The sequence below is a fragment of the Asterias rubens genome, chromosome 2 (genome assembly GCF_902459465.1).
Source record: "Asterias rubens chromosome 2, eAstRub1.3, whole genome shotgun sequence".
Taxonomy (NCBI): Eukaryota; Metazoa; Echinodermata; class Asteroidea; order Forcipulatida; family Asteriidae; genus Asterias; species Asterias rubens.
Genome location: NC_047063.1, coordinates 14144929 through 14395862, shown reverse-complemented (window position 1 = coordinate 14395862; position 250934 = coordinate 14144929). Strand labels below are relative to the sequence as shown.

General features: G+C 38.4%; 6 protein-coding genes and 1 long non-coding RNA gene across 14 annotated transcripts; 6 read left to right on the top strand and 1 right to left on the bottom strand.

Annotated features, from left to right (window-relative positions):
* The first annotated feature begins 9226 nt into the window (after positions 1-9226).
* On the top strand, positions 9227-32363 carry LOC117304304 (dual specificity protein phosphatase 6-like). The gene is made up of 3 exons (XM_033788686.1): positions 9227-10049; positions 15931-16308; positions 29250-32363. Exons 1-3 carry the CDS (start codon positions 9665-9667, stop codon positions 29663-29665), a joined length of 1179 nt encoding a protein of 392 aa, XP_033644577.1. The 5' UTR covers positions 9227-9664; the 3' UTR covers positions 29666-32363.
* A 7794-nt stretch (positions 32364-40157) lies between these two features.
* Positions 40158-45002, top strand: LOC117307081. The gene is made up of 4 exons (XR_004521021.1): positions 40158-40239; positions 42515-42575; positions 44005-44069; positions 44669-45002. It is a non-coding gene; the product is annotated as an uncharacterized LOC117307081 (long non-coding RNA).
* Positions 45003-47660: 2658 nt separating this feature from the next.
* On the top strand, positions 47661-132341 carry LOC117303974 (neurofascin-like). Of its 6 annotated transcripts, none has more exons than XM_033788447.1 (26): positions 47661-47787; positions 60123-60199; positions 87062-87157; positions 96136-96189; positions 98817-98922; positions 99873-100042; positions 101270-101563; positions 102851-102956; positions 103852-104039; positions 104525-104662; positions 105084-105233; positions 105656-105786; positions 106394-106559; positions 107139-107444; positions 107848-108224; positions 109266-109491; positions 110493-110611; positions 111484-111667; positions 113094-113213; positions 115052-115228; positions 118130-118255; positions 120057-120074; positions 124528-124698; positions 125141-125269; positions 127124-127211; positions 127820-132341. In XM_033788447.1, exons 3-26 carry the CDS (start codon positions 87091-87093, stop codon positions 128034-128036), a joined length of 3828 nt encoding a protein of 1275 aa, XP_033644338.1. In that variant the 5' UTR covers positions 47661-47787; positions 60123-60199; positions 87062-87090; the 3' UTR covers positions 128037-132341. The 6 variants fall into 6 exon arrangements, with proteins under 6 accessions (XP_033644338.1, XP_033644370.1, XP_033644377.1 ...); XM_033788479.1 differs by lacking the exon at positions 96136-96189 and adding an exon at positions 88363-88380; XM_033788463.1 differs by lacking the exon at positions 47661-47787 and adding an exon at positions 58916-59034.
* A 1784-nt stretch (positions 132342-134125) lies between these two features.
* LOC117307049 (contactin-2-like) lies at positions 134126-217198 on the top strand. 3 transcript variants are annotated; one of them, XM_033791687.1, is made up of 21 exons: positions 134126-134331; positions 162538-162599; positions 191145-191270; positions 192739-193047; positions 193374-193469; positions 194850-195056; positions 195486-195591; positions 196320-196504; positions 197423-197695; positions 198370-198645; positions 200135-200301; positions 200840-201122; positions 202479-202619; positions 202870-202940; positions 203243-203474; positions 204030-204145; positions 205050-205239; positions 207652-207690; positions 210527-210642; positions 211989-212166; positions 213055-217198. In XM_033791687.1, the coding sequence occupies exons 3-21, from the start codon at positions 191207-191209 to the stop codon at positions 213153-213155; spliced, it is 3150 nt and encodes a 1049-aa protein (XP_033647578.1). In that variant the 5' UTR covers positions 134126-134331; positions 162538-162599; positions 191145-191206; the 3' UTR covers positions 213156-217198. The 3 variants fall into 3 exon arrangements, with proteins under 3 accessions (XP_033647578.1, XP_033647580.1, XP_033647579.1); XM_033791689.1 differs by lacking the exon at positions 207652-207690; XM_033791688.1 differs by lacking the exons at positions 134126-134331; positions 162538-162599 and adding an exon at positions 182734-183020.
* A 6105-nt stretch (positions 217199-223303) lies between these two features.
* On the top strand, positions 223304-224545 carry LOC117303461 (gastrin/cholecystokinin type B receptor-like). The gene has a single exon (XM_033787679.1). The coding sequence runs from the start codon at positions 223304-223306 to the stop codon at positions 224543-224545; it is 1242 nt and encodes a 413-aa protein (XP_033643570.1).
* A 12226-nt stretch (positions 224546-236771) lies between these two features.
* Positions 236772-241554, top strand: LOC117303458 (monocarboxylate transporter 12-like). Its single transcript, XM_033787665.1, has 4 exons — positions 236772-236929; positions 237882-237970; positions 239267-240094; positions 241445-241554. Exons 1-4 carry the CDS (start codon positions 236772-236774, stop codon positions 241552-241554), a joined length of 1185 nt encoding a protein of 394 aa, XP_033643556.1.
* A 1578-nt stretch (positions 241555-243132) lies between these two features.
* LOC117307373 lies at positions 243133-249301 on the bottom strand. The gene is made up of 6 exons (XM_033792114.1): positions 249157-249301; positions 248491-248547; positions 246961-247109; positions 244689-244760; positions 244290-244334; positions 243133-243968 (listed from the first exon to the last, which is right to left on the bottom strand). The coding sequence occupies exons 1-5, from the start codon at positions 249221-249223 to the stop codon at positions 244305-244307; spliced, it is 375 nt and encodes a 124-aa protein (XP_033648005.1). The 5' UTR covers positions 249224-249301; the 3' UTR covers positions 243133-243968; positions 244290-244304.
* Positions 249302-250934: the final 1633 nt, after the last annotated feature.

Here is a 250934-nt window from a genome sequence, read left to right as displayed (position 1 = left end):
TTTATGCACATGTTGAGATACACCTACATGTAGTGAGAAGGCTGGTCTTTGACAATTACCAATAGTGTCCAGTGTCTTTAAGGATTAGTACAGATAATGGGGTATCAAACTTTCTCGGAATTTGTGTAACTGCATCCCTTGCAATAAAATTCAAATATAAAAACTGTGCTCTTATCACAGACTGTTAAAAGCTATGGTTGATATTTACACCCTGTTAATTTGATGCAAAACTTTCTTAATTTGTTATTCTAAGACAACCACATTACCGATAACCATTAGTGCTGTATACTCAAGTGTTTTCAAAGTCTTGCAGGAAATTTAACCTTGCACATTCTCAGAACTTGGAAAGCACTCAACTGTTGTATTCATACGGCATTGCGTGTCAAAACTAGATTTCGAACCTTTATCCCTATGCAAGATTTACATCATATAGTTTTATACTGTCACTTTTTTAAGGAAAAACAGATTTCTTACAAATGCCATCCACCATAGTTTTGTGTACAAATATTAATGCAAAATTGTAAATAGAGAATTTGACTTGTTTGATAATAATTGTTTGAATCTAGATACCTCCATTTATACTTGTTTTGGGGTTTTTTGCTGTACATTTTGTATAATACTTAATATTATTAAACCAGTAGAAGACTACAACGGAACGTTTATCCAGCTTTGGGTAATCCCACAGTAGCTTGCATTACGAGTACAGGGCTCCAAAATATGGCTTTGTTGGGATGTCATCGCCGAGCAGTTTAGTGTACCGGATTCTACTTGACTGCGATACTTTAGTCTGAAGTTTTTTTGAGCTAAGTTATCAGGGGGTTGGTTCAAGTCCTGTGCTTGACAATAGACCAATTCATTAAGCTCCGCCCCATTGCGTATTGACCAATCAAAACCAATGGGAGACTTTCTGGGACGATAGAGGGCAGCAGACTTACCGGGTAAATCCATTGTTCTCAGAATTATGCGCATGTTCAGAACTACGTAAACAATGGAAATTTACCCGGTATGTCTGCTGCCGCCTAGCGTTGGAAAGTCTCCTATTGCACATTCCAAAAGTCTGACACTATAAAGTCCGACATGCATGCCGCGTATGCTTGGCGCGCGCGGCAGAGTTGTGCAGAATGGCATTGGAGAGGCTCACGTGTTCTTGCTCACGCATGCGCCGTGGGCAGAGCCTAATGGATCGGTGCACTGTGTCTCAGAGCAAGACAATGAACTAATTGCTACTCTTCACCTAGGGGTAAACTAGTACTGGGTACCTATGAGGGCAGAGATGATTGTAGTGATTGAATGAGCTTGTGTGCTTTATACTTTGCAGCAAGGGCTGTATACTCTCCAGAGAGCTGAGATGGTTTAAGGAACGAAATAAATGGCTCAGTGAACAGGGGTAATAATGTTGAACGACACGTCACAGTGATGGTTTCAAGCACTATAAGAAAACTTTCTTTCTTTTTTCAGAATAATTTTTGTTGTGGTTTGTCATTGATGGTGCACAAATCAAGTCACAAACAAGTCACACAAAAATCAGATTGAATGATCCTTTGGTTTGTTAAAACATTTCTTTGTTTCATTAAGATTTTTTTTTGTCATTTAGATTTTGAAATTAGCCAAATCTTGTTTTTTTAACCTCATATGCTGTGTGTGTGAGTGTATTAGGGGAGTTTGTGTACCCTGGAAATGTTAGCACATTATTCAGATCAGGTTTTTTGTTTTGGAGTCAGTTTTATAAGGTTTGAAGTACTTGATGCTCCACACCCAAACAATGCACTTCCTGACAAAGCTCATTTTTGTTCATCAGATCGATGAGAATAAGATCTTTCAAATAACACCTTATGAAGGCTATGCCAAAATGTAAACTTACAGAATGTCTCAACTTACAGAATGTTGACAACATTTACCATTGATATCACGGATTATTATTTGTTGTGACTATTTCCAAGAATGAGGGGGGGGGGGGGTGTTGATTAGATTCAATCTGAAGGTTACTCATTAAAAGTTCCTACCGGTGCAAATGATCCTGTTCAATGTTGCCATCAGAAGAAAAAGTGTCAAAACAAGAAAAATGCATTGGAATTGCTTGTTTTTATCACATAAATAAACTGTAGCAACTACGTGTTTTGACATGCACAACAAACTGGCAAGAAAAGGTAGTAGTCTGTGGGTTTCACTCAAATTATTAAAAACTAGAAGATTGGATGAAATGTACGGATATATTATCCCGAGAAAAAAGTGTGTGAGTTTCTGACCGCTTTTGCTGTCAGTAATTTTGCTCAGGCTATGGAACATAGAAAAGAGCAACACTTAAGTCGAACATGGAGGAGTTGAATGACATGTATTTGTTGAGGATGGGTTGCATGTGTTTGGGGAGTTGGGGAGAGGGGTGGGGGGGGGTTGCCTTGCGGTTTCCAAGCACATTCTCACACTCTGAAACACATTTCATAACTTGAGCACTGCTGGAGAATGTTCCACTTTGCTGTAGTAGGGTATTGTGTCTCATAAGATAACCTGTGACGACCTCCTGGTATACATTTTTTTCTTGTTTTTACTCAAAATTATTCTTATTTAACTTCATGGCGTTGAAGACGTCAACAGTGTTCTTGTCAGCATCTGCAGGAATAACAAAAACGTTTTTTTTGTAAATATGATTAAAATAATAAATACGAACGGCACTCCCCGGAGAAAAATCTTTGAGAAAACACTCGCGTAACACAACACCGACTATTTTGCCATCCAGACGCAAAATCGCGATAAACTTTGATTCAACGAGGGCTCAGCCTCGGCAACAAACAGGATGTGATGTCACTCACCCCGTCGCTGCTTCTGACTCCCAAGCCCCTCTTGTTCTCCCGCATATTTTGACCCATTCTGCGTTATTTTCCAACTCCGGAGACAAAAGACATACCGGGGTAAGATTATAGCCTGTGCAGGGATATCGATAAAAATCATTCAATCCAGATATTGCCACATAGGAGAGCTGAAATCTGATCAGAGATACAAAAAGGGTAGTGGGACGCTGTGAAAGGTTCTCAACAGCAACTGATGTCATTGATACTGATGTTTATTGGCAGGTTAGTTTCAGCAATATGGGTCACATACAATCCCTTTAAAGCAATCGCACAACATCGGTAAATAGTATTGTCCAAAGGCCCACACCTCGTGTATCACAACTTATATATAAAATAACAAACTTGTGAAAATTTAGGCACAATCGGTCATCGGAGTCGGGAGAAAATAACAGGAAAACCCACCCTTGTTTCTGCACGTTTCGCCGTGTCATGACATGTGTTTAAAATAAATCCATTATTCTCGATATCGAGAATTGATAATTGTTTTAATGTTTGCTCAAAAAGTAAAGCATTGGAATAATATTTAAAGGGAAGTCTTTCACCTATCTTCTGTAAATCCTGCAAGTTATTTGTAAATCTGTGAGCTTTTAATTTTTGTTCTGTTCACAATGTGTCCAATGGCTTTTAAAGTAGAAATGGCTTCCTAAATAGAATTTTGAATATATAACTTTTTCACAGCCCTTAAATACTAAAGAAAAAAAACCTCTTAACCTGCCAATCAAACTAACAATTTGTTCCTTCCAGTCATGACTTGATCTATCTAAATCCGAGATCAACAATTTAAGTGCAAGTTGAGTTTTTATCTTGAACTTACATTTACAAGATACTCACAGTCCCTTAAGTATTGAGTAAGATATCATCTTCAACTAAACACCATTTTGGCCGCTTGGCTCTACTTTAAGTTTTCAAATCTCTAGAGATTCTGTCCTTAAACCGTTTCTTCTTTAATTATTGTGCTCCGTAGGTCAAAATTGTTTTGCTTTATTTTGTTTCTACAATAATAGCTGTGAAAATTGGAGATGAAGGGTAACGTTAAGATATTTGTGCCATTTGTAAAAGCAGAGGCCAATGTTAGTGCCATTTGCAGAATTGTTTTAAAATTGGTGCAAAAGTTCGACTGTAATGTCATGGTAAATTTACAGTCAATACTATTGTGAAATTCAAAGAAAATTTTAATCACAGTGTCAGAGCTTCCAACTCTCCCTGATTCTGCAGAAAGTTCCAATCTTGCAAAGTTCTATTGAACAAATTTGACATTCTCCCTGATTGTGGAAACTTTTTCCTTATAATGTTGAATGTTATTCTAAATATCTTCCTGATACTTATGTTGGCAGCTCTGCAGTGACAGTTGTTGTCGAGTTATGTTGAATATTTGATTTGCTGGATTTTACACTTGGCATCCCCTGTGGTAATGACCTGGGCCCAATTTCATGGCTCTGCTTACTGCATAATTATGCACTTGCATCATGTTCAGTACATGTCACTGTAAGCACAGAATATCACGGTAAGCAGAGCCATAAAGTTGGACCCTAGCCTCAGCCAAACTGTTGCACAAGCAAAGTCTCCTTTTCACTAGATGTTTGTCTCTTGATCAATATCTCCCTAAATAGGACTAAAGTCTGTTTTACACCAAAAATCAAACAAATTAAAACAGTTTTTCTTTTCCTTTCCTCTACCAAATAATGCACTCAGCTCCTTGAACTTGTGTTGCCTACCCGCATGAAAAGTGAAGTGTTTACACTGAAGAATCAAAAATGTTGGTTTTGTGTACATCAAGGCAGTTTGTCACAGTAACTACATTCTGTCACCATTAAAAATGAAACTAAAATGTCATATGCATTTAGGTCTATTATTGTATTACACACAAGAGTGAAATGATGGGTATATTTTGTAAAACATTTTGAACATAAACATTCCATTAAATTTACTGTGAGATAGTGAAGGATTTTGTTATTTTTGTTCATACTCGCTGTATTCATGTTGCAGTAACCAAGTCTACAAACAATATTCCCCCAAAAGTGGTGTTGAAATGTACAGTTTCAGAGAAAAAGTTTTCTAGTAAGAGTGGTAATCTAACTTAAAAAATAAATTTGACTTGATTTGATATTTCATGTAAATAAAATGTACAGATTGTAAATATTTTTACAATGGACCGGATCTTGGTTATCTGTCTTTGAATTAATTATTTGGGTGCTGTTTGCATTCTCTTAATGTTATTGTTTGTTAAATCAGTCATTTCCTGTACGTATTCATTATAATAATAATAACCATATTTATATAGCACCTTTTGCCAAAGGATACAAAGCGCCAGGTATTATTACTGCAAGGAGTGGGACAAAGTTTGAGATAAAAGACCTAATGCTTAGCACCATGTAATGGCTTACAAGGTGCTGTGGTGGCGCAATATGCTGACAATCCAGCCAGGAACACCGGGGCAAACCCCTTCTCTTTACGATAAGTGCACTGGGTTCTTTTACATCCATGTCCCATCCGAAGGACGAAGCAATGGTTAAGTGTCTTGCTTAAAGACACAAGTGTCACGGCTGGGGATTCGAACCCACAGTCTGCTGATCAGAAACACAAGAGTTTGAATTCGGTGCTCTTAACCGCTCTACCTCCAAGCTATACTCCACCCTTTCAATGTCGGTTTACCATAGTTGTGAATGTCAGACTGCAGTGATGTTATTCATCTGTTGAATACATCTAAAACCATACAGCACACAAAGATGGTGTAGTGCTCTGTACCTGTTCTACACAAAACACGGGTGCAGCAGCCCATGTGCATGTCCCAATGCGCATGATCCCCCAATCAAAGTATTCTGGGTGAAATCTGATCCCAGGCTACACAGGTAACCATCATGGTTCGCTGATTTTGAAGCCATGCAGGACACAACTACCAAAGCATGGCATAGTTACAGTTGGCATCCATCTTGGTATATGGTAAACCAGGTTTCCAAAGTTGCAATGCATTATATTTTTAAGATGGTGCTTGTGCGTATAATTGGCTACTACTGTGTGGATGGTTGGAGGGTTCTAAATCTCTCAATAAGGGTATACGGATAAATGAATAATTAACTCTGAAAAGTTTGGTTAGTATAAATCATTACAAGACACTCTGAGGAATGTTTTCAATCTGAAATGCTGTCAAGTTCGTAAAATTTGTGTTAAAAAGTCTGTTTTTATTTCAATTGACTGGCTGTGCATTTTAATTGGGTATGATTGAGTATTTATAACATTATGAACAAAACTTAAGCAAAATCATGTTCCGTTTTTCTATACAAAGAAACATTATTTTGCAGGCACAGTTTTTCTTGCCAAACATATGCCCAAACAAACATATCAATATATATATAAGTGACCAACCATTTTAACCCTGATTTATTGGGCTGACAGTCTGCATGCAAAACAACGTAATATTTTCCAACTGATTCCTCCTGTATGCACATTTTTAAAGGCAAACAAACAAACAAACCAACAAAAACATTATTTCCAATCTTCACAGTAATAGTTTGGTACCTAGGCTACCTAGTAATACGGCCACCATCCATTTATTGGCATGATCCGTGCCACTTTTATATTAAAAACTATTTTAAATCAATACGCTCATTTACAGTTTCCAAAATGATGAAAGAATTTCCAGGCGAGGGTCTCTTTAAGTTTACGGCCATCTCTTTGCCAATCCCATGAGTTGTGTCTTCCTTGGTAGATAAAGTAAGTTTTCTGGAATGTAAACAGAGCAGTTTGAATTCTGTTGTGTGAGGCAGTTTAAGAAGTGCGGCCCTTCCACAGGTTGAAACAACCCGACTCGAAAAATGACATTTTGTAAAAAGGCAACTACAAAGATAAGCTGTTTTGCCATAAAAACGGGATAAAGATGTGAAAAGAGGCTGCGATAGGACATGTTATATTCACATTCGTACATATAAAAAAAAATGCCTTTTGAATTGAAAAAAACCCACCTCAATTTAACACAGAATTATGTTTTTTTATATTTGAAAACAAACCGAGTCTGGGCTGTTTCGCTGTGGAAATGGAGGTTGGAGAAATCGAGGATAAATGCTAATAATAAGGTCATTAATTTGAATAAGGTCAGCATCTCTTTCATGGACATTAGTGTAATTAGTGTAATGAGGAATGTGTAAAGGGATGAACATTTTCTATTTATACCTCAAAGCTTGAAAGAGCACAAGTTATTCAAAAAGTATATTTGGAAAACAATTACTTAAAATAAATCACAATAGCCTTGTATAACAGATTCTGCTAGGGTCCAAACATCAGGTCAGTAGATATTAATGTTTATGCATGTATGCCATAGATCCTTTGGTTGGTAAGCAGTTTGCAACAGCTATTTTTTTTTTTTTTTATCCTTAAATGGTCGCTAAAAAGGGAATTCCTAAAAATGACCAAAATATGTTTGTTTATTTATTTATTTATTTATTTCTTATTTACCCTGGGGATACCTCTCGGTGAAACACTGTTTTTCAGAGGTGCCCAGCAACTACAAACACATCAAAATAGTAAAATAGTATTATTATAAAAATTCATTTATAATAACATTAAAAATAGAAAATCAGCCACATTTAAATAAAGACTACAGATGTACGACAACAGCACAAAATCTTTAAAACAACCAAAATATACAATAGAGACAAAGTTTAAAAATCTGGTCAAGCCAGGAAAAACACCACATGACCAAATTAATGTTTTTGTATTGTACTTTAAAACTTGCTACAGTTAGTTGTATGGCAAGGGAGTTTTTAGTGTTGTTGTCATGGGAAACAAAACAAAAACTGCATGATCCCGTGACGATAGTAAGAAATAAAAAGCTATACATTTATATTAAGTCTTTCATATTAATATAACGGTCACAATCATGTTAGCTTACCGCACGAAACACATGTGTTGAACTATAATATTAATAAGTCCTGAGGCAACTTTTATTTGCATCCTGGGCGTGTCAAATGAGTTTGACCTTGGCGCGCTACTTGGAACTTTTCATTTTGAGCGAGGGGTGTTTTGATTATGCACTGTGGATGATTTGTCGTGTACATGTACTCTATAGCATGACAAGTAATTACAAATGCAGGACAAGTAATCACAAAATAATAATGAGTCAATTTGAAAAAGTTTCCCAATCTTCTTTTGTGGAGAATGTGTTTTTTATCTTATAAACATTACTGACTATTTTGATTTTTTTTTCTTCAAATTAATGTCCAAACTATGTTTTTTTTTTTAAATGTTCTGTGTGAATTCACAAAAAAATATTGATTCCTAGAGACGATGAATCATGTCTATTACCATGGACTCTACAAATTATTTGCATTCTGCTTACTAAGAGCCACTTCCAAGGAGAAGAAAAAAATTGCCAATTCTGTTGAAAGAAAATATAAATATCTATACAATGTATATCAAGAAGAGGAGAAGTTTTGCACTTTAGTGATACATGGGTCAATATGAATTGTGCTGATACAGAGTATTTGGCTGAAAACCAACCGACAACTACGTCTGGAACACCAAGCTTCCAAAACAACAAGGATTACACTAGAAAAAACCCTTATGTTACAAGCAACTTCAAATCGCGACCAGCTGAAATTTATATTTGTTTTTCCAAACTGCCTGTTCCAAGTTTATCTTTACACAATGTATATTTCATGGCCTGACAACTTGATCCTAGCAGAGTCTGTCTGGACATATATAGCTTCATGGTCTGGAAGGCCAAATGACATTACAACAAACAGAAACAAGTAGTGAGAAAGAGGGGGGGGGGGCAAAAAGCGTACAAACAAATCAATGTGTAAATTTTCTCAGTTTGAAAATATTTCTGTCATCAGAAATGATCTGGTTTATGGATCTGATTATGTTCACTTTTATTTTCCTATCCAAGAAATAAAGAGATTGTTAGTTTTTTATCACACCAGTAGCTTTTTCAAGGATGATTTGTGGCATGGTTAATGACATTTTTCTTTGCAAAAGTTTTAGAGGTGTAGTTTCGTTTATGCACACAGAATAGTTAACGCAACAATTAAAAAAGTGTTCATTAAAAAAAAATGCACAGGTTTGATTGAACAGAGCAAGGCGAACAAGTTCACAAAACAACTTGTCACACACGTTGAGTGAGCGCACATGAAACCCCCTTGTGTAAAAAGTGGAAGATTCCACATAATCGTATTCACACACTTGCCCAATGAATGATAAAGGTAGTCTTAGCAACAAATTATTATTCAAATTACTGCCCATATATCAGCATCTGTGATTGGTTAATGTTGAAGAGGTTCTCCGCTACTTCCGATCCTTATCGAATAACCTGTCAATCAATTCTGAGGTTTTTACAAGCCGTAATATTTCCACACAAAGTGCCGTTCATTTTGAGTTGTGCACAAGTTTTGAGAAGCTTTTGGAAAAGGGGATTGAATGTTCCAACAACATTGACGGGTAATGGAAGTGTGTGTGAGCACTCCCCAACCAGGATTTGCCTATCGTTCATATTAGTTATATAGACAGGGTTTAACAGTGACCACTTCGAGGGCTATCTTGTGAACTTATCTATCTGTATCGTGTATATGAAGAGTCGAGGCATATCAGTCAAGACTGCAGCAAAGATTTGTTGAGTTGTTCGTCTGTGCTATGCGAGCAAGCAGTACACTTCGACCGAGGTCACAGCGCGTAACGGTAGTCTACTGAAAGCTACACACACACACGCCGACATTTATTGACGTTGGGTTGCATGCACAGCGTGTAATATATATAACAGCCAAGGATTTCTCGAGATTTGGGCACAACTGTGCCATCCCAAATCGCCAGTAGTTATTCTGTTAAGTATGCCGGAGCAGACTGACGTCTTCTTTCGGGACATAATGGCACTGGCTACGAGTCCTGAAAGCCTGAGAAAGCAACTCTGTGACGGGGAAGTGTTGGTTCTTGACTACCGTCCGAATTCGACTTACACCCGGTCGCACATCGAAGGTGCGCTCAACCTCTCAGTGCCCGGAATCTTGCTTCGTCGTTTGAAGCGAGGAAAGGTCGCCTTTAGGTGTTTCATTCACGGTGATGAAGGAAAGGAACGGTTCGCCAGGAAATCTCACTTGGTGCCTGTGGTTCTTTATGATGAAAATTCGTCTGATGTGAACGCAAACTCGGACTCTCCATTCGTCTTACTACTCAAAAAACTGCAGGACGAAGGTTGTCATGCCACTTATTTACAAGGTATGTGACAAACTTACTATGGAAACATTTCATTATCTTGTGTTTTGTCCTTGGTTTATTTTAACCATAAAGCAACACACCTTGTTTTGGCTGAATTTTTACTTGAATGTAGTATTTGCACAGTAATGCCTAAGTAATGCCATAGTTTTATTACTTCAACTTCAAGAAAATAACACACAAGGAATGTTGGAGTTGTGTACTTCACCATTCTGTAAATAAGCCCACACATAATGTGCCCTGCATGCTGTGTGTGTGACAAGATTGAATTACAGTAGCTGGAAAAGTCAATATATTGATATAAAGTGTATAGTTTGTAAAGAAATGTATTACTTACATTGTATCTCTTCACTTCCTGTCTAGGTTGTAAACAACACCAAATGAGGGGAGTCCAATTGCTTTTGGGTACACTTTTATGTTGTTCTCAGGTGTTATTTGTTTACTTTTTTATTCACTATTACTAAGACCAAATTTAAGTTGTTTATTTAAAGGAAATTTACATGCTACATTTGTGATTATACATATTATTTGGTATATCCTTGCACAGTGTGTAAAGCTCTGTATACTTGGAAGTACTTTTCTGAGTCCAGTAAACCAAATACTTGCATTTAGTAAAACCATGGAGGAAGGGTCGAACCAAATAACATTCTTTATCCCTGATTCAAGTCTTCATACGAGTGTTACAATTACAAGTGATAACTTTAAAACTTTGTTTTTTAAAAAAACCAACATTCCAATGTGTAAAACTTTCACTGTTTTAGTTTAAATACCTTTAACATAGCTTTAATTTATTAGTTTAGGGTTCCCGCTTTTACTGAGCGTAATCTGAATATTGGTTAACTGATCAAAACATTGAGTTTTTGGTTTGTTTTCACCATGGTTATCCCACCATTTCATAGACACCTTTAATTTGGTACAGTTCCTGCCACATCTCTTCACCTTGGGATTGGTGTGCTTTCAAATATCGCTCTCCACACTGTTTTAATTTATTTATTCATTTATATATTTATTGTTTGTTTAAAATTGTAACAATCAAAGCTGTGTTTTAAACTTTCCTGTTGGTCCACATCTATACATCTTTCAATAATAATAAAACATTAAAGATGGACTGTTTCTGTAGAACTTTCAAAAAAATTCCCATTTGAGATTATAATTTGATAAATATAGGGTACATAGTAAGTATGGGGACATTAATAATAACGAAGTCTTATATAGCGCACGTATCTACCAAACAAGGCATTCAAGGCGCTCATTGACGATATAAACACCTTGATGGTGTAATGATGGTGTAAACAAGGTAATAATGGTGTACCCATCCTAAAATAGCAGAATCTCGGTTGCAGACAAAATGAAAATGTAATTGTTGGTCCTCCATTTCCAAGGATCATTGTTTCCTAATGTTTTTTATAACCTCAATGACTGGATTGGAAGGGAATGTGAACAACACTTGGTGGGAATCAAGAGGCCCTGCTTGTCATTTGTAGAATCAGCTGACATCCATTTCCTGCCCTGACTGTAATGCGACACTGGCTCATAAATTCCATTCTAAGTAGGGAAGAGCCCAGACCACAAGCTTACCCCCTATGGGCAAAGATCCTTAAAGGGTACAACATGATATGTAGTAAAATATTTTCTTCATTTCTTGAGAGAAAAACATTTTGTTGAAATATGTAAATAGTTCACCAAATATCATATCTTGCATTAGTTGCTGTAACTAAGGTTTTAAAAAATGGTCATGATATGTGTCACTGTCATTTTCCTACTTCATGGGTTTTGCCGCCTAAAATATGTCTGGGTCAAAATAATCTTTGGGATGCTTACAATCATAATTGCAAGTGCCTCCCCATCCATTTGCTTTAAAGGGGCTGTGTAATCATGGTCATAGCAGGCCTGTTGCTGTACATGGAATTTTGAAATTTCACCCAATTACTGCATGTGCGCGCCCCTGTGCGTTTTCAATAGATTGATTCATAGGGAAGGGCGCATGTGCGAACTGTGTGAACATTCATAAATTAACTTGTACATCCACAAGCCTTCTGTTATCATGATGACACAGCCCCTTTAAGACCATTTACTTAATTTCACGCTTCTACAGAACTACCCCTTTAAATATGAAAAAAAGGTTTGTGACAGTTGTTGCCCGAAGACAAAAAACTGACAGTTCTGGGTGTTGACTTTCTAGTGTTGGACAGCTGCACTGCGTATTTGCAGCATGATGCATGTCTTGTGGTCCCCTGGTGTAAAATGTGACCAATAAAAACATTGACACAGATGAGGAGCATAAATCAATCGTGCCGATCAGTTTGATCTAATAACACAGGGGAAAGTCGTAGTGTTCTTCAAGAATGTTACTTTATTTAATGAGATTTCCATAAAGTGGGAGACATGTCAGTTATTTAATAGCTTTGCTAACTGGCTTCCTCTAAGCTTGAACTGTGGAGGAAAAACCAATGACGTTACACAGCAATGTTTTGTAACAGCCCCCCGTTTCATGCCTTTTTTTAATGTTAGGCACTACGGTATATTTTCTTAAAATTATATATTTGATATTTAAATGTAAATTTTAACTGCGTTGGGGCTATTCATAAAAGGCTTTTGAACACAAAGCAAATTCAGGGTCAACCATTCTTCAAAAATAAAAAGTGGTATTTAAAAAAAAAGAAACCGTACAAAAAATGTATAGGTCTTACTATTTATCTATAAACAGAACACCTTCCTTATTCATCTTTGCATCTTTTTCATCATTTTACTGTAAAGTAATAATTAAATATAAGGACAATTTACACGTTGCAGAATACCTTACTCATGATATTAAAATTGTGGCTTTTATTTAGTCTCTGCAGGGGATGTTTGCAGTTCAGGATTACCTCCAGCTAGACATTATTCAGAAATAAGAAGAGTTTGATTTTGGGATCAGACCCAGTGTTTATCTGAGAAGATAATCCTAGTCAAACAGTTCTTGTTTGCTGAACCGACAGAATGGTGTGTGGGTTGAAATCAAACAGAGACTTTAGTGAACTAATTTAATGTCATTGTTTTTTTTAACTTGAGGGCTGCGGACAATTCCAGCTACACTGTACAGGGGGGAACCCCTTCTTTTGAATTAGAGTCTCCATGTTTGATTAAGTAACAATAGTTTTATCGTCTGTCTGTCCATGCATTGGCATTTTGAATCGCACAACACCCACACACACAGGATGTCTGACTGAATGATTTACATGAACAAAAAGAAAAGTCAGAGCAAACAATAAGTTGTAATTGAGAAGAATATTTTTATGGACGCCTTTATATATTTTATTGGATTGTTTTTACCCTTTGGGTGTTATGTCGGAGATGGTTGGAGTGATGTTTTTAGTGACAGATAATGTGAATTTTGTTTTCTTTTTTTTTCAAAAAATTGTATGAGATCTCATTTTGTTGTCAGTTTTGTTCAAAATGTAGCCTGTAAAAAACAGTATTATGTGAGCATGTATGTTGCATAACACTGGTTGAGGAATAATTATTTTTAATTACTCAATAAATTTAACATCGCATTTTTTTAATAGACAATGACATTTTAAAAAGTACAAGTTTTGTGTCAGGTCAATTGCCTTAACCAATGAGCAGACACCACTTATGCAAATAAGACTTGGAAGCTCTTCTACCCTGAACATTCTGAACAAAAACTTAAAATAAACGTCACTGAGGACTCCATGTAGATGATGTAGACTCCAACCTTCTCCACCGTGACACTTCCTACTTGCATGAATTGTACAACAGGGTGGGGAATGACTAATTTGGGAATGATGCCGCCAAGCGTCCAATAATTATCCATATTGGACTGCCTTATTAAATGCTTGACAATAAATACATGGCAAAATAATGGATGACACATGACCTAAGTTCCGCCAATGAAATGATAAGGATCAGTGTGTAGCGTTGGTATTTGAAACAATAATGTGCTAATTCCAATTAAGCTTCTTTTTTTCTGTGAACGAACGTGCACTAAAAAAAAATTCCGTCGCAGGATTTGATAACCAAATGAATATATCAAGACAAATCACATCCATCAATTGCTACTGAGTAAAGATTTGTCATGTGCATGGCCCTGTTTGTGCAGTTTGTAATTGGGATCAAGATATCTTTATTGATTGCTTACGTTGATATTTAACCTTCAATCATTGATAGAGATATGCAGCAAGCCTGGACATGTAGTTGGATAAGCGATTTTATTAAAGGGAGTGCGAGTATATAGACCATTGCACTGTAGAAGCCTAAATCATTTGCATTCTAAACCTATAATCTCATCTTCAGTAGTATTTTATCAACTTTATAATTTGTGTTCCACATAAAAGAACAAATTTCAGTCGCATGATACTGAGCAGTTAAAACTGGACCATTGCTTACCTCCTTTTCTCAAACAGGAAAGCACTAGAAATTGATTTTTCAGTATGATTTAGTTACTACAAAATCAGTAGAGTTAAATTACTAATGTGGCAAGTTTAGATGTCATGCCATGTAATAGTTGTACTTAAGGTGGTGTCTTTTTACAATAAATTATTTATTTATCAGCGTGCCTGTATTATAAGTATTGTGTTCCAAATGTTTGATAGAGTGTTACACATTCTGCCTTCTGGTCTGCATGTCCCTACCACATGATCATGCTCTGTATGCGCAGTGTGTGTATTTATCCTAAGAATGTTTTTTCCCCAATTCTGATTTAAAATAAGCACAATTATTTTGAGTTTCTGTTAAGAAGTAAAGAAAAACAAATAAATGAGCTACACTGTACTTCAGGAAACAATTTGATTTTATTTTTAAATCAGAATAATTTTGTGATTGACAGATTTAACTGGGTAAGTTAGCTGGGCTTTAAACATTTAGCGTAATTTTCACTGGTTGGTTTTGGCAAAGAGCTATAAAAAAGGTTCAGGGCCCAGCCCAAGATTCTTGTGAATTTCATTGAGGGACACATCACCAAATTTAAATAAGAAAATTTTTTGCAAAGGTTTTTTTGCGCAGTAAGTTTCCTTTAAAGCAGAGACATGTTGTTGCTGGAGTAGCGGAACTCTCTTATCTATGTGCAAATACAATCTTTGTCCTGAAGGGATTGCATGGTTTAGTTCCATGCCAATATCAGATTTTTTTCGTTAGCTGCCCGCATGACGCTGTATAGTTCAGAATTTTATTGAAGTCATGTTTTCAATTTTGTTAAGAAATGAATGAGTATAACGTGGGAAGGAAATTTTCATCTCTTATCATTTGATAAATACTAAGTCTTTCAACATGTCATCCTGTGCTGTTAGTAAAACAGAGTATAACTAAATGAAGCAGGATATGATTAGGGCTATATGAAATTCTTTACCTTAGGGTTCAATTTATTCACTCGGTTGAATTCCGTCCTTATAATACCCCAGTCAACAACAGCTGAATTGAAATTACATGAATGATGACAGCGAATGTTTTTGTAACACTTACCAAGTGTGGGGGTTCTATTATTAAATGGATGCAATTTTTATTATCCAAAAATAACTTCTGTGCATTAATTATACCACATGGTTATTTTAAATTCAGATTGTTGATGCTGTTGATTTGTATTTGAATGTATGCAAGTTATAAATAAAGGTCAAAAGAGTGCTAAAAATGTTAACTTCAAGATGATGTACTGTATATATTTTCATAGATGTTTACATTTGTTTACAGGGATTGAATCGGATTGAAAAACAAGGCAGTTGGACTTCCCCTGCAATGATCTAAGATTTTGTAATGTTTTTTTATTATGCAATTGCAAAGCATTTGGCTATAATAAGTTTTACCAATCCAAATGATGCAAAAAATGAATCATTTTGGATGAAGGTGTGAGTTAAAAGAGCAAAAATTTATTCCAACTCCGCTTCTATTCCAGGTGGTTTCAACCGTTTCAAGGAGCTGTACTCTCCCCTCTGTCCCGAGCAGGACGATAACAGCGACTCGGACAACTCCATCCCAGATCTGGGCTTTGACAAGCTGAAGATTGACACCTGCATCGACCTCGTGGGTTCAGAGACCCCTCTGGATAACCGGTACCCCGTTGAGATACTACCCTACCTCTTCCTGGGCTCCAAGCAGGATTCAGAGAATCTGGAGCTCTTGTCCAAGTTGGGCATTCACAGAATCCTCAATGTCACCCCAAACATCCCAAACTGTTTTGAGAGCAATGGTATGAAATACATGCAGATCCCTATACCTGATCACTGGAGTCAGAATCTCGCCAAGTTCTTTCCCGAGGCAATAGAATTTATAGGTAAGATTTCAGTTTTGTTTTGGTCAATAATAGGGCAAGCATACTGTTGCTCAAATGTTTAACCTCATACTACATGTACTTCTTCGGAGGGTTTGCTTTTTTTTAGTGGCTGGCCAGGAGACCATTAAGCTTTTTATTTTACAAGTCTGTCGGCTTGTACACCAGTCCATACCTTTTTTTAAGGACCAAATAGCATGCCTTGTGGAACCCTATGGTTACAGAAAAAATAGCATTGTTGCAACAGCAACAGAAATTGAGAAGAAGAAAAAATACACAACTTCAACTCTTTCCAAAAGTGATTTTAAAAGTATGACCTGTCTGACCTAATCATCTGAGTTGCACTTGTGAACCCTCTTTATTTCTTCCTGGCTCCACATATGGATAAAATATCATCTGTTATAGTGGGGGTACAAATGACAAGGATAAACACAATAAACCATCTTACATGTAGGCCCTATGTGTAGCAAGTTTTTCTCAAACTTTTTTTTTAAGGGTACATTTTATAAGCTTAGTATTTGCTCAGTATGAGAGGTATCATGCTTCTCTCAAAAATGTGCATCTAACTATCTCGTGGATTTCACAAAGGTAATCCTAACTTAGGACTAGTCCTAGGCAATGCTGAGAGATAGGACCAGTCCTAAGTTAGGACCAGTAACTCATCCTAACTTAGGACCAGTCCTACCTCTTAGCTTACCTAGGACTAGTCCTAACTTAGGACTACCTTTGTGAAATCCACCCCAGTTAATACTTTCTCATAAAAAAAAGAGTTATTTTGCTCAGTTAATCCTGTGATGTTCTGTTAACCCTATATATGTCTATCTGTTTTTCATATCAAGTTGTTTTCCATGCTTTCCTTGATGATAATGTTGTGCTCTATAAATAAAAAGTGAAATCATTTTCTGTTAGACCACTCGGTAGTTATCAGGTCTTGTGTTAGGCCTACACACTAGATCAGAAGGTATTATTTCTGGTGACAGGAACATTCTTTTTCTAACCATATAGCTTTACTTGCCAAATTCAGTATGCCCTGATTTGCTGAAGAATCCATCCATTTGATAATTTGTTGATGCTTTGTGCAACCTACATGCGGATACCTTGTCCATGAGAAGCCAGAGTTGTGAACCTGGGGCGTGCATGCCTTTCCAATAAAATTTGTAAAAATGCATTTTGCATCTTGTCAGGCATTCCGCAGTCAAAGTGGAACTCCAAGGTTTTCATTTAGACTGTGTGGATATGCCATCAATATGTTAAGTGCTGAAACAGCAACTCCCATCAAATCTGTTGTGATTACAATGCCTTCTGCTGGCTTATAACCTCACTCACAGTTACACAGTCAAAACAAAATTGTTTTGAGGTTTATTTTAAAGGCACTGGACAGTCTTGGTAATTACCTAAAATAATTGTTTGCATAAAAGTTCACTTGGTAACAAGCAATGGAGAGCAACCTCGGCGACCAATTGAATTCAAATTTTCACAGGTTTGTCATTTGTGCATATGTTGAGATACACCAAGTGAGAAGACTGGTCTTTGACAATTACCAAATGTGTCCAGTGTCTTTAAAGGAAGGATACAAACGTGGCTTTTGCTAAGTTCACCCTGAGTGTGTGTCTGAATTATGTTGATAAACCTACATGTATGTACAGTACACATGTAGTGTACTGCTCTTTTGAAAGCCATGATAGAGGGCACAGAATTGAGCTCTTAAAGGAGCAAGGCCAAGTTAGCTTGAGATAAATTAAAGTCCTCTGTTAGCGAGTGACAATGTCTACAGGACCTTGTTTGAAAGGGGGAAATGATGGCCTCTGCGTCACAGGCATTGTTTTTAGTAACCTCAGTGACTGTGGTTGGTGCAGTATTTTTCTTGAGGCATCAAACCAAGTTTAAACCCTCCTACTGTCTGACCATTCAACATTGTCTTTGGTTTTGAATACTATACAAATTACGCCAGCCGATTCAGTTTTGTGTTCAGATGTGCCCAAGCCACCATAAATAATCAGTGTTGTTGAATTGTTTTAAATGATTGTTCAACTCGCTAGAAAATATTTCTAAAGAAAGAGTAGAAGGGTATTAATGCAAATGCATTGGTTTGTTTTCCATTAGTCTTGTGTGTAAATTTCGTTCCCCAAAGTTCTCTCCACTGTGATTACACTGGCATAATATTTGGCACCCCTCAAAAAGCCCAACTCATTGCACCATAAAGTTTGGCCTTTCTTCCAGTAGAGAGTGCAAGCAAAACAATTTGGCGTGCACAAGGCGTGTGTTCAGTTGTATTGGCCATTCTTTACTCTGTTGCTGCGAGTTTGTTCCGTGTCTTCCCATGCGTTTTATAATAACATGACCTGCAGCCAGGGGTCAGTGGCAGGATTTTCTGCATAAACCCCAAGTTCGCAGTTCTTTTTTTCTTCTTGTGTGCTTCTCTTTAGAATGCTCAGCTTAACTTTGCCCTAGATCATGCAAGTACAATGGCTCTATTCATTCTGCATTTTTTTTTTCCTTTTTTTTTTTCGTGGGCTTGTCAAAATCCGTAGTTAGGTATTTTGGTATTCATCGCTAGTGTTTGTATTACTACCACAAATTTTGGGTATTGTATTGTATAGGAGAAAAAGGTGGTGTGTTTAGAAATGGTTTTTGCTTTTTGCAAAAAAAAGTAAATTTCAACAACTTTGGTTGTCCATTTGCTTTAGCTTTTTTGTAGAGAAGCCCACGGGGCTAGTTAAGTGTGCGTTTTACTTTCCCCAAGACGTTTGAGTTGCCCAGACTTTCTGATGTTAGTAGGGATCACTACTAGATTTAACGGTGGTTAATAGTGCTTTCTCTATGGTCAAATAAAGTAACAATGATTCACACACTCAAAAACAAATTCACATCTGTGAAGGAAGAAATATTATGAGTATTCTAAACAAGTAGGTCGCACTTTTTTTTATTTGCCCACAGGGCAAGTTGAGAAATAGTTTTTACTAGCCAATGACAGTTTTTACTGGACAATGTTTGCTGGACTGCAAAGTGCGAATAGACTTAACATGGGTGTGTTCCGAATGTGCATGCCCTGAGTTTAGCACGTTTTACTGAAGTCGTCCTTTGATAGAAGGTGTTCTGGTTATATACATTTATTTATTTTATGCCTAGGCCTACATGGTGCATAAGAATGGAAAAGGTAGGAATCATACATCATTCAATGGCTTTTAATACCTCTATACAGTCCCAGTAGCCCTGTCTCGCATGAGTGGCACTGCATTCACTAATATTGTGACAAGGCTCATAGCCGTTTGAAATTTTTGTTTGACTGCGCCCACGCTTTTTTTTCTCTCTTGTTGTCCGGCTTCCTCTTCGACGGATTGTTCCATGTGTCTGGCCTTCTGATCACTCGTCCGTTGCGCTATTTTTACTGAGTAGAAAGGAAACCAGTTTGGCAGGAGTTCATGTACAAAGCTGTAGTGTTTTCGATGGATTGTTCCATGTGTCTGGCCTTCTGATCACTAGTCCGTTGCGCTATTTTTACTGAGTAGAAAGGAAACCAGTTTGGCAGGAGTTCATGTACAAAGCTGTAGTGTTTTACTACATTTTGTTTTCTCTTGTACTGTGCACTGGTTCTTTCTTACAGTGTATGTGCTAAATGGTCATAGGAATAGTTATCCCCAAAGCAAGTTTAAAATTTTCTGACACGAGAGATAAATCTGTGAATTTTTTTTTAATTGTTTTTGATCATGATGTTAGTGTGGCATTTTCTATTGGGACGTGACTTGTTTGTTTTGTTGATTCCTTCGTCTAAATGGATTGCTAATTTGTAACAATTAAGCTAATAAATGAGTCCCTTGTGGGCTTTCAAACAGCCAATCTAGATGAATTCTCTCTACCTGGTACATTTTAATTAGCCAGACACCCACAGTCGTTTGTCATGTAATCAAAAGAAATGTCAACTCAGCCCAGTAGTCGACTATCTCAAGAAGAGGCGCAGGCAAAAAACTTTTGTTCAATTCAGCAATCATAATTTATATTTATTAGAATCTCTTTCCGGAGAATGACTGTGTGAGTTTTGAACAATTTTGCCCACCATCATGTATTAATCAACGAACAATATGTATCACTGCCATATTACTTGGAAAGAAAGTATTCTTGCTGGCTTGTATACACACATATATCAATAGGACAAAAGAGTCCTTTATTTTGCTGTCTTTCTCTCTCTAGGATGTAAATCATAAAAGAAACGTCCCAAATCTGTTACAGTCATATCCTGTCATTGTCACTGTCAGGTGAATCAAACATTTACGCTGTAGAAGGCTTTGTGTTGTGTTGTCATTCAGCCTTCTAGAAAAACTCTGCCGGGATCAAAATGTCAGGCCATTAATTATTTTTTTGTGGAAAGGCTTTTCATAGCTTCCTTTTATCAAACTAACTGGCTTTTATAGACTTATAACGTTTGTTAGTTTCATTTTGGGGGGTGGGAGCGGGGTGGAGTTTACGATATACATGAATCAATTATGTCTATCTTGAAATGTTAATCGGTCAAAATGAGGAGTCTTTTAATAGTTTCTGTATGAAAGTTCATTGAGTACCAATCATTGGACAAAAATAGTCAAGTTCGAGGGAATATTTTGAAGGGGCAAAGAGGCTGTTGCCTCAATGTAATTCCAGGCATGCTGGTTACCATCAAAGTTATGAGACTTATAAAATGTGTAATTTGTGTGGTTATTATTACATTAGGTACTGTATGTAGACTCCAGACATTTTGAAGAGTTCAGACTACAATGACAAGAAACACAATAAAGTGCACCACTTTCATCGTCTTGTAGCAAGTTCTCAAACTTCAAGTCTTTCTCAATATTATTCAAAAATGGCATAGAAAGTGCCATATTATCATATTGACTGGCAATATTCGGCCTTGGGAAATAGGTCCCTCTTCTGGTCACTCAAAGTCCCTCGGGGGAATAGACACACACTAGTTACCGAATTATGCCAGTCAATATGTGTTTTATAACACACCTCGATCTTAAATGTGAAATAAGAAAAGAAACTTGGAAAAGAAAGGAAATTTTTTAGTTGCTGTTCATGGGTCATGGAGAAGGCGCTGTATCATTCCTGCAATCACTAGACTGGTAGTTGACCCCACGTGACCGTGTTTCAGCCAACCAGAATACAGAACAAGCAAGAGGTGTGTTATAATGCTTTTTATTAGTGCTGGGCGAATAGTGAAATTTTGTTATTCGGATACCGCTGCCCAACTATCCGAAATTAACCGGATATTCGAATAGTTTTTTGCCGCTAAAGGGCCCTATTAAAAAAAATTAAAAAAATTTTTAAAAACATTTTCTTTTTTGCCGCTAGAGGGCGCTGTTCGTTTGTGAATGAGATCTTATGGGCGGATTGATATTAGTTTTAGACAGTGTCACTCGGTTCATTCATAAAAATGACCAGATCTAATTTAAAGATGACGATTTGCTTTTGCTTTTGATCGTAATTGACTCTACGTGAAGGAAAACTTTTGTAATCTTTGAACAAAATACGTTGGAAATGTCATTGTTTTAACTCTTCACGGAGGTGAGCATAGTTAAATACTTAATTTATGCTGTTTTATGCTGTCTTAATAGAAGTTTCATAAGGATTCAGACAAAACATTCATATCAGACATCCGCGGATATTCGGATAATAAAGAATATCCGGTTACTTGGTTGTAATTACAGAACTATCCGGTTTATAAATAGCTATTCGCGCCCTATGCGGATATCCGGTTAAGAAAAAAAAGGCATTCGCGGTTACGGATAGAAAACCTATCGCCATTAACCGGATATTCGAAAAATTAGCCCAGGCCTACTTTTTTCATACATGAATAAATTATACATCACTGTACATGAGTGTAGGAAGTTCCCCTATGTACAACATAGCGCAACGCTTTGCTATCCACACACATGGATTGCTAATCGTGGTGGGACACCAGAGTAGACTGTAAGGACGTTCCCCACTGTTATGTGACATATATTTAGAAGCTATGCCAATGAGCACCATCACACACACACTACGCTTACGTCAGAGCACGATCCATCAGCAAATTAAGCAGGGTCTTGGGCAGTGCAGGACAGGAAATTAAATAAATCCAAACAGCGGAGGCCGAGTGTGAAGAGGGAAAAAATCTCTTGACATTGAAACCAAGTAACATTGGAATGTGTGGTTAAGTGAGACTCTAGGACAATTCTTTTATTATGTAGCATTATCAACTTTGTTGCCACTGGGTCGATGAAATGAAACCCGTCACTGTGTAAATTGTCAGTTAAAAGATATAACGCTGAGAAAAGTTTAATGCGTGATTTCCTGTATTCAAAGTACACTATTGGATTGTTTTAGTTTGATTGGTTTTTTTTTTTTCTTTTTTTTTTTCTTGGAATAATCAATTAATTTCCATCCTCTAGTTTGAAGTAAACGCACTGTGAGCAACATCTGCAAAGTTGAACAAATTATGTGGTCAAGTTTGAGGGAAAATAGCAGCAATTGTTTCTCAGGACGAGTTCTTAAACACATCAAAATACACATGGTGTTACCGCAACCAAACTATCACCATGCAATGCCTCAATCAAACCTACATTCATGTTGAAATTGTCAACAATTTTGTGCTGGCTTATTTATGGTTGGTAAATAGAATAAACATTGCCTTTTTCTTGACTGAACTCTTCTGATAAGAAATTTCTTATCAGTGGGCTTTTAGATTACAACTAACCCCCAAGAGTGTTTAGAGGAAATAATTACATTATCGTTAAGTTTTATTTTTTTATCTAATCTTTTGAACGATCACATTGCAAGAAGTTGTACTTTTCTACATGCGTGTGTCCGTTTAATCAATAAATTCCTAGATTTTGAATATGGTCAATGTATTGACCGAACAAGCTTAATCATCAACTACACACATGACCAAGGACGAGGAAAACCACAGTGTTTCCGTTGTAACCATGGCTTGTTATTGCAAAATGAAACCAAGATTTTACCACAATGGGGCTTTTTTGTGGATGTTTTGACAAATTTTGGAATAATTTTTGGGCTGTTTGTCTGAACTTGTGAACAATACCGGTATATCACAGAAAGTAAAATGTGTGTTATTTGGGCTGGTTTTAGTTCACAATATCAACAATGCCATGTACTCATTTCAGCATAAAGGTTTTCATTAATTTTTGAGTCTTTCAGCCACGCCCTCCCCTTGATTGTGTCGACGGTGTTCCGTCATACAATAAAAACAATGTTTGCTAACAAATTGTATCTGTAGGTTTCTCAAATCAAATGTCAAATTGTTGACCTTATCCAAGCTAGCCATAAATAATTCGATGGGGAAGTTTGGTAACTCAATACACACACCTCCAACGGATTTGAACTTTGACTTCTCACAAGTTGTGAATGGCAACATTGGGGCTTGGTTTTCATGATTGTATGATTCATAGATGAAGGATTTCATGATTGTCTCCCACAATTTCATAGAGCTGCTAAGCACAAACATTTGCTAAGCATGAAATTTCTTCCTTGATAAAAACAGGATAACCAGCCTAATTTCCACATGATTTTCAGGATAAGCAAACAACAGCTCTGAATACCAGTAACAAGCAGTATGCAACAAATGGAAATTTAGTCGAAAATCCTGTTTTTATGAAGGAAGAAATTTCATGCTAAGCAAATTTTGGTGCTTAGCAGCTCTATGAAATTGGGCCCTGTCTGTCCACCATTACTGGAATGCAAGACATTTGCTGACATGTTGCATACAAGCTTTATCAGGTTGAACTCTAACTTAGATGCCTGTTATGCATTAATATATGAAGGCTGAGAGCTCGACGGTATGGGAAAAGTCACAGTGCTTGCCCACTAATGGCGGCACTCGGTTTGTCACAAGATATGATCCACTCCACATGCAGAAATGTTTGTGCTGTATATGCGTTGGCGGTTAGATAACATGTCAAAGCAATGTTGTTAACATGGATTTTGTGATTTGTATTTTGAAAGCAACTTAAGCAAATGTGTTGGTCATGTTACTCCTTAAATGTATTTAGGCTGTGTCTTTAGGGGACAGTTTTGTTGAATGAATGTCATGTACACTGTACATCACTTTGAGACATGTAACACAACAAATCAATTGCTCACACCTAAATCGTCATGTACATTTTATACATGTAGCCATCTTGAATTGTAATCAAGATGTAAAATCGTTCATGATGAAACCGTGGATGGCAACTGAGCTTTCTTTGATGAAGAACGGACATGAATATTCAGAACAGAATAATTAAAACAATACTTCTTGCTTTAATGTTCTGTTTTTTTGAGTTATATGAGTTAATCATTTTCACTCATCAGCGTATATAAAAATCGAAACAAGATGTGTGTGTGGAATATTTGTGGTTTATGTTTTTTCCAAGCGTAATCAACCGAACACTGCATTGCTAGGAGACTTTGACCTCTCTAAACTTAGTCGCCATCTTCTTTTTTCGGTTTCTTGTGTGCCACTGCCAGCAGAGCGCGTGGGTGTGATTGAAAAGCGTGGACATTATGCACTCGGCAAACACATCCAAAAAGTACACAGACGTGATCTATTGAATGAAGTGAGTGGGCCGAAAGCGTCCCTGTGCAAAGACTGCTTCAGGCCTGAATTGGATTGGGAACAGGCTTCCGTTTTGGCTCGGTTATTACATTAAACCATGTAAATATGAATATATCATGTGTTCAAGTTTGAACATGTACAATGTGTCCGCGTTGTGTGTCTAGAAGATGCATTGGGAAAAAATATAACCACAAAATGATGTTTTCAAGTTTGAACATGTTTTGAGTGTTCATGAACAGCATGTGAAAGTAAAAATGTTTTTTAAGTAAATGATTGATGCTTAATTGTCTGAAAGTCTTATGTGTAGTCATGCCAACATTATTACATTTAATTCCTAAATTTGTTAGAGTGCAGGCTCTAAGATTCTTTGGGCTTGATATTTAGTAAAAAGGGGGAGGCGCACCGAGATTACTTAAAATCAATTTAAGATGAGGTCAGGTTTTTTCACAATCCCCTTTTTAAAATTTAGATTATGATAACTTGATAATCTAATATTGTGTTACACCAAGACAAACAAGGACAGCCATCATCAAGCATAGCCTGGGCAATTCACTTCTCGTCATCTTCTTGTTGAATGAAATGTATGAATGTCTGGTAGTGATAGGTAGAGTGAAGGCTATTAGGGCTAATGGTAATGCTGTGTTACTAGCGCCCAGTAACCCCCCCCCCCCCCCTCCTTTATAGCATGACTTTATATGGAGGGGATATTCAATCTATGACTCTATTGTCCACTCGGAGTCTGATGGACATAAACCTATATAGGGCTATAACAAATAAAAAGGTTTCCTGCCTATGGATAATTGAGTTTGAAGCTGTGAGCTGTCTTTCTTTGGGATTATTGTGAAGGAGCGAGGACAGACAGTTATGTAACCACCATTCTCAACTAGGGGGTGATGCTGTTAACAATGGTGTATTGTGTGGCTGTTTACTGGTCAAGATGATGACTTGTTTGTTGCTGTAATGCAATCAGGAAGTGGCCTTGATTGACTTTTTTTTTATTCAAGTTGCCATGACATAATGCATTTTGTTGAATGAGGGGTTGTTCTGTAATGTTTATTTGGAGTGATGACTTTTTTTTTTCATTTTAGGATTCAGTATTGGTTTTTCCTTTCTTCTTGACTTCTTACTTAATTCTGCAAGCTCAATTAGCCAGCCACAAATTTGACAACATGGAGTGATACTGTTAAAAAGGGGAAAAAACAACCTTGCGTTGTGGTTTTTGTTCTACTTCATTGCTCAAATGGTTATGTCATGAAGTGGAATGTTACCACATGGAACAGCAAGAGTAACTCATGTCATTATCCTATCAGCAGGGATGAGATATTTCAGACTCAAACTGAATTCAGACTTGATTTTTAAGTCAACCTGGTGAAGATAATGTATAGAAATCCAGTTTTTTATAACCTATTGTTTCATTAAACCTCTTTGAAATTCGACAGGAATGGCCAGCTACAAATGTCCATTACTACTATTGTATCATTGCAATAGACAAATTCCTATATTATATTTATAGCCTACACACAGAAATTTGCCTGCCAAGAAATCTTCCGTAAATGCATGGTGTTTCTTTGTGAACAGGACCATCTAAACAGAGGCTCCGAAATGTTTTCACTCACATTATTGGGAGCAATATTCACACATTGAGGCCTGACTATCACATATACTCACCCATTTTGACACATCCCCCCCCCCCCCTCATTCTTCTTGGACAATTCCTACTATACAGGACAACACAGAGCCCTTGCTTGATTTCATTGTTCAACTGAAAGAAATACCAAGTGCACCTGCATGCTGGCAGAGGAGAACTGGCAGTAAAAAACTTTCAATTCATTGTTTACAAATACAAATATAAATTGACACAGTAAATAAAATACAACATGAATTAATGCGTAAAGAACAGAGATATGCTTAGGAAAGAAGTATGGCATTTGTCACTATTCAAAGGGTTTTGTGAAGACAGTTCAATTAACTTCTCTTTGTTGAAATTATCAAAGAAGATACAATTCAGAAGCCAGTACATCGCTCCCGTTTGTTACATTATGATGATATGGAATGTTGGATGAATAAAACTCAAGTGCACTCAAGATTGCATTCAAATGTGGCTGTTGTTATTGAAGGTGACCTAAAAGCATGGTGTAGCATGGTGTACACATGTTCCTTTTACTCCATTATGGTCAAAAACACCATAAATCATATTCTTCAATATTGTCGCTACAGGCAACAATGTGAAAATGATGTGATTATTGATGCACACTGAACATAGTTAAGATGGTGACATGACAGAGGAATTGCAATGTGTGGGCCTCTTTGAAAAGCTTTCACATTTTACAAAGATTGTTCTTATCAATGAATTTTCGTCTAGAATCTTAAAACTATATTTAGTTGAACGCCGGTAATAAATTATGACTAAAATCAAATCAACTTAGTTTCTCTTTGTCCGGGGAGAGAACGCAGCTTGTTTCATGTTGATGTGGTTAGGTTTAGCACGGCTGGGTTAAGATGCGCATACATTTACCTTGAACTATATGATCGCTAAGTTCCATGACGCTAAGCACTGCGTAATGCGATGTGCTGTAATTCAATTCAAGTGTAGGGCTGTAATTCGGTTTGAGAAGTTCCCAAAGACGTGCGGACACACGTCACTGGATGTATCTGATGTTTGAAAAAGAAGCGCGTTTCTTAAATCCACAGGGACTTAACTCAATAGGACAGGGATTAACTAAAACCAATCAAAATTTAAAAACTGGGATTTGGTTGTCAGTGGCAACCGATCAGAAATGGAATTAATGAGATCTTTTGGTAAGAATAATATGCATTGATTTTACTACAATTTACTACAATTACTCGTATCGTTTTGATGAATCGTTTGATTTGGTGCGTCCGGAAAGGGGGTTTGTAGCTTTCTTTTTTGATGAAGGAAAAAAGAGGGGCTATTTGATGAGTTATGGTTCATGAAATTTTTTTTATAAATTTTACAAATGTAATTTATTCAATCCATCTTGGTTCAAGGTTTGTTGGATCTCATATTGTAGGTAAATATTTATGCTGTGTGAATTGTTGAAGTCTTCTCATGCAGTTGCTGAGCTGGAGACCAAAGAATTAAATGCTGCTTATCATCACAGTATTATTAATCACACTTTTATAAAGTATGATATGTTTACTGAAATGAGTTACAGCTTTTGTAGACCTATACCACAACAACAACAACAACAAAGTATTGAGAACTTATCAACATAAATTGGATTCACCAAATGACTTTAATATTATAGTGTTTGTTCACCCCATACCGAGTATTGGTCATAGTCTACATTCATGACATAAAACAATGGTGATTGTTGGGGTACACTTAGGGGTAAACAAAAACTAGGATATGATGACTAGAAGTTAGTATTCACCAAAAAGTATTCACCAAAAAGGTTATGGGGGGGGCAGGGGAAAAAAAGAAGGTTATTGCATGTACTTTGGATGGTCGCACAGTGATAGTTGTAGTGTACAGTGAGTGTACATACTCCAAACTGTTATCATTGCCACCACGATTTGCCCATGGTGGATTTTGACCCTAAATCCACACAGCAACCTCCCAAGTTGTTTAGGCATGAATACCCAATCAGGGGATTTATAAACCAGTGTTCTGATTCTCAAGGTGAATACCAAACAACACAAGAGCCTGTTTCATTTATTTGGCTGGAGTGAAGGATCTTTTACTTATTGTTCACATGGAGGAACGTGATGCTGTTGTTAAGCAATGGCCTTATTACTGCACCTTTCTCCTTGGGACTCTTTTGTAGGAGTCTCTGTTTTGACTTGAGGTCTGAGCTCAAATTGACTTTTTTTTTTAGGGGGTTACTGGGTGGAAAAAATACATTGATAACTTGCTTTTAAAGAAATTATGCTAAAAGACAGACCTCGGAAGAGGAGGTAAAGCAATGCTGACAAGAAATAATTTAAAACTAACCACATTGAGTGGGTAGAGAAAAGTTCACAACAGAAGAGAAGGGGGCACACACCAGCATTTTAAACGGTCATACAGCAGAGTGCTCAATATAATTGGATTATTATATTCAGATTGCTTTTAGAAATTATGAATGAAAGCTTTGCCTATTGGCATTTTTCTTAATTGGGGTAAGGAAATATAGATGATGAAGCTAAGGTTTTGGTTGTTTGTTGGTTAGTTGATGTGTTAATTTATTTGTTTGTTGGTTGGTTGGTTGGTTGGTTTTTCTGTTTATTATTTATTTGTGTGCTTTTAGTTCTGTTACATTTTTGAAAGAGAAATTATGCTGTTTAGGGTGGACAAACTTGTACTTGTCACTTGTAAATCTGAATCTTTCTATTTGTTTGATACATCTATTATCTTTTGACTATCGCCCTTCTGCAGATGATGCCCGTAAGTTCCACCATGGTATCCTTGTCCACTGTCTCGCAGGAGTCAGTCGCTCCGTCACAGTCACCGTGGCCTACCTCATGCAGAAGCTCTGCCTAACCCTCAACGACGCCTACGACTTTGTCAAAGAGCGCAAGAACAACATCTCGCCCAACTTCAACTTCATGGGCCAGCTACTGGAGTTTGAACAACAGCTGAGTGACAGCCCCTGTAGGGGCGGAGACTGTAGCTGTGCCAAAGAGGGGCGGCGCCTGTGCATGAGACCAGACCCTGTCCTCCAATCTCTTATCCCGATCCCATCCTCTAGTCTGTCCTCCTCATCCTCGTCCACGTCATCGGCATCCTCCTGGGAGCAGACACCGGAAACATCTTCTAGGAAAAGGGAATTCAATTTCACGGTCGACAGCTGAGGATGGGCGTGAAGAAAGATTCCACAGGACTCGGTGTGAATTAACTTTAACCAATCCGACGGTGTGCAGTTTGTATTGTATTGTGGAATTGCACGCCGCGTAGAATGACTCGAGAAGCGGTTTACCGATATGGTTTGAACCCGGACGATGATTGTAAATATCCCTGGTGCTTGAGAGTAGACTTTACAGGAAGACATCGCAGTTCAATGTATTTTTTATTTCACAACACGGGAAGTTTAAAATGAGGAAGTAAGCTCTTACAAAAATACAGAAAAAAGTCACGTCGAAAGGAAGCTAGCGCTTTTGGTTTCCATTCTGTTTGTTATAATTACATCCTAAAGAAACAGTATAAAGTTACCACATGACTGGTGATTGTTATTATTTGGACAAACTGCCCATGTGGTATGTATTGCGTAGCGGGACACCAACTGGTCCATTGGCAATCAATATTTTTATACCTAAGCAAAAGTGCAGAGTTAAATGGTCAAAGGTCCATTTCTAACTGAAGTAAGAAGATTCAAGTGCTGCCCATATAGCCAAGTCGCAGCGGTGTGTGCAGATATGCAATGTGTAGTGACACGCATTGTTTCCTTATGATGTGTGGGTTTTCACCAACTGTTTCTTGCGCCATCGGAACTATTTGATTTTTCATCAGATAGCAAAGATCCAATTTCCTGAAGAGCGGCCACCTAGGTGTATACGTGTCCTGTGATGGTTTAATCACACCATTTATTGGAAATGCGCTTTGCATGTGGACATTCATAGTGGAATGGCGACGCATTTGAGTGTGCACAAGGGGAGAAAATGTTGGTACACACTAAAACACCACCTCATGATTTCTGTTACCAACATAATAACTAAATGTAGAGACCGGTGCAGAAACTTAAGAAATGTATGAACTTGAGAAAGATGCTGGTTTATTTTCCTTCTAAGTTTGGTTTTCAAAAACTTGAAGCCATTGTACAGGTTAAAGCCATCATGCAGTATACAATACTACAAAGACAATGTGTGTTTTTCTACACCAATGTAAATAATTGTAAATATTGTTATGTACAAAAAAACACAAAACATGACTTTTAAAGGTGCAGATTTGTACAGAATGTATGTTTGATATATTTTAACCAATATTATTATGGGTTTGTTTTCTGACTAGGCGTCTAGCTGATTGGTATAAATGGTAGTTTAATTTTGTTACAAAATAATGCACTGCTGACTACTTAACATTGTCATGTATGTTTAGTCTGGTGTCTTTATGTTTTGTCTGGATGCTGGTGTTCACTACAGGGGTATAGTGCTCTCCCATGTATACAGTATAGTCTTATCTGTTACATGCTCAATAAAATCCATCATAATGTAGGATTTTAACTTCTTGGCCCATGTAGCCCTTCACATGAAATATGCTATTCCACTCTCGAATGAGCATGGACACAATTGGTTGGCGAATGCCATACTCGAGACAGACGCAGAAATGCGTAGATGTGTCACGCCACCCTACAAAAAGGTGCGATATTTCCTGATTTCGCCAACCAGTATTGTCAGTATTGCATGCGCAAGGCAAAATTAAAAATTTTCATAGAGATGGTTGCTTAAGGGCCACAATCTATGAAATTTGCGGATGTTATCAAATGAATTTTTTTGCAGAAGCAAGCCCAAATTCCCTCGTGGACAAAAAAACTTTAAGGCTCTTGTCTTCTTTTTTGTTCATCTTTACGTCACCAGAAAGGTTTCATAACGAGACAAAAACGATTGGATATGTTTCTTTTTAAATCCTTTCTTTGGTGTTTACAAAGAGCATTACCCTGATTGATATTAGCATGTCTCCTCCCTAAATATAAACAATCCTTGTTTATTCCCCTAGAGAAATTCCACTGTCAGGCAGGGCTGGCAAACTCAAGGCCATGGAAGCTATTTTTCCTCCTTTCATTTTTTTTTTGTGACTCATTTCCAGATAGGCTTTCTGTGAACATAGTTAATGATGTGTGCTATGGCATGGAAAACTACTAGTACACTGCAACCCATGTCTTGCTCATTATGCTTGAATGGTTTGAGAACTGCATGGTGTCAATTGCAACCTTGCCTTCAGACCACCATGACGTAGATGTAAAACGGATATGTCACAGTGCTAACATAGTGACCACAACCGGGTTTTATCTATGGGTTTCAATTTCTTGTGTTCATAGTTTAGGACACATTTATTAGATTGTCCAGTGTGCTCGGGGAATATTGTAACCTGGAGATAGCAAACAGAGAAGATAACTTTCATTACTTGTGCGTACCTAACTTTCACTTTTCACTGTTTCCCTGAAGTTAGAAAACCTTTTTTGTGGGAAAATGTCATAATCTGCCCTGATGATGCATTACTAGACCTTAACCATGCAGTGGAATGAAACAAAAATGTCCTCATCCAATAGTTACATGTGCATAAGGAACTTGGCAAATCTATGGGATTTAGTTTCCAATTCATTTGTTTGTGTTTGTTCAAATGTATCTTGATAATTAATGTAAATGGCATTCAGCATTATTGTTCAGGTAGAGTTCCAATCAACATAATCTGTTTCTGACTTTATTTTATTTTTTATTTTTTTACACAACTCAATATATTTGTAAAAAATATATTACTCTTAGAAAATGTTGGTTTCCTCAAAGGCTGAATGTGTCTTGTATTTTTTTTTTTTTTTTTGAAAAAAATGACTGGAAATAGAATAGAAGTACTTGATTTATAACAAAATACAACCCTCTCAAGGAATGACCCAAATGTGTGTGTTTTTTTAAATTATATAATACAAATTATAAACATAAATAAACAATGATTACTCAGACTTTGTCTTAAGAATGGATGTATGTTTGTACCTTATTACACAAAACAGAATTGTGACAATACCCAGTGAGGATATTTCCTGCTGCAAGGTTTATACTATACTCTACTTTCAGGTTCTGATAATAACATGGATTGCTTTTGATTCAAACAATTTCTTGATGAAAGTATTTCTAAGGAAAGCAAATAAGTCATCTCTTTTTAAATGCAGAACTATGTGTTATACAGGAGTTTGATCAAAATTCTTTGCAAGATTGGAAGGTGAATAACTTGGGTGCAGAGAAAAGTTGGATTGGCGCAGCTCAAAAACGCAAAATCAAGATGGTGACTTATTGGAAACTATCTATACCAAGTTTGGATTTAAGTCATAATAATTGCCAATTACCCAAACTACAACCAACATCTTCCCAACATCTTGTAAAGGAAAGGAAATTCAGAAGACAGTTTCTAATTGTATCCCCTCTTGTGATCAGACGAGATATATGTATATATAGATAGATGTACCTCTGGCTTATCTTGCCACTACCCTATGATGCCCTTTGCACTGTACTAATGGGAGACTTTCTGGGACGATAGAGGGCAGCAGACTTACCGGGTAAATCCATTGTTCTCAGAATTATGCGCATGTTCAGAACTACGTAAACAATGGAAACTTACCCGGTATGTCTGCTGCCACCTAGCGTTGGAAAGTCTCCTATTGGTACTCTCTGCATTCATTATAATAATTGGATAGGTTGGCCTTTTACCCATTTGTGGACAATAACATCCACACGGGATCTCAGAAGCAGAACACGATTACTTTATGTGCCATTGCTCTCTATATCTCTCTACTTATAATTACACCTGAGTTACACTAAGTGAAATATTCATCAACAATTTGGTATATCCATTTAAAATTTACATGTAAGATGTATAACTCAATCATAAATTAACCACAGGGGAAACTGACTGGGTACATTTTAAAACTCGGTCACAGACGCGATGATATCCCAAAATTATTCTACGATAACTTAATGGGAAACTTAAAACTAAAATCTTATTATTCTCTAAAAACATTTTCTCTAAAAACATGTGTGATATTAAATTCAGGTCAATGCAATAAATGCATGTGGTATCAAACATGATTTATATTCACATTTCATGCTGCTGGAAATACCTGCACCTGCTTTTAACACCGCCAGGCAAGCCAGTGTGTTATAAAGGGTAATGGTTTGAACGGCAACATTCTTAATACAACACATGTAGCCTTGTGTGTGGTTATAAACATGGCTGCTTGCGTTAATTGTCCATTTTGTAAGACTTCAATAACAACAGCTTGTTTTAATCATAAGAGATTTGTTTGCTTGTGATTGGGGTGCTTTTTTCCTTTACGGAAGTGGTACTTTAAAGATAGGTCATTCCTGTAGATATTGTTGTTATAAATCCACACAAATCCTAGGATTTCCTGTCCTGAAACATCAACAAACCTCACACACTGATGAATAATTACATGTCTGGTTCCTCGGTTAATTCAGCATGGGACGGGGATGTACGACACTATTATGATTGAAAGTGAGGCCATGTTTGAATTCAAATCTTAGTCTGGCCCCTGACTATGATAAACAATAGCAGTGAAATCATGCTGGGGTGAAAAGGGGATTGATCTAGAGTTCTAGACTGTTAATCAGGGAGATGAAGATCGTTTATGGCCGGCTCTAAATTTGTGCTTATCCGGTGTCTCTATTAGAATTCATAATAAGTTTTCTGCATTGGGACAAACGGATGTACTTAAGTCATTACATCCGGCCAGCTATTATTAAAATGAATAACTTTTAAATAAGGATTTGTTTTGTATGTTTTGTACCACTGTTTATCAACATTCATGAGGACTAGTTTGAGCGAGAGTTTAATTTACAAAGAGACAGGCTGTGAAAAAACCTAAACGAACAACACCGCTGAGAATTGCTACAGATAATCGCTATGCACTCACTACATCAAGGTTTTATTAATAGTATGAATCTGAAATTGTTGGTCACAATTGAAAGTAATGACATGTTGTTTGCACCATTTTTTTTTACTTGCTAAAAAAACAAGTTTTTGTATGATGAATGATTTTTATTATTGTGATGCTGTATGTCCCTCTGCTTGCACCAGTTATGAGAAATTTCCCTTTTCTCTAACTTATCACAGAATTTATTTTAAGAAGGTTTAATTTGCTCCTGTTTATTTCATCCTTTAAAAGAAAAAAAGGAACATTATTTTTGTAGGTGATTGTTGGACATCCATTTCAACATGGTGTATATTTGCAGCAAATTATTTTCTTGAATGGGTTCAATAATTTGATCCGCTTTTGTTTTTGAAAAAAAACTTTCAGTCTGCAAGATGGAATCAAGAAAAATAGGGTGGTTTTTTAATGTTTGGAAATACGTTTTGCTTAATTTTAAAGTATTTAGTATCCTTCCATAATGAGGCTTTCTAAACTAAGGTTTAGTTTCATTTAAAAAAAAAAAAAAAAGGGTTGAAACAAAACGCTTATATCTTAATGTTTGTCTTTTGAGTACTTAATTTTGTTGGTTTCCAGACATGGTATTCAGAAAACAAAGTCTGTTTGATATGTAAATAATAAATGAACCATAGTCTTAGAAGAAGAAAAAAAAGAGAACAAGACTGTAATAGTTGGAAAAAAGGACAGCATTGCATGTGGTCCAGAAAAGGTATATATTTTTGTATCTGGTTTAAAACCCCCATTTGATGTGCTTGAATTATTTGTCACATGACTTATCACCTGACATTACAGTAACGTATTTTAAGTAAACTGAGGGTGCTTTGCTTTTTTATAATGACATGACAACGCAGTAACTGGCAGGGTTGATAATTTTTTGATTTTTTTTTTCAATGGCAAGTTACACATAATTTTTTGTTTCATGTGCTTCAAGTGTTAAATAAAAGTATGTTTTCTTTTTACAACCGATGCGATTTGTACTTAATGATGCCTAAAAGCAGCACTCGTCAGCAATACGTGTAAGTTGGTTTTGATCAACTGTGAACATTTTTAGAAAAATTGATAATTGCAGTTTCATCACAACATTTCAAGACTGCTTTGTAAAATAATATTTTTTACTTTAAGAATAGTCAACAACAACCACGACGGTCAGCATCGATATTGTGTACTAAGACTGTACACGGTAAGAATAATGGGATGAAGCTCGTGAGATTGTGTCAATTTATACGTTTTTTGCAGCTGAAAAAAATGAGGACGATTACTGAAACAAAAATCTGTGGGATTTACTTTTAATAGGAATGGGTGTGTTATTTTTTAATTCTCACTTTTGATTGTGAATAAAATATCTTCATTCTCAAATAAAGTGGGGGTTTTATTTTTCCAGAAGTTGGTCCATAGGATACGACTTTTAAAATGTCAAAATTGTCAAGGAAAAAAATTCAGAGAATGCATATTACTTGTAAGATATGAGCTGTACAACATTTAGTTGAGGTGTGAGTTAAGTCCAAGAGAACAAAATACATTGAAGGAACCCAAAATTAGCATAGCCTGATAAATGGTGCTATAAAGAAGGAACCAAACAAAATGCCATAGACATTGTTTCTTGCTATAAATATTAAAATCCTGTCAGGATGGTTTCAGTGAAAACAAAACACAAAGATGAAAGGTCATCAAACTTCTGAAAACATCTACTGGTATTTGCAATTTTCATCATTTTATAGATTTTGTTATCAAGCTCAACATTCAAAGACTTAGTGCCAGCTTTTTGGGCACCAATAATGATAATTTGCTTCAGTATTCGCGCCTCAATTTTTTTACATCTTTTTTTGATACCTAATAAATAGTGTACAGTTTTCACTTGACGTTTGTGATTATAGCGATGTTGGCAGACAATTCGCCTAGTGTGATTACGCCGTGTACAGTAAGGGGGATTTATTTTGGATTAGTGGAGATTAACCCACTAAAAGTATACATAACTATAGTTTTAATAGTAATTAATCAAAAGAAACAGAGATATCTTTTTGCCTGGTGAAATATATTTTTTATTAACCAGATGACTGTATTTAAAATGAACATTTAAAAAAATATAATAATGTAGTGTTGTAATATGTATTTATTAACTGAGTATATAATCAAGTAAGTGTAAGACAAATGACTTGATTTTTTTTTTGTGTTAAACTTTGATTCAGGAAATGCTTATTATTAAAATGGTGATCTTTTGCCAATGTAATAATTATTCATAACGAATACAATAAAACACGGTTCATCGATTAAAAAAATAGACGACTTTGATCTTGATTTATTCGTTTGTGATGGGTTTTTTTGTGCATCATAACAGGATATGACGGATGTGCATTTATTTACTTCCATATACACATTTGTAAGGATGCTACTAGTAAATAGACATGTACTTAGGTTTATTAAAAGGGTGTATTATTTTGTTGATAGTTTCACGAGCTGCATCACCAAATAACCATCTCAAAATTCACTCAAAAAAGTGTATCGTGAATTCGTGAGGAAAACAAAAATGGAACTATAGATTTCAACGATAGCTTTTGGAGAGAAAAAATTTACACATAAAAACAAAGCTTTGGAATTAGATTTGGAACAATAGCTGTTGGAGAAAAGGGGAATTGAAAATGGTCATAGAAAAAGAGCCGAAGCCTATGTGGTCCGATGCAAACGAAACAAATTGTATGTTGATTTTTGGCTGTGTGCTCTTTCAGAGTGGGGGGGGGGGGGGTTGCAAGGTTCTACCATAGAGTCTTCATTGCTCTATGGTTCTACCTGACCAGTTTTAATTGAATTTTAGGAAACATGGAATCAGGTATGACCAATCATAGAGGAAAAGTCCTTGCTCTATTGACAGATGTGCCATGGTCTGGTTAATGGGTCCATTATTTATACTATAAATCTCGTAATTCTGATTCAGCTATTGTTAATTTTGAAAATAACATCTGTATCCTTCCTCGGTTAGTCTTTAATATATATTCTACGCCACCCCCTTCAAACAGTTTCATATTGGTAGGTAATATTTTGTAGCTGTTTGTTTGTTTGTTATTGTTTTTGTTTGTTTGTTTGTTTGTTTGATTGGTTTGTTTGATTGTTTGTTGTTGATGTTGGGTGTGGTTTTTTTGTTTGTGGGGGGGGGGGGGCTGGGGGTCATAGTAGGCAACCTAACTCTGTTGTGCAGAGCTAGTTTCAATGAGACGCACGTTCCACTGAATATTATGGTTGTAGTTCTTGTAACTCCTGTCTGACTGAATGTTCTCTGAGCTTTTGGGTTTGTCCCTCAATGAGAGTTCAGCCCCAACAGTAGAGGGCGCTCGTTTGGTTTTGTTTACCATCAGGTCTTACTTTCGTCCCACTTATTTACCGATCGACTTACACTCAACTCTTTATAACTAATTAGTTACATTTTGAACAACTTAGTTACTTACTAACTCAGTTACTATACTGACTGTTTTACTTACGTACTCACGACCCAGTTATGTCTTACTAGCTTACTACCCTCACTAACTTTCTTAGTGTAGCCTAGGCCTACTTACTTGCTTGGCTTACTTTATACCCAGGCTTTGAAAACTTACTTACTCGCCTACTTACCTACTTTACTTATCCAATCATTTACGTAGGACCTACTTTACTTACTCAATGACTCACCCGCTTACTTACCAACTTACTACTAAGTTACTAACCTACTTATAAAACTTGCTCCCTTTAATTACTTATTATCCTACTTACTTAGGCTTATAGACGTACCTATACTTTCTACTATAACGTCGTTTGCTTACTAACTTCATCTTAAATAACTTATTCTATGAGCGTACTAATTTAATTTCGTAGGCCTATTAATATTTCTTTAAATGCTTCCATATCACATAATTCGCATAAGTGAAAGTCATTCTAAGATTGGTGCGGGTTGCCACTCATGAACACAATTCTCTCTTATTATGCGCGTTCACGGAGCTTGTACGTACACAATACATACGTACATGACAAGATCGTTTTTTAACCGCACGATAAATAAACAAACACAACATAAATTACTGCCGCTCACCCCGAAGGCCACACCGCAAGAATAATTGTGAACCCCAATGATGATCTTTCAACATTCAGGTGGCTTGTTTGAAACAATGTTTTAAACAAATAAATCATCCGAAGTAACAAGACACTGATATTATAATTCCGTCACTAAGCGATAAGATTCCGAACTTCCCACGCATTCAAAATGCTATTAGGAAACATCAAGTCGAGTTTGTAAGTTATAACGCTATGTACGTCACCACTCAACTTACATACATCCCCCCCCCCTTATTTTTACTATATACATCTTGCATGCACTACCAACCTACGCACATTCTAATATTGTGTAAGCCGACACCAACTTACGTCTCTGAGGTTTAGATACCTTAGTTTCTTCGTGGAGGGAAAACAAAAATCTTCGTGGTTTCTCCATTCTTCGCCAGGTTTTCTTTAGAGGAAAGTTTGGTCTTTTTGTGGAAATGATACGATTTGAAATTTGAAAACATCATAGAGTTTGCGGTAACACCTTGTGTGTATCTATATACTTGCCAAGTACAGTTTGTTCTTAGAGAATTGTTTTCTTTATTATACTACTACTGCTAAGTATAGTTTGAGTTTAAAAGCTTTATAAAATTGTTGTGACTAGTTGGTTAAAAATGCAGATTTTGATTGGATTTATTCCACAAATTTCACAATGAGTGCATCCATAGAGCAAGAACACTCTATATGGTGAATCATCCAAACACAAGTTTACACTAGAGAACTTTTCACACGAAGAAGTCGGGTTTTTAAAGTCGCAAACTTACGGCAAAATACAGTTTTCGTGTCATTCTGGTAAACTTTTCGGCGAGGAATCAAGAACTCATCAAATTATTGTAATTTTCTCACTTAAAAAAACCCACAAGGCTGAGCCTCGGCGGATATTCATGTGCTAATAATAACGGAGGAGAATAAGGGTGAGCAGATTTGTACCCCCCCCCCCCAAAGTACACTTTGGGTGGGGAGGGAAACTAATTAATTAACAATAAACAATCGTATTTGTGAAAATCTTTCTTTGAAAACAATCGGTCATTTTTCATCGAAAAAAAGTTTTTGATTTGAACTTTTAAAAATAGCCAATTTGAATACAGATTTAATGGTACGTTTGTTAAAAAGCTGTTGTGTGAGGTCGGGGTTTTTTTAAGACAGAGGAGGAAACGCGTAGTAGACGACCGTCCGACCAATGTGTCACTAAAGTACACTCCCACTTTCCCCCCGAGGATGTGATTGAGATACCCGCCAAATGGAGAAAACAGAGCGCCGAGCTCAAAGTATTCCATTTAGATTTTGATTTGATTTTAGAGCCCACATAAAAAGTGTTTCTGTAGGCTGTTGACTTCCAACTTGCATTTTTTTATGACATAGGCCATGAAACTGAGAGTAGAGGTGTAGGGACATTTTTCAAGATTGATGTCGGACGTTTCGAAAATCACTCACGACGGGCCCATGGATCCCACTATTACAAGCTTGGTGACTTCTATGTATTTTTGGTGTATTTCTTTTTCATAAATAGCATTTTACACTGTATGTTATGTGAGACGATTTGGTCATTGAGTCCGAGCGAAAACAAATTATGTGCATCATGCAGGCCTAAAATAATGTCCATCCGGAAAATCACCCTAACGCATAAAACTGTTACAGCGCCCTCTCTTGTCGATGCTTGTCGGTCTTTTCAATCGGCCATTTTAACTACTTGATCCTTCTCTGCTGATAGTGGTAAGAATCCACTAAATCTCAAGTTTTCACGTATCATCGAGGATGAAATAATCTTGTTTTATAAATTGCAATATCAGGAAAACACATTGGGTTAACTGGGAAGTAATATTATGGGTTTTGTGATATATAAAATTAACGTTGTAATTGACAATGCGTATGGGGATTCTTGAAGTTCTACCAGTCGGTAATGTCACTACCGAGTATGTATGCGGGATCGGTAGCAGGGCCTACAGAAACTAAAAACTCACTTGCCGTCTTTTAGCTCATCACTTGGTTTTAAGACAAGTCGCATCTTGAACTTCATATTTTAATAACTAGTATAATTGTCTTAAAGACATTGGACTCTTTTGGTAAATGCCAAAGACCAGCCTTCTCAATCTCACTCTCTGGTGTATCTTAACAAAAAATATGCAAAATAACAAACCTGTGAAATGTTTAACTCAATTGGTCGTCAAATGAAGTTGCGAGATAATAATGTAAGGGAAAAAAAACATCCTTTGGTCACACGTACGCAGTTGTGTGCTTTCCGAGGGTCCTACTAAAACTAAAAGCCGACTCCAAGTCCAAGCCGACAAGTCCAGAGTGTCGACAGTACGCTGACAAGAAGTTTGAAATACCTAAACAACAGACAGCAAATTAATTAAAGACTTATTAATATTAGAACTATGTCTGTGTGCTTTATAATATAAACAGAAATGTACTGTAATGGCAAAATCTCACAAAAAGGCTACAGTTTTAGCCAGCAAAAAAAAAACTTGCACAGCAAGCGGTCAGACGCCAGCTTGTCTTAAAAACCATGTTTCGACCAGTCCATCATGATGCGTTTATTTTATTATTTTATTTTAAATCTTTAGACATACACAATAGTTACAAGTTGTACAGGGGCTGTCAGGGTTAAAACAAAAGTATAAAACTGTCATCAAAAGATGTGTAAAACCAGACCCCCTGCCAACGATTAAAATATAATTATACAATATAAAAAGGTGATTGCACTGAAACATTTTAAAATCACCCAATAGAAATCATTAAAACACAAGCAAAACCAGACTATTGAAAACAAAAAACTACACCCACAACAAAACACCGCAGCGATAAGAGGAAGGGACAACAATAAGATAAAATTAGATTGGCGCTTTAACAACACAGTAGAGGGCGGGCGTCATGTAAAGACTTTCAACTGCACACAGTGTAGTGTAGTGTAGTGAAGGCATAGAGTTATATATAAGAACTAGAGGGCGCACTGGCCTATATACGCGCTCCGGCATGCCCTCTGGCAGCCATTTTCTAAGTTGACAAAATTGGCATCTTACAGCGTCTGTTTGTGCGGCCATTTTGTAGGTTGACAAAATTGGCATCTCACAGTGTGTGTTTGTGCAGCCATTTTGTAAGTTGAACAAACAGCATCGCGTGAGCGTTCAATAAAAAAAACCTCAAACGTGTATTTCATATTCAACGCACGTGCAGAATGACGCGCTTGTCATCTTGCGGTCCCGTGGCGTTTGTGCACGAGGCATCACTCGTGCGCCCTCTAGTTCTTATATATAACTCTATGAGTGAAGGTCTTCACATGATGCCCGCCCTCTGTTGTTGTTGTCGGCTTTTAGTAGGAGCGCTTTCAGATATGCTTGATTTTGAGACCTCAAATTCTAAATCTGAGGTCTTGGAATCAAATTCGTGGAAATTTACTTCATTCTCAAAAATTACGTAACTTCAGAGGAAGCCGTTTCTCACATGTGTGAAACTTTTTTTTTTTGACCTTTCCTTACTATGGTGTATACCAGCGTATTTCAGGGTCCTCTTAACTTCTACAAAATGTCCATACGTTGGCTTATGCTGGCTAAAAACGTCCAGGTGTGACAGGGCCTATAAAGGCACTAGACACTATTGGTAATTGTCAAAGACCAGTCTTCTCACTTGGTGTATCTCAACATAAAATAACCCTCTGAAGTAAAGTTGTTTTTCAAGAAAGAAGTAATTTTCCACAAATTTGATTTCAAGACCTCAGATTAGATTTTGAGGTATTGAAATCAAGCATCTGAAAGCACACAACTCTGCGTGACAAGGGTGTTTTTTTCTTTCAATATTATCTCGCAACTTCGACCACCAATTGAGCTCAAATTTTCATAGAAAATTACCAAAAGTGTCCAGTGTCTTTTAACAATGAACATTGATGTAGCAACATTGCACGGTAAATTGCTGTCAAAATAACTAATAAGAGGCTGTAGATTGATCATCAACAACCATTTGAACTTGGCTTTTTTCAATTTCTTTTCAGGAATTTCTGCGCCTTGAGTTCATCATGGCCAAGTCCAAGAATCACACCAGTCATAACAACAGTAAGTAGACCTTTCTAAGAAAACCAATTTTTGTTTTTTATTCTTTAGGGTGGGGTCTTTTGGGGAAAGGAAACCATTAGTTAATTGTTCCATTACTTGACAAAACTTGAAAAGATAGGTCTACATCAAGAACCTTACAGGGCGGTCTATATCCCGAGCCCATTTACAGGCCTGCCATTTCATATTTCAGAAGGAAAGGCCATCTTTAGGTTGCAAAGTGCACTTCCATTGCAAAATCTTGAAGTCTATGGGGAATTTTGAAAGGGGAACCAAGGCCAAGACCAGGGGCATCAAAGGCCGTGGCCTCCGTGTAATTCGAGACCTTGCTACTTTCGGCATCTGCCTCTTCATTTTCCAATACAGTAGAGCATGACTTAACAAACACTGCAGTCATGTTCGGTATAGGGAATGTTTGTTATTCAAGAATGTTCATTGCTTGTAATAGCAAACATTTTGTACAGCAGTATAGGGCGACTAGTGAAATATCCTTCAACTAGTGACTGTGTCACTGATGTCTGATTGTGAATAGTCGTGAGCGACTATTTTTTGTAGTTTCAATTTTTTTGGTTTTAGTATCAGTGGCACAATTAAACGTGTACATGTAGTTGAAAAATGGTAGTCGTGACTTGACTAAGCAATCAATAGCTGCAGCTATGCCACAAGTGGCACTAGTCACCCAGGCCTACAGCAGTATTCTACTGTAGTGTGACTCAGGCCTGTATGCTTCGTTTTTGAAGGGGCAAGGGCACCAAGGCATTTTCTCTTTGGCAAAGGGCACCCTTTTGAGGAAATTGTAAACTTTTACTGGATCATTTTAAGGGCACCAAGGCAATGGCAGGGGGCAACGGAGGCAATCGCCTCCATTGCCTCCGTGAAGTATCAGGCCTGGTGACTAATCTCAGAGTTGTCCACCTAATGGCAAATACAATGATAAACAATTGTGGTAGCCTGCCGATCTCTCCCTCTCCAGTACCCTTTGTCCATCTTGGTATGGGGGAAACTAAGCATATCACAGCCACAGTGAGTACATGAAGCTTCTGAATAACCCATGGCACAAGCAATTACTGTGCTGGCCTGTGCTTTTGCTGTGGTGCCCTTTGCAAAGATCCTAAACAGGGTCACCTTTTACTCATAGAAGTGCCCCATACTAGAGGGAAATGGCTGTGCTCCTCCAAGAGTGTGTTACCACATCACTCACTGTTGACACAAATCTTGAGGGTGTGTACAAAAGCGTGTTAATCAGGGTCTCCGTTTTCTGGTTCCAGTGTTGCATGTACACAACTTCCAGCCATAAACTGGCTTATAACAGAAACCTTATCAAGTATTCACTATGTGCTAAATAGGATGAACGAACAATTTTGAGGAGCAATGCCTTTGTTGCCTTTGTGTGTTACTGTGCCTGATTTAAACCGAATGTTCGTGTTGGCAGGTCGCAAAAATCACCGCAATGGAATCAAGAGACCCAAGAACTTGAAGAGCCCTTGTCTTAAAGGGGTAAGTACTTATTCCAGAATAAATCAAGCATGCTGACCATTAATAGTTTTATTTAGGGGCCAATTTCATTGCACTGCTTAAGGGTAAGCAAATTTTCATGCTAACTATAGGAGAAACTTGTTTTTACACGCAAGCATATTTCACAGGTTAGGAAGAAGATATAGGTAAGCAGCTTGATGTGTGCTCACCATGACACGCCATTCATTGTTACGCATTGTTACGTCATTTTGTTTCACAGTAAGCACTGGTAGGTTAGCATGCCTTTCCGTGTGCATATGATAAACAATGTTCTTACTTGGTCAGTAATCTCAAAAATGGCCGTTAAGTAGCTCTGTGAAGTTGGGCTCGTGACTTTGGCTGAAACTTAACAAACAATAAACCTTTGATAACGACCAGTGTTTATAACCGGTTGTGAGCAGATACTCCGCGCTAGTCTTGGTACAAAACGTTTCTTGTTATGGGCGATGCGAGACTGTCAGTGAGTTGGCCGCGCAACTACCCTGCCTGTTCTAAATGGCTGTGAAAGAACGAGTCGCTACCCTTTTATTCCCTTTTTTTTCACTCTGATTGATTTGTTTCTTTCTTATTCTTTTACCTAGGTTGATGCCAAGTTCTTGAAGAACATGAGGTTTGCCAAGAAGCACAACAAGAGACACCCTAAGCCAAAGATTGAGTCTTAAACCATTGGATGAACTGACAGAGATTCTACAATGTATTATTCATAACAAGAAAAACAAATACACAAAAAAAGCACAAAGTAGAGAACAGATGTTCGTAGAGTGGAGTTGCATGCAAGGATGGAAGATTAAGATTCTACTCCTATTCTATTTGACATAATGGATACCTTGCATTATTCAAAATAAATGTGTTTTGATTCAAATTTATTTGAAACGTTGAAAAAATAAACGAGGCTTCTCCTCTACTTGGAACACAGTCTGTGTATACATAGTGATTTATTTATCGGTTAAAGACAGTGGACACTATTGGTAATTGTCAAAGACTAGCCTTCACAGTTGGTGTATCTCAACATATGCATAAAATAACAAACCTGTGAAAATTTGAGCTCAATCGGTCATCGAAGTTGCAAGATAATAATGAAAGGAAAATAACCCTTGTCACACGAAGCTGTGTGCGTTTAGATGCATTTAAAATATTAGTTGCTTAGGTGCTGTAGTTTTTTAGAAATGAGTAAAATAATGTCATGAAAATACGTTTTTACATGCTCAAATAATTTGCGTCTTATGTTCACTGAGACGAAAATTATTTTCATGACATTGTTTTACTCATTTCTCAAAAACTACAGTACCTCAGCAAGTAATATTTTCAGGGAAGCTTTCTACCATTATTATATTAAAAACCTGCTTGAACCAAAATGTCAAGTCGTGAACTTTGCTGAATTCCATTTAAAATGTTTTCAATGAATAAGGAAATCGAGTCATATGATTATAAATAGATTTTGATTGTGTAAAAAAACAATCATTTTGAATACCCTTACCCAGTGCTTTTCTGAGAGATTTGCGAAAAGTCCCGTTACGTAATCACCCTTAAAACGTCATAGTTGGGAGCTCCAATTTGTAAAGCCGCTTTGTTGCAGCGTGGAGGTATAACAAAGCAAACTCCCACAAATGACGTCAGCGGCATTGTCCTTTGGCGCGCGCTCTCAACTGCAGAAGTGTTTTTAGTTTTTAAAAACCTTTAGGTTGGGGCCTGATTTTTTAATCGATAATTACGAAAAACTCAGAAGTGTAAATATATCAAAATTACATTAAAATGGTCAACAAGTGCATTATAAACAAGTCTAAATACCATTTCCGTTAAAAACCTTCCGCTCAGGTAGCTGTTTAAACGGTGTAAGTTTAGTGTAAAACTGTAGACGTTGTGTTTTTTGTCCTACAAAAAGTACAAAGACTCTTTAAACGAACATTCATAAATACCTCAGACAGTTTCGCTATTCCTATTATTGGTGGAGAGCGGGGTCACGTGGGTGTGTATAAACCTTTGTTTATGACCAGTCAAAACTGTTGAAACATGGGCGTGACACGCGAGCTTACACCTGTTCTTATAAGACGGTTTCTTCATTCCTATGGATCGAGAGCAACAGCTGAAACAGTTGTGCCAAATCACGCGATACGCGCGACGCACACAGCATTCCTTTATAAGAAGTTGTTTACCCGAGGGCGGCGGAGGTAAGGTTTGACCGAAAAGGTATTTATGAATGGGAATCAAAGTGTGTGGAATCGGTTTTCAACTAGTGGTTTTCAACTAGTAGAGGCCTGGTTCTTGATAATTTACCTCGACTTTGTCTCGGTAAAATTATCAAAAACCAGGCCTCGTTGGGATTAAACCACTAGTTGAAAACCTCTTCACCACACATTGATTCCCTTAATACAGAATTGGTTTGGCTAGCAAAAATGTTATCGATTAAACATCCAAGTTAGACACTTGAGCGTAATTTGTGTATCCAGGGTTATCACTGTGTTGCCTCAAACTAGGGTTTCCAGGATTTCCCGCTTAAAAAGTTTCAAAACCTACTTGTTTTTAAAAATGAATGAATTCAAGTTGTAATGACAAAAAGACAAAATTCTGGACCCACTAAGAATAACAACTGCTAAAGTGATAGAGCGCCCTCTTTTGAACAAGAGTGTCTCAGTCTTGCTTGGTTACAACGGCTTGTTTTTTGTCCGCTGAAATCCCGAGCGCCCCATCCGGTCCATTATGCAAGTTAGGTGCTTTTCAAGATGATTCACTTTGCGGGTCAATTCGAGTGATATACATGTGTAAGACGATATGGTTTGACTTTTACTGCTGACTTGAATGTTTTAAAAAGCAAAGGGGGAGGGGGGGGGGGGGGTTTCTATTAAAAAACTAAGTACATGTGTTAGTTATAAACAAAATGTAGTAGTTTAAGTATTTGTTGAAAAGGGGGCTAAAAAAGCTCAGTGATTCACATTTTTTTTAGACGACAATTCAGAAAAACAATGGATGTGAAAAAAAGGAAAATGCAAAGCAACTTCATGTTAATATTTATATTAAGCCTAGGCCCTATTTCATAAAACTTTCCTACACCCAGCCTAACCTTGATTCTTTCTTCATGATATTGGTTGGCGGTAAGATCCGTCAACGTCAACGATTCATGAGTTTTATATTTGACAGATTGCTTAATTTTATTGGAAGGATTTGCGGCCATATACTGAAACCATTTTTATGAAACTCCCGGAAGGGCGGCCGCATGCAAACGAAAAATTACCCGACTTTTCAGCTCTCTCTAAACAAAAAACTACGTGACTAATTCGTTATTTTGTCAAAAAAAAAAAAAAAAAACATGCTCAAAGGCCTAAATGTTTTATTGTTCTGTTAATTACTGTTTAGGTTATACTATTTTTCCCAACGATTCAAGATTTTTTTGGTGATTAACCTGTATTTTTGGTAGCAAAATAAAGTTTGACGAACCCTTTGGGACTTCCCTTTTATGACAAACGGTCAGCGAGAGTCTAGTCAAGCACCACTCAATTCGTCTGCTTATTTGCATAATAAATAGCGGGGGGCCAGGGGGCGCCCAGCACACTAGCATTATAGGGCAAACTCTGGTGTGTGACGTGCGCTCTCGATCTTTTTATCAGGCGTTGTTTCGTCTGCTCCAGCATCTCATACGAAAATACTTGAGTGGAGAAAACACAAATATTCTCGAGGAAAAGATAGATTTTGTTTTTACAAACTGGTAAGTAGTACTTATTGTTGCTGTATTAACTGTTAAGACTGAGAAATATTGAGTGTTTAATGTGTATTGAGGGTCGGATATTCCTGTTTTTGAACGTTGGCTGTGGCCGTTATTTTGGGCACACACACCCGCTGTGTGAGTACTGTGTGTGTACACAAGGGTAGGCCTACACATTTGAATATGGTTTCAACATAAAGCAACGAGCAAACCACGTTAACTAGTTGCGATATTTATCATCTGTATAACCCATTGCCAATTTTATTGTTTTTAATTGGTTGAATTAACCTTATTTCATTGGTAAACCGATGACAAGTGGGCCATACTTGTTGGAAATAATTATACAAACAAAATCATTGATAGACCTTGTAATAATATAAATTGAGACATGATTGATATTAATTATTATGGATAACTTTCCGTATGGCGCCACCACTTTTTCACTCATTTTTACAAAAAGGGATTGTCAATCAGGTAAATTAGATACTATATTATTTTATTTCGAATGAAAAAGTGGTGGCGCCATACGGAAACTTTTCCGATATTATTATTAATGATTGATTTTATTTATTATAAAAATTATATTATAAATTAAAATCGTGTATTTTTACATTAATTTATAAATTCATTTTCACTGTTGCAGTTTTGGTCACGTTGGGTGATTTGGGTTTAGGACTTAGGGATGTGAATATATTAGCATAGAAGATAGAGTACAGAATAAATTTCCGGTCTGTCGGGAGGAGGGTTACGTAATTGCAACTATCGATCTTGTTGAACACTTAGTTATGTAAGTTGTTGCCAGCAACCGTCTGGGCAGACTCAGTGGTCGAACTTCCACTCGAATCTGGAAGGTGGATAGATTCAGCTCCAAGTCATACCATGGTCATACCCAAAGTCTAACACTTTTGTGCTACGAGTGTTGTCAATAATGCCATCCAACATCACATGTCCAGTGGCAAAGAAGTAAAAATGTCTGCCCCTACCTAGTTGCGATAACGCAAACCCTTCTCCCTAGCGGCCGTCGGGAGGAGTGTTACGTTATCGCAACTAGCCCCTACCCTGCATACAATTTATTACAAAGATGCTTAAATTACAGACTCTTATACCATCATTATGTTATAATAAATGGTTTAGTTAAAACCAGCTGCAGCGGACAGTTTCTTATTTTCCCTTCAAATTTCTATGATTTAATTAATTAATTCATTCATTTATTTAATGATTTATTAAAAATCTCTTAGATTCGCTGCCAGTGCTGGAGAATTACATGACAGTTACATCATTATAATTCTGGAGCAAAACATATCTATTAACAAAAAACAAAGATGTTTATGATAAAACTGTTGAAGGCAAGGACCAAAAGATCCCACAATTCATGTAGGGAACAGGTCATTAAAACAAGTTTGAAAGAAACCACTACTTTTTCAGTTAGTCTGTGCAGAAAATTTGAAACAGTACGATGTATACAAATAGCTTGCAACCATGTCAGATAACAATCTCTTATTGGGGAGAAGTGGTGGCTGAAAATCTGAGAAAACGTGTTTCGGTAGCTCAGTCGACACTAATGATGTCACTGTCTTTCTACCATTAGCTCTTAGTCTTTGCAATAAGCCCTTTGGCAGTCAGCACGCCTGACCATAGCAGACAGACAGCACAGTAACCGGGTAAACATTAAGCTCGGACTGTGTTCATGCGTACATTAGTGAATTTTGACACATTTGTCTTAGATCTGAGCATTAGTGCAGAACGCTAAGTAGGGCCTATGTCAGGTCTTCTCAGAAAGAGATTTTATCCGCATGGTTGTCAGTTGTCACCTGTAAGGTAATTTCTTAATGAGTCAAAAAGAACCCGCCAATGTCAAATTTGTTTGAAAATCGCCATATGGGAAGTTCATTATTGAGTATTATCGTATAATCGATGTATCGAAAATAAAAATTTGTACTGTCATAAGTACATATAGCTTACAATGCCTCCACAAAAGCATTTATCGGAATTGAGCCATCTCTAGTTAGACCGTTATGACCAATGTCCATCATTAATGTAACAGTATTACCAGCAGACTCTCCAGTGCATGGCCAGTTTTGTTTGGGTGCTTAAAGAGGTCATGAGACTGTTTAAGGATCCGAGCAGTTGTTGAAAGGCTGGTTTGGGATACTTGTTGCCATCTTTGTCATCTCACATTCACACTATGTGTTACTGCTCAAATTATTCTTTGAATAATATAAGCGTAACATTTACTACATGTTGTGAGGCACCCATAATGCCAGCTAGCTGGTCACTCACACAAGAGACAATGAATGGTAAGGGACTACAACATGCCTGCATCTTATTATTCATTAATTTATTAGTAGGGATGCTAACTTTAAAAAGTGTTTCGGTGCCACATTGTTCAAAATTCATTGTTTTGGAGACAGTACTGTAGCCATTGCACAGCTGGCACACTTGGTGTTATGAAAGACTTTTTTATAGCCTAGTGTTTTCTCTTGGAAAGAAAATAAGTTTATCACATACTATGTATCTATGTTTTCAAAACAAACAAAATTGTTTTGCTTTTTGTGTAACATCTGATTTGGAATGTTTTCAAAGCTTTTAGTACATGTAGTCATTGTAAAGTACATTAAAGCAAAGTACACTTTCATCTTTACTCAAAGATTTATACTTGTCTTTCTCATTTCAAACTCCTAATGTAAAATGTGCAGGTCTAGAAATTTTGAAGATTGTGGTATGAAAACCCAAACTTTATTATTTTTTACCATACCAGGTCTTTATCCTAACACTGTAATGTGCTACACGGTCAGTGAATATTCACAACTGTTTTTGAATGGCACACCGTTATATCCCCATATTATATCACACAGGGGGCATGCTATAAAAACACCAATAACCCAATTAGAGTTGTAGCAGGAGTTGTGCCCGGCGGGCAGAAATACAACTTGCTATATAGTCATAGTTACGGCAGGGAGGTGTAGCCTCAAAAATATGGCAAGGGGAGAATTTTTCCATGGGTGTACTTATTTATTATAATGGGCATTTGAGTTTGGATTAGGAATGCAGGTCTTGTCAGGAACAATGTAACGACAAAGCTCGCTGGAAAATGTGACTCCTACCTTTGGCCCTGCTTGGCCATGATGCAGTATTAAATTGAATAATGGGTAGGATACGTAGGAATACCATTTTTGTTTGCTCTGTGACCTTCCAGTCTCACACACTTAAAATTGGAATGAATCAGTGAAAGTAACATGGACGGATAAGTTTCTTTCTCAAGTAACTATTGGTAATAAATGCATTTTGTTACTTTGAGTTGTTCATCTGAATACTATATTGGTAATAATATTAAACATCCCTTTTCCATTCAATTCAACAATTTCCTTTCAGTTCAAATTACGAACATCCTGCGTATCGTGGCTTATTTATTTTAATTTCTCTTTCAAAGGTTTGGGTTGCAAAAATGAAAGAACATCCAGTATTAAGTGTGCTTCTGATATGTTATATTAGGCTAATGGAATGAATTTATGATGTTGCCCATGTTGACTAACAACAATTAATGCAAATAATTTTTTGGAAAAGTGATACATAATGCAATGTTCTAGTAAGCGACATCAATAACAATATATTCCCTGTCCAAACAAACTCGTACAATTTTTGAAACATTTTTTAAGACCAAGCCTGTGGTATTCACTATGTATGCTGCATGATCTCATTTTGTGCATTAGTTGTACGGTGTACACAGGTTCTAGTATGGGCACACAGGCAGAGCAGCACACAAACGCAGTACGCACTGATTACTAACTCAGTGACTCACGCTTCTGACAATGCATAAATTACGCACTCTAAATTGCTCAGTTGTTGTCAAGTGGAAAATAGGCTGTCCAATTTCCATTAATATAAACTGGCCTGCTCGACTCCATGGTGCACTATGATAATTGTCGGAATTTCCCATGTGTACACAACTGTGGACCTTGTTCCTTATTAATATCTCTGGAGTTTAAGAGGGTCAGGGTGGAAACAGACATGAGTTTTATTATGAATGATGCTTGTCTTCATTTTATTTATGTTTTTTTCTAATGACATTTGTTTCAGAGCTAATATTTGGCATAAATTTGCAAAACCAGTTCTATTGGTGTAAAGGAAGCACTTTAGTGAGTTAATTAAACATTCAATAACTGATGGATGATTTTGGTATTTAATTTTGCAAACTAGTATCAGGCAAAAGATTTCAAGGCTGACTTGACAAAGTTACGCCTAAAAATCATTAGTTTTGGCAAATTTAAAGTAAACATCATCCATGAGTAATTGAATGTTTAATTGACTCACTCAGTTGCTTTACTAGTTGGTACTGCAAATTTGTGTCAAATATTAGCTATGAAATAAATGTACTAAAGAGAACTTAATTTCTCTACACCTTTATACAGCAGGTCCATTGAAAGCATCCTTTAAATTTATGAGCTTTTGGAAACTAGCCCTCTCATCGCATTTGGTTGGTTTTGAAGGAAGTGAGGAAAATAATATGGGAAATATAATTTCCTGAATGACTTTGTCAGTTTGCGATTCTGTTAACACGTATCGTCCTTTAAAATAAGTTCTTCATAAAGTGCAAAAAATCTCACCTGTCCATGTTTACTTCTGAGCACCTTTAGTTACATAAGCGGTTTTATTTTTGAACTTAGAAAGGTTTAAAAAAAACAACAACATGTAGGCCCCTCTCTTTCATGTTTGAATTAAATAAGGGCTGGTTTGTGTCGTGTACAGTGTTAAATCAATAATTTAAAAATCTTGAAGCAAATCTTGGAACTGTTTTTGTTGTTGAGCATCTATCTTATTTCAAAGCGTAAATCACACAAAAGTGTGAAAAAGTATTTAAATTTTATTTCTGGATAGTGTTGAAAGGTCTTGAATTTGTTATAATTTGTGAAATCTCGGGGCTATTAGTATTAGTGTGAATCTCGGGGCTATTAGTATTAGTGTGAAACTAATAAGGTTTCTGTTCATGGCCTGTGCAAATGCAACATGAATGTGAACCACACCTCACTAATCAATGCAATATCAACCCTCAATCCAACTGGAAATGACTCCTGGCATGCTCATTATGACCTGCAGGTCTGATGTTTTCTGCACTGCTGAAGGGGCATTTTAAAGTTGTCTAGTGTCTGGGTCCAGTTTCATTGAGATGTTTTTTAAAAGCAGAATATGCAGAAGTATGCTTACCATAGTAAGGTTACCAGCCAAAATACCATGTCACACCCTCTGTGACTGGTATCCTGCTTATTTAGGCTCAAGCTGAAAATTGTTAAGCATCATTTTCTGCTCAAGTAGCTCAATGAAATGGGGCCCTGGTGTTGAAATTCATCTTCTGTCTGATAGACTGACATGATCTGCAGCTGCAACAACAGGAGTTACTTTTGGATATCAAGGCAGCAGACCATGAGATCATAAGTCTTTAAGGAAACTAGATTTATCCTTGATTGGAATTAACATACTTGCAGTTATTGTCTCTGATGGTTTAAGTATTGTAGAGCATGTCTTATGGTTATCTCAATGTGATCACTCTTCTTATTGTCTGTGCAGTTTTCAACATTGTCTGTGATGCTACTTATCAAGAGACATTAAAGTAGATTTATAGAATGTTAAAGATTTAAATAAATGGTTGAAGAAAGAATTGATGGACAGCCACTTGAATTCTTGTGGCTTTTCTCCCTAAATTCTAGCCCTATTATTACATGTTAAGACCACAGTGTATAATTTGTAAGGTGTGAAAACCCCCCAAAGTACACTAAAAAACACCTTAAAAAAGCAAAGTTTTTTCTTGAACAGATTTTACAGTATATACAAATGTAAATGGATTTATAAACAAATTTGAAACTCAAGTACACCTAAATTGTAAATGAGAAGTACTTTTCACACCTAGTAATGAAAAGTAAATTTTGTTTTATATGGTACATTTTCCTGATAGCTGTGAATCAGTTATTCACTTCAACAGTTCCAGCATGACAAACATTGGAGGAGTGTTTGAATTGATTGTATGGCATTTTGAAGGTCAGTTTGTGACCTCTGGCAGAGGTCGACTTTGTTCCCTCTTGTCAACTTTGTTGAATTTAGATCCAGAGCACACACAGCATGACGTATGATTCCATTCATTAGATAACTTCACTGAATTAAGTTTGGTCTTTTTTCCCAGGGTTTGCTCAAATCATGGGTTGCTGTTGGCGTTCAATTGTAAAGGTGTGGTAGTTTTTTTCTTATACTAGACAGACCAGTGGACAATTATAAACAGCTTAACAGTTTGAAATTGAATTGCAAGATTTGAACTGATTTTGTGTAGTCGTGGACATGCTAGCAAGGTGCCCAAAGAGGCATGTTTTACGTAAGATGTACAAATTGATTGAATGTAATACTTGTATTTTCTTCATCTGAATTTTAAAGGCGAATAAAGTGTAATTCTTTGATTGATACTCACAGTCTCAGACATCATGGTTTTCAAAGTTTTTTTTAAGTATATTTTTAAATGAAAGTAATCTAACACTATCTATACAATTATAATGACATGTGGGGCTTACACATTATCCTTATTACTGTAAATTGGTTCTTATTTTAATCGTTTACGCCAATTGGAGTCAAAACAGAATTAGTGTAAAATCATACATGTCATCCCAGTCAAAGTTCTTGCCAAGTGCTCAGGGTGGCTCGTTCAGTTTATAGGAAAGCATTCCGTATTATTATTAATATGAAGTCGATTAAAGCCATTGGACCCTTTCGGTAAACAGTGTTGTCAAAGGCCCACACTTTTTGTACCACAACTCTATATCAAATAACAAACCTGTGACAATTTAGGCTCAATCGGTCATCGGAGTCGGGAGAAAACAACGGAAAAACCCACCCTTGTTTCCGCGCGTTTCGCCGTGTCATGGCATGTGTTTAAAATAAATCCGTAATTCTTGTTAACGAGAATTTATATTGTTTTGCTGTTTTCTCAAAAAGTAAAGCATTTCCTGGAATAATATTTCAAGAGAAGTCTTTCACCATTGCCTTCTGTAAACCCTGTAAGTTATTTGTAAATCTGTGAACTTTTATTTTTGTTTCTGAACTGAAAGAGTCCAATGGCTTTAATATGGACAAGTGACAAAGCAGACAAACTAGTGACATGACATGCTAACTGGTCCTGCTGGCTAGAGTAGTAAGAATACAAAAAAGTTAAGACCAAACCATACAATGTAGCCTTTTCACACGGTATCTCTTATCCCCGTTGAATACAGCCCTGAGGAGGCCCTGTGACTATTGTTACCCCTGTGCACTTTCACACTGTATCATGTTTCCATGGGGTTCCGGCCCAGGGTTTTACGGCTTACCCCTACTCCAGACCAGGGGTGGCTATTCCTCAGGGTATGGGTATGCCCATTTGCTGGGGCAGAACGGGGGTAAAGCGATCATAGTGTGAAACGGCTGAACGTTATTCCCAGGGGGCAACCCAGGGGAATAGAATGAATACTGTAAACTGTATTTTGGTGTAAATGTGCCCCATAAGGGCAAAAATCACAGACAGTCACATTTTTTTTTCAGGTGTGCTGAATCAATTGCATGATGTTTTTGTTCATGCCCCTCTTCAACACGTATCATATCAATGTCCAAGTGCTGCACATCAAGTATTGAGCAATATGAAACTGTATCTTGCTCAAGGGTATTGCATGATATCATTGATGTGAGATATTTATTGTTGGGACAGGACTCTTTCCTATTGGGGGTGAAAGACAATCCGGGACATGTCTGGCATAATTTACTGGAAGAAGCACCCGTTATTACATCTAGTTTTATGGGTCCTTTTAAAACTATTGATGAGTCATTCTTGAATATGAATCAGTGCGAACAGTGAGCATCGTGTTACTTATTGTATTAGTTCTTTTTTCTTTTTATTTTTGGGGAGGGGGGGGGGGTTAGGGGATGGGAGGGATGCATTTATTGTTAGCTGTCTGTTAGAAGAAGAACAATTATTATATTACCTTTTGAGGTATGGCGGACGTGATCCATAGACACAAATTTGCCCAAACCTTACAGCATTGTGTCCGTCATATCTCAAGAAGGCTTATTGAAATTTATATGGGAGTTTTGGGACAGTATGTGATTTATGTGGGCGTACCATTTACACTATACATACGGACATGTAGACTGTACATACATGTGACATGCATCTTAGTTTGACATTGTGTGCCTTGTGGTTATATATGCTACATTCACATGACAGTGTAATAAGCAAGTGTGATTTATTACGGTACACAGTATGTTCTAATACAAAAATTTGAAATGTAGCCTGTTCAGGTTACTGTTTTTCATCTAGGGCCTTGCTCAGTTGGTCTATGAACTGTTTCTTAAAGTATGTTGTGTACGTGCATACACATAATATGTAGGCCATGAAATTGGATTGGGGTAGCACAGACTTTAGTGCAGTAGTTTACGATTATCAAGGTATAATGTTACAATTTACACCGTGCTGCATTTCGAACATGATGTATGATACATTGTAGTGAGGCAAACCATGAAGAAAATGATTCTTGTCTGAAGAATGTTGGGCAGAGCCCAGAGAGGGGTCTAGCCCACAAACTCACTGTGCTCCTCAAGAAAGGTGACCTCAGTGCACCTGTTCAGTTTTGTCTTTTGGTGTCCAAATATAGCAGACAGGCTCACTGTGTTTCACGTTTCACTGTGTGCACTTTGTGACATTGGGACAGTTACTCACAAGATGGGGATTACATGTAGTTGCCAAATTCAAAGTAATCTTGCGCTCGTTTGAGCAAATTGCAATAAGTTTTAACTGGTACTTTGTGTGGGTTCTATGAATGTGCCCGCAGCTTGTGTAGAGTGCATGATTTTAACTTTGTCACAATCAGGTGACATTTTAAAAGGGATTCTTACTTCAAGAATATTTGAGGAATTGGTTGTGTCTGTTGTAACCGGTGACTTTAACTGTTGTCCTCTGTCTGAGTGCTTTAAAACATAAATCCACAAAACTACATGAACATGTATGGTGTCAGGTTGAAATTTGGTTTGACAGGTTTTTTTTTCTTCTTGCCTGTGAATTCTGCATACATGTAGATGGTGATGCCTTTACAGGGGCAAAGTATAATAAAAATAATAGCCTATGTACATGCCTAGATCATTGCCTTGGTGCCCTTGAAAAGGGTCTGTTGGATAAATTTGCCCATAGATTTTTCCAAGAAATACTGCAGTGTGCATACATGTAGGACCTAGAGTCATGTAGGCCCTTTGTACATTTGTATGCTGTTAAAGTAAGGAATACTAAATTTACAATCAACAACATGTTTTAAGCTTTGTTTGTAGGTCTGAAGTCCGTAAAAGTGAATGTAATTTACTGAAACCAAGGATTACACAAGTTTGTTTTTCAGCAAGAGTGAAATGTCTTAAGTTCACAAAAAAATATTCAACCCTACTTTGTCTAGATCATAAAATGTCATTTTAATTGTTGTAATCTATAACACTACCGTTTGAGCAAAGTATTTTCTTTCTCAGATCAGACATGGCTGTTTGTCAAAGCTCTGTGCTCAGGCATAGGAGCGAGAATAGTCTGCCCAAGGCTTTGGACAGATTTGGGAAGTTTTTGTTTTTCAGTCTAAACGCAGCTGTGATCAGCTGCTGATTGAGTATTTTTCACCTCGTTGTTATTCATAACTCACCAGGTTCAAACCGAACATAAATAACAAGATATGAAGGGATTTGATGTTGGCCATTAGCACATTCCACCTTGAGAGTGAAGGATAATTGCCTAGCAATTACCAGTGTTTGGCTGGTTATCAAAAAAGGTCTAGGTGACAACTACCCACTTACATACATTTTTGAGAAAAAATATTGAGTGGACAGATCATCAATCAATGTTTTTGAAGCCAATCTATGAAATTATAGAATAAGTGATATTTTTGTTGTTGAAAAGGGAGGGTTGGAATGATTGAAGGTTGGATTGGTGAAGTTCACCCATCCAACCTCCGTGAAACCATGTTGATTTCCAACATAGGGCTCGTTGAGAACACATTCTGTACATGTGCATGATGGTAGATCATTCAAATTTAAATCGAGGATGGAATGGTAAACTTTCTGGAAGTTTCTGAAATGTTTTGTGAACTTTCCTCCAGTGTCAATTTTAGCAGACCAGTATGTATGCAAAATTGTAAAATGTCAGTGGACACTTATGATTGATAAGCTACAGAGCCCAGACAAGACTTCTGTCTGCCCCATCCAATTATGTATTACCACTCCTGTGGTTGGGTCATGGAGTAGAAAATTTCATGTTTTGTTACTTGTGGTGGACAACTTATTTGCATCACACAATAGAGAGTGATGAGAGTTGCCCTCCAGCAATCGACCTCTAAAGTTTCAATGACAATTTCTTGCTATAGTTGTTGAGGTGTACAGCACACCTGTATCTGTGTTTGTCTGGGCATGGTTCTGTGTAATGTTTAACAGAATGACTAATACTGTCATTAACAGTGAAGATGAAAACAGCTTCATTGCTGGTCCTGCAAATGCACTATACACAGGTATTGCATTGGGCAATGAACCACAACAACATTTATTTTCTGTGTGAATGCTACACCATGGAGCTATCCTTTTTATAGCTCCATGGCTACACACAAATAGAAAGGTCTGCCTATGAATTTAGTCCAATTCGAATCACTGGCAGTTTTCATGTTTTTACCACAAAGTGCATTTGTAACAATTGAACTTTGAAGCAGCTGCACTATATCGTGAGTAATGTACATTAATGTTTTCTGCGAATCCTCTAACTGTACCCAGTATTGGTCACCTTGTTGCTTTGAATGACACACCAACTTTAATGACACAGTAATCAGCATAAACCAACAGTAGTAAAAATGCAGATAAATCGTGGTCTACCTCAGTGTACATGTCATGGTTAAGGTATGCGTGACTCTGGGCGCATTTAACCTTTTATCCCTTGTGTCAACTGTGAAGCTTGAATACAACCTCAGCCCTTGCTTTCATCATAGGGTACATTGTCAACCCCAGTTATTAAATCTGTATTGTACACTGCAGATGTTAAATCCCACATCTGTTTCATCCTTGGTAAATAACAAGTCATCTTTAAGAAGACTCTAGTGCTTTTTACTGTACCGTATATGGATGGGAATGTATTTGATTGGAGTTACTTCTTCTTCCTGTAATAACTGTACACTGGATTTGTTATTCATTTCTTGACTACGGATTTACACTGATCAGGAGGACTAGTTTGTTGTGGTGAGCTTACACTATAGGGACTTTTCGTTTTTGACGACGGATGGTTCTGCGACGGTAAAGATGACATTTGGCGTCATCTGCGCATGCGTCGGCTTTGAGGACGGTCGTCCCTCAATTTCTACGACAGTACTTGGGATGAATCTTCGTTGTGCTGAAAACGACAACGTTTAGCTGAACAACCGTCGCAGAACCATCCGTCGTCGAAAACGAAAAGTCCCTTATGTTAGTAAAGGGTATGGGCATAGAGTAAAGACAGTAGGGGTGTGGGGTACATGTATGAACAATTTTAATGATAGCAAAAATCCAAGTTATATGTTGTATTGAACAGAATACATTTTTCTGTATGTTAATTATCATTTTTTTAGGAAATATTAAAATTGCTTGTTGAGGGCAATTGTTATCAATCAGGCTTGTACAATTTCACATTACAAACATTAGGAAATTGGAACAAAAGGACATTCTTTGTAAGATTTTTTAACTGCAAAGCTTAACTAAAAATGTGTGTAATTTGTTCTGTAACAAACTGGACATTTTTTGTGATAATTGTAATGGTTCAAAAGCTATCATTATTTGTTAGTGCTTACACTTTATACTTGGAATCAGATAAGTTCAGATACATGTATAGACCATGAGGAACTTTCAAATCTCTTGACATGTTTTGCTAAATAACTATTTTGATTTGATAGTTTCTAAAATAAGCACAGTCAGAAGGAACATCCTTGTTTCCCTTCCTGCAGTCTTGCTTCATGTTCAGAATTTCAGACAGAAATATCAGACTGGGAAGTTGTTAAATTGTTAAAGATTTGGGGAATTTTTTGTTGTTAGAAAATAGAAAGTAAAACAAATCCTTGTTTCCCTTCAGTGCAGTCTTGCTTCATGTTCAGAATTTCAGACAGACATATCAGACTGGGAAGTTTAGTTGTAAAATTGTGAAAGATTTGGGAATTTTTTTGTTGATTTAGAAAATAGAAAGTAAAACAAATTTTCAACTTTGTTTTTAGTCAGTGACCATTAAGTTTTAAAAACAATTGGTGTCAGTTTCAATCGTCATATGTTCTTTGTACTTTTTTATTCTTCTTGTTGTTCAGATTGTTGGAGCACATCTTACAGAGGAGAGCAGTAAAAAACAACAAGTGACATTGTATGTCTAGCTGATTTTCAACAGGTATCGTATGGTTCTGTTTTTATTGTCCCCTGAACTTTTCTGTTTGCACCATGGTTTAAGACAATGGACACTATTGGTAAATGTCAAAGACCAGTCTTCTCACAGGTTACGAGATAATAATGAAAGAACAACCTTGTCACACGGAGTTGTGTGCTTTTAGATGTTTGATTTTGAGACTTCAAATTCTAAATCTGAGGTCTCAAAATCAAATTCGTGGAAAATTACTTCTTTCTCGAAAACTACTCCACTTCAGAAGGAGTTGTTTCTCACAGTGTTTTAAACTACCAACCTCTCCCCATTACTGGTTACCAAGTAAGGTTTTATGCTAATAAATATTTTGAGTAATTACCAATAGTGTCCACTGCCTAAATGTTCTTACTGTCTAAGACACAGTCTTTAAACAGTTAACGTCAGATGACCACACCAATTTTCCCCTGGATGCATGCTGTGACTTTTGTATTTTGTATTTTGTCTTGATTCATAGTGCATGAATGTGGTATTTTCTCAAAAGATGAAGAACATATATGTACTGTGGTGCTTCAAACAGAATTTATTGGTATTTATCAGACCCATAGTCAACTAAGTACATTATTCTGTTTCCAGGTTATTACTTCTGTCTCCAAGTTATTACACACTGAGGTATTGTTATTCAATTGAAAAAACAAAAACTGCCCGTCTGGTCATAAGTTTGCTGGTCCATCACTGAAACCTCTGGCCTCGGGCCTGCTGTCTAGTGTCAAATTCAAGCTTCTCATGTTTTGTAGTTGATCAGTTGACTTTCCTTTTTGTAGTGCCCTAGGGAAAAAACGACTAAAACCGTTGTGCCTAATTATAATTCTTCTCCCTGTTGTTACAATACAAAGTTGCATGTCTTATAGACCATGTGACCTATGTTTATATTCAAACCGCCCTCTGTTGACAAAACACTGTATCTTCAAAAAGACGCGTAGTCAGGGTAACATTGCATACACTTTCTAGCTGGCTACCAAAACACAAAGGTTTTGCCTGGCGGTATGCTCGCGAATCATGTTCATGGTTTTCGAGTGTTGTCAGAGGTCACATCGTCGATTAAGCTATCAAGTAGTAGAACATAATTGTTGTAAATTCTCTAAAACAGATCATCGGCTGAGGAAGTCTTTAATGTTAAAGGTTTACAATCGTGCATTGCTGTACAACACATCCTAAGCTCATGCGCACACTGGGGCATATAGATAAATTCAAGATCACATTTGTTTGACATTTAGATGGTATCTGCTGGGAATTTTTCTGGTGGACAGGGGGGTTTAAAAATTATTGATGATAATCCCGTCCAAACGCCTGAAGGTGTCTGGAAAAAATTTTGAACGTTCTCACTGCACAGTGTGGCACTGTGACAGAGTGAATTGAACGAGTGTGGAAGGCTGTGTGGTGGTGTTTGAGCTATCATCACTGGGCACCAAGCCAATAACAAGATCCTCATGGGAAAAATTAAAAGCAAGACTTGAACAATACAAATCAGAAAATCCCCCATACTGTATAAAAAGATTTGATGAATAATAAAATAATTCCCAAATGCTCTTGTTTGGTCCATTCTCTTTTTGAATTAATCACATGGGGATTGACTTCTGTGGAAGCCCTCAATAATAGGCCTACATGTAAGTGGTGATTCATTATAGCGCTGTCCTGCTTTTTACAGTAATAATTCTTCTGCTTGTTTTTTTTCCCCCTAACATGTGATTTACAGTAGTTTCCAACTTAATTGGTCAGTGTAAAACAGTCAACAACGAAAATGCATAGAAATAGAAACTGACTTCTGAGGCACTTGTTTCGCACCTTTATTAAGAACACAAAACAAATTGGGTTTGTTTACAGCAGTTTCCAAAATGAGTGGTCTGTAAAGTAGAACAATCAACAAATAAATAGCAAAGAAATCAAGACTGTTGCAAGTTTCTAACCTTTAGAAAGAAAGAGAAAAAAATTGGGTTTGTTCACAGTAGTTAAAAAAATTAGTGGTCAGTAAAGTAGAACAATCAACAAAGAAATAGCAAAGAAATCAACACTGACCTACCAGTTTCTCACCTATAGAAAGAAGACAAAACAAATTGGGTTTGTTCACAGTAGTTCCACAAATAAGTGGTCAGTATAGTAAGGAGTAAAACAGTCAACAAAGAAATTGCAAAGAAATGAAGAATGATGTCTGAGGCAACACCTCAAAATACTGGTATACTTGTTTAAAAAATTGGTTAAAGAATGTACTTGTAGATTATCTGTGAGACAAAATATATATATATATTTTTTTCGTTCATAAAATACTTAAGTTTCATTGAATCAAAGTTCGAGCTGTCTTTGGAAATATTATTGTGGCTGTTGATAATGACTGGGACGAAACCAAATGTTTCTTTAAGAATTTTTCGCTGTAAATCAAAAGGTCTTACAGCCAAATGTTAAAGCTATTACTTCATTAGAAACAGTTTTATTGGAAGCTGCATGTAAATAAAAATTGAACGGATGTAATAGCTATCTTTGTAATGTATTTTGAAACCTATGATGAAATGCACAGTAGCTGTAGGAAATGGTATGTAACATTATCACTTTGTAGCAATATTGTAATACACTGTTACACAAGATATTAATACAAAGTGTGCATTTATTTCCAAGTGCCCTGTGACTATGGGTTTGTTTCCCAACTGGAGGGAATAAGCTTGGGCGATATCACGATATTATCGAATATCGCAATATTAATTTGGAATCTTTCGATATCGGATGGATTTGGTTTTAATCAAAATATCGATATATCGCAATAATCGCGATAATCGCGATATATCGCAATATCGATTAAATATCGCGATGTATTTGTTAGCTGAGACATCTTGCACCCCATAGGTTTGGAGTAAAAGTAGAAGAATAGGTCATTAGAACACCTCTCTTAAGCTATGATTGTCTCTTCTACAACTTTCACTTGGAGTTTGAAGACTGATGATGTCAAATTTCATTAATCGCGATTATATCGAATATCGCGATATATTGTCGGCGATATATCGTGAATAAAATAAATCGATATCGCCCAAGCTTAGGAGGGAATTGTGACTCGACCAAATAGACTTGTGACTCGACCCACAAGACATGAATGAGTCTTGACCCAAGTGACTTGAGACAAAACTACATGTAGAATCAGACTCGATCTCTTAAAATCTGCCAACACATTTCATCACCTGTAAATATTTTCTTAATGCATACATTGTTTGATGGGTACTTGACTTGAAATTGGTCGCATTTGGGAGGGCATTTATAAAAATTTCTTGTATGTAAAAATATTGTTGTGGTGCCCTGTGTATTTGCTGGGGTGCCCATTGCAATTTACCAAGATACAAATTCAACATTTTCCTCATAGAAGTGCCCCTTACACCAGAAGAAAAATTGCAGTGCACCCTTCAAGAAAGAAGTTCAAGTCTTGGTTCCTTTATCCAAGATAGTGTGTACTGTTATGCATGTTTAACACTATTCCATGAACCACTATCAGATTGTTGTTTTTCCTTCCTACAGTTCTGAAACATGCATAATGAAGCCTGGAATGTGTTGAAGGACTGCTCTAGTTCTAGTTTAGCATAACAGTTTAAACATCCAGTACATACTACATGTACATTCAGCTTAATTATTTAGACGCCGACTGTCTTGTCACCTTATTTGCACAGAGCTTGCTTCAATAGTTGTGTTCTCGATAGTTTCTGGAGTACAGTTTGTAATGTACATCTGATTCTGAGAATGAACATTTGTCCTGCACATTTGAGAAATGCACACATGGGTGTGTCTAAAATTAAACTATATGATAAATACAATATTGGTGAGAATTGTCCATATTATTATAAGACAATTTGTGCTTGTGCAAAAATTACTAGTGATATGCCCACCCACTGGCTGCAGTGCTGCTTTCTTACTATGCTAATTTATGCAGGGTTATGATCACACTTGTGTTGACTGTTAGTATGCAGTATACATAGCGTTGGCAGAGAGTCACCATCAGTAATAATAACCCATGCTGTAATTGCCTGCTCTGTAATTTAATAGGTATCCTTTTATGCTCTGATCTTAGAAGGCCCGCTTGTTATGTCATGAACACTTAACTGTATTGACAGAAACATTTTAATATATTGATCCATTCTGTGGACCAAGCCAGTTAAGTCACAATAGTTGACTAATGAAAATACAATGCCAGAAGTTAAAGCCAATAATTTATTGTTAATACACTCATTTGGGGGTGCGAAGAATATTTTAGCTTTGGTCCACTGAACACTGGTCACTTGTTTTAGTTTGACCAACTGCTGGACATGTGTTTGTTTGTGCCTCTAGGCTGTGATAAATCATTTTGTTTATAAATTAAGATTCATTAGCGATACTCCCACAAACGCTTCTGCCACCATTTTGCATGCAGCTGTAATCATGTTATTCTAAGCACTATCATTGGATGTATACATTACAAACGATAATAACTTTTTTATCTTAGTCAACAGACAGATGGGCAGTTGATCTGTTTAGATTCTAAATACATTAATTGCCCTTGAAGCTGTAGCATCATAGGAATAACGAATTACTTGGGTGAGGAAATAAATAAGTAAAACATCTTGTTTTGAAAGCTGTTTGTATGTTTGTTGGATCCTTTGGACTAACAGAACTCTGTGGTATTCCAGCGACACAGTGTTCGAGTGATTCCAGTACATGAAGGTCTACATTCCCCTCTTCAATTTACCTAAAAAGGTATTAGGCCTATAGGATTAGCGGGCTGACAAGTTGTGTTCATGTTTTGGTGTAATCGTCCAAATACATGAAATAACAAACCTGTGAAAATTCTGGCATGATCTGTTGTTTGAGTCAGGAGGAAATATTGGGTAAAAAAACATCCACAATTTTCAGCGTGTAAACAAAATTGTCCTAAAATTCAGCTTTAACAACCAAATTTTAGCTGTTGTGTTTATTTTTAGGTTTCAGATACAGCTTTCTCAAATAATATTTAATTTCAGAGGGAAATATTATGAGCTTGTATTCTTACCAATTCTGTATAATATCTTTAAATAAATGTGTACAAATGTATGAAAATACATGTAACAATATGAATATTTCACAGTGCCCATAAATTTACAAGCCTTTTGTGTATTTCAATATTTCACAATATAATTCTCACACCTTGATTATGATGAAAAAGAAAAATCAAACCAAATTGATTGTGAAGTTTAATGTCATTCTGCAACATGGTTGTTTGTGAGTGGTAGAAATGTGTGGCTCCCTTAGTCATGATTCATTCTCTATGGATTACACACGCTGTGATTGACCCATTTTGTGAGAATTTTCTAAACTCATCAAGCCTCACATCAAATAGATCTTTTTCAATAGACTGTGGAAGTCGTACACGTATTCAAATATTTTTGGGATCACCCAAATACATTGCTTGTGAACAAACTTGATGAGGCTTAGCATTGTCTTATACATGTAGTTTGAAAACCATCCTAATGGTTTAACTGATACTAGGTCCAAATATCAATTGGAACATTCAAAGGCTCACTACAATACTTCCTTTTTTATGTATTCCTCATGTAGTTTAAAATCTTTTGAAGCGTTAAGAATGTCAGATATAAAATTGCAAATTTTAATATGCATACTGTACAGTATATTCATGAAGGCTTTCAGTGCATTAGTGTATGTTTGGGTGTAAGCATAGAGCAACAAGCTGTTTGGCAACTGCTTTATCTCTCATCTGTAGACATGTTTATAGTTCATGCATGATATTCTTCCATTTAGTTTGATTTTCCATTTGTTTTGCACGTGGGAAAATCCAAAGATTTGTGATTAAATAGCTTGAAAAGTCTATTTAAGTCTACACCGTGTAGGTCTGCTCTTGTACTCATTAACTTTTTTTCCAAGGATCAAGTATAATATTTTAGTTTTGAAGCAGCATTATTTGTCAAAGTTTGTTCAGAGAAGTATTCTTTGAAGAAGAAAAAGTGTCTCGGAAGTCTAAAATTTTGCTATGCAAGTTTAACAACGTAACCTGCAAGTAATGTTTGATTGCACAAGATGTTTTTGAATTCCTTTGACATGAATATGATGCATCAGGCTTGAATGTCTTACATACACACGCACAAAAAGGCTTTTTGTGTCTACAGCTGAATTTCACCTGTCAGACATTTAGGACATCGGGACCCCATGCTGGTCCATACTGTATACACAGAGACAAATAACATACATGTACTATCTTTTATTTAAAGGCACTGGACACATTCGGTAAATTGTCAAACTCAAAGACCAGTATTCACACTTGGTGTATCTCAACAAATGCACAAAATAACAAACCTGTGAAAATTTGAATTTAGTTGGTCATCGAAGCTGCAAGATAATCATAAAAGAAAAAACACCCTTGTCGCACAAGTTGTGTGCTTTCAGATGCTTGATTTCGAGACCTCAATCTAATTCTGAGGTCTTAAAATCAAATTCAAATATTTAAGTGGAAAATTACTTCTTTCTCTAAAACCATGTTACTTCAGAGGGAGCAGTTTCTCAAAATGTTTTATACTATTAACAACTCTCCATTGCTCAATACAAAGTATGTTTTTATGCTAATAACTATTTTGAGTAATTACCAGTAGTGTCCAGTGCCTTTAAAGCTAATACCCATACTGATAAGGAAGCTACTAGACTTGTCTATCATGTGTGTATCATGTGAGGCCATGTCCCCATAGTGACAGGCAAATTAAACATAATCCTAATGGGAATTGGAAGCTTTGAGAAAATAGAAAGGGTTTGCTTTATGGCTTTTGAGTATCCAGCCAATTGTTTGTTTAGGAATGCTAGCATCTTCTGAAGCAAGGGCTAATGTGTGATGGTAAGGGATTCCTTCTCTGTCTGTGTATAGCAATTAGCCAGATACCTAATTGGTAGGGGTAGGAGGTTTTGTCCATGGATGGAGAGCTATGAATATTGTCACTCAATGTCAGGGACTTAGGCCAAATAAAAACAAATTCCAGTTGATCGTCCCCTCCCGCATTCTTTTTTTGGCCACATCCTTTTTTGAACTATTTTATATTTTACTTTTTTTTTTTTTTAAAGAAAGTTTTTCTCTATATATTTCTAGATTAATTTAGTAATCTGTTTAAGAACTTGTATTGGTGGCCAGTTTGAAATAAAAACTGCTTGGCAGCCACCTTTGAAAGAAATGAAAAATAAAAAATAAAAAGGCCCTCATCCTCCGGTTTTGGAAAAACCTGGACGATCAAATGGTATTTTTTTTTAATAGCCCTATATGTAAACTACAGGTGCCTGGTTAATATTCTCGGAAATTGGATCACGTTTGTGCAGCGTTAGTAAAGGATATTCTTGTTTGTGTACTTGGGGCAAAATATTTTAAAAGCTTTTGAAAATTTAGAAAAATCAAGCTTACAAGAAAGTACATAGATTTCTTGTGTAATTCTTATGGTTAAGTTATATGGGTGTACACAAAATGCTCTCAAACATTAAATTTAGAACTGACACAATAGCATTTCTTATGAGCCTGATTTACTTTATGCACCGAGGCAATTTATGAAATAAATCAGAAACTAACTACCAAATCCAAGATGCAGGCTTCAATCTATCCAACAGTTAAGCATTTACATATTTGCATTTTTTATATGATCTGAAAATCCCCCTGTGTGACTGGGAATTGAGCAATACCAGGATGTGTCGGACTTTTACTTTGGTAGGTTATTTATAAATGTACAGTGGATTGAAAGAAGGATGCAGTTTCAATGAGATGTGCTGAATAAGCTGATCTCAAAACTTACATGTATATTCAATTTACTTTGTCCACTAATGTTTTCAAATACACTAGGATTTAAAAAAGTGAAACCTACATGTAACTACTGTGACTCAAGAGCCTACATGTCATGCAAAGCAAATTTTCTAGCCTAGCAGTACTGATTGTACTAATTGTTTGTGTCATCAAAGTTCACTGTGGCATTTACTTTCCTCAAAATCAAAAACCAATGTTACAGTACATACACTGTATAGATAGCCCCAAGTGCACATTGTAACATGAATTTCTCTTTAATGAAATACCCTTGAAGCAGTTTCGTTTAGATGCATTCAGACATCGCAGTCTGGTTGAATCACGCCTATCTCAGGTCTCAATCGTGTTTCTTGTCCGATCCAGCTGTGTTAAAAATGTGGGGGTGCCACTATGAGGAATTCAGTGGTGAGATCTTTGTGACTTTGAGAGAAAAAATTCTTAACCTATGATCGTGTGATCAGTAACCTCCGCCATTTGGGGAAGAGAAAATAATTGTTTAATTGAAATGAGTGTGTATTGAGAAATGAAACAGGAAAATATTGAAATGTGTAGGTCAAGTGCTTGAGGCGTAGGGCTTACTACACACAATGTTTCTGTTATGTTTTTGTTGTTGTTTCAAATATCAAACATGAAATGTATGTACAGTAGTGTGCGTGCTGGCTGTGTGGGCGGAGAATTTGTTTCACTTGAGGCTACCTGGGAAGGTCTTAAAATATTAATAATTTACGTGGCCATCAGAGGTTTTGAAAATGTCATTTCTGGTGTGTCTTTTGTTTTCCTGTGTGTTTGTAATTCTTTAACATGATGCAATCAATCAACTTGTGAGGCTTTTACAACTTATAACGCTCACTAATTTGAGCAGTTTCGCTTGATTGGCATGATGTGTATCGAATAGGTGAAACACTAGCGGTGGTAGAGCTCTGATTGGTCAGAGGTATAGCAGAGGATTAATTGACTCATTGTGACAGGATTGGGATTCATGATTCACTCCCATCGTGGACCTTGAACTCAAATTTTTAGCCTTTCCATAAATAATTGACCAAGTTAATATAACGATATAACAAACCGTACACTTAATCGTTAGGGGATAGTTATTTACTTATTCAACTCAACTATTTTTATTTTATTTATTTTGGGGGTCCGGGTGGGTGAATTTTCAAACAAAATTTCATTCAAAATATTTTGTTTGTTTGTTTGTTTTATTTTGATTGAAGATAGATTTAAGAGTTTTCTTGTTAAAGAGCAGTTGTCCCCGCCACATCTTTGTCTAGAGAAAGGACCCATAACCATGTAATTTTTAATCCACAGTTTGAGTAAGGAAACTTAGAGGTACATATTCTCTAAAAATCACAGTATGATACATTCATTTTGAAAGAAAATGCATGTTTTTTTAAACCTTTGGCTGCCTGCTCTGTCTATCTGTAGTCATAGTCATGAAAAACATAGTTAAATAGACTTGTGTGAAGAAAGTATACCAGTTCTTATCAATATTAGCTCTCTGCTGAAAACCTCATAAACTTCCTTTCATGGTTGCTTTTACACTACACTGTACATTTGCAATCAGATGACATGAACCCATTAGATCGAATTGAACTAGACATTCACTTTTATTGAATTGTTTGTTTGAGTCTGAAATGTGCAATTTTGAGTACCAGCTTATTTAGGAAAAGAATTCCTGTGCCATATATGGGCCTAACACGTCTTTCATTATTGCAGTTTTCTTGCCTGTGTATATTTGTTACCAAGACAACCCTTCATATTACTTGATACGTCAAGTTCCGTTTCAGACACATCCTCACACCAGAATTTATGGCACACTCAGAATCTTTGTACATGTACAGCATTATTGGTTGTGCGAAATATTACGCATATATTGCAAATAAATTGCTGGCTTCAATAGTGTCATCCAGTTGGAACGAATTGCTCCAACTACTCATACAATATATTGGTTTTGGGTAATTCACTTGTTACAAAAGGGATGTACTTTTCAATGAATTTGATTTTGATATCAAGTAGTAAACCACAATGGAAACTGACTTTGGGAATTTTTTTTAATTGATTTTGGGGGGAAATTTACTAGAATGCAACTTGAACCTGCTACCTCCTGCTGTGTACACATAATGTTAATTATACAATACTTTATAAAAATGCTCTGATATAGTGCACAAGTCTTTCAATGGCAGCTATGATTACATGAGTATTAGTTATGAGTAGCTAAATAACAGACTATACAGAACTGGATTCCCTTCTGAGGAGCCTCTACTGTTGCATCCATTACATAGCCAACTCCATCTTATTTATTTGCTCTCTGCCTCCGGCAGCCATCAAAGATCATTATAATGAGTTTTGGAGGACTAGCAAGGTTTGGGAGATTGATTTCCTGCCTCTGAACATTCATACTCAGAGGCATTTAATATGTCAGTTTCTGGACTGCCGACGAACCTGTGGAAAAACAAAATAAGGTTTCAGGCAGTCAGTCAGACACTGAAAACAGTAACCAGTGAATTGTAACAAACACGGCAATGTGAACTCTTCTGTTTTGAGATTTCTTGATGTCATTAATAACCAAGCAATGCTTCAAATTTTAAGTTAGATTTGATTTTCCATACTTGATTTTCATATTATCTAAAAGGACATGAGGGAAAAAAACAATAGATGTTGAACAAATAAAGAGCTTTGAAATATACTTAAATGGCACACTATTATTTAAAATATGAGAACAAATAAAAGGAAGTTTAAATTATTATACAATTGTCATGCACTCTCCAATACATAATTTAATGGTTTTAAAGTTTTTGTGATGTATTTTGTAAGTTTTAGTATTTTTATAATGAATCCAACCTGTATGTGGTTGCAAATAAAATGAACCTTACCTTATCTTACCTTACTTTTTGCAACAAACATATTATTTTTTCAGTACAGGTTTTTTTCTGGCAGACTGCAAATTCTACATAAAACAAGTTACAATGAATTTTGGTCAGGATTCTGAATCAATTTTGCTCTGAATCTGTGTCTCTTTCCCCCCCAGCAGCTGATATTAAATGTTTGCTGAAATATATATTCCCAGATTCAAAAGGGGAAAACAATAGAAAACACAACAAGGAAAAAAGAAGCGTCGTAAAAACCATTAGCAGTAAGGGTTTTTCTTTACCCTTGGGTATTTTATTGATGATTTCTCAAGTGCTACGCATCAAGGAAATTGGAATCAACAAAAATACCCCCTGTTCAGCCAAGGGGGCTTGACTAAAATCATTGACCCCTTTTCTCCCATGGTGAAATTTTACATTAAGACTTGGGAGAATACTGTGCACTTCAATAACAGGTGCTTTTTGATGTTAAACAGCCAATAAAGGATGATCTCAAATATATAGACATTACAGTTTTCTAACAGTTCTGCAGTCCATCCAGGAAACATAAAAAATATAACGAGTCTCTTACCTCACGTTAAACATGGTAAAAATGGGTTTTTCTCCAGAACGCTCCAAGCCAAATTTCAGAAAAACGTGGGGTCAAACAAACCCGTGCGACAAAGGAATCGTGACGTCAGTGGTGGCTATTTGGTGTGCAAATGCCAAAGCTGGAGAACTGTGTTCACAACCAATAGGGGAAATTCGTCACTGGCGTCCAGGGTCATTATAATAGATAAGCCGTTTTCGACTCTCGGCTGAAAAAGCTGCGTGGCCGGGTGCATTTTTGACTCTAGTTATTTATTACTAAATGCAAATTTTGAGAGTAAAATGGTTATTAATCGGTATCTGCGATGTCTATTTGGCCATAAAAAGGTAAAAGTTGACATATTGAGATCATCCTTTATTGGCTCTTTAAGCACAGAGGTATAGCAATGATAACGAGTATTATAGAGGATCAGATTGGTAAGGATAACAAAAATTGTTGTTTTATTTTAGACTGAAATCTTATTGATTATGGAGTTCATACTAGAACCATTTTTTTCTGTGAAATATTTTCCTTTGAAATGAAGTCATATTTAAAAAGAAAGATGTATCAGAAAACCTAAACAATAATGCAATTGCGGATTTCACCCATTACAAACAAAATTAACTTACATTGTACATCATAAACTTAAAAAAAAAAAAATTACCATTCAACTGCAAGTTTATTTCTGGTCTGACAGACTGTGACCTGAAATGCAATTATTTTTAGGATAGTGATTAAAGATCCTGGTTTGAGTTTTTAAAGATAACCTTTCTGGAATTCTCAATTGGAATTATTTTCAAAAAAGAAAAGAAAAAAAACCCAAACAATTCTTGGAATCAAAACATCATAAAAGCCTTTCTCTTGTTGGTTTCTTAAATAGTACATTGTAGATCATGCAGGAACAGCACACATTTGACATCTATTCTGTATACAAGTTGTAAGCCTAAGTGTTCTCTGATTTCAATAATTCATGTAGTTATTTTAAGAAGCAATTAAAACCCCACTTACAGTAGATGATGTTAAAACCTACCAGCAAATGTTTGAACCTGTTGAGGTACAATGTGCAATTTTGTAGGATGAGTGTGTAATAACCGCTATACCTTCATAACTATCAGCATAACCAGTGTCCTTTATATTTAGCAACAAGCAGACATTTATAAGATATCCAAGAGCACCAGTTAGCCTACGTACCATGGAGTTATATATAAGAACTAGAGGGCGCACTGGTGATGCTGCTTGCACAAACGCGATGGGACCGCAAGATGACAAGCGCGCTATTCTGTACGCGCGTTGAATATGAAATACACATTTGAGTTTTTTTTATTGAACGCTCACGCGACGCTGTTTGTTCCAACTTACAAAATGGCTGCACAAACACACGCTGTGAGATGGCTGTTTTGTCAACTTAGAAAATGGCCGCCTGCGAGCATGCCGGGGCGCGTATATAGGCCAGTACGCCCTCTAGTCTTATATTTAACTCTATGCTACGTACTTATCATAAAATGTCATCGCTTGCATTAGGTTGTGTATAATGAGCATTGGGTTCCTCCAGAGTTCAAGCACTTTTTTTCACACCTATGGTGCAATGAATAGTTCAACAAGATGGCCCAGATGATTGATAACTTGCTTTAACCGGATCATATCTGAGACCCAAATGAATTAATTTAAATTTATTTGGCGTACATGTCAACCCTGGTTTCAAGACCCTTCATCGTGGAAGGGTGTATTGGCTGAGCAGATGCTAGTGTTTATAAAGGCCTAGGCTTTAATTAAGCAGCCAAGCAGAGTGAATTATTACCTGTACATTTGAATATCTTCTGCTATTAATTAACTTCAAGAAACCTTTGGGGGATCCATCTTGTTGTTCTCCCATTCAAATCAATGCAGCAAATGGAGGCTGTACCATTTGTCCCCATTATCTTCAAAATTGGCTCAATGATATTCAACAAGAGCTGGAAAAAGTTCAAAAATTGAATAAGGAAACTTGATTTGTTATTTTACTTGAAGCATGATCTCTTATTTTGACTTCATCTGCCAATATTTTCCTCAAAGATTAAAGCATGTTAAGCAGACCATTTCTGTGGTGATTGGCTTGAATCAATTATGCTTATAAACTTATCTCTCATTTTGTATATTTGATAATGTCAAAGCTATACTATTCAATATTATAATACCAACCATTTACAATATGTATTATAAAAATGAAAGTTAGAGGTTGGGCTTGGCACTTGCCAGATGGTTGGTACTGACACGTATCATCCATCACTGTATATGATGTTTATTGCACTGTTGGGTCATTATGAAATTAAGTCTATATCCCTAGTAAATCAAAGATGAGAATCCTTGATGTCCTTTAATGCTGGAGCTAACACAAACCTGGAGTGGATTTCACAAAGAGTTAAGACTAGTCTTAGCTCATCTTAGGAAGAGTTACTCATCCTAACTTAGGAATAGAAATTATGTGAAATCTTAGAGCATGGACAAGAATCGACCCTGAGCTCATAGGACAGAGCATGTGTGCTGCACTAAACCCAACCAGGTACCTTCCAGTCGTTTTATTTATGGTTGGTAATTATGGGCAGACCCTAGAGGGCAGAACAGTCAAAGTTGTCCAACCTTTTGATTGGATAATTTGAACTCTCACCTGCCCTATCCAGAAGCTAGTTTAGTACGAAGACCTGGGCTTGGTTTTCACAAAGAGTCAAGATTGAGATCTTAGGTGCGAATCAATCTTGACTGCTAAGCATCATATGGATGTCACAGTTTAACCCTTTCATGCGCCATTTATTTGAGTGATAAGTTGATCATAAGGACACATTAATTGTTTGTTTATAAATTTGCAAACACCCCCCCCCCCCAAGAAAAAAATTAATTAATTAATAAATTAATAAAATACACACTATTGGTAATTACTCAAAATAATTATTATTATAAACCTTTCTTGATTACGAGTAATGGGGAGAGGTTGATAGTATAAAACATTATGAGAAACAGCTCCCTCTGAAGTACAGCTCCCTCTGAAGTGACGTAGGAGAAAGAAGTAATTTTCCACGAATTTGATTTTGAGACCTCAGATTTAGAAGTTGAGGTCTCGAAATCAAGTATCTGAAAGCACACAATTTCCTGTGACCATGGTGCGACAAGGTTGTTTTTTCTCTCATTAATATCTCGCAACTTCGATGACCGATTGAGCTCAAATTTCCAAAGATTTGTTATTTTATGCATATGTTGAGATACACCAATTGAGAAGACTCATCTTTGACAATTACCAATAGTGTCCACTGTCTTTGAACCTGTAGCTATGGACAGGTCGACACATGAATAGTTAAATCACTATTGTAATACTGACAACTCATATTAAGATGAATCCTAGTGTCTTTCGAATAGTGCTGGTTTTTCCTTGTCTTTTAATATGAACTTGTAAAGCCCAAGGTTTTTTTATCTGGAACCCTAGAAATTCATCAAAACGTTCACCAGACATGAACCCTCTTAAGAGATCAGCTGACTTCCTGCTTAGTTTAATGGTACCATCAAGAAAACTAAAAAACACTGCATTAAGTCGTAGAGAGTTTCCTTTTCGACAATAACAGAATTGCACAATGTTCCGTCTGTCATTTTGCAACCCAATCACCAAAATATATACAGATGACACGTTTATGTATACTTGGACAGCAACACACAAGCTGTGCAGTTTAATCTCATCTTTGCAAACTGTGGTCAGTCTTTAGATTGTTTTTAAGCTTTTGTAAATCCGCCAAGTGGGAATCCAATCACATTAAAGTTTGAGTTAATCAAGTAAAACGCCAAGGAGACATGAGTTATTATGATTGTCTTACTGATTCGAAGAAGCCGCAGGCGTACATGTTAGCTGTGACATTTTCATTCCGAGGAAAAAAGGAAAAAGGCATCTTCCTTTCTTCATCCACCCCAAGCCAAGAGGTAAACAGAAAAATCTTGCAACAGAAAAACATGGACGACTGTGGTTTTTCTAGGCTGTGGTGCACGTGGAGGATCGCCTGAACAAAGGAAATCAGGGGGGTTTCAGACAAAGTTGTGAAACATTCTAGAACAAACAGGTGGCTACAACTTGCATGTGTTTGAAATCAATACTATTTTGAAGACATAACTTTGGATGCAGGAGGGTATACAGTCATGAGCTCATTTTGTATGCTTTTGTTTGAAATTCTGCTTTTGCCACTCATTTCAGTTTATCTTGCGGTTTCCAGGTTGTGTTGTGAGCTAACAACTTTGAAGGTCATTTTGCCTCCTATGAAAGAGAATTAATGCAAAGCATTTTATGTCTTTACAATCAAAATGCTTCCATTCTTAATATTTTTGACAAAAAGCTTCACACCACAAGGAAATGTTTTCTGTAATACTGAGTGTGTTTCGTTGTTATTATCGGAATGGTTTCATTCCAAGCTTGGAATTGTGAACTTTGTATCTGTCTACAAATGTTACAGAAATTGAATGCTTTATAGTTGTACAATCCACGTTGCCTCCGAGGAAGGTCCGGTTTGGATCGAAAGCTAAGACCATCAACCCTACTCATAACAATCCATGGTACATGTATACTTTGGCTGATAATAACATTTTCCTGGTAAGCAGAACTATCTTGTTCTTGGCTAATGTTTTGTGATTTGTTATGTTTTGTACGTAGTGCGCAACTCCTTGAATTAGGGCCAAGATGTTTACATTGTCAATCAATGAATCAATCAATATCAGCAATGTCAATAGGGTTGTTTTTCATTCTTGTTAGGAGGAGGCCACTTCCTTGGAGCATTGAGCTTGGGCCTGGAGGAAGGACAACTCTATAATATATATATATATATATATATATATATTTTTTTACAGACACCAAGAAAAGGGCATGAAAATTTAATGACCTGCATTTCCAATCCCATCACAAGCATTTTTTTTTATTTAGAATAAGGTACAGGGCCCAATTAATAAAGCTGCTAAGCACAAAAATGTGCTTAGCATGAAATTTTGCCTTAAAAAAAAAAACAGGATTACCAACCAAATTTCCATGTGATTTTTTAGGATAAGCAAACAACAGCTGAATACCAGTAACACGCAATATGTAACAAATGGAAATTTGGTTGGAAAACCTGTTTTTACCAAGGCAGAAATTTCATGATAAGCAAATGTTTGTGCTAAGCAGCTACATGAAATTCGGCCCTGGTATTTAGAGATGCCATATTTAATTATGAAACCTTAGATTCCTATGTAGCAATTTTAAGCACGCAGAATAAAATTTGTTTCTAATGAGTGTGGATACATGCTTACTTAATTCCCCATGTAACATAGATGGTTCATGACCACTCTAGCGAACACAAAATTGCTATATCAATTTAAAACTACTTGTGTGTTTAAACAGTAAACTTTAAGTGTCTGAAATATTGTATGGTTGGATGCATGCGTCACATGTGCATTGTGCGGAAAACAATTTAGCTCAACTTCATTTCAGATCGTGTTTTGTTAAGTTTAGATATAATTTCATCATCACCAGCCCAAAAATCTTCTGTTGCTCAAATAAAGATAAATATGAAGTTCTTCATTTTAAAAGATGCATACATGCGCAAGGAAAACAAATTATTAAAAGAAAAAGGAAAGACCAGATTAGAAACTATTACATGTTATTTGTTTTTGTAGGATTTTGCACTTGCCAATGCTGCATTTAAACGATACTCCGTAATAATTTCTTCAAAATACAGAGAAGTTTTTTAGCCTCTGTTCCTGGGAGTTGAATCCCTGATACAGTACTTGAGCCATAAACAGTCATGAAATTTTTCCTACATTATTCAGACTTCCAGTTTCTTTTTATTCTTCAAGGAAAAAGTAAAAGAAATTGTGATAAAATAGTCTGAAAAGTCGATTACATTTAATACTGAAGCCTACACCATGTATACATGTAGGTCAGCCCTTGTTCTCAATAAAATATTACTACTTTTCAAGGACCAAATATCATCTTTACCGTAAACTGTGTAAACTTCATGCACATTTCGCATTTAGGAAAAGGTCGTAATGAGCAATCTCAAAGGCTGATCCTGTATGCAAGGTGTGTATTGCTGTGTGCTTTCCATTGTTTAATCATTGTCTTACCTCTGAAATGGCAGCGGTATGACATCAATGCATAAGTCCCATTCATTTACATTGGGTCAAGGTTTGAGGCTATCTGCTTATTATTCACAGCGATTGGACTTGGAATGATTCACACATTATTAACACTTTAAACTACTAGCCTGATCTAAACTGAATTTGAAATTATCATATGTCCCCTCCACACATGCATTACCTCATTGTGACTAAATATTCAAGTAGACCTTGTGCAAGTAATGTAAATAACTGTATTGTACGCTTTGTTCCGTATACTATACAGCGTATTTCTGAATTCATGTTTTTATTTGCGGGCTTCCATTTAAGGTTGTAGTCATCTAACGTAGATGTTATGTGCGTGGTCAAAAGTTACATGCAGGGATGAAAAATGTGAAACTTTTATTTAGAGACTTTTATATTACAGTTTTTCAAAATTGTTCTCTAGAAGTTCCCAAAAGCACATAATTGAAACTATTACTAGGCCTACTCGAGGGTTTGCCAAAAGGCAATGTATTGTGCCTCATCAGTTTCAGACATTTTTTGTCAGCAGTGACTTGAATACTTGATACATTATTATGACTACTATTGCTGGTTTATTTAAATCTGCTCGTTGTCACAGCCAGGACACTGAATTATAATACAGATTAACAATAACAATTTAAAAGTACAGCGAAGTATTTTTTACAATGGGGACGTTAAAAATGTAAAAGCAATACACAATAGATTTGTACATGGAAAGTACTTAGACAATACACAGCTTATGCTGTGTTTAGTGCCCAGAAAGTACAAGTGATTGACTGTTTATCAAAAAATTTAATTGCAGTCAATGGTAGATGAGTTTGAATGAATTTACTCTTTAACTTTTTTTTAGTTTTGAGTTTTTTTTAAAAACTTCCATGACAAGTGCACATGTACATCAAATTGTTAAAAGAGAAGTGTCCATGCATCAGGGTTAGATTAAAGTAAAAAAAAAAAAAAAAAAAAAAGCATTTTGAACATTTAACCCTTGACACTCTGTCATGTGATTTTGTTTTTAAATCACACACTGACACAGATAGAAATGTTATCATGTGGTCATCCTCAACGGGTACATACATGTACACATGTTATGAACAACAAGCACATGCCAATTATGCTACTACAAACATGTAGTTTATCTTACTAATATAGAAAATGCATACTATTCTGAACATTATTGCAGAGATGTTATTTAGAGAAGCATTTTTTCCCCAGTTTTACAATAATATTGTCCATATGAGCAAAAACTGCATAATGGTGTCTGTCCTAATCACACGTTAGGGGCCTAAGGAGTCTATTTGGCTGTCTGTCTTTTTCAGTGTACAGTTGCTGTGCCTCAATTGTACATAGCATATTATACTATTGAAAGAATCAATAAATTTATTATGATAATGACAATTATACTGGTCCAGTCATGCTTCATCATCCAACACGCATGCTCATTGTGAGGACATTTCATATGTCTGCCATCCTGCTGTGTACTGTGCCTGCCTCATCCATACTGTGTGCACCACGCTGAAAAGCATCTCCAGTCTACTCTCTCTTTTCTCTTGCGACTCAAACCTGGGATTATTATTAAGGAACTGAGGAAGGTCTCCTTTTCAGCCCTGGAGAAGACCGGCATAGTGCCCGCATACTACAGGTCAGATCTATAGTGTCTGTTGTTAATAGAAGTTGAATTTCATATTTTATTTGGTGGGGAGGGGGGACGGAGAGATGGAATGGTATCAATATAGGGGGGAATATAAAGGAGGATAGTGTGTAGAGAGTCTTAGCATTGCTCTAGCCGTCGCTGCCACACCCCATGTACAGTGTATGCAGAACCTTGTGCAATAGCAACGGAGCTCAGACTGTATGGCCGCTTTCTATTCAGAGAGGTGGTATTCATGACATTACTGTCGCATGGGGGGAGATTTGTAATTCAGACCAGTCAAGGTTATTTGCTGTGTGTTTCTGGGTGCATTTTTTTTAGTGTTTGCCTTTTTAGAATTATTCGCAAATAAAGAACTGAAGTGAACATGTAGTCTGGTGGTATACTATAGTGTTGTGCATGCTCGCCTTTGTTCAGTATTGGCTATTAAATCATCAACCTGAAGCACTAGAAAAAAACAGCCCGCACCTTGCACTGTCGGAGCACAAAACCATTAAAACCATTTAGATTATATGTAATGATGTACATGTAGTACTCCTATGTATAATGTGTGCGGTCGTTGTGTTGGTTTTAACAGGAATACCCTGTTTTCTTTCGAGTCCATTGCAAATATTATAAGGTTGAAAATACATCTTGTTTGGATGTATTTTAATAGCCTACAGTACATTATAGTAGAAGTTAGACCAGTACTTTTAACTTCTTTGGCATCGTCCTGTATGCAAGTGTTCACTCAAGTTAACATTTTGATTGGCAGTTTGTTATTTAACTATTGCATAAAAATTGCGGCGTTGAATTAGATTTAACTTTGATTACATGTACATCTTAATCACCTTTTCTAATCTTCCGTTGTCCTTATCTTCATAATATGAAGTTCTCACTTACACCAAATTTACGGAAGAGAGAATTTGACATTTAGTTTAGGAGCAGAGATTCTAATGATGACGTTGTTACATTTCAATTCTGTCTGGCAGTGCAGAGATGCAGACTTTTACCCTTGCAACCCACTAGTACAGTACATTGTACTATGTACATTAGACCATGTAACCTGTGACATCTAGTTTTACAAAACAGCTGCATAGCCTAGACTTGCCATTCTTGAAAGAGCCTTGCTATTTTTCTCTGGTAAGGGACACTTTAAACTAGCTAATGAGGAAAAGGTAAATTGTATAGAAACTTTGCAACAGGCACCACGGCAAAAGGACAGGGCACCAGAGAAGTTGCTGTTGGTACCATGGGTTATTTTGAGGCCCAGACTTGATATCACAAAATATTTTTACAAAACAGCCACGGAGGCCATGGACTCGATTTTATTAAAGAGTTTGAGATTGATCTTAACTTCGAATCAATCTTAATTGATAAGAAAAGTGTGATGTTACTAGAGAAATCATGATGACAAACTGACAACTCATCTGATGATTTTCATGAACCTTAGTGACTTCTCGGAGGTATGGTTTGTACACAACTCTATGAAAGAAAGTACACAATCTTAAACTCTGTGAAGAATTCTAACTGTAATTTTTATCAACATAGAGACTTACTAGACTGTTGCACTACAGTTCTGTTAATCAATGAGAGCATCACTTTAACTTGAAATGAATTATTAACGAAACCCAACTTGCATTGATTAAAAGTCAACAAGTCGAGCACACAGTGTGTGTAACTTCATCCACTGATAAAACACTGAGGTAATGTAAAGTATAATTGCTATTCTCAATCACCCACATTCCTTCATGTATTCATGTGCAAGTGTTAACAAGAGGCTGTTTGACACACAGCATCTGTGCTCATGAGAGTGGTGCCAGTAAGAAGGCTGTAAAGGGAGGTATTGTAAAAAAAATTCATGTGTTCGTTCCCTCAAAAATATTATTGTTTTTAGGCCTAATTTTATTCCCTTAAAATATACGTGCGCATTACAAGTCTAATTGTTATTATTATTATTATTAAATATGATTTCACCTTAAAAACAGTAGACTAGTTTGCTCCCTAACAACAAGATTTCGTTCCCACAAAATAGTACCTACGAGATATTATATCAAAAAACAATCTAAGGGAAGTAAATGATGGAAAACATTTGTTCCTTTATGGGCTCTGTAGTGGCAAAGCAGTTTGAGTTATCCTTCCCGATGTCTGTATTGAGGAAATCAGAGCCACCTTTCTCTAGCTAAGTTTAGAGTTTGAAAGTTGTGCAGGTCACCTGAGACGATTATTTAGGTTCAAGATGGACTCCTCATATCCTGTTATGGTGAACATTATCACTATGTGCACAATATTTTGTCAAAATGTGGCAATTGTTGATAAAGAGTTATGAGGCAGTGCGAGGTGAGGTATCAATGTATATTCAGGTTTGCTGTAAACACCATGTGTAATATTGCAGTGTAGATTGTTATAGCAAGACAAGCTCTTACAGACACTAGACACTATTGGTAATTGTGAAAGACCAGTCCTCTCACTTGTTGTATCTCAACATATGCATAAAATAACAAACCTGTGAAAATTTGAGCTCAATTGGGCGTCAAAGCTGCGAGATAATAATGAAAGAAAAAAACACGCTTGTCACACGAAGTTGTGTGCTTTTAGATGGTTGATTTCAAGACCTCAAATTCTAAATCTGAGGTCTCAAAATCAAATTCGTGGAAAATTACTTCTTTCTCGAAAACTATGTCACTTCAGAGGGAGCCATATCTCACAATGTTTTATACTATCCATTGCTCGATACCAAGTAAGGTTTTATGCTAATAAAACACAGCAAAGTTTAATTACATGGTAATACAACAAACCAAATGTAAATTGCTGATAAGACTTTCAAGGTTTTTGGCTTGGAATCTTAATGCATTTCAAATTAGGATTACAATTTCAACAATTCAACCTTGGTTACCAACAATTCAATCTAATTTCACCATTTCTACCTTATCCAGCCCAGTTATCAGATCTTGCATTATAACACACTAATGTCTTGGCCAGACTACACCACATGAGTGACTTAAAAATGTCCTTTGTGATTGTTTTAAAAGTATTGACCAAAATGAAGTTCTAGATGCCTGCTTAGAATTTGAGAATGAATGCCTTGGCAACATTCGTTGTTTCTTAAATTTGTAATTGAAATTTCTTTAAAATAGAGTAGTGATTGGGAGCATAAAATAAGTTCCAATAGTAATATTGGTATTTGTACAGGATGCTTTTATTGTTAAAGGAAGGAAGTTTAGTATTTAAGTTACAACAAAGAGATTAAGGTATGATGGTTGCCTCATATATTTCATTTGCGACATCGTAGAACAAAATTCCATTGGGCTGACTGGGAATACAGTCAATGAAGGTAATAATCTCATGAATGTTTTCTTGGTAGATAAGAGAAGATATTGCATTGGATGGACTGAAGGTCGGTTGAGGTCACACTGCAGTTGTTTACAGTAATCTTAAACATTTACCTTGAAAGGAAAGCTAAGAGCTTGGAGTAAGCACAAGAGGAGGCCAACAATTGTTGAAGTACTACTTGAAATTGCTGAGGAACAAACAGGGAATTATTTATGTTGAAGATCAACAGGTTACCATCAGGTCACATCCTCTGCAAAGGGTTTTTCGAGAGACAAAAAACCCCTGAACTATTTCACTGTTTTCTTGTAGAGTTGCAAGACTTTTGTGGTTAACTTTTAACCGGAGACAGAACGTTTAGAGACACTTCTAGACTTAGAAAGAATGTTACAAACTAGATGGTCACTCCTTGTACTGCTACTTCACTAAAAATTCACAATTTACAGAACAACATTTTGAGAGGGAGGGTCAAAGGTCACTCTTCATTTTTGTGGATGATTACCAGAAAATGTAAATGTAAATATATATATATTTTTGGGCCTACCACATTTTTAATACATGGCCCAATTTAATAGAGGTGCTCAAGCAGAAAACATTGTTTAACAATTTCCTGTGAAGCAGAAATGAGCTGGATACCAGTCACAAGTTGTACATGTGACATGGTTGTATGGCCAGTAATCTTATTCTGGTGAGCTTAAGCTATTTATTGTGCTTGAAGCAGCTCTATGAAATAGGGCACATGACATCATTAGAAAGTATACTGATTGTATACGTTGTACGTATAAAGTATGTAGGTCAAGAAAATAATCCTTCAGAAATCACTAGAGCCCTGCTCGAGACCTACATTTGAAGCTGTGCCTGGTGGAAAGAGATCCTACATGTAATTAACATGGACGTCAAACTGGCAGTCCTACTTGTCTATGTTGTTCCAGCATGACATTTGATCTGAAAGTGATAGCTACACCCATCAATAACCCATCAAGAGCATTTTCATGATACTTTACACAGAAATCCTGCCTTTTTGAAAGGTTCACTAAGGTTCACTGCATATTCCAGATTGCATGTTGGTTTCTATTGCCTACAGTGTTCACTTAGTGTGTCCACTGTGCAGTCTTTGCAGAACTTGTTTTTAAGGACTACTTACTTGGGATGGGTTGTGGGTTGGTTCCCACACTCTCTCCGACTTGTACACAATGTAGGCCCTTTTAGTTATAATACAAAGGACATGTAAAAGTGTTCTACTATGCATGTCCCCAGTTTCAAATAAACATGTGTTAAAGGTCACTGAAAAAGGACTAGGGGCATACAAAATGTAGAGCCTTGGCAGAGTTTATGATCATTTCCAAATAACAACCATTAGAATAGAAATGGTGACATCATCTTAGCCACAAAGGATTGTCAGATCTTACTCCACACAATCACAATCGAATGGACAAGGTTTGTGGTAGGAACCGAAATGCAGGCCTATTGAGTGGAGATTTTCCTTTCTTCTGGGTTTCGGCTTAAAACGGTTGAACCATTATTTGGCAGTGTGCCAATACATGAATCATTCATCGCTCCAAATATAGATTGTTATTAGTATAAGATATGGACACATGTTGGCATGTATGCAAAGATAATAATGTAGATCTTACAAAATCCTAAGTTGCGTGTAAACAACATTGTTTTTATTTCCTCCTCAGTACATAAACCATGTGAACAAGGGTACTTTTCCATTCTCTAAATTAGCATTTTTCCAAGGCATGAATAACTGAATAGTTTCTCTTGTACCATAGAATGACTAAATGCTGCACAGAACATATCAGTTACTACTCAAAATGATAATTTGCGACTGGATAAATAGCATTCAGTGTGCACAAAACACGTTCAGTCCAAATATTGTACTTTTGAAACATGATATACTAGGCATTTGACAAATGCCTTATAAGGTACAGGTTAGAGACAATGTATTTTGCGGTAAGATACTTCAATCATGTTTAAACAAACTTGTATGCCCTACAGTACATGTTATTAATATTACAGAAAAACATTTTATTGTAACAACTTCAGATTTCGAAAAGAAGAAAAGAGTGAAAGGAACAGATTGTGCCCTATTCCTACCCATGCCTCATTGTTAGTAGGTACATTGTACACTGCTAAGACAAGTTGAACACATCGTTTAGTTGTTATGGTTATAAAGCCCAAAATTCTCAGAAAAGCAGACTTACAAACATGTAATCACCATACTAGCCGAGAACCCCGTGGAGAATAGACTAGGAATGAGGTTTCAGTTATAGATACGGGAGGAAAACCCCAGAGTCAATATTCAAGGGAAAATCCAAGCAGCCAGGTAGGAACTGAAATGAAAACCCACTCCATGTGGTAGTGCTCTGGTGGGATTCCAACCGGGGTTCTAGAGGTTGAAAGCGAGGAAAGATATGACTATGTGAACCCATAGAGTAAGGACACCTGGGCCCAATTTCATAGAGCTGCCACGGACAAAATTTGCTTAGCATGAAATTTCTTCCTTGATAAAAACAGGTTTACCAACTAAAATGTGATTTTTAGGATAAGCAAACAAAAGCTGAATACCAGCAGTAACAACAAGCACGATGCAACAAATGGAAATTTGGCTGGTAATCCTGTTTTTATCGGGGAAGAAATTTCATGCTTAGCAAATTTGTGTGCGAACCAACTCTATGAAATTGGGCCCTGACAGCCCTTAACATGTATAGCAACATCACAGTCTTATGTGTCAACTACTGAGATATCGTTTGGAAAGATTCTGGTCTGAGCTGTGTGTGGTTTAAAGCTTAGCTGCTGTCTGTGCTCTGGATAGGTAGTATTTATGGGGCTCCATAATGTATAGGGAAGAAGTCTTAAATCTACCAAGATGACTCAATGCTGTTCTGAATCCAAATGCAGCCAGAATATTTCTACAAATGGATTGTTTATTTATATATATTGGCCCCAGTGAAGCCAAAGGGCAATTTTAATAAAAAATAAAAAGCCCTCCTCCTTCCTTTTTTTGAGAAACCCGGACGCTAAACATGTTTCTTTTTTTTTTTACTCGGCCTTAAATGTAGCTTAAATACACAATATGCTGACATTGAAAAACATGCATTGCATCAACCCCATGAAACTCATAAACATTACATTACATTATGTGTTGACAAAGTGTCTTGGTTCAAACTGCTTGGCTGCTCATAACATGAATGTGCGTTCAACTACCCATGTACATGTACATGTACATGTACATGTACAGTATGTATGTTATGGTACTATATAACCTTGACTCCTCCAGATGTACTTTTGAACGTATTTTTTTTACAGACATGTGTTTTCATTTTTAGATATCATTCCCTTGTGATGCTTCAACATTCGTAATGTAATGATTTACATAGGGGGGGGGGAAGCATGATGATGGCTAGTCTGTTTGAAAGATTCATAGCTAAGTTGCATGCTTAGAGTCTGAGAGACTGAGTTTCTGCAGTCTGTGTTTGTTTAAGCGACTGGTTTGTATCCTCTAGTAGCAGATCTGTTACTCAGTCGCCATGGTTACATGCAGTTTTTTTTTTACCCATACACACTGTACATTGCTGAAGGTCTGCAGGGAATCTTTTTGTACAATGCTTACCGACAAGCCTTTGTGCTTGAAAAATTTGTATTAAGAGCAGTTCAGAATAATATTTCGGATTGTTGCGCCACTCACCTACTTTGTTTTATTAGTTGCCAGCAATTTCGCACGCCTTTTGCTTTGTGGTAGGCAGTTATCTATTAAAAATAGAAACCGTGAGGTTCCATTATTGACCGCAGAGCGTTGGCTCAATCTCATTCTGTATCAGACACCTAAGTGAAGCGTCTACTCAGGGGACATACAGAGAGAGTGAGGGGAATGTGAATGTATAATGTTAAAGTTGTTGCTTGAATTTGTTGATCTAATTACATGCGATCTAGACATGTATGTTCAATACTACAGCTGCGTGTCTGCTGGTGTAGTGGTTCAATGGTGTATTATCTGAGTGTGTGTTCTATTAAGGACAAGTATTGATTTTGTGTGTCTGCATTGGTGTTGTACAGCAGGATAAATACATCATGCAATGTTCTCCAAATAGAAATCGGACAAAGGGGTTTTGAGTGTGAACATACAGTTAAACATGTCCCGCTAAAATGCCCTGATGCTTGGTGGCCTGGATGTTTTTTGTTAACTGTCTCAGTGGTCGGAGTGTGGCGGTTAATCTTAAAGGGGGACTGTCGTCATGATACATGTGGGAGGTCTATACGTTGAATAATGAACTTTAACCCAATGGGGGACTTTTAGGACTCTTGGTGGCAGCAGACTTTCCAGGTAAACTTCATTAATATCGGAATGTGCGCAAGCTCAGAACTATGTAAACAATGGAAAGTTACCTGGAAAGTCTGCTGCCACCTACATAGACTGGCCATACATCATAGATGGCAAGATCGATCACCACTGGGAGTGAGGTTGTGTTCATTCTAATAACGTTAAACATTTGGAGCACAAACTTGGATAGTTTAATATTTTAAGCATCTTCCTCTTTGCTTTCTCTTTCTGCAGGTTTCGGGGTTGAGCGACATATTGCCAAGATGTACACAAGACACTTATTGTGTGCTGCTGTCTGCACACTTTTCATTCTTATCACACATGCCCAACGTAAGTCTTTCCATTCAACATTTGATTTTCAGTTAACAGGATTTTGTTCTTAGCTAAACTTTTTGTTGTTGAGATTCTGATTTAAATTTCCTTAGCCGTTTGTTATTCACAAGCTAATGTAATTGTACAGTGCATTTGTAATATGGGATTTATAGGTTTTTAATGGAGGTAGGTAGGTAGGGAAAAGCTATGATGGTACCTTGTCACGCCTGGAATTACATAGACCTTTTCGCAAATACCATTGCGCGAGCGCTAACTGTTGAATGAGGTGCATGCTGGTCTAGCTAGTACCCAAATTTGATAGCTAGCTAGACCAGCATGCACCTCATTCCACGTCTATTGTGCGCGTACCGAGTATTTGCGAAAAGGTCTATGGATGCCATGACCTCTGTTGCCCTGGTCTTGGCAGTGGGCCCCTTCAGAAATTTTCCCCAGACGTAAGATTACTAAATGAAAATTACCATACCCCCTAAAAAGTACATTCCAGGTTTGCCTTGTGAAGGTGTACAGAGTGGTTTGACTTTAGTTTTTCAACCTTGCCCAAATTTCAAAGAGCTGCCTAAGCAGAAACTGTTACAATATTTTGCTTAGCAAAAGTTGCACCAAGCAGGATACCAGTGGTAGGAGTGACATACTATTTTGGCTGGTAACTTTGTGCTAGTCGGCGTAAATTTGTTTCTGCTAAGGGCTCTTTGTGCTTAAGCAGCTCTATGAAATTGGACACCTGTTGTGGAATGATTGTTTTTAAAAATAATCTTCATGGTCCCTTCCGATACAAGAAACTGTTTGTTAGAAAATGCTTGAAGGTTTTTGTTTTTGGTATTGATTTACACCCGGTTTAGTTCTATATGTTAAAGTGTATGTTTTTGAGAAGACATTTGATTAAATGTTTCAGTGAACTACAGTACTAACAAAAACAACCTTTTAACTTGTTGTTTTAATAGTGATCAGTTATATTTATTTTTGAATTGTTGTACACTTTTTATTAATAATTTTTTATGGCATCTATTTTTTAGTTATTTATTTAAGTTATTTATTTATTTATTTGTTATTGATGTGTTGGGTTATTGATTTGTAATACTCTTTCTGTTTTGGGGGGTTAACTCTTGACAATCCTATTCCTGCAGACACCACCCCTCTACGACCCGGCATTCTGTCCCTGAAGAATAATTTCATACCTTTACATTTCTTACATTCACTTAAAGAGGGCGGTGAAACAACGCGTAAGTGCAGATAAATTTCACCATTTACTGTCACTTTCTTTAGATTCATTTATGAATGCAGTCGTTCCTAATTCATACAGACATGATCTTAGTTGATATTTCGTTATTGTGAATTTTTTTGTTTCGTCATTCAAAATTTAATTGAATTCATTGTTTTCCCATCGATAAGTTTGATCATATTTTAAACAAATTTTACTGTCTGAAAAAAACATTTTTTTAATTGTTCATCATGGCACTTTGAAATTTCATTTGGGTCATTGTTGAAGATGCAGAAAGAAGGAATGACTTGTTTCATTGTCTGTGTCAAGTCAGTATGTTTGAACTGATTATTGTTTACATGTTGTGGCATGAATTTTTGTGTACGATCAATGGTCCAAACTTGTGAAGTTGTAGGCATGTTGACTTTTACGTCCGTTTTTAAAAACACAAAAGAATTAGAAGCTCACTCACTTTATGTTGCTTGATTTATAATCAAAGAGGAACGTTTTGTTGAGCTTACATTTTGTAGGATGTATGATAGTTCTTTATTTACATAGAGTTCAAAACTACTAGAGAGTTAGACTGTGTCAGAATATTGCGGCTTCGGCTATGGCTAATGCTTAAAGGTGTTGCTATTGGCATCCTATTCATTAATGTATGCTCAAGTAATGATTAAGCTGCAGCCACTGGTTCTGACACAGCCTGACAAAATTCTCAGCCATTTTCTGCACTTCCACATTTTCAAAGGGAAGTGTAAAAATGTGAATTTAACAATATGCCAAAAGTGATTGCATAAAGTTCCAAACTGAGAATTTTGTTTCGTAGGAGTATGAGATAACTCATCTTAATAACAATATGTTCATTCAAAGAAACTCATTTTAGAAGTCTGTTTAATTGTTTGTACATAGTTCAGAGCTTGAAATCTGCCCGAATTTTGTCTTCTTCTGTTGTTGCTTTAAAATATTTAAAAATACAATGTTTACGTTAAAATAGGGCCCGACTTTACAGTGGCTGCTTTTAAAAACAGACAAAGGTACAGCATGTAATAATTTGTTAAAGGTTAACAGAAGCAGGATGCCCATTGTTAATTTGGCTTATTTTACCCTTTTCCTGATCATTTAGTTTGTGCTTTGCTAAGTTTTTTGTGATTAAAAGCAACTCTATGAGATGGGCCCTCATCTTCCCATACTGTGCAGAAACCTCCTCTGGAGGATACTCGCACAATGGTTGAAGTGCAAACTAGCAGGTGCAGACAAAACTCAAGGGTATTCTTGTTTTCTGGCCCTGGTATTCTTAATTATATTGTTGTTTATAGACTGACCCTTTCATTGGATCTGATGGAGCAGTTGTGGCCATGAAAGCTCAGACATATTTGTGAAATAGCTAGTCCTAAACTATCCACATATTATGCAGAGACTTTCCAAAATTAAGGCTTGCATAGTTCCTGGGGATCCAAGGTACATTTGCTGACTACCGGTGCTTGGTCATGTCTTGTCGGAGTCTCTACCTATTGCAATAATTGAGCACAGTTCAGCTAAATGGAATCTGTTTCCTGGGTTTTGATGATGCTAAGTACATGTAAGTTGCTATGCTTTGGCTGTTTGCATCAAGTACCGTATGAATGGTCCTCTAGGGCTGCATCTTGGCTCCAATAGTTTCCGTTGGCATGAGCTGGATCACAGAGATGTGCCAGAGCAAATGGCAGGAATCGGTGGTGGGGGAATTCACCCAAACTGACTTGGGCCGTGCCAATCTTCAGCTAGATCGTAGAGGAGTGGTTAGAAGGTTTTGCCAACCTGAAGCAGCTGCAGTGGAATGCATCCTCCGCCTCCACCTCCTCCTCCTCCTCCTCCTCCTCCACCTCCTCCTCCTCCTCCTCCTCCATCATCAATTCAGGAGCAGTGTACATTCTGCACAGTGCTTCACGCATCGAACAGAGACGCAGCTAAAAGCTATCGATGTGGACATGATGTACTAACCTTGCAGACTAGAGCTCAGGTGATTAGGTATTGATGATTTGGATGTTAATGAAGGTGGTTCGAATAACATCAGATGCATAAAACCATGAGCTACTGCATTCCTAATTAGAAGCATCGACTAGCTAGTTTATCTCAGGTACAGCGCCAAACATAGTGAGAACGTTAACTGTTTTTATTGCAGATTTGTATCTCAAGGATATTTAGGGATCAGGCTATATAGATAGTCAAAAAGTGTCAAGTCAACCATCTTTACGACCAACTTTTGACTAGTTTACAGCAGGAGGCACATGTGAGATCTATAAAATTCTGTGTATTATTTGTCAGTGAACCACTTGGCTGCCAAGAAATAATGTCAACGTTTGACTTGTCCCATGTCAAAACCCAAGTTGCTCCAAGATGCATTTTAACAGGAGCTATGAAATTCCAGTCTCTCTTGTGTCTACATTTAAAAGGGAAATAATCAAGATGGCTGTCCAACCAGGATATGTGAATTTTGCGATGCCATCTAGGAGTTGTATTGTTTAAGCTCATCAAACATACAGCTTGGCTAGTTACACAAGGAAGGATGTTTCTGTAAAGCTGGCTGCTTCGCTCTACTTTCACATTTTGCTACTTTTGTTCCTGGCTCATCTTGTATAAGAAAGGCACCAGAAGGCTGAGAATCCCGACAAGCGGCATGAAATGGTCACGGGAGTTCCACTGTGCTGCGATTCGGAAACGCATTTGTTGATATTAAATGCTAAGGGGGAAATCCTGAAGGCCATTCGGGAGATTTTGCAATTTAGCTTGGAGACAAACTCTTCCTCCTGACTTATGTGTTCATGTACTTTCTTTTCTTTTTTTAATTTGAATTTTTTATTGATTGTATAAAGAACTGATTACAAAATTGGTTATGTTGAGTTTGGGTCGAGGTAGTAGTTCAGACAGTAGAAGCTGTTACTATGTGACCATGTACAAGATCACTGGTTCTTAGATTGTTTAGGTAATATTGTTGTTATTTATTGTTTCACTTAAATGTCTTTGTAATTTGGTCGATGTTTATGGCTATTGTAATTTTACTACACACAAGAGACAAACCCAGCAAAGTTTTGTATGCCTATTGTAGTTGATTCTTATAATGCTTCACAAATTCAAAACCTGCTGCTTTTCTCTCAAGCACTGCCAATAGCTCTTATTGAATGTTCTGCTTTTGATGCGCAAAGCTTTTAGCTAGTTTGCAGAGAAAAAGAATAACCTTTAGGTGCAGGTTAGTTGACTATAGACTAGCCATGGAGCTATCCATGGACTAACAAGTAACAACACAAATCATTATTGCTTTAATTGACTTGCATTGGTGCACAGCCACACTCATGGTTACACAATTGTTTTTAGTCCAACAGTTTAAGGTATCAGTTATCTCAATGGTGAATTAATCGCTGTGCCAATGATGAATAGAAAGTGCTTAAAATTGGGGGAATACAAGATTTGCAAAAAATTACTAAACATTTATCTGTTTTTTATTTGGTGTCTTTGTATTAAACAAAAAAGTGCGCCTGTGCTTGTGGCTGTGCACATTGCAAAACTAAAAGTATCAGTAAATATACCATTGCTTAATAAACAAACAGGGAGACAAAACAATCTAGTATTGTTACTTCCTATGGAGGATCCAAGCTTTATACAGCTGGTGTTACCACAGCTGTGGTTCGTGTAGTGTAGGAAATTATTCATTGACAATAGCGTTGATAATTTCCTTTTGAAAACCCGGCCAACAGTTACTGGATCCTGGAAATACCTCTTTGTTCTGAAAATAGAATTTCCTCACCCCTGGCTGGAACGGGATGTTCATTCATGAGTGGACTGGGCACTGTAAGGTGTAAGGTTGATGGGCGAGGAAAGGGCAGATGCAAAACGGATGACAATCCAGTTCTTATATTACTGAATTATAAACATTTTAAAAAGGTGTTTAAAATTGATTATGCTGACTTTTGTTTGAGATACATGTATATGTATCTTTCCTACTGAAATGCATCGAGCAGGCCTTGCATTCTACCACGAAACCGACAGCATTCACCCTTGGTTTTTGTTGTGATGCCCTTTTGCAAAGTTGCAATACAATACATTTTCTTTAGAAGTTTCCCTTACTAGTGGAAAATGGTTGCGCCCTTGTGTATAGAGCAAAGTTCAAGACATAATAACAACTTTTAGATGGCAAATCCTTCAAAATGTAAGTTTGTATTGACTGTGGTATTAGGTACATTTAATGCAAATATCATATTGTGTGGAAACCTGTAATATTTAGAAGGTTACATTGTTAAGATGATTTATTTTCCTGTTTTGTTATCAAATGGGATTTGTTTGTATTGCAGTTGGAGGAGCGTCGTTTTTGCCTGAAGGTATTCTATTGAACTTTTGAAAGTAGTTTGTTTGTTAAACTGAGTAGTTTTTACATACATCAGTACATGTTCAGCATCAAACTGCCTTTAGATACACACTAGGTGACCAATCAGGGAAAATAACAAGTTAACAACACCAAACACTTCAGAAGATCCAGAGTGTAATTACTAATGTGGAAATGTGTTGGTTGGTTGGTTGGTTGGTTGGTTGGTTGGTTGGTTGGTTGGTTGGTTGGTTGGTTGGTAATGATTAAACCAGGGCTCTCCCCAAGGTTTTTTTAAACTTAAACTAGATATCCAGAAACATAACTTCTGTTCCACGGTATTGCGTAATTGCAGTTCGTTGCCCTTTGTGACCAGGCCAAGACACAATTTTATTAGAAGCAGGTTCTGCATGTAGCATAATGCTTCAAAATTGTGTTTTATTCTGACGCAATTTTATAATGTGTTCTGTCAAGCAACACAAGTACTTTTTGATGATTTTTTTTACAATTTGGTCATTATTCCTTTGATTTGTGAACAAGTTTTGGCATTGCTCCAATAGACTCCTTGCATTGGCTGCCAATGCTGAGGCCAAACAATGGAAACATGTACGCGCCGTGCATGACTCCCACCCAATGATAGGTCTTCCATTGACCACAGTGAGGGCGCTGTTTGGGTTTGTGACAGTCACATGCAAGGTGTCTTTTTGCCTGGGGAGAGCTTGGGATACATAATATGGACGCACTACCATACATTGTTAGGCCGTGTCCGAAACGGCGACTTCGGCTACAGCTACGGCTAGATCGCGCGCGTCTGCCTATTCTTCAACACTGGTAGACACGCTGATCTAGATGTAGCTGTAGCCGAAGTCGTCGTTTCGGACACGGCCTTAGTTTTATCATGCACTACATGTACACAGGAGATTGCTTTCACCAAGCTAACATGGCAGTACATGTAACTATTAATGAGCATCTTTATTACTATGTTTATCATTGTGTACTACAGTACGTGTAGGTGACGATACGTGCATTAGACTGTAAATTAGAATAGTGACCTATGCAATTAGAAACTGTAAATAATTATACAGGACAGGCGCAAGACGTATAGTGTAAATATTTAAGGTAATATGGTAAATGCTTATAAAATTCATTTTCAAATTGGTAAAAAAGGGGGGAAAAGTAGTCTTATTGATGTTTTGGCAGTAATGAAATTTTTTTTAAGTATATATTTGCTAATTTCTTCTCTTTTTGCTCTAAATAACGACAATTGCTGGCAAATTTTGTGCCTTACTTTAAAACTGAAGTACAATCTAACTAAGTACAAATTGAAACATGAACTTAATTTTTTTGAACATGTTATAGTACATGTAGACTCCTTGCAAATATGCAAAACACGGGTACCTTTTCTGTCATTTTCTGGGGTCGATCGTTTAAAATAAAGTGTGCATTCTTGCCACCTGCCCATAGTGCTGTATAGGGTAATGCATTAAGCAATTTTGACCCCCACTTAACTGATATCTTGAGTACATGTACATGTATGCAGGCAGGCCCTACCCAATGAAAACAAATAAATAAAACAAATAAGGGCGTTGCTAGGCAATAGCTTTGGTCGAGAGGACCTAATGGATCATTTTCTAAATTTGATGATGCTGTTTGTGAAGAGGTTCAAAACCGCAAGGCTTTTTAAATGTTTCCTTAGATGACCATTAAATACATTTAAAAAGATTGTGCAATTTAGACAAATTTATCCATACATGTACATGTGTTTTGGTAATGATTCCAAAAATTAATGACAATTGCCAAAAGTACACCCTGCGTTTATTGAATATGTCATTTTACTGCTTTTTTATGAACATTTTTAGGAGATCATGTTATGTCGTAATGGTAATTGTATAGTAGACATACAGTCTGCATTCTGCAAACACTTCTTCATGGTTCCCACATACCAGTTGATTTTACTCCCCGTCAGTGTGGCCAGCGGCCATGTTGGCCATCTCACAAACAAAAGCACGCGGGCAATTAGCTGTCTGCTGCAAAAATCTGAGAAATGAGGCTAATAATTCAAATGCCCCAAGCAAGCAAGTATTGCCGAGTCCCTCTATGAGGCATATATGTAGTTATGCAGCGGTAGGATTCTATTGCAGAAGCACATTTAACTGCTTGATAGACTATTCTTGGCTGCAACATTTCTTCTGTAGTTTATTACACATGTTGATGGCGTAAGGACAAAGTGGGCCTTTCCCCAAACAACCAACCTTTGTAACCAGGTCCAAGTTTTGAAAAGCCTGTGCGCACAAAAACTTGCTAAGCACAGAAAAAAATGCTTAGCAAAATTGGGTTACCATCCAAACTACCCATCTTTGTAACAATAGCCCTAAGTTTTGAGAAAAGCCTGTAAGCACACAAAAATTGTACAGAAATGTATTCCTTAGTGAAAAAACATTACCAGTCAAAATACCATACAGTTGCAATTGGTGTGACTGGTACCCCACTCATTTCTTGCATTGCAAAGAAATTTGCTGAGCAGAATCTGCTTTGACACACCGTGGTGAAATTGGGCTCCAGGGCCTCACAATGAGCCTAACAGTGGTAACCGAAATTCCCTGGCAAAGATTATATCAGATTCAAATTTTATACTGCCCTCTGGCGGATATGGAATTCCATGGGATACATTGGCATGCGCAAAAACCAGTAACGAGCGCAACTGCGAACCAGACGCTCGAAATTGTGGCACAGAAAGTGCCGGGAATTAGCAAGTTTTTCGTTAACAAAGCTAACAAAATCCCAAATCTTGAATGGAGAAGGGTGACATAGGCAAAAGTGATGCCCATGGCTTAATTATCTCTACATTTGATGTTTAAATAACCGCTTGGGGTAGACTTTTACTGGGAACTTGACATGGAAACTGCACCTTGTCCAAGCAATCTAGGATAAGTTCCAATCAAACTTGGAAATGCCAAGTGGTATGCCCTGAGTACAGGAATATTTGTCCATTTATGCCAGAAACATGAGTTAGAAGATCCATTCTATATGGACTGTATTGTAGTCGTATGCCTCCACACTGCAACAATTTTTGTCACTTTTTATTTTGACACTACCAAGCTGTAGTGGCTCCTCTAGAACTTGGCGGCTTCTCCTAAGCACTTGGCTGTACATAATTTCTTCATTAATGTCATTAGTTCATTATGTAGTTGCAAGTTATATACATACTTGCATACAAGATCTTATCATATTTTAGTTATACATCTTGTACATGTACATTAATTAGTAGCTTTTTTTTCCGTGTTAGAATCACCTAGATTTTTTAATTTCTTTTTTATTTTGCTTTTTTTTAAATAGTTAATCCGCCATTTAATTTGCTTTCTTTTCACGTTTGATGGTGTATCTGCTTCACGCTGTGCTTTTTCCTTCCCTGCTTGCTCTATGTTTCTGCATGTACTATAGAAGACGCAACCGCTTTGTCACCAGGCCCAGCACTGAACGGCGAAGACGATGACGGTAGGCTGCTTGCTTCATATGAGAAGCAAAGAGTTCACAAGGCATTGAAATGGCACAAGATCCCCAGCTCCTCAACCTCCCCGCTCGTGCTCCACTCCTCCCCAACCCAAGCCAAACCCCAAGCCCCACAGTTGAGTTGAAAATCACCTACAAGTATTCGCTTTGCACAATTAGTTCAAATTCATCTAAACCAAGTATTTTCCCTGCATACGTTACAGATCAGATTCCCAGGAAATAAAACCCTTAGAAATTCCTGGGAATTTTAATCGAACCGGCCAAACCATGTTTGTTTCACACTTGACTTGATTCAATTTTCCTGTGGGAGGGCTAGAAATGAGCACCAAGTTTGCTAACCCCGTAGGATATCTCGCTTTAAAAAAAGTATTTGCGGGATTGGTAGGGGTAAAAAACAGAAACAGAGACTATTTTAGTCTGAAGCTTATTGATAATGGAGATCAAACTAGAACCACTTTTTTTCTGTAAAATATTTTCCCCTGAGTTAGGTTTATTCTGAAAACTGTATCTGAAAACCTAAAGCAATACAACAGTTAATTTTTGGTACAACAACAATTTTAATTTTGGTTGTATCTGTTAGTGCACGCTTTTCATTATTCCAATGGATTCAGTCCAAAAGGTTTGTTATTTCATGTATGTGGTTTATCTCAAAACATGGACACTGTCTGCCACCATTTGGTCAGCCTTACCAATCCTGCAAAATACCCTTAAAACCCTACCCAAACTAGTTATAGCTATTTCCCAGGAGTTTGCTAGGGTCAGCAATTCAAGTGTGACAAAGGTGAACCAGTCATCCCCAGGAATTTCCCGGGAATCACTCATAGTAGTATGAAAGGGGGCTTAAGTATGCCCCAGCACAGATCAGCACTCAAACTGATATGAAGGATGTTGCAAGCTTAAAGCACCTGAACACTTATGACTAGTGTACACCATCATCTCTAGAATAATTCTCTCTGTTTAGTTTGTTGAAGTTAAGCTGAAATATATATCTGACTTTGAGACAAAAATATTTAATCTTTGAATTGTCTTGACCTGACCGATGGGAAAACAACACCCTTCAGAAAAAAAACCACACACACACACCCAAACCCTGCTGCGAACTGCATCTTGGTTCTGACACACTGTTTATGGCATACCTAGGGTAAGCTGCACTTGTCTCTATTATTATGCCAGCTTTTGACTTCCCTAGGCTGTGCCTCTGCCTTCCCATGACCTTAGCCCAAAAAGCCAGAGGGGGGCCTTGTTATTCTCGTCATGGATTTTATCCTTAAGAAAAGAGCTGGTTGGGAATTGCATTTTACTGCCTTGTGAACTCTGCTATCCTCTTGGGGAGCTTAACAATTCCCAGGCTTTTATTGAGTTCCTTTCTCTGCCTCGACTTTTGATAGCTGGAATAAAAATTGTTAACTAGCCATTAACACTAAACAGCCTGTATGAACACTACTAGCAGCGAAACTGGAGTGTCAATTCGTACAGTGGTCTGCACTTTGTGTTTGCAGTGTAAAAATGGAGAGTGAATGTCAGTTATGATGTGAATTATCTGTCAAATGTACAGCACACACAAGGTTTTAGCGAGACAGAACACTAATCCTGTGGTACTACTTTTGTTTTGTTTTTTATTCCTTTTTTTCCCCTCAATTTGAGCCTGACAATTTATAATCAAATGTTGAGGAAAAAATGTACTTGTGCATCATGCATTTTGACAAGTTTCAGCAAATCGTACAAGTTTGACTAATATTGGTGTGATGTACGCTGTAAAGAAATTGTAAATTACATGAAGCTTTTTGCAAGAGATGAATCAACAACATGTTGGACACATACTGTAGTGTGAAATACTGTTGCCCTCTGCACTTTTGATCCCGTTTAGAAACCGATTACGAACAAACAAAACAATTTCACTCCAAAAATGATAATTTAGACATGCTAATAATGTCATGATTCTACAAGCGTTTAATTGCATGATGCAAAGCTGTACAGCAATTAATCACTGTAATTATCAAAGCAAAATCGTCTCACAACAACAACCTTAACATTGATTATGTAAAAGAAAATGTTGTACGTAACACTGTTCTCTTGGTTTTGAGTTTACTAAACTTGTTATAACAAGCTTGTTGTGAACATCAAGTAAAGTATAACCCTTATACATTATAAGTGTTGTATCCTGCACTAATAATGTGTGTTAAGCAGTGTATACTATTTTATATTTCCCCTGATTTCTATAACCCCCCCAAAAAAACACAGGTTATTTATACTGGGATGGGACTCGAACCCATGACATTTGCCATTCTGGAGTAGATGTCTTACCACCTAGACCATCTGTACGTATGTAGATTGCCCTGTAGCTAGAGACAGTTTGAATCCTATTATATATTAGCAGTGGGTACCGCAACGATTTCTATTGATGTTAAATTTGCTTTGGGATACAGAATTCGAAGGGACTCAAGCTAACCGGGCAAGCATGGTGGTTTACTGGTAAGTCATCTGCTCAAGAACGGCATAGGTCTTGGGTTTGAATCCCATCTGAAGCTTATGCCTGTGGATTAATCCAAATCCAAATTACTTGTAGTAAAACCTGATAGATTTTTGTTTCCTTATTGCCTGGGATTGTGCAGGGACGTCACCGCCAAAAATCATGACACAGTCGGATCCGTACTTGGTATTTATACCCAAAGCACCAGTCGAGATCGTATGTCAAGCAGTGGGAATTCCAGAGCCAGAGTAAGTATATTCAAAGGGTTTGGTACCTTTTATAGATAAAGTTTTTGGCCATGACATGATGTAGAGCATGCAGCTATCTAGACTTGACTCAAGTCCCAATTTGAACTTAGGGGAGTGCAATTCAACAACTTTATAATACTTACACCCCCTTGCCTGCTGATGAGTTTGATCAAATCTAAGAGATGCCTAAAAAGGCTTGAAGCCTGAAGTATTTTATTATTTGAGTGAGAGTTTACCTCTTTCTCAAAAAGTACTTAACTTCAGAGGAAGCCGTTTCTTACAATTTTGTTGTACTATCAACAGCTCTCCAATGCTCTCCAAGTAAGTTTGAATGTAATTATTTTGAGAAATTACCTATAGTGTCCAGTGCCTTTAACACTCCTTAGATGTCTAAAAGTGGAAGAGTCGCGGCCGAGCGGTTAAGAGCACCGAATTCAAACTGGTGTTTCTGATCAGCAGAGTGTGGGTTCGAATCCCCAGTCGTGATACTTGTGACCTTAAGCAAGACACTTAACCAATGCTTCGTCCTTGCGATGGAACTAAGACGTTGGTTCCATGTGTTGTGTAACGCATGTAAAAGAACCCAGTGCACTTAGCGAAAAGAGAAGGGGTTCGCCCCCGTGTTTCTGGCCGTAGCACCTTGTTAACCCCTAGAAGATGCTATTTAGTTGGGTCTGAGAATGCATTTAACTTCAAGAACCTATCTTTCTACGTTGAAACCAACCACCCCAACTCATTAGAGATAGTCATTACATGGTGTTACCGCAAACCTTTCCATATCCTATCTTTCTGTATAAAGATACTAAGCGCCTTGCGTATTGTTAGACACGTGTGCAATATAAGGCTTTGATATTATTATTATTATTATTATTATTATTATTATTATTATTATTATTATCATCATTATTATCAATGAGTCTTATCGAAGTGTTTTCTGCTTTTCCACAAAGATACCGATGGGAGAAAGATGGAGAAGATGTGGATTTGTCAAAGTACCCGTTAAGAGGTGGTAACTTGTACTTGGCAAAGCCAAGCTACAGGGAAGAAGGCATATACAGATGCTTTGCTCATAACCAGTATGGTGTTGCCATCAGCTCCAAGATTGAATTTGTTATGGCATGTACGTATATGGTACTCAATTTGTAAACAAATCCTGTCATTGGAATCCATTATTACCCGAACTAGCTCTGTGCATTAGTAAATGGTTTAGAGGCAGGGTTGTGGCCAAGCAATTTTAGTGATGGTGTCTAAATTTGTTAAAGTCCACCAAGGGCGAGGGGAACAACAAAACAATTTATGTTTATTGATGGGGCTATCAATTAGGGAGGGGGGGGGCATCATTGCTGAAGTGCAAGATTCAGATAGGCATGATGCCAGGTTTCCAAACTGTTCAAGTTATGTGGCCATGCAATAAGTTGAACAGCCTTTTGACTGTAATCTTTCTCTGTGACATTCAGTACTCCTCATCACATCTGCTGTGTCTGAGATCAATGCACAGTGGTCGGAATCTGTGCCGGGCGGCACAGTGTATTTTGTTCAGGGTGCTCAGCAAACCGTTTTGGGCTGGCCTGCCCAGCCCGCCGTAGCTACAATGCTGTTTAGAAGGACAGCAGCCGATTTCACGAAACGCTAGTATTAATCCTATCTCGAGTTAGGACAAGTAACTCACCCTAACTTAGGATGGGTTCAATGCGTCCAGTCCTAACGTCTATGGATATGAAAATTAAGTCGTCATGAGTCTTAAGATTAATCCTAAATTAGAAAGAGTTTAGTGAAATCGACGGCTGGGGTCTTCAGGATATTACAGTGGAGGAGGATCCAGAGGGAATGGGGACTACTGGGTTTCTGCTAAGGAAGGATTTAGGTCATCAGGGCCCAATTTCATGAAGCCTCTAAGCCCAAAAATTTGCTTAGCATGGAATTCTTACTTGGTAAAAACAGGATTACCGTACCAACCAAATTTTCAATAGTTGCATATTGCTTGATACTGGTATTCAGCTGTTGTTTGCTAAATCCTGCAAATCACATGGAAGTCTGGTTGGTAATCCTGTTTTTATCAAGGAAGAACTTTCATGCTAAGCAAATTTGTGTTGCCTACAGGCTTAATGAAATTGGGTCCAGGCTGTCGTTGACATAAGAGGAAAGAGAAGGGTTATGCAGCTTGATCAAAATGGGAGACAGAAAAACAGGGGATCAGTTCTAAAAAGGGTCACTGTCCCTTTTAAGCTGAAAAGTGATTCATGAATGTAAACAAAGTCTGCCAACATACATAATGACATGTGTCTTTATCTTGTGCTGCTTTTGTTATCCTACTCTCTCTCTCTCTCTCTCTCTCTCTTCTCCACAGTCACGGATTCCTTTTCAGACGAACAAACCATCCATACGTTCACCAGGGGTGATGCAGCTACCATCCCTTGCAACAACAGGGAGAGCGTGCCCAAACCCTCTGTTTTCTGGACGGACGACTCCAATCCAGGTCAGAAGATCGTGCTGAACAACCGAGTCAGTGTGGATCCTGAGAACAACCTGCGCTTCTCCAACATCGCTCTAGAAGACATGAAGAACTATCAGTGCAACATCAAAAACGATTTGTTGCGTGTACAGCACCTTTCATCTATCAAGGAGGTAGTTGTGAGAAATGGTTAGTATCCATCTGTCTTCTAGTCAGTTCCTTTTATAACCACCTCCCTCCCCCCCCCCAACCCTGCCTCGATGTCAATTTGTGTTTAATGCTAACGGGGCCCAATATCATAAAGCTGTTTAGCAGAAAATACCGCTTGACGAATTTCATTGCGTAGCACAAATTGAGTGGGGCACCAGTCACAACAATGTTAACTTAATGTAATTTTGGCTGGTAATGCGAGGATGCATTACTGTGCGCACAAATGCATATCCGAAAACTCTCTCATAAAAATGCACCGCACAAACATTGAAACAGAAAAGTTTTTAAGTTCTTAAATGGCCGTTTAAATTTTGCAGGGTCGTGGCCATGCGATAAAGGCCACGACCCTGTCGGTTTTAAACATCTTTTTAGGCAGTGGACACTATTGGTAATTACTCAAAATAATTATTAGCATAAAACCTTTCTTGGTGACGGGGTAATGGGGAGAGGTTGATGGTATAAAACATTGTGAGAAACGGCTCCCTCTGAAGTTGCATAGTTTTTGAGAAAGAAGTAATTTTCAACGAATTTGATTTCGAGACCTCAGATTTAGAACTTGAGGTCTCGAAATCAACCATCTAAACGCACACAACTTCGGGTGACAGGGGTGTTTTTTTCTTTCATTATTATCTCCCAACTTCGATGACCGATTGAGCTCAAATTTTCACAGGTTAGTTATTTTATGCATATGTTGAGATACACCAACTGTGAAGGCTAGTCTTTGACAATCACCAATAGTGCCACTGCCTTTAAGAACTCGTCGTTACCTGTTTGTTCCCTTAGTAATACATCCCCCATCTTATTAACAACAAAATTAGTTTAAATAGTGACTTTGAGTTGGATAACTATCTGCAATTCTGTTGAATATTTATGCAAGTTATACCCATAAGTAAAACAAAAACACTGTGTAATAAGTTCTTTTCTCAACTTGTTTCTAGTCTTGCAACAAATTTTCGGGTCCGGCAAAAGTTTTGACATGAGGCCTTGCAGTATTGTTGATTTTTCCCAAAATTTCAAGCCTGGTTTACTTCCAGACAAAAAAAACCCAAAGAGAGTTGAAAGACTGTCAATGTGGTAAAAATAACAAATTATTCTTCAAGAATTCAAACTTGATTTTTTTGTCATTTAAATAATTTTTAATAAATGAACGCCCCTGTTTACGACAACACAAATTTTCTTTTCTCCACCAATGTATTAATTAAAATATACCCAGTCAGTTTCCCTTGTGCAGCCCCTTAAATGCCTTCATATTTTCTTCTTTGACAGTGGAAAACGTTGTTGGCAGGCCAGCGTCTCTTGTGTACACTCCACCATCAACAGTGGATGCGTTCCGCACAAAGGAACTCCGCGTCAAATGCATGGCTGAGGGATTGTGAGTACAACATTTTGTTTCTAGTTTATGATCACACACACTTATGTATTTTTATGAGTGATCGCCTAACATCACTGCCACTTCGAGGTGAGGGATACATTTAAAGGGTCTGGGTACTTTCTGTAGGACACAAAACACAGTGTCCACAGATTTCAATTAAACTCACAAAGTTTGAAAATAATGATGATAGAAAGCTTCCCTTAAAATGTCACTTGCTGACACACATCGGTGTACGGGTAAAAAACAAAAATTAGCATGAGGTGATGTAGTTTTTGAGAAATGAGTAAAAACAAGTCACAAAAAAATTATTTTAGCATGTAAAACATACTTTCGTGACATTGTTTTACTCATTTCTCAAAAACTACATCACCTCAGCTAATAATATTTTAAGGTACATAGCTTTCTAACTACTATCATTATCTTCATGTAAATCTGTGGTCATTGTGTTTTGTGTTACAAAAAGTGCCCAAATCCTTTAACTGATTTGAGCTATCGGCCCAAATCAACTGCCACCAGAGACACATTGCCACCTACTCAAACAGGGCTACCCCCCTTCACAGTCTGTAAAGGATGTAGGCAGGGGTTTCATCCACTTGGAGCCTGTCTGGTAGAGCAGAATGCACTAACTTCCCAACTATTATGTTACACTAGACCACTTGGCCATGACACGCCGCAAGCATATTTTTGCATGTTATGCATATTTTATGCATATTTTATGCATATTTTATGCAAATTTTATGCATATTTTATACATATTTTATGCATTTATTGAAGGGGGATTTGGGTGAAACTGCACATAAGATTTTGATAACAAATTATATTGTTCTGCCCCTTTCATGTATTGGCAACATGATTGATAATAAGTAACCATGGTGCTTTTACCTACTTTTTACAGCCCTACACCATCAATCACTTGGTCCAAGGAGGGTGAGGAGCTGCCAGCTGAACGCACAGATTATGAAAGCTATGGCCAGACTCTTGTCATCAAAGACATCATTGCCACCGATGCAGGAACCTACACGTGCTCTGCCAGCAATGGGGAGGGAACTCCGACCAAGTTTTCCACCACAGTCGTCGTAAAGGGTAAGGGTAATCCCAAATGTTGCAATATACCTTTATTATGGTGCGGCGGCCATCTTGATTTTCTCCAATCTGGACCAATGTAACCAAACCGAAGCTGGAAGGAAAAAAATAGTCTGGTTCCTTTTTTAGTACTAGCATTCATTACTGTAGTTTGATGCAGGGAACATAACCAAGCTAGCCAGTTGGTAGAGCTCTGGCACATTAAACTGGATCTTATTGGTTCAAATCCTGCTCTAGTAAAATATTCTTTTTTAACCACTAATTATAAACTTGAAGATCAAAACAGAAAGCAACTGTTAAACTTGCTCATTGCAAGGGTTTTGTTTGTTGCTGTGCTGTTCCTTTATGATACCCACATAACTTCAGAATTATGAAACTTTCTATAACGTGTAAGAGACTTTTCTAAGGTGAGAGATTTACATTTTTAACACTCACAGAGAAAAAGAGAGTATGAAAGGCTAAAGAATTGTTGGTTTTGATTACAGCTTTCCCATACTGGGAGAACAAGCCAGAGGACGTGAACGTGGTAATCAACGACTCAGGTGAACTGGATTGCCAAGTGGCTGGTGTCCCGCTGCCTGCCGTTACATGGCTTATCAACGGTGTACCTTCAGGTGAAGCAGGTATGTTGACCAGTTTACTTGACTCAAATCAGACTTCCCTCTTGATATATTGACCTTTTTACACTGTATCTCTTATCCCTTTGGAATACAGCTAAAGTAAGGTTTTATGCTAATCATTATTTTGAGTAATTACCAATAATATTAGTGTCCACTGCCTTTAACTACCTTTTTATTGTATTAACCACCAAATTGTACATTAGAGACCACAATTCACTATTTTTACTGCCAGTGTCTTTTAATCAATGTTGATGAATTAAATAAACCATTAAAAATATTATTAGTTATTCTATAGGAGCACTCCGTGGTATACTAGTAGTTGAAAGCATTCCATAAGGAGATATGTGTTATGCTTCTTTTGGAAATAAGTTGTGACTATATAACCATGTATGTTTTAACCCTACCCAACCCACTTCTTGCTCAGAACCAAATCCTCGTCGAACCATCACTGAAGGAGCAGGAAGCGGCCGTGTTTCCATTGTAGACGCTGTACCAGAAGACAGTGCCGTGTTCCAGTGTGTAGGGATGAATGAGTACGGAGAGGTATCTGCAAGTGGCTTTGTCAATGTACAGTGTAAGTCTCTATTCAGTTTGGTTATTCTTAAAGCTATAATACACTTTCGGTAAACAGTATTGTCCAAGTCCCACACTTCGTGTATCACAACTTATATATAAAATAACAAACCTGTGAAAATTTAGGCCCAATCGGTCATCGTAGTTGGGAGAAAGTAACGGTAAAACCCACTCTTGTTTCCGCATGTTTCACCGTGTCATGACATGTGTTTAAAATAAATCCGTAATTCTCGCTTTCGAGTATTGATATTGCTTTAATGTTTTCTCAAAAAGTAAAGCATTTCATGGAATAATATTTCAAGAGAAGTCTTTCACCATCTCCTTCTGTAAACCCTGTACGTAAAATTTTGTACAGCATTTGTATTTGCAGGAAGTATGAACCGGGGTTTTAAGGATGTATTTTTTTCGTCTTTTTCTCTCCAGCTATCCCAGCCGAAATAAGCGACGCACCACAGGCAAATTTTATAACTGTTGAACAGAAGAGCATTGAACTTGTATGTGCCGGGCAGGGATCACCCAAACCAGTGGTCTCATGGATATTCAAAGGGGAAAAGGTAATATGGACTTTCACATCACACTGTTTGTTTTTATGTTAATGGAGTTCTCAGTGTAGACTTCAAACACGATTGTGCCAGGTTTAGGAGGTAAAATTTTATTTAGGGTTAAACAATTTTTTTTTTTACCTGAGCGTAATTTTAACCTATGACCTTGGGATTGACTTGAAGCGCTCCATAAACCTCAAATGGTGGTGTCCCGATTTTGTAGAGTGCCAGCCTGTTAATTCCAAGGTTATACGTTCGAATTCTGCTCTAATAAATTTGTCTTTGTTCGACCCTCAACTAATTATATAATTTACCCAGTCAAGTTGATTTTGCTGTCCATGGGGTAAGTTGTCAAGCAACATTTTTAGTGTCAAGCAATTATCCAACCTTTTCATAAAATATCTCGAGTGTGGGTAGACACAATTATTATCCACAAAATTATTATCCACAGTCGTGGTGTGAATATTCTGACTAAGGAAAATAAAAAGCAGTACACAAATAAAGTAGTCCAAAAATATTGTACATGTCGAATTCTTCTTCTTGTAACAAGTTTGTGGTTAAAGCCATTGATGTTCTTGTATTGCTTTAACCTGTTTTTCCGCAATATTTGTGATAACAGCTGGAGACTGGTGGTAAATACGACATAGTTGAAGATGGGAATTCTGCCTTGACGTCTAGCACCCTGCTTGTAACGGGGGCAGTGGTTGACGACAGCGGTGAATATACCTGTAGTGTCAGCAACGGCTTCGGTGAAGTACCAGCCTACTCTAGAGTCACAGTCAGAAGTAAGTGGTGTCATAGGGGATTTTTTGTTTCCCCCCCCCCCCTCCTTATACGGTAAATTAACATGGGCAAGGAAGTTGATTTAAGGCAAGTAAGGAACGTTATGCTATCATGCATCAGATAGATAGACTCCATTTATATGGGTAGCTTGGTTTTGGCTTTGAGCTTTGTCGAGCGTAGACTTGACTCAATTCAAACTTTCTTAGAGTCCTCGGTCGTCAGATTAATCCTCCGTATGCACACACCAGCACATAAAAACTACATATATTGCATACAGCTAGCAGGATTTCACCACTTTGCTGTGCGACCCCACTTGCCAGGAAAATACCAATCAAATAGGCAATTCAACTCTCATGATTGGCAATTACTTGACACTAGAGGGCACACTAGCTCTCTGTACTGCCAACGACTTGGGTAAATTTGTTTGTATACACCCAAACCAAACAGTACACTCCTATCAAGTCCGCCATAATAAGGCTTATTGCTCATTACCAAGTAAGTGTTTTATGCCAACAACAATTTTGAGTAATTGCCTTAGTGTCCAGTGCCTTTAAACACTGTCTTCTAAATATATTTCACAGTGGGCACTAAGATCATCATCGGCCCACAGAAGACAATCACAGTGGTGGAAGACCAGGACGCCGTCATCTCATGTGAGATAGAACACGACGCTGCTCTCCCCGTTGAGGTCACCTGGACTCGTGACATCGGAGACGGCCCCCAGGTGTTGGACCTGAAAGTGAGTGGCGGACGCTTCAAGCCGGAGCGCCCTGGCTCGGACAACTTGAAGGTGTTGGAGACCAAAGTGCAGGATACTGGTCGGTACACCTGTAAGGCAGTTACCTCCATGGATGAAGTGGAAGATTATGCAGAACTCAGTGTTCAAAGTAAGTAGAATTTATAACTTTCAATAATCTCTCTTTCTGTATAAATGTATATATTAAGCGCCTTGAGTACATTGTTGGTAGATATGTGCCCTATAAGACATCAATATTATTATTATTATTATTATTATTATTATTATTATTATTATTATTATTATTATTATTATTATTATTATTATTATTATTATTATTATTATTATTATTATTATTATTATTATTATTATTATTATTATTATTATTATTATTATTATTATTATTATTATTATTATTATTATTATTATTATTATTATTATTATTATTATTATTATTTAAATCATTTCCAATTAAATTTTAGAATAAAATAGTCTGTTTTGTTTTGTTTTGTTTTGTGGCTGTCTATTTATGTTCTTTTGCTTCTGTTGTACAGCTCTTGCCGCAGCGCCGTCCAATGTGGTCGTTACTCAGCGAGCGGATGACTCTGATACGATGGCCGCACTGGAATGGGACGTTGGAGACGATGGTAACTCTCCCATCACTAATTTCATCATCTCCTACGAGACGGACTGGAGCGACCTCGGATGGCAAGAGATGAAAACAATCCCGGCCGCCTCTACCAAGACCTCGTTGGACCTCTCCCCATGGGTCACCTATCGCTTCCGGGTTGTGGCTGTTAATGCCATCGGTAACTCCGAGCCTAGTTCACTGTCACAGGATTATGTAACCAGCGCTGCAGCACTGACCGAAGCTCCAGAAAATGTTGTTATGGAACCCACGGATCCAGGAAAGATGAGAGTGGAGTGGCCCGTAAGTGATCAGCCCTTTGTGTTTAGCAGTCTTGGGATATGATTGGGTTTGCAAATAGGTATCTTTCCTTGCCTTCCACTTTGAGGACCCGGGTTAAAAAAACTGTGAGTTTAGGGGGCACAAGGAGGATTGGGTTTTCAGGCTCTACCTGGTTGCCTGGGTTTTCCTTTGAAAAATTATTTGGGGTTTTCTCCCACTTCTAAAACTGAAACTTCCTTCCTTGTCTTCCCTCCACCGGGTTCTTGGCCAACAGATGAAGTTCGCTTTTCTGGGAGCCCTTGGCTTTACAACTAGAATAGCAATCTTGGATATCAGTCACACTCTGAGGTAGTGGGTTGACATACGGCCTCACTGATAATAATCCACAAGGGAAACCGATTCGGTAAATTTTAAATGAAATACGCCAGTCGGTTTCTACTGATATTTGAAATAAAAAGTCGCATCCCTTTAAGGTGATCCCTCTGCTGCTGCTTCGGCTTCCTAGGTTGTATCAAAGATATTGACAAAGTAGGGAGACCACTAACATTAGGGCTAGACAGCTCAGTTGGTAGAGCGCCTCATGTTAATCTGGAAGTCGTAGGTTCGTTGCCTTGTGAAAAAATAGCAGACAAAATGTCGTGGTTGTTATATATTTGGTTTGCGGTAACACCATGTGTGTATCTACTTGCCAGATAGAGTTTATTCTTAGTGAAATGTGTTTCTTTATTCTACTACCGCGGATGTTCGGGAGACTTCTCAGTTCTGAAAAGAACTGTCCTGCTTTTTAACTACTACCCGGGAAAGAAGGTATAGAAAATTGGCTGGGACTACTACTTTAGCTTAAAGGATCGTAATTAACTGCACTACCGCAGAGTCAGTTCTTGAAATGGTCTCAACGTTTCGACTAGATTGCTCTAGTCATCATCAGGAGACTGAGAACAAAGAACAAACTCTACCTGGCCAGTAGATACACACATGGTGTTACCGCAAACCACATATATATATATTGATACCTCACCATGCAATGCCTCATAGACATGGTTGTTGTTGTTGATGTTATAGGAGGTGCACCCTTATGATCAGAACGGTCCTGGATTCAAGTATGTCATCAGATGGAGAGAGCCTGGAACCGAGGAATGGCTAACAGAAGAGATAGACGACTACCAGACCACTAGTTATGTGATTGACAGTGGCTCTAACTACAAGGAGCTGGAAGTTGAGGTTATGTACAAGAACGATCTCGGCCCTGGGCCAGCATCGTCTGAAACTGGCTTCACCGGGGAAGGAAGTACGTATATTTTGCTAAATCTGGTTTTTTTTCCTGAACAAGTAATAATTTAAATTTCATTTTTGCCCTTACATCGATGTGTATTAAGCCCTGTGTACTTTTCCAAGTTTTGTGAAAAAATTTCACTTGCAAAGCACTTGGGTTGGATTGGAACCGTGACTTATGCATTGCTAGAGCAGAGGTCTTGCTACTAGACCATCAGGCTAGCCCAATGGCTAGGGGCAGTTGAATCCTTTTGCAGCGGTTACCACAATGTTTTCATAGATGTTCATTTTTGATTGGGGATATTGAATATAATTTGGGTTTTTACTGGGCTGTGTGAAAAAAAAATTAACATGCACATCATACGGGTGATTCTATCTATTAATAAAACATTGGTTTTGTGCTTCTTTCAAACTTTCAATGGTACATTTTGGTGAAGATTGCACTGTCCGTCTGATTCTATGTCAACTTATGTTGTAAAGAAATGGGGAACATCTAAAAAACTTCATCTGCAACTCTCCAATTCATTCGGAAATTATGACACAAAATGTAAAAAAAATGTCCATATGACCAGGGTAGTATCTCGCCTGCCATGAAACACCTTGGTATGTACCAGGTCACTCTTTCTGTAAACAGAGGTTACTCTGTCTTTGTTGTGGCCATTTACCTACAATCCTGGCCAAAATGCTTGGGCCACGTGACAAACGCCCCTTTACGTGTTCCCCTGCTCAATTTTGTTAACCCCAGCTGGAGTGCAGACCATGCAATGAGAACCAAAACTGAATGGAGGGGTGGGGGGCCTAATGAGATACGGCCAGGAGGAGTGCAGACCATGCAATGAGAACCAACATTGAATGGAAGGGTGGGGGCCAAATGAGATACGGCCAGGAGGAGTGCAGACCATGCAATGAGAATCAACATTGAATGGAAGGGTGGGGGCCAAATGAGATATGGCCAGGATTGTACATCTTTGTTTTTGGTCTTGAGTTATCTTCATTTTGATTCTCTGTTTCCCACAGCGCCGACTGATTCTCCTAAGAATATTCAAGTTAGTGCCGAGGACACCCCTGGAGTGGTTGTGGTAACATGGGATGAGATTCCACCAGAGTCTATCAACGGAAAACTCCAAGCTTTCTTGGTAAATACGCTTAACCCACTCATTCTCCTACTACTCTTCCTGAATTTGGGACCATAGTTTCTACAACAAGTGAGACAAAATTTTTTTTAGTCAGTTGGAGTAATAAGTCAGGGTTGATATGATGTTGTAAGGGCAAGGCAGTTTTTCTCTAGTAAAAGGCATCTCAACGGGGCACCAAGGCAATGACCAAGAGGCATGATGCCTGCATGAACTGTCAGGCCTGTTGTAGACAGAATGCACAAAATGTGTATGCACTTTGTGCAGGAAGAATAGTCCGAAATTGGAACACAAAATCTGAGAAAGAATCTAACAGTAATGTCTCTCAGATTCAATTTTTTGGGGGGTTGGGTTGGGGGGGGGGGCAAAAAAAAACCGGATATATTTTTGCATAACCACATTACTTAGCAGTGAAATGATTCTCAAAATGCTTTATACTTGGAAGAGCTGCTGTACTTCTAACCATGTCAGTTTTTATTGGCATTCATTTTGAGAGCGATTACCAAACAATATACCTTCCCTTTAAAGGCAGTGGACACTATTGGGAATTACTCAAAATATATGTTAGCAATGAAAATTTACTTGGTAACAAGCAAAGGAGAGCTGTGGGTAGACTGAAACTTTGTGAGAATTACTCCCTCTGAAGTAACGCAGAGGTTATTTCTCGCTAAAATATTTGAATCTGAAAAAGGCTTAGACATGTTTCTGAAAGCGCACACATTTTTAATTATTATTTTTTGGCAACTTCAAAGACAAATTAAGTAAACAAAATTACAGATTTGTTATTTTATGCATATGTTGGGATACACTAAGTGAGAAGACTAGTCTTTGCCATTTATCAAACCTATACCTTCCCTTGAACATGTTTCTTCTAGGTTTACTACTCGATGGCGGATGCTCAAGCTCAGGGCCAGGAGCCAGCAGAATGTCCCCCTAATGCTGACTGCCGTGTGAGCGGCCTCACACCCTTCCAGACCTACTCGTTCCAAGTATCCGTCAAGAATGGCCAAAAGGAAGGCCCCAAGTCAGATGCTGTGGTCTTCCAACTTCCAGAAGGACGTACGTTTTGTTTTCTTAAGCTTTGATTCCCTCTTCATTAAGTTATCATCTTTAATCATCATGAAGCGGGCGCATGCTTGTGGGGCGGCCATTAAGGTACAAGCCCTGCGAGCAGCATCCATATAAAAATCTTGGCAATAGTATCTATCAACTGTGGCAGTTGTTGGGGAGGGTATGTCACCCCCCCCCCCCCCAAAAAAAAAAAAAAAAAAAAAAAAGCATAAGAAAAATACTACTTCTACTTGTTGGTTTGAATATCGAGTTCTATGAATGCGCTGAATACTTGAGTCATAAGACTTCCACTGTAGGCTTACAAAACTAATGAAATGTTCAGTCTTTACGTATGTTTCTCGACATTTACTTTTGATCTACCTCTCTAGCACCGGAGAAACACTGTTCCCCAAAAGCTCCCTTAAATCCATAATTTCAGGGGGTATCAAAAGATTTATACGGCATTATTTCAACATGCCTTTTAAATTGTTGAGCCCAGTTTCAGAGCTTTTTGTGAATCATGACTCTCACTCTTGCTTATGTTGCACCCATTAGAAGTGATTATGGGGCTACCACCATTGGGTAAAAGCTGTAATGAAAGGATGAACAACCCAGTACTACTTAATTTCTTAGTAACAACCCAGTACTACTTAATTTCTTAGTAACAACCCAGTACTACTTAATTTCTTAGTAACAACCCAGTACTACTTAATTTCTTAGTAACAACCCAGTACTACTTAATTTCTTAGTAACAACCCAGTACTACTTAATTTCTTAGTAACAACCCAGTACTACTTAATTTCTTAGTAACAACCCAGTACTACTTAATTTCTTAGTAACAACCCAGTACTACTTAATTTCTTAGTAACAACCCAGTACTACTTAGTTTCTTAGTAACAACCCAGTACTACTTAATTTCTTAGTAACAACCCAGTACTACTTAATTTCTTAGTAACAACCCAGTACTACTTAGTTTCTTAGTAACAACCCAGTACTACTTAATTTCTTAGTTTAACTCTTTTCACACCACCACTCATCTACAATGTGGCTAGATGGGCTTGTGTCATCTACATCCAGACCAGCTGATCTGCACGGGTCTAAGTTTGGCTATTGAACAATGGGGTTAAAAGTAGTAGTTGCTGCTGTTGTTCAATTTTTAGTGAGGGCTAAAGGCCGAGTCACACTGCAGCGATAACGATCACGAATGCGTTCTGTTGGTTGAACGGCTCCACGCTGAATACGCACATACTCATTCAACCAATAGGATGCGTTATCTTCGCGTTGTGATCAATATGGTTTTTTTTCTTTTCGTTTTAGCTGCAGTGTGACTCTGCCTTTACTCTCTGTTATTTTTTTCTGTGACCTCTACCTTTATAATGTTTGACTCGTTGGTTGTGACGGCTCTGATGATTTGATCCTTTTGATACTGTTACAGCCGCTGGACCTGTGCTTGACCTGAAGGTACGTGCCTTATCAGATCGTCTGTACGTCACATGGGGTGCACCAGCTCTACCCAATGGTGTCATAAGTGGATACAACTTGAGCTATTCTGAAGGTAAGCATGTGCATTATATTCAGCATTTCGTTCATTCCTTCAATTCATTCATTAAGACCAAAATTTACTTTCTTTATCCCCCGATGCACATTTAACGTCTATTATATCATTGCAGTACCCGCTGCCAAAACATAGGATTCAAACTGCCTCTAGCTACCAGGCAATCTCGATAGTCTAGTTGGTAAGACACTGCTCTAGAATTGCAAGGGTCGTGGGTTCGAATCCCACCTGAGTAATATGCCTGTGATATTTTTTCACAGGACTCGGGGGGGAAAGTACTGAGTACACAGTGCTAACACACATCGGTGTATGGGTGAAAACCAAAATTGATATCATTTATTCCTGTCGCGAAGCCAAGGACTTTATCACTATACTTTACAGTAAAAGCCAACTTAATCACTATACTAGCCAAGAACCCAATGGAGAGAAGAGAAGGAAGGATCTCTCAGTTTTAGATGTAGAAGAAAAACCCATGCAGTCAAGTAAACCAATCCACAAAGTGCCCTGGTGTCGCGGTCCTAGATGTCCAGCGTGCTAAAAGCTCCAGATTACTAAATACGGCAGTATTAAGTCAGTTCCTACCTGCGCACAGCAAGCGAAAGTTGTCGATTTTATTGCCGGACTGAGTCGACTGTTTCGCTTGATTGTCATGGCGGCGTCCACAAGTAAATCGAGTGGTGAACGAGAGGAGCGTCTACGCAGTATTGTGAAAAAAGTAATCACATAATCAAGTAATTGAGGAGCGGGAATTACAAAGAAGAATTCTTCTGAAAGCCAGAAGAGGGTTTTGGGTTGCCAGGCGAAAAAGCACTCGTACGAGTGGTGAACGAGAGAAGCGTCTACGCAGTATTGTGAAAAAAGTAATCACATAATCAAGTAATTGAGGAGCGGGAATTACAAAGAAGAGTTCTTCTGAAAGCCAGAAGAGGGTTTTGGGTTGCCAGGCGAAAAAGCACTCATACCATAACGAAAAAAGGTTTCAGAGATTTATTCACGTCCACAACGAAAGCTTGGCTCGCCGGACATCTGAGACCATGACTACTGCGTGACATTATCTGTGGTCCTAGAGGTGGAAGGTGAGAAACGATTCCACTACACCGACCCGACCAGCAGCATATGGACCTAGTGCTCCAGCATGAATGCTTCTTATTTAATTGGTGAACAGAATGATGAAAACTTACACAGTGCTTAGAGTACAAAAGTGGGGGCTTGTAGGTGAAATGTTTGGGGGAATAGATCATGCAAATCTCAAACTTTTGGTCCCACAGTTGTTTGTTTTGTTTTGTTAATAAAAGTAAGATCTCTGTGTATTATTTATGTACAACAGTCTTTGACAAAGAACTCAGTATTTAAACATACAGAGATATTTTTGCCCACCGAAGAAGTTTGTGAAACATGTGAAACAAATCCCTTTTTATGACTACACACAGTATTTAAAGATACTGGACACTATTAGTAATTGTCAAAGACCAGTCTTCTCACTTGATGTATCTCAACATATGCATAAAATAACAAACCTGTGAAAATTTGAGCTTGATTGGTTGTCGAAGTTGCGAGAGAATAATGGAAGAAAAAACGCCCTTGTTGCACAAGTTGTGTGCTTTCAGATGGTTGATTTCGAGACCTCAAAATCTAATTCTGAGGCCTCGAAATCAAGTTCAAATATTTTAGTGGAAAAGTACTTCTTTCTTGAAAACGGCTATACTTCGGAGGGAGCCGTTTCAATATCAACAGCTTTCCATTGCTTATTACCAAGTAAGTTTTTATGCTAACAATTATTTTGAGTAATGACCAATAGTGTCCAGTGCTTTTAAACCCAATTCCTTTGTTACCCATAGTTGATGGTGACACATTGGTTGACACTCAAGTAAAAGAGATTAAGGGCAAGGATACGACCAGCTTCAAGATATCCGCTAAACCCAGCACGTCTTATCGCATCGAGATCTTTGCCATCAATGGAGCAGAAGGAGCAGGTGATAAGGAAGAGAAGGAGGTTGATACAAGACCGGGCGGAGGTAAGAATGGACAGGATTTCAATTTAATCGATTTCATTTATTCCGGTTGTGAAGCCAAGGACTGTCAGAAAAGGGACCTTAATTACTGTACTAGCCATGAGGAAAAACCCCCCAAAAAGTCTTGTAAAAAAAAAAAAACGGAAAGTTATTTCAGGGTAAACCCATGCAGTCAGATAGTGACTGAAAACTCGATTCATGTAGTTCCTCGGCGGGGTCTTGGAGGTGAGAGGCGAGGCAAAATAACACTACACTAACCTCATCACAAGATTGTGGCAGTTTTTCCTTAGCTCAACCTCTATAAGAGTGCTTAGAAAAAGAAATTCTTTATAACACTCTCCTACTGTGTTGAATAATACACCATGTCGGCCTCTGATATGATATGCTGTAGTGACTGTCTCTACACAGTGCACAGTTAACCCTCCTACTGTCTGACCATTCAACATAATGCACTGTGGGTTTGAATAATACACCATGTCGGCCTCTGATATGATATGCTGTAGTGACTGTCTCTACACAGTGCACAGTTAACCCTCCTACTGTCTGACCATTCAACATAATGCACTGTGGGTTTGAATAATGCACCATGTCGGCCTCTGATATGATATGCTGTAGTGACTGTCTCTACACAGTGCACAGTTAACCCTCCTACTGTCTGACCATTCAACATAATGCACTGTGGGTTTGAATAATACACCATGTCGGCCTCTGATATGATATGCTGTAGTGACTGTCTCTACACAGTGCACAGTTAACCCTACTACTGTCTGACCATTCAACATAATGCACTGTGGGTTTGAATAATACACCATGTCGGCCTCTGATATGATATGCTGTAGTGACTGTCTCTACACAGTGCACAGTTAACCCTACTACTGTCTGACCATTCAACATAATGCACTGTGGGTTTGAATAATACACCATGTCGGCCTCTGATATGATATGCTGTAGTGACTGTCTCTACACAGTGCACAGTTAACCCTCCTACTGTCTGACCATTCAACATAATGCACTGTGGGTTTGAATAATGCACCATGTCGGCCTCTGATATGATATGCTGTAGTGACTGTCTCTACACAGTGCACAGTTAACCCTCCTACTGTCTGACCATTCAACATAATGCACTGTGGGTTTGAATAATGCACCATGTCGGCCTGTGATATGATATTCTGTAGTGACTGTCTCTACACAGTGCACAGTTAACCCTCCTACTGTCTGACCATTCAACATAATGCACTGTGGGTTTGAATAATACACCATGTCGGCCTCTGATATGATATGCTGTAGTGACTGTCTCTACACAGTGCACAGTTAACCCTCCTACTGTCTGACCATTCAACATAATGCACTGTGGGTTTGAATAATACACCATGTCGGCCTCTGATATGATATGCTGTAGTGACTGTCTCTACACAGTGCACAGTTAACCCTCCTACTGTCTGACCATTCAACATAATGCACTGTGGGTTTGAATAATGCACCATGTCGGCCTCTGATATGATATGCTGTAGTGACTGTCTCTACACAGTGCACAGTTAACCCTCCTACTGTCTGACCATTCAACATAATGCACTGTGGGTTTGAATAATGCACCATGTCGGCCTCTGATATGATATGCTGTAGTGACTGTCTCTACACAGTGCACAGTTAACCCTCCTACTGTCTGACCATTCAACATAATGCACTGTGGGTTTGAATAATACACCATGTCGGCCTCTGATATGATATGCTGTAGTGACTGTCTCTACACAGTGCACAGTTAACCCTCCTACTGTCTGACCATTCAACATAATGCACTGTGGGTTTGAATAATGCACCATGTCGGCCTCTGATATGATATGCTGTAGTGACTGTCTCTACACAGTGCACAGTTAACCCTCCTACTGTCTGACCATTCAACATAATGCACTGTGGGTTTGAATAATACACCATGTCGGCCTCTGATATGATATGCTGTAGTGACTGTCTCTACACAGTGCACAGTTAACCCTCCTACTGTCTGACCATTCAACATAATGCACTGTGGGTTTGAATAATACACCATGTCGGCCTCTGATATGATATTATGTAGTGACTGTCTCTACACAGTGCACAGTTAACCCTCCTACTGTCTGACCATTCAACATAATGCACTGTGGGTTTGAATAATACACCATGTCGGCCTCTGATATGATATGCTGTAGTGACTGTCTCTACACAGTGCACAGTTAACCCTCCTACTGTCTGACCATTCAACATAATGCACTGTGGGTTTGAATAATGCACCATGTCGGCCTCTGATATGATATGCTGTAGTGACTGTCTCTACACAGTGCACAGTTAACCCTCCTACTGTCTGACCATTCAACATAATGCACTGTGGGTTTGAATAATGCACCATGTCGGCCTGTGATATGATATTATGTAGTGACTGTCTCTACACAGTGCACAGTTAACCCTCCTACTGTCTGACCATTCAACATAATGCACTGTGGGTTTGAATAATACACCATGTCGGCCTCTGATATGATATGCTGTAGTGACTGTCTCTACACAGTGCACAGTTAACCCTCCTACTGTCTGACCATTCAACATAATGCACTGTGGGTTTGAATAATGCACCATGTCGGCCTGTGATATGATATGATGTAGTGACTGCCTCTACACAGTGCAAAGTTAACCCTCTACAGTCTGATCATTCAATTCCAATATAATCGCACCATGCCGGTCTCCTAACGTAATCTCCCCCCCCCCCCCAAGATTCTGTCCTCCATATGGGAAATTAACATGGTCAAGAGAGGGCACTATCAGAAAAAGTTGGGACAGAATCTAAGAGGGGGACAGAATCTCCTGCCACACCGGCATGTTTCTGCGGCGGGGTGAATATCTATGTTACAGCAACCCATCCATGTTTTATATTCACAGTCCCATTGGAGCCCGTCTTTGGAGAGGGTCAACTAAGCCCTGGCCTTGAGCAAATCAACGTTACTTTCGTTCAGACATCCTCAGGCCCTGCTGCCAACAGTTTCTATGTCCTTTTCAAGGAAGCAAGTAAGTGTGTTTTGTATTTGTAAAAAATTTTACATTGTGAGAAATACCAAACTCCCCTTGTCATTTGTGCATGCTTAAGCCATAACAATGTTTAGAAGTCATGCAGATGTTTTGGTTTCATCATAGATTGTCATGATTTCCTTTGAAGGTGATTTGGAATGCGTCTGGGTAGGCTTTTGGTGTAGGGATCCTTTTTTAAAAGTTTTCTCTGGAGATGGCACACAGCATTTGCTGAGCCAGTTTACCCCTTTTCTCTCTGCTGTAGTGCAACGGGATGCAACATTAGAAAATATGCACGGCCTGCTGAGTGCAACCACAACAACCACCGACCTTACCATAGTTCTCTTTGTTCTCCACCGAGGGCAGTTAAACACAAATTATTTATAAAATGATTATTTATTTTATGCATCTTGTTGTATTAAGCATGGCTGGGGCATAGTAAAGGTTACACGTGGTGTAGATTTAAAGGAGTACAGTTTGTCTATGAGACATTTATATGAAAATGAAATCTGTTTTGGCGTTACACATTCCCTTCAGGGAGGGTGGTTTGGACAATTCCATCTTGAAGATCAGTAATTAAAATGTGAATCTTAATGCAAATGCTATGTCCTATCTCTAAGAGAATATTAAAAGAGGGTTTGGTGTGATTCATTAGCTCTTAAGATCACTCTGCAAGCATCTTATAGTTCCTTCACTTTCCATAAGATTAGAATCATGGGTAGGTCATGTTTGAATTGAGGGCTGAGGCTTGGTAGCCATGGTAACATACTTTGAAGCATAGGCTCACCATAGCAACATCTGAAGCTGCCACTGAGAGACTTCCCCTAGAATGCTAGGTGGCAGCAGACTTAGTACCACATAAATTTCTGATGTTTCTGTAGTTCTGAGCATGGACACATTACCAAAACAGTGAATTTTACCTGGTAAGTCTGCTGCCACCTAGCATTCCAAAAGTCCCCCGTTTGGACACGGCCTTAGAGATGTGCTTTTTCCCATTTCAAAGGCATGCTATGTATGGATGTGAATAAAACCCCAGCCTCTTTTCACACCTTTTTTCCGTTTTTATGGCAAAACAGCTTATCCCTGTACTTGCTTTTTGAGTGAGGCTGTTTTGCCATGGAAGGGCTTATGGCTATCGCAATGGCTGCTGCTGTTGCTGAGGGTTTTTGCCATGGGCCTACTATGCTTCAACACTGGTTCACGTGACAGCTTAGCCTCAGCCGCAACTCAAACATGTGTAGAGACATGTAGTTGTTCATTTTGAAAGCCATTACTAGTGGGACTTAAGGCCCGGTCACACAGGCCCCGATAACGAGAACGAAAACGATAACGATAAAAATGCACGCCCTCGATTGGTTGAATGAGCGTGGGCGTATTCTGCGTGGAGCAATTCAACCAATCGCGAGCGTGCATTTTTATCGTTCTCGTTTTCGTTCTCGTTATCGGGGCCTGTGTGACCAGGCCTTGAGCCTGTAAATGTTAAGTGGATAGTGACGAGGTTGTGAAATTAACAAAAGGGAACATTAATCGGTTTCCAGCTGAAAACATCTATCTGCATCTGTGCATAATGCTTGTTTGGATCACTCTGGAATTAGAGTAGTACATCATGATATCATGATCGCATAATGATCTCATTGCTACTTAACTATTAAAAACCATTGGTTTAGAGTTTGTCATAGATTTGAAATAATTTTAACCTTCATTTGACTCCTCAACAGATGTTAACTTTTGGTTGTTGTAATTTTGTTGTTTTATGTTAATTAATTTATTCCTCACTTGATTTTTGTTCCTATTACAACAGAACCTGACAACAGTACTGGTAAAACATTTTTACTCATGCAAGATTCTTGAATTGGCTCTCTCAGTGAATGGAAAGTACAACTTGTTTTAAAATTATAAAATTCAAAACTTCTCAGTTGTTCAAATAATAAACGTACCCTCGTGGTCATTTGGAGGGAATTTCTTGTTTTTGTTGCCGAGTTGTGAAATCGTTCCGTGATGGGGATTTCACTCTTGCTGAGTATCTTGAACAACAGGGGGCTTATACCGCCTTCAAACAATGTTGTACCTTCCATTCAGATCATCAGCAATTTCTGCCACTTTTTTGTCTCAATTCATGAAGGGAAAAACTTCTGTTTTGACACTTCTCGACCTGATAGTCTGAACAGTGGGACTGTAAACTTGTTAAGTTTGGATCCATCATAAGGTCTTGCAGACCAGTGTTAATTTTTGGGATGACTGTTTACTTTTATTGGACTTCTATCCACTCTTTTTAAAACATTATGATAAGCAAAAGTGTCAGAAATTGCTGGTTAAAAAAAAAAAAATTAAAAAAGGAAAAGAAAGAAAAATGTGGCCTAACAAAATGTTTCAGTTCGCCTAATATCCTATACTTGCCCTTATAACCATTTTGCTTTTCCTTTGTGCCTCAAACATTAACAAATTTTGTGCAGACTTCAGCTCAACGGACGCCAAATCAATCTGTATGTTTTTGTTATTGTTCCTACTCAACCCCCAAACCCCCTATCCCCCAAACCCCCATCCCCTATTCCCCTACCCCCGCCTCCACTGCCCTCTATCATTTGATATCTCACTATCTTTTCCGATGCTATTTTTCTCCTGATAGTTGGAATGTTGATTTTGTGCATAACTTGAATCAGTGGCTCTTGTTTTTTACTGCCGAATGAAGGTAGTTTTCACAAGGTCACGAAAAGCTTGAAGTGTGGATGCGAATACTTGAACTTTCTTAAAGACAGTGGACACTATTGGTAATTGTCAAAGACTAGTCTTCACAGTTGGTGTATCTCAACATATGCATAAAATAATAAACCTGTGAAAATTTGAGCTCAATCGGTCGTCGAAGTTGCGAGATAATAATGAAAGAAAAAACACCATTGTCATACGAAGTTGTGTGCTTTCTGATGCTTGAATTCGAGACCTCAAATTCTAAACTTGAGGTCTCGAAATCAAATTCATTGAAAATTACTTCTTTCTCGATATCTACGTCACTTTAGAGGGAGCTGTTTCTCACAATGTTATATACTATCAACCTCTCCCCATTACTCGTAATCAAGAAAGGTTTTATGATGATAATTATGTTGAGTAATTACCAATAGTGTCCACTGCCTTTAACAATAGAAACAATAATGTATGGTGAAGAAGCCAGCCTCCACTTATGCTTTTGGTTTGGCCTGTTAAAAAGACACATCAAACAAGATGTTTGAATTAAAGAAGTTTTGCTTCAATTAAGAATGCTATCTGTGAGGAGAGAAAACAAATATTCTTCAAATACACTGACTGATGTTTAACAGAAATTCATAGCTTGTTTAATTTGTGCATGGGTGACTCCACAATAACATAGGCCTTAAATAAGATAACTTGATTTATTTGTTCTACTAATATTTAAATAATTGCTACACAGATAATTGCTTAATCGTGCATGGATCATATTTATAACTGACCTTGAAACTGGGTGACTTTTGTTGACAAACGGTCAACAAAGGAACATGTTGTTTAGAATGGTTTGGAAAAGTTGTGCATCAAACGAGCCAATTTGACAGGACACAAGTGCCATGTAAACCTGTTCTTGCACTCGATGTATAAACATCAGAAACAGATGTGGTTTAAATACTGCACACAGCTCAAATATCATTTGGTCTATACACACTATGTGGCAAACCCATCTCTAGTTTCCTACTAATTGCATTATTTATGACGCGAAAAATGGGTCATCATTTAAAGGGAGTTTCACACCTCCCAATAATCGTAAGAGGATTTGGTAAAATTATCATCACAAAAAAACAAAACATGTAAGACGGCATTTACAGGGTTTACTCTTAAACTTTTTTAGTGACTGGCCAGCAAAATTAGTTAGTAGGATTTGAAACTTTGCATGGTGGAAATACGATATGGAAAGGTTTGCGGTAACCGATGTAAAACTAGTAAGCTCGTCAATTCATTAGTCCGTCAGATTTAAGACGGGTTCATCCTTAAAATGAAATAGGGATGCTTTTTAACACTGAACTAGCCAGAAGGTCCACTTGGAGTGAATTTTGACTGATCCTCAAGTGTAGTAAGTGGTATTTGGCAAGTAGAACACTGTTAAGAGCGAACGCTGATTCTGAATAGGTCATGACACCCCAGAAAATGTTTTTTAAAAAAGGACAAAGTGGTCAAAAGGACCTGTTAAAGTTTTTGGTGTTTATTTGGACAATATTAAATTTAAAATAAAAACTGTTTCATAATTGCAGAGTTATTATTGTGTTAAGGTTCTAAAAGTTGAGCAGCTTGTTCCTTTAATGTGCAATGCAAATCGCTTGACAGTTGGCGCAGCATAATTACATGCAAGTCATGGACAATAGACAAATTTTTGCATAAAGCAATTTTAAAAACCTGGCACTTGCGTTTGGATTGTGTGCTAAAGTGGCTTATCCATCAACACTGTACTGATAATCATGCCATATATACAGTAACAATTTATTGGCTAATATTCTGCTGTTGGAATTTCCAGGTTTAATCAAAGGCAAGTGTTTTGTATCATTTTTGTTCATACAAGTCTTTTCTCCATTCTCTAATGTATTTGTTCTTAATATCGCGAATTGCAACGCATCATGAGTCTTGTCAATAGTTCATGTGTTTTTGTGTTCAGTATTTCTTACGAAGTCTGGTATGCCAGCGACGAAACTAGGGTGAAATTCTAGGGGGCACAAGGGGTGGACAATTTTGATTTTATGTGGCACTGCAGGCACAGGCACAAATTGTGCATGGGGTGGGGTGGGGTGGGGGGTACGTCTCTCTCCCCCCTTATTTATGCTGGGGGACTATGTTATTTCTTACTGCTGTGTTAGTTTGGTGCTTTGCATTGTGCAGAGGCTTGAAGCTGCACGCTGCACTAGTTATTTGATTCCCAATAATTCCCGCAAGTTACAGTTACGTGACATTGTATGACCAAGGGTAATCACCAGGATTCGAACCCATACCACGATGACTAAACCACCAGAACTTGAATTCGATGCTCTAAACCATTCGCCCATGACACCAGTTAAACTATGATGTTGGTTTTATCCATAGTATTAAATTGTGCACTACAATTATCTATATAAAAGGAACAAAATGGGAATGTGACCCTTAAAGAAAATACCTATAAACTACGCTACCAAGTAACAAATGTAGTTACATGCCTCCCCTGGAATGTAACAATGGGTGCGTTCGATTAGCTTCCCTGGGTTGACCCCTGGTCTGCCCCTGGTACGTTCAAATAGCTTTGATGTCATTCCATGGGCTCACCCGAGTCAGCCCCCAAGTGCCCTGCTTGTGGAGTGGGTCACTTGGGGCTGGCCACAGGTGCACGACGTCACCACGAGAGGGTGAGTGATCGTTCGTTTAGCCCTTGTCAGGGGCTCACCCGAGTGAGCACCACAGGGTTGGGGGTTGACCCATGGAAGCTAATCGAACGCACCCAATAGGAAGGATCATGTTGCATGCCCATCAATATGGTGTCATAACACCACATTCGGAATGATGCAATGATTCTGTTTCAATTCAGTCTTCTCCTCTACACATTACTTACTTCAATGCATCTTGCATAACTTTATCATAACATATTGTAGAAGCACCTTTCATTTCTTCGTTTTTTTTAAAACTTGATTTTGATTCTTTCATAGTCATGAAATTATTATTGAAACGATACCTAAGGTTACTTTGACCATCTTGGATTTTGTTGTTCAAACAATTAATTATTGTATGTTACCATCTTGGTTTCCAAAACAAGTTCATTTTTTAATATAAACATTTGGGGAAAGTTGTGTGGACGAATAGACTTCTTAATCCAAAACATTTCTTTCAAACTGATGGGTTTTCTTCCAAAAATATTTATGTTCGGAGAGGTTTTGTAAAAATAAAATGTGAATTTTTGAAATGGTATCTCCAGTGTGGCCTATTTTGAAACTTTCACACCAGTATGGAAAGCTTTTATCTTTAGAGAAAGAGACCAACCCTATCAGTAAAAGCACTTGTATAAACACTACTACTGCTGTAGCTAATCTTGACACTCTCCTGTTTGCATTCCACTATCAATAATATTGTAAACTTGTGCTGGTATCAATGCAATATGGAATGTCCAAGGAACATGCCAGTAAAAAACAAAAACACCTCAGCACTATTTAAGGAACATGCCGAATGTGAATCTCTTACTCGAGTAGTAAGATTCACCAAGCATCAGACCAAGCAACCACTGGGATCATTAACGCAGTCTTTATTTTTTGTATTGCCAGACGACGACGAGGCTGATTTTGTGAAGTCTGGCTCGATGGATTTACTGGATAGCTCTCTACTTATTGTGAAGGGACTGAAGAGAAACACTGAGTATGTTATGCAGATCGTGGCGGTCAATGATGACGGATCGACCAAAGGACCAAATCAGAGAGAGAAAACACTAGGCGGAGGTAAGCAACACATTTTCATTCTGTCAGTTTAAGTCCTTTCTCAAGGAATGACGTGAAATAGATGTGGGGATCGAACATTTGACACGACTCTGCACCCGCTGCCAGTGATTTTTTTTGTTGTACCAGTAAATTCATGACTGAACAAGTCCAGTAGTGTTGTGTTTTCTCATAGGATGTCCTTTACCAAGGAGAAGAGTTTTTTTTTTAAATGAATGTGCAATGTTTTTCTATGTAAATTTGTAATCTTTTATCTTAAGTGCACTTCTGTAGATTGTTACTAGCTGGGATCCATGGGAGATCAGTGAGTTTTTCTTACTGAATGGATTTCCCAGGATAAACAAGAAATAAATAAATCATTAAATAAATGCCTTGATTCTCTTCTAAAGCAGTTCGAGCTCTATGACCGATATTTTCAAATGTACTTTTTGTTTTGACAACACAGAAGCTGCAGTAGCTCCTCCTATCTATGTGAGAGGATGGTTCATTGCTCTACTCATCATCATCGTAGCCTTGTTATGTATCCTGTTAGTACTGTGTATCCTCAAGAGCCAGAGGGGTGGCAAGTACAATGGTAAAACATAATCCATCAATCTAAGGCCGTGTCCGAAACGGCGACTTCGGCTACAGCTACGGCTAGATCGCGCGCGTCTGCCTATTCTTCAACACTGGTAGACGCGCTGATCTAGACGTAGCTGTAGCCGAAGTCGTCGTTTCGGACACGGCCTAATGTTATCATTCCACCTTAAAGCCATTGGACATTTTCTGAACAGAACAAAAATTAAAAGTTCACAGATTTACCAATAACTTACAGGATTTACAGAAGGTAATGGTGAAAGACTTCCCTTGAAATATTGTTCCATGAAATGCTTTACGCTTTGAGAAAACATTAAAACAATATAAATTCTCGATACAGAGAATTACGGATTTGTTTTAAACACATGTCATGACACGGTGAAACGCGCAGAAACAAGAGTGGGTTTTCCCATTATTTTCTCCCGAATCCGATGAGCCTAAATTTTCACAGGTTTGTTATTTTATATATTAGTTGTGATACACAAAGAGCGGGCCTTTGGACAATACTGTTTACCAATGTTGTGCGATTGCTTCAAACGATTTGGGTACTTTTTGATTTACATTAAACTTAAACAGCTTGAAGATAAATGGTAGTAGAAAGATTCCCTTCTTGCTGAAGTGCTGTAGTTTAAAAAAAAAATGAGTAAAACAAGTCACAAAGTAATTTTTCGTCTCAGTGAGATGACAATTATTTAAGCATGTAAAAACGTATTAACCAGTTAAAGACCGTACATAACTGGTGATTACGTTTTTTACATGCTAAAACTGAATGGTTGTGGACATTGTGTTTCGTGAATTTTTTTTTGCTAGCAAAACAGTTGCTGGCAGTGTTAGCACTTTATATTATCCACCATATATATGATCTGACAGCTGTAGAACTTTGAGATTGACTGGCCATCTGGGTCACGAGGAAATGGTGAAATACCGATTATACATTTTTCATGACAATTATAAAAAAAATAAATACATATACATATATAAATATAACGCTCACTGAGCGATTAACTCCAAACGGGAAATTAGTTTTTTTCTTTCTTTCTCATCAAATATGACATTACCGACAGAAATATTTAGAGGGATGTTTTCCACTATCATTAACATTAGACCATGTAGGTTCTATTTAAATCTGTGATCTTAGACGATTTTTTTCGTCTTACCATTTCTGTAATGTTCCTTTAATCTCAACTGATAATCCCGTCTTTATCTTTATCTGGATACTGATAATCCAATATAAATGTTTTTTGAGATATCCCTGAAAATCCAGAGGGAACATGTCCACACAGGAAGAATAACCCCCTAGAGAAATATATTGACCCATTTCACCTGACGTCATCAGCAGAAAAATCTTGAATGCGCCATACTGGTGGGCAATTTCACTGTGCGTTCCAACCATTAGTTTTTATTGCCATTAATTTTAAGAGTGATTACCAAACGTATACATTCCCTTTTAAAGCACTGGACACTATTGGTAATAGCTCCAAAATAATTGTTTGCATAAAACTTACTTGGTAACAAGCAATGGCGAGCTGCTGGTAGTATAAAACATTGTGAACAACGGCTCCCTGTGAAGTAACAGAGTTCTTGAGAAAGAGGTTATTTATCACTCAAATAATAAAATACTTCAGCTGAAGCCTTTTATTATGCATCTGAAAGCACACAACAAAGTAATGCAACAAGGTCGTTTTTTCTTTCACTATTCTCTTACAAATTTGATGACCAATTGAGCCCAAATTTTCACAGCTATGTTTTGTAATGCATATGTTGGGATACACCAAGTTAGAATACTAGTCTTTCTAAATTACCCAATGTATCTTTTCCTTTCAATGATGATTGTTTTATCTCTTGCTTGTAGTGTCTGATAAGGAGCAGCAGAGGAAAGGAGACATTGAGAGCACACCTCTCAAGGATGATGGAGGATTTGAGGAGTTCGATCCCAACAAGTAAGTCTACTCTTAAGGCCGGTTGATAGACGGTCGCGAGATGGTCGCATGATGGAAATCTTGACACGCGATCCTAAAAAACACAGTTTATATTCAAAAACTGTGTCTTTTTATGATCACGCGTCAAGATTTCCATCGCCCGACTATCTCGCGCGACCATCGCGCGACCAACTATTACTCAGCCTTTAAGACAATAGAGAGGTTTCGCAATTCTACAAAACACATACGTATACAGTTACTGATACGTCGACACTATGTGTGTTCACTTGACGCGTATCTGCGACTATCATGTTTTGCACACTTGTAGCAACCAATGCAGGAGCCCATACATGTAAGTAGCTGACTTCCAGAACATTATTTGGTCACAAATCGTAATTGTTTGGTCACGTGGTGTTGCCTTGTAGCCAAAACAGATTGGCCCGACTGAATCAACATGGGGGGGGGGTGCTATTACAGTTAAAAAGCTCCGTTTGAAGAGGCTGTCTTTTTATACAATTGTTGAATACCTGAAGCATCGCCGACCAAGTTTCTAAAGTTTCACAAAAAGTTAGCTTGGTGTTGAAGGTTAATTCATAATAAAACACATTTCTTAATTTTCAACCAATCAGGGACAATCCGGACGGTGAGCTCCCAAGAGGGTCACAGGGCAGTCTCCGTGACAGTGAACCAGGCAGCAGTGACACTGACAGCCTGAAGGAATATGCCGATGGTGAACTCGGCAAATTCAATGAGGAGGGTTCCTTCATCGGCCAGTATGGCGACAAGAAACAGCGACCAGCTGACGATGGCGAGCAGGGAGGTGCCGCTTACTCAACGTTCGTTTGAGGCAGCCACACCCGTTTCGGAGAAACGCTGTCAACAGAGTATCTTATTAAAATATGGGCAAAAGGGTAGGGATTAACCGCCCATTACTTCTTCTGACCCACCCCCTTTTTAGACATTTTGAATGGCTGGAACGTGCTGTGCTGTGTGATGTGCAGAGATGTTTGTTCTCTCGATGGAGACATGAAAAACGATGGTTCCACAAGGTCACATCTCTGAAATTTCTTATCCTTCTTTGTTTCCTTGTTGTTTCTTTGTTGTTGTTCTTTTTTAAAACTCATTTGGCAACTTTGTGCTTGTTAGCTTTTAGATGATAATGTTAATCATGAAGGGGTATCAAAGCAACATTCCTAGAGAAAACCAAATCTTTAACCCAAATTTTTTTGTTTTGGGGACTTGATTTACCACAACAAAATTCTTCAAATTTCTTTCAAGTACCTGGTAATCCTTAAACAGTTGTCCAATTTTCTTAGGGTATTTTTATTTGTTATTATTTGATGGGATTTTCCAAAGTACTGAGGATGCAGTACTAAGTATGTAAATTACGGCAATGATTTGTGTAAGTGATACTTCTTTAACCAACACCAAGTCACGTCTGACAAACATATCAATTCCTGAACCTGTATTTTGTAAAAAAATAAAAAATAGACACACATTCTTTTTTTAGCGTTAATGTTAGCCGCTGTTCCGGCAGGCATTTATGATTATTTTGTATTTAAATGTTAACCTTTTGAAAGTGCAGCATGGCAGCTTTTAGTTTAACTGTAAACAAAATATCTAAATAAAAATAAAAACAAATAAAAATATTAGAATATATGGTCCCTTTGAACTGAACAAAAATCCTGTGCTTAAGTTCTGATAATTCTAAAGCGGTAAAAATTCAGAGAGCTGATGGATTTCAGTGTTGTCCATTTTGACGACTTTTGTCATTTTGCACTTTACCAAAGTGAGCACTGTAGTTGGGTAGGCTGTGCACCTTAGCAAGACACCTGCGTTATGCATGGCATGGGGGCTATTTCTAATACATGTAGTGCATCATTTAGAGGGTGGTAGCTTTTCCTGTATTTTTTATATTAATATCACGATGTGGTTTATAAATTGATGCGATGTTAAAATACCTACACAAAGTTTCTGTGGTAAATAGAATCTGACTTTTTTTCTGAGCACCGAGAGAGTTTTCACATAGCACAGTTTGTTCGATCCTTTAGTCACAGGAGACTCGTTATGAAGCTGGCACTCAACCTAGACTGGTACCATGTATTAACCCCCAATGTCACCTGTGGTTTTCTACATGGGACAGTTGATATTGAAATCTACTTCATGACTAAAAGTTTGCAAAATCATTCAGCAGCTTTAAAAAAAAATAAAAACCCCACAAATACAAAAAAACAGGAAAACTATGTTTGAAGAACTTTAACAGAAGTGTTGGTCCAGAGTTCCCTTCCACACAGTTTCATTTTGCTGAGCATGCTTACAGAAAATGCAGGAAGGGAATTAAGAAATGTTAATGGTGCTTATGAAATAATAAAGCGCCTTGTAGATTGTAATACAGCAAGAACTTATGTAAAAAGTGCAAACAATGTAGTGTTCAATTAAGTGTAGTACCCTGACTGCTATTCAACTGCCATCAAAGAGTAACAAGGCAGTGTATATAGCAACCAGGCTAATTAAGATAAGTAACACGTCTTAGAAATATTTTAAAGCTTAGTAAAACTGGTTTTGAAATTTGGTCTTCGAAACACTTGCTTGTTTTCTCAATAATACTTGGCAGCATGCTAAAACTGGTGACCAGCTTTTAAGTCTACTTGGTAGTTCTTGTGTGACTTGGTTATCATTGTGGATGTATCAAGATGTGGTGGTAGCAAAGTACCAGTGCCTGGAGAAAGTAGGCACGTGGTCATCGGAAGCAAATGAAACAAAACGGCTGTGACAGAAATTTGTTCTCCGTTGTTTCTCGGTTGTCACAGAAAGAAAGAAAAAAATCTGTGAGTTTTAAGACGTTAGCTTTTTGATAACAAAAGGAAGATAGAAAAAAAAAAGATGAATTTGTGTAGCCTTTTGGCACAAGCGAGTTACTAAAGTGGTTTGTTGTTCACTCACAAGAGTGTGCAGTATAATTGTGTACCTAACTTTACAATACCATCCATACACAAGTTAAATGTACATGTACTTAGCTGTAGAATCTTGTATAATATTATGTACCGTTATGCTGTATATGACTTAGTGTAGCATAGCTATGTCGTATTTTACTATGTGCATTCATCTTGTAACGGAGCCAGAATTCTTGAGGATTTAAAAAAAAAAAAAAAAAAATCCACTGTTTTAATGTACCAGTAATATCTATATTGATAATGGTTTAACACACTAAGTAGAACCACTTTTAGCTTAGAGACGTGTGTGCATATATGCAGAGTTGTATGATATTCTAAAAGCCCCATTTGTTTGGTCTCTATTTGCATGTAGGGACCAGTGGACAAATTGAAAGGTGTTTATACTATATGAGTTTGCAATTTAAAATTTGCGATTTGTTTTTTAAAACAGAGATTGAGAAGATGTGCTGTGTAGATTATAAGTATTTTTTATTACTCTTTTTGTCTTAATTATATTTTATTGCTGGTCTCTGCACTTGCCAAGCTAGGTTGAGGCTTAAGTAGATGCAACAGTGAGGATGTGTCCGAAACGGCGACTTCGGCTACAGCTACGGCTAGGACGTCTGCATCTGCCTATTCTTCAATACTGGCACACGTGCTGATCTAGCCGTAGCCGAACTCACCTGGTTTCTATTGTGCATATTCTTGTAGTGTAATAAATTAACCAGATTAGTTTTTACAAAGCTTTAAGTTAACCTGCAGACTTTAGGTGCAGAAGAACGTATGTAAAATTAAGTTAAGGATTGAGATTTTCCTCTCAATCTGTCCCCTTCCCATGATGCAATTGGGTGGGCTATTTTTAGCCTCCCGTAATGGGAATGAAAGGATGTTAATTTTACAATGCTCTTGTATTATACTGTGATTTTTATTACCTTTTAAATTGATCTTCGTTTTGTGACATTCTATCTTTGTTTAATCCAGTTCTCCATTCCCAATTGTTTTTAATTTTTTTTATTTTATTTTTTTATATTTTTTTTGGGGGAGGGAACTGATGTTTGTTTTTAATTTTAATTTTATGCAGCTTTTTGTCTTCTTCATTCATATTCCTTGAATTTGAGCAACCCAAATTGTAGATTTGGCAAAATTGCTTTAATGCATACCATCCAAGAAGCACTAAACGCCAAAGTGCCCCCATATAATAAGCATTTGAATGAAAATGATTTGGGAGAAGTGTAATTGATTTTCTCAAATTACTTTCATTGTCTAGAAGGCGCCATGAAAATCAAAACAAAAACCAAAATCAAGTTACCTTGTTTTAATGATGAGGTGAATGGGGAAAGCTATAACAACCTTAGACAAATTGTTAAAACCATATCAAAACACACTCCAGTGAAATGAGACAAGCTTTGAATCATAACGGATTTCACTCTAGCCTATATAGCTACATGTACATCACCATATCTGTATTATTGTTAGGTTTTCTCACTAAACAGATGTATGTAAAGTTGCACTGTTTAAAGAAACACCAAAATGTTACAGTATTGTTTTATGCAGAATCCTCATTTAAATACCATTAACCTTTTACAAGTTTTGGAATTGTTAAAATTCCTTTTGAACGGATTCATAAATGCTTTATGGATAATTAAACTAGTGTGATATCCCCATTTAGCCTGGTTGAGGTATGGTGGACATGGCCAACATGTTTAAAAATGACTTATAAATGAAGTCGCTCTTAAAGTGATTTGGTTTTGTCAGGATAACTTAATCATTTTTAAAGTGGGTAAAAATACAAAGTTGATCTGTATTGCATGCTCTGATGCTTATAAATTATGGTTGAGCTGTAGATAGTGAATATGAACGCTGGTCTATGTTACTTGTACATTTTTAAAAGTGGCGTTGAGTAATTTGTTTAACTGATTGGAATGTAAAAGCTATAGGGGATTTAAATCAAAGCTTACCATTTTTTTTAATCGAATTTTCAAACCTGTACAAATCACTTACTTCAAAGCTTGTAGAAAAAAAACTTTTGACTGGTTTTTCTTTCGAATTAATATTTCTATCAAAATGATAACGCTAATTATGCAGCTTTAATAAAAGGCTATTAAATCAATTTTATTGTCACTTGTAGTTGTTGCAAATCCATTGTTAATCAGTACTGTCAAAAAGGCTTTTTATCTGGTGTTTAAATAAAATTAAAATGTTGTTTAAAACACAATTAGATCTACTGTTTCATTATTCGTTTGTTTATGTATGTGGCGAGTACAAAACAGTACTAAGCATTTCACCTCCTGCTTTAGATAATAGTCCAAGGTCATAATATAGGCAAAAATCTGAAAAATGGCTCCAAAAAAGATATGTTCAGGAATGTGCCTACAATCCCGGCCCAAATGCTGGGCCACCATTCTAACGTATAAGTATAAAACAATTCCCTGTGCACTTCCAATTCGCAATAAAAAATTTGTCCCCTGCTCAATGTTGAATGTAACGCAGAAGAAGATTGGCAATTGGAACCAACATTGAAAGGGGGCAGGGGGGCCCCAACCAGATATGGCCGGGATTGTAGAAGGACATCAACCCCCCCTGGCGCTCTTTGCAAAATCCAAGATGCATCCAAAATAGCCCTCATTTCTGAACCTTATCATAACTATCCAACCAGACATGCTGTAAATACAAATAAAGTATCTAATTAAAAAAGGGTATTTTCGAAACGCCCCGGCTCACAAAACAACTGGAAGCACTTGGTAATTCCAGTGCGCTGTTTCGACTTGGCCTACTTCCAGTAAAGTGTTTGATTAACAGTTTAGTCAAGATAGCTGCAGATATGCAGAGTTTCCCAGGTCAAAATTCCAGTTGAACTTAGTTAACTGGGGTCAACTGGTTCAACTGGAAAGTGACCAAACTCGTCCATTTTCCATATTAACCAACTGGTTTGGACTAGGTTTAACTGTGTTCAACTAGGTTGAAATTATAAACCAGTTGGTTTCTGTCCATTTTCCATATTAAACCAACTGGTTTTAACTGTGTTTAACTAGTTTATCAACTGGTTTCAACTAGTTTCAGTTTAACTAGGTTCAACTGGAATTTCGACCTGGGTTATCAAATTGTTAACTTTCATAATGAACTTTTGATAAACACAAATATAGCTTACTGTTCAGCTATTTTTCTTAAAAGCTTAAAACGCATCAATGTTATTGGTGTTTCAATGTAGACCAATGTTTCTCTACAATTCAACAAAATGGTCTGTTGGTTTTTAAAATGGTACAATCTTTTTTCTTTCTTTAACAAGCAAACAATCATGCCATGCGGTGAATTTCCGGGTGGCGCCCCTTTTTTGAGATACAAAAAAAAATCATGAATCCTGCGTCCACTTCTTAGAAAGAACTGACCAATGCTCTGGAGCTTTGTACCATCTTTTCAATTGGCGATTATCCAAAATAAAATCACTGAACATTTAAAACCCGGGAACTAGCCCTCTCATTATATTTGCGCCAGAAACTGTATCCTGGGTTTGTCCACACTATTGCCCACTAGATAGTCCGTTTGTGACAGTGCCGCCTGTATTTTTTTTTACCAATTATTAGGAGTTTTACGTTTACAGCCACAACCCAAAAGGTTCACGATGACTGTCCCTTAAGTTTTTTTTCTTTAAAAAAATCACATTGAATAATTTCCCCCTTGTAAATTATTGAGAGTTGAGACCACTAGTGCGCCACCAAGCGGCGTTGATGGTGTTGAAATATTGGGTTATACTATTCGCTAAATAGGGTTATTCTTTATAGACTTGGATCAACGACAAATGTAATACTTTTGTATACAATAAAACAATATTGACGAGCTTTTAAGCTGAACAAAAGGAGATAATATTTTTATTTACCTGTAATATTATACAGGAGATATATATTATTTATAGCAACTGATCATTACTGACGACAAAAGATAACCCTCAAAATTAAATGACATGACCCTGGTAAACTGTGCATACCATGCGGGTTGCGATGTGCAGATGACTTTGGATGCGTTATTCAGCAAGCAAGGGGAAATCTTGTGTGTCCTTGATTTGCTAGCTTGAAGCCTGCGCCCAAACTGCTGCAAGCTGGAAGTTGGTTTTGTCTCCACACACGTCCACTACGGTTGTGTTTCTTAGCTTCTTGCTCTGAAGACTGAAGTCAAAGACTGACGTTAGGCATCAACGAAGGGAGGCAGATATCGTAAGTAGTGATTTTCGTTGACCTGTTTTCTTCCCAAAACGTTTCTTTTAGTTTATTCTGCATGTAACTTTATAGCCAGCATTTTTTGCTAATGTTTTTGTAAGATAATTTGAAAAACGGAAGAAAACGTTTCTTTTGTACTGCTCTCGGGATGTTTTCATGGAGGAAAGGTCCGATATTACGAAGTGCATTCCCTCATCCATGGTTTGAGCATAGAGCAAGGACGGTTGGAGCAATGCTCTACTGTCTGGAACATGGAGAAAATGTGGCAAAAAAACTTGAACATACTTGTGATAATATGAAGCTATAAAGTGTAGTTGCATCCTGGACTGCATGGACAATGATGGACAGCAGTAGACAAGCAGACTATACCAAGGGGGGGGGGGGCAAACCTTGTTCGTTGGATGATCCAGATCCAGCAGAGGGTTTGATGCGGATAGCCTGTGTCTTTGTACTGTGACTAAGACTCCAGGAAATAGGAGGCTATATGGTTGCAAACAAAATTTAACCCCAAGTAAAGCAATGGATTGGTTGGAGTCTTGACTTGAGCATGAAGTAAGGAGTGAGGCATGATGGTAGATGCAGTCAGACTGTGGCGAAACCAGACATCATTTTAAATTTTCAATTGAATTTGAATATCATTTTTGGGGGATGAGATGGCAAGTGGTTGCACTGGCAAATCCGTTTTTCCATGCTACTTTTGTAAATGCATTGAACCATAATTCAAGTGCCTTTGCTTCAGTTGGTGGGAGGGGGTGGGGGTGGAGGGAGGGGGGGTGGAGGGAGGGGGGGTGGAGGGAAAACTTTCGGTATGGCGCCACCACTTTCCACTTATTTTTACAAGAAGGGATATATCAATATCATTGAGGTAAACTAGAAACTATACCGGTATATCATATCGAACCTCCGGGGGAGGTTCTGAGCGGAAAAATCCCACCCCTGCCCCAGTGACTGGGGTGCAGATTAATTTTTTCGAAATTTTGACATTATCGGTCATCTAGATGACCAATCTAGATGGCCGATAATGTCAAAATTTTGAAAAAAGGAATCTATGACCGATAATGACAAAATAAAAAAAAAGGAATCTAGCGCCCCAGTCACTGGGTCTACCCCTACCCCTCTTTCTGGTTGCACCAGATTTGAGACACTCTATAAATGGAATGGAGAATGAGGGTAATGGGAGATATAGGTTGTAGAAATATTAGCATCTTTCCATTTCATTTCAAGTTTTGTGTGGTGTGGGAGATAGTTTCTTCCTTTTTCTTCCTCTGTCTACCCTTCTGGTGTCCCATGGAAAAATAGAAATTTACAATTGACTGCCTTTGGTGCCCCTAGATTCCTAGAAATACAAATTCATACTTTTCTCATAGAGAGATCATGCCCTTTACTAAGGAGAAAATGTCTTGGTTTCGTGCTCTTCCCCTTTCATAACGGAAGCATCAGACTTGAACTTTTTTGTAAAACTTTTACGGTTTGAGGCAATTAATCACTTTTGAGGTAGTCATGGGGCTTACAAGTCAGTTTCAAAGACAATTCCTTTAAAAACAAACTTTTAAATCTTTTACGTTGGTTTTGAAGCATGAGAGCATTTTGTGCAGGTTCTGTTGTTGTGATTTTTGAATGATTTCATGAAGTGGTAGTGCATGGGTCACTTCTAAGTTCTAATGTCAAGGGTCTCATCATGCCAATCCAGCCCCTCTCCTCAGAAGAGGAAGACAGTGTTTGTGTTGTTTTGGGTCAGATCATAAAAATGTCAAACTCACCTCCACATCATACTGCACAGCAGGCCTGTTCCCATACTTTAAGCTTATAAGTTTTATTGCAGTGGTGTTGTTTGTGTCTAAAATGTTGAAAGTATTACAAAAAGCTTTCCTGATAAAGGTTGGTAGTCTTCTTTTTGTGTCCTTGGTGTGTGGTGGTGGTGTTTGAATTATCCAGGACCGCGATAAGGATGCTTCAACCATGTTGGTATGATGTAATAATATCTCTTTTATCACAAAGCTTGAAAGCATTGTTTAGTCTTTCTCGGAACGGTGTACTGAGGGTAACTGTGTTAAATAATAGCACTGTGTATTTAAGCTCTTACAGTAGCTGTGTACTCTCACATGATTGGAAAGTCTGGACGTACATTGTGTACAAGTGGTGAATGTGGACCCATCCATCACAATCAGTCCCCACAATACCACAGACCTATACTCAATCAACTTTTATTCAAAGATAACTGTGGAATTTGTTTTGCAGTGTGACCTTTGCTTACTCCTTTCAGTCACTCATCTGAAACTTTCTTATTCACAATTTTAGACAATTGTAGCAGCTTGTCCTTGCCAACATGGAGCCTCTGTAGTTAGAGATGGCAAGGCACATGTTTGATAAAATAACTGGCTTGTATGGTGAATTGCATGGTGAAGGTAAAGGGGACATCATTTGATTGGGATCTTGTGCTAGTGGCAAGGTGTTTTTAGCCAGAGAGTTTGAAGGCGTGCCTACATAGATGAGGAGGAAAAGAAAGGAACGTTGTCTGTCCATGCAAGGTGATCACAACCATTCCCAGTTAGGGCCTCCTGGTAGGCTTTGTCCCATTTCCATGCCTGAAGGACTCTAATTTTCCAAATTAAAATGTCCTCATTCATCCAGAGTTAATGTTATTCTACATAACAGGACCATCCTTGGTTAACAGACTGTTTCTTGAAGATCTATAGCAGGGCTCAACTTTTACACTAGACAGCAGTTCCAAGGCCAGTAGTTTTAGTGTCGGGCCAGTAAACTCACCGGACAAGTCTGGCTGGCAGTCTTGTGTATTTTTTAATTGAATACTAATAAACTGAGTTGGGAAGGGAAGGTTTTGTTCTCACTTTGATTCTGGTCTTGTTTAAACAATTCTGGCCCAGTAAACATTTTGAGCAACAAGCACCGCGGTCTTGTGGATTTTCCCCTCAAATCCGTGCCCTGTACAATAAGTATACATGTAAATGTAGGAAGGCCTGTGCATTCTACCTGCATGGTTCACCATTTTGCATATTGACTGATGCACTTACTCCTGTAAAGCCCCGTTCAAACTTCCTGCGAATGCGAATGCGATGCAAATTTGACGTGAATTTGATGTCACTACCCTCTTTTCGCAGCGATATTTGCAAGTGAGTTGAGCAGAGTTGAACTGCAGTGAATTATTCGTTGCAAATTTGTGACGTCAACATTCGCTTCGCATCCGCAATCGCAGGAAGTATGAACCGGGCTTCCCGCTTTACTTACTCCTGTTACTTGCACACTTGGGGAGCGGTTTTATTTAACTAAAATAAATCCTTTGTAACTCGTAATATAATGTGTGACTGGGAATTTAGATCTACACAGTACTTTTGTTCAAGCCTTTGTAATGTGCAAGGCTCCAAACGACATAAATATGTTCATGGTAAGCGGGTGGGACCCACCCCTAAAAAATTGAAAAAATGTAATACTAGGATAAAAAATATATAATGCTACTACATGTAGTATTATTATTATAATCCGTTTAGTGTTACTCCTGTCATCTAATCTCAGTTTACTGATACGGTTAAGTGATTATTCGGCGATACATAAATTATGACTAGACCAACCGTACATGGAACATTCATGTCTTCATGTGGAAATAATTGGATCTGTTGTAATATGAGCAATATGTTACACATGGTGGGAAAGCTAATAAGTAGGTACTCCATTAGAGTATTGGAAGGTGGGCTTACATGTATGAAGGGAACTATGCTACAGTATAGTATCATACGGCTTTAAAGTCATTGGACCCTTTCGGTACAGAAAAAAAAAAAAAGGTCACAGATTTACAAATAACTTACAGGGTTTACAGAAGGCAGTGGTGAAAGACTTCTCTTGAAATATTATTCCATGAAATGCTTTACTTTTTGAGAAAACAGGAAAGTAATATCAATTCTCGCTAACGAGAATTACAGATTTATTTTAAACACATGTCATGACACGGCGAAACGCGCGGATACAAGGGTAGGTTTTCCCGTTATTTTCTCCCGACTCCGATGACCGATTAAGCCCAAATTTTCACAGGTTTGTTATTTGATATAGAAGTTGTGATACACGAAGTGTGGGCCTTGGACAATACTGTTTACCGAAAGGGTCCAATGGCTTTAAAGGAAATCTCCAACACTTCAGTAAAAAAAAAAGAAATTCTGTGTTAGGCCTACTCAGTTAAAAATGCTTACCGGGTGCAGTATGAAAAACAATTATAAAGTGATAGCAATTCTTGGCAAGAATTCTGCAAAATTCACAACGCCTGAAAATGAGCGTTTGGCGTTTGTACAACGTGTACAGTAGTTATGAAATTCACTTCAAGGGCCACCTAATTGTGGTTGCACATTGAAGTGTGAACTCTCTACCAGTTACAACTGCATGGCCCGCGCCTCCATAAAAGTGATATGAGGGGGATCGAGGGCTTGTTTTTTCAGTAAGGGTTAGAGTTCATAATTCCATGTGCAGCCACAGGCCTGTTTTTATCATGACGACAATGTTCCCTTTAAAAGCTGAACGGCACATGAGTTGAGTTTTTTGTTTTTAAAACAACGAATTTGAGAAAAATATGGAAAAAATAATGAAAAATAGGTTTTGAGTTCTACGATTTTATGATTTTCAATAATGTACCCTGTGTATCCATTGGCAATTTAAAACATGTAGGGCTCAAGTTTTATAAATTTGTGTTCAAATTGAATTCTCCCAGTGTAAATGAGAAGAGAACTGTGCTCTTGATGAACATGTGCTTGTACAATTATCTTGGGAGAAGTTACTCCCATTAGACATCTGTCATTTTCAACAAAAGCTATGATATGAAATTCAGTGTTAGGAGCTGAAACGGATCAATGTTAAAAAGTTGCTTACCGGTGTTCAGTTACCATTCGTAATAAAATTATAATTAGTTGGAAATGGAACACTGGTTGCTAGTGAATTAGAGTCATAAAGGTTCAGTGCCAAAACAGTTAGTACAAATTTGGCTCTTTCAAGGTTCTTGTTATAGGCAATACTAGTTATTGCATAATGTACTTAGTAAAAATTTCTTCTATCAAATAGTATTTATTAAATTTGTGTAACTACAATGTATTATGCATGAGGCACCCAGAAACTCAGAACTGACACAGACTATTATTCATGAATTGCACAGAGTAGGCTACCCATGAGACTAAGTTGCATAAACCCATGCTGCAATATTATCACATAATCTAATCAAGGAATTATAGGTCTGCCCAGGATCCACACAGGTGTCCTTCCACTATGGAGTAATCCATCTGTTCCAATGTATCCATCCTAACAATGTTGTAGAAAGATCAGTGGTTGCAATACAGTGTTGCCACTAATGAACAAAGTCTGCATTAAAGGGCAGCTACAACCAATGTTCTTGGCTAAATTTCCTGGCTCTGCTTACCGCTGAATTCTGCGCTTTCGATCACCATTCTCCACTAGCATGGCAAGGGCAGAATTTCTCTGCTAGTGCTAGCTGTGTAAGCATAGAATGCCTAGTAATGTGGAGATGCACGAGCACAGGCCAAAATTCCCCGCTAACCCGTGAAATACGCTTGGTGTAAGCACAGAATTCTCTGCATCCCCAAGTGCCGAAGCAGAGGCCATGAAATTGGGCCCTGGTGGCCAGATGCCAGTTAAAACGCCTGAGGACCAGTGAAATTTATTATTGTCTGGCCTTCTAGTTCAGTCTTGAGAACACAGCTACGCCTATTATTTGAAATGTATCTTGTACGTGTATGAACTAGTGAAATGGCTGGTGTACTAGTGAAATTATACGCAAGCTGGTCCTGCTGATACTCACTGAGAAAGTTAAAGTGCAAACCCTGACAGGAACATCAAGTTGGATCAATGAGTGACGTTCGGGACGCTTGGTGGCAGCAGACTAACCAGGTAAAATTCATTGTTCTTGGTAATGCACGTATGCTCAGAACTACGCAAACATTGACAATTTAGCTGGGAAGTCTGCTGCCACCTACATGTAGCATCCCTAAGTCTCCCATTCAAGTGTCTTCTGGAAAGATGGATGGTACATTGTACACTAGGGCCTACACAATAGACCATCCTGTGCACATTACATTATGATGTATTTTTAGATGCATAATAATAAATGTGTGCACATTATAAATGCTCACATTGTTCAAACATTTTAGAAATAGAAAACAGTTAAAAAAGAGAGGCTTAATACCAGGAGGGGGCCTACATGTTTGTTGTCTTGTATAAGTGTACATTAGAATACAGTGTACGTGTATACAAATGTGTGTGAAAAGGATGCCCACTACTGTACATGAGTTGTTATGTTTGTAAATGGTACAATGTACACTTGTGTTTACATTGGAATTTTCCATTCATAAATACCTCGGATAGTTTCGCTATTCCTATGTGGAGAGTGCGTCACGTGGGGGTGTTTAATCGGTTGATAATGATCAGCTGCAGCTATGTTTTACGGTTGTTTGCGGATACTACGGGCTAGTCTTGGTGCAAGACGCTTCTTGTTACGAGCGATGCGGGCGTGCTGTGTGTGAAAGGAAAACGAGAACACCTTGCACCAAGACTACACACGCACGAACGAATCCAGAAACTGTCGTCATAACTATGCATAACACGGACGTACAGACCTGAACCACGTCGGAAACGGATAAGTTTGTTAGAGTTTCTTGCTTTAAAATACGCCTTTTCACTAAAAAGGCATATGAATGGGAATAAAAGGTAGTGACTCATTATTAAATGGCCGTTTAAACCCTGGCTTGGGCCTTAATCACACGGCAACGACCTTGTTGGTTTTAACCGTTAAAGAACTCATTCGCTACCCTTTTATTCCCTTATTCAAACTAAAGTCATTTTGTTGTTGTTGAAATCTACATGTGTCTATGATGTAGAATTTGAGGAAACAGTTTCAAGGTCTTTGACTCAAGGACTCAACAAGTGAGATACTGAACATTCCATTCCATCCTGAGAGATAAAGCTTAATTTATAGCCAATTACATTGTTCCTTGAAACCAAGGTCTTTCTACCAGAAAATTTATGTTAAAAACAAATAGCTATAATTCAATCTTATCCTTTCTCTATTTCAAACATTTACCACTACTAGTATTTGAGTTATTTCTTCAACAACAATGCTTAAGAAGTGAATGATTAAGAATTTGTTTTAGTGCATTCTTGTAACTAAATAGTATAGTGCATCTGGATGTACTTTAACCATGTACGTTGTAAATTACAGTAAATATATACGCATACACACATACACAGGAGTGTCTAATTACCTGCTGTTTGGATAAAAAACCACACCCATACTTGTAATGTACATGATGTACTTGCATCCATTATGATTCTTCATTCAAAGTACAACTGCACAATGTAATTAGCGTGCAATATGCGGCCTGTCTGGTTGGCTTTTAGAACAGTTTACAGTGTACTATTGATGTGCATCCCCAACGTGGTGTATGAGTGTAATTGGATCTATGGTAACATACAAGGACAGTATGTTCCATGGTGTGAAAGTTAATAAGATCAAATTGAGATTCTTTATTGGAACATGGGTGGGTCCGCGGACATTCTGTATCATTTTGCAGTGAGGCAGATCATGGGCAGATGTACTCATACTGCACAACAGTGCAGTACAGGGACTACTAAAAACAGGGTCGGAGGGCTTGTAGCTCATTAATTTTGCTGGATTAAATTTTTTTAAACCAGAATAAAAACGAGAACAATTTATAAAAATGAATACATGTTTTATGTATAGAATGTTTTCATTTGATCGAACCATGTGTTCAGGCCTACTTCGATACTCAACAGAATTGAAGATATGGAAAGGTTTGCGGTAACACCATGAAATGACTATCTCTAAATGACTTGGGGTGGTTCTAAAAAGAACCTTTGCAGGCCTGATACTTCACAGAGGCAATGGAGGCGATTGTCTCCGTGTCCCCTGGTGGCCTTGGTGTCCTTAAAATGCTCCAGTACAAATTTGCAATTCATCATAGGATGCCCTTTACCAAGAATGCCGTTGGTTTCAACTCGATATTTTGATCAGTATGCTCTCATCATTGTCTTCTGGAAAAATAATTGAAGCATGTTTGTCAGACTCAAAGTCAATAATTGAATGTTGCTTGGTTTTTTAATTACAGATCTAGATACTTTATGCTTGTAATACACAAATGAGGTATTAGTTTTTATTCAATTGAAAAACACAAGACCGCTTGACTTGTCCAATCTAAATTCACTGGCTTCAGGCTTGATTGAAGGCTAGTGTAAATTTGAGCCATTTTAAACAATAACTTAAATGTGCCTTTGAAGACTATGAACAGAGTTTATTTAATTTCAATTGGTTACTCAAACCATGGAAGTAGAACTACCTCCATGCTCAAAATTAGTCTGTGAATAATTTTTTTGGAGTTAAACTGATGCAAAATAAGTTATCTGTCAAGTTGTAATTTACAATAATATCAGTCTAGGAAAACAAAGCCTGATAAAAATAGCAGGGGGAGTGGTGGCAGGGGGAGGGGTGGCAGTGGGGAGAATTGGCAGGGGAGGGGTGGCAGTGGGGAGGGTGGCAGGGGAGGGATGGCAGGGGGAGAATTGGCAGGGGAGGGGTGGCAGGGGAGGGGTGGCAGGGGGAGGGGTGGCAGTGGGGAGAATTGGCAGGGGAGGGGTGGCAGGGTTATACTGTACATGTAGTAGCCTGTACACATACCTGTATAACAACAGACTGAATGGAGTTAGGCAACTGTAAAGTACATTGTCGACTTGTATAGCTTGTAAAGTATTGTCAACTTGAAATGTGTGTACTGTGTGGTGTACTGTGTATTTGTAGACAATGGCAGACAAAAAGCTCAATGTGCACACTTTTCACTCTTTTCACCATTTAGTGTGCCACTATTTATTTGGCCATTATACAAAATACAAGACCACTAAATTTACATGAAGGCCTACATGAAAGCCTACATGTATTTTGCTTGTTATCACTATACTCACGCAACAGAGCAAGGGTACATTATGTAGAGTAAGTTACTATTTTCTCTTTAAAAGTGGTCGTTTTTAATTACTCTAGTCTACAGGTAAGTCGTCTTTGTTCATGATGTCAGCTAGCACTGGTGAAAAGAAAATTATATGACTCATTCACGAATCCATTCATAATACTTGCAGTGGTACGTGGGCGTGCATCAGCCCATGAGAGAATCATGGTTGTCTCCATTTTGATGAGACTAAAAACAAGCAGTTGGAAATAATCCTTATAGTGTTCATCATGGGGTTTCTTTTCAAGAATTATCATTCATCTATGATGCATGCGATCAATTTCTATACTCCTTGTAGAGCTTTGACCTACAAGGTGGCTGATTTGCATGATGACTTGCAAACGCTATGGGATGGCCTAGCTAATGTTATTGATTGATGACTACCAAATATGCATGGCTTTCTCTTGGTGTGATTGGAAAAGTATTGAGGGTAATGATGATGAACATTCCATGTGGTATGCACAATCACCTACAATTGAAGTAATCTGCACTATGAAAAATCCCATAAATGTAGTGCAAAGTACAATCCCATGATGATACAGTAATCTTTGTAATCCCTATTAACATTCAACAACACATGGATAACTTACATTGTGTAAAGCATATGCAAACATAAATGTATTGTGTTAAGTTTTTGTAATCTTCTACAGTGCTTGGCAAGGCCAGAAATGAAAGGACAGCTAGTGCCCCTGTTGCCACTGGGTTAGCCTGTTTTCCCTTGAAATGTTCCAATAGAAATATATACATTTCTCTTAGTGCCCTTTGGGATTGCCTTGCTGCCCCTTAACATGCTCCAATAGAAATGTTCAGTTTCATTATTTCCTCGTGAGAGGTGCCCTTTAAAATTAGCAATGAGAGAAGCGCCTTTAATAGTGCCCGTCCTTTCTCTTACAAAATGAAGTATCAGGCCAGTGCCACCATATCTTGTGTTTGTGTGTGTTCCTGTGTCTAACTTACTGACCAGCTCTATAGTCCATAGCAACATGATGGAAGGCAAACACCTGCAATTGTTAAAAATAAAAGGAAAGTTCTGGATCTCGGTGACACACATAATAAATTTTTTGGCAATCCAAAAGTACAGGGACTCGTTGAGAAACCCTCCTGGTCATGTCGGTGTGCCATTGCTTCGTTAGCTGACTAAGTTTATTTTCAGAGTGGAGATCTGTTTATTTTGTTGCCTCTGATTTATTTTGCTTGTGGTCTGAGGTTGGCATTGAGGTATTGATAATTGTACATTTCTAATCTTGGCGTTAGATAAATGATAACATATTTTTCAGTCCGCCACATCGGCAAAATATCTGATTACATACTTGAAATACAATGGCGCAGTACTGTCTGTACATGTACGCAGTTATTACAGAGTAGAAAAAGTTATGGGGGATATTTGTGAGAGAGATTTTGCTGCCATTTAAACACACGAATTTTGTTTTGTACTGACACAGGCACATTATGCTCCATTTTACATTTAGTACGAAGGATCCGATCACATTGTATCAATCACCAGTAACCAATTGGTTGGGCTGAGTCCGCATTGATGGCTACAGCTAGATACATCTTTGCTAGATTTTTGTGCCATACATTGAAGTATTGAAGTTAAGTCCGTACATTACACAATCTGGCTGGTACCATGTTTTTTTTGTCGTGACAGGCAACATAGTGTAGACAGTTGATGAAATTGGGCCAGATTAATGTGGAGTGTGTACATAAACACAAATTCCAATTGAATCCAACTTGCTTTTAAGCCCCTCCCTTGTGTAGTTGCACACTGCATGTACATATGTGTGTCTAATGTAATGCAATTTCTGCCTAGGGAAAGTCCCAGGAGAATTTAGCAGACTTTTCAGTCTCTGTCCTTACTCTATGGTCTTACCCAACTGGTACACTCTCTGGAAATGGCTTTATCCTGGGACCCTCTTGGGAGGGGTTCGCTTCGGAGGGATAACCCAAAATAAGCCCAGAAAAATTGCAGCAATTGTGAAATGAATATGGGGTAGAATTGGCTGTATGAATGAATTCAAAATTTCCAGCAATTTGTTTGAGATAAGTTTTTCCCTTCAGATTTCCTGGAAATCCATTCTGTTATGTGAAATGTTCTTAAAGACAGTGGACACTATTTGTGTTTGTCAAAGACTAGTCTTCTCACTTGGTGTATCTCAACAATATGCATAAAAAAACAAACCTGTGAAAATTTGAGCACAATTGGTCATCGAAGTTGCGAGATAATAATGAAAGAAAAAACACCCTGGTCACACGCAGTTGTGTGCTTTCAGATGCTTGATTTCGAGACCTCAAATTCTAAACTTGAGGTCTCGAAATCAAATTCGTGGAAAATTACTTCTTTCTCGAAAACTACATCACTTCAGAGGGAGCCGTTTCTCACAGTGTTTTATACTATCAACCTCTCCCTATTACTCGTTACCAAGTAAGGTTTTATGCTAATAATTATTTTGAGTAATTACCAATAGTGTCCACTGCCTTTAATGTATAGTAAAACATCAGGGGAATATAATAGGACGTTTGTGTATACAACTCGGTCAACCAACCCAGGTAGTCAGTAATTCTGGAAGTTGTTCAATTACCACCACATGACCTTGATATTTCATATCAATAATTCTGGTATTTGGACATGATTTGCCGCCCACGGTGCCATCAATTACTGTTGATACCAGACTGTTCATGATGCGTTATGAAACTGAACATTGTTGCTTTATTCATTGTTAACATACAAAAAGTAGGAATCCTTGAATACCTATATTTTGTAAAGGCTGTATCATTGTATGAAGTGTTGAAACAATTCTTTTAGTTTGTAAAACAAGGGCAAGGGCACCAGGCATCTACTAGAGCATTTTAAGGGCACCAAGGCAATGACCAGGGGACATAGAGGCATCGCCTTCGTTGCCTTAGTGAAGTATCAGGCCTGGGTACTGACTGGAGTATGAATTGTTAGAAAAGTCTGTGTGTACTTATGCTACTTCTTTGCTAATTACTCTCCTTCTTTAACGTCTTAATTTGAGCATTCATCTTAATTTAAAATAATTTGATCTACAAACGGCCCCATCGGGGCCACTTAATCTGTCATGAAAATATGCAGAGGAATGCATCGTCAAGCATTCTTGACATGACATGAGTCAGTGCACCTCAACCTAGCCATTGGCAAATGAATTTACACTTGACGTTAGTCCTGTATTTTTCCCGTAAGCCACGCTGCAGCCTGTGCGTTTACATGCGTGATTGAGAATGGTATTTACACTGTTTTACACATGTCGCTTCACACAGGAAGATATGTGTTTAAAAACAACCTAAAGGCATTCATGCTGGATATGGGGACTGGTTTAAGAGCTAAAAGGCAGGGCATACTTTTGGTAATTGTCAAAGACCAGTTTCCTCATCTTCGTTTGGTGTATCTCAACATCTGCGTAAAATAAAAAACATGTGAAAATTTAGGCTCAATTGGTCGTAAAATTTGCAAGAAAATAATGAAAGAATAAACACCCTTGTTGGATAGAATTCTATTGGTTTTTGTGTACATTTAGAGAATTTGAAGTGAGAAACAGCATTTTGACACTTTCAAACTCACGTCATGATATTTTTAGGGATACAACCTTTTTGCGGTGACACAACAATGATGTAAGTATGTCATGTAATGACGTAGCATATTTGCGAGACTCAATGATGTCAAGTCTTGAAGCTAATAAATTCAGATCCACAAGTGAATGGATTTCGAGAAGACCCTCCCCCCCAGTACTATATTATGTAAATTCTCATTGAGGCCTTAGCTCATCACTGATGACTCATTCATGCAGTTTGACTGAGCTGGAGACCCAGTCTGTCAGTAGATTGAACGCATCACTTGACATTACTGGTGTCTCTCTCCCACAGGTCCTAAGCTCTATCTAGGCAACCATCCAGGCCATCCAATCTGTTTCCAATTCATCAGCACTTGGCGTCTGTTCCATGTGCAGACTGATTAACCAGAATTCGCTCATAATGCAGAATTGCAGTAAGGTTAAGTATTGTATTTCTGTAAACAGGGAGGAGGGGTGTGCTAGTGGGGGAAGGGGGCAAGTGTTTTTCTGTATGGATGGTTATGGTGGTTTTTCAGTCGTAGGAAACTTCTACTATGCAATGCTAAAAGTAAATACTGGAAATTAATATTTATAAAGGACAGTAAATAAATATTCGAAAGCTATAGGCCTTCTGCATTTCTTGTTGTGTCATATTATTGCTTTGAATGTTTTTTTCGTTATTTCAAAATTTTTATATTTTTATATAAAGTTATAATTCATTCTACACTATTCAGCATTTTTCTAAATAATGTTGTATAGTGTAATAAAAATGAACTGTACACTGTGCAATATAATTTGTATGAATTCGCCAATCAGCTACATATACAGTTGAATATAGTAGTCCTACATGTATGTTTTGTTACTGTATATATCTGCATTATCATTATTTCAATGCATGGACATTATGTAGAAAACATTATAAATGTACCAAACCAGTAAGCATAAACTGTAAATGATTTACCAGACATCATCTGGAATTAATGATACACACATTTTGTAACAAGAGCACTTGGAAACCTGAAATTTGATCGTTGGATATACATGGATTACAAATGTTGAAGACTGTTCGCCACAGTGGCAGTACATAGTAGTCTTGATGCAAGACGTACCTAGTAAAGTTTTGCTGGGAGACTTTTGGGACACTTGGTGGCAGCAGACTTACCAGGTTAAATCCATCTTGGTAATGTGCGCATGCGTAGAATATGTGAACAATGGAAATTTACCTGGTAAGTCTGCTGCCACCTAGTGTTCCAAAGTCTGACATAACTGTAAACTGTGTAGTGATTTAGTTATTTCATGATTTGAGCTGCAAAATGCCAAACCGACATCTTGTACTGAGACTACGGTGGAGATAGAAGACTGTTTGCCACAGTGACAGTAATGTAGTCTTGGTGCGAGAAGTTCCTAGCGCAAGTTTGCTGCCCAATTGGTTACTGACAAAATGATTCACCATTTGGGCAGCAAAATGAGAAATAAACGTCTTGTATTGAGACTACTGTGAGTGGCTGTGGTCTCAGTAATGGCAACCTACCATTAAAATCTGAAGACATTCTTTCGAAAGATATCAGAAAACACAAGAAGTTCTCCATTTGAAAAATACTGAAATATATTTAAATTAGGGGCTCATTATGAAAGGTATGCACTAAATGACAGTCCACACTTTGGGGGCGTGGTCAACCTATTAACAGTTCCAATCGAATGGCTTTACCAAACATCGTTCCTTCTCTAGCAGACACAGTCTTGTAATTAACAACACATGTCTTGTCACTCAGCTGCAGTGTGCTCTTGAGTCTTGACTAACAATCAGGAAGATTTATTTTTAAAATGAGAGATAGAAGTTGGAATTTTGTAGGCCTATAATTTGAGTGGCAAGATTTTTGCAGGGACAATTGTTTTCTCTGAAAAGTTTTTGACTGATGCTGGTTCAAAACAAATATTTATAAAAATATTTGTGGCTAATGCCACGGACAATGCACTAAACATTATGCAACATGCACAATTGTTTGTGTAAGAAAAAACATGTTAATTAAGTTTTAGAATTTAACTAATTCCCACTTACGTATCATTGGGTTTATTTTTTCTTAATATGTCTTCAATGACAGCTTATAGCAAATTGGCTAAAATTCAGACATGGCTGCAGCTACTTTAAAGATTTCATGCATTTTCAGGAGCCGAATTCGCGGAGAAACTCTGCAAGACTGCACGGGTTTTACATGTACATGATAGCTCAATGTGTTTATTGACCAGAATTGTTTTTACACGACCAGAATCAAAGTTGAGGAAAATACTTCCTGGCAGGCTAGAAGGCACAGTTTATAACATTACAAGTGTACATGTGTTGTATAATGTTTTTACATGAACAAGCACAATGCTAAAGAAGATCTCGCTTGTCTTTTTATACCTAAAATAATATTAAAAGACCTGTTATCATACCTTAAGTCAACAGTAAAACATAATTTTTGTTTAGTTTGTGAGGTATTATTCACTAATATTGAAAAAAAAAAGGCCAGACTTAGATTTGTCTGGTCCTAACTTTACTGGCCCAACACTAAATCTGTAGTGGCCTTGGACCTGCAGACCATTGAACATTTGAGCCCTGATAGATTATGTGCATATATAACATGTAGCCTTGACAATTTCTCAGCTTGTACGTGTTGTCTCATTATTACTTGCAGTATTTATGTAGCTGACCACGCCCAGCACAGCATGCAATGCCATGTTGTGTAGATATAAGACTGGATACTTTAAGTATACTGGTATTTGAATCTTTGACAGGGCAAGGCTGTTTTCATTTTTTAAAGGGCACTTCCATTGGAAAGTCTTAAAGTCTGTGGGAAACCTTTGATGTGGTACCAATGCCAAGACCAGGGGCCACGACTAGGGGCCACGGAGGCCATGGCCTGTGTGTAATTCCAGGCCTGCCTGAAGAAAACTTTTTAAGAAAAGGCTTTGCTTTTTGTGGCATACTAAAACTAAAAAATGAGAGCTCATTCAAAGTTGGTTCACTATCGGAACATTTTCAGGTATTTATATACCTTTCCATTGCACATCATGTTGAACTGTCGCCATGGCTTTTATTCTCAGCCTGCTCCTTGTCTCGGGTTTGTGATTTATCAGCAGTTTAATGAAAGGAAACTTCAGGGGAAGTCTTCAATCTTAAAAGACCTCAATCATGTAAACACAGGTTGTGTGCAACCCTATGGCTGATGGCTGTTAGCTTGGGATTCTTGATTAACTTTGATGTATGTATTTCGTGTGGCAGGGATCGTCTCTCTGGTTGATTGTGCAGCAGATCCTTAAGTTCATTCTCAACCATATTGGCATAAATTGCATCAACAACGGTGTCATTTTTAAAGGAACACGTTGGCTTGGATCGGACGAGTTGGTCTACAAAATACCTTTGTAACCGTTTGTTATAAAATGCATATGATTAGAAAGATGTTTTAAAAGTAGAGTGCAATGATCCACACAAATTTGCCTCGAAATTGCTTGGTTTTCCTTTTACTTTGAGAACTAACACGGTCGGCCATTTATGGGAGTCAAAAATTTGACTCCCATAAATGGCGGACCGTGTTATCCGACGATGTAAAAGGAAAATCGTGCAATTTTGAGGCATGTTTGTGTGGATCATTGTATTCTAGTTTTACAACATCTTTCTAGCCATATGCATTTTATAAACTGTTACAAACGCTTTTTCAAAGACCAACTCGACCGCTCCAAGGCAACGTATTCCTTTAAAACTTGTTTGTAGCGAATGATACGCTTTCTTCATTTGTAGTTGTCAAGGTAAAATTTAATAAAACTCATAATTTACAATGGTTTATTTGGTGAACATGTAACAAAAACAAATAGTTGTGCTGTGCAAAATCTACTTTTGTTGTAGTGAATGTGCACATGAAACAAGGAAAAGGTGTGAAGTAGCCTATGTGTTTGCATTCTCATAAAATAAATAATACATATGTACGTATTTACATATTGGATTGTATACGCTGTTTTACGTATAATAAACTGATTAAGTAAATCCCTATCACAGTATAGTAAAAATACACATTATGAATGCTTCACATTTTTATCCTTGGAATGATATTTGCATAGATCTGTTTGCTTGCCCTTCCAGATATATTGTTAGTTTTTCTGTCTCCTTGAATTAACATGTAGAGTCTAGATATGTATACACGTAGGCCAACATTTTTATGTTGCATTATCTTGCCCATTTCAAATCAACTTGCAGATTTTGACTTTAAGTGAATGAATCGCATGATTTCATCATTTTCAAATCATCCAATGTGTCATGGAATGGTTAAACTTGTTTTAGGTACCAGTTTCGGTAAACATACTGCGTACCTTTTCTGATGCCTTACTGAAAATGAGTAACAAATGTAAACCATAGAGTACTGTTTTTCACCTCCGTCGTATTGTTCTAGTAGGATGGCATCACAGAAGTGAATGAAAGTGAAAAGGAAATTTAAGAAAGCAGTAGACTGGTTAAATAGATCAAGAGAAGGATAGGGTAAGGAGAAAAGGAAAGAGAGATACATGTATGAGTCATACAGTTTCAGTGTTTTTTTGGTGGTTTGGGTCCTTCAAGCAGATGTAAGGGAGGACTTATTTTGTTATGCAAGCTTGAATGGCCCCCATCTCTTGTGTCTTCTGCAGGTTACATTAGTGTAATAAGTGTGATTCATGCACAAAGTGAATCACCATGCAGTGAAAGCACAATTTAAAGGCCATTTTCTAAAAAGATAAAACATGTAGGGGTTAGGTTTCACTGGAAAGGTGATGAGAGACAATCAGGATAGGTGGAAAAGTGCCTGCTTCAATTTAAAAACTTGCATAAATTACAGCTGTTAATTAGGCAATGTTAAATTCATTTACACTTAAGACAATTAAACATCATTATTTGTTAAATTTGAATTGGTTATTAAACATATTATTTGGTTTTACCCATACATTGATGTGAGTAAACATTGTATAGGCCAAGCCTAGTGATAACTATTTAATAAAATGCAATAAGTTGTTGGAATGCCCAGTCTCCATATTGTTTTAATTTAGGCTCAATGAACAATATGTAGCCTTACATTCTACCTTTTACTTCTCTATTACAAACATACTTGAACCATCTTAAACAAATCACTACCATGATGTCTTCTTGTGATCATAGTGGAGATGTTTTCATTGAATTTTTTTTAAACTTCGATAGTTCTTTTCAAAATCTCCTGTACACTGTCATTCACTTCCATTTGTACAGGATGGTATTAGCACAATTTGGCTTTCAAATACCAAGATAAGAAATGCAATATTTTCATTTGGAAAAAAAAAATAAACACTCGGAATATTATACAATTTTGGCTCAAAAACAAACAAATACGAATACAAAGTCTTGTGACTTAAACTGCCTGCCAACAGGCATTAGGCAAAATGCAAGCTCAGAATCCTACATGAAGCTTGGTTTGGGAGCCCTGTTTGCCACTTGTCTGTCACCAACCTGCTCTTGCTTATATTAAAAGAACACCAAATAAGGCTTGGGAGGCAAGGGAGGCCCAATCCCTCCAACTGTCCAGGCAGTTGAGTTCACAGTAATGTGCATCAGGTATAATTTATAATGTAAGGCTGAGGATTGATTCGGAAAGACCCATAGATTTCGTCTTTGTGAGCCATACATTTATCTTGTTAGGCCCTTCAGTCCTAGAGACTGAAGGCATGGTTTTCTAGAAGAAAAAACAACATCTTTTTACAGTCACATCTTCAAAGGGTAAGTGTTCTTTCCTCTCTGAGTATTGTCTGAAATGTTTGATTTATGAGCTTAAAGGGCCTGCAGCCGATTTAACGAAATGCTAGGATTAATCCTATCTCGAGTTAGGACGAGTAACCCGTCCTAACTTAGGATGGGTTAAATGTGTCCTAACATAACTCGTCCTAAGTCCTTAGATTAATTCTAAGTTAGGAAGAGTTTGGTGAAATCAACGGCTGGGTACTTTTTACATAATGTCCACAGATTTACATTAAACTTGAGCAGTTTGAAGATAATGATAGTAGAAAGCTTCCCTTAAAATCTATTTGTTGTGTTAAATACCTTTCTATAGGTAAGTTTTTTAGAACCATCAACTTTTGTTGTCTCATAGCCATTGGACACTTTCGTAAAAAAAAAAATCACAGATTTACAAATTACTTACAGATGGTAACGGTTAAAGACTTCTCTTGAAATAGTATTCCATGAAATGCTTTACTTTTTGAGAAAACATTAAAACAATTATCAATTCTCGATACGGAGAATTATTGAAATTTATTTTAGACACATGTCATGACACGGCGATACATGCGGAAACAAGGGTGGGTTTTCCCGTTATTTTCTCCCGACTCAGATGACCGATTGAGCCTAAATTTTCACAGGCTTGTTATTTTATACACAAGTTGTGATACGAACTGTGGGCCATTGGACAATACTGTTTTATTACCAAAAGTGTCCAATGGCTTTAAAATTATCTTATCGTTTTGGTCCCTCTTATATTTGTCTGATATAATATATAACAGAGTTTACAGTACATAATTAAAACAAAATTAATTTCATGTTTCAATCCGGATAAAGACAGAACTATAAAAAAGTGAGGAAAGTTGATGAGCCATGAGGTAAATGATTAATTCAGGACATGCTTTGGACCAATACGTGTATTCTACCATCTGTCAATGTTTTTGGGGGTATGCACACCGTTTATAAACTAGACTTGTGGACAAGACGTTAATGGTCCCACGCGATGAGATAGTCGAGTTGTGGCTGTGCTCTCGCGAGATCACTTCTCTCGTGCGAACTGCTGGTTGCCCGACTTCTACTCCCCATTAACAGGGAGTAGAATTCGACTACCAGCAGTTCGCAATTTCGCCATAGCATCGTACCACCAGAACTCTACTATCTCACTGCGTGGTACCATTAACGACTTGTCCACAAGTCTATTCATAAACTAATGTTCATGCAAAGTGGCGAACGCTCTCACACTCCTCTCGGCTTACTCTACCATTGTCTGTCGCATTCTGAGCCTACGAACCCAACTAATAGAAGGGACCCTTTTTAGGTCTCTCTTTCGTTTTATCGCCCACTCCTTCTGAGAAATGATCCTCTATAGAAAATGTCTGTTTTTCTTCAGCTCCCCTTTCTCCACTCTGTCAAGTACTTGTGAAATAGTTGAAGCAGACAGTTGCCCATCCTTGGTGTGTCAATGGTCTCTGTTCCCTGATTATGATACAATTTTTTCTCACACCAGTTTTTGAAATAACATCCAGGGTACGATTTTAATCAGCGCCGTTCTTGAATGGGCAGAGACCTCAATTTACAGAGTGACTTGGAAGCTGTGTAATTACTTTGTGCCATAGTGACACCGTTTTTTTCTTTGTCAATGCTTCCACTTTCTGAACAGAAATACAGGCACATGCAGGCCTACATACATGTAAGAACATAACAGACAGGAATTGTTATGGTATGACCAAAACCCCTGCCAGTTCTGAACTTTTTTTAGTGAAGCTCCATTACTTTGTGGATTGGACAGTCCCTGACAATTCACAATTTTCTAATCATGAATTTATCAATTATTTTAAAGTATTGTAAAATAAATCATGATTAATGGAAACGTACACAAAATTAAAGCATGGAGGTAGGAAAGAAAGCAAAACAGCTAAATAGTTTACGCACCGTTTTACTGTATACGCTCATGTAGCCTACATTCTGATCACAACAATGGAAAATAATATCCTTTTGTGTTGAGAGTAAATTCAAACAAGAAGACGTCTCTTATCTTCTTGGAACGTGTGGCTCAATTCTTGGATTTGGAGTAAAGTGGCTCAATTCTTGGATTTGGAGTAACTCGTTTCTCTTACCAGCAAAAATCTGAAAGTTTGTTTGTATTGATAAGGATAACTAGATCTAAAACTCATTGTGAATGGAAAACTGAAGCAATAATCTGGCTGTCTACATCTGCTTTTGAAGGATACAGTTTGGGACCATGTCACCCAAGAGCTCAGTTGCTGGGTTAGGTCCAGGCACCTCTGCAAATGGCCATGGATGGATGTGATTGTGGAGGATGTATTATTTGGGGTTGTCCTTCAGTTCAGAGTCAGAACTAGTTTCGAAATGTGACACATGTTTTTTTTTTTTATCAGGGTTGTGTTTCTGTCATGGAAGATCGCCCCCCCCCCCCCCACTCTGTACTGTACTATGATGTAGTGTACACAATGTACAAATCCAAGCTCTTGGCATTGAGAGACATAACACTTTACTGTACAAACAAATTGTGTTTTTGTTAGGGGATGAATATCATGTTAGTTTGGCTGGTTTTTTTTTTTGGGGGGGGGGGTGGCTTGAATTGCATTATATATTGCTTTTGGCAAGACTAACCTTGCTGGTGCTGAGACTGCTTGATGTGTTTGGCATGTGTGGGACACTCAGTAGAGCCTATACATTTTAAATTTTAAGTTCTCAGTCAGTAATTTGTTGGGAACAAACAACAAACAGGATTCAGACGCGTGACTTTCATATGTAGGCCTACTACATGTACGCCTACTATATGATGTGAATGCCGCTTTATTTAAATAGTAGTTTAAATTCACCTGGTCTCGGTTTTATTGGTGTTTTTTAAGATTGATAAACATTCTTTTGTCAAACCAAGCTCTGTGTGAAATCATTCTCGGTAGGATAAAGTCACTTTCCAGATGCCTTAATTGAATAATGATCAAATACATTTATCTCGTTAATGCTCTTAACTCTGCACAAATGGCCACACCCCTGTCAACAATGAATTTTCAGGTCTTCATCCTAGCACCTTACTCGCTTTTTTCAGCCGAGGAAACACAAACTCTCATTAAATTCAACAATAAAAGCAAACAATGTACACTATGTGAGCATGCTCTCATGTAACAAGACAGTTCCCTTTTGTGCTTAAAAGCCCCCCATGAAAATTAATTAAAAGCTTACTGCTTGTGTTCATTGGGAAACAGGTGTGACTTAAATCACAGGCTTGGCCTTGTTGTAATTAAACATTAGCCTCATGAGTGTTGACTGCCGCAAAAATTAAAAAGCTAATAATGAGAAGTAGGGATGAGGTCAAACAACATTTTTACAGACGAACATGTAGGTGTACAACAAGTACCTCAATGCTTAAAATACCATTTGACTTAATATTGTAATGAAATGTGGGATCTTTACTTTTTTCTCTTAAAGCCTTTAGTGTACATTCTTGACATTAGGTCAATTAAGTTTCTTTGAAATTGAATTTTGAAACTGAAACCGTTATCTTTTGATCTTGAGAACTCTTCTTTTCTGATTGATTTAAAGACAGCATTGGGAGAGCTGACAAAATAGTCTCAGAAAGTTTTCATGTTTTGTTTAGGGATGAACCATACATACATGAAATGAAAAACCTGTGAAAATATTTTGCTATGTATTTCGTTGTGTGAATCAGGACAAAATTTTCTTGTTCACTTCATTTCATAGGAAAATACTTAATAACAGCAAAAATTGATCTAGAATGAAGTTCATAATTGAGTAAATTTTCAGACTAAATTTAAACATTTATATTTTTGTATCCTTACCAATCCTGTATGATACCTTTAATACTGATTACCATCCCCTAATTGTGGACAAGAAGAGAAGGGGGAGGGGAGACATTGATCAACACAACAGTTATAATTACTTGACAGTTTCTTAATAGGCCTGGCTCAAACTTACAGATCATTTCAAAGAAACTGAGCTCAGTCCAAAACATGTTCACGTTTCTCCGTAGATAGCCTGAGGTTTACGGGCCACACTCACTGATATGATTAAAAATGTCTACTTAAAAACATTTATATAGTCCAAATGGTACAAGGGTATAGACCCACTGTCTGCAATACTTATCATAATTTAGAGATTTGCAGATTAATATTAAGGAGACTGAGAAAGGGGGGGTCAAATGCTTTTCAGGCTGTGTAGTAAACTCTCAATTTTTTGCTGAAATCCAACCTGATTACTGCGGAGTATAAAATTACGTTTTAATAAATAATCTGAAGGTGAATGACTAAGTGTTCTATTCAAATGTCTTAATGCCAGACATTGCAGAAAAAAATACCTGCTCATATTCATGGATCATGAAGAAAGAGACACTGGAAGGAAATATTTCGAGTAGAAAGATGACGGACCCAACCGCATGAACGTCTCTTTGCACACTGTGCCGTATTTATTATGTATATGAAATTGGATTATGGAATACATGTGTTGAATACGATCAAATATTCCATAATCAAAGGCTCTCGGTTTGGAGCCAGGTCCCGATATCATGGCTCTGCTTATTGTGGAATTCTGCGCTTAAAGCTCGTGGTATTTGCTTTGTAACATGGGTATGTAAGCACATAATTCTGCAATATTAAAAGCAGAACCATGAAATTTTGGGATAACTTTCCGTATGGCGCCAACACTTTTTCACCCTTTTTTTTTTTTACAAAAAGGGATATCTCATTGAGGTAAATTAGATACTATATTATTTCATATCGAATGAAAAAGTGGTGGCGCCATACGGAAACTTTTCCAAATTTTGGTCAGATTTGTCATCGTTTCAATCTAGTTCAACCACTTCTGTCGTAGACACAGGAATGATAACATGAATTAGTAAATATGTAAAAAGCTTTGTATTGTACTGTGTCCTTGTTATTATGTTAAAAATGTCAAACATTATGCGCGCGTGCAGAGCTTTTAGCCAAGGTTGTACTCCTCCATTTGTGTACAACGGGAGGGATTGCAACTGAAACTAGCTTAACCCATAACTCCCTTGAGTGATTTACTAAGAGCATGAAAGTAAGGTTGTTCCTCACTCTCACAAAATCCAACACCATAATATGGTAACTCTGCACCTATATTGTTGGACTCTGCTGATCGTGGTGAGTATTAACTTGATTCACCTGACAGCATCATCAGAATAATCTTGGAACCGCCATACTGGTGGGCAATGTCACTGTGCGTTATTCAGTGAGTTGCGCATTTTAGGCGACACAGTGTTTACGTGAAACCTATTGCCACCAACATGGTGAGAGTGGCACAGGCTGCGCGTGTGACTTGCGTGCAAGTGGTCAATACATGGGCCCAGTTTTAGGGCTCTGCTTCCTGCAGAATTCTGCGGATATGGCACATACATGTACATAGAAGTACATGTGCTTTGCAGGGTGCTGTAAGAAGAAGAAGAAAAAAGAATAAGTCGAGAATTAATTAGACTGATTCTTTTATTCATAAACACTGCGGGACAAGTTTAGTGTACATATACGTGTATTATATAAAAATGAAATCCCCTGAAGCATTTTAATCTGTTATGTAATTTAGTTTAAGGGAGGGTATTTGTTAAAACGTCAACAATTAATCACCATGCGTGTATATCCTAAAAACTTAATTTGCGGTTGATATAAAATTAAAATAAATTGAAACAAACCCTTTGAAATTTCAGAGAGAGAGAGAGGTAATTTTTCACCCCCAAATTTGATTTTGAGGAAGGCTTTGGGCATGAATGCTAATTCGGGCATCTGAAAGCACACAATTGTATGCAATAAGAGTGTTTTTACTTCTTTCATTATGTAATTTCTTGCAACTTCGCTGACCAATTAACTCTAAATGTTATTTTATACACGTGTTGGGATACATCGAGCTGGTCTTCGACAAATTACCAAATGTGTCAAGTGCCTTTAAGCCTCATCTCTCATACCCTTACATATTACATCAAATAAAACTCTAATGTGTTTAGTAAGAGGATTACATCGTTCTCTCTTCTAATCTGTTTCAATTTGTTATTCTGTGCTATCACTCAGAATTAGTTAGACAATAGTAGACAATACTTGTACTATTCTATACATGGTTTAGCTAAAGCTGGACTGTTCCTCTACTGTACACACAATTCATAAGCAGAGTCAGAGTGTTAGACGAGGAAGCGACTGATCTTACCTGTTATTTGCTGCTAGCTAAACTCATTAACATTCCAACGGCGGAAAATATTTTCTTGGGGCTAGGATGTGAAAGTCAGTTACTCGTCCTTAATCTGTTAGTTTTGTGAAGGAATCCATATCATGAAATAAAATAGAAATTGCAACTTGTTTAGTTTAGCTCGGGAAGTTTTAAATTTAGTTGAAAAGGTTGATCGTCTTAAAGCTGACAATTTGATTCTTTCTTGTAAATTTTCTCAGGGGAACAAAGCTCACAAAATAACAATTCGTTGGAAAGATAAATGTGTGCGATATCAATTACAATAAATTTGAACAATAACATGTATAAAGTTAAAAATGTAACTAAGCTAAAATAAAATCATAATTGCATTAACTTTAGGCCTAATTGTCTGCATGTTTTCGATTAGGTGTGTGGGGGATGAGGGGCTGATGCCACCCCCTTACTCTCCAATTTAGAGAACACAACTTTAATTGTATGAAAAAGGAAGAGCCAAAATGTGTGGCTTTATTCATTTTACAGTCCGGACCACCGATAATGGATCTGATCTACAAGTTCCTTAATGAAGGCTCATCACAATCTGGACCATCCGGACTACATGTAAATCTGGCAGGAAACAATGGGTCGTTACTCTTTCCTGAATCCATTCGTTTTGTGACTTGTATAATAGGGTATGATTGTACTATTCTATTTTTGAAAAGCCATACTTTTCCTACTTGGTCTGATTTTTTGCCATTTGAAAAATGAGAAAGTTATAGGTCTACCCTTGTACTGGATAAACTGTCCCAACTTTTTTCCAAGGACAAATATCATGCCTGGGAATTTTTGTTTATGGTGTTTTTCCATAACAGCTGCTAACCCGACCACTTAGCGCTGACTGTGTTGATATGAACCTTGAAGACAAAGCGTGTGATTGGTATATTATTCAGAGAAAAAAATGGGCCAAAAGCAAAAAGAGACTCATTTAGATATAGTTCCACTAAAGCGTGACCACTTTTCTGGATATTTTATGGAATATTAATAGGTTGACTGCAGGGTTTTCTTGATTAAAAACTAGTGGATGCAAATTAGTTTTTTCTTTGAAAAACGTTGCGCTTGCCCTTTAAGATTAACTGATGCCCATTTTCATTCCAGACTATTATATATGTAGATGAATGGAATAATACCTTGATTTGAATAATGAGCTAACAAAAAAAGCCATTCCCAAAATGCCATTCTTCTGGACCCCATGGAAAGGAACGTTTAACACATAGCATGTTTACACAAAATTACACATTAAAGCAGGTGATGGCTTTTTTGATCAATAGCTGACCTCGGTATCTTGAGCTGTTATTGACAATCTCATGCCTGGAGATTAAAATGTGATCTACAGTCTGCACTTGTAGAGAGCCAAAGCTTTGTTTCCAGCAGGGCTCCTCTGTGGTACCAGCGTTAGATGTTGTGAAAACATGGAAGACAGCAGTGTCAATGACTATTATATAACAGCAGTCTAGTGTGTGGGTTAATATGCTGGGGCCCAGCCAAATGGTGTCCTTTTCAGCTTGAAAGCCGCTATAGACGTCTTTTGTCTGGGTGAATTTTTTGAATTGTTTGAATTGGATTGGCAGTCTGTGCAGCAGGTTTGTTGGTGGTGGTGGTGTCTTTTAGCAGTTTGTCAGTTGGTAATCTTCAGAAGTCAGTGAAGCAGAGTAACGGAACACGTTTTTGCCTTGTGGAGCTATTCAGGTAGGCTCACATGGAAGACGGTGCTTGGTTTATCAGTCTCAGGAGATGTTCACTCTGGTATTTTTTTTTTTGCAAGAGTTGCACAGCATTTGGAAAACATGTTTTATAGGAATTTTCTCTCTGGTAAAAATGGAGTGCCTGGACCACAATCGCAGACCTTGAAAGTGATTCTTACCTTATGTTAGGACATGTCAGCAGCAGTCAAAATGTGACTTATTTAGACTCATCAATGTTGGTAGACAAGAAGATCAACATACAGTTTTGAACAAGAAATGTCTCTCATCCAAAATCAAACTAGAACAAGTTTAACCAAATTTAGGGCTTACATTTTACACTGGACTGCAGGATTTGATGCCAGTGGTTTCAGTGTCAGGCCAGTAGACTTATGAATGGACAATTCCGATGGTCCTGTGTTTTTCAATTGAATAACAAAGTTTATGTAAAAAAAGTTCATGGGTAAAAACCAAAATTAATAAAGTTTATGTACATGTACCTCGCTGTGTAAATATTTTGAATCAATACAAAAAAAATTGAATTTTTATATTTTTTGAGGATTTTAACAAACTGAACTATCAGTTTCTGTCCCACCCTGTAGACCAATGAATAAATCCCTCCAAATTCCAGACTTGAAATTCCAAATTGTTTTAAAAAACTATTTTGTTTGGAGTCGCGTTAAAACATTTGTTGGTCTCTCTGCTTCACTTGCCATTGTTAAGGGAATCAATGCGTGGTGAAGAGGTTTTCAACTAGTGGTTTAATCCCAACGAGGCATGGTTCTAGATAATTTTACCGAGACGTAGTCGAGGTAAATTATCAAGAACCAGGCCTCGGCGGGTTTAAACCACTAGTTGAAAACCGATTCAACACACTTTGATTCCCATTCATAAATACCTTTTCGGTCATAATTATCAACACATTTTGGTCAAAAAGTAAAATAAATGCAAAAATTATAATTGTTCAATGTTTCTTTCAACACAGGTGCAAGCTCACTTGTCACGCCCATGTTTCAATACTTTTAACTGCTCATAAACAAAGGTTTATACACACCCAAATGACGCGCTCTCCACCAATAGGAATAGCGAAACTGTCTGAGATATTTATAAATCTGCTTTTATCTGGTGAAATTGCAATGTTGTATGGTACATGTACATGTGTGTCTATTGTGTTAACAACCAGTACTTGTTTTGAAGATCTTTCTGGAGGGTTCGAAGGACAGTCTTTTGTCTGGTTTTGTAAGGGTCAAAACAGACTCAACTGTCGATTGATTGTTTGTAGAGTTTTGTGGTCTCAGAAGAAAGCGTTTTGAAGACAACTCCCATCTTGTTAGTTTTTTTTTAGAGGGCTGTATATGTGGTGTTCTCACTTTGAGATTCAAGTAAGCTAGTAAATAGTTCTTTTGTGTGTTTACTCTTAACTACCCTCTCTACCCTCAGAGAGAGGAGAGGAGGCCTTTGATTAAATACTGTAGTTCTGAAATGTGCTGTTTTAGATTTGTGTGGTTCTCTACAGCTTAAAAATGTCTTCAGACATCCTTATTGTACATGTCATCAAGGTTTGCCCTTGACTTCTTTAGTGACTACCCAGCAGGACCAGCTAGCTCGCCATTTCACCAGCCAGTCAGCGTTTCACTGGTCCATGTTCCAAATGAAATAGGGAAGCTTTTCAACTCTGGACTATCCTGTCGGACCACTTGGAATGAAGTTTGATTGGTCCTCTGCTTATTTAATTGGCATTTGGACAGCGGATCACTGTTATGGAGAGTATGGCGGACAAGTTCCTAAGTCTGTGTATAGTCAACTTATTATTTGTCAACTTTGAAGCCAATGCTGATCTACTTCCCTGCCATTATACTATGCAAGCATTGATCTTCTTGAATTTTGTACTTCAAGAAGCACCAAGTTTTAAGTCATAGCCAATTTAAATGTGAGTTTATTTTTTCTTCACTTAACAGGCCAACCCATTGAGCTCTAAGCATCCTGCATTAGATAGAAATCAGCAGTGAATCTGCATTTGGTGAGTATAGATTCAGTTCAAATTGTTTGTTTGACCACATTTCAGGAACTTTATAGAGCAGTGTTACATAATATCCAGTTGTGGAGGAAAACAACCTGCAACAAATAACTCCGCCAAAATAAACATCCTGCACATTTATATGGAATCACCCGATTGTCTTGTTTACTTTTCTACTGTTTCCTGTCAATTAATTTAATGTGAAACCAAATCATAAAACGGCCGTGTTTATAACTGTTTTTGTAGGCCAAAGCCATCTTTATGTAAATTAATTTTTTCGTTTACCATCCATGACTCCCTCTGTTATTCCAAAACAGAAGTCATGCCCCAGTCCCACTAGCCCCTATGTCAGATTTTAATGTGATAATATTGAAAAGGGAAAACTGTCTCCGAGTGGAAAAGATGAAGAAAAGAAACGGTTCTTTCCCCAGGGCAAAGTGTGGGTAGGAAATCCAATTTATTTGCGAAGAAAGAGAAACCGATGGAAGCGGATGATAAAGGGCCCAGCAAAGCTCAGTGTAAGACTCCCAGAGGGTCTTGGGCTCCCATGTTGGCTTTCCAGTCTCCCCATGCTGGCTTCTTGGTTTGTGTGTCTGTGTGTTGGGGTGGGGGGTGGGGGATGGGGGATGGGGGTTGGGATTATAAGAAGTAAAGCCAAGACAGACCTCAGATCTCGGAGACAGCAAGAATTCAGGTGTAATGTTGACCCTCTTTGGAAAAGATCTCGGAGACAGCAAGAATTCAGGTGTAATGTTGACCCTCTTTGGAAAATATAAAGAATGGTACCATGCACAAACAACGTTAACATTGGTTTACACATACAACCCCTTTTACACTACAAGCTTTTCCCCAAGGAAGTTTTGGGAAAATTCAGGTCACCTTTTCACACTTGACTGGGTTAATCCTGGGGAAATTGTTTATTTCCCGATTTTTTTTTTTTTTTTTCCCAGGACAATTGCATTAAGTGTTGTCCGTTTAATGGGGTTTCTTTTCCTTGAAATTGGCTCTGTCGTCTTGTCATGTGGAAAAAACTTTGGATTTACATTCTACATAAATAGTAGGCCTATGGGCAAAGTTTACCGCAATAAAGTATTTTGTTCAAATATTTATAAAGCGAAGTACAACAATAATGGCTGAAGTGTTTACACATACATTGAATATCCATCCTTGTATTTTCTTGTTTGTTATCTTAGAATAGTTGTTTGAGTAGCGAACTTATAACACACTTGAGGATTAGTATGAAATTTTCAGGGTTATGCACACAACTGCATTGTCGCCACTCTTAAATGTCATGTATCCACCTTAAATCAATATCACTCTGGCTTTCCAATGGCTAGAATGGTTGATTGAGGTGGCAGCGACTGATGCTTCTTTGCACATCGTCGACCAGAGGGATTTGTCACTGATTTGTGAGTTTGACTACAAAAAGTACATTAAATTTCCACTAATATTTTAGTGGGAACCTTTCTGAATCCATTTAATCCTTCAGCAAATCTGCAACTCAAAGGTGACAAGTTTCAAGTATGACTAACATTTGGTCAGGTTTTTGGAGAATGAGCTCATGGTGGATTTCAAATTCTCGGTAGTCACAGCTGGATGTTGTTTCCCAGTGGTTTATGGTGTAAAAGTGTCACTCAGTTTTCGGGGTTTACCAAAAAACAAACCAACTTGTTCTAAAAATTTTTTCAGATTGCATCATAGGGATAATAAAGAATACTATTATTCTGTTCCACCCAACACTGATGTGCGCACTGTATTTTATAAAAATGAAAGCATAGAGCAAGGACTGGAAAGACAAACGAAACAAAAATGACTTGGGGTTTGAAAGTCAATCTTCGCGGGAGTGCTTGTTATGTACCTGATCCCCTGGGGAATTTTCATAGTGCCATAGGTACACTGAGTGTCCTTCTTTACAAATCACCACAACTGAACCAAAAACCAAAACTATGTAGAGTCATTTAGCAACAAGAAGGAACCTATGGGAGAGCATGATCAAATTAGCAAACATCAGAGCTTTCAGCTCTCCTTGATTCTGCAGAAAGTTCCCTGATGATCAAATTTGAAAAATCTCTGATTATGGACAATTTGTCCCTATTATTTTTAATTCATACAAAAGATCTCCCCGATTATTGTACAGAATGTCCCTGAGTGCAAAGCAGCTCTGATCTGTGTTCTTTTTTTGGTAAAACTGCTCCTTTTACAGCAGAGTCTGCTCTGTTTTCTTCAAGTACATTTTGAAAGTAGAACAACAGCGCCTGTAGCTGTACATCGGATCAGCCCCTCATCTCTGCCCCTCAATCATCAAATAGAATTATCTCAGCGCCAGTGAAATTGTTGATAATAATAATCTTTACCCTGATGACGTCAGGAGATGATTCAGAGATTTTCACAACGTCTCTAATGTTCTAGTCTTTGATGTTCTTAATGTACAGCTAGGGAGTTGGGGTACGTCGTAGGACGTTTCAATGAACATTAGGGTGCGATGAAAAGAAAATCATATTGGGGAAATACTACTCAGAGCGGGAGTTGTATCAAAGTTGGTTTTCCCAAGACCTGCTCGTATTCAAATGTCTTTTTATTTATTTATTTATTTATTTCTTGTTTATCCTGGGAGATCCATTCAGTAAGAAAAACTCACTGATCTCCCATGGATCCCAGCTAATAACAATCTACAGAAGTGAACTTAAGATAAAATATTACAAATTTACACAGAAAAACATTGCACATTCAGTTAAAAAAAGCACTAGATCCAAGCACAAAATACATTTTGAAAACTACAAAAAAAAACGTTTTTAAATAGGACAAAGAAATTTAAAGGGGGAAAAATACACATCCATTAAAAACACACAACCAAATACCAAAAAAAAACCCAAAAAACAATGGAGTTATAACAAAAGCCAGTAAAATTGGGATTAAGAAAGTCAGTAAAAATGGGATAAACTGAGCTGTTTGAGTTGATTTAAAAATTGATTGAGTTCTTTTGGCTGTAGAGATTTCAGATTATGCGGCAAGTTGTTCCAAGCCTGGGCACCCCTCAAATTAAACGTTCTTCTCCCACTTTCTGTTCTAGGGCTTCTAGAGTCTTTGGCTTCCCCGTACAGATTGTTATATTTTAAGAAGAGAACAAAATCAAATGCCTTTATGGACGACAACTGTTCGAAGAATAGACACAAGACTTGCAGGTTATTGCTTAGTTATTACAGTGATGACTGTCACTATCTTACTGTCAATAAACCAGCTGCGGCAGTTGTTGATTTTTATTAAGGCATGTCGAAGGTTTCCAGCCATGGTGATTTGTATCATAGGAAAATTGAAGAGGAATACCATGTAGAGTTGGCACACTGTGTTGTGGTTAGGCAGACAAATTAATCAGTACACCATGTATAAATTTACGGTAGTTATAAATTTACAGTGCACCAGTTAATGAGGTATTAAAGCAAATGGGTAAGATTGTCTTACATGTTCCTGTCGAGTCCAATCCAGTACATTGAAATGATTTGTTGAAGGTTAACAGACTGCACGAGAAGGAGGCAGATGTTAAGTAGGGATGGCCAGAAATGCATGTTCATTGTGGAAGGTAAAAGGGCAAGAAATTCAAACTGTTTTTTTTCATTTTTTTGGGTGCAAAAATATAATTTTGTGAGTGGATTCCTGAAATGATTCAAGGAGCGTAAATGTAGTGACCGATCCACATGTATGTAAGGGATGTCTAAAAAAGAAAAGTAACTGGAACATTTCAAGGTTCCAAGGTAAATTATGGTTTCCACAGAAACATGGTAATACAGTCAATACTATGTACATATTCCAAATAATACAGTTAAGCCAGTTGGAAAAGAAGAAAAAATTGAGTCAAAAAGCAAAGACATTAGAATGAATGGAAATAATCCATGGCTTTACATGAGTGACTAGTTTATGTTCCGAGGTTATATGGTAATCTTGGCTGTAATCCAAGGCTATCAAGCAGGTACAGGTTGAATGGCTTCTGACTGGCACTCCAAACAAAGATATTGGCAAATAGGTGACTGCCAACATAAGACTAGATAAGTTCAGGGCCCAATTTCTTAGCGCTGCTTAGCGGCCAATTTTGTACTTAATGTGCGTCTTCTATTTCATAGCGCTGCTAACCGTAAGCACACGAAAAGGCATGCTAACCTTCCGGTGCGTACCGCACAAAAATAAATGACGTCACAATGCAAATCCATGGTAAACGCGCAATATGGCCGCCCAATTTTTCTGTTAACTTGTGAAATATGCTTGCACCTTAGCAAATTTTTCTGCTACAGTAAGCACAAAAATTTGCTTACTGTTAGGCAGCGCTATGAAATTGGGCCCATGTGGTAGAGTGCCGGCATGTTAATCTGGAGGTAGCAGGTTCAAGTCTCACCCTAGTAATTTTTTCTTTGATCAACCCAAACACATTTTATATGAAGTTAAGTGGTTTTGTGCCTCTTTTTATCAACACATTAATCACATGTCCTTCAGAAATGCATGCACAGGTACATTATGTAGTTTAATAAAGAAGCAATTTCTAAGCCATGAGCTGAGCAAGACATCTGGGCAGCTTCTGCACACAATGCTGAGGGCCCCCTGTAGATTATGCCCCAGATAGTTCTTATTTATAAACAAAGCTATCCTAGATGTCTCATCCAACATGGTCACAGCATCCCTTGACCAATGGATCTTCCTTGCCTGTTGTGTAGTCCTTTATAAAAGCCAGGTTCATATACTGGAGTTTTGGGTGTAAGCTTTCTGAGCAAATGGGTAACTTGACCATTTAAAGCCCAGCCAGGTCATGTATTTTGTCACATCAGGTTAAAGGTCACTGGTATAGCACCCTCATGTGTTTATATTGAGTAAGTTGGTTTGTTTTACCATGGTTGTGGCTCTTCTTCTTTCGTTGATTTATTCATTGTCAGACACATTTACCCCTTGGAATGTTACCTACATGTATGGTTCTGCTTAAATATTAACCCAATGTAAACACAGCTTTCTAGTAGTTAAGAATGTTATTCTGACCTGCTCAATTGGAAGGCACTTGTGAGGTGCACAGCAGAAAATAAACACTCTTGATCTTACTGACAGACTCGAGTCCAGTACCCCCCCCCCCCCACCCCAAATCAAGATCCGAAAATATGCCCAGTGTCTTGGAGCTCGTTTCCAGATGATTCCTACTACATGTATTGAGAAACACACACAGAAACCACTCTTTTAAGAAGGTTTGTGAATGAAATTTTTAGAAAAATACGTTTCTAAATGTAGGGTCTGGACTCATGGTCTCATTAAAAATATTTTTGGTTCGGGAGAAGCTTTGAGTTTCTAAATTTAAGTCCCTTGGATCTTTTTTTCGCCCTGAAATTGGATCCCTGCTGTGTTTCATGTAGGCTGATATCACAGATCGTCTCCTGGAGGATGCATGGTTTTATTTTGTCCGTTAGTTTGTTTGATGAGTGTGTCATTGCAATGATGGTGTAATGAGGTTGCCACTCCCTGTCGCCAGGGGATACTTGATGCAACAGGGGAACTTGTTGACCTGAACTGTAATTGCTCACACTCAATGAGATGAGGGGTTAACCTGTGTGCAAGACCATGTTAAACATTAGTAGGTTAACATATTGAAGGCCTGGAATTACACAGAGGCTCTGTTGCCCTTGTTTTTGCCTTGGTGCCCCTTCAAAAGTTTCTTGTAGAAATTGAAGATGTTTGAAAAATGGCCTTGACCTTTCAAAGATGAAATTCCAGCCTGATATTGCTGATGCAACCTGCATTTTCATCACCAATTAACCTTGTTTTAATTTATATGGGTCATCACTCTAGTTGACTTCATGATGGAAATGTTTGCAGACAGGTAGCGGTTTTACAAAACAGTAGCCATACCTTCAGAAGCATTGGACATTTCAGACATTTGATCACTGTATTGGAACAGTGATAAAATCAATTGCTGAAACCCTGTTTGTGTTAGTCAGATTATTTCAAATTAGGAGCGAGTAGTGAGTTAAAACGAAAATGATTACACATGTAAACACTCCTGTAACAAGAATTTAAGTTGTCTCACATGGTGCCTGGTGGCCTGGATTCTGGTGGCATGGATACTTTAGTTTAGTTTTCACTTGTAGTTTTGTTATGTCAACTCCACTTGCAATCTCATTGTTTAGAAAATATATCAGGTAAGTGTACTTTTTGTTTTCACTTGGCTGTTGTGGATACAATTTCCACAATCTGTACATGTACATTCATGGATCCATCAAGTTTGGATGCACTAGAGTCTGAATCCATGAATAGTTTGGGGCCAGGAACAAGGCAATTGTAATGCACTTGTATGTAGGCCTTAAGCCACAAGTACATTAGTTTCCCTTACATTATTAATCCTTTGTGGCAAGAGACTTGGAAATTTACAGGTGGCCTCTGTTGCCCTGGTCTTGGCCTTGGTGCCCGCCCATTCAAGAGTTTGCCATAGACTTGAGTTTGTCCAATGGTACCACACATACATGTACTGTGTTGGAAGTTAAGATGGACCAGAGGATGTGTAGTAATGATATTGATTAAGTGTCCTGCTAAGGACAGAAGTGTCAAGACCAGGATTTGAACCCATACCGCTGATCTGAATCGGCAGATCTTGAGTCCAGTGCACTTGACCGCTCGGCCACTATACGCCATGAAATGAAAATGTCCTTGCCCTTTAATGAAAATGAAATTCAAGGCTTGTGGTGAACCAATAATTTTCAAATTTAGTTGTGGCCACCGTATGTTCAAGTCAGTATGTTTATCTCTGGGACAGATGTTTGCAATATCTTCATGCATCCCAAATACCATTCAGTTTGATATTTTCAAAATAAGTGTGGCAAGTGACAACATTTTCCAGGATTTCATCAACGTACCTACAGTGCTTGTACATATGTCTTTCGATCATCCTCTTCAAAACGTCTCTGGCTTTACTGATGGCTCAATGATGCAATCACATGTTTTAAAAAAGAGCTGCAGAGCTTGGAGTTCCTGCAGGCATGCTTTGTAGACAGCTTGATGAGAATTTTTTTTTTTTGTAATCTTATGTTTTACAGAAGTTGTACTATTTTATTTTTGTCAACTTTTGATATGAAGAGAGGGGCACATCTTAAAATATGTTTCAGAGCTGTTTTTTTATAACTCTTGAATATTGAAGTTATGACTAGAAATGTAACATTTTAATATGACCTGTATACACAGTATACAAGTATATCTTGCCTGCCAGAAATGCCTTGGAATCTACAAGGTCTCGTTATTTCAGTAGACAAGGGTTACATGGTCTATGCATTCAAATCGGGTACCTGGTGTTCAATGGGAGGCCTTAGTATAATGGTCAGTGCACTGTGCACACACTTGGAGTCCAAGTTAATTTTCATAATGTGAAATATGATGCTGAAAACACATACACGCAACTATCAATCTCAACTTTCATTATATGTAAGCGTTTTAACTTTCACCTACAATTTATTTTATTTCCTTTACTTGGTGGAGTTGTTCACAACATTTCTTCAATTAAAGCGTATTGTGTCGAACACTTCCATGCATTTCCCTTGTCACAAATTGCATGTTTTGCTGAATTCTAATTAATGCATTTCTGGAGTTTCAATGCCCTGTTAAAAAAAAAAAAAAGCTGTGACAGTTATTCATTCATAAAAATGCAATTCGTAAGAATGCCATCCTCAGTCGGTACCAAAGAGAACAACTCTGAAATGCATGACAGAAGAACTGATCCATCTTACATGTCTTATCTCACCTACCCACATCTCACAATGTTCTACCGTCCAATATGTCTGCAATTTTACTTGAAATTTTTATAACCTTGAATCAAAACATTTTCCAAACTATTATTAACTACACGTGTCAGTCCCTATATACTACAATACAAAGGAAAGCGATGTTGGTCTGCCGAAATACTTAAAAATTGTCAGTGCCCAGATATTTCTGTCCTGCCTACTGCTTAATTTTCCGGGTTCCATGTTGAAATGCTCTTCCAATTCAATCAAAACTGGAGAAACGGATTTGACTCAGGGATATTACAAACAACGTATTTTCCCAGATGTCTTTTTTTTTTTCTTTTTTAAGGTCATGGCCGCAAGGACGTGCTGAGGACCGCTGCATTGTTTGTACCAAGAATTACTAGCTCTGATTGGAATTATTCTGAGACTATTAATATCTCCAAACTCTGGAATGATGAAAACAATCTGATAAAAGAAACTGTTCAAATGCAAGAATATGGTCTTTCAAAAAGCCCTTTTTTATTCTTTTTACATTAAAGCAGACATTTGGAAGTGGCAGTATTCAAATCAACATTTTTGCATGAGAAAATGTTTGACAAGAGAATTAAAACTAAATTTGTTTACTTAAAACATATGTTAATAATAACATTGTTGGTTACTCCTTGCTTGCTATAGCAGAGCAAAATGCTACACAAAATGTGTCAGCTCCTACTCAAAACCAATCATTTGCCAATTCAATCTTAGCATTCACTGCGCATAAAATTTAAATTCAGTCTCTTTTTTTTTTGCTTTGCAAAATTTGCTGGATGAAATCCCCTGCATTGTAAATTGTGCACACATCCCATACATAGAGGACCTTGATCCTGTATGATCCTGTATACCCTATGTACAGTACAGTACTGTACATTACATCATGATGCCACACCCACACTAACCCAGCATGCCCTGACTAGACGCTGAGTGAGTGCTCCAAGGCGACCAATAACTGATGAGACACACACTGACCAACTACATACATTTCAACCACTCTAGAGTCTGCCAAATGATGACAATCAACATAATGAAGTTGTATGTATGTATACATAGGATCTGTTTGTCGGTCTATTTATTCCATGTGAATCATTCGTTTTTAAATTTCTTATCATTTTGCTAATGTGGCTGATATATGTTGCAGCAGGCTGCTCAGTCTATGCCTTCTAGTTGTGTGTACCAGCAAGCGAGTCCTCTATAGATGGGTCTGTCAGCTTTTGCCTTTTTAAGGTGGCTGTTTCGTGAAGAAAGAAAACGTTGCACACATTTGATGTTCGTACACTACATTTTTACACGCCCTGTGGAAGAGCTGCCAACATTTGCATCTTCTATCGGGGAGATATTTAGAGTTTCATTCAACACAATAGGAAAATGGTTTCCAAATAGGGGAGATTTTCAAATTTGTTCATCAGAACATGGAAAGATTGATTGATTGTCAGGGAATTTTGTGCAGAATTAGAAAGAGTTGATGGCTCTGCTACTTGATGATTGTGATATTGATTTTGAAGTGTAATATTTAGTCTTAAGGAGGAGGTACTGGATATGGATATTGATTTTGGAAAAATTTCCAAGTACATGTGACACAATCAGTTAAATGCGCTGGATATCTTTGGTAATTGTCAAAGACCAGTCTTCTCACTTGGTGTATCTCAACATATGCATAAAATAGCAATTCTGTGAAAATTTGAACTCAAGTTGCGAGATAACTATGAAAGAAAAACATCTTGTGTGCTTTCAGATCCTTGATTTCGGGACCTCAAAATCTAATTCTGAGGTCTTGAAATCAAATTCAAATATTTTAGTGGAAAATTACTTCTTTCTCGAAAACTACATTACTTTAGAGGGAGCTGTTTCTCACAATGTTTCATACTATCAACAGCTCTCCATTGCTTGTTACCAAGTAAGTTTTGAGTAATTACCGATAGTGTCCAGTGCCTTTAAGTTAACAATGTTTGTGTTTTAAAATATACATCACTGATACTTGTCTCTTGACGTCACACAGTGTTAAGTCGGCCATCTTTACGCCAATGATATCATTTTCTTAACGCACACATAACTTGCTGCCTATGTGTTTCACATTGATAATACATGTACAAACAACATGCAGGAGTTTTATCAAATTCCTCTCATGATTGGTTGTTGAAACACTTTGCTACATGATAACATTTGACACTTTGACGCAGCTCGAAGCCAATACCCAAGTTGACCGTAAAGATGGAGTCTACTGGGAACTACGTATAATAAAAACCTCCCTAAAGAGTAACAAATCATTCTAAACAAAATAATAATAATAGAATTATATGTACACCAACACTACATTGGAGTTAAGAACTTGATTGCCATCATACATGTAGTACCTCTTATACACAGAATCAACAAGAGTTACCAGGAAACTGATTTCTGAAAACATAGAAAAAAACATATTTCTATTTGTTGGCAGTCATCCTAGAGTGGGAACAGATTGCCAGTTGGATAAGCTCTTAAGGGTCTTCAATTGCCCTATTCCCCTTTACTCCAATTACAAAACATTTCCTGATGGCAATTTCCTTTGGATTATGAAAGAAAAAATTGGAAAGTAATTTCACTTTGTGGAATCATCCGAGGATCATGTGGAAATGTACAGACACTAAGCATGATTGTTGGGTCTGATTTGTTTTTTTGTCCTCTGTGAATTATGTCAATTGCATTCATCACAGTGTTCTCTTAACAGTGGTCAAATAGCAGTTAAAATACGTTTGTGAGTATCAGTAAAAATTCACCCCAAGTAGTCCGGCTGGCTAGTTCAGTGTTTATAAAAAGCATCCCTTTTTCATTTCAAATATTGACCGGTGAAATAGCTGGCGGACTAGTAAATTACCCTAAAAGACCCTGCTGGCGAGTCACTAATTAAAAGTTAGAGCAGTCCAACCAGCAACCCCATTTAAATGCTTTGAAGACAACAACAGAGGATATTACTAACGTGGAACTCTTTAGGATCATAAAACTTAAGACTAAAATCCATCCCTGATAGATAGTCCGTTGACTGGTCCACTAGCTTCTTCACTCGTCCATATATCACATTAAAGATGGATGCTTTTTAACAGTGAGCTAGTGGTCCTTGTGTGTTGTACATACCATGTAACTAGCGTTTGGTCAGCAGACCACTCCTGTTAAAGGGGGAACACTGCGTAGGAGTACCTTTAACAGGCATTTCCATTTCTGTGCAATGAGGCTTGGCAAGATAACCAGTATACACTACAGCTAGATAGATGAAGTCTGCATCCAGTATGGTAGCTTTGTGAAATATTAATCTCAAAGTTATTTTGACAGTGCACAAATTATCTGACTAGACATCTGGTCTAAGTGGTTAGTAACCATATCAACCTTTAAATGAAGGTCTTCTTGATAACAAAAAAAAGATTACAAATTACATTTTTAAGTATCCTGGACAGTTTGCATTCGTTTATACATGCGTACTCATGATTGAAAATGTATGTAAAGCATATGTAAAAGTACATACATGTAGTCTGAGGCTTCCTTTAAACTATCAGGGGAAAAAGTCCAGAGGAAAGTGAAATATTTATTGTTTTGTTAGAACAGATCGCAACCTGCAGAACGCAATACTTAAAAACATAATGATTCAACGTGATTGGAGGAACATGGGGCATGTCAATAAGTCATGCATTGCTGGGAGCTGAAAATAATTAGCACACAATTGAGTGCCCTCCTACACTACATGTACATTATGTTTTGAGTTGGGGTAAAATAATTTTATGTTATTTCATATTAAATCAACTAAATAGTTGCATCCCCTTAAGGTTATCCCCTGGCTGCCGCTTAAATTACAATACTATAGGAATTCGGGTGTGATCCCTGGTTACACAGCAGTTAACGGTTGTATGGCTTCAGACTGACACCCCTGAACAAAAATGTTGACAAAATTAGGAGACTGCCAATGTAGGGCTGGATAGCTCAGTTGGTAGAGCACCGGCGCGTTAATCCCAGGGTTGTGGTTAAAATCTGCTCGAGTAGATCTGTTGTTGTTCAACCCCAAATCAAAGATTAAAATATTCAGAAACAATTAATGCACTGATTTTAAATTGTTTTGGTATAAAGGGTCTACATGGATCTATGTGCTGCACAGTAAGTAATGCATCTGGCTTTCCAATCATCATCAAGTAATATTAATATGAATAGCACATCATGCAGGTACTTCTATGTACAAGACAAAAAATAAAACTATAACTTAAAGCAATTTGTTACAAAATGTGGATTCAAACGAATTGATGTGTATTTTTAAGGCACTGGACACTTAAAGTAATTACTCAAGAAAAATTGACTAGAGCGGGATTTGAACCAATGACCGCAAGATTAACGAGCCAGCGCTCTACCAACTGAGCTATCTAAGCCCCATTTTGACAATTTCTTTGTTCGGGGTGCCAGTCAGAAGCCATGACTGTTAGCATAGTTTTTGTAAGAGTTTTTAATGATACTGCGTGCTTAATATATACATGAATGTTGAAGGAACCAAATTTCAGTCAGCCTGTTATTTGATGTTATTTTGAGATTGAAAGGATAGGATCTCATCCAGAAACTGAAATTTCTCCAGACATCTTATCTTTAAGTCCAGGGCGCTCACTCTGTAATGTCTTAACCAGGATATTATTGTGTACGTGTGCAGCCACTTAACCAACCAATTAAATCTAATGCATGCCTTGACGAGCATCTTGATTCACTGCAATATGACCAAGGTTTTGCGGTATAGTTTTAATAGATGTAGACTGTCCTGTGTCTTACAGGATTGATGGGATTTCCCAATGCATAATAACGTGTGAGGGCGATAGAAACTTTTGCAATGTACACAGACACATACCGTGCAATACGTTAAAGGTGCTCCTGAACAGTAAACACACTAAAAGTGCCCCAAAGATTGGGTGATTACAGGCCTGATACTTCACGGTTGGAACAGGTCATTGCCTTGGTGCCCTTGATGCTCCAGTAGAAACTCACAATTTCCTCATAAGGTGCCCTTTACCAAGGAGGAAATGCATTGGTGCCCTTGCCCTTTAAAAAAACCAAAAGCTACAGGCCTGGGTGAATGTACTGTATTTGTTTTGTCAAATTATCATATTTCATTATTTTTTGGTTAACTTGATCCACTGTAGAGTGAAGTCACCCTGGGGCTGGAATCGAATCCAATACCTCCTGTGTGGGACGAAAACAAAAAGTAAGGCATCTTCCACTCCTCGGCTGTCCAAATGCCCCATTACTACAAATGATTGATTTTTCATTTCTGTTGTCGGGCCATATGGCAGTTGTATGTGTGTAGTGAATCAAGGCCATGGGTCTCCAATGTTCGTTTAGCCAAACTAATTTGCATGCGAATATTTTTGTTTGTTACATCATGTTGCGTAACAGACGGAGAGTCTCATTATGATCCAGAAATCTGCATAATTTAGTAATCAATCAGTAAATGAACTAATTTATATTGTATTGTATGTTGAATACATATTCACATATTTGTAAAACTGCAAAATGAAGTCCATTACATCAATTGTCCATGTAAACATGAATGTTCGCATGTATACATGTACATACTTAATCCTGTTACCCCTTGTCACCTTTTCTGTAAATTTTGTTATTTTTTAGAATTAAGACAGAGAAGCCCTACTTGTGCTGTGACAAATTTGGATCATCAAACAAATTTGGATTTGACAGTTACATCAAACACCTTTGATCTCTGGCTGTGCTGCGTGGTTACACTGACCAATGTGGCTAGGTGCCAAAGACGCCCGGTGCATGCCTGCGGCTCGACCATGTTGTATGTAGCCGTTGTCCTTTGCAATTGAGCTTCTCAGCTGCAAGTAAGGATGATTAGCCCCCCAAATTATTAGTATGATTACTAGTTGTGTAGTATTTCTGGAATGCCAATTCTAGAAATACCGAGCTCCCAACTCTCTCTGATACTGCAGAAAGTTCCCTGTTAATGCAATAAATCTTTCCATGTTCTGATGAGCAATTTAGAAAATCTCCCTGAGTGTTATTCTAAGTATCTCCCTGAATGTTGTGCAAAATCTCCCTGATTCCATTCGCAATCTATGGTAACGCCCCCCCCCCCCCCCCCCCCACCCCTACCTACAGGACCCTAGTATCCCCAATATGATGAGGAAAATTTATACCATGTCTAACCATAGGCCTAACTAGCTGGCTAATAACCGCTGTGTATTGATCCTACTGCCTCATGCCTCCAGGCGGAGTCCAGCAAAGAGAACCCACACTCCCTGCCTGTACAATATGGACCAGTCAAGGGAGGACTGAAGACCCCCAATGTGGCTATCATCTGCACTAGCCATGGGGGTTCATCTTATCTTTGCAAAGGTATTATGTTGAGATGTTGATGAAATAACTGATAAATTCATCTCATGCATCATGAGTTCATATCTATAGGTACATGGATGCATGTACTGAAATGTTGAAAGAGGACAGCGTATGTTCGTGAAGTCTGTCCGCTTTGGAAGGAATCAAGCCCATTTGATTGAGCAGTGTATTATCATTGGAAAGTGCAGGTGGTGTGCTAAATTTCATGGATGTCAATAAGCAGCTTAGCACACCCAAATTGTGCTTACTACAGTAAGGTTACCAGTCAAGATGTCACATGTACAATCTGTGATTGGTATCCTGCTTAATTTGCAAAGCAGAACTTCTATTGAGCATTATTTTCTGCTGAGCAGCTCTGTGAAGTTGATTTTTGATGAAATTTATTTCAATGGCCATTTTCAAACAAAATTTCAACGACCACTTTGAAGTAAGTGTCCAACCCAGCAGGAGCAAAGATGCCTATAAAAGAATTTATGCCAAAGTTTGTTTTTGTAAGCTATACTGGTAGCACTGGGTCTTACCATGGTCGTAGTACAATCCATCATGTGAAATAACGTAAAGCAACATTCTGAACAACTCAAATAGCGTCCCACTTTTTTGTAACTTTTAATTTATTATAAGCAGACCTTGCTTGCCTTGATACTACATGTATGAAACAGAAACAGGTCAAATATGGATCTAATCCCAAGGCTCTTCTTTCATTTTCAAAGTGCGACCCTTGTTTATCATTTGTTCATTATTTGTTCCTCCTCCATTTAAGAACTGGATCTGCTGCGCACTTGATACGTATTCACACAGTCCGTACTTGGTCTTTAAGTGTCTAGCAAGGTGACCTTTGGAGAAGTTGCTTACACATTCCATTATTTCATTACATTCTATATGTTATTATGTATTTATTCATTGGATGCCAATCCTTCACATGTGCTGACCGTTGAATATCAAATTGTTTCCTCCCTGTTAGTTTTGGATAACCCACTTACGTGTTCTCAATTTGCATGTGGGTCGTTCATGTAGATCGTATTTTCTTTGTGTGTTGACATTCATGTTGGGTTAAGTTGGGATTCATGTTGGGTCTAAAGTAACCCACCAAATATTACATACTAGGCCTTAAAGTAACCCACAGCACAGCAATAGCCATGGTGCACCCACAGCAAATGTCGTGGTGCCTAGTGCTTTTGCTGTGGTGCTCTTTCCTTTTGCTTTAGTGCCCCATGCTTTTGCTGTGGTGCTCTGTGCTTTTGCTGTGGTGCTAATTGCCAGGTTCCAATGCAAATTAAGTGCCCCTTACCAAAGGCTGCGCGCCCCTTCAAGAACGAAATTCAGGGTATAGAATATTGTTTTGCTTTTATCCTAATGATGTGTTAATGCTCACTGCTGAAGGCTTCACGTTAATTGTAAACTTTTTATGAAATTTCACTAATTAACAAAAGTTTTACATAAATTTTGTTTGCTGTTGTAATGGGAAAAAATATTGACAGTTCCTTTAAAGCCATTGTACACTTTTGGTACAGAAAAAAAAAAGGGTTCACAGATTTACAAATAATTTACAGGGTTTACAGAAGGAAATGGTAAAAGACTTCTCTTGAAATATTATTCCATGAAATGCTTTACTTTTTGAGAAAACGAGAATTACGGATTTGTTTTAAACACATGTCATGACACGGCAAAACGTGCGGAAACAAAGGTGGGTTTTCCCGTTATTTTCTCCCGACTCCGATGACCGTTTGAGCCTAAATTTTCACAGGTTGGTTATTTTATATAAGTTGTGATACACGAAGTGTGGGCCTTGAAAAAAACTGTTTACCGAAAGTGTCCAATGGCTTTAAAATAAAGAAAGCTTCAAGTAATTTTCCCAATAGAAATACAAATGGCCTTGCCGCTTCAAAAAATTAAATTACATGCCTGTTAATTGAAGTTATACAAGCAGTTTCTCAAATTGCACTGGAAGGAAATAATCACCATCAATTGATACAGTACACAAATTTACTGTTCATGAAACCACATACATGTATGACTGTGTGGGTTGTGCCTTCACTTAAATTATTCTGACTCGTGAGTTTTTGCGCCCAAACAATAACGCGGTCACCAGAGTACAGACCTGGTAGGTCATAAATATCTTAAGCTTCTCAACTCCATACAAAACCAATCAATTCGAGTGACAATTCCTCATCCAACAAATCAATTTCAATTATGCAATCTAATCGTTGAAAGAGAATTGTGCTGAAGATGTTTCTGTAAAAAGGTGTGTCAGCTGATGTGTTTTGTGTAGCCTGTGCCTATTATGCAGTACCTTACTGTTTGTACATTTGTTAATGTTGATCGTACCATAAAAGTGTATGTAAATCAACTCTTTAAAGGAGTTACGCAAACGCGCATTTTCTGCTAACTGCTGTTCATTCCGTTTCTTGGTAATTCTGTCTGTGATAACCTGAAGGGACTTAAATTGATTTTTTTCCTCCCTGGATTTGTAGGCTTTTCAGATAATTTGAAATTTGAGTGTAATTTAATCCAGCAATTTTTATAGTGAGGTTGCAAATAAATATTTGTCTTTATTTAATCCTGGTTATTAGGGGGGAGGAGGGTATTGGAGTACATTGTTTTGTATGGCCTCTTAAATGGTACATAATTCCCTTAAAGACACTGGACACTCGTGGTGGACCAGTCTTCTGACTTGGTGTATCTCAACATATGCATAAAACAACAAACCTGTGAACATTTTAGCTCAATTGGTCATCGAAGTTGCGAGATAATAATGAGAGAAAGAAACACCCTTGTCACATGAAGTTGTGTGCTTTCAGATGCTTGATTTCAAGACCTTAGAATCTAATTCTGAGGTTTTGAAATCAAATTCTTGGAAAATTACTCCTTTCTCGAAAACTATGTTACTTCAGAGGGAGCCATTTCTCACAATGTTTTATACTATTAACCTCTCCCCATTACTCATTACCAAGTAAGGTTTTATGCTAACAATTATTTTGAGTAATTACCAAAGTGTCCACTGCCTTTAAAATAAAGGTGAAGATTTTCTTGTAGATATTTTTCGCAGAGTAGTTGGTACTTGTACCAAGAAAACTTCCAGATTTAAAATCGTTCTTTTAAAGGAACACGTTGCCGTGGATCGGACGAGTTGGTCTATAAAAAGCATTTGTAACCATTTGTTATGAAATGCATATGGTTAGAAAGATATTTTATAAGTAGAATATAATGATCCACACAAGTATCACTCAGAATTGCACGGTTTTCCTTTTACATCGCGAACTAACACTGTCGGCCATTTATGGGAGTCAAAAATTTGACTCCCATAAATGGCCGACCGTGTTAGTCGACGTGGTAAAAAGAAAACCATGCAATTTCGAGGCATATTTGTGTAGATCATTGTATTCTACTTTTACAACATCTTTCTACCCATATGCATTTTATAAAAAACGGTTACGAACGCTTTTCAAAGACCAACTCGACCGATCCAAGGCAACGTGTTCCTTTAAGTTATTTCAATTGCAAACAATCGTGTAAACTGTAGTTTATGTACCTTGAACAATAGTATACGATCCTAGAAAGAGAAAGTGGACTGGCTCAAAGTTTATTTAAGTTATGACCTTTGAAATGCATCATTAAAAACCCACCACAAAAACAACTAGCCTCAAAACCTTGTTCAATAAATCAAAACAATGGCCCAAACTAAAAACTGCAATAACATTCTAACCTTATTACGTTCTAGTGTACTTGTAGAAATCTATTCGACTCTGACGCTTCTGTTGGTGTGCCGTTTTAAATAAACAACTTGTTATTTTGCAAATTCTCAGGATATAGCTTTACAAATGTTTGTCACCAACAAGTCACAACCTTCCTGTAAAGAATAATATGGAAAGTTCACGGGTAGACACTTATCCTGCCATACATTACATTATTCCTGGTAGGGTTTACGATGTATTTGTTTCACCTGGCACCACTGGTCGGAATGTTTAATTTCACATTTCACATGTTATTTGGCTATTTTATGACTCAGAAATAAACTTGTGAGTCATTTGTCAGTAATGCTTCAGAAGTCAACTGGATTTAGGTGTTTTGCATCATAAATGGTTGGTTTTTTTTTCTGATTAAGACCTGTGGAATTCTTGCTCTGGTTTTGGGGATCTAGTAAATAAGAATACACAATCTGAGAAATATAACTGACAGTAATCTTCTCAGACTCAAATTTTGGCAGATAGTTTTTTTTAAATATTTGTAACCACATTACTTCGAAGTGAAATGTACTTGTAGGCTTCTAGCCAAATTTGTAAGAGTGATTACCAATAATACCTTCCCTAACGATCAATCAGTTAATTGTAAAATAGCGACAAGTTCTTTTTGTTTAAGTTGATGGCATGTTTTAATAATAATAGTAGTATTCGGTTTGTATGTAGGGCTTTATACACCATGTCTCAAAGCGCTTCCAACATAATTACTCGCAGTTCAGTGACATCGTTTTTTATTTAGTTCTAGTCATTTAAGCTTTCTAAGAAATGTTTGTCTTTTGTTGATTGGGGAAAATGCACTTGTACAAGTTTGTACAGGTTTGTACAGGTTTGTCAGTCTGACGTCAATTGCTAATGTTTTTCAGTTTGTAGGAAAACTCATATTAATTTTGGGGAGTTTTTGTTTAAGTTTTCTTGTACCTTTGTCAATCTTCGTACAAGTTTGTACCTTTGTCAATCTGACCTCAATTGCAAATGTTTTTTTAGTACGTAGGAAAACTCTTATTATTTTGGGGGAGTTTCTGTTTTAGTTTTCGTGAGTTGGTTATCTTTCCAAGTTTGCAACCTTCCAGGTATTATTAATTTCATTTTCAGTAAAAGCTTCCACGAACAACAGGCCTGGAGTTTCATCTTTGAATGGGAATGGCCATTTTCATATTGCAAGGGCACTCAGATTGTAAAACCTTAAAGTCTAAGGGGAACTTTTGAATGGGGCACCATGGGCAACATAGACCATGGCCCAGTGTTATTCCAGGCCACATTTGCGCATTTTGACTTTGTCATGATAGTTATTACATCAATACTTAATAAAAAATAATAGTAAATGATAAAATAAAACAGTAATGATTAATTTTAAAGACATGATAGATACAATGCTGATACAGTGCGTCTCAGTGAACAACTGTTCCCTGCGTGTAGAACAGATATACACAATTGTGTAAGATCTTGTATGTAAATTATGTACGTAGTGTCCTTGACTGGCTCCAGCCAAATAGTACTTGCATTGAGATTTGTTGTTTCATAATAAATCAATTTCTCTCTGCAAATGTACATGTACTGGTTGTGCTATAAAGTCTTGGGTGCAGGTACTACTTCTAGGATAATTTTGTTTGATTAATTATTTTGATTAATGATTTTAAAAGAGTCACCTCTTATAATAACATAATTAGTAGTTTTTTATAGCGCTTTATTTTTTGCGTCTCTAAGCGCTTGTTATTTTCTTTTTTTTAAAAACAGATTTGTGACGTTTTGAATTATGACACCCATTTTGTACCTTTAAAATGCCGTGGCTTTATGTCCAAACCGAAGGATGCAGTTATTGTTAAAGTGTCTTGCCAGTACCTACCAGGAAATTAAGCTATTTTTTTCAAAGACATTCTTAATGACAGATTTACATTCTACACCTGTAGCATGTGATGCCTCATGTTCTGTAACACCCACAGTACGCCCGCATGTAACGTAACGCGAGATTCAAGTGCAAGTTTTCCCCCTTTGAAATCCATACATTCAATACCGGTCTTCTTCATCAGGAGAAGAGCCGGCTTTCAAGGTCAGTCAATCTCTAAACCATTGACACACTCCCTCTGTGTTTGGCATCATCAGTCACGATTACAGTCACCATGAATTTAGGAGGATGATTCACCAATTCAATACGTTGTCACTGGGATGACACATCCTCCTACAGGTTTCTCTCATCAAATATTCCAAGGTTCAGAGAAAAAGGCTAGAGTATACATCAGTTTCCTCTTGTATAGCGTAGCAAAATGCTAGACTAAATATCTAGGCAAAATCATCGTTTGCGACTCGATAGTTAGCATTAAGTGTGTAGAGAGCCTGCTCAGTCTATATATTTAGTGATGCAAAACCGCTTGATGAAATCGTTTGATCCCTGTATTTGCTCTGGACATAAATTTGACTCCTTCACAAAATATTCCTGGTCTTCTTGATTTTGCGTAGGTGAATGGATAAGGATCTTAAGGCATTTTGTGTGAGGAATTTTTATCGATAACATTCAGCAGAGCTATTTTTCATATTATACGTACATGCAGGGCCTACATACTTATAAGGTAAGTCTAATAATTTGCCTATTTTTTCTCCTCGTACTGGACAAAAAAAAAGTTCAACCCTGTGAAAATCAATAGTAAATCTGCAGGGAAATGTCCAGAATCAATTAATATTTATAATTGTCTAATTTTGTTAAAATTTGTTTGTATTGTCATGTGTGTTGTACATGTGGTGCATGTATGGAAGCCAATTACACGTCATTGCTAAGGCCATAGAAAGTCCACATAGTTGATCGAATTTGGAATTAGGAAGGCATTCCTGCCTTAACCAGGAAGAACTGTTGATGCACGCTTGAGCTGCTGTATTATGCAACATCCTTATGAACTTGCCAGTGCACTTTGTTATAGAGCTACTTAGTCAGAAAATAGTGCTTAGCATGTTACTGCTACTTAGCAAAAATTAGCAGGAGCCAAGTCATAGTTGGTAGATGTGATATCATGGTATTTTGGATGTTGAATTTCTTTTTAGTGAAGCACTATTTTGTTGCACTTTGCTGCTTTTCTGCTTAAAGCCATTGGACCCTTTCGGTACAGAAGAAGAAAAAAAAAAAAAGTTCACCGATTTACAAATAATTTACAGGGTGTACAGAAGGTAATGGTGAAAGACTTCTCTTGAAATATTAGTCCATGAAATGCTTTACTTTTTGAGAAAACGGCAAAACAATATAAATTCTCGTTAGTGAGAATTACGGATTTGGTATAAACACATGTCATGACACCGCGAAACGCGCGAAAACAGGAGTGGGTTTTCCCGTTATTTTCTCCTGACTCCGATGTCCGATTGAGCCTAAATTTCCACAGGATTGTTATTTTATATATAAGTTGTGATACACGAAGTGTGGGACTTGGACAATACTGTTTACCGAAAGTGTATAATGGCTTTAAGCAGTTTAATGAAACTGGGCCCTGCTTGTTTTCTTACATACGTGTAGTTGAATGTTTTGCTTGGCACAGGAATGGAATAATCTTGGCAGCCCACTTGTCATTGTCCAACTTCTAACCAATACCAGGGACTTCTCCCAGGGACTGTGTGAAACTACAATCATGGAATCAGGATCTACATAGCTGAACTAAAACATCTTCCTCAAACAATTACTTGATCATAGATTATACAATCAAGTTCCGCAATAGCCAAGATAAAATAAAAAAAACTTAACAGTAGTCTTTCCGGGTTGGTAGAAAGTCCCGACATTGTTTATCTTGACAAGCTCTTTTGGTTGAAGTTCAACTTTAGAGAAACAGTAGAAGTGCACCTTGTGTACATACACAGCAGCTTGGGGTGCGATCGTACTATTCCGTTAGAAACACCGATGGTTTATTTTCCTTGTAGGGTAGAAGGTGTCTTTATAAAAACAGCCTCTATTATTTTAAATAAAGGTTCTCAATTGTTGTGGTGGAAACCGTTCATGACAACGAAAGTGTTGTCATAAAGTGGTCTTTGACGGTTTCATTCGGACCCGACTGATGAACATTCAAGTATGAATTTACTTGTATTGTTAGATGAGCCCCTCCCTTCTCTCATATCTCAACATGGCTGCCCTAGCGACATGATTACATCATGTTTGTACTAGTACCTGTACATTACACATAAGAGCCTTCAAACCACTTATCTCTCCAAGGTTTTGCCGACTGTGTCCGGGAGGAGAGTCACCCGCATCATTAGGGGAATTGCCGCTGCAGGTGCTCTCAGGGTCGCTGGCTCGTTCGTCTGTTGCGGCTTTGCCTCGTTTTATTCCCCCAGCAAGGTGTGGCAGTCTGACCTGCATCATCTTTACCTACAAGGAGAATTGGAATCAGTTGAAATTGTCTCGCTGTACGATTGAATAATGACGTTTGTTTTCAGGTGGCGCGGAACAGCCATGTTTACCTGAGGCAAATGGAAGTAGTGTCGAGATGTTTGTTTATTCACGTACTGTTTGCTTGTTGACAGGTCGACTTGTCCGATTTGTTTTTCCTGATTAAGGGATTTTTCCCCCTTGGATTTTTATACTGTGTTAAAATTGTTAGAGACTTGAATGAACCTTATTAAGCAAGTTAGAGAAGAAAGACATAAAATACATGAACATGATTCTTGTTATTGTAAGGGCAAAGCAATTTTGCCTTACAAAGGGGCACTTCAGACATTGATTCTAATCTTCCTCTAGAACATATCAAAGGGCACCGAGGCAATGACCAAGGGACACGGAGACAATTGATGAAGTATCTCCATCCACTGTTGTGTCCAAACTTCTTGTTTTCCATTTTCTTGTTGGGGTTAGGGTACCTTAAAACTGTAGAAGTCTATAAATTATCCTGCAACAGATGTCCAGGTGTTTTGTCTCTCTTCATTTTCAGGATTTGTCAATTCTTTGTACACTCCCACCCTGTTGCTGTTTAAGTTGTTAGTGAGAGTGCAAAAAAGGTGTTTTTCCCAAGACATATTAGTTAGCAAAACAATTTTTCAGGGCATCCGTTTTATTTGGTGTAAATTATACTGGTAGGTTGAGGGTTTAATTACATGTAATAAGAATTGACCTTGTCTGCTATTTTGATTGTGGTCTTTAGGTTTTACAACAAAGTCACTGACCCTTGGTTGATTCACTCTTTGATTGATTGATTGATTGATTCTTTGATTGACTTGGTTGATTGATTGATGTGTTACAGGTGTTGGTACATTGCAGTAGATGGAATAAGACCGGGTTCCCACTGGATCTTTAACTGCCAGATCGGGATCCCGCAACAAGATTGGTTGCAGGCGTGAAATCGCGGTCGCGTTCCCACTTGAGTATGATCGCGCATTGATCCCCCTTTTTTGGAACAGAAGTGGGTTCAAAAGAACACTGTTTTGCTAGCGAATTGCGGGGTCTGATTGCCCTTTGCGTTCCCACTAGACTTTTGATCGCCCATTAATCCAAAAGGGCAATCAGATCCCGCTTTAATCCTACTCCTAACGAGGATCAAAATTTCATGGTCAGATCCTGATTGTCCTTGTGTTCCCACTTAATTTTTTAATCTGGAGACAATTTGCAACTTTTTAATGCATCATATTATTCAACTAAAGGCGTGTTTTCAAATGTTGTTACTTCCGTATGATATGTGCAGTCAACTTTGAAACTGTGGCCTAGCTCTATGAATGAAGTATGTACTAGATTGGTAACTTGAGATTTCAGCGCCAATGGCAGTTGGGTGTTTATTTAACACAGAAGAAGTATTTCCCCATTTAGGTTTGTTTTTCCCTAGATCACATGACATTTTTGTTCACAAACAGTATTGAGATGTTTACATGTAGGCCACATCAGCCCATAGGGAACCTAAAAATAAAGAAACTGTCTTGCAACATTATAAATGAACCTGTATCGTATACAGCCCCCCTGGCATAATGCGGAATGCACCTCCAAACCGTGTGCGTCTACCATTTCCATCATTTTGGGAGTTAAATCCTTTGTTCAAGCTTGTGCGTTAATGATTTTAACTCCAAAAACGGCGGACAGAATAGGTGGGTCTAAGTGCGCTGCGCGCTGTTCAAGGGGGTCAATGGTGTATAAAAGACAATGAAACTTTTACTAGTACTAATTTGCTCTCGTTTTCTGTTCCATACAATGTACTGGTCAAAATACACTTAACTAACCTTGTGAGGCATAAAAAGACAACATTTAAATTTCATTTTGAATTATTTCTCAGGGTTATTGGCAGTACTGGAACCATGTGTATTAACATGATCAGTGTGCCTTAGTTTTCGATAATCACCCAAACCGTACCACATCAATGAAACAAAAAAATGAAACCATCTTCCGGCATTCAAGTTGGCTCTTCATTCACCGTGCACTGTAGGTGCAGCCTAGCTTGTCAAATTTCTTTACAAGTAGAATCATCTTATTACGGCTTGGATAAATTGTCTTGACACGCTCAATGTATTACAGAGACACCTTGGTTGAGATGTACCCAGCTATAGCTCCACTCAAACTCTGATTCATCCCATTATACGTGCTTGCCTGGCCAATTTACCAAGTGACAACCTTTGTATACGCAGTCGCTGAAGTAAAAAAAAGGAATACATCTTTCTCGTTGATGGTTGAATTTGAATGAGCTGGAAAAAAATACTTGCATAAATATTTATTTATTTATTTATTTATTTATTCAGTTATTTATTACACATCCAATAACAGAATGAATAGGAAACAAATAAAAAAGTGTTAAGTTTCAGATATGGGAGGAAAACCCTAAAGGTTGTGAACCCATGCAGTCAGGTATTTCTGGCTCGGTACGCCCAAATCCTTGCTCTACGCCCAAACCCTTGCTTGTCCAGACCAAAAGGATGCCATTTTTTGTTTAGTATCCCTGAAATCCCCTGCACAGTGGAAATGAAAAGGAAATTGTTTACTACTTCTCTTCCCCCCTAAAACAGGGGCAAGTCAAATCATTTGTAATGTGTACAACGTAGCTGGTAACATTTCCAATTACCTGGCAGTGGCTTGTGTTTAGAGCCAGCATATTGTTTTCCATCTGCCTGGCGTAAACAGATCCTGAAATGAAAAAGCCGGTTATAGCCTGAGGGAGGCAAGAGCCCAGCACGCGCTGATGTTTCATTGCGGTGGATTATTTCCCCCTGGCGGCCAGACCATTGCCATCTACGGACAGACTGTTCGTCTGGTTCTAACATGCAGGCAAACCTTGTTGTGTCTTTTGCTTTGATCTAATCTCTCACAAAGACCTTTGATGAGAGAGAAAAATTACATTTGTATTTAGTTTTGAAACCACAACACCAGAAAACCAACATTGTATAGCCATCATTTGATATCAATGGAACAGTTCAGTTCACACCATCGTTAAAATGTTCAAATGAAGAAAAGATACAAAAAAGTGTGTGTACCTGAGATTGTCAGAGATTGCATATAAAACATCCCTAAAAAATACACGACAGAACATTAAAACAGCAACAATGGAATCCACAACTGGTAAACAACTCAACATGAACGTGTACTGATGATAAATTGCACAATGTGTATGTGTACGTTGTGCAATCATCAGTAAAGTTATGTTTCTTTAAAAGAAATTAAATTCCCTGGTCCATGGTTGAAAACACTCGTTTGGGACTTTATTTAAGTCACATAATGAAGCCTGATAGTTCATGAAGCCAATGGACCTTGTGCACAGGACGTCATTTAGGAGGGCACCCAGTCAAAAGAAGGTTATTCATTGTCCCATCCTATGTTCTACCGCACAAAGATGTACGTTTCCACCGTGATGCCCCATGGTGAAATTTTCCTGTTTCCTCAATGCCCGTTTTAAAGAAAAAAAGGTCTTGCCCTTAAAAATAAAGTGCCTACAGTCTCCTGTAAGGTATGGGCAGCAGTTGCAGAATTCTACAGAAAGCAACTCCATGAAATTGGGCCCTTGTCATTTCCCTGGTTCCCCAAGTTGTAATGTTCATATAATCTTCCCTTAATGAAGATAAAGGCTTTACTATAAGAAACTATACGCCTCTCTTAATATTTATGCATGAGGTATGTCACAATGCTAACTCAAAACGAGGCGATGGGCGCAGCCACTGCAAGTGATGGGGAACGTGCGCCCATAGCCTGATTTTGGGTAAGAATTATGATGTCATGCATAAGTATTAAGAGAGGCGTATAAGGTGCAAAGTCAAGTTTAGCAAAAGGTGCTATCTTTGTTTATTGTATATTTTGTCAAGCCCCCATATCCTTGGTACTATAATGATGAACAGCTCATTTCTGTTGAGTAGTAGTGCAAGACAATTAACCAAATGAATGGATGTTGCTGACTCTTGCATCAATGATTGACAAGGTCGATAAAAGAATATATAAAAAAAAAACAGGGATTGAAAGTAAACAATACATTTTTGATGGCTTACCCATCAAATATTGAATGGCTATAAAAAGCAACTAGACAATATCATCATTAGTGTTTCTCTGAATGCTGGAGGTAAAATGCTGAAGGTAAAAATGGCAAATACAAAAGTGCATTCGAACTTTGCACTTATACATTTTACTGCTTGTGTGTGAATAGGCTTTCGGATCTGGTATTGTGGTATTATACTCTCGATAATTTATTGTATTGTGCAATTGGTATGCTGTAATTTATGGTTCATCGGTAGGCAAGGAAGTGTTTGTATGAGAAAAAAATACCGAATGTTCTGCTATACATGTGTATACGTGACAGTAGTTGCTAACATCAGTGGATTACATATTTACATATTTTTTTAAAGATTGTTAAACTCATTTTCATACGGTATTTGCTCAGTATTTGACTAATTCCATATCCAGCATTATAGTCCACTGGAAAAAAAGAAAACAATTTAAAATTGACAGAGTTGTATAAACAATAAACAAAAACAGTCAACTGAAGCAATAGTACAAAAACAGTACAGACAACTCTCATTAAGCCATGATATCTGGGATTTGTTTAAACACCTCTTTATAACAGAGGACAGCAAAACAAAGAAACACAGTAAGCAGAAATGGGATTCTGACTTCAGAACGTGCTCTTTATAAGCAGAGCCTCTTTATAACAGTGTTCAAGCGATGGTTGACTGTACTACTTACATATTCCTAAAATATTAATAAAAACCACAGAAAACGGTTCACTACAACTGACAGAACCACTCCACTTTCTCCTCCCAACACCTTCAACCCTCACTTTTCCTTTGTTTGCATTGTCCCCAAATTTATGGTTTCTGCACAAACTTCTTTGTACATGGGTGTGTAGCATTGAAGTGTCTCTCTACTACTATTAAAAATGTACCCGGTGTATGGGTAAAAACCAAAATTAATATTCTTTATCCCCGATGCAAATTTAACATATATTGTACACAAACTTGATGCATATAAAAGCGTTACATTCAGCAAATATGAACAGAATGCCATATTCTGCTGGGTTTTCTCAGTTGCTTACATTTTAAACTCATGCACAGCAAATGCAAAAGAAATAAGTCAGATGGCTAAATTTACCTCCTATTATAAAAAAAAAACATCTCTGACGCTATTTGCATAATATATTCACCCTCAGGCCACTCCTGCCCCAGCCAACCATACAATTTTTAGAAAGAAAAATAAACAGGCAGTCTGCTGTGTTCCTGTATACTATAAAGAGCAAGGAGTTGTATACATACACCCTGGCCTGGCCTTTATGGAGCAATCCATTTCCCTGGGTCCATTTATCATGTTTATTAAGTCTTAGCAGAGACCAGGGTATGGCTGTAGATAGATAGAGACCACACATGACCCTAGGGACTGTCATATAAGTACAAGGGCAGCGAGCTGGTACTGTGTGGCTGTGCACTTTTGAGTTGGGTATTTTGTTGTTGTCCCAATCCCCCATCTCGTATCACAGACAGACTCCGCATGTGCATTTGCCGCTCCAATGTAAGCAGATTAATACATCAAACCATCAAATGAAACAAGATTTTTGTATCCATTTGTTTAAGAATCTGAGCCCTTGATTGGATGTTGCTATAGCGTTTAGAGACCATTCATTTCTATATAATAATCATCACAAAACGCATGGACATTGCATTGTTCGTTTCTTTTGACAAATATTGTCAGTGAAAATGTCAACAGAAATACATGATTTTTTTTAAAAAAATTTTTTTTTGTGTTTAGAAATTGGGACATATATGTAATATTTAAACAAGTCTAGATTGTAGAATGAAGGGAAACATGCACCAGGCAAGGAGTACCAGTGTGTGGTATTTGTTTTCTTTGTTCAGCACCAAATTTGTACCCACTAAAGACATAAAGGTATTGTCAAAGACCAGTCCACTTGGTGTATCTCAACATATACATAGAATAACAAACATCTGAAAATTTGAGCTCAATCGGTCATCAAAGTTGCGAAACAATGAAAGAAAAAACACCCTTGTCACACAAAGTTGTGTGCTTTTAGATGGTTGATTTTGAGACCTCAAATTCTAAACTTGAGGTCTCGAAATCAAACTCGTAGAAAATTATTTCTTTCTTGAAAACTATGTTACTTCAGTCCAGAGGGAGCCATATCTCACAATGTTTTATACTATCAACAGCTCCCCATTACCTGTTACCAAGTAAGGTTTTATCTAATAATTATTTTGAGTAATTACCAATAGTGTCCACTGCCTTTAACACTTTACTCTCCTATTTTCTTTCTTAACAGGCATTTGAGTTTAATCTCCATCTTGAGTCATCACCAGGTAGCAGAATCAACATTTTGATATCATGATGTTTCAGGGAATAAAACTGGTGCTGCTTATTGGTGCTGTGGTCATCTGCAAAGCCCAGGGTAAGAGTTTTTCTCCAAGCCGTGTCATCAATAGGGTACATTTAGGATGCTAGGCAGCTGCAGACTTCAATTCAATTTAACTTTAATGGTCCTAGTCCTACCAAGGAGGAAATTCACAATGCATACATGCAATACACAAAATGATTAATAACACACAATCAAAAACAAACTACTGGAAATAAATTCATAAACCACAATGGAATCATACTGAAACCAACTGAACAACATCTAAGCAAATAACTTCATAGTTCTTGGTAATTTGTGCATGATCAGAGCTGCGTTTACAAACAAGATAAGTTTCCCTGGTAAGTCAGCTGCCAACTAGTGTTCCAAAGTCTCCAATTGGATTTTGTTTTCATAAAGATAGTTCTGGATGCGCACAGATATGTGAAATTTCAGACTTTAATCTGAATTCAGACTTTTTTTGTATTTTATGTCTGTCTGATTAAAAAAAAAAACTTTCTCAGGTAAAAATTAAACCTTCTTTGTAGCATTGAGGCTTCTGTTCCCAGAATTCGCTCCTTGAGATCTCTAACCCCAGGGATTACTTAAAGGTGGAAATGCCATCACTTCAACATGTTGCCCATTCAAGTTTCAGACATTTTTGTGAGTGAGTGACTTTCACCCCTAAGGTGCCATCTTTACGAGCAACTTGGGTTTTGGCTCTGAGCTGCGTCAAGTGTTCCAACTTTTCTAAGTGGTTCACTGACCAATCACGCATGGAATTTATAAAAACTCCCACATGTAGCATGAGATATTTATGCATCGCGCACAGTTGGATGTTTCAAACAAATGATTTACTTGCCCAAATAGAGGGTGCCAATTTTACACTGTGTAACATCAAGTCGGACCTTTCAAGTCAGTTGGAAAGGAACTTGTTAATATAAAATTTATGAACATAGAAATATTTCTTCCATCTTGTGTGAAGGAAATGGCAATAGATAGTTCCCGATGAATGCCATCTTAATGGGCATCTTGGTTTTGGACTTTGAGTTGCATCGAGCTTTCATACTTGACTACACAGCCAAGTTCCGCACCAACTAATATACATATAATCAACAGTTTTTGGTTCAAAAAATGATTTATTCGCCTGTAAAGATGACCCACGACCCATTGTGACATCAATTGGAAAAAGATATACAATCAGACAAATTTCAATGACAGTGGTGTTCACAATTTTTGTGCTCTTTTAAGAAATGTAAAATATGTTCACAGTTTTTGTGCTATTTTAAGATATGTAAAATATGTTCACAATTTTTGTGCTCTTTTAAGAAATGTAAAATATGTTCACAGTTTTTGTGCTATTTTAAGATATGTAAAATATGTTCACAGTTTTTGTGCTATTTTAAGAAATGAAAAATATGTTCACAGTTTTGTGCTATTTTAAGAAATGTAAAATGTGACCAATGGGATGCTTATTGGGCAATTTTCATGCCTTTAATTTTGTTAAATGTTAACCATTCCTTAGAATACACGGGTGTTGAGGGAACCGGTCCGCACTTAGTGAAGCAACCGCTTGATGAGATCTTTAATGTGGATAGTAGCAGCAACTCGGTCATCTTGGATTGTGAGGCAGAGGGTGATGCTAGTCCAGACTATGCTTGGAAGAAAGATGATGTCATGATCGACCCAGCGGTGGATACTAGATACACTGTGGGTAGAGGCAGGCTAACGATCACCGATCCAGACCAAACTGACGATGTGGGCAGCTATCAGTGCTTTGCCAGCAACCAGATCGGAACAATCATGAGCAGAAAGGCAAAGCTTGAAATAGCTTGTGAGTATAAAAACATTAAGGCCGGTTTATAGTCGGTCGCGCGATGGTCAGGCGATGGAAATCTTGACGCGCGATTAAAAAAATACACAGTTTTTAGGCCTCAGCGATGACTATAAACTGTGAGGCGAGTCGAACTTTCCATCGCGCGACCTACTATAAACCGCCCTTTACATGGCCCATAATTGGAAATGAGTGTTCATGAAACTTGGTGATTGATTGGCCACTGAAAGTCAGGAATGAGCTTGTTCAGACTTTTGGCTGAATTCAGACTTTTTATGTTAATGACTTTCTAACACTTGACTATCCCACAATACTTCTCTCCTCAGATGTTGCCCTGTTTCCGGACCCACCACCCAGTAACATGCAGGTCGAACTTAACACAGGAGTATGTATATCATGCAACCCACCAGAGAACTACCCAGGTAAACTCTTTGTTCAAATTATAAAACTTGTTTTCCTTCTGAAATAGGGACCACAAAAGACTGGATGCAGGTCCAGAACTGCATAGAGGCAATGGATGTGATTGCCTTGCTGCCCCTTAAAATGTTCATATAGGAATTCAGAATGCCCACAGAGAGGTGGCCTTTGCCAAAAGGAAAAATGCCCTGCCCGTCCAAGAATAAAGTATCAGGGTATGTGGTTGTAATAGAGTAGAATGCTTGAACTCATGTAGAGTCTACAAATCTCTATAAAATTAAAATGTATTATGTCTTGCATTTTTGTTGGCTATATATCCACACCAAGAGAGAGCTGGTTTTGCTTGAGGAATTTTTTTTTTGTCAATCACATACAATTTTACTTCTGGGGATTAAACAATTTGCTTTGTCTTTCTTATAGGACGTAAAGCTGTAGGTCTCATGCATTGTGTGATACATTTATATCAAAGAACTACACATTTACTCAAAATGCTGGGATCACAGACTTATATCTGATTTCAGATTCCTCTAAAGTCTGTCTGGTAAACAGAAAATGTTAGTCAGCTATAAGGAAATCATATACTTCTCTAGGTCTGAAGATATTATATTTATACCAAAACCTCCTTGGAATCTACAACTTCAGGGGTTATCAAAAGGTTGAATTGCCAGCATTTCATTGTACCTGATAAGATGTTTATCCAAGTTTCAGACTTTTTTGTATTTATCAGAAATGACTCTCACCCCTTGTAACTGTTTTTGTTTAAAGGCACTGGACACCTTATGTAACTGTCAACGACCAGTTTGCTTACTTGGTGTATCCCAACATATGCAAAGGATAAATAAAAAATCTGTAATTCTGTTTGGCTCGATAGACGGATCCATTAAGCTTTGCCCCATTGCGTATTGACCAATCACAACGCAACGAAGGTCCGACAAATAAGGTCCGACATGCATGCGCGTATCTTGGCGCGCGCGGTAGAGTTGTGCAGAAAGGCATTGGATAGCCCATGAGTTCTTGCTCACACGTGCGTTGTGGGCGGAGCCTACTGGATCGGTCTATTGGTCATCAAACACACAACAGAATAATGAAAGAAGAAAAAAAAAAAAAATTGTTGCACAAATTTGTGTATTTTCAAATGCCTAATAAAAGGCGTCAGGCCTGGAGTATTTTAATTTTATTTATTGACAAATAACGTCTTTCTCAAAAACTTCATCGCTTCAGAGGGAGCTGTTTCTCACAATGTTTTATACTATCAACAGCTCTTCCTTGTTACCAAGTAAGTTTTTATACTAACAATTATTTTTTAGTAATAACTAAATAGTGTATAGTGCCTTTAAATGTTGAAATTGAGGTGCTTGACATGTGGTTTGTGTCACCCTTTCCAGGACTGACAGTGAACTGGTACCGAAGCATGATTCCAGTGTTTCAGAGCAGACATGCACACGTTGCTGCTGATGGTAGACTGTGCTACACCAGCTTCATGGAATTTGACGCAGGCACCTATGTCTGTTATGTGACTAACATCATCAACTCTGCTGGGGGATCGTCTGTTGTTAAGTTCAGCGATTCATTTGACGTCACTGCTGCTGAGGGTGGGTCTATTTTAATAATAATTATAATAATAATAAATCTTATAAAGCACTGGTTTGTAGAGAAAAAAAATATTCACTGCGCTAAATTACCAAGGAAGAAATGATGAATGGTAGGTTTGACTGAAGAGGTGAGTTTTGAGATTGGATTTGAATATTGAAATGTCAGGTTGTGATCTAAGGGTGAGAGGCAAGCCGATCCACACGCGGGGGGCTGCAACCGAGAAACTTCAAATGGAAGACGTTCTCGGACGATAGAGGGCAGCAGACTTACCGGGTAAATCCATTGTTCTCAGAATTATGCGCATGTTCAGAACTACATAAACAATGGAAATTTACCCGGTAAGTCTGCTGCCACTTAGCGTTGTAAAGTCTCCTATTCAAAGTCAACAAGCCAGCATGGTCACTTATTTTATGTTGATTTGCCTACAGCTACCAGTGATGCTGAGTTCGGCCCTCAAGTGGCCATTGGAGTTGAAGATCATGAAGTCCTTGTTGACCACGATGAAATTATACTAAGTTGCTTCTTCTTTGGAAAGTGAGTATTTCTCTTACGCTACGATGCTTTGAAATGCTTCTCTAACATCTTTGGATACAGTGGGATGGACGTGGTATCCATATTTGTTTTGGGGACGAAGGTAGTCCTCAAAATTTATGTCGTAATGTATTGGTTGATGTGAGTCTCAGTTTAGCCGGTTTGCCCTGTGTTTGGTATCCGGCTCATTGCATACTACTAATCTACTTAGGTTAACATTTCACAATTTGGTGTGTGAATAAATTCGGCTTTTAAGCTGTGGCCTCAATCAAAAAGAAGAAGAAAAAGAGAAAGAAAAAAATGACAGGTTTAATTGATCCCTTTGTGCATTTTGCAGCACACTTACGCGCGAATATCCTATGAAATAAGCTCTATGAAATTGGGCCCTGGTCTTGCTGGCTAGTAACTGAAAAAGTTATAGGCAAACCCTTTCCCTTTATGTACATGTATGTATGTGTTTTCCTCACTACATCTAAAACTTTTGTTAAAACCTAAACTTTTTTAGCTTATGTTTTTTATCCTGCATTTTAAACAGTGTTAAGGCGCTTTAAATGCATTTAAGTTAAGTTAAAGTTAAGTTAACTTAAACTTCTTTCCTTCTCTTCGCTCAATAGGGTTATTGACTAGTATAGTTATTAAGTTTGTTTCTAAAATTCATGAATAAAAAGTAGAGGAAAAAGAAGAAATTCCCATTAAAAATAAATACTCTTGCTTCTTGTTAACTCCCAAAGCCCCGAACCGGAACTGACCTGGCAGAGGAAGAGCCCAGCAGGTGCAGACCTACCACTCGGTGCAGAGCTCCGATTCAACAACCAGCATTTGATCCTCAGGAATATACAGATTGAAGATGCTGGGGAGTATGAATGTATGACCACTAATGGTGGAGGAAGAACATCTGGAACCATTACTGTCCGAGGTTAGTAGTACTGTGGTCTGACCTTAAAGACCAGGCCCAGATTTCATAGCGCTGCTTAACGGTAAGCAAATTTTGGTGCAACTGAAGCAGAAAATTTGTGATAAGGTGTAATGGTATTTCACAGGTTAGCAAGAAAATTAGGTGGCCCTCTTGTGCGTTCACCACGGATTGGTATGGTTGCCTCATTAATATCCGTGCAGTCAGCAAAGAAATTGGCCTTTGTTCCAGCTTGAACAATAACGCCAACAGGTGATCTTAACGGAGTCATTTGAAATGTGTTGAAAAATGAGTTTTCAATGCCATTCTCTGGTGTTTTCAGAAAGATTTGTGAAAAACCCTGTAATGTTAAAATTTACGGGATCAATCGTGGGAGATTCATTTTGTTAAGCAATCTTTCTCTCCATGGGGTTCTTGGCTAGTACAGTGATCCAATTCACTTTTCTGAGAGTCATTGGCTTCACAACCAGATTTAAAGGCAGTGGACACTATTGGTACTTACTCAAAATAATTACTAGTATAAAACCTTACTTAGTAACGAGTAATGGGGAGAGGTTGATAGGATAAAACATTGTGAGAAACAGCTCCCTCAGAAGTGACATAGTTTTAGATAAGAAATAATTTTCCACAAATTTGATTTCGAGACCTCGGATTTAGAATTTGAGGTCTCTAAATCAAGCATCTGACAGCACACATCTTCATATGACAAGGATGTTTTTTTTTTTCACTATTATCTCGCAACTGCGATAACCAATTGAGCTAAAATTTTCACAGGTTTGTTATTTCATGCATATGTTGAGATACACCAAGTGAGAAGACTGGTCTTTGACAATTACCAATAGTGTCCAGTGTCTTTAATAAATGAAAGGATATGAAAATGAAATCATCGTTATAATATTACTTGTTGTTTTCTTGATGCAGTCCCACCCACCTGGCTGCAAGAAATCTCTGACATCGAGGGGAACATCTACGGAGACTTATCCATGAAGTGTAAAGCAGAGAGTCCCGATGGCGTAACCTACACATGGTACCGCAATGCTGAGGTGATCCAAGACCTTCCCAGGCATCAGTTCAGCAACGGTTTGAAGACACTCACCATCCAGAATCTGACTGTGGAAGACACCGGGATGTACCAGTGTATGGCTAGTAATGAATACGGCCAGATATACACCACAGCACAGGTCACTGTACAAGGTAGAGGCCCTCCCCTTATCATGGTGTTTAGTCAAAGTGGTGTCTTTTAGACGTCTAAATTGTCAATTTCTTAAACCCACTATTTTTTCCCCTATACATTCTAATGTGTTCTCTAAAAGCAATTCAGACTCTTTTTTTCTTTTAAAAGCAATTTTTTGCGGCGCTTTTTTCAAATTCTGGTGTAAAACCTGCATTTTTTCCCAATGATTTTGGTTGTCTTTCTTTCCTGCTCCCATTTATTTGATAGCAATGAGTGAGTTTTACATTGTCCAGAGTTATTTATCCCCTTGCCTTAGGAACCACTTTATGCATTATATCACTATTAAACCCTGCATTCGATTAACTGGTTTCTTATTCTAGCACATTCAGCTTGATCAGTTAGACCCAATTAACAAACAAATTCGTTCACCTTTTCTTCCCAATGAAACATCAATCTCTTTGATTTTGCTACCGTCTCTCTTTTTCACTCTTCACTTTAAAACATGAAATCATATTGAGTTTTTGCTTTTGATATTGATTCGATCTTGTCAACTCTTTTAATAATAATATTGTTGATTAAGAACTGCCTTTATTTTGTTTGTTTTTGTTTGTTTTTGTTCCTCTTTTGTTGTATATTATTTTGTAACTTTGTTCTAACGCAAAATCTCATATCTAATCAAACGAACCGAACTCAGCCATTGCACCATGGTTTGAGACGCCCCTTGAGGTGGACCAGCCAGCACCCCGTGGTGGCTCAGTGACCATCCTCTGCCAACCTAAAGCTGCACCCACACCCGTCATCGTCTGGACCAAAGGAAGCGAGACCATTGAGAACGGTGGCCGCTACACCGTCATGGACAACGGTGATTTGATGATCAGTGGTGTTAGTGATGCAGATGGAGGAGACTACACCTGTACGGCTACCAATAGCATGGGAACTGATTCAAGCACTGGTAGCTTGATCATCAAGGGTAAGGATCTAGAAAGATGAAAACTTAATCAGTTTATCAAAGGAAATGAGGAAAGCTTTTTACAGTTTTGTAAACTTGTTTTTGGATAAGAAAATTATAATATTTTGCTCATATACCTGAAGAGCGAATTACTACATTTGCATATTTCCTAGACCTGCTGATATATTCACTAAGAGTTCGCCTGCACATGTGTGCCCGTGAATATTAATCCTAGGATAAGAGAGGGATCCAATATGATGATCAAAATCATGAATGCAAGCCAAGATTTAAAACAAGTGTGCAAATCCATGTGTCCATACTGTTGAGCAAAACACGTAAAGCTTGGAAAACTTGGAAGGTTTTCGTAATGGTGCCTGCTATTGTTCGATAGTTTGTGTATACATAGTTTGCGGGTAAGGGATTTGCGATAGTCGAGTGATATAAGCAAGAACGGTTTACAATAAGAATATTGGAAGCTCTAATCGGGGTATCGAAGGGTTAATTTTGAAGAGAGAGAAAAAAGAAAAGAAAAAGGAAGAAGCAGGGTTTCAAGGTGAGGAGCAATCTATACGCTAAAGCATGAAGCAAGTTTAAAGGCATTGTACACTATTGGTAATTACTCAAAATTATTATTAAAGACCTGCTTGAACGAAAATGTCAAGTCGTGAACTTTGCTGAATTCCACTTAAAATGTTTTCGATGAATAAGGAAATCGAGTCGTATGATTATAAATAGGTTTCAATTGTGTAAACAAACAATCATTTTGTATGCCCTTGTCCAGAGCTTTTCTGCGAGATTTGCGAAAAGCCCCGTTACGTAATCACTCTCAAAACGTCATAAGTAGATAAAGCCGCTTTGTTGCAGCGTGGATGTATAACAAAGCAAATCCCACAAATTACGTCAGCGGCATTGTCCTTTGACGCCCGCTCTCAACGGCAGAAGTGTTTTTAGTTTTTCAAAAAACCTTTAGGTAGGGGCCTGATTTTTTAATCGATAATTACGAAAAGTTCAGAAGTGTACACATATCAAAATTACATTAAAATGGCGAACAAGTGCATTATAAACAAGTAAAAATACAATTTCTGTTGAAAACATTCCGCTCAGGTAGCTGTTTAACATAAAACCTTACTTGGTAACAGGTAACTTATGGAGAGCTGTTGATAGTATAAAACATTGTGAGAAACGGCTCCCTTTGGAGAAACGTAGTTTTTGAGAAAGAAGTAATTTTCCACGACTTTGATTCTGAGACCTCAGAATTAGATTTTGAGGTCTCAAAATCAAGCCTCTGAAAGCACACAACTTTGTGTGACAAGGGTGTTTTTTCTTTCATTATTATCTCGCAACTTCGGCAACCAATTGAGCTCAAATTGTCACAGGTTTGTTATTTTATGCATATGTTGAGATACATCAAGTGAGAAGACTGGTCTTTGACAATTACCATTAGTGTCAAGTGTCTTTAAAATACAGCATAGACTTTATTCCTTACTCTTCCCTCACTCTCTCTTTCTAGATGGTACAGCCATGGTGGAGCCACCCATGGCATTGACTGTAAACGAAGGGGAGATGGGCACATTGACCTGCCGTGCATCACACGATCCGTTCTTTGAGCTGGAGTATGTGTGGCTGAAAGAAGGAATCCAAGTTGATCCTCGTCTCCCTAACTATGAGATACCTCAGGTGAGCCATCTGTTTTATATCTTGGTTCCTTTTAGAGTTAACTCGTTCAGTGCCAGCTTTTTGTTTGCGTCGTGAACCTCAAGTGCCCAGGTTTTTTAGGTTTTTTAAAATTATGTATTACAAATATGTCTTTCTAACCGAATTGGTACATCCCAAAGTCAGTAGTAATTTTTGATTGATTATGCCATCTTGTAATAACATGTATAGTTATGGTTGTTCGATAAACAACACTGTTAGAGTACATCAAAAAGATTGTTCATATTTTATGAAAATGGCACTTTTAGAATACTTTGCAGGAAATTTGTATGAAATGTATTTTTTGCTAAAGCAGCTCTGTCAAATTGGGCCCTGCTTTTTGTAGCAGGCTTTGAGATGTCTTGCTGACAGTCTGTGCTAGGTCCAGGGGTTTCCAAGACCTCTGCCAATCAAACCTGCTGGCGTACAGAGGTGCTAGTAACTAGTGGAACCTTCCCTCATTTGTGTAAATCCTATTGGTTACCCTCCTCACTTAATTAAACACCGTTACTTTTGTCCCCAGATCCAAATGGGCGAGCCAAGTCAGCTGCATATCAAAGACGCCACTATGGATCTAGGAGGGGAGTACATGTGCACTGCCACCACAACCATAGATGAAGTGACGGCTTCGGCCATGGTGACCATCCGAGGGCGCCCCGGTGCCCCAGCTGGTATCAGTGTTGTGGTCAGCGAGTTGACGGCAAACATCAGCTGGAGTCGTGGTCTGGATAACAACAGTCCCATCTTGTCGTACAGTGTGGAAGGCAGTACCAATCACATGGCAGATTGGACCATCCTTAGAAATGGTAATTATGCTTCTGATTTGAATTTTCAAACACCAAGAAAACTATTTTTTAGGAGTTGCTTGTACTGGTTGAGTCTTCACTCATGTAACATGTATGAACTAGGTTTTGCACAAGACTGAAAGGCTTGTATTTAAATACCTCAGACAGTTTCGCTATTCCTATTGGTGGAGAGCGTGTCTTGTGGGTGTGTATAAACCTTTGTTAATTACCAGTAAAAAGTGCTGAAACATGGGCGTGACACGCGAGCTTGCACCTGTGCTTATAAGACAGTTTCTTCATTCCTATTGTTCGAGAGCAAAGGCCTGACAGTTGTGCCACATCACGCAATACGCGCGACGTGCACAGCATTCCCTTATAAGGAGTTGTTTACCCGAGGGCGGCTGAGGGTTTACCATTTCATAGCAGGAGGGGTGTTGTGTTGAAAGAAATCATTGAACAATTGTAATTTTTGCATTTATTTTACTTTTTGACCAAAAGGTGTTGAAGTTTTTGACCGAAAAGGTATTTATGAATGGGAATCAAAGTGTGTTGAATCGGTTTTCAAATAGTGGTTTAAACCCATTGAGGCCTGGTTCGTGATAATTTTTCTCAACTTTGTCTCGGTAAAAATATAAAGAACCAGGCCTCGTTGGGTTTAAACCACTAGTTCATAAATACCCCAGACAGTTTCGCTACTCCTATTGGTTGAGAGCGCGTCACAAGGTGGTTTTTAAACGGCTGATAAAGACACAGCTCGAGCTGTTTAAGACCAGCTGGCTTCGCGTGTTGGGCACGCAAGCTCATGTACTCCAACTTAACTTACGCGAAACGCAATTCAGAGCTATTAGTAACATCGCGTTATGTGTGTGCACAGCGCGTATTCACACCACCACCAGACGCACACAAAACATTTTGACAAAAGATTTTGAAAATTTGAAAAGCTTCATGTGTTGGGCGCGCAAGCTAATGTACGCCAATTTAAATTACGCGGAACACAATTGGCATAGAGATTATTAACAGCGCGTGAAATGTTAGTGCACGAGCGTATACACACCAACCGATGCGCAAAAAACAATTATCTTCACCAAAGTTTTTGAAAATTTGCAAACCTCGAAAAAATTCGCAAATGAAACAGTGTCACACTGTCTATACCTGTTAAATTATGTCGCTTTTAACATACGGGCATTTATGAACGGAAATAAAAGAGTAGTGACTCGTTCTTAAACAACCGTTTAAAACCTTGCAGGGTCGTGACACGGCCACGACCCTGCCGGTTTTAAACGGCCATTGAAGGACTCGTCGCCTACTCTTTTATTCCCTTATTAAATGTCACCACCATTGTTATTTCCTTAAACTGTACTCCTTCTTTATTTGCAGATATCCCTGCGGCAAACACACACATCCGTCTGACTGGTCTGTCGGCATGGAGTACCTACAAGTTCAGAGTAGTTGCAGTGAATGAGATTGGAAGGGGTGACCCCAGCGAAGAGTCTGATGAACAAGCAACAGCCCAAGACCGTAAGTGTAGAATTGTTTTGTTCTGTGATCACTGTCTGTACGATAAGTGCACTGGGTTCTTTTACATGCGTAAAACGGCTTAACGTCCCATCCGTAGGACGAAGCAATGGTTAAGTGTCTTGCTTAAGGACACAAGTGTCACAGCTAGATGGCGTGCCCATGAAAAAAGTATATACAAATGTACAAAATCAACTGCTGTTGTCTGACTTGCATTTAACAATTAGTCACTGTAATTTGTTTGCTATGACAGGACCAACAACTGCACCCTCTAATCTCGGTGGTGGCGGAGGGAGTTACGACAACCTGAGGATCACATGGGAGGTAGGATAACCAACCATAGACCTTTACCACGGTGTAGCCATCTTTAATTTCTCCCATTGATACCAATGTTACCAAACCGAGGTTGGAAGAACAAAATAGTCTGGTTCCTAATTGTAAAATGATTCTTAGCATTTGTTATTGTTATTTGATACGAGGAACAACACCAAGACGGAGGTAGCATGATAAAGGTCTATAGAGATAGAGACAATCCCTGTCATGATTACTTGTAATTTTTGTGTGCTGAGCATCTAAACCTTGCTAAGCAGTGACGTTATTATTATTATTGCTATTGCCCCCCTCAGCCTCTGCCAAGCCAGGAGTGGAATGCACCCGGTCTATTCTACAAGGTCTTCTGGAGGGAGCAGGGTTCTGGAAACGCATTCCAGGAAGTTTCTGTTAATGATTCTACAGTAGGAGTCTATGTAGCGACAGGTGTACCAGCCTACACACCCTTTGATGTGGAGATACAGGTGGAGAATGACCAGGGACCTGGGCCAAGGACTGAGACTGTGGAAGTCTATTCTTATCAACTAAGTAGGTTTGAGAGGATGTCTAAGTCCTCAGAATTTGTTTTGAAACATGATTGTCATTTTTTAGGGTTAGGTAGTTTTATGTACGCTTATGTGCTGTTAACAAAGAAGAATGAATCTCTTTCTGTTACTATTTTACAATAGCACAAACAATTTTTTGTATAGAGTTTATACGGGCAACTCTGTCCTGAAAGATCAAACCCTAAGACCAAAGTAGTCCCAAAAATGTTTTAATACATGCAATTTTTTACCCTTTTTATATTTTCTGATGAGAATTTGAATCGGCAAAAACATTGAAGACCCTCGTTGTTTTACGGAGATGTACACCCTGGCAGACAGTGGAGTTATCCACAGGGCGGTTCACCAAGACTCAACCTGCAAAGTTCTCTTTAATAATAATAATAACCAGTTTTTATACAGTGTTTTTCACAGCCGAAGGGGGTCTCAAAGTGCTTCCATCGTTATTACCCCTGGTCTTTGAAGCCAAGCCTCCACTCCCCAAGTTAGTCTACTTTCCAGACACTTGTAACTGTTACAAAACTACTGTCGTTGACTGCAGGTCCCGAGGAAGCCCCAAGCTCAGTGACGGCTAAAGCCATGACATCCACTTCAATTAAAGTTACTTGGACAGGAATTGACTCAAGTGTAATCACTGGTGAACTCCAAGGCTACAAGGTAATAACTCTTTCAAAACAAATACAATATCTCCCAATATGTGGCACAGTTTGATCCTTTTACAATATAATAAATACATTTATTGATTTTAATAGAGCAATCTTACTCATCAAAATTGAATGATTTTAATTGTATTGTTTTGAGATGCATTTAATTTAGTTGTATCGTATTGTATTGTATTGTATTGAATTGAATTGAATTGAATTGAATTGAATTGAATTGAATTGAATTGAATTGGATTGGATTGGATTGGATTGAATTGCATTGCATTGAATTGAATTGAATTGAATTGCATTGTATTAAATTGAACTGAATTGTATTTAATTGTACTGGATTGAATTGTATTGCATTATATTACATGGCATTGTATTGCAGTGTATTGCATTGTATTGAATTGAATTGAATTGCAATGTATTGCATTGCATTGCATTGCATTGCATTGCATTGCATTGTATTGCATTGCAATGTATTTCATGGTATTGCATTGCATTGCATTGCATTGCATTGCATTGCATTGCAATGCAATGTATTGCATGGTATTGCATTGAATTGCAGTGTATTGCATTGTATTGAATTGAATTGTTTTGAATTGTTGTTAATTGAATTGAACTGAATTGAATGGAGGATTGTATTTTTGTCGATGTAATTTTTGTGTTGCTATTTGTGGAATATTAATATTCGACAGGCCTGTGTTTTCTCCAGACTTTTCAAGATTTGAATGTTTTTTTCCATATCATCTTGTCATGATCATTCAGAAAGACCAAGCCCTCTTGTAATTGAACCTCAAGTAGTCCAATCCTTGAGTTTCTATATTCTTTCTAATTATCATTCAGATAAGTTGGTTAAAATGTAACCAAATTATTGTCGATGGAAGGACTTATTCTTTCATACTTCTCTCATGTAGGTCACATACTGGCCAGAAGGCTCCAACAGTGAGCTCGGAGAAATTGCCACAGTTATGGGTTCTGACACAAAGACCACCATTGAGAATCTTGATCCTAACACCATGTACTACCTGATTGTCAGGGCATACAGTGGGGGCGGAGACGGACCCTCTAACCCCGATGCTGCAATGGCTACCACCCTCAAATCAGGTGAGTGGATGGAGCTGCCTCCATCATAGAGACTCTGGTTATCCGTTCGTTCATCGTGATGACCCTGTCAGTTTCCATGTCCCTTAGATCATGTGTTGCCAGCGTAGTTGAAATCATAGTTTAGAGACATGTGGCCTTCTTATTTATCAACCGTTCTCTGAAATGAATTCTGAGGTCTATTCTCAGGTTAAACGTCATCAAATTATATCCATGATCTCATCGAATTCTATCAAAACATTGAATGCAATGCTATTTCAGATCATGCTCTCTAAGAATGATTGATTTTGATGTTCAAATCCAAATTGCACAAAGCCAAAAATACCAAGTTGCACAAAGCCAAAAATACCAAGTTGCACAAAGCAAAACCCCAAAAGTCACTGGTAATACTTTTGGTTGAATATGCCTCTTTCATACGAATTTTACACACCTTATTATTTTACACTATCAGGAAAGAATTTGCAATAATTTAAATTGCTCACTGGGAATTGAGTATCTTTGTGTTGTCCAAAAAAGAAATAGTATATTTTTTATAATGAATTGCAAGTGGAGAACCGCTGATTGAGGCGGTTTTTGTTTTTTATAAACATAAGTATTAATAAGGTATCCTTTAGTTTTTATGAATTACTTCTGCCAGGAACAGAAAGTGTGTTCATTCAAGGGATGGGACATAATGGTAACATCAATTCAAATGTATCAAGTTTTACTAGTTTTTGAAGTTATCGCTACTTCCGAGAAATTTTGAAGTTATCACTACTTCCGAGAAATTTGTAGAAATTCCCTTAAAAAAGGATAATGTCTTGGCATTGCTTGAATAATTCTATTACATGAACAACATAATTATGTTGGGTATGTATTTTTTGTGAAAACTAAAGAAGTTGGAGAGTGAACTTCTTCCACAAATCTGTAATGTTTAACCTACTACCTACCCTTGAAACAATGTTTTAAGTATAAGATAAATGGCAAAACTCTGATATTTTGAGAAGGAGAAGATGGGATTACAGAGTTTCCACATTGGGTTTATATTTGTCTTGTAAGACAACTGACCTGGTTCTCTGCATAGCATCTATGCCTTCTTGGTGATCATACACCAATGTATATTTGGTTTGCGGTAACACCATGTGTGTATCTACTTGCCAGGTAGAGTTGTTCTTAGGGAACTGTCTTGCTTTATTCTACTGCCGTGGAGTAGATAATCGGAGGTTCGGGAGACTTCTCAGTTCTGAAAAGAACTGTCCTGCTTATTTAACTATTACCAGAGCGGATGGTATAGAAATTAGACTGGACTACTACTTTAGCTTATAGGATCGTAATTAACTGTACTGCTGCGGAGTCAGTTCTGAAATTGGTCTCAACGTTTCGACTAGCTTGCTCTAGTCATCGTCAGGACATTTCAGAACTGAGAAGTCTTCCGAACCTCCGATTATCTACTCCACGGCAGTAGAATAAAGCAAGACAGTTCCCTAAGAACAACTCTACCTGGCAAGTAGATACACACATGGTGTTACCGCAAACCAAATATACATTGGTACCTCACCATGCAATGCCTCAGATCATACACCAGTTTGAAAACTGTGGTTCTGACTAAATACTCAGACTAGATTACCTAAACAGATACTCAAAATGTAAAGGGCCATTCAAAAAGGCAAATCCAAGAAGCTCCTTAATGGTTTGACCACTCACAGACCCGTATGTGTGCACAAACGTGTGATGCGTTAATGACAGCAACCTGCGATTGAGATTGCAGTGAGCTGTCTGAATCAGCCTAATTTTAGACCGTGTGGGGCCTGGGCATGTTGACCCTTGACCCTGTCATGGGACAAGCTACTCATGTCTCTGGGTTCCTTTCAGATTTTCAAATGTTTGGCAGGGAATTAATATTGTTAATATTTATGAAAGACCACCATCTCAGTGGTAGCAGGATACAATCTAGATATCAACTGACTAAAGCCTGTTTCATACTTCCTGCGAATGGGAGTGCGAATCCAATTTTGACGTCACATGGTTGTTGTTGTTGCAGCGAATGTTTTGCAGGAGTTGAACACAGTTCAACAAATTAATATCACATTCTCATTCGCAAAGATTATGAGCCGGGTTTTAGTCTTCAGTTGAAGAGTAATTGCCTTCCCCTTGAATGAACACACTTGTACTACATACTGAGAAAGATCAATCTCTGGTTGGCCACACATTGTAGATACAATGAGCTTTCAATGTTCTGTGTATTGCTGTAGTCAATAGTGATTGCCCCAACATACCTGTACTGTAGAACACCTGTGCTGAAGTACAAATTGTGTTTATAATTTTGTTTTATATCATGGAGTTTGTTTGTAGATTGTGTTTTTTCCAGAGTAGTTTTTTAGTCTTACCGATGTTGTTTGATTACAAACTGTTTTCCCCTATTATATGATAATCAAGTCACCACAACTGAGATGCAGACACCTACAGAGCCGATTGGTAGTACAGTACTTTTATCCCTCTTTGCCTCCAGCTTATTGAGTCACAGAGATTCTCTTACTTTACTTTAATCGTGGCTTCAGCGATAGCCTTTACGGGAACTACAATTTGTTTGACTCATATTTTTGGTACCCTTTTGTGGTAGTGCCTTAAAGGGGAATAACTCTTAGATCGACGTTGCCATAAAAACAAAGAGTTTTCCAGTACTCCTGTGATTCAGTGTGGAATCTGTGGTCACACCTTTACATTTGCCGGGAGTCTTGGATATACTTTTAGTCGAAGACAGGAGCCGCTGGTTTCATGGGTAAAAAAGAAAGAAAAATCCACGGATTTGTATGCCCTGAGAGCGAAGCCATAGAGCATATTTTGTTTCCCTGTTTTGGGGGGTCTCTGCGATAAAACTGTTTGTTGAGACGCTCTCTGCTTTCTGAAAAATGTACACCAGACAAAAGGGTCTATGGTGAAATGCATCAAGCAACTGTGTGCCATGAGTCTTGTAGGCACTCATGGTTTGAAATCTTTGAGATTTTGAAATCTTGAGAAGAGCATAAAATATTGTAAGAGAAACTCTGTGGACTTCCAAAAGACTGCATGAACCATGTCAGCTTTATTAATTCATCTGCTTGAAAAAGAAAAAAAACCCCAAATACACCTGTAAATATTATAATGGATTGTATTTGATTTTGTCCCACCTCGCTTTAGGACTGGCCATGTGACTACAGTACCTAGATTGCAGAGCAATGCTTAGGGGAATAGAACGGTCCAAACTCATTTGCATGATGGTCAAAATTGCAATACTTCGTTCGACCAGATTCAGTTAAATAGATGTACCTCAAACTATCCACTGAAAACTGTCCATACGTATACAAGAAGACATTGGTTTCTAGACAAGATTTTGTGATAATCTTGTCTGAGTTCAAAACAAAAGACACAAGTTTAAAGGTTTTTGTGCATGTTATTTTACAGCTTCAAAAGTTTCCAGTTGGTAGCTTTTGTACCTTATGTTGTTTACTCAAATATAAATCACCACTGTCACATTACCGATGAAGGATATTAATATCGCCATTATTGTGAGCTTTTGTTTGGTACATCTTCACTTTCTTTGGCAATTTTGTAACACCGTCTTCGTTGCTGTTTCCCTTGAACCACCTTCCACAACATGGTTCTTTGACCCGGGCAAATGCTACTGCTCCCCTGAAAATACCTCCAAGAACCTTGCAGTCGAGTGTAATTTTGTTTTGATTGTCATGGTTTAATATTTATTGTGACTGAACACCATGGCCAGTCAAAAGCGAAGTGGGACTTCCCCTCCCAAAATCAGAGCTACTTTTTTCAAGTAAACTCCTCAACTAAACTTCTCTGCGTTGGAAACTTGATGTGTGAAATTAACATTTTCTAAACGTAACATTTTTAAACATTTCAGAATTCTCAGGATGTGTTTTATTTGATAAGAAAATGTCAATAAAAACCTGGAACTTCATTTCAAAGACCAAGGCCCTATTTCATAGAGCTGCTTAAGCACAAAAAATTGCTAAGCACATCAAAATTATGCTCACCAGAATAAGCACACCATCCTAATAACCGTGTTTCATTTGTTACTAGTATCCTGCTCATTTCTGATTTTTTCTGCTTCAGCAGCTCGATAAAATTTGACCTAGGAAGTTTCTTGAGGAGATTGCTTTCACTGATTGAAAGAACATTTCATTTAAATAAGACATAATTCCATTTTTGTTTCAGAACCTCAACATGATATGGTTATGCACTTTATGTTTTGAATAAAAGTTTTTGCTGGCTATCCATCATTTCAACTAACGCACGAATAATCATCATTTTGCAATGCTATTTCTTTTCAAATTAACAAGCTGCACCCTTTCTATCCGCCTCATTTTCCCCAACCCCTTACCCTTGGCTTCCTCACCCCACCTCCAGAAAACATGAGAAATACATCATCAGTTACCCAATCACCACAAGTGCCTTGTTTATTAAATATACATTGATTGTGATTTTGCCACCAAGAACCGGCAGAAGATCTGTTAAGTTTACACTCTTTTTGCTATTTGTAAATAACTCCTAGCAACTATGGACCGTCTGAAGCAGTGTGTCCTTTTTACATCAGTTGTTTGCAATAATGATCAGATGAATGGATATTCTTCTGCATGTTTTCATCAAGATGGAGCAAATAATGGAGTTACACTCATAAATAATTCACCTTTGTGTACTTGAATAACGACTAATAATATTCATGACGATCGATTCAAGGTATACTTTACATAAAGAAATAAATTTTGTTTTGTCTCAAATTTGACACGCTCATTTTTAATAGGTTACAGATCAAAGCTTCAATTAACAATAGATTTGTGTGCCTCTCTTTAAAAGGTCTGATAATAATTAAACCTTCAAAATAAATAAGTGAACAATTGCACAAAAAGGGTTTTAAAAAAAAATCACAAATTTGATATTTTGATGTTTTGCTACCACAATGTTTCATAAAATGCAAAACAGTTTCACAGGGGATGGTAATTTCCAGTGAAAAATCTCAAATTAAATTTTGAAAGTTACTGACTAATTCACTACAACAAGATCGAGTGTTCTTCTTAAGTCTTTTAATTCCTCGTACTGAACAACGGTTACAAGCTGATTAAGCACTCACAGTAGTGTAGTTTGTGTTCTCAAGAAACCGCTGTCAGCTAACAACACTCTCCTCACGCACATTCTGAGCCTGAAAGTAACAGTTTCTTCACAGGTGAGCATTTAATCAAAGAGTTTTTGAGTGTCTGATTGCAATAGTTTCAATTTTGTTTTCTTCTCGTTCTTTTTTTTGTTGTTCCGGTAACAGCACCTTTGCAGGCACCTACTGGAGTTGTCCTTAGTATTAAGGGAACAACCAGCATGTTGGTGAAATGGACTGGCATTACCTTATCAGAGGATGAAGAAACACTTTCAGGATACAAGGTAAAACCTGGAGAAAAAATATATATAGATATATATATATATTTGTACTCGCCTCACCTCACCTTTCCTCTTTAAGCCAAGTGGCCCATTATAAAGGCTGCAAGGCTTTCTCTCTACTGCACCAAGTCTCTGGCTACAGACTAAGCTTCACCCGCGGATTGCCATTAAAACGCCTACCCCGCTTTTTCCAGGTTTCTGGACACTATGTTAATGCAGTCATACAGTGGCAGTTATCAACCATTCTTAGGACATTCTTTCTTTCCACAGCACCCAGTCTCTGTCTACAGGCTTGGCTTTGCCTCGTCCAAACGCCTTCCTCTCTTTTTCTACAGTTCGCCTCCAGGTTGTTAAAGGTCGTCCTGTTTTCCTCCTGCCTTCTGGAAACCATGTTTTACAAATGCAGTATTTTCCTTAGGACATGGTCAATCAGCGTCCACTCTTTTGCCTTGACTTCCTCACTTGTCCTTTAATCTTGGTTTTCTGTTGTACGTTGTACATGTATGAAATTGTTGGGTATTTTGACATATGGCCATTTGACTTTGAGTACTCTCATTTAATTTTTTACAGTACCTTGCTTTTTAACTGCATTTAAATTTGTGTATGTGATTTTAAAAATATTTTTAATATTGTAATTTTGATGTTTTCACACTGTACTATATTGTTTCAAATTTTTTCAAAAATGTTCTCAAAAGCCAAGTCACCAAGTGACTACATGACCTTTTTTTATTTATTACATTAGGCCTATTACCAATTCTATACTGTGTCTTTATGATTCTTATGAAATGTGTATATCATGTCGTTTATTCTGTCAGCTTTTTGTCATTTCCAATTCAGAAATGTGTCTTCAATGTGTATCATTCATTTAAGTAATTTTGACAAATTATCTTCTTCTTTATAATTATCAATTCGGCAGGTTGTCTGAAAGAACATTATTAAGTGTGATAGTTTATGTGATTTATTCTGTCAGCTCACCCAACTTACAAAAATAATAATTACCCATTCGGTAGATTGCCTTTATGAGTCTTACTAAATGTGTAGTTCTTTTAATTTATTACTGTTAAATTATCTTCTGTTAAAAAAACCCCAACTCGATAGGTTGTCTGAAAGAGCCTGTGAAGTTCTTAGTTCATTTCACTTACTCTCTAAAATTACTTTATTTTATTTTTGTAATAACCAGTTTGGTAGGTTGTCTGAAAGAGCCTTATGCGGTGCTTAGTTCATTTCATTTATTCTGTAATTTTTTTAATTAAAAAAAAAAATTAATACCAGTTTGGTAGGTTGTCTTAAACAGCCTTAATAAACGTGTAGTTCATTTGATTAATTCTCTTACTTTGTTTTCTCGTCAGGTTCTTTACTGGCCCCAGGGAAGTCTTGAAACTGATGCCGAGGTGGAGAAAGCAGGAAAGACCGCAACACAGATAACTATTGATGGTCTTAAGCCAAGCACCAAGTATTTTGTCAAGGTCTTGGGTTACAGTTCAGGGGGTGATGGTGTGACCAGCGACCCTGCAGCTATTACTACAGGTAATGAAAGACGAGATCGATTGGGAACAGTCATAATTGTAATCACTCAGTTTGATAAGTGCTTTTCACACAACAGTAATTTGTGTGGGCTCCGATCCCTTGCTTAATTTAAGCATGGTTGTAAAATCTAGCAATGTTTGACAAGATTTTGCACGATAACTTGGACAGCAGAAAAATTGTTTTCCTTTCATACATGTACAAGGTACAATGTGTAAAATTTTACAACCATGATAGAATTAAGCAAAGCACCCTTGCTACATTGTTCTCGTGTGAAAGGGACTATGGACATCATATTGCACCTCAGCATCTTGTAAACCATTACATGGTGCTAAAGATTAGCTTTCATAATTCAAACGTAGTCTCGCATACCTTGCAGGAAAATACTGTATGGTAAATTGCCTTGAGCATCACTGAGTGACGGATTTCAGCGCTATATAAGAAGCCACTATTATTATGATTATCATGATGACAAGAACCACAGGGGTGTTAGGTTATTTTTTGTCAGAGGGAGTGAAAAAGTGGATTTGGCATCATTTATTGATTGTCTTTTAGAAGTTGTTGAAAAAGACCAATTACATTTTGCGATGTTATAGATAGAGTCCTCAAATAAGTGGGGAGAAAAAGTACCCGAGTCGACCTCACGTTAAAAATGTGAAGCGCATTAGTACAGTTATTGTATAATGTGCTATATAAGAACTAGTTATTATTAATATTATTATTAATTAGCCCTTGTATTTGTTACCCTTCCTTTTAATTGTAGTTGTGTTATGAAAAATACACCAAATCACACTCTTTCAATTTTTGAACTTAAGAGCGACTGTTTAAAGTGCGTTCACGGCTTTTTAGGTTTAAAGTAATCCTATGGATTGTTTTTTACTTTGTTTGCAGGAGCCGAAGGACAAACTGAGCCACGTGGATCCGCGGCAGGCCTGTCACAATCCGTTGTTCTCGTACTACTTCCTCTTCTTGTCGCCTTTCACCTCCGTTGAAGTTCTCCGATCACCCAGTGTCTTTTCAACCCACAGTAATCTTGTGTATATGTTTTTTGATAATTAGTCGGCCTATGAAGCTGCATGAGGTTGTTACGTTCTATGATTCAATTACGAATCGATCCAGAAGTGTTTTATATTCTTAATACTCGGGACAGTCTAAATCAATGTAGATGCGTAGAACAAAAACGGGGAAATCCAATAATAATTAGAGTCGTAGATTTCAGATCATTTTCGGAAATTGATTTTGATGGATTAGACGCACATACTTTTCCAGTTAATATTCAGGTAAAACTTTGTCTATAGCTGTGGGTTCACACTTGTCACACATGTGGTGCTGTGGGTTCACACGTGTCACACACGTGGTGTGTTTTGTACTAAAGATATGATTTGTACAGAAATCAGGTTTCCAAAATATTTAGTCAACAGTTACTACCGTAGTATGCCTATGTAAACAGTACTACATCGTATGAATGTGGTTCAATTTGAGCTTCGCTTGTACAAAGCTTGTTATTTTATCATTACCCAAGAAGTAGTAATCTATGCTGATGTACAGTCCCTCTTCCGTTAGTTGTCATTAATACATCTCAGTTGTCCTTTCCCCCGAACCAAAGGTGTCCTAAGACAGATGTTTTACTTTTATATGAGTTTGTGAATAGTGTGTACAGTTGTTTTTTGTATTTATGAGTGAGGAAAAAAACCTGTACGTTTTGTTGTGCATTGACTATGATGCAAGTACTTTATCAATCGTCTCAGGTTAACTCGACTGCAAACGTTTACTGGATAATTGCTGTTCTGTGCTTTGATGTTGGTTTTGAATGAAATCACTTGTGCAAGGTTGTGGGTTGTAAGATCCGATGGACTTTGCTGCGTGATGGGTGGCAATTTATTTTCTTACCTCGTGATCTGTGGCAATTTATTTTCTTACCTCATATTGTTCTTCTGTGTGCCACCCACGACAAGTTCATATCATTTGGATCAAATACAGCAATGCAAATTATGATTGGGTGAAGTCTATAACCGTGAGGTGTGTTTACTTGACTTCATAGAGGGCGATTGACTCAGTAAACAATAACAGTCTGGTACCCATTAATCCTCAGGCAGTCTATGCATGAGATAATGAAAGTCTATGGCTAGCTGATCAATGGTTTTGGTGGGGCAGACATTGGTTGTTCAAAGAAAATTTGCTTGAAAATTTGCTTGATTTTTGTTTTTTCTTTAAAAGAAGAAAAAAAAAAGATGACAACAAATTTGAAAAGTTATACCAATGAATGCCCGGAAACTAAAATATTATGCCTGCTGGCCAGGGTAATGATGATACACAGATACTAAAGTTTGCTTGAGACGAGAGTTTTCTTTTTGTTTTCAGTTCAACTGTTATTATTAACGTTATTTTGTGTGTTCACGTTGAGGCTTATTTTCAGTAATTGTAACACTGTTGTTAAATATTTTAAGAATAATTATAAATGTGTCTGAAGTTATGCAATTTTTATCAAGACTTGTTTCTATGCCTTCATATCATGAACATTATCAAACAGTTTCATGAAAGGGGTTGAGGGTTTCCAGTGGATTATTATCTTCCATTTTTCACTGAATGCTATGATGCCAGAACATTTTGCATGAAGGTTTCTTGATATACACGGATGCATTGTTATTTCTTTAGGCCCATTTTGAAATCGCTGGTTTCGCTGTGGCTCTGCTTACGGCTGAGTGTTTGAAGCCTTCTACCGGAAGCCTAAGCCAGATCCAGGGTTAGGAAAGGACATCAATTATCTTAATGCATTTGAAAGAAAGCGGACAATTCCTAATGTGTATGGCTCAAGGCTGAACCTGTACTCTGAACTTTGAGTTGAAACTGTTTGATGTGAATCGGAGGGTTTTAAAAAGTGAAGTACATGTAGTATAGAGAAGGCAGTTAACAATGTATGTGAATGCACCATGTTTTGAGACTTTGGTATTTTTTTTTTCAAGATGGGGTTCTGCTGTATAAAAAGGCTGGCAGTGTTTCCGTGACAGTGATGACACACTAACCAGCTATGCAGTTTGAGTGATTAAAGAACTAGGAAAAATGTTGACTATTAGTAGGTTCATTCCCTGCTGTTCACGTCAATGAAACCCCAGTTCAAAAACAACACACTGGAGCCTTGTATGTGGATTGGATTTTTATTCCCTTTTACGAAGGGTTTTATCAGACGCCTGAACCTGAATATTTTCCTCTTTGTCTCTTATTCATTCTGTTATAGACGGATTCATCAGGCTCCGCCCACGGCCCACGTGTGAGCAAGACAACGTGTGCTTTTCCAATGCCATTCTGCACAACTCTGCCGCGCGTGCCAAGCATACGCGCAGGCATGTCAGACTTTATTTGTCGAACTTTGGTTGCGCAATGGGTTGTGATTGGTCATTATGCAATAGGGCGGAGTTTAATGAATCGGTCTAATGGCGCTTGCGCTGTTAGATGTGTAATAAAATGTAAAGGATGGACACTGTTTGTAACAGTTGGTCTCTTCATCTTGCAAGTGAAATGCCAGAGTGTAAAAGGGTACTGATTTTTATACATGTGTGACTCTAAAATAACCAAATAGTAAGCTTTTTTTGCACGTTTCCTAACTTCTTTTTCCATTTTGCTTCTTTCTGGGGTTTTTCTTTCTTCGTCCTCTATTATTTTTTTAACAAAAATTAACCTTTAAGGTTACTAACTGTGACGGAGCTGATTTATTGCATCCAGATTTAATCTGTAATATAGTGAAAAGTTGTAAAAAAAAAATGATGTGGAGTCTCAATTTCCATGAGTGCATGTTCATGTTGTAGTTTCGTGTGTGTAAGTGGTTTCGTGTAGCGCTTTGTGGCAGTACTGTAATTTCATTGTGACATAAAATTTTAAACGAGATAGAAAACAAGAAGAAAAAAAATACTAATAAATAAATAATATCGAAACCAAATACGAATCCGATCAATTGACAAGCAATACTCTGAATGCAAACAAATTGGAGATTTTTTGATACACAAAGTGTGCATATATTAATGAGGGTGCTTCCAAACTTGCCATTGGATGTTTTGATGGTGTTGATATCTAGCACCAACCCCATTTGATCATCCTGCATTTTGTAATAGATGGGGAAGTCGCCAATGACTGGCCTTGCTTTGCTTGTAGTATTAATGGTAGAGTCCGACTCAGGCACACGCAGTAGCATTATGCACACTGGATAGCTCCAACCAAAGCTGTAGTTTCCCAAAACCCATTGAAACTGTACTTGACACAAGTGGCACAGTCTTGCACCAAACTTAACACCCGACTGTAGTTTTTCTTAATCCACGTCCCCATACACTGGTCCTTCCCTCTAGTCTGAATGAATTATGCCTTATTAATGAATATGATAGACTTCAGACAATGCACTGTATAGGAAAAGTTGCACGTTCGTGAATATGCTTGTTTAAGCCAGATTATGCATTTTCCTAAGTGGCGTAGCTTTTACGACAGAATACTGTGTAGCATTAGAACAAGCTCTCTTAGTATTAGACTGCAGTGGACTAAATTGATAGGTAGTAAATCATGTCTGAGACCAAATACTATTGTAGAAAACAGTAGAGCACATCTCTCCCAACTTCTAGAAATTGATTCCTAAAGCCGTTCCATTTTTTCATCGTTAAGACCATTTGTAAAGAGTGTTATTATTACGATTATAACCATTAAACCTAAATGTTGTATGATGTTGTTTAAAGTGTAGTTCACCATGTTATTAGAGATTAGTTTTGTAGAAAAGGTTGTGCTTTTATGTAGATCTTGTAAGAGCATATGACTGGCATAAGCTTTGTATATGTAATGTTTCCCGTACCCCAAATTACATTGGTGGCGAGGACATAGTTGAATCTAGGATTTCTTGAACTGATATTGTTCGCTTTGATAGATTCTTGGTAAATCGTCTCTAAAAGTTGGTTTAGTACCAAAGGTAGTACTTCTAACGCTACATAAATTATGTTATAACACCCCTTACCAATATTCTGCCTTTTCATTGGTTTAGAGCGCGTCACATGATATGTCTTAGTTTTGCTAGACGACGGCCGTGTGATAGTGCATCGGTTTGCCGTGCGCTAGTCCGAAAGACTAGCACACGGGGTGCAGTACCCAGACGTCCGTTACGTGTACGATGATGATAAGTTAATAGTCTGTAACAATTTCGGATTACATGACACTACATGCAGAGGACAGTAAAAGTTTTCGCAATCTGTATTCGCGTCCGTGGATTGTAGCATTTAGGTCTGTAAAGTCTGTACAGTATTTAGAAATGTTTGGGGTGTTATAAAACAAATATTTGCTGCTTTTACTCGTGCAATGGTTTAAACTATGACTCCCTCGGTGATCCCCGGAGCGTTCTATCGCCTCGAGAAAATCACCTCGGGAGTCATAGTTTTAACCATAGCACTCGAAGCAGTCAGTATTTGTATATTATGTCATGATACTAACAGTACTTACACTATCAATTGCCAGTACTGCTATTCACTTAAAACTGTTGGTACTTTATTTTCAACCTTTCTACTTTCAGTAACATTGTCCGTGAAACGATTCAAAACCATGTGGATGATGATCTTGTGAATGGTCAGACAGTAGGAGGGTTGATTTTCAAATGCCATTGGCTAATCTCGATGCAGCTGATTGTTGAACAGGCACAAAGCGTATGCGCCAGCAAAGGCACTGTAGCTCTATTGGTAGGGGTCACACGCTGCCAGCTCCGGTAAAACATCTTTGCTTAGTCATTTCAAATCGATCAAGTTGTGTTCTTGAAAGTTACTTGTTCGACGTATAGATTGTTGTAACTGTGACATGTTACTCAAGTGTAATCTTAACATTTTAAACTGATGTAATTCTAATTAAGCCTGATGAATACAAAATAAAACACAGCTACAATGATACATCGATGTAGCAAGTCAAGAAGATGGTTTTGTGCACTTGGAAATCATTCTTTAAACGTTGCCTTGGACCTAACATAGTCATTTTCAGCTGACATAGTACAGCACACACAGTTAAAAGGGAAGCAGTCACATGGAAAGTTACTTTGGAAAGCAGAGAAGACTGAAATGAGAGATGAAGGCAGGCTTGAGGCCATAGGTGGGGGTCATATCATATGATGTATGGTATTTCAATAAATTCATAAGGCCTGATTCAATTTGCGGTTAGGCTGACCCGTAAAATTGTTACAATGCGAGTTTAGCACAGATTCTGTGTCAGATTGATCAATGTCTTGGGTTGCTTTGCCATAGATTCTAGGTCATCTACTGACCCAGAAATTGGTCGGGCCTTTTGGTCACAGATCCGGGTCGGTTCTGTCTGGTCTTTTGGTCTTTTGGTCACAGATCCGGGTCGGGCCTTTTGGTCACAGATCCGGGTCGGTTCTGACCTGGAAGAGTGTGGCAACTAAGTGCTTGGTCAGTAATGTCTGATTGTCTTCAGGATGAGGTACTGTGGAGGATCAATGTCACTGAAAAATACAACACCAGGATCATGGCAGTGGGAGTATGGGGCAAACAGAGGTAGAATGGTGGGCACGTATGGGATGAGTTTACTGACTGGATGATAGAGATGCAAATAGTTGTCAACGGCCTGACGTTTCAATGTTCCCCATTATGTCTGATAGCGCCCTCTGTTGAAACAAGTTCATCATTCCATGTGAACTTGCCGTCAGTCTGACGTCACACTAATTACACAGTTTCATGAATTACACCAGAAACGTATCTTGACCGAGCGTACGGACTCTCAGTCAAATACACACGTGTATACATTATTATAAAAAAAAATGAGGAAGAACTCCCTATGAACAAATTAGCAAAGAATACAAGTTTAAAGGCAGTGGACACTATTGGTATTCACTCAAAATAATTATTAGCATGAAACCTTTCTTGGTGACGAGTAATGGGGAGAGGTTGATGGTATAAAACATTGTGAGAAACGGCTCCCTCTGAAGTGACGTAGTTTTCGAGAAATAAGTAATTTTCCACGAATTTGATTTCGAGACCTTAGATTAGAACTTGAGGTCTCGAAATCAACCATAAACGCACACAACTTCGTGTGACAAGGTTGTTGTTTTCCCTTTCCTTATTATCTCGCAAGTTCAGTGACCGATTGAGCTCTAATTTTCACAGGTTTGTTATTTTATGCATTCGTTGAGATTCACCAACTGTACATGTGAAGGCTAGTCTTTGACAATTAAAATGAAGGAACACGTTTGGTAATTACTAAAAACAAATATTAACTTAAAAACTGACTTGGTAACGAGCATTGGAGAGCTGTTGATGGTATAAAGCGTTGTGGGAAACGACTCCCTCTGAAGTAGCGTAGTTTTTGAGAAAGAGGTAATTTTTCATAATCTGACAGTACACAAATTCGTCCAACACTAGGGTGTTTTTTCTTTTATCATTTTCTCGCAACTTTGAGCCCAATTTTTCACAGGCTTGTTATTTTATGGTTATGATGGGATACACCAAGTGAGAAGACTGTTCTTTGACAATTACCAAACGTGTACCTTCCCTTTAAGAGTAAACTAAACTGCACCAATAAAGTATCTAAACACTTACAAATGGTCAGATTTATCGGAACCTGAAATAGTATACAAAAATTTAATTGTTCGTTTCTATTCACCGTTAATTTCTGCACGTTTTGACACATCTTGTGTTGCGCTACGATGTTGTTTGGTGGATTTATGGACACTTGAGTGGCTTAAGGTCGAATTTCAATAGTTGCAAAAGCCCCTATTCACCCCAATCCCAAAAGGGAACTCACATAAGCATCACACTCAGACAAAATCAAGACAAAAGACACAAACTCGTTTCGTTTACATGACCATGAAATTAATTGCCGTATCTTTAACTCTAAAACTGCTGTTATCCTGTCCTCCATTCTTGGTGTGTCCTCCATCATTGTCCTGAACGGCAAGGAGTCGTCTTCTCATACTCTCAATGAGACATCTGATCTGTCCCTGGTCAATCCCCTGCCATTTCCTGATCAGGATGCGTCGCAAACCCCTCGAGAGTGGTGTCAGGCTTTATGGACTTGTTCACTTTCTTCTGCTGCAGAAGTCACCCTCGGACGGCCACTCCTTGGCAGGTCGTCCACATTTCCCTGAGCTTGGTAGCGATTCCACCATTTACTGACCGTCGCTGGTGACGTTTTTACCTCGCATCGACGTACCGGCTTCTATTAAACCAACGATCCGTCCTCTTCCCTGTTTGGTCGTTTGAGCCATCTTTCCTGTTATCTTGAAACACCTTTCCCTGTCTTACCATTGTTGTATGCCTCCCATCTTTGACCCCTTTGCTTGATACTGACAATTATTGGTGAGTATGTTCATCGCAACCGATTTATCCAAAACGCGACCAAAAAAACATCATTTATAAAAGGCGAGCAAAAGAAACGCCGATCTTACTCGTCACAATACAACGATTTAGCTTGAATAGGGGCTTTTGCAACTTTTGAAATTCGACCTTAAGCCACTCAAGTGCCCGTAAATCCACCAAACAACATCGTAGCGCAACACAAGATGTGTCAAAGTGCAGAAATTAACGGTGACTCGAAATGAATAATTATTTTTTGGCATACTGTTTCAGGTTCCGATAATTATATCTGACCATTTGTAAGTGTTTAGATACTTTATTGGCGCAGTTTATTATACTTTTCCCTTAAGGCTTCTGTTAAAAGCTGTGTCTGTATTTTTAATACTAAGCTTTTTGCACTCTATGCTTTGGGAGGTATTTGGTGGAGTGCCTATTACATACATGTACATGTACCCGAGAATGTACAATGTGTACAATCATTAGTCACGCTGCATGCAGAAGGCCGAAAGTGCAGCTGACAGTCATCACCTCGGACCAATCAAAACACAGGAGAATGCTTACGTCACTACACGTTTATCCAATGAAAGCATTGTATCCAATGAAACAACTTGGTCCGTAAAACCCGTGCCTGTCTTTTGATAAAGACATGGGACCAGTCTAGAGACGCACTCACACCGGGGTAGGCGGCCCAAAATCCCCCATGACACCTACAGTTGACCGCAGATTATTAGGCAAAGTCTAATTTTTTAACAGTTTGTTTAAATTAATACTGACATGGGTTTTTAGATTTCAGCAAATGCACAAAGCATGTTCTTGAACTGTATGCGTTTGAATGTGTTGTAGCGGGACACCATGGAAACGCCACAGAGAAGGAAAGCAATTTTCACCGCTTTGTATGATTGATAGGGCTATGACACATTTTTTCATCTTTCTTAATCAGAATTTAATTTGGTTCCTATCGATCTGTAGATTCAGTTTGTTTGCGTTTTGGTCTGCTGTGTTGACAATCTTCGATCGGTAACTTAGCTTAAAGGGACACACGTTGCCGACCACAAAATTGCGACCGTGTTAGTTCGCAAAAGAAAAGCGAGTCATATTTATTTGGATCATTATAATCTACTTTGAAAACATCTTTCGAACCATATGCATTTTATACCAAACGATTTCAAACACATTTCATAGATCAACTCGCCCAATGCAAGGCAACGTGTTCCTTTAGTATCAGATTGCCGTTGTTGCATGCAATTATGTCCTCTAGGCAATAATGTCCTCCATAATGTCCCCCGGACGGTTTTGCTTATGCAATCGTGTCCGCCCGAATGCTGCTGCATAATGCAATTGTGTCCGCCCGGTCACATTTGCATATGCAGTTGTGTCCGCCCCCGTGAAAAACCGTCCTTGCAGTAAATGAAAAGCCTCTGGTCGACGGAACCCGTTCGCCATTTTTTACAAGCTAACTTAAGTGCATGTCATGAATGACATGGGAAATGTTCGGCCGTTTGGGTATTCGCTGCAATCATAAAATACGTGAATAATTCATGCTGCGTATACATATAAGTCTCACAGCCTTTGACAGTAAAGGAAGCATGAACTTTAAGGCCCTGCCCAAAGGCAGTGGACACTGTTGGTAATTACTCAAAATAATTATTAGCATAAGACCTTAGTTGGTAACGAGTAATGGGAAGAGGTTGATAGCATAAAACTTTTGAGAAACGGCTCCCTCTGAAGTAGTGTAGTTTTCGTAATTTTCCACGACTTTGATTTCGAGACCTCAGAAATAGATGTTGAGGTTTCGAAATCAAGCATCTGAAAGCAATTTCGTGCGACAAGGGTGTCTTTTCTTTCATTATTATCTTGCAACTTCGACGACCAATTGAGCTCAAATTTTCACAGGTTTGTTATTTTATGCATATGTTGAGATACACCAAGTGAGAAGACTGGTCTTTGACAATAACAAATAGAGTCAAGTGTCTTTAATATGGACGTTCCAGTGCCCGTCGAGTTATTCCCCTTCCAAAGTCAAAGCACCCCTAAAGCAGTGTAATTTTCCAAACGTCCGAGCATCAATCTTGAAAAAAATTCCATATATACACCTCCCGCCAAATATATAGAACCATTTATCTCAGGGTCTATGTCATCCAAAATACCTGAAGTTGGACGTCGACAACAACCCTCAGGTCACAATTGGAACAATCTTTACTATGTAGGCCTGTACCTCCTCTTGGGCTTTAAAATCTGTCTCATACAGAATATTTTGAGAGACATTTTTTTTCCTTTTTTTTTCTTTTCTTGGGGTGCACCAATAAAGTGAAAGCGATTACAAAAGCTCCCGACTCAGGACCCCCCCCCCACCTCAACAAACATTCTCACTGCAATCCACATCGCGCAATATCCTGTCTTATAGAATGATTGGTTCAGGGCATATCACTTCTAGAGTATTTGATTTAAAAATTAACCCACAAGTAACTATAATTGTCATGTTTTGTTTGAACAATATTGTAGGCCAACTGACGGTGCATGCCTTGAATATTAATGAAATCGAGTGACGTTTTAGAGTACCATCCAAAATGATTGATCAACGTTTTTGTTTGCCTGCACTGCCTAATTCATCGAGCGTGTACACAAATACGTTTATACGCACACGATAAGTTGAAACTGGGTGAGTCTGAACTGACAAACTTATCAACCTGCTTTCAGCCATTTACGTTGTCTGTAATACGCAGTTTCCCCTACCCTACCAGTAGTTTGTATTTAGTTGTCCCTTTCTGGTGATTTTGTACAAATTTGTGTTGGAGGGTTGTATCAACTTCAACACAACTACGATGGACAATTACGAAGGTCCGAATGCACACACTGTGTATGTGTGTTCGATTTTAAACATCGTTCTGAACGCTTTGCTGTTGGTCTTCGGAGCTCTTGGCAACATCCTGATACTTCGGGTTTACTGCACAAAGAAACGGAAGACGACCACTCATATCCTGATTATGGGTCTTGCGCTTGCGGACCTTATGGTTTGCCTATCTCTGACAGGATACATTGTTGAGTCAAGTTACACCCTTCTCGGTAAGCACATACCAGAAAACATGTACCTATACCAAAACTACATCAACATTTGGATAGGTGTATCTGTTGGAATCACTGGCTTTATAGCTGTTGACCGATACGATAGTGTGTGCCGCCCAAACAGACGCATGTTCAACAACCGACGGGCCAAGATTGCCATTTTGGTGTCGTTTATTCCATCCGTAACTGCTGAAGCTCCTCTTCTGGTGTCATGCATATTTTTCTCATGTAAAGTCACCGTTTTGCCCTCATGGGTCATACAAGTTGTGGGGTTCCTCACAACTCTGTTTATGATCGGTTTGTGCTACGGCAAGGTGTACATGACAATTCGACGACATGTCAGAGTCGACATCAACACGGTGAGCCATGAACAGTTACCCGAACGAGGTGGCAGGGACACACAACATAAGTTGGCTATCGGCATGATAGAACAGCGGTCCAAGAGCAGAGGTTGCCAAAATAACAGAGTCCAACGAAATTGCGGTCCATGCTTCGCCAACCAACCACAAACCTTCCATTTTAAAACGCACGCCCGTCCTGTGCTGTTTGTAGCCTCCCTTAACTCAGACGACGCCGCGAGAATCGGCAAGGCGTTAGACAGAACCACAAGAGAGGTGGACGAGGGTCGCTTAGCCTCGACGATATTCATCGAGCAGGCCCCCGATACTATGGGACGAACTGGTATGTTACCCGTCAACAGAATTTCACACAAACCACGCTACAACAACGCGGTGCTTCACCGAAGAACGACAAAGATGCTGTTCGTAACCAGTGTGGTGTTCTTGCTGTCTTGGCTACCATTCTGGTTGGCGAGTCTTGTCAGCCAGTTTGGCCAATTTGACAATCAGGAGATACAGTACATTCTGCAGAGTTTGATACTAAAAACGTTGTTCATAAATAACGCCGTGAATCCCATAATTTACAGCCTCGCCAACAGACGGTTTAGAGAGGAAAGTGGGCGAGAGCTTCGGAAAATAATGGTTACATGTGTGCAATATTAACCCAACTAACCGTGTACGTTAAAACAAATCCTAGAGATCCTACAAACCGCGGGTTGTTCAAACGAATACATTCGTATTGTCAGATTGTTGATTTCAATACAAAACTGAAAGTAAATATCAACAAATCTTCTTCAAACTGGTTTGACACAACGCTTGGCTCATTTTAAGGTGACCGTCTATAAAGCGGGGCACTCTTCATCGCAACATTGGCTGGAGCCCTCAATGCCGTCAGACAACAAGCTGCACGTCCTGACCCACCAATATCTCCTCTTTAACACTGGAGTCAGCTTACGCTGATGACGTTGACTTCCTTGACGAAGACAGTGAAAGCCCCTCAAGACTAATCCCCCTTACATCCAGAGTATTGAAAGATTGGAACATGTTTGTCAATGAGGGAAAAACTGAAAACACCCGTATATACATGGCCTCAAACCTTGAATTTAATTCGGAAGGCATCCTACTCAAAGACCAGGAACCCTGGAGGACAAGCAAACTACTCGGTTCTCTGATGTGTTCTACAGCCGACATTCGACACCGTATCTGTCTAGCAAATGCAGCCTTCAACACATTTACCAAACTCTGGATGCAACCCCGCAAAATATCCATCACCTTACTGATGCATGGTTTCAATGCCATGGTATTTTCTGTCTTCATGTACAACTCAAGTAGCTGAGCTGCACATAAGAACGTGCTCGAGAAGGTTAGACACCTGCCACCGTTGCCACCTAAGACGAATTTTTCGATGTCGCCGACCATCCGCGATGTCGAATAGCTTCCTATATATTCGATGTATAGCTCGTCCCTTTTCCGAATTAGTGAGGAAGGTAAGGTGGCGCATGTGCTTCGACTGGGCCAGACAAAATGCACCAATGAAGTTTTCCATATAAAACATATCTTCTTTTATAATTTACCTTATAATTTGGATGTGCAAGTTTCACTTGTTAAACGTTCTTAGTAAATCTTGACCCTTAAGATGAGGTAAATTGATTCCTGACCACACATTCTCCTTGCTATACCAATACGCTGTAAATAAGCCAATGTGTCGTTGCATTAATGTGTTTGTGCCTGACGTATTTGGTCCACGTGATTAATGATCGTACTCTAGTCTTCTTAAGAATGATTTGTCAATACACAAAATTGAGACCATGGACATGCTTTTATCTTTTGACGTCTGGCAGAAAATTGCAATTTAGGGAATCGTGCCGTTAATAAAACCTGCCACAGTTTGTTAGCGACCTGGCATTTGAACTGCATTTATCTGATTTCCCATTTTTGTTTGGTCCGAATGTAGTTTGGCATTCATTAACTACATTGACCGCCTTATATATATATTGTATTTGTTCAGTGTGAGGTAAATTATAAAAGAAAAGTACACAAAATGATTTGTCTGGGTCTACAAAATAGGAACTTAGACACACAGGGCGAACTCAGGTTTCTAGTTTGTAGTTATTTTGTGGTTGAAATATAGAGAGGACTGTATGCTTTTAGATTTCTTTGAAAAAGTAATGTTTTCTTTCCTCAGTACTTCTTTCCTCAGTAATTCTGTCGCACTGGTTTCACTGCGAGCAAATAAGAATTCAAATTAAAGAAGAAACTTAAAAAATATTTTTGTTGTTCAGAGCTGGTTTTATTTTTAATTTGCCCATTTTAGGGAACGTGTCTTCATTACCTAATATAGTTATACTCTTCATTATGAGTGCTGTTTATATACTTATCTAATCAACACTATACTGTTACACAAAACCATGAAGTTGTATCTGGAGATAATACGACTACGCCTGCTGAGCACTGGCATGGCCTTGGGACATTTGATAATCAATAAACCTTTATCGTGGGCAAATAGTCGTTTGGAAGTTATTGCTTAAACTTCAATAATAAATTCGAAGAGTAAACATAATTCTATATATGCATAAGGAAATGCTACGATAACTGCTGTAAGGTTTAAATCCATGAGTCTTGTTCGCCCCCACGTTGAATGCTGTAGCTCAGTTTGGGACCCTTTTTTACATCAATATAAATTCAGAAGAATGAGGCGACTCAGACAAACAGCTCTGTCTTTTCCTTCCTCCATGGTCACAGCTATGAGCTAAATGAAGTTCATGCTACTACCACAGACGCCTCAACCAGAGACTGTTCACAAAAGGTACAAAATCACCCACAAATATGTAGAACTTGGTCCAGAAGCACATCTGAACGTCCACCTAAGAGACCACGAAACTGTCACCACTAGAAATCATGAACCACTCACCCTTAAAATCCCATCGTCGAGAACCAACGCCTTTCATAAGTCATACTTTAGTTCCCAATACTGCAAAAGACTGGAATTCACTCCCCGACACAACAACTGCATCAAAGCATAAGTTACAAAGTATATCAATTTATGTTCAGTTAGTTAATTAAGATTATTCATTAAGTTAAGGCTAAGTTTAAGTAAATTAAGTTATAAGGTATCATAAATGATTATGAATCCTGGTGTGTATTGAATGATAGTGTCATGGCGTGTCATGACCGAGCGGTTAATAGCACTGACTGGATTCAAGCTCTAGTGTTTCTGATCAGCAGAGTGGGGGTTCGCATTCCCTCACTTGTGTCCTTATTAGCAAGACACCTAACCGTTGCTTAGTCCTTCGGATGGGACGTTATGGAGTTGGTCCTGTGTGTTGTATAACGCACGTAAGAACAAAGTGCCTTTTATCGAAAAGAGAAGGGGTTTGCTCCGGTGTTCCTGGCTGTGGCTGATGTATGCGCCGTATCACCCTGTAAACCCTAATAAGGTGCTAACAGGCATTGTTCAGCCATCGGTAAGGTCTCCGGAATATTCTTCAGTAACTTCGAAAATTAAGTCTTTTTCTGAGCCAAAAATTGCAACAGTAATCATAACCTTTCCCCAGGAATTAGGGCCTCCCCTACACCCACAGTGCAGCTCAGCCCTACCACCCATCCCCAGGAATTAGAGCCTCCCCTATACCCACAGTGCAGCTCAGCCATACCACCCATCCCCAGGAATTAAAGCCTCCCCTATACCCACAATGCAGCTCAGCCCTACCACCCATCCCCAGGAATGAGAACCTCCCCTATACCCACAGTGCAGCTCAGCCCTACCACCCATCCCCAGGAATTAGAGCCTCCCCTATACCCACAGTGCAGCTCAGCCCTACCACCCATCCCCAGGAATTACAGCCTCCCCTATACCCACAGTGCAGCTCAGCCCTACCACCCATCCCCAGGAATTACAGCCTCCCCTATACCCACAGTGCAGCTCAGCCCTACCACCCTTCCCCAGGAATAAGAGCCTACCCTACACCCACAGTGCAGCTCAGCCCTACCACCCATCCCCAGGAATTAGAGCCTCTCCTGTACCCACAGAGCAGCTCATCAGCCCTACCACCCATCCCCAGGAATTAGAGCCTCCCCTATACCCACAGTGCAGCTCAGCCCTACCACCCATCCCCAGGAATTACAGCCTCCCCTATACCCACAGTGCAGCTCAGCCCTACCACCCATCCCCAGGAATTAGAGCCTCCCCTATACCCACAGTGCAGCTCAGCCATACCACCCATCCCCAGGAATTACAGCCTCCCCTATACCCACAGTGCAGCTCAGCCATACCACCCATCCCCAGGAATTAGAGCCTCCCCTATACCCACAGTGGAGCTCAGCCCTACCACCCATTCCCAGGAATTAGAGCCTCACCTATACCCACAGTGCAGCTCAGCCCTACCACCCATCCCCAGGAATTAGAGCCTCCCCTATACCCACAGTGCATCTCAGCCCTACCACCCATCCCCAGGAATTAGAGCCGCCCTATACCAACAGAGCAGCTCAGCCCTACCACCCATCCCCAGGAATTAGAGCTTCCCCTATACCCACAGTGCAGCTCAGCCATACCACCCATCCCCAGGAATTAGAGCCTCCCCTATACCCACAGTGGAGCTCAGCCCTACCACCCATTCCCAGGAATTAGAGCCTCACCTATACCCACAGTGCAGCTCAGCCCTACCACCCATCCCCAGGAATTAGAGCCTCCCCTATACCCACAGTGCAGCTCAGCCCTACCACCCATCCCCAGGAATTAGAGCCGCCCTATACCAACAGAGCAGCTCAGCCCTACCACCCATCCCCAGGAATTACAGCCTCCCCTATACCCACAGTGCAGCTCAGCCATACCACCCATCCCCAGGAATTAGAGCCTCCCCTATTCCCACAGTGGAGCTCAGCCCTACCACCCATTCCCAGGAATTAGAGCCTCACCTATACCCACAGTGCAGCTCAGCCCTACCACCCATCCCCAGGAATTAGAGCCTCCCCTATACCCACAGTGCAGCTCAGCCCTACCACCCATCCCCAGGAATTAGAGCCGCCCTATACCAACAGAGCAGCTCAGCCCTACCACCCATCCCCAGGAATTAGAGCTTCCCCTATACCCACAGTGCAGCTCAGCCCTACCCATCCCCAGGAATTAGAGCCGCCCTATACCCAGAGTGCATGCAGTTCAGCCCTACCACCCATCCCCAGGAATTAGAGCCTCCCCTATACCCACAGTGTAGCTCAGCCCTACCACCCATCCCCAGGAATTAGAGCCTCCCCTATACCCACAGTGCAGCTCAGCCATACCACCCATCCCCAGGAATTAAAGCCTCCCCTATACCCACAGTGCAGCTCAGCCCTACCACCCATCCCCAGGAATGAGAGCCTCCCCTATACCCACAGTGCAGCTCAGCCCTACCACCCATCCCCAGGAATTAGAGCCTCCCCTATACCCACAGTGGAGCTCAGCCCTACCACCCATTCCCAGGAATTAGAGCCTCACCTATACCCACAGTGCAGCTCAGCCCTACCACCCATCCCCAGGAATTAGAGCCTCCCCTATACCCACAGTGCAGCTCAGCCCTACCACCCATCCCCAGGAATTAGAGCCGCCCTATACCAACAGAGCAGCTCAGCCCTACCACCCATCCCCAGGAATTAGAGCTTCCCCTATACCCACAGTGCAGCTCAGCCCTACCCATCCCCAGGAATTAGAGCCGCCCTATACCCAGAGTGCATGCAGCTCAGCCCTACCACCCATCCCCAGGAATTAGAGCCTCCCCTATACCCAGAGTGTAGCTCAGCCCTACCACCCATCCCCAGGAATTAGAGCCTCCCCTATACCCACAGTGCAGCTCAGCCATACCACCCATCCCCAGGAATTAAAGCCTCCCCTATACCCACAGTGCAGCTCAGCCCTACCACCCATCCCCAGGAATGAGAGCCTCCCCTATACCCACAGTGCAGCTCAGCCCTACCACCCATCCCCAGGAATTAGAGCCTCCCCTATACCCACAGTGCAGCGCAGCCCTACCACCCATCCCCAGGAATTAGAGCCTCCCCTATACCCACAGTGCAGCTCAGCCCTACCACCCATCCCCAGGAATTACAGCCTCCCCTATACCCACAGTGCAGCTCAGCCCTACCACCCTTCCCCAGGAATAAGAGCCTACCCTACACCCACAGTGCAGCTCAGCCCTACCACCCATCCCCAGGAATTAGAGCCTCTCCTGTACCCACAGAGCAGCTCATCAGCCCTACCACCCATCCCCAGGAATTAGAGCCTCCTCTATACCCACAGTGCAGCTCAGCCCTACCACCCATCCCCAGGAATTAGAGCCTCCCCTATACCCACAGTGCAGCTCAGCCCTACCACCCATCCCCAGGAATTAGAGCCTCCCCTATACCCACAGTGGAGTTCAGCCCTACCACCCATTCCCAGGAATTAGAGCCTCCCCTATACCCACATTGCAGCTCAGCCCTACCACCCATCCCCAGGAATTAGAGCCTCCCCTATACCCACAGTGCAGCTCAGCCCTACCACCCATCTCCAGGAATTAGAGCCGCCCTATACCCACAGAGCAGCTCAGCCCTACCACCCATCCCCAGGAATTAGAGCTTCCCCTATACCCACAGTGCAGCTCAGCCCTACCCATCCCCAGGAATTAGAGCCGCCCTATACCCACAGTGCTTGCAGCTCAGCCCTACCACCCATCCCCAGGAATTAGAGCCTCCCCTATACCCACAGTGCAGCTCAGCCCTACCACCCATCCCCAGGAATTAGAGCCTCCCCTATACCCACAGTGCAGCTCAGCCCTACCACCCATCCCAAGGAATAAGAGCCTACCCTACACCCACAGTGCAGCTCAGCCCTACCATCCATCCCCAGGAATGAGAGCCTCCCCTATACCCACAGTGCAGCGCAGCCCTACCACCCATCCCCAGAAATTAGAGCCTCCCCTATACCCACAGTGCAGCTCAGCCCTACCACCCATCCCCAGGAATTACAGCCTCCCCTATACCCACAGTGCAGCTCAGCACTACCACCCTTCCCCAGGAATAAGAGCCTACCCTACACCCACAGTGCAGCTCAGCCCTACCACCCATCCCCAGGAATTAGAGCCTCTCCTGTACCCACAGAGCAGCTCATCAGCCCTACCACCCATCCCCAGGAATTAGAGCCTCCCCTATACCCACAGTGCAGCTCAGCCCTACCACCCATCCCCAGGAATTACAGCCTCCCCTATACCCACAGTGCAGCTCAGCCCTACCACCCTTCCCCAGGAATAAGAGCCTACCCTACACCCACAGTGCAGCTCAGCCCTACCACCCATCCCCAGGAATTAGAGCCTCTCCTGTACCCACAGAGCAGCTCATCAGCCCTACCACCCATCCCCAGGAATTAGAGCCTCCCCTATACCCATGTGCAGCTCAGCCCTACCACCCATCCCCAGGAATTAGAGCCTCCCCTTCCCCACAGTGCAGCTCAGCCCTACCACCCATCCCCAGGAATTAGAGCCTCCCCTATACCCACAGTGGAGCTCAGCCCTACCACCCATTCCCAGGAATTAGAGCCTCCCCTATACCCACAGTGCAGCTCAGCCCTACCACCCATCCCCAGGAATTAGAGCCTCCCCTATACCCACAGTGCAGCTCAGCCCTACCACCCATCCCCAGAAATTAGAGCCGCCCTATACCCACAGAGCAGCTCAGCCCTACCACCCATCCCCAGGAATTAGAGCTTCCCCTATACCCACAGTGCAGCTCAGCCCTACCCATCCCCAGGAATTAGAGCCGCCCTATACCCAGAGTGCATGCAGCTCAGCCCTACCACCCATCCCCAGGAATTAGAGCCTCCCCTATACCCACAGTGTAGCTCAGCCCTACCACCCATCCCCAGGAACTAGAGCCTCCCCTATACCCACAGTGCAGCTCAGCCATACCACCCATCCCCAGGAATTAAAGCCTCCCCTATACCCACAGTGCAGCTCAGCCCTACCACCCATCCCCAGGAATGAGAGCCTCCCCTATACCCACAGTGCAGCTCAGCCCTACCACCCATCCCCAGGAATTAGAGCCTCCCCTATACCCACAGTGCAGCTCAGCCCTACCACCCATCCCCAGGAATTACAGCCTCCCCTATACCCACAGTGCAGCTCAGCCCTACCACCCTTCCCCAGGAATAAGAGCCTACCCTACACCCACAGTGCAGCTCAGCCCTACCATCCATCCCCAGGAATGAGGGCCTCCCCTATACCCACAGTGCAGCGCAGCCCTACCACCCATCCCCAGGAATTAGAGCCTCCCCTATACCCACAGTGCAGCTCAGCCCTACCACCCATCCCCAGGAATTACAGCCTCCCCTATACCCACAGTGCAGCTCAGCCCTACCACCCTTCCCCAGGAATAAGAGCCTATTCTACACCCACAGTGCAGCTCAGCCGTACCACCCATCCCCAGGAATTAGAGCCTCTCCTGTACCCACAGAGCAGCTCATCAGCCCTACCACCCATCCCCAGGAATTAGAGCCTCCTCTATACCCACAGTGCAGCTCAGCCCTACCACCCATCCCCAGGAATTAGAGCCTCCCCTATACCCACAGTGCAGCTCAGCCCTACCACCCATCCCCAGGAATTAGAGCCTCCCCTATACCCACAGTGGAGTTCAGCCCTACCACCCATTCCCAGGAATTAGAGCCTCCCCTATACCCACAGTGCAGCTCAGCCCTACCACCCATCCCCAGGAATTAGAGCCTCCCCTATACCCACAGTGCAGCTCAGCCCTACCACCCATCTCCAGGAATTAGAGCCGCCCTATACCCACAGAGCAGCTCAGCCCTACCACCCATCCCCAGAAAATTAGAGCTTCCCCTATACCCACAGTGCAGCTCAGCCCTACCCATCCCCAGGAATTAGAGCCGCCCTATACCCACAGTGCTTGCAGCTCAGCCCTACCACCCATCCCCAGGAATTAGAGCCTCCCCTATACCCACAGTGCAGCTCAGCCCTACCACCCATCCCCAGGAATTAGAGCCTCCCCTATACCCACAGTGCAGCTCAGCCCTACCACCCATCCCCAGGATTTAGAGCCTCCCCTATATCCACAGTGCAGCTCAGCCCTACCACCCATCCCCAGGAATTAAAGCCTCCCCTATACCCACAGTGCAGCTCAGCCCTACCACCCTTCCCCAGGAATTAGAGCCTCCCCTATACCCCCAGAGCAGCTCCGCCCTACCATCCATCCCCAGAAATTAGAGCCGCCCTATACCCACAGTGCATGCAGCTCAGCCCTTCCACCCATCCCCAGGAATTAGAGCCTCCCCTATACCCATAGTACAGCTCAGCCCTACCACCCATCCCCAGGAATTAAAGCCTCCCCTATACCCACAGTGCAGCTCAGCCCTACCACCCATCCCAAGGAAATAGAGCCTCCCCTATACCCACAGTGCAGCTCAGCCCTACCACCCATCCCCAGGAAATAGAGCCTCCCCTATACCCACAGTGCAGCTCAGCCCTACCATCCATCCCCAGGAATTAGAGCCTCCCCTATACCCACAGTGCAGCTCAGCTCTACCACCCATCCCCAGGAATTAGAGCCTCCCTATACCGACAGTGCAGCTCAGCTCTACCACCCATCCCAAGGAATAAGAGCCTCACCTATACCCACAGTGCAGCTCAGCCCTACCACCCATCCCCAGGAATGAGAGCCTCCCCTATACCCACAGTGCAGGTCAGCCCTACCACCCATCCACAGGAATTAGAGCCTCCCCTATACCCACAGTGCAGCTCAGCCCTACCACCCATCCCCAGGAATTAGAGCCTCCCCTATATCCACAGTACAGCTCAGCCCTACCACCCATCCACAGGAATTAGAGCTTCCCCTATACCCACAGTGCAGCTCAGCCATACCACCCATCCCCAGGAATTAGAGCCTCCCCTATATCCACAGTGCAGCTCAGCCCTACCACCCATCCCCAGGAATTAGAGCCCCCCCTATACCCACAGAGCAGCTCAGCCCTACCACCCACTCCAGACATTAGAGCCTCCCCTATACCCACAGTGCAGCTCAGCCCTACCACCCATCCCCAGGAATTAGAGCCTCCCCTATACCCACAGTGGAGCTCAGCCCTACCACCCATTCCCAGGAATTAGAGCCTCCCCTATACCCACAGTGCAGCTCAGCCCTACCACCCATCCCCAGGAATTATAGCCTCCCCTATACCCACAGAGCAGCTCAGCCCTACCCCTAATCCCCAGGAATTAGAGCCTCCCCTATACCCACAGTGCAGCTCAGCCTTACCACCCATCCCCAGGAATTAGAGCCTCCCCTATACCCACATAGCAGCTCAGCCCTACCACCCACTCCAGGCATTAGAGCCTCCCCTATACCCACAGTGCAGCTCAGCCCTATCACCCATCCCCAGGAATTAGAGCCTCCCCTATACCCACAGTGCAGCTCAGCCCTACCACCCATCCCCAGGAATTAGAGCCTCCCCTATACCCACAGAGCAGCTCAACCCTACCACCCACTCCAGGCATTAGAGCCTCCCCTATACCAACAGTGCAGCTCAGCCCTATATAGGGTGCGTTCGTAATAGCTTCCCTGGGTCTACCCCGCGGTGCTTACTCGGGTGAGCCCCTGACAAGAGCTAAACGAACGATCACTCGCCGCTCTCGTAGTGACGTCATGCACCTGGGGCCAGCCCCCAATTGACCCACTGGATCAGGGTTGTGGGGTGCTGTTTAATTGTTCCATTTTCCATAAAAAATCCTCTGTGGGGACGAGGTTGAACAAAGTCAGCCTTTGTTGGGGTCCATTAATCCACTGTGTAAAAGACCCAACAAGGGCTATTAAGCCAATACACACATTCTCAAAAATGAGGGTTGTTCCTAGTCCGGAGCTCTTCAGTTACTCCATTTATTTATTTTATTATTCATTTTAAATCTTTAGACATACACAATAGTTACAAGTTGTACAGGGGCTGTCAAGGTAAAAACAGAAGTATAAAAACTGTCATCAAAAGATGTGTAAAACCAGACCCCTGCCAACGATAAAAATATAATTATACAATATAAAAAAGGTGATTGCACTGACACATTTAAAAATCACACAAAAGAAAACATTAAAACACAAGCAAAACCAGACGATTGAAAACAAAAAACTACACCCACAACAAAACACCATTAAGATCAAGATCAATGGTGTGACAGGAGATTCTGTGCCCGGAGATTCTTACAAAGATAGAGCCCTTTTTTAATCAACCTCCTTCACAGCTCCAGTTAATTTCCCTTGCAGAATCTCCGGGTGACATATTACCCGCACACTGGCTATACCCCGTATAATGAGCCATACAGAATCACTAGTCACTGCAAACATTAATGTTCCACGCCTGGCTTCACTGGGAGACCGTATTCCTTTGTGAACCTAGAACACTGGTCACACTCAAAACAAACGGGACGACGTTCTATGGAGGTATCAAAGATTGGTGTGATGTGAAAATTGCGTCAATTATCAATTTTAAGTATACATTTTGTTTGCATACTTCATAAAACAAAGAAATGTAATTAGGCCAACAGTTGATTAATTCAAAGAAACATCCTTGGTTCTATACGGTTTAAAACTGGTCACGAGAAGATAGAGCATTGTGAAATAAAAAAAAAAGGAAATCAATAAGTCCAAGAGTCGATACTTAGGGTCGTGGGTCATAAACAAAAAGGCTTCATGTACAAAGCACACAAGGTTAGCCATTATGAGCTTGTTGATACATTGCTCGACGACCATAAATGAATTCTGCCCGTCGGACAATAGTTAGCTCTTCGAGTCGGTTATTACAGTTAGTTCACACAACTGAGACTTCCAGTAGAGGTAATGTTTTAATGTTTTGTAAACTGTGCTTTGCACACCTTTGGTAATTTTCAAAAACCAGTTTTCTCACTTAGTGTATCTCAACACTATGCACAAAATAACAAAACCTGTGAAATTAAGTTGAACTCATTGATCGTCAAAGTTGCAAGATAATAATGGAAGAAAAAACTGACCCTTAACACACGAAGTTGTGTGCTTTCAGATGCTTGATTTCGGGACCTCAAAATCTATTGTTGATGTCTTGAAATCAAATTCGCGTAAACCTACTTCTTTCTCGAAAACTACGTTACTTCAGAGGGAGCCGTTCCTCACAATGCTTTATACTGTAAACAGCGCTCTATTGCTTGTTGCCTTTAAGCACGGTTTTAGGTGGTGTTTTTCCGCATATGCTTGTCATTTGTCTGTCCAGCAACAGGATGGGGAACAAAAGCTGTTGTTATACCTCGGTAACAAACTGTGAAGTTTGATTGGTCGAGAACCAATCACGTAACGAGCAACAAAAACGCATTTTACATGGCTCTGGGGTCGGGTAACATGAAAAGTGATGTACACCGGTGTACATCTCCCAGCGTTGGTACAGCGCTGTGTACGAAACAACCGCAGGTTCGAGGCAATTGTTTCTTGTTCGTCTGCTTATTAAACAATAAATAGTCCGTCGTAATAATATTTGAAGATGACAACAGAACTTCGAGAAGAGAAATAACAGTTATACAAAGGTATAACAAAACAATTGTTGCACGCTGTGACTAGGGTCCATGGGTTGTGTACACCCTCGGTGGCAAATGGCACCCTCGGCTTCGCCTGGGGTGCCATTTTCCCTCTCGGGTGTACAACGGCATGGACCCCGTCACAGCGTGCAACAATTATATTGCTTCACCCCATATACCTAGATGTTGACTTTTTTTTAAAGTTCACCTTTATATCGTTTTTGTCAAACAAAGCATGTAATAGGCCTACTGTCAATTTGATAATTTTACAACATTTTGTTTTATTCACTCTGAATTATTGTGATATGTGCGACTGGGTTACCCCCCCCCCCTCCAGATAAAGGACCATGTCTAACTCGAGAGGCAGGAGAACATCAAAGCCATTGGTCAAAGACAGCGACCCACCAGATGGAGGGTGGGGCTATGTCATCGTCGTGGCGGTCTTTATCGTGTACTTCTTACAGGCCGCACTGACGAGATGTGCAGGGGTTCTTTACACAAGCTGGCAAATTGACTTCAACTCTAGTGCTGCTGAGACCGGGGCAATAGTCAGCATTATGTCCTCCTCTGCATATTTTGGAGGTACAGTTATACCTGCTCGTGACACAGGAAACCCAGATGCATAACGTAATGAGTAACGGTTTAATTAAAGACTTATTGCAACTTACACGATCGGCCATTTTGTGAAGTCAAAAATTTGACTCTACAAATTTGTGTGGCGCCGTAACACGACGTATAAGGAAAATAGTGCAATTTTATGGCATTTTTGTGTGGAGCATTTATATTCTACTTTTACAATATCTGTATAACCAAGTGCATTTCATAACAAACTGTTTCCAGCGAATTTTCATAGATCACCGCCCGATCCAAGGCAACATGTCCCTGTAATCAGGCCTCAACTTACTGTACACGCGCATGCTCTATCATGGATGTAGGCCTACTAGTAATAGTTATAACAGGAGTTGAACAAAGATGACCCTTGTGGGGTACATTGTTTCATTGTGTTAAAAAAACAACAGGAGCATTCCCGTAAGCTCACACACGCACACACACATGTATGTTTATGGTGTCAACCGAGACTTCTCTTTGTTCTCCCATTGTTTGGACATAAACAAAAATTCTTCAGACGTTCCCATTGGTATTGAACACAAAATCTACCGAGGACTGTCCTTGGTGTAACTTTTGTCCCGGATCCCCTTTGTTAAAGTCCTCAGCTGTAGACATGCCCGCACACGCAAGTTTGTTTTCTAAAGGAACGGAAAAGAGAACGGAAAAGTGGCCGGTTCAATTGCCGCCCTATTTCACTTTCTTTGTTTAAATCAAATTGCTTCTTTCAACATACTTCTTCCGGGAAAAAAAAATAAAAATAAAAACCAAACAAAATACACCAGCTTTTTGCAATGTGGACTATTATGCTATTACACGTGCCAACGATCAGTTTTTTAATTCTCCTGTAGTATAATATATATTAAACTATTAACGTCATATTACTTTGTGTGTTTTGTGACAGCTATTGTGGCTAGTGTTGTCTTGAATCGTCTTGGATGTAGATTTGTTTGTTTGTTTGTTTGTTTTTTTATTTCCAAATATCACTATAAATAATTATGAAACATACAAGAAATAAGAACAACGAGTGATAAGAGGAGGGCACCAGGAAAAAGCCTAGGCTTGTACAGAGCCTGGACCCTTTATAATATAAATTAATAGGTTATAGTTTATAGCAATAACAATATTGATTATTGAAATTAAGGTACGGTGAAAGGTATAGTGCATACAGCAAAAAAAACACAAAGCAATGATTGTTTGTAATTAAACTGTTTTGAAAAAAATTTGTTTGCTATGCAGCCATAAATACATATTGAGATTGATAACAAAAAGGAAAATTAACAGAACATTATTTAGGAAATTACAAAAACTTGATAATTTGGAATGGATAATCATGGTACGCGTGTAGTTACAGGTGGTGTCATTTTAGACGATACATTTATGTGTGGCGGTTTTCTTATGTTTGCTGCTCTGATTTTAAGCTTTTGGGCCACGGCTATACTTCAAATGTATTTGATAGGCGCTGTCACCGGTAGTGTTCACTTTAACCCGCGTTCTAAAAGTTCCCACGATTCGGCATTTTGTAAACATAGCACTCTTAAGTGTTCAATATAGACCTTTATCACGCTGTCCCATCTAGGTCATGTTCCCTGTTCCCATAACAGTAATGAATGCTAACATTCATTGCGCAAATATGGCACCAGACCATTATTTCGTCCAGAAAACTGCATTACTTCAGAGGGAGCCGTTTCTCACAATGTTTTAAACTATCACCCTCTCCCCATTACTCGTTACCAAGTAGGGTTTTATGCTAATAATTATTTTGAGTAATGACAGTGTCCACTGCCTTTACAGGTTCCCGCTCAAGAATAGCAGCGCAAAGATGTATACATTTTCTGGAATGCTTGCACTACAATAAGCCATTTGCGTGTAAGATTTGAATGTGTTTGATCACAAGTTACCACTTAAATTTGAGTTGAGACAGTTGCTATGTGATTCGAAGCAATCCTTTGCGTAGTTACATAAGAGACGGTGAATACACATTCACCCTGAATGAAGGTATGTGGCACAATGGATTGGGTTTGCTCATCTGGAAGTTGCTATGCAAAAGCTTGCCTTGAACCATTCGACATAGAAACTGTCCCTATAGTCTGAGAAATTCAAATGTTAGCGGTAAGTTGTGACTAAGCAAGTCATTGCACCAGACATTATTCAAATCTAACTCGCAAATGGCTTATTGGTGAGGCTATGTACAAAACTGTATTTACTGTTTGGAATATTCTGTTTGTTACGGCAGGGCTTGGCATCGCACTATGTTTTACAGCTGCTGGGGTTGCTCTTGCGCAGTACTTCAATAAGTACTTTGCCAGAGTCAGTGGTTTTACGTCTTCTGGAATTGGTTTGGGTATGATCGTGACACCGCCTCTACTTCGTGTACTCCTCGATACGTACGGATGGAGGGGAACCATGCTCATCATGGGTGCAATATGTTTAAATGTGTGTGCGGTTGGCGCCCTCTATCGTCCTCTAGGGCATGCTAGGACTACCAGACATCAAAACGATTCTGAACTGTTGGATGAAATAGGCTCCGGACGAGTTTTTGTAGACAGTGACAGTCGTTGTTCGTCATTCATGAGTATCATTCGCAAGCTGTTCTCTGAATTACGACTGGATTTACTCGTGAAGAGCTATCGATTCACATTATACTGTCTTATGTACCTAGAGTTATCAATCGGATATATCGTGTATGTGGTGTACATCATGCCCATGGCTTTGGACTATGGTTTTGAGAAAACGGATGCTACATTTCTTCTCAGTGTTATGGGCTTTGGAAGTCTTGGGGGTCGGGCCATAAGCGGCTTCCTTATCAGACCGAATGTATCAGCTGAAGCTGTGTTCGGTTTTTCCCAGTTGCTCTCCACTATCGGAGTACTTTGCACGCAGGCAGAGGGAGGCGAGGGACTGGTGGCCTCAGCGTGTTTCATGGGCATCGGCACCGGGATGTCCAGTGCAGTCAGTTTAGTCCTTCTTCGCAAAATTGTTGGCCTTCGCAACTTAGCATCTGCGATTGGCATATTCTACATGCTTGGAGGCATAGGTGATCTGGCAGGGCCCATTATTGCAGGTAAGATCTATTTCTTTCTTCCATTAAAGGCAGTGGACACTATTGGTAATTGTCTAAGACTAGCCTTCACAGTTGGTGTATCTCAACATATGAATAAAATAACAGACCTGTGAAAATTTGAGCTCAATCGGTCATCGAAGTTGCGAGATAATAATGAAAGAAGAAAACACCCTTGTCACACGAAGTTGTGTGCGTTTAGAGGGTTGATTTCGAGACCTCAAGTTCTAAACTTGAGGTCTCGAAATCAAATTCGTGGAAAATTACTTCTTTCTCGAAAACTATGGCACTTCAGAGGGAGCTGTTTCTCACAATGTTTTATACCACCAACCTCTCCCCATTACTTGTCACCAAGAAAGGTTTTATGCTAATAATTATTTGAGTAATTACCAATAGTTTCCACTGCCTTTAATGCCTAAACCCTTAGTCAGTCACATGACTTGTAAACAAATTACGTGTTTGTATCATCCTCAATCAGTAGACCTTTCCTAGCTGGATATCAGTATCATGGTGGAAACTATCGTATGGAACATTCACAAAATGTTACGTATAACTAACTCTATATCTTTAATTTATGCATTCTTTGACCTAATACTGTGAAGGGGGTTAAACATTATCTCTAAAGACTCACTGGTACGAAATGACCCTGTATTCAAGAGACCTGACCGGTTTCTGGGTCAGGCTTACCCGGAAAGTTATTATATTTATGTAAATCAGTTTGGTATCAATTAAGAAATCTGGGCTTTATCCGTAAACACTTAACTTGTTCTACCACAGAAAAGATTGTTCATGCTCTGATTTCTTCCCGGTTTGATTATTGTAATTCTCTCTTCTGTCTTCTACAACAGAATCAAATCTCTCGTTTGCAACGACTGCAAAACACTGCAGCTCGGCTGGTCACTTTGTCCTCCAGGAGAACCCATATCACTCCGGTTTTGAATGCTCTTCACTGGCTCCCTGTTCAATATCGCATGCAATACAAATTACTTCTGCTTGTTTTTCATTCTTTACATGGTTCTGCTCATCAGTATAATTGTCAATTAATTACCCGTTACTATCCTTCCAGATGTCTTAGATCATCCACTTCGTCATTACTGGTTGTTCCCCACACCCACAACAATTGGGGTGCGGGCTTTTTCTCATGCTGGTCCTTTACTTTGGAATAATCTGCCTCTTAATATCCGTAACATGTCCTCTATTCATAAGTTCAAAGAGGCCCTCAAAACACACTTTTTCACAGCTGCTTTTCATTAATTTTGTGTTTCTTCCTTGCGCCATGAGCATCACTTGTGGTGGATACCGGCGCACTATAAGTGTTCATATTATTATTTATTATTATTATTTTGACTATAGGCTTCTGCATCACTTTTACGCAGTTTCGGGTCAGTTTGACGCATATTTCAGGTCACACTGACCGAGAAATGGATCAGGGCTCATGTACCGTCAACCTGGGTAAATACTGACCCGGGAGTTTTCAGAGTGTCGACGTAGTATTAGATTGTGTCCTCCCAGGAGCTTCAGTTCCCAATACGGCGAACTGTGTACAGATTTGTTCTGATAGCGCCCTCTTTTGAATCAACCGCCTTCTGCTCATGCTAATTTCCCAATAGACTGGTCCCCTTTCTTCATCTGCAATGATGGATAAAGACATATATTGGTATTTCATGCCCAGCGATTTAATTGACCAGATGAGCACGTCGGGGTTGACCCGGGTAAGCTTTTAATCGAACACACACAGTAGCTGACAAGCTACATCACTATGGACCAATCATAACACTGATATGGAAAGCCTTCGTCACTGCATGTCTGTCCAATGAGACCATTGGATTTGTAAGGGTGGTTCCTGTTTTCATCACTGCGGGTAAAAACAGGGAACCGTTCTAATGTTGTCATCATGTGGGGCAAAATCTCTGAGGACTGTTTTTTCTATGACACTATAGAGGGTTTAGAGTGCATTTTTAACCAATCTACCACTTTAACGCATCTACATAGGAACCCATATAGGCAATAATTTAGCAACCAATAACTCTTCAGTTTGTATACCATTTCTACATTAAGGTTGGATGTACGACGAATTGGGGAGATTAGTGTTGGTGTTCTACGTCTAGGCAATAATTTAGCAACCAATAATTCTTCAGTTTGTTTACCATTTCTACATTAAGGTTGGATGTACGACGAATTGGGGAGTTTAGTGGTGGTGTTCTACGGTTTGGCGGGCTTGCAATTCATAGCAACTCTGCAAATATTCCTGATGCCTCTGTTGAAAAAACTCGAACCTGGGATAGAGGATGATGACGGACAAACTCACCCTGTTCAGGTATAACACTTTCTGTTGCAACGTCACTGCGGCAAGTTTTGTGAACCATGGTTGGCCAACTATAGGCGGCCTTAACAACTAAAGTCTTATTGGTAAATGCTCTAGTTGCAAAGGTCGTGGGTTCGCATCCCACTCGAGTAACATGCCTGTGATTTTTGTTTTCACTTAGCTCTGGAAAGTATTGAATATACAGTACTAACACGCATCCGTGTATAATAACCAATTCTCTCAATAATAAGCCAAAATAACTGGGGCCAATTTCATAGAGCTAAAATTTTTTGCTGAAGCACGAAAATAGCTCGCTTATTTTTCACATGTTTGTGACTGGTATTTAGCTGTTGTTTACTTAGCATAACAATTGAGTGGAGTCTTTTTCGGTAATCTGAGCAATGATTTTTTCGCTTAAGCAAAGTTTTGTGCTTAAACAGCTCTATGAAATTGGGCCCTGGTGAGTTGCCACCCAAGAGAATTTAAAAGAGGATTTGACATTCTTGGCAATCCAGTCACGAATTTTGTGAAACTCGAGGCTTTTAGAAAATGTCGGTCATATTATTTGTAAGCTCAAAATTGTAAACAAAAGAGAAAAAGAGTGTGATTTCGGGTAGAATGAGCAATGTAAATAAAACTTATAATGTGATTGTCTCTTAAGCACAAACTTACAAACACTAATGATGTGAGGTAAAGTACATGGAGTCAGTAAAAGAGTATATTATCACACGACTCGTTACTTATAATACTTCACCGTTTTTATTGTATTTTCCATTACTACCAACTTTTGGTCGAATAAATGTTCAAGATTTGCAATTTCCGTGCTTATGGTTAAAATTTCCACTTTGTGTAAAGTTTTGTCTACCTCGGAAAATTATTACCCTGAATTTAAAGAATTTTGAAGGACTAAGGCCGCTTTAAAAGCAAAATATGTGCATGAAGAGAAGCATAGAGTATACTAGGTACATATATAACCTTTCCAATAAATAAACAATATTAAAATAATATCACGGGTATACAAGGATAAGTTTTACTCTTTGCTGTTCTTATTGTTTGTAATTTTTCATATTTCAATTTTCGTCATTTGTATTAATGCCAATGCACTGGCAAACTATATACTTTCAACTATTTTGGTAAAATACGATTTTAGTTATTTTTGGTACGTTATTCGATCTAAACCATGATATTATCTTGGCAGGTTTTTGCAGGAATAAAACCAACATTTGATTGTGGACGAGTTTGATTTTTTTTCCCTGAGCGTTTTTGATTTTTTTCTGAGAAATATTTCCTCTGAAATGAAGTAATATTCGAGAACACTGTATCTGGACGAACAGTTAAAGGTTTACAGGTTTATTACTTTGTTTATATTGGTTGATCTCAGAAAACATATGAACACTGTCTGTGACTATTTGGTTAGCTCTACCAATGCTGTATACTATACTGTAAAGATATATAATGCTATATAATCAGTTAAACCCTCCACCATAAATCAACTGAATTCATCGTCATTTCGTAAGCCTCTTACGTTGACTGTTGACGTTGACGTTCGCTCGTTGCTGACAGTATCATCATCTGTTAAAAGTCAATCAGAACAAAGTGAGTTCAGGATTGAAATTGTCTTGGGGTGGGTGGGGGGGGGTATTATTAGGCGAATGCTAATTGGAAATTGAAATAACGTTGAAATAATGGTTCTTCATATTTGAACTTGTAATACCAAACGTGGATGATATGAAATCATCTATGACGTCATCATCCCAAGCATTTTGCAAAATCCTGCAGACAAAGTTCAGGGGCAAGAGGAAAAGGCGGGAACAGGCCGACCACTTAAATAGAAGCTAGCTATGCTATTTTGGTTTTTGAAGAAACAAAAAGTGTAAAATGTATAACACTCACCCTTTAATCAATAATTTAAGCGGATACTACACAACGCAAGCCATTCTGTAATAAACAGCAAAACGTCAACATATTAAATAAACACAAAACTTTGGAATTGCTCTAAGAATTTTGAAGCAATAGAACAAAAGTTTATAATTACATGGAGACATCATCAAATCAAATCACAATGAAGAACTAAGAGTACTAATTAGGAATAATAATGATTTGGGAATAAATGATCCCACCCCCAAAAAACCTATATATTTAATTCATAAATAATGCGAATTGATATTACCAATAAACCAAAATGTCCGACCTATGTTGTCCGATAGACCATTTAGAAAGAACACTGTTAAAATGTTATTTAAATATTTCCGTTTTACTTTGACCAAAAATAAATGAAAATTTGTAACATACCGTGCACATTTCATCCACCAGTTCCGAAGTTACCATGTTCTCTACCTCTGCTGAGTTGGCAAGAGCGAAACACTGAAACGACAACAACAAAAAACACGAATATCATCAACCACAATAGACCGATTGCGCTCCGTGCGTCACGTGACCTATAGTGGATATTACTATTAATTGTAAGCACACGGCGTACTGCATATAACAACGTGCAATACAAAAAATACAAGAATACTTTTGCAATTTTTGGTTAACTAAAGACTCAATTCTCGAAATCTGTCAGGAACATTCCGGAGTTGTAGCTGATGAAACCTTACTGAACAATGCCAGTAATGGATAACACAGTTCCACCAAATAGAACGAGAATGTTCACAGGTGATGTCATGCATGTGTTTGTGCACGAAAGTGTGGTATTACATTGCCCTTATTTGCTGCCAATATTTTCAATAAAAACCCCTTGAAGAAGCTGCAAATCCCTTTATTTTCACCTTTAAATTATTAATATGAGTCTGACAACTTCGCGATCTCCCTTTATCACAGCCCATTGCAATTCGGGCCCAACCCGACTTCACCCCGTACAACGCAAAATCCACGGCGCGTGAGCTCACTCAAACCTCAGTAATTTACGAAGCGCACTGGATGTTTCAAAATGACACACAAATAGGGGTCAAACTTACACAGAATCCAAGTTGACATCAATCTGTTCAAACCAGCTTTCGGGTTAAGACTAACCCTTATTGGGTCAGGAACTCTGGGACCCCGAACCTGGGTCAATTCTGACCCTGTCTTGGTTTAAGTGTATATGCTGTGCTTTACTATTGTCAGGCTGTACATAATGCTGATTGCTTTATAAGAGCGATGCGCAAAGAAGAACGAAACTGAAACGGAGTTTCATCTATGTCTTAGCAGGGCCCAATTTAGCTTGATTGATTGATTGATTGAATTTATTCGGATAAAAATACAGCAAGAACATACTCAAAATACAAACATGTACTTAACAACAGGAGAAAAGACAAAAAAAAACAAGATAGAAATACTGCAGAAAATTATCCAAGGATAGCCCAAAAAAGCCAATAACTTAGACTTATTTCCATTGGGGTCCTTACAAAAAACAGACGAACCTAGTCAAGGGCAAAAAGATGATTCAAGGAAAAACAAAGCAAGAGAACACAAGAAAAATAAATAGAATAGGAAAAACAAATATTTTAAATTAAAAATTAAGTTAAATTAAATTAAATCGATAAATAATATAACAAATTGAAACCAAAAAGGAACCCAAGCTATGCTTCCTTAGAGGTGGCTTTTGTGGCAAGGTGGCATTTGACTAGTTTTTTAAATTGTTGCAGACTAGTAGACATTTTAATATTAGCAGGTAAATTGTTCCATTCTCTTATGGCGGTAGCAAAAAAAGTATTGTTAATTGAGCTGAATGAGATTGGGACTATAAAATTCAGATCACTGGTCCTAGTGTTGTGCTGGTGAAAATCAGAGACCTTAATAAAGTTGTCACGAAGATAATCAGGAGTGGCATTACAAGTTATTCTATACACATGATTTAATTTTAGTTGAGAGACTCTGTCTTTAACGTTTAGGAAGCCCGCTATGTCAAGTTCTTTTTGACCTATGTGGGCCCTGGAGTCTTTGGCTAGAATAAATCTAACCATTTTATTTTGCATAATTTGAAGTTTGTTTTTGAGATGGACTGGGAGTGCAGAAAACCAAGAAGAGCATGAGTAGTCAAAGTAACACTGGATTAATGCTGAACAAAGTGTTTTACGAGATTTAGTGTTAAGAAAATAAGCCTGTCTGTAAAGGAATTTTAACCTATCACCAGTTTTCTTGATAATGGAGTTGGCAATTAATTCCCCTGATAGCTGCTGATCAAATGAGACCCCCAGGTATTTTACAGACGTAGCTGATTCAATTTGTTTACCTTCACATAAGACTTTAAAGTTATCGGCCTTCTTAATTTTGTTTTTTGAACCAAAAAGGATAGACACGGTTTTGCCTAAATGTAAAGACAATTTGTTGTCAATGAGCCACTTTCTACACGAAGCATGACAAGTTTGCTTAGCATGTCTTCCTTGATAAAAACAGGATCACAAACCCAATTTCCGCGTGATTTTCAGGATTAGCAAACAACCGTTGAATCATCCAGTAACAAGCAGTATGCAACAAATGGACATTTGGTTGGTAATACTGTTTTTATCAAGGAAGAAATTTCACGTTAAGCAAATTTGTGTGCTTAACAGCTTATGAAATTGGCCCCTGGTGTACTCACCCTAGCACGAGCACGACCGCTCCTATCGGGAACTCTTGGAACGGTATCGCAATATGTTAGCAATATTTCGGTCAAAGTTGAGTCGGTAAGCATGGCATTCAGGTGCGTCTTGCAGGCAGCACATGTAAATTCATCATCCAACGTTGGTTCTGCAAAAACAAAAAAGTACGAAATACGTTTTTAGAGAAAATTCGAGAACAAGCTGCGTCAATAGGGCTCTAGACTGCTAATAAAATCTGTATGCGCAAAATTTGGCGATAAACTGATACTTTGCGGTCACTAACGAGTCACCGCAAAGTTGTCATTGTATGTACAAGTGTTTCGCGACGAGTAAATCCGTCGCAAAGTTTTAGTGAAATTAGCGATCGGTTTCGGCATTTGCGATGATAAACGCTTTTGTAAAATCGGCCTCTGAATTGGAAGTTGTAACTCAATTTAGGGTGGACTAAATAAAAAAAAGATGAAAGATGAAAATAACAAACCTATGAAAATTTGAATTCAATTGGTCGTCGAAGTTGCGAGATAATGGAAGAACATAACACCATTGTCACACGAAGTTGTGTGCTTTCAGATGCTTAATTTCGGAATTCCGAGGTCTCAAATTCGAGGAAAAATTACTTCTTTCTCGAAAACTACGTTACTTCAGAGGGAGCCGTTTCTCACAATGGTTTATTCTATCAACAGCTCTCCATTGCTTGTTACCAAGTAAGTTGTTTATGCTAACAACTATTTTGAGTAATTACCAATAGTGTTCAGTGCCTTTTAAGGCAGTGGACACTATTGGTAAGTACTCAAAATAATTATTGGCATAAAACCTTTCTTGGTGACGAGTAATGGGGAGAGGTTGATGGTATAATTTCTTTTGAGAAACGGCTCCCTCTGAAGTGCCATAGTTTTCGAGAAAGAAGTAATTTTCCACGAATTTGATTTCGAGACCTCAAGTTTAGAACTTGAGGTCTCGAAATCAACCATCTAAACGCACACAACTTCGTGTGACAAGGGTTGTTTTTCTTTCATTATTATCTCGCAACTTCGATGACTGATTGAGCTCAAATTTTCACAGGTTAGTTATTTTATGCATATATGTTGAGATAGACCAACTGTGAAGGCTAGTCTTTGACAATTACCAATAGTGTCCACTGTATTTAAATATAAAAGGTGTTACTTTCAGAGTTTCAGTGCTACTTCACTGTCTGTTTGTTTAATCCTAGCTCGTAAGATCAAGTTTGCTTTGTCCGTTTCCGTCCCGTCTACAGTTCTCAAACTGGTGCAAGTTAAGTTCTGTATATAAATTCAAGTTTCGTGCTTTATAGAGGTATGTTTATACTGTAGACTTGTATCTCATAAAAAACGCCATTCTTGTAGTTCGTTATCTTTGATCAATAATTGACCGTCTATACAATGATATCGTGTATATACAATGACGCACGTAAATAAATGATGAACTGAATTGAAATGAATTGAAATGACGATGTAGAATCTGATGTTACGAATGCGACTATAAGACTATAATGGTTTGTTTATACATACCTGGGCAATAAGACTCCTTTTTGTGACGTCGTGTTTCCTCAGCCACCATACCAGAGTCTAAAAAAAAACAATCAATATCTTCTTTTTGTTAGTTTGAGAAGAAAATGAAATTCTACTAATAATAACCGAAACAATTACTAAAACAGCTCTGTTTACAGAGTAATGTCAAAGCAATCCGCAATACAATATAGATGGTTTACTTACAAAATATGTAAAGCTATACAATCAATGAATTAAATTAGCAACCAAAGCGATTGGACGATCATTGCCCAAATAAGTTGACATTTTAAAAATATATGGCTATAATAATCAAAACCACAACTTAGCGCATACCACACATGATAAAATAAACTGAACTGGTTTTATGTTATGGCCCGGGTTTTAAAATTTTTGGGTTAAAGAAGCAGGATACATGTAATAACTAGAGTTAGGGCTTTTTTGAAAGCAGAGGCGTGTGCAAAACAGCCAGACGGACAATATACCTTGACGAACGACAGACAGACAGGCAAACAAAAGGACATCCGAATATAAGACATGACAGCTACACTGACAAGGGATAGATCAAAGGAAATACAACGAGTATGAGCCCAAAAAATTCTTGGAGCAATCTTCTGAAAACATGTGTCCGTTTTATAGATTCGTAAAAATCAAAACACAAAGTCTTACCTGCACCAGACATGGCAGAGGCGGCAGCGAAGCCCATCATTACGACGACAAGTACAACACTCTTCATATTTGATTCTGGATTATCAAAGTTTGCTCTGTTTCAAGTTAGATTTTAGTATCAGCGAGATCAGCAGGTCGTAATGACAGGGTTGTTAAATTTCAAACTTTATATAGACCCGCAGTACATCGATCTGAATGCATTACCATTGCGGGATTACGCACTTTGCATAATTGTCGTAAATTAAAAATGTTTTCATGTATTTATGCGGCTTATTGCAGCTAAATCATACAATATTAACTTTATGCACCATACGGTTTATAACAAGGCTATACACTTTAAAACAAGTGTATGTTCCTTGGGTGAGCTTGTCAGTGTGAATTGAAATAGTGGTTACAAAAGTTGTCACCAAATTGTGTAGAAATAGTGACAACCAATCGGTGAACAGTGCACGTGGTTCGGATCAATTGTGTTTTTCTTGGGCTGGGGTGTGATTGGGTGGGGGGGGGGGGCGGGCAAGCGACATCTAAAGGTTACCTTACTCAGTATATCTGTATATTTGGTATAATCTCCGTCTGTTACACCATTAAACCAACCAAGCATGATTTCAGTTTACATAAACAAACGATAAAGCTTTCTGATATACTGCATTAAAAACATATAGCTATAGACTTGAAGGACGATGGATTAAAATAGTACAAGCAACCGTAGAAAGCCACATGGTTTAGTTCCTGTTTACAACTTGATTTAAATATTTCTATTGAGAGCCGTGTCGAAACTTTTGTAGTGTGTTATTATGATTGGTCCAAAGAACGCCATGGCTAGTCCGAATATATTACGTCATCATCAAAGACTCGTGATTAGATTAGACTAGACACACATCAGTCCTGGCAAACGTTAGGCCTTATGTAATGCAGTTTACATGGACACATGTGCTGTAGTAACCAACAAAGTGTCAACCGCAGTGTTTTTTTTTTATAAATTTTATAAATTTTAGGCTTTAATATTGGTGCTTGGACTTGGGAATGGGGGTGGGGGGGGATACCTCATGCAAAGTTTGGGATTGCCCCTGACATGAGCCAAACGCCAACTATACCCCCATCACTCCTGCCTATACTGAATTACTTTCATTTATCTTAGGACGTTAGGACACTTGACCCCTTGCTAAGTAAAGAGTATTACTCAAACAACATTCAAAGTCGCTCGGCCTCTTGAAAACCAACCAGATAGTTTTCAGACAACCAAACTTCACATTTTGCTTTTCTATTTTTGGTAGGTCAGCGTTGTTTACTCTAAAAAAAATACACCCCGAAAATAGTGTTGCTTTTTCCCAACCCGACTCTGCTGCCAGTTTGAAATCCAAAACTTTCCATGAGGCATTCCCTCCCATTCCCAAGTCCAAGCACCAATTAAAGCCTAAATTTATAAAATCTCCTCAAAGGTTTAATCACATGAGCCCCTAGGTTGTGATACGCGCGCATCGTTACATCGACTACCAAAACGTTCATAGGATCATTGACGGGGCGCTACCTTGGGCTTATAATGTGCACCACTGATCTCCCAAGAGCCGGTGTCAGTGTCCGCCATGCAATACTGTCTGCTCCGGACACTTTTACATATGCAATCGTGTCCGGGGCTATGCAAAAACCGTCCGTAAGTGAGCGTGCATGTACTGAACCTACGTATTATGCTAGCTCCATGGTGTGCATGATGAATATTCACATAATTATTTTATGATTGCAGCGAAACGCAACGGCTGAGTCGAACATTTCCCATGTCA

Bases quoted from the DNA above. Each gene is read 5' to 3' on its own strand.
- LOC117304304 (XM_033788686.1), top strand. From the start codon at position 9,665: ATGCCGGAGCAGACTGACGTCTTCTTTCGGGACATAATGGCACTGGCT. The intron at 10,050-15,930 runs GTATGTGACAAA...CTTCTATTCCAG, and splicing joins TCATGCCACTTATTTACAAG to GTGGTTTCAACCGTTTCAAG. The intron at 16,309-29,249 runs GTAAGATTTCAG...GCCCTTCTGCAG, and splicing joins CGAGGCAATAGAATTTATAG to ATGATGCCCGTAAGTTCCAC.
- LOC117303974 (XM_033788447.1), top strand. From the start codon at position 87,091: ATGTACACAAGACACTTATTGTGTGCTGCTGTCTGCACACTTTTCATT. The intron at 113,214-115,051 runs GTAAGCATGTGC...TGTTACCCATAG, and splicing joins CAACTTGAGCTATTCTGAAG to TTGATGGTGACACATTGGTT. The intron at 115,229-118,129 runs GTAAGAATGGAC...TTATATTCACAG, and splicing joins TGATACAAGACCGGGCGGAG to TCCCATTGGAGCCCGTCTTT.
- LOC117307049 (XM_033791687.1), top strand. From the start codon at position 191,207: ATGATGTTTCAGGGAATAAAACTGGTGCTGCTTATTGGTGCTGTGGTC. The intron at 197,696-198,369 runs GTAGAGGCCCTC...AACCGAACTCAG, and splicing joins AGCACAGGTCACTGTACAAG to CCATTGCACCATGGTTTGAG. The intron at 205,240-207,651 runs GTGAGTGGATGG...ATGATAATCAAG, and splicing joins GGCTACCACCCTCAAATCAG to TCACCACAACTGAGATGCAG.
- LOC117303461 (XM_033787679.1), top strand. From the start codon at position 223,304: ATGGACAATTACGAAGGTCCGAATGCACACACTGTGTATGTGTGTTCG.
- LOC117303458 (XM_033787665.1), top strand. From the start codon at position 236,772: ATGTCTAACTCGAGAGGCAGGAGAACATCAAAGCCATTGGTCAAAGAC. The intron at 237,971-239,266 runs GTAGATTTGTTT...TTGTTACGGCAG, and splicing joins TGTCTTGAATCGTCTTGGAT to GGCTTGGCATCGCACTATGT. The intron at 240,095-241,444 runs GTAAGATCTATT...TTTTGACTATAG, and splicing joins GGCAGGGCCCATTATTGCAG to GCTTCTGCATCACTTTTACG.
- LOC117307373 (XM_033792114.1), bottom strand. From the start codon at position 249,223: ATGAAGAGTGTTGTACTTGTCGTCGTAATGATGGGCTTCGCTGCCGCC. The intron at 247,110-248,490 runs GTATGTATAAAC...TTGTTTTTGCAG, and splicing joins AAAGGAGTCTTATTGCCCAG to AACCAACGTTGGATGATGAA. The intron at 244,761-246,960 runs GTGAGTACACCA...TTGTCGTTTCAG, and splicing joins GCGGTCGTGCTCGTGCTAGG to TGTTTCGCTCTTGCCAACTC.